The following is a 246,488-nucleotide window of genomic DNA, read 5'->3' as shown; positions in this document are numbered from 1 at the left end:
GAGAGGTTAAGGAAGCATTAAAGACATTAAAAACTAGAAAATCACCAGGAGAGAACAGAATATCGAATGAACTCCTAAAGTACGGAGCACCAGATCTGGGTAAACAACTATTAAAGCTAATCCAAAAAATAATAGAACAAAAAGGAAAACTACAAGCTTCCTAATACCTCCCTTAAAAATGGAAGACAAATCAGACCTGGAGAATTACAGAGGAATTAGTTTATTAAACACAGCACTAAAATTAACACCCAAAGGGATAACAAACAGACTGAAAGAAATTTTAATACTAGCAGAATAACAAGGTTTTAGGTCGGGAAGATCATGCACCGACGCTATATTTAGAATGAGGCAAGTGCAAGAGAAATCATTAGATTACAAAAAACTGGCATATTTATGTTTTGTAGACCTTAAGAAGGCATTTGACATGGTAAAATTAAAGGACGTTATTCACTTATTGTACGCAAGGGAGATACTTCTAACAATAATTAAAACGATCGAAATATCTACCAGAACAACACAATAAAAGTAAAAGTAGAAGAAGAACCAATTGAAGCTGGCAATGGAGTAAGACAGGGAGATTCACTGAATCTTCTATTGTTTATCCTGATCATGCAGATACTATGCAGACAACGCAATACTACTCTCTCAAAGTGAAGATGATTTACAACGTATGCTGCACCAATTTAATATAACCGCCAGAAAATTTAACATGTTAATTTCCCAAAAAAAAATACACTAAATCCATGGTTATAACAGCAAATCTACTAAGATGTAAATTAGAACTGGAAAGTCAGATAATAGAATAACTAATGAAGTTAAAATATATGTGATAGAGAGCACTAAATATCTATGTAAAACACTCTAGGACAGAGTTAGAAGTACAGATATATATATATATATATATATAACCGAGATGAAAGGTGAAGAACATCAAGCACTGGGTAAGAAATAGACAAGTAGAATTGAACTATCATCTAAGCCGAATGAGAAGAAATAGATTATTAAAGTCGACAATCTCTCAATTCGAAAGAAGATCAGTTGGAAGACCACGAAAACGATGGAACGACAGCTTACTGGAGGCACATTGAAAAGAATAGAAAGAAGAATAAACCTCCTAGTAAGGGTAAATGTTACAGTAACAATTTTAAATGAGCAAGAGCAAGCAAGTGTCATATTGTCACATTGTTACATATTTTTTGCTCAGCAGTTGGAAAAATATTTTGTTTTAAGACTTATTTATTTTAGTTGAAATGTTAACACAGTTAGTTGACACCGTTCCAACCCTTGAACAACAGAAGAAAAATATAATACAAAATACAAAATAAATTTAGTTATTTTAATTTTATAACAATAACTTAATTAGCAAAAAAACAATCAAAAATATACCACTCAAAAGGAACAGCAGGTGCACCCAATTAACAGCAAGCGAGAAGGTCAAGGTGAGTTCAACACCATGTTTGCTGAATTATTTGAAGATGAAGAACGATTTTTTTTTATTTTCATATGTCAATAAATAGTTTTAATGCATTATACAGTTCAATAAGGCTTGATATAAAAAGCCCGGTTCCAATTGGAGGAAGTACATTTCTGCCAAAAAGAGGTTTGAATTATCCCCTGCTGCTTGTATGTCATTTTGAGTAAAAAAGTTGCTTCATCTAGTTTTAGCATAGCTTGCTATCTAAAACAAAATTTCTAAAAACTTTGAATCTATGTTTTTTATTTTTACTGTCATTCAGGTTTTCCTCATTCTTGAGGTTTCTGTTTTTTCTTTTTGCAAGAAGCATTTTTTCCAATAGGGCTTCACGGGCTACCTATTCGCTACGTCTTTCGTTTACTACTTCTGTCATTGACGACTAAGAATCGCTACAATTAGTTTCTTCAGTCTGATTGATATATAACTTCAGCCGTCTGAATAATAATTCAGTCTATAATTGGATTCGGTGGTCTTTCTGAGGTTAAAAATCGGTATAAAATAAAGGTAGAAGAGTTACTTATTATATCTAATAATATGTCTACTAAGAACAAACTAACCCAAATTAAAAGTGAAAAATCATTCACTGAAAATTTAAAAAATAAAAAGTGATATATCAACATAGTGATTCTTTCATAAGAAGTAAAAAGTTATTTAGGTCCCCAATTAAGATATGGGGGTGATAAACAAACATTGCAAGAAATTATCGTAGAAATTATGATAGAAGTTAAAGCAATCTGAATATGCTAAAATACTTTTCAAGAATGATGACATACGTTATTTGGCATAGAGAATGTCTGGCATGAAGAACCAATAACGAATAATGCAAATATATGGACAACAAAAAGTAATAATGCTTACTAAAATTCAAATGGCTCAATCACATAGCTAGAATCAAAGACGTAAGAATTTTCAAAAAATTAATAAGCATTAAGGCTAGTACAAAAAGAACAAGACGACGTTGCTTAAGAAAATGAATGAATAAAGTTAGAAATTGTTAAAGGCAGAAGACTGAAAAAACTTTAGTACAGTCCAGAAATAAATAATGTATGTAAATAATATATATATATATATATATATATATATATATATATATATATATATATATATATTTTATTTTATTTCTATTAAAAAAAACTTTTCCAAATATCACCTTTGATTCGACCTATTGGATTCCAAACATTCCTACAACACCAAGAATAAAGTTGCTCGAGAAATTGTAAACTTAGTCAGTTAACGTTGAACAAGATTCGGAATACGAAATTTAATTAAAGATGTAATTAGCGTAGGATGTAGGATGGACACAGCGACAATTGCAGGATTTCTTCAGGAGCGTAGGAATGAAGTCAATGGCCGTTTTCTCTCACAGGCTCCTTTTTTGTAAACATCAAAAAAATAAATCATATCAAGACAAATTATGGTATCTGTGTGTTAAGCGATGGTTAATGATTTATTTTATTTTTCATGTCAAAACCAGAACAGAGCAATTTAAAATTAAAATAAAATAGAAAAATATAAGGAATTATTATTTAAACAGAAAATATTAAAAATTAATTTAAACAGAAAAATAATTATCTACATAAAAATACACACAATATTCTTCCTACAGTCGATTAAGAAAATAAAACTATTTTTAAACAACTATATTATAACTTTTTATTACATCTTTAAAGAGAAGAAGGAAAATCTGCATACAGACACCTGTAACTCACACAGGTAGTGTTGGGTTCCTAATACACTAACGAAGTTGTGCCAGGACATGATGCCCGAGGGAGTTAGACCGTTGACACTTCGTCCCGTCAACTATGTTGTAACTAGACTTGGGTAACTATGCAAAATGCATATATTGCATATTTTATGCAAATATCTGGGGATTTTGCATATTTATACAAAAAATTGCATAAAATGCATAAACGTCAATTTATTTCGAATTGCGGATTTTAAATAATATTTATCTGACCGTAGATAATTATATGACTAAGTAACTGAAAATTCCAGTGTTCATTTTATTTCAATATTTTAGTCTTAAATATTACCGATAGTACCTATAATAGGTACTGCCTAATATGCTTGGCATTATTGTAGCAGGTTACCGATGATAATCCCGTAATAAAAGGGTGTTTCAAAAGTTGATTGCGAGTGGTATGAATAGAATTGTCCTTTTGCAAATCATTTTATTCTCAAAACTGAAAGTGAATACTTAAGCCTGGTCAGTCGAGCTTGTTTAATGGACTGCAGGAGTGATGACGTAGATTTTATTGACATCTGTCAGTTTCACTTTCCAAACAAACCTTGTTTAGTGTTCATAATTTGTATTTTTCGTTTTTTTTCCACTTTTTTACAGAATCTTTCCGCTTTTTGGAATATCTAAGTATTCTAATAGTTACTACAACGATTTTACAAGGTTGTCTAAATAATAAAGCATGTTGTTTTATAAAAATAGCAATAAAATGCATGTATCAATAAAGTAAGGTTAGGATTTCTTTAATTTAAACTTTTAAACTATATTTCATAGAAATAGAACACTGAATTATGATGGTATTATCGTAAAAAACACTATACTTAAAAAAGAGCTGCAGAGAAAACAAAATTTTAACTTTATAGAAATTAAAAAGTCTTGAGATTGGGCATTTCAACTTTTGTTTGGAAAGTAATAAAAACAATATGGCCGCTGTGACGTCACACTCCGGCTGTCTATTTGTTACTTAATTTGATTTTAAAACGTCGAAAATAACTAGTGTCGCTACTTGGATTAAACCTTACAAAGAGTTACGACATGTAACTGAGAGTCCTTACATAGATATGGACAAAGTTTATAGTTCAATTTGTGTCAAATTGTAACTACTAAATATTTAATACTTTTCTATATTTTATATGTTATTTAAAACATTTTAATGATTGTATAAATTAACATTAATAAAACGGTAATAATATAATTAAATTTGAATATAATACCAATACCTATTTGAGTATATTTTATTATAAAATAAATATTTTAACTATTGCTAAAATATCCGTGACTGTCAATTTAAATGGGATTTTATTTACTGATGCCTTTAGTTCAACATTATAAAAAATCGGTTCTAACTGTAGTTATTTATATTAAAAAATCTATTATAGGTTGCATACGAAAAAAAATTTTAGATAGATCAACATGTCAGAACTGCGTCAAATTTAGCCAAAAAGACAAAACTAAGTCTGGAGAAAAATATCAAGCTTTGATTTCAATGACCAATGAAAACCTTTTTATCCTTAAAAAAAATTGTAAATTAAATATTCCAAGTGGAAGGACTCTAAAAAGAAACCATGTCAACTTGTTGTACTCGTCATTAATAGATAATAATAAAAACTAATATTAGTGACAATTACTTCTACGAGTGTGATGACGAAACCACTGATTTGTCAGGCAGATATATCGCTCATTTAATGATTGGTGTTCTAAGTAATCAGATCTTACCAAAATCCTATTTAATTTTATGCAAGCAATTAGAAAAAACCAACAGTGACAATATCACGTTTTTTACAAGAAAAAATATCAACATGTTTTCTTTCTGCAGCTGTTCGTAGCCATAAATTATTGCCTTTTTTTATCCGAGGCTGCACCATATATGGTCAAGGCAGCACAAAATTTAAAAATATTTTATATCAACTTAATACACGTTACTTGTTTAGCACATGGAATGAACAAAGTTGCGGAAGAAATTAGAATAAAGTTTCCTTTTGTAAACTCCCTGATATCAAACATAAAAAAAGTATTCCTCAAATCTCCTATAAGACTTCAACTTTATAAAGAAATGCTTCCAAATATTCCCGTTCTAAGACGGAGAATACTAAATATTCACTAAATTCTACTAAATATTCTGATTATTCCGTAGATTTAAAACATATAATTGACGCTTTAACGGATGAAAGTTCCCAATCTCTGCTAGATGTTAAACAAATTTTTAACAACAACGTTCTTCAGCAGCAACTTTCATTCATTCAATCAAATTTTAGTTCGCTTCAAAACTATTACTCAGTTAGAATCATCAAAGTTGTCCTTTGTAGAAAGCATAGCCTTAATAAAAAAAATAGATCAGCTGGCAAGGACGGATCCAAGACCGATTTTCGGTGGGTGGGACATGAACTTTTTTTTTGGAGTTTGGGAAAATTAAAAAAAAAAATAGTGTTAAAATAGCGTTAAAATAGCGACTTTTGCTATGGGACAGGAGAGCGATTTATCTGTGGATAAATAAATTTATTATTCGACTACCTCGACAAAAAATGAAATTAATACTGACCAAAACAAGGACAAAGTATGCAATCTTATTAAAACTTTTTTTGCAGTTAGATCTTCTATCTATGACATTGAAAAAGTTGAAAACAGCCTTAGTCGCCAGGTTAGCATCAAGATGCTTGTAGAAGCCGGCTTAGTGGCAATGTTAATTTTAGTATGTCAATCAGTGACATCATTGGTACTAGAAACTCAGATGCGCATAAAGAATTAAGTAGTCTTGGGATCCTTCCATGTTGAGATAGATGTCAGTGCTTCAATTATATGTAAAATGGCAGATCTGAACTGGATAACGCTTTCATGGCGCTCAATCCATCTTGTTTCGCATAAACTTGTTAAATTTTGTCCGAGTTTCAGTTTTAAAACTTCATTTCTCATGACTGACATGTTAAAAAAATGATATTATTGACTTCATTATTCTCACTGTGTTTGTGATGGACTATACATCAATAGAAGTTAAAAGGGATTTGTCTAAAATATGATGTAGGCAAGGACATCTAACTGCATTTGTTGCGACCTTTTTTATTTCTGTTACTGCACCAACTGCTTCAGAGAGAAGTCGCCTCTTTCCGCTTCAACTGTAAGTCTAGATTCCTACACATTTCTTCGGATCCAAGTGCAGTTCTTTCAACAAGTTTAATACTATTTTTCCCTAGGCTTCTTATGTCAGGCGTTTTTATTCCCCTCTTTCTTGATTTTCACTAATTATTTTTATGTTCTCATAAGAGTCAATGAACTTCAAATAGTCTTTACGAATGTTGTTATTGTGTATGTATCTTAAATTTGGAGAAAACTATAAACTTTTGAACGTTTGAACTTCAAATATTTAAATTTATATTTTTTTAAATTCTCGGAGGGGGGCGGCAGAGTCCCCATGTGTTAGTTTTTATTGGAAAATGTTGACAAACATTTGGTCATTTTTTATTTCCATAATTCTAAGCAATATTATTTTACTTCTTTACTACTTTGGAGAATATCAAAAAAATATTTGTTTCACTGATGAAATGTAATGTAATTAAACAAAACTGTGGTACTGGAGTGATGCGAACCCGCATCGATTCAGAGAAGGTCACACTCAATATCCTGAAAAACTAAATGTTTGGGAAGGAATATTAGGAGATGCTATAATTTGCCCCTTGTTCATACCAGGCAATTTAAGTGGCGACATTTATCCCGACATGCTGGAAAACAACATCGAACCTTTAATTGTGCATGAATTAGAGAACCAAAGGGACGATCAACGCTACCTAGCTCTACACGAAGATTTGCTGCACTTGCAACAAAATGAAGCACTCCTCACTATGCAGCTCCAGTTAGGCACTGGTTGGAATCCGAACAAATGGATTGGACGGAGAGGTCCTATTAAGTGGCCACCGAGGTGACCAGACTTACCGATATCTGACTTTTTTCTACGGGGTTACCTCAAATCAGTTGTTTATAAGAAACTCAACCTGCGTCACTTGAAGAATTGCGAGAAAGAAATACGCAAGCATGTCGCGCTATTAATAGAACAACATTTGCCAAAGTTCGTGCAGAATTTAAAAATAAGCTGTATTATTATTTATTAAACAACGAAACCCACTTTGAACATTTACTTAATTAACATTTTTAACAAATTTGTAGTTCAACAAATACCTCATTAAATTTTCCATTTAAGCCAAAGTTTCACAATTATTGCTTCACCCTGTATAAATATTATTTATACCATTGAATAGCATTATAGTCTTTTCAATTATGTATCTTAAGTAGGAGTTTGCAATTTAAATTTTTTTGGTTGTGGTGAGTGAAGCCTTGGGGGTTGATAGGGGTGAGTTCTCTTTTATGTCATTTTAGTTCTCCCTTAGTATCCTAGAAACGTTTTGAAGCATTTTTTGATATCAGCTTTTGTTCGTGAGATATAGCCCATTGTATGTTTTAAAATTGACACACTGTACATATATGTTTCAATTGATAGTATGCGTATTTTCTAATTTTTGGGTAAATTAGTACATATTTATGCGCATATTTTTCACTTTTTTCCATATTTGCCTAAGTCATCAGACCATGTCCAATTCATTTTAAACCTTTATTAAGTTAGGATGTAGAAATCGACCCCTGCATAGAATAATAACGTTGTAACTAATATTTTTGACGATTTGGAGTTAGCGTTCTTCTTGTAGGTATAGTTTATTTCACGAAAAATGGTTGAATGCTTAATGATTGCGATAAAACCCGACCGCAAGTACCCCAGCTTAGTCAACATTAGTTGAACAGGTAAATATTAAGGTAAAATTGAAGCTACTGTGGAATGTCGTTATCTTGTTTGTATATAAACAAACGATTCCTGGTAATATAAAAACGATTAAAAAATCGTATAAAATTATAAAAACGATTAGAATACCTTTTATTTCATAAAGTTGTAAACATTTTAACAGTGAGTTTTACTATCAATGGTTGATCTTTTAATAACCACAATAAATTTGTTGATCGTTAAGTATTTCCTGAAATAATTCTATAGGTTCCCTCTATTCTGTATAATTTGTAAAAGTATATAAAACCGATGAGAAATTTTTAAATATACATTTTGTTTCATTTAGTTGAAAGTGTTACAAGTGTTACCAGTGTTATACCTATTTATACCTATAAAACAGCATTATGTGGCGTCCGTGGAAAAACATTGAGAAAAACGATTAGAATACCTTTTATTTCATAAAGTTGTAAACATTTTAACAGTGAGTTTCACTATCAATGGTTGATCTTTTAATAACCACAATAAATTTGTTGATCGTTAAGTATTTCCTGAAATAATTCTATAGGTTCCCTCTATTCTGTATAATTTGTAAAAGTATATAAAACCGATGAGAAATTTTTAAATATACATTTTGTTTCATTTAGTTGAAAGTGTTACAAGTGTTACCAGTGTTATACCTATTTATACCTATAAAACAGCATTATGTGGCGTCCGTGGAAAAACATTGATGGTGCTTCTTCCAGTGTTCCAGCAAAGAAAAAGCATTTGTCTGCTGACGCTAGAGAAATCGTAAAAACAATATATAGTTCTTTACTTACAAGAGGACTTACTGCTAATACTGCTGGAAGTGAAATATCTGATTTAACGAAAATACCTCTAACCACAGTGAAAAGAATTACATCAAATCCCATTATGTCAAGAAGGAAGCGTATATATCACGAAAGTGATAAGGACTTAATAAGACGAAAAATTTACACAATGTACGAAGAGCAACGGATACCTACATTAGATGCTTTAAAACAACGGCTTACTAATGATGATACACAAATAAACTGTAGCCGCATTAGTCTTTGGAGGATTTTGTCTAAAATGGGCTTCGGATATCGTACAATTGACAAAAGGCAAGTGCTTATGGAGTCCCATCGTTTACAAAAGTGGCGTACTGAATATATAACTTCCATAAGAAAGTACCGTACAGAAGATCGACCAATAATTTATCTGGACGAGACATGGTTTGACACTCATGAAACACCATCCAAAGGATGGTCCGATTCTTCCAACAGGTGTCAAACAAAAGCTCCATCAAACAAAGGGAAAAGAATAACAATTTTACATGCAGGATCAGAAAATGGTTGGGTCCCAAATGCCTTATGGCTTTCTGCGAAGAACATTAAAGACTCCTGCGTGGACTACCACGAGGATACAACGGCAGAGCTTTTTGAGCAATGGTTTAAGAATTATCTTATACCTAACCTTCCTCAAAATAGTGTGATAGTAATGGACAATGCAAGTTACCACAGTCGTCAATTACATAAGTCTCCAAGTGCAAATAACACGAAAATTGAAATTCAAAACTACCTGTTAGAAAACAATATATATTTTGAAGAAAGTTATTTAAAAAATGAACTGTTAGAAGTGTTAAAATCATTTTCTATTAAAAAAGTATATGTTTGTGACGCATTGGCCGAGGAAATCGGACATACAGTGTTACGGCTTCCGCCCTACTATTGTTTATTTAATCCCATAGAGCATATGTGGCACCAACTAAAGTCAAATGTTAGGTCACAAAATGTTTCTCCGACTTTAAGTGGTAGTGTAGTCGAATTAATAAGGAAATGTGTTGATGATATCTCCCCAGAAAGTTGGAAAAATTCAGTACGCCATGTAATGAACGTAGAAAATTCATATGTTACTTTGAATCACATAATTAAACCAATTGTTATTAATCTTGAAGAGGATAGCGACAGCGAAACAAAATTGGGTATTTAGGAATTCATAAATATATTTTGGTTATTTTGGGTATTTTTTTTTGTAAATATTAACTTGTATATATTTTTCTATATTTTTTTCAATTCATCTATTTTTTGTACATTATGTATTCGTTTGTATGTATATACTGTAAATAGAACTATTATTACTATACATTTTTAACGATATCCGATTAGGAAGAGCAAAAACTTTTAAACACGTCAGTTTTTTGCTGACAGTCCTAAACCTGTAAAAAGTGTGAAGGAAAGTACCTTTCTGAATTTAGATCCATATACTACAATTATTCACGTATAACAAAAAAACTACTTTCTTTATGTTAAAAATTGTTCAATTATCAAGTATATTCACTTGAACAACCTGAAAATACCATATGAAATAATTTAATAAATTTTTATAATCGTGTATTACACAGCTACCAATGAAATATATTAAATAACAAACTTTCTGAAGTGCGACCCTGTGTACTTCGGTAGTTTATTGAGAGACTCTTGTATACACAATAGGATCAACTCAGGTAACCATTAAGCACTCAATCATTTTTCGTGAAACAGACTATACAGCTTTTTTATGCTCTATCTTCCTATGTCGTCGGTATGGCTATAACTGCATTTATAAGAACAATTCAGAATTGATTAATATCGTAAATATGAAAAATATTTGAATTATTTATAGAATAACCGAGTAACTGCAGATACAACGTTGAATCAAATCCAATTTTCGTTAGTGCATAATAAAAGGACCGTAAATTGCATTACAATTATATTTAATAAAGTTTATCATTATATTACATTATATTTTCAGATAAAAAATATTAAACAAAGATACTGTATCGTACCAAAGTGTACAGAAATAAATCTCATATTTCAAAAACTACACCGGAATTTTATTGTATTATACGGATCAGAACATTCAGAAGAATAAAAGACGTTACATATATCACTATAAATTAATATTAATTTAGAGTAAATTGTAAATAACGAGATTTTATATTAAAAAAAAAAAATCAAATTTCATTAACGTTGATAGATTTTTATTGGATTCAAATTACAACTGTTGAAACATTAGTAACGGGATTTTTAGTAGGAAGCAGATTACTCGCCTTTTGGTTCTATACGAAGTATATTATCGTTACATCGCTGTGATCGTACAACCTCACCGTCTCTACTACGAGCTACCTAATTAGTGATACTATATTACGTAAAACAAGCAAATGGGACTCCACTTCTATTGTGAATATCTAATTTTTCATTTTTCAACCAGCCATCGTTACCGCCTGTGTAATCTCTCACATCTCGCGAAGATTTTAATTATATAACTGAACATGTCTTCTAAGGTCAATATTATTCTATTGTTTTAAGTGGCGTTGGGTAATTTTTGTAAACATGTCACATAGTTCAAGCGATCTAATTATGCTTATTAGGGAAACAATGTTACGTATAGAGATTAGAATCTCGGGTATGGGATGGGAGTTAGCAAGAAAAATTCATTTTCCGTTCCGTTCTGGGAGCTTCCGAGAAAGGAAGATGCATATAACAGTTACATTTTCTTTAATAAAACAGTCTTTTTCTTAATGTTTTGTCTTTTTGCGAAGTTTGTGATTATCATTACGGTTTTTATTGCACTTGTTCAGCAGTAGATATAAAAATAATTAGTATCTTTGTATGTCTAACTTTTAGGTTGTAGCTAATATTATGTTGGCTGCCTCTCATGAGTTTTAAGATATACATAGATTATAGGATCAGTGTTGCTCCCTCTTCCGCATTATTTACCACTGGCTCATCAAAGTTAATTAGGTGGTTTTAAGGCTAGTATGGGGTATGACGTGCAAAACTGCACACTACAATAAAACTTTGTTTACTATAGGCAAACGGCCAAACCGCAAAAAGTGCTTTAGATTTCGATAAATCCATCTCTCTGACAACCGGGCAAATTTGGTATTTATACCAAAATGCTCGTAATATAAAACTGCACTTTTTACATATGAAGGTATACATGTAAATAAACAAGGAAAAAGTAAAAAAATAGAATAGAATAGAATAGAAATATGCTTTATTGTCGTTGAAAATTGTACAATTTCATGGACAAAACTTAAAAAAAGAAAAATAATTAAAATTTAAAAGTTACTGATATTACATAAATCGTAAATATCACAAAATAACAGATAATAAGATACACAATCCATTGCAAAATTTAAATAAATTTAAACAAACAGTTTCCAAAATATATAAAGGGGGAAGAGTTAAAATCCCGTGATTTTTGAAGTAGGTTCTGCAATGTGTTATTCCACTGAGGCTAAAAAGATACTCTCTTGTAGTATTGCTCTTTTTTGTAATTTAAAAATAACATAAGTTTGGGCAGCTGTACTGGAACTCCAAACAGGAAGACCATATCAAAGATAAGACTCGAACAAAGAATATGTTATTTTGGGCGATGCTAAATTGATTTTCTTCAAAACAGATCCTATTGCATAACAGGCTGAGGCTAGTTTCTTACTTAATAAATCCATGAATGGGCAATTTAAGGTTGCTGTCTATCAAAATGTCAAGAAATTTTACAGAATCAACGATGCTGATCTGGCTGTTATTAAGAAGCAAGGGTTGAAGAGCTCCTTTATAGGACAATGCTACTGTTTTATCCACGTTAAAAGAAAGTAAATTATTAGAGTCGGACCAGGCTTTTATTTTAAGTAGATCAGAAGATATAGTTGCATGAAAAGTTGCAGTATTAGAGCTCCTCCAGGTGATACTGGTATCATCAGTAAAAAGAAAAATTTGTCCATCGATTTTTAAGTTATAGATGTCATTTATAAAGATAAGGAAGAGTAAAGGACCCAATACTGAACCTTGTGGTACTCCACATACAATGCTTTTGTGACTAAAGTCAGTATCATTTGCTTTAACTAGTTGTTTCCTATTCCTCAAGTAAGATTGGAACCAATTCAAACAAATACTTCAAATTCCTTAGAAATTTAGTTTTTTTTATAATAATGTCATGATTTACACAATCAAAAGCTTTGGCATAGTCACAAAAAACAGTAGTAGTGTAAGGATTATTGTTTAGTGCTTGATAGACCTCATGTAGTACAAAAACATAGCATCATTGGTACATTTATTAGATAAAAAGCCGAAATGACTTTGTGCTAAAATGTTGTTTTCAAGGAGAAAGGACATAAGTCGGGCTTTTATAAGTCTCTTAATAATTTTGGATAGGACCGGTAATAAGGCAATAGGTCTATAGGCATACATTCGATTTTGCACCACTCTTATGAAGAGGAATAATAATGGCTATCTTTAGACACTCTGGAAATATACCTTTTTTAAAGGAATCATTAATAAGTGAAACCAGGACTTCCAACACATTTTTTGGGAGATTTAAGAAATCTTTTTTGGACAAGTCCATCAGTACTTTGGCCCATCAGAAAGATTGGCTTTTGATACGACTGATTGTGTGGAAGAATCAGGTGAATTATAAATGCAAATAATGTATAGATTAAGATTCTTGTTTTAAACCAATGAAAACTGAAAAAAGGCTTCATTTAACAGAAAGTCATTTTTTGTTATAGGAGAGAAATTATTATTTGTAGAAAGAATTAGGGTGCCACCATGAGCTGAACTTGGGTGATCATACCTAGCAATTGTGGTATATTTTTCTCGCTAACTGCAACTATCGGGAGAAATCCTAATCCAAAAATAATTCATCTGTTTTATATCTTATAGAAGAAATATTAACCAACACCGTGCTATAGTTGTCATGACTAAAATAATTTTAGGTTTCTAGTAACACAGAATACGTCACATTTTATAATTTTATTGAAATTTTATAGTTAACTCAAGATGTGTCGACTTATTTTAAATATTTCGATTTATAATTTTGACATAATATACTATGGATATTTCCGCAAATAATAAGATCTAAACAAACTTTTAATTTTGATTAAAACAAAATGACGGTAGTATATTCTGTCAAAAGTAGAAATCAAAATATTTAAACCAAGTTAAGATATCTCAAAAGCTACAAACCTTAGGAAACATTATGCGAAATACATCCAGATATGCCCTCATTCCAACGAGTTATAGGTCATTTTACTCACTATGGTTGACGGTGTTGTTAGGAAAGCCCCTCCTGAACAAGGGGGACAAGAAAAATTTTAAATGGGCCAAAAATCTAAAACGAGAACCTTTGTGTTAGCGACAGCATCATATTTTAAACATTTTCTTGCCATATTTAATAGATTAACAAATATATATATATATATATATATATATATATATATATATATGTATATATATATATATATATATATATATATATATATATTGTTATGATATGTTGTTTGTTTGAATGATGAGCAATGAGTATTTTTAATAATATAGGGTTTTTATCGCGGTTCTCAAAGAATTAGTTTGTAAGTACTTTTTTAAACTATCTTTATTATAACTATTATGAAACACACATATATATCTAACCTAGCCAATGTAAATTTAAAATAAACTATCTTTAAATTGATATTCTTATAAAACTAATTAAATTCTATAGACAATGTAAAATTTAAACAAACTATCTTCAAAATTGAAATTGTTATGACATTAACTAAATTATATTAACAAAATTTTGTACCTTTCTTTCACTGAATGCCTAAATGAACTGTTTTCCACTATATAGATTCTAATCACCACTGAATATCTTCGTACTTCGGTTATCCTTGTTTTTGTGAAATTAATTTTTCCAATTATCAGCTTCTACCAATTTAAGATATATTTTTCTTAACCAGCATTTATAAACCACCAAGCAAACCAGCAAAACAGCATTTCTATTTATTCTTCTTTTCAATATACCAATATCCAATTATTATAAGTTGATTTATACTGATCTCCAATCATAATATAATTTTAATTTCTTACAATATCCATCCAATATTCTTCTAATATACTTTTTTAATCTTCAATAATTCTTTGTGTATAATTATAAATGTGCATTAAAATATATGCATAATTTTTAATCTTCATTTAACTCACTATATTAAACAATTTGACTATTTGTAACTAACTGAATGGACTGGACCTACTTTCTTACTAAACTGCCTGACTGACTTACTAAAACTGACATCTTGAATCCAAATCACGGGTATTTATATCTTTTTGGATGTTCTAGAATCATCTGGTAAGAGATCATGTTCCATTTGTTCTATTACTTCTATATGGATGTTCTCGAAAAAACTATATGTTCATTCCACAGACATAACCATTATTTCGAGAATGTTCGACCGTAAACAATGGTCAAATTCTGCATTCTGGAGAATTCGTTAATGTTCTATTGATAATTTTGTTTACATTTAGGCTTTTCAGATCAGAATATATAATTAAATTAGTAACTTAACATTCTAATTTAATAAACTACACATTTTAAACAACTATAACCCCACTTATATTCGTAAAAATTCTTAAAATGACACTTGGAGAGTATGTATAGTTGGTTGCCTATGCACATGGCTCACTTAAATATATTTACAACATTAAACTACAACTTTTTACAATTATTATATGCTAATTTCTTAAAAATGCCCTCACATAAATATATTTTTATTAAATTCTCTAGTATATAACTTATTAAAATAACCAAATACTTTTTTATATCTAATATTATCTAGTATATAACTTATAAATTAATTTTTTAAACAATATCATTTCAATATATATATATATATATATATATATATATATATATATATATATATATATATATAAAGTAGTTAGGTATTATTGACTGACACGTTATGTAAAATAAAGTTTTATTTTGAGGTTGCAGTCATTAATAGGGCAGGAAAGTAAAACTCTTTGTTCTTTAATCAAGCTTTCGCAAAATTTATTTGCTTCTTCAGGATATGCTAAAATATGGTATCAGTAAATACAACGAAATTAGAACTAAATAGCATTGTATAAAACTAGTAAAAAAACTTACAACATGAGGTTAATCCATTAAATTTTCAAATTTGCAAAACATTAAAACTTAACTTATTTTAAAAATTATACAATTATGTAAGTACAATATTCCAATTTAATTTAATTTTGTAAAAATTCATTTTGACATTGATTATGTTGATGTTTGATTTATGTCAGAAAGACACTCGTTTCTGTTTATTATATTTTTTGTTGTTGATAACTAGCTCTTGATTGTTATTATGGTTACGTACAAAGTGGCGCCAAATATGAATATTTAAATTTTTTGAAATTCTAATATTTATAGTCAGAAAATCTAATATTGGAAAATTATAGTATTAATTTTCGTAAGACAGAATGTAATTATAGATATTGCTTAGTTTATCAATATCAGTTTTTTTATTAACGCATTGATATTTATTTATGCATACCATTTCTAAGAATTCTCTTTTATTTAATTGGTTTTCGCGTCTTAATATATTAGTTTCATTGAAATTAAATGAACGATTTTTATTAATTGCATGATCTATTAATGCACACGTATTTTTATTATTTCTAAGGCATTTTTATTATTTCTAGAAATCTAATAGGCAGACTAACATCACATAAAAGTGACCTTAGAAATAATAAAAATACGTGTGCATTAATAGATCATGCAATTAATAAAAATCATTCATTTAATTTCAATGAAACTAATATATTAAGACGCGAAAACCAATTAAATAAAAGAGAATTCTTAGAAATGGTATGCATAAATAAATATCAATGCGTTAATAAAAAAACTGATATTGATAAACTAAGCAATATCTATAATTACATTCTGTCTTACGAAAATTAATACTATAATTTTCCAATATTAGATTTTCTGACTATAAATATTAGAATTTCAAAAAATTTAAATATTCATATTTGGCGCCACTTTGTACGTAACCATAATAACAATCAAGAGCTAGTTATCAACAACAAAAAATATAATAAACAGAAACGAGTATCTTTCTGACATAAATCAAACATCAACATAATCAATGTCAAAATGAATTTTTACAAAATTAAATTAAATTGGAATATTGTACTTACATAACTGTATAATTTTTAAAATAAGTTAAGTTTTAATGTTTTGCAAATTTGAAAATTTAATGGATTAACCTCATGTTGTAAGTTTTTTTACTAGTTTTATACAATGCTATTTAGTTCTAATTTCGTTGTATTTACTGATACCATATTTTAGCATATCCTGAAGAAGCAAATAAATTTTGCGAAAGCTTGATTAAAGAACAAAGAGTTTTACTTTCCTGCCCTATTAATGACTGCAACCTCAAAATAAAACTTTATTTTATATATATATATATATATATATATATATATATATATATATATATATAATATATATAGCTGTTTTGGATGGGTTGGAGTCAATAAAAGGGCTATTGGTTAACTATTTTTTTATTCTCGAGCTTTCAATTGTGTTTACAATTATTATCAAGAGCTAAAAAAGACAAAATACTTACAAGGTTGAACTAAAAAGAAAAAACAATTTTTGTTAACTTACCAAATAAAAATTAGTTTAGTAAGTAAAAATTACTGCTAATACATCTTCAAAATATTTAATATAAAAATGTTTTAAGCCAATAAATGTTTCTCCGAAAATTTTTATAATTTTGAAAACATTTTTTTAATACAAAAATAATTGAATTTATAAATAAGTTCAAATAGCAACCAATTACAAATAGCCTCAATGTCATAAATGCCAACATAAAATTTTTATTTTTGACACTTATATTGCTAAAAGTAAAATTTCGTTTAAACATTCTTTTTTGTTTAGTAACAAAAAGAAGAAGATTTATTCACCGTTGACAGATGTCTGAAAGAATGTAACAGATATATGGAGAATTAAATATGACATTTTACAAGTTTTATATATAAATCATAAAGAAAGAATATAATTATAAATTTTGCTTAAATTTTGAATTTCTGATCTTTTGTTTAAATTATTATCACTTTTGCTAATACAAACCATTTCCAAAAAAGTCCTTTTGAATTTATTACTTTCACTACATAAAATTTTAATGTTATCAAGATCCATAATATGGTTTTTATCGATTACATGCTCTGCCAAAGCACAAGATGGTTTTTTAATTCTGCAATCACTTTTGTGATTTTTTTTTCTTATTCTTATATATATATATATATATATATATATATATATATATATATATATATATATATATATATATATATATATATATATATATAAGTAAATGGCAAAGATTAAATAAAAATAATTATTATTAAATGAATTATTCTAAATTAAATGAAGATCTTTTATACATATACGGACACAATTATAAACGCTGAATATTACTCTATAATATAACATTCATAAGCTATTAACTAGAGTAATATAATAAGGTCTATTAATTAATATTCTAACCTCTAGTTAATTTGACATATCCTAACTGTCACACCGACGACATACCGCTGGCTTTAACGTTATGATTTAATTCATTTAATTGAATGTTAATGCATGTGCAATGACTCGCCAGTATATGAATGATGAATGCTCTTGAATTTTCCTTCATATTTAGTAATAATAATTGACTTTATACAAACTATAAGAAGTTGATGCCATGATTTTGTTATAGCTCACAGCCGAAATAAGCAGAAAATGAATGTAAACTATTTGATCTGCTAATATTTATTTTTAAATGCAGCCAACGCAACTTTTCTCGTATTTAAAATGTCACGATAATAATGAAGTCCACGAATTGACATAACTAATGAAATGTATACAGAAATATGCAGTATCGTACCTTTTATAGAGATAGAAAACCGAGCGATACATATTGGAAACTAGATATAATGTACTTTCCAATTACAATTACGGCATGGAGTCAGTTATAAAATGGAGATTCATAATATTAATGAAATGTGAAGCAGTCTCGTTTTTCGTATTTGGAATATAAAAAGGCAAAAAGTTGTTCGTCTCTGACATGCTTACCAGTTTCTATATTTTCTTTTTCGTACTTGTGAGCAGTACGCCGTATCTGCATATTTGAGGTTTCCTAATTTAAGTGCTGTCTTATGTTTATAGATAGTTATAGTCCGTTTCTGAATTCTGTATAAATAATTATTGCCATTATATCTGTATCAACGTTAACGGAATTAGGCTTAAACTACCATTTTGTTTTAATTCTTATAAATTCTTTGCTTTTCCTTTGATATTTTACTCCTATTTGCACTTTACCTTTGAATGTATTGGTGCTGCTTGATATTGTTTTCGAAATTTTTAACATTATGCAAATCTGAATATATTTTCAAAATTGACGCAATAATTAAGCACTTCACTTGATTAAATTTGAACTATAGGTGACCAATGGTACTGATATTTAACTCCGAATAATGACCCTATTGTTTGCAGTACATAAAATCTTTCTACATTACTAAAAGCATCTTCTTCCTTCTTTCAGTACCATGTCCGATTATCGAACGTTGGCGATCATATTCGCAATAATAACTTTGTTTACGGCGGCTCTAAATAAATTAGCGGTGGTCTCTTGATACCATTCTCGGAGATTTCGGAGCCAGGATGTTCTTCTTCGGCCTGGGCCACTTCTTCCGGCGATCTTACCCTGTATTATGAGGTGTAGAAGGTTATACCTCTCTGGATGTCTCATTACATGACCCAGATATTGTAACTTTCGAATTTTTATCGAGACTTAAAGTCTATGGACTTTTATAATTTACAACTATGGAGTCAGATATTGGAGAGACTGAAGAAGAAATAAGATTATGCTTCCTTAAACTGAAAATGTACCTCTAATTAGGATTAACGTACCAATTAAAAACATATTGGGGTTATCAAATTTAATCTTAAATTAGAGAGCGTATTTTCAATAATTGAATAGAGATTTTCATGCCATTATTCTACAGTGCTGAATTCATTGTTAATTTGTAGAAAATTAGTAACTAAACTGTCAGTTTGAGCATAGAACAATTTTGGACCAAATATATAAATCTAATTTAGACGATAGACAATACACACCGCCATTTGTTTCTGAACCTCGTCGAGTTCGCTGAAATATTTGAAAATACCCGTATCTTCCGGAAACAAATTTTTTGTCATGTGGAGGATTCCCACACAGGCAGAATCATTAAATATATTATTTTAGAAATAAGTCATTGGAATGTTACATTAGAGTTGCATTTTTGAGAAGACGCAATTTTATTTTTTTTTGTGCTTAAGGTCAAGGATAGTAGGACGCAGTTTTATTTTTTCGATCTGTTGGGGGGGTAGGTATAAGCTTAAGTTCAAGTTTGTGGAGTCGCCACCCTGGTCGCCATCTTGGGAAAAGTGGTGCAAAGGGGTTTTACGCTACATCTCGTAAACTAGCAACCCTACAGAATACCTATATTATTAGACATTATTTGTAGCAAATATTAAATTGTCTACTTCAGTTTAATTCTTATTAATTGTAAAATGAAAAATAAAAAGTTATTTATTGACTAAAAATTAATAACTAAAAATTTTTGAACAAATTTTCTTTTTGACCTTAACTTTTTTATTGGTCATTTTACAATAAAAAGACATCAGAGCAATATTATAGAGAGTTTTTCAACATATAATTTTCACTACAAATTTGTTTAATTTTATTAATTTCTTTAGCCTTTACAGCGCTCCGAAGTTGACCGGGTTCTTGAATACTCGCCATCTTGGAATAAGGGATGAAAAAGGTTTTCGCGCTGTATCTCGTAAACTTTATGCATATTACATTTTATCGTTAAATGAAAAATCAAAAAGTTATTAACAAAAATAACAAATCTCAAATTGGAGATTTTTCTCCATCGACCCATCCTTCTAAAGCCATTTTTATGACATGTCATAAATATTGAATAACTCAGGTGACAAAACGCATCCTTGTCTAACCCCTCTCTCTGCTCTGAATTGGCTTTAGAATTTCTGATCCAGTCATACTGTTGCCCAATTGGACTGGTACAGATTTTTAATAAGTGTCACTAGGTGTATAGGTGCACCCATCCCTATTAAAATGCCTTCTGGTAGTCAACAAAGCATATTATCATAGGTAATTAAATTTCTTCCTAATTTTTAATCTCGGGTGTAAGATTTACTCACGTATACCTTTTTTTATTACAAACCTTGCTTGTTCCTGCGGTATTTGCTAATCTCATCATCATTCTGGATGTACAATTCTGCGTGGGTCCTAGCCTCCTCAAGAATTTCTCTCCAGTCGTCCCTATTCATCGCCTTCCTTCGCCAAGCACGTAATCCCATATTTCTCATGTCTTTATCGATGTTATCAAGAAACCTTGTTCTGGGTTTTCCTCTTTTTCTCTTACCAATGGGTCTATAAGGAGCGTTTTTCCAGCTGGGTCATTTTGTTTCATCCGCATTGTACGTCCTATCTTAAAATATGTTTTACGATATCTGGTTCCTGGTACAATCTATAAAGTTCGAAGTTGTATCCTCTTCTCCACACTCTAATCTCATTCACTGCTCCATAGATTCGCGTTGGTACTTTTCTTTCGAAATTTTCGATAATAATAAATATTTGATAATGTAGGTAAGCTTTTAAACTGGTTTTGATGATATGCAACAAGATTTTATTGGCCCATATTATTAGTGACAATGTATGCTAGTTTTTATATCCGGTAATTGCTCTTTTTTGTATAGTTTAATATAAACTGAGGTACACCAATCAGATGGCCATTTTTCCGAATTCCAAAGAGCGACACAGATAAAGTGGATAATACTTAAGCATTTGTTACCTAGTGACTGCAGCATTCCTCCTGGTAATGTGTCATTTCCTGAAGATTTATTTCTCTTTAGCGTTTTAATTGCACGTTTTACTTTAGAGAGCAAGATAGTGCTCTCTAGGGTAGTAGGAGTGTCATAGATGTTCTGCTGGAGTCTCGATATTTCTATATAAATCGCTACAATAGTTTTACCACGTTTCCAATATTTCGTCAGTATTGGTCTTTAGATTTCTTTCCTTATTCATCACAGACCACGTTTGAAGTTTAAACCCACTGGTAAAGAATTTGACCTTTTAAAATAAATCTCCGGGTTCATTCCCACAACCTCTATTGCATTTGGTCTCAATTTGTTCAATGTGACATCTCCAGACAGGTTTTTTATCTAATATAATTCCTAACTATTTGACATTGGTATCCTCTGTGAAATCTATTTCATTAATAGACATTTGCTCCTTTCATTGATAGACATTTCATTTCCAAGGTTTTGCCAGTATCGGTCTTTAGATTACTTTCCTTATCCATCACAGACAACCTTTGAGGTTTAATGGTAACTCTCTGGAAAAGAGTTTGACCTTTTAAAACAAATTTCTAGATTCATTCCGACAACCTTTATTGCATTTGATCTTAATTTTTTCAATCCAGATTTTTTATCTAGTATAATTCCTAAGTATTTGACATTGGTATTGTTACGATAACTATTATGGCGCATAAAACTGTAAATATATTATTACTAATTCTTTTCTATTCTAGTAATTTCGGCGCTCAGTTGAAAGACCTGTTTGCCAACCTGAATTCTGATGAGTCACCTACGATTCGAAATTTCCAGAAGCAGGCCAAATAAAACTAGAATGAGTGACCTTCTCGTCTCTTCGATGGGGGATCGCCGCAATTCTCGAATAACGGCATTTTATATTTAAAGAGGAATTTTGTTGTAAACAGTTAGTTAGTTTTTGAATATCGAGTTAGTTTGAGTCCGAAAATGTAATTGTACGCGGAAATAAATATAAATAAATATTGTGAAATAAATTAGTAATAAAGACTTTAATAAATTTGTAAGTGTTATAAATAGAACCTTTGATAATAAATAAAAACAATAAATTAGATTAATAAAAATATAACAGTATCCAATGGGAAATGTATTTCATTGATACACATTTGCAGAATTGGTTCGAGGTTATTCTAGTAAAGATTACCACTTTGTATTTTTCTCCGGAGATTTATAGACCTCAATAATATAATATGGAACGCTTCACGATTTTGCGTGTCGTCCTTGCACGCCGTGCTAATCTTCTCTGTTTTCTTCTTATTTTGTTATATGTACCACCAAAGTGAGCACAAAAAATATGAAACATATTTATGTATTTTATTTTATAGAGGGCGGAATATTAAGCACTGGACACTATGAATGTCTGTCTTTTCTCTCTTAAAGTTTCTAAATCTATCTGATGACTTCTCAACAAGGACAAACCATGTCGTAGTGTAACCGCAGACAGAATATTTGATTTTATTTACCTTTTTATTTATCACTTATATCGATAAAGATTAGACATTCCTTTTCATATGAGATACTAACACTGTTCTGTAATAAGTATACATAATTTAAATTTAAGCGGAAGTCTAAAAATGGCAAGTTCGCAAAGAAATATTTATTTATTTATGTTATGCGTTTCTCTTGACTATTACCCAATGAATACAGTCGAATGTGAAATTAATTCATAATAACATTTTTAATATGTATAATTAATGCAGCTTGTGTAATTTTCTAAATGCTTAAGTGATTCAGTTTAAAATGCATCAGATTTTTAGCTCAAATTTATATTCTAATCAAAATTAACTTTATACTACTGTTCTTTTAGCGTATCTTTAATCTTTTTGGACACAAAGTGTGCTTGTAATGCGGGCCGAACCGTAGATACATATATATGACAATTAAATTTGAATTTAAGGATATAAGAACTTAACTTATAAGAATACTTTATTTTCACTTCCTCTTTCCGTTCTGTAGGATCTTGTTGGAGACCAGACAGACTAATCACTTTCACTATGGACATATTGAAAATAGTTGCAAACAAGAAATCATTTCGTTTGTTGAACTGTAGAAATAAGTCAACAAATGTTTGCGACATTTTTTATGATTTGGCCTCAAATTATGAAGTAGGTGGTAAGGTACCGCCTACTGTCAGCGATTATAAAAACGGCAACACCAAATATAAAGAATAGACGTGGGCGAGGTAAAACCGTGATTTTACTTACCTCCATTATGGCTAAATTAGAAAATGTGACTCATTCATGCACGTTTCCAGAAAAATCTAAGAAGGATTGCGTTTTTATCTCATGACTATGCATAAATGTTCATGATTAATTTGCAAAAACAAAAACAAAAATTATTTAGTTATAAAGCATATTTAAATCGATTATTTCAGAAAGAACACGAATCAGAAATTCCAATTTTGTGTGGTTTTTTTGTTTTTTATTTTTATACCAATAAATTGGGAGCACTTTATACTAAAATCTGATTAAGAAGATCAGTGAGCAGTTCTGTTCAAACCTAAATTGTTGTTATTTTAAGAACTACATACTATCTACATACATCAACTTTTTCTGTTGTCAGAAAATGTCAAGAATAAAGTTCTTTTTGGTGCTAGAGACGGCCATTGGCATTCCACTTCATTATTCTTAGTTGCTTAGTAGTTTCTGACTTTAGATATTCCACTTTGGCTGCGTTTTTAAGGTTTGTTATTTTTTGATCCAATACATTTAGCTTTTCCAATATAAGGTTTAGCGTTGCATCTGTAGAATTGTTAAGGTTTTGATTACCAGTAGGTATCATTGTTCTAATTCATATTATTCTTTTTATTAGTATAGGTACTGACTAATTTATTATATGATCTAGTTGCTTGCCTTTATTATATTTCCTTTAACAGATTCTGGATAAGAACAAGCAAGGGAACCCCTGGTTCCCTGGCTTGTTCTTTGAGTAACTAAAAAAAACTATTTCTGTATTGAGTAGTCGTCGTGACGCCGTAGTGTTCAGACATGTGTCTTTATAGTTCGAATATATATTAATATCTTCAAATATTTGAAACGAGTTTATTGTGTTTGTACTGATAAGTAAGAGTACCTGTAATTATTGTAAAAACTTGTAGAGGTCGCTAGTAGCATACTCTGGTAATTATTTTTCATATAATTGCCATACTGGTCGGTACGTTTTGATTTGGTTTGAGTCTTCTTACAAGTCTCTCTGATGACTGGTAGATCCAGAAACACGTGTTAGAGCATGGTAAAAGACTCACACTAAATCCAAACACAACCGTCTAGGTATATTTATTTTACTCATAAGTAAGATTTGAGAAAACTTTTTATTTTAAAATAGAGGCCAGGGAAATAAGCAAAAAAAGTACCCTGTTTTTGACACTTGTCCGGCCAGGCAAACGACAGTTGTTTTGAGTAGTATAGACCTCTGTAACAAAAACCTATATGTTTCCTGCAGTCGATTTTGATGGACTTAATTAGTTATTAACAAATTAAGGTCAAAAAACGGAAAATTTTTGCTTTTTTCGTCTATCGACAAAAAGTGAAGCATTTTAAACAAAGTTTACAGGAGAAAAAACTTTTGAGTCATATAAAAACCTTCAAAATGGCGTTTTCTAAATGTTTCTATCCTTATTTGTTGCTTAGGAAATTGCAAAATAGGTCAAAAATTTCGGTTTTTTATAAATGTTAATTACTTTTTTGGAAATAAACTTATAACATTCATATTTCATGAAATGCTGTGTCTTGGAGTGCTTAAAATATTGTTAAAATTTCAAAGTGATCGGTTGAATAGTTTAAAAGTTATTTTATTTGTTTATCCCAAATTAATTTTTTTTGCAACAATATAAGTCGGAAAATTATATAGTTTTAGTAATTGTAATCATAGTTTCTGGAAGAAGAAGACTTGTTCTATTATTAACATTAAAAAAAATTAAGAAAATTTATTTTAAATATTGCAAAATAATTTTGCAAAAACATGTCGATTTTTTGCTTATAAACAATTAGAATAACTTTTTAACCATTGCCTCTAAGAATATTGTTTTTTTTATATTTAAAAAGCCTAAATTTTTTCGCAAATTTAAAAGAAAAAAAAATTGTCTTCAAATAATTTGGGACAATGTTAGCCTCTTTTTTTATTTAATTCATAGCAGCTTTGTTTATAACAATTAAGATATCTTAGTAGATCTGTTATTGTAAAAATTACAAAAAAAAAGTTATTGACACAAATTGTAGGTAGCTTTAAACTCCACATTTTAAAATTAGTTACAATCTTACAGGGTGTTCCATAAGATAGTGGCAGACCAAACTTATGTTTTTTTAAATGGAACACCCTGTATTTTATTTTAAATTTGAAATCTGCTTCACTTCCACATCATAATAATGTAAATTTTGATTATGTTATATCAGGTATTTAAAAAGTTATAACCAATATTATCTAAAAATAAGATTTTCAGGTAATATTGGTTATAACTTTTTAAATCCCCGGTATAACATAATAAAACTTAACATTGTTGTGATATGGAAGTAAAGCAGATTTCAAATTTAAAATAAAATACAGTGTGTTCCGTTTAAAAAAACAAAAGTTTGGTCTGCCACCATCTTATGGAACACCCTGTAAGATTGTAACTAATTTTAAAATTTGGAGTTTAAAGCTGCCTACAATTTTTGTTAATACCTTTTTTTTGTAATTTTTACTATAACAGATCTACTGAGCTTCCTTGCACTAATCAATCACCCTGTATATATATATATATATATATATATATATATATATATATATATATATATATATACATTAACATATATTTTAAAGTAGATGACTTTAAAATGATATTCCCAATATTACTGAGTTGCATTCTTGGGACAACATGAAATTAACTCTAACTTAAAAAGAATAATAATAAAATAATAAAGAATAGCCATTAGAAAAATTATTTTAATTAATATTTCCAAAGCAATACTATTTTTAGAAACAATTGAATACGACAATTTGTTGTTTTCATAAAATCTATTATAAATAAATTATTTACAATTTTATTAAAGAGGTATAAATTAATTATAAATATTTATGTTTTTAAATAAAAATTATCTCAAATATTACAATAAAAATTAAAAAAAAAGATTTGAAGCAAATTAGATAATTTATTTAAAAATTTATTTATTGAAATAATGCATATTCGTAATGTACGCAAACAGTACATATAAATTAAAAAAAGGAACGTCGAAATCCATAAATAAGAACCAGAGACACACCTAACAGCTCCTTCCCCCTCCCTTCGGCTCCCGTGAGTTACGAAGCCAGCCGATTTTAAGGACCACATTTTGAAGCTTTCTGGACGATTTTATTGAAGGGCAATCTTTTTAGAATTTGGTAGGTTAAAACTATAAAGTATGGTCTTTTAAATAACGCTAATTAGATTTATTAATTGTTATAAACAAAGCTGCTATGAATAAAATAAAAAAAGAGGCTAACTTTGTCGCAAATTTTTTTAGGACAAATTTTTTTTCTTTCAAATTTGTGAAAAAGTTCAGGCTTCTTAAATATAAAAAAATAATATTCTTTCAGGCAATGGCTAAAAAGTTATTCTAATTGTTTTTAAGCAAAAAAGCGACATGTTCTTGTAAAATTATTTTGCAATCTTTAAAATTAATTTTCTTAATTTTTTTTAATGTTAATAATAGAACAAGTCTTCTTCTTCCAGAAAATATCATTACAATTACTAAAACTATATAATTTTCTGACTTATATTGTTGCAAAAAAAATTAATTTGGGATAAACAAATAAAATAACTTTTAAACTATTTGACTGATCACTTTGAAATTTTGACCATATTTTACGCACTACAAGGCACAGCATTCCATGAAATATAAATATTATAAGTTTATTTTCAAAAAAGTTATTAACATTTATAAAAAACCGAAATTTTTGACTTGTTTTGCAACTTTTTAAGCAACAAATAAGGATAGAAACATTTAGAAAACGGCATTTTGAAGGTTTTTATATGATTTATAAGTTTCTTCTCTTCTAAAATTTGTTTAAAATACTTCACTTTTTGCTGATGGACGAAAAAAGCAAACATTTTCCGTTTTTTGACCTTAATTTGTTAATAAATAATTAAGTCCAAAAAATCGACTGCAGGAAACATATAGGTTTTTGTTACAAAGGTCCATACTACTCAAAACAACTGTCGTTTGCCTGGCCGGAGGAGTGTCATGAAAAAATGCTTATTTCCCTGGGCTAATATATTATATACTCTAAACATCGAGATTAATAAGTGTTAACACCTGATAGTATCACGTCCGAAACCAATCCTCAATGCCACTACTACCACAAAACCATCCACGAGTTGGATACTCGTATTTGCTGTTAAGTCTGTTCCTATATTTCTCACAGAAAGTGCGCCCGTCCACCGGTCCCGTTTGCTAATGGTAATTTTCCGACAAACACAAAGTGGTCTTGTGTAATTTGCCTGCAGAATGTCGGGCCAATGACAACTGCCCTTATTGTCCTCTTGGCGTCCCTGACTACGTGTAACACTAAAATCGAAAACTTAAGTACAACATTGTCTTTTCACGCAGCAACTATTACGAGCTGTATAAATGAGATTGAGGCACTTAGGCAGAGAAAATAATAAAAAACTGCAGCAAAGAGTGTCGTCTTTGATAAACCAGCCCAAAGCTTCATTCATACAGAAATCCATAGAGAAATACCTCGTATAATTCCGATTGATAAAAATTATTAAAACATTTCGACAACACAATTATTATTATCACATTCTGTAACTTTCGAGGTTTCAACAACTTGCATGAAATCTGTAACGAAATTGGGGATTTTAGTATTTTATGTCCAAAGGGTTTATGTAAACGAAGCAGAGGAAGGCCCCAAATGAGATGAGCAGATGATATCAAGAAGCACGTGGGCTCTAGGTGGATGACTGTAGCGACAGACAGAGAAGAATGGAAAAGGATTGGGGAGGACTATGTCCAAAGATGGACCGAAGAAGGCTAATTAGATAGATATTTCAATTAGGTTTAACTGATTTTATGGAGAAATATAATGACATACCTATAATCATTGGTGGCGGATTTTAACTTACGTATTTTAGATCTCAATTACCAATTTGTGTGAAATAAGATCCAACCGTGACAAGGTTTTAAATACAAGAGGCAAAACTCTTTCTGACTTTATGTAATAAACGGAAGAGCTATTTCAGACTCTCCCGCTCAGATCACTTTTGCTAATTCTTTAGGGAAAGTGTAATTGATTTGATTTGGATGCACTATTTACTTGAATGTCGTAGACGATTTACAGGTTCATACAATCCCTTCTTCTTCTGATCTCTTTCCAGCGCTCTGCAAGCTTAAATATTATTATAGTGAGGATCCTGCTTTAAATTATTTTGGAATAATTGATAAAATATTTATTAATTAGTTTACTGCAAGGAGAATCCATGTGGCTTCCAATTGTTCTGAAGGGTACGTTTTTTTTGTGAGAAATTATATTTACATAGGAAGAGGTGAAATGTTAATATTTCAACAGAAGTTCAAGTTTAACAGAAACAGGCCTAAATAAAAGCAGAAGACTTAATAATGCTAGATAATAAAAGCGTTCTGAAAATTACGCTTATCCAATTTTTCTTCTTCAACACTTTCTCATTAAAGAATTATAGGCAATTTGTGATATATACCAAAGAACATAATTTAAAAATCTGTATCAAATGCCAAAAACACACAAAATACATAACAACAGATATTGGTCCTTAATTATTACTGCAAGATCAAACTGCTGTTAAAAAGCACCAGCAAGAGAAAAACAGTAATAAAAATCTATTGGTTATTTTCTGTAAGTTTGTACTCGTACATGTAAAAGTTATGTATAAATACGTGTAGCTAATAAGGCAGGATCGTTAATATTCTATCGTTTATTGTTAATTGAGGTGACGCACAAATGTCATTGATATTTTAGTAGGTGGAAACAACCTTCAGTTTCCGTTGGATTTAACTAAAAAATAATTGAGTGTTTTTTACATATTTACATTTAACGGTACATTTGCCAAATCAGCTATTGACACCAAATCGTTAAAATTGGTTTGCTAAATTTATGGATTTAAATGAAAAAAAAAGTAGCAGATGGCTTTCCTTCTTAATTATTTCAGTATAAACTAATAAATGAATAATTTAAACTATACAATTATGCAACAAAATACTAATAATGAAAAGATACTTTTTTTACAATTATTTTAACCTTCTTACAGGGGCACAATGGCATTTTATATAACCAATTTCACTTTTTACGTAATACTTCTATTTACTGCTCCTAGATATCAGGAGCTTGGAAGCATAAAGGCGAACTGCAAAAACACGTTATTGGAAAACTGAGTATAAAGCTTTGCTTTCCTCGAAAGCGGTACCGGCAAATTGCGACCGTAATATTGCGATGAATGATGTCAGATGTAGATGAACTCGATGTAGCTCTTTTAGTAGTGCAAGATGGTAAGGAATCAGAGAAAGAGAATAATAGAAGAAGTGAATCTGACCTTTTTAAAAATAGAACTGTAGAGAGTGCAACCAAATTTTGATTTGCCTCCATTTACATACTAACGAAAATAAGTTCAGAAAATATTTTCGATTGACACCGGTCTTATTTGATTACCTCCTAGGATATATAAAAGACGATCTTTGTGCAATACCAACAAACCGTGTTCCAAATCCATTGACTCCTGAGCAGAAATTATGCCCGTTTTTAAAGTATATATTTCCATTACGATTGATTACATCAAACACAAAAGTAACACATAGTCTTACATATACTTCTATTTTGAAGAAATGTACATTTATTTGATAAATTAACATACAAGTATTTATAAAGTATTTTAGGCCAGGCTCCGCTACTACTGAAATAGCGGATGGTCCCATTGCAGTTACATCATCAGTAGCAAATATAATGTTTGATGTGGAGTTACCTGCTGATGATGATCTATACTCACAGTCAGAACTTGTCAATGATGATAATTGTTCAATCTCTGCATTTCCTACTAAATTTCCAATCGAATTTGCATTCGAAACCTAGCGTGTACTACTTTTGGCAACTGTTTAGTTATTTTTGCCATTGATGCAAAGAATAAATCATTTTCATCTTGCTTTTCCATATTTTTTAGATCTTGTCTTTCGACTATTTGTTTTAATATTTTCAAAAGTTCATCTGCGGGATTCCGAAACAGATTTTGACATGGACACCACAAGGGAGAAGGAAAAGAGGAAAGCCGAGAAGAAGCTGGAGAGAGGGAATTGAAAAAGAACTAGAGGAAAGAGAAATCCCTCCAGGCCAATGGTTAAATAGAGAAGAATGGCGGTTAGGAGTCGGAAGGCGTCGGAGAACGCTGTAAATCGATAGTAGTAGTAGTAGTTCTTTAGAAAATACCTCACAGTCCTTGATCTTTAATTTAAATGATCCAAAATATAGATTACATTAATAAGATCAAAGCGATTTGCATGAATGTGGCGAAGGTTAGACAAAACAACGTTTATATTCTTATTTTACCCTGCACAGTTATCACTAAAAATTATAACTTTTCTCACATGCTTATTAACAAAGCTCTCTAATGGGTGACTAAAAAAATTGACTATTTCGCACGATCCGCGTTTAGCGATGGTTTCATCCCATACATACATTATGGCTGCTCCTGTTTTAATGTTGTGGATTCCTAAGTTGTAAGTCCACATTTTTCTTTTGTAGTATTGTATATTGCAGATAAGGGTCCTGATTCTAATTGAGATTTCGACTCAAAACATGTCGAAATTAATATGGCGACGTCAAAATGCGACTTTGCGAACCTTGTGGATTTCAGCTGAACTAACCAAACGACGTCACTAGTTTTCGACTTATCGAAATTAATTTCAACTTCAAGAAAGTGGTTGAAATTTTATTTCGAGTCGAAATTAATCTCTGACATGACTGACTGGACTGGGAGAAGTGAACTTAGGTTCAGTTTAAGTAGGCGGTGTTTTGATCCTTGCAAGGAAAACTGAGGCAAAAAGTATCAATATGGCTGTGTTTTACGGACATTTGCTAGTTTTGGAGGAATTAGAGAGGTTAGATATCCGACGTTCATAACGGAGGATAAGAAGAATGTTACGGGATACTCAAAATTCTTTTTCACTAAGTGATGCTCAATTTAGGCAGCAATTCCGGCTTAATAAACAAGCTGCAAATTATTTAATAAGGGTATTAGAACCATATTTGGAAGAAGGTGTTTATGCCTCTAGGATACCCAAAATGTTTAGGGTTAGTATTACTAAGCTGCAGTAAATTTAAAAATATATTAGAATATAACCACTAAGTCAAATCTTAGTGGTTATAACTTAAGGATCTCCCACATCGCCTTTTTTTTTCTTGCCATCTTTTCTTTCAATTCAAAATATAATTGAGAATGGCCAATATTTATGATTTAACAACTCAAACAAGAAAAAAAAACGTTCACGTAACGTAAACAAAACAAACATTCAACAAGCGTAGTGCAGCCAATAAACAACAGGGCCAACCCAAATTTTCAGCAGTGTCAAAATGATAAAGTAAATATCCCCAGTTTTAACTACAATCGAAATGAATGAGAATCGCTAGCGATTGCGACTGTCATGGCGTAGTCGCTTTTAAATTTCGACATCGAAATGAAATATAATCAGGGCCAAGTTTAGGCGTGGGTAATGCTTGTTGTAAATCAATACACACAACTTCAGTATTTTCATCCTGGTTGTTTTCGTAGCTTTTCATCTTATTCTGAGCAGCTTTCCGCTTTGCTAAATTAACCTTCAGTATAGTATCTAATTCAGTTATTCTGGGAGAATTCGGGTTGCTAGTCTTTAATCCATCAAGTTCAACTTTAATCTTAGAGCAGGTATTACAATCATCAACAGAAGGAGGCTGAACACCTATATTGAATTCTTTGACAAAGATATTTCGATAGCAGGACTCTATCACAGGCTGTTCTTCGGGATGTGTGTTTCTTATCCATTCCATATAAGCTCCATATACTTTAGTAATTGATGAACCCGGTGGCATATATTTTCGAAAAGGACTTTTGGCTCTGCTATAGTGACTATAAATGGTAACAAGTGAATCAATGTGATCTCTGACCAACTGCTTTCTATATCCAACCAGTTTATGTCCTGGACTTAGCTTCCCTCTGTTATCACTCAGCATAGTTCCTGTGGTGGTCTGCTTGTCTAAAACAACGCGAACTCTTTTTCGCTTATGCCATGGATGCTAATAAAAGCCTGACGACAAACACGTTGATCCGAAGGTCCGAAGCTTCGTACTAGCTCTGTCAGTAATTAAAGAGTTTTTACAATCATTCCAACTTACCATTTTTGAAAGGTATTGGTTTTGATTATCGTAGTTGCCGATTTGCCAAAAGTTATTGAAAATCATATTAATATTGTTCATGCTCAACTTTTCAAAACACATTTTACGACATTAACATGGCAGAAACTCAAGAACAACGCATATATCTGAGACTATCTCTCACCAACTACAGAAACACGAAAGCCTGTGGGTTCGCCCTTGCTCTTCTAGACGATTATGTAGTTCAGTTTCTGACTTGAATGGATTGGTATATTATTTCTTACAGAATTTTAGGAATATGAAGGGCTAAACATGCTTTTATAATATACACAAGCATTCTTTACAGGTTTGTGAGAAATATGAGATTGTTTTTGAAACTTCCACTTTGCGAGTTCGCCCTTACTCTTCCAAGCTCCTGATATATTCAAATAGCTACATACAGGGAGTGCCAACAACGTTGGCTTCGACTATATTTCATAAATTACGGATTTAGTGACTGATATAATACTTATATTGTTATTAAATACAAAAAGTAAAAATACATCCGCATTTTGATTTCCCCGCTTTGTTTTATAAATTGAATGTGTTAATAGATTGATTAAAATAGATAAATAATTTTATTAATTAATATTTAAAATAGATCAAAAAGAAATACCTAAGTTGTTATTACCGTTCTTATTTTATATGTTATCTTTTAAATTGATCAGCTTTCTTTAATATAGCCAGAAAACAATCGCTTTATATGTTATTAAGTAGGGGTGAGTGGAAAAGAATTACTAAATGAACGGTTTTCTAATATCTTTCTATAACCAATTAAGATATAAATACACGGATTTCATGAATCTCAAAGTTTTTTTTAATAAGATTTCTTGTGAAGTCTAGAGGGTTGTTTGTTGTGCGAACTTGTGCAGAATATTATTTCGTGTTCTAAGTTTTGAAGCCGTCTTTTCTTCGTAAGATTTTCTTTAAAACTATTCTTTAAAGCTTGGCTTCGAGTTTCACACCTAGGTATTTTTAATGTTTAGTGTGACTAAGGAATCTGTCTTCAAAGTGGATATTTCCATCTTGGCTGCATTGGGCTGCAATCTCCGAGGGATCTGCAGGCTCGGTAGTCTGCAATTCTTTATGACTCGTAGTGATCGCTTAGTGGTCTACATACCCGAACATCTTTAATGTGGCTTCGGACATGTCTTCTATAAAAAGATAGAGTAAGAGGGGCCAGCACCGATCCTTACAGAAGGCCATTTTTCAGTTTTACTTGGGTACTAGCCGTATCGCCCATAATGGCTTGAAAACATCTATTGCATAGCATAGTATTGATAACATCAGTAATCTTTGATGCTAGGATGGAAATGGTCGCATTAATTTATAGATGATTCTCTGTCTCCACAGGGTATCGTACGCTGCTGATAAATCAATAAAAACAGTAGATACATTTAGCTATTTTTAAAAGACTGTTCTTACATAGTTAGTCAGTGCTAAGACTTGGTCTGTGTAGCTGCAGATTGGTCGAAATCTTGCTTATTCCACATGTATATGTTAGACTATTGTTTGACTAATCCTACTCTATAACAATCGCTACAATAGTTTGTAGACCATATTAAAAGTGCAATTGGGCGTTTTTGGTAGTTTTGGTAATTAGCTTTCCCTGGGTTCAAAGAGGGTTTTTGCTCTTTTCAGTTGATTGGGAAAATTTCCTGTCTGAAACTTGTCTGAGAAGAACTTTGAAAGCTCCTGCCTAGTGAATCTGTCACTATACTTTAGAAATTCACCATTAATGTCATGAAAACCAGGGGCTTTTCCCGTTTTTACTTCATTAAGAGCTTTCGTGATCTTTTCACACATAAAAAGATTGGAGCATTTCTCGCTCCTATTAATGCTGTGGAGCAATTCGTCTGTAATTTCCTGATTTCCGTCATCACATAGTTTTTCATGCAGTTTTTCTCTCTCCTTAGACCATCCAGGAATATAGTCTTTGCTGCTTTTGCTGCAATCATTATTGCTGTTTGGTGGGAATAAATGCACTAATCAATGCAAATTAATAATATTGACAACTTGCAAATCTAGAATATATTACAATTTGAACAAGCCATCACACACCGAATTCGGGTGAAAATTGCATAAGTTACAGCTGTATAATTTTAACAAGATTCAGTAGCGACCTCTGTCGTTAATATTTGCAGTTATGCGTTAATTAAGATTTTAAAATATGTATTTAACACTACAGCAAATACTGGCATATTTACTATAAAAATTCATTAATCTTGTTAACCTTGTACACTGCCATATTTGGATTGTTAGGGGGTGCAGGTGCAGTTAGAATAAAGCAGGAGTTTTGTATAAACTAAGTAGACGTTCGGAAGAATTACCACAACACAGAATGAACATAACGATACCAAACCACCTATTATCAAAGCAGATGTAGAATCTGCTATAAAAAGTATTAAAACAAGCTACAGGCCAGATTACATCTACTTAGAATTTTTGAAAATTATGGATAAGAGCGCAATAAAAAGATTGACCTTTATCTTAAATAATTATATTAGAGTGACAAAATACCACAGAAATGGCTGAAATACATGCCTGAAATCCAAAAGTCAGAGCGTTTGAGACATACTTCATCTAATTTACTTACCGTTGCACGTCATCTGCGTCATAGCCCGTGAGGTCACATGATGCCAACACGAAATATTTAGGCGGTAGGTGTGTTCTTTTTTAGAATCACTTTGCCGAGTACACTGGCATTACAGCCACTAGACATATTTTATTATTATTAATGTTAACTAAGAAATACACAATAATATGTTTCATTTAATTTGTATAAATGCATTATAAAGCGTTTTTGTGAAGAACATTTGTTCGGAACACACTGTAACTGTAATCGAACGAAAATGATATTTTGGCATAAATTGGTAACACTTATTTGACAGTTACGGTGTTGACACTTTTTGTTCTGTATTATTTTGAATTTTAAATTGAATACCTCTTGGTTTATATTTTTACCTATTTAATAAAATCTGTTCTTTTTAGAACAAAATTAGTGTGTTTTATTTCAAAAATGTCATGTAAGAATTTAAATAGTCGTTGTAAAGAGATGGTAGGTTCTGTGATTCATTATTTTAAACAGGAACGTGATAATAACGACACCATTCTATCCTTGATTGCTGTTGGAGAAGTATGTAAATGTATGTGTTGTATATTATTGTAGATGCTTAAAATATACATTCTTATTTTAGCGTGTAGCTGCAGCTTTAAATTTACATATTTCAACTGTGACTTCTATTTCTCAGGCCGTAAAAACTAATACACTTCTATCACCGCCCAAAAAACGTACCAGGCCTAATAAATTTACCAATACTCATTTAATAAATACAATCGAAATTTGTAATACAATTTACAGTATGTATGAACGAAGTATTTTACTTTTCGTTAGATATCATAAAGTGTATTAAGTTAAGAGCGTAGGCACAACATTTCGGAAGAACATTTGAAAATTTAGTTGTAACAAAACATTTCAAAGTAAATAAGTAATAAAAAAAAGTGTTGTTTTTGTTTAAGTATTCCATTTTACATCTTTATATGACGCATACAAGCGGCTCAAATTCTTTTTAACAAGATTATTTTTTAACTCTTGTTTTGTTTATATTTATTTACATTAAATATTAATTTGTATTGTTGTATAATCCAATTTTGCAATAATTATATGACCTATTTCATTTAAAGTGGATTCAGGATTTTTTTATACTTTGGCAACTATGTCAACATCGATCTCTGTCAATGATAATGACGTGCAACGGTAAGTAAATTAGATAGACTGTATGTACTTATAAATTCATATTAACGGTTTAAAAGCTAGCAATAAATGGTTTCTACAAAAAATGGAAAAATAATCGTGAAATAACCATAAACATGTATAAAGAAGATGTAAAAGAGAAAAGCTCGAGGAAGAAGAACGATATCCTGGCTGCAAAACCTGGGAAATTAGTTCAATTTAACTGCTACGACAAAATTAGTCCCTTTAGGAACAGACACGACAAGAAAATAGTTAACGGAAGAATGATGAACATTTATAACGCAAAATTCTGCATATAATTTGAATTTCATAAAAATGTCCTATTATTATTATTTATTCTCAAAACGCAACTTTTGTTTTTGTGTTTGGAATGCGCTTTTGAAGCAATATTATCTCTTGGACCTACCAAACCATTCCTGACAGTGCCTGCAGTAGTGGAAGCTACGCCTTCAACAACGCAAAGCCATTGTGATCAGTACCGCTTTTAGTATTCTTGTTTGTGTATTTGTGTATGTGCGCATCCCACCGGTAAACAAGCCAATATTGGTGATCTGATTCTGATGCTTTGGTCACTGGACCTTACATCTCTCTTTGACATTGTCAAGACAAGCAATTTTACTTATTGTTTTTATGGACTGCCGGAGTGTGACGTCACAGCGGCCATATTGTTATTATTCCTTTCCAAACAAAAATTGAAAGGCCAGGGTTTGCCCAATCTCAAGATTTCTATAAAGTATAAAGTTAAAATTTTGCTTCCTCTGCTGGTTTTTCCTTCTTAAGTATAGTGTTTTTTACGATAATACCATCATAATTCGGTGTTATATTTCTATGAAATATAATTAAAAAGTTTAAAATAAAGAAATTCTAACCTTACTATACTGATACATGCATTTTATTGCTATTTTTATAAAACAGCATGCTTTATTATTTACGCAACCTTGTAAAATTGTTGCAATAACTATTAGAATACCTACTTAGATATTGCAAAAAGCGGAAAGAGTGTAAAAAAAATGGAAAAATAACGAAAAATACAAATTATCCACACTAAACAAGGTTTGTTTGGAAAGTAAAATTGACATATGTCAATAAAAATACGCCATCACTCCGGTAGTCTATTGTGAAACAGATTGTCAAAAATCTTGACGTTAAAAAAAAGTGTTTGGTATGTGAACTAAAACTCCTTATCTGAAATCTGTAGTCATTTACTTTGTCACAGTTACAGTCAATTAATATGACCTATAAAATATTATTTATGGATGTTTAATTTTATTTAAAGTGTGTAATATAATTTGCCCAGCAATAATGTTCATTGTGTGAAGCTTTTTTGTTAAACATAACAATTTCTGAAGAGATTCCCATAAGGTAGAACGTGTAATTTTTACGTAAACATATTCTTTTTAGTGAAAGGTTTCCACTTGACCTATTGTCTTTAAATATCAAGTGTTTTAAATGTCATATACATCAATATAATTTTATTTAAATACATATTGCGGAAAATACTTGTTAAATTTCACAGTTATATATCAATAAAATAAAATTCGTTTCTTCCGTCATTCTTCTAACATTTATTAATAATTAAAGTTGTAACTGTTTCAAAAATTGGATAAAGTGCCGGCAAAATAAGGCTCCCAGAATGACTTTTCAACCTGGAAACTAGCTGCAATGCTGAAGCTAAAATATACGGTATTGCCGACACATTCGTTAGCCATATTATCTATAGTCCACCCGAAAAATGATTTAAGAGGAAAGCCAGATGGTATGAGATTTCGTGTCGATAAGATTACTAAAATAAGATAATTTCCATTGTAATTGTAAATATAGAGTAAGTAATTCTTTGTAATTTGTTAAAGGAAAAAAAAAAAGGAACTTGGACAGTCCACAGTAAAGTAGCTATTGAATTAAGTAGATAGCTGCAGAAGAGTTTGCTGTGGAACTCTGAGGACCTCAACACCTATTTTATAATTATAAATAACTAAAAAGCACCTGATACAAAAAAAAAAACTAGAAACAAATTACAAAAAAAAAGACTATGTATTAGAGATAAATACTACTTAGTAATATATTTAGGATAAGATTGTATAAGAAACAATGACTAATGAAAAAATGAGTAAAAATTGTAAGATTGGCGAATGGATTTAGTGTCCGCAGTCATATAAACCCAAACAAACAACAACAATATGATAATTCTGGGTGATTAGCGCGTCATATTTTTGTGAAAAGTTGGCAATCCCTTCTTTAATAGTTTTTGTTTGAATATCACGAGTAGTGAAAAAACTAGGTATATACCAAGGTGTATTTGTAATGATACGAAGAACTTTTGATGGGAATCTCTACAAGATATTTTTATTGAACCTCCTCGCTTATGCATCTAGTTGGATTTATTAACTCCACACTGACTTTATGACCATTTTATAAACCAAGATTTTGCTTTAAAGAGTCTGTTGTGATCTTTGCTCTATTAACCAGCGGAGTCTACTGAGCTTGAAATGTAATTGTGTCCGTTTCGTCAATATGTTTTTTCTACCACGTTAACATACTATAGAGGTACAGCTGCCGCCATAGAATAGTTTACACCCTTACATTATCTAGTAGCCGATTTTTTTAAATTTTTACCTACTTTAACCGAAACTTTTACGTCAAAATGATTACCAGTGACGGAACCAGAACAGCAGAATTAAAATTAAAAATTAAAAATAAAATAAATCTATTTTATTAAATGGAACAAAATGGAAATTACAGAAAGAATTTTTTTTTAATCAAATGGATTATGTTCTTAATAACGACAATAGTCTGGGTTGAAATATCCATTTTATTTTAAATCTATTTTATATTAAATAATGATAAACAGTAACAAAATTAATATTTGGTGGAAGTCCTATTATTGTCAATACAACGTTGCAATCGTGTGTTCATAGATAGCATCAACCTCCTCATGTTATATTCAATAAGCTCCTTCCATGTCTGTTCAATTGCTTCTTATGGTTTAATCCTATTCTGTGGCCTAAGGTTTCTATTATTTAATTTCTTTGTCAACTCTGCCCACACATTTTTGATGGGGTTAAGGTCTGGACTCCGAAAAAGCCACGGAGGAACATAATCATGAGTTTCTTCCAATCAATCTCGAACAATTCTGCTCGTATGCATTTGCTCTTCAGCACTTATCCATCCCCATACATTGACCGAGAATCCTCCACTATTTCTTAAATGATGAGTGTACCGTTTATCAAACCTATGATTCTTCGGCTTATAAACTCTTATTCGACCATTTTGGGACAAATACGAGCTGACAAAAGGGATGTTAGAAATAGCAGAGATGAGAACACTTAGAGAAATTAATAGTAAAACGTAGATGCAAGGTGGAGAACATCAAGAACTGGGTAAGAAATAGAAGAGTAGAATGGAACGATCATATAAGCCGAATGACAACAAATAGAGTAGTAAAGTAAAAAATATTGTCTGATTAGAGAATGTATTGTAACTGGCTGAATGACTAATGTCTACGCCAAAAAAAATTAAAAAAACATAAAGATATAATTATGCTAAACCTAAGGAAGACTTAAGACTCGGTGTGGAAATCACTACTCTCGAAAGTAATGAACAAATTGAGAAAAACAGAAAGAATTAATAAAAAATGATACAAACAATTCTGTCAAAAAAAACGGAGTGCTCAATAAAATGGGAACAAATATCATAGGGAACTTATACAAATACAAACAATATAACACAGGACCTTTTGGCACATTTCCAATGATATTTAAAACATACTTGGAAAATGCAATGAAACATGAAAGGGAGTGAAGATATTAGTGAAAACCAAATATCTATATACATTAAGCTTTAAGAGCAAAAAGTGATTGTACATTATGAGAAAGTTCTTCTTCTTCTTTTGGCATCATAACCCTGGATGGGTCTTTGCCTGTCTGGCTATGTCCTTCCATTCAGATCTCTCTTGTGCCCTTCTTCTCCATTGTCTTATGTTCATTGTTTTCAGATTGTCTTCCACGTCATCCAACCATCTCGTTCTGGGCCTTCTTTTTTTTTCGCCTTCCTATGGGCTTTCATTGTAACATTTTCTTTGTTGTTTTTGCATCGTTTTGTCTCTGCTCATGTCCCAGCCATGACAGTCTTTGACTTTTCACAAATCTTACAATGTCATAACCTTCATTTAACTCATTAACCTCGTTGTTTCTCCTGATTCTCCATGTGCCATCTTCCTCTTGTACCGGGCCATATACTTTCCTCAGTATTTTTCTCTCGAATGTCCTGAGTTGGGCTTCATCTTTTTTCGTCATTACCCAAGTTTCACATCCATAGGTTACTACGGGTATAATCAGTGTTCTGTAGATAGTCATTTTGGTTCTTTTGTCTAATAATTTCGATGTCATCAATCTTTTATTAGCATAGTATGTACGATTCCCGCTGGAAATATGTGCATTAATTTCGCTACTTACGGAGTTCTTCTGATTGATTTCTGTGCCGAGATATGTAAAGGCATCCACTCGTTCGATAGTATAGTTGTCTATTGTGTATCAAAATACGAAAGCAGTCCTCGAGACCACCTTCACAAAAATAAAGCACTACAGTTTTGATATTTTGCATTTTCCAGTTTCATAACGAAAACGTTTTAAAATGTTATTGACTGGTTTGCTGTTTATTTTTAATATTTTATGCCTTTTATTTGCGTTTTAAATGCCGATGTTATCTAGAAAAAGGTGTGTATATTTAAGTAAAGGCAAATAAAATACCGCAATTTGAGTAGGAGGACGACCATCACTTTGTCAAGAACAATGCATTATTCTTGCAATAAAATAGTGTGACCTACAAATGAACTTGCTTAAGCAATTAATAAAGTCATGTTTACCTACAATAAAAATTTTATATTACATTAATCAACGAATTAATGTTTTAACAAAGGACATAAAGTATTTATTTTTAGGCAAAAATGAGGTCATCCTACATTGAAGCAACCATCGAATCGAGGCTACAAATTAAAAGAAAGAAAAAAGGTAAGATCCCGATAGAAAATATAAATACACTACAGAAGTTAAGGCAAAAAAAAAGTCAGTTACTTCTGCAGGAAAAAGAAATAGGATATTTTTCGCAAGAATAGGAAAAATCAAAAACAAAGATATGATCCTTTTTCTATCGGGAAGCAAAAAGAAAAGAATCGCTTATCAATATAAAATAATATTAAATAATATATGTATAGTTTACATGCACAGAGCCTGACAAAAACGGACTAACTCCAGAATTAATAAAGAATAGTGGACTTGCGTTATGGAAAGGTAACCATAAATTAATCTGCCACATATGGACATGGTCATCGCGAGGACTGAAAATTAGGAATCAGACTCTCTATGTGCAAGAAGGAAGACAAAACACTCACGAAAATTATAGAGCAAAATATTTTTAAATATTGTCTTTACGAAATTATTTGGAATTATATGGAATTATATGCGTGTGCGAAACCCACGATATCTTTAGGATTCGTCTATAGCACCACAATTCGAATGCTTCTAACTTGTTTAGCATTGTGGTTTTTAACGTCCAAGTTTCACAACCATACAATAGGATGGACCACACATAACATTTCAGGACCTTCTTACGAATATTCATCGACAGGTTTCTGTTGCATAAAACTGGTTTCCAGGTTATAAAAGCCTTACGTGATATTTCGATCCTGGTTATTATCTCTTCATCAGAGTCACAATTTACATTTAACCAGCTGCCAAGGTATTTGAAATGATTTACCCTTTCGTTCTCCTCTCCATTAAGAGAAATCAGACCTTGATCTATATTGATCTTTCCAACTGCCATCCACTTTGTCTTCCGATAGCTTGCTTCACTGACTAGATTTAGTAATGTTTGGAGATCTTGTAAATTTTCTGCAAGAATGGCTGTATCGTCAGCGTATCTAATATTGTTGATTACTTCTCCACCTAGTCTTACTCCCTCTTGTCTGTCATCCAAAGTCTCCCTAAAGATTTCTTCAGAGTACAGATTAAAAAGAGTGGGTGACAAAACACAACCCTGCCATACTCCACGTTTGATGGGTATTTTTTCAGTCGGACTGTCTTCAATTTGGATAGAAGCTACTTGATTGTAATATAAGTATTTCAGCAGTCTTATATCATAGTGGTCAAGTCCTGCTGCCCGTAAGCAATCGAAAAGTGTATCGTGTTGTACTCTGTCGAACGCCTTCTCGAAGTCGATGAAACAAACATAAACATTCTTTCGGAATTCACAACTTTTTTGTAATAGAACGCGCATACAGAATAGTGCCTCTCTAGTTCCTAGACGGTTTCTAAATCCAAATTGCTTATTATCCATCCTACTTTCGCATAGAAGGAATACTCGGTTTTGTATAATTCGTAAGAGTATCTTCAGTGTGTGACTCATCAAACTGATTAGTCTAAAATCGCTGCATTTGGTGGGCCTGCTTTTCTTTGGTAATGTTATAAACAGTGACTCTAACCAATCATCTGGTATTTTTCCTTCGTTGTAAATTTTGTTGAAGAAAGTGGTTAAGCAGGCAATGCTTTCCTCATCCAAAAGTTTAAGTAGCTCAGCAGGGATTTGATCTGGTCCAGGTGCTTTATTGTTTTTGGCTTGCTGTATTGCCTTTTTGACTTCCGAATTCAGTATACTGGGACCTCTGTCTAACTGGTTGTCATAGGCAGTATTTGGAGCATTTTCTCTAGAAGCATCGTCAAAAAGGTCAGTGATGTATCTCTCTTATTCCCATTCTTCCCATTCTATCTATCCCATTCTTTACACTGTTGTTCGTGATCACAAATTTTTTCGTCCGCGCTTTTAAGTATGTGAGAATTTTTCTGTTTTCTAATTCCGGCAGTACATTTAAGTTTCTTGTGGAGGTTGAAACTGTCATGCTTTTTTGGAGGTCTTCTATTTCTTTACATAAATTCTCAAGCCAGGATTCTTTGGCTTGCTTAATTTTTCTTTTTATGCGTTTATTGATTTCACGGTATTCGATAATATTTCTATTTTTGTGTTGCCGTCGAAGTTCCATCAGGTCTAGAATTATTTCTTGTGTCATCCACTCATTTTTTGCCAACATGGTAGGTGTTTTCAAAGACTCTTGTACGTTCTCTAAAATCGAGTTTTGAATATCATACCAGCATTCGTTAATGGTTGTGTTTTCGTTTGGTATATTTGATATTCTGTGTATTTTACTATTTATCTGCTGTGATATGTGTTCGCGCGTTTGAGGGTTTTTCAGGGGTCGAGATATATCTTACAAGGCTTAGTTGGCTTTGTTAATTTCTTTAATTTAATTTGTATTTTGGAGCAGAGTAAATTGTGGTTTGAGTTTATGTCAGCGACGGGGTAAGTTTTTACATCTTTAATATTGTTTCGAAATCGGTGGTTTATTAGGATGTATTCTATTTGGTTCCGTACTATTCTGCCTTGATGTCCATCTTGAGGGGATTTCCACGTGTAGAGACGCCTTTCTGGAAGTTGAAACCAGGTATTTGTAATGGCGAAGTCATTTTCTTGGCAGAATTCTATTAGACGTTCACCTCTTTGATTTCTCTCTCCCAAGCCAAACTTTCCGGTGATGCCCAGTGTCATCTTCTGTCCAACTTTAGCGTTAAAGTCACCCATAATTATTATTGCTTCGTGTTTCTTTGTTATTTTTAGCTGCTAGATATACTTAAAAAGTTAGTTAAATTTGTACAAATGCACTTAGATGCTTCTACGGCAATAGTGAAAAAACAATGGAATATGACAGACCTGTTGTGTTGATTTTGATAAACTTTCGACACATTGGATATTGGCGCTATTTTAAAGCTACTGAGCAATGCCGAATAGATTATTTTGCAACCAGATCACCAGAATTTCATCATAAATATAAAGATATCAGTGCTCCAAATCTATCTCCGCTGTCCGATTTTTTCTGTCTAGATTTTCTGTTATGAATTTGTTTTTTAAAATTGATAGTAGGGGAGCCTGGGATGCTAAATTTGGAGTTACTAAAGCGTCGTGGGGACCTATTGGATTGTGAATATTGGGTCCTAAAATAAAAAAAAGGTTATGTTAAGTTTGCCATTTTAGTGGGGAGGTGAGGGTATACAAATTTTTAAAAATGTAAAAAAAAAACAGTCACATGGAAATATTCCAGCGCGTCAGACATTCATAGTGTATACGCACTATGTCTTTCTGATAATCAAGAGATATTAATCTGACGAGCAGTGAGCGGAACGTTGTCGTGACAAGAGGTAGAAAAAAATAAAAAAAAAAAGTTATTCGAGCGTATCAGATATTCAGAAGTAATGTTAAGTGGACTTAAAAAAGTGTCCTATTCAAATGTCTGACGATTTGGGCGCGACCAAAATTCATGTAAAAAAAATGCGACCTTGAAATACTCGACGTGTCAGATTTTTATACAGACGGTTCAACTTGATGTCCCAGTCGTGTTAAATGATAATCTGACAATTATATGGAGGAACATTGGTAATCTGACAATTTGAAAAAATATTGTTTTTTCATTACTGGATGTAATAAAACAATATACATATATATGTACAATTCTATTATTTATTGATATCAAACTAGATAAAAAGTATTAAAAATAAATATCTTAATCTTCCTCCTCATTGAATTCGTCTTCGAAGTTGGTTTTCATTTGGTCAATAGTTTCCTCATCTCGTGTTTCTGTAAGCAAGAATGTTCATGACCTTTACAATTTTTTATTTATTTTATATTATGGTATTAAAAGGAAAACGTACTTGAATGTAAAGTATCTCCTAAAATATCAGGTGTTAGGACGACGTCTTCTTATGCTTCTGAAAGTTGGTTACCAACGAATTAAGTCGGTAGATTGACAAGGTAGCACGTTACAAGCATCGTAGTAACGCACATTTAATGAGAAGGGCTGAGACGTCGAGACGTGTCAGATACTTTATATGATTTATTGAAGGTTTTCATTCTAGCACGACTGACATCAACTAGTCTTTTTAATCCGTATAAATGGCAGATAAAAGATTCCATGATAGAAAATAATCTTCAACATCATAAGCTTGAGATCAAAAAGTTGCAAATGCTTCTTTAAAAGTAGCAGATTCCATCAAACTGTCAAAAAAACTTTTTTGCCTTGCCTGTAAACAGCTGGGTTATAATGCCATCCAGGTAGCGCATGCAGTGCTTGTGAAACCAGTAGGCCTAATTGGGCAGAAAGAGCTGAAATATCCATAAACTGGCGTGCATTATCTATCCGATGTTTTAATATGTTCTATATTACCTAGCATAGTTACCACGATATCTGTATCGGAAGTTCTGATGGTAACAGTGGAGTTTTCTCTCATTTGAAAATCGGACGGTATTTTTATAGCTATAAAATTTTTGTAACACTAGGCATGATAGCCATCGGTTAAAGATGTTTGACTTTTGAATTTTTTCACACGTTTCTTCTCCACAAAATACACATTTCACATTTACATCACTCATTATTCTAATGCATTATTGCATTAAATTAACAAAACTGTTTTGAGGCACAACAAACAAATCAAAGCGTCGTGTATCTGCAACAGCAAACACGTTATTATTGTAATCAGCTGAGATTGCATCATGGCGGAAGACGATAGTCTGGGGATAGCGCGAGAGAGTAAGAGATAGAGAAAGAGTGAGAAGGAAAGGAAGTCACAGAGTGGGAAATACAGTTTTTAGTATCTGTACGCGCCACCAAAACTTTGGTGTCGTATTAGATGAGCATGGTGAAAGGTTTAGTTAGGATTTATTGCACATTGAAAGATGCTATAATGGAAAATGGTCATCATCGATACTGGCCAATTTCTCTTGGTCGATTTATCGAGAAACTCCAATTAGAGTAATAAAAAGGAAAAAAACTACAAAATAATTTGGATTTTATCATCAAAATAAAATAGGTTTAGTGAAACTTTCATAAACTACATCTGAAAAAACAGTATTTACCATATCGCTTCCCAGATCGTATATTGACGACCTGGAATGTCCTGTGGTATATCTGTGAGTTTACTTCTCTGAAGAATCTGTGTTTTCGCATTCCATAATTAGTAATGTTATTTGATTGTAATAATCTCATCTTGTGGTTTTATTACTGAATTTGGAAAATGTTTACTACGATAGTTTCCCGTTGTCATCTATATTCTTATGCATTTAATCATTTCATTAGCTCATCATTCTTTGAGGACTATTTATCAGTCTCTGGACAAAAAACTGACCTTGAACTTAGCAGCTCGTCTATCAGAAGCTATTAACCAATAAGTATTAGATTGATGATACGGACAATCATTAGGTTAATTTTCACCATATCTGTATATTCTCACTTAGTTCAGCCTCCAGTTGGTCGGGATATGGCACTTGGAACCATAAGTGAGATTGATTGTCTTATTCGGACCATACTCTAATAGCAAACATAGTTATCTAGAGTCTTTTCCCACATACCACACTCATTTTGGTAGTTATGATAAATATTTCTCGCCCATAATACTTCAAAAACATAATCCCTACATGCGATATCATAACCTTTAATGTATAACCAATCCTAATTGCATTTTTTTGACATGTAATAATATTTGAATCTTTTGTAGCTATATTTTAAGAATGTAAGCTTTGTTTTACAATGAAATGGGAAAGTATATTCGAAATGTCATTATATGTAAGTGCTTACAGTACCACACGCAATATGTAAACCTTCACAAAAATATTTCTTTTTTAATATTAAAAAACAGAATTATTTGTTATTATCTAGCAAGAGAATGCGATTTACTGTTCAAGTATAGAGATTTGCGAAAAATCCTTTTATTTCTAACGAATACAAAATATATGCGATAGTACTACTAATTGATACTAAATAAGAGGTCATAGTCCTAACATATAACACACACGGTCACCGTTCTTGCCTGGCTGAACCGAAATAATAGAATGTATAGCTTGAGTGCACGCTGTTGTTTCAAAAGTAAAAACATAAGAATTCATTTGACCAGACGTAAATTATTATGCCAACTCACGGAAATTAAAGTTAACTAAAAGAAGAAATACTAAAAACTAAACTAAAAACTCAAAGTATGTGTGTTTGGGATAGGCTCACAGTGAATTGTATTTACGCGTGGTCTTCAATATGAACATTCTTTTGACATTGGTGGATTACTTTAATTTATAGTAACGGTATATTTTGGTATTTTTAAGGGTATATAAACTATATTTCTCTTTTTTTACAGATTTTTTCGTCAGCTGCGCCATATTCAAAACCCATAAAACTGGTTCTCAAGGTTGTTTTATAGGTTATATATAATTTAAAGTAATTGAGTCTTTTATGACATTAAAAAAATTAGGCGAAAAATCTTTAAACCCCCAAAAAAACTTGTTTTTGATTGGTTTTTAATGGTTTTTGCGGGGTCTTAGCGCAATTTTAGCCGGCCACCCCTTCACCTACCTCAAAACGTCATTTTTCGTTTTTTATTTATTTATTTATTTTTTCTTTTTCGATATATTGCAAGAAATTTAAAATTTTTTAAAAATTCACACGCTAGTAGGGGCTTTTACAAAATATGTCTATTTTTTATAGACTTGTATGTTGAGTGGACATAAAAGAAAAAGAGCATTTTTATCCGAAAAAAGCGTACCTGTTTTTTTTAAAGATGGCTACAGGTCATTTTTTTATTTTGTGTAAGCATTTAATTAAAACACGTATTTCTAATTTTTTCCAAATTTTACCGTAAGGTGTGCCACATTCAAAAAGCCGGAAAACTGGTTTTTAGGAGTTTTTGGGGATTTCCCCATTGTATAGACTCCAAAATAGATCAAATCAAGGTTTTTTATAGGATATATATATATATATATATATATATATATATATATATATATATATATAAAGTAGTTAGGTATTATTGACTGACACGTTATGTAAAATAAAGTTTTATTTTGAGGTTGCAGTCATTAATAGGGCAGGAAAGTAAAACTCTTTGTTCTTTAACCAAGCTTTCGCAAAATTTATTTGCTTCTTCAGGATATGCTAAAATATGGTATCAGTAAATACAACGAAATTAGAACTAAATAGCATTGTATAAAACTAGTAAAAAAACTTGAGGTTAATCCATTAAATTTTCAAATTTGCAAAACATTAAAACTTAACTTATTTTAAAAATTATACAGTTATGTAAGTACAATATTCCAATTTAATTTAATTTTGTAAAAATTCATTTTGACATTGTGATGTTTGATTTATGTCAGAAAGACACTCGTTTCTGTTTATTATATTTTTTGTTGTTGATAACTAGCTCTTGATTGTTATTATGGTTACGTACAAAGTGGCGCCAAATATGAATATTTAAATTTTTTGAAATTCTAATATTTATAGTCAGAAAATCTAATATTGGAAAATTATAGTATTAATTTTCGAAAGTGAGTCCTTCTACCCTTTATTCTTCCTTGCATTATTAATTGCAACAAGTTGTAACGCTCGCCCCTCATGATATGTCCCAGATATTGCAGTTTTTTTACTTTAATTGTATTTAAAACCTCTTTATCTTTGCCCATTCTTCTCAACACTTCGTAGGCCCATAACTCGAAGGCTTCTAATCTGTCCGAAACATTTTTCTTTAATGTCCAAGCCTCCAACCCATAAAATAATACGGAGAACACGTAGCATCTCAGAAGTCTTATCTTTAAAGAAATTGAAATGTCCCTGCTGCAGAGTACTTTTTTCAGTTTGTTAAAAAAATTTCTTGCCTGTCCCATTCTTGCCTTAATCTCTTCTGTGTACTCATTATTTTCGTTAATTATTGTACCCAGATATTAATATTTTTCAACTTTTTTAATTTGTTCTCCATGTATTGTTATGTTTTCTTGGCGCTGTTGGGCTATTGTAATTACTATAAATTGTGTATTTTTGTGTAGGGGGCGCATCTAACGGAGAAATCCGAAAAGAAATTAGAAATATAGTTCTTGATTGAATACACCAAATATAAAAACACTAGACCTGCAGCTATCTCCAAACAAAAGAAACACTTTTTTTATAAAAAAATGCATTTTTAGGTTATGTTCACTCATCTATGGGTCTATAAAAACACACAACTTACCGAAAAAAAAAACGAAAAAATTACGTTTTTGGGGATAGGGGTTGTGGAAGGGGGTGAGGGCTTAAAATTGTGCCGAATTTTATTTTTAATCACAGAACGTAAAAAATGAAAAAAAATTAATTCTGGGAGTAAGGGCATTTTGTCTATCTTAACGGGATAACCTTTATCTCAAACAAAAATTTATTTTATTTAGTTGGATAGTTTGACTGGAGCAGTAGATCTGCGTAAGCAAAAGGGCAAAAGCTGACTTGGTCCTGATTTTCAGTATGCATAGAGACTGCGAAAACACGGCCTGCCGATCCTTTTGGCTTCAAGAGTTTTCAGCAAAAGGTGTCAGAAAAGTTACCACAGGATAGCCGGCTTTTGGCGATCAAACATTCATAGCGACGTCGCTTTTTGATCCTTTGATGTCGGCTCTTCCTATAATTGCGAAGATTCGCCAAGCGTTAGTTTGTTCACCCATAGATAGGGACCGTGAGATTGGTTTAGACCGCTGTGAGAAAGTTTAGTTTTACCCTATTGATGACTCGCCGCTCGTTGCGATATTAATCCTGCTAAATACAAAAGAAACCGCAGGTTCGGACATTTAGTTGATGCACTTAATCGACCGGGTAATGGTGCGAAGCCACCATCCTTGAGATTATGCCATAATGCCTTTAAGGCCGTATCCTTTCTATACCAAGGTGGCAACAATATCTCTTAGAGTTTCGAGAGTCGAAAGGCTCAAAAAAATGTGACTTTACTAGGACGAGCTCTTATTTCCATTGAGATTATTGGTTTACGGTGAGATCAATCCTTGTCAGTAGACCAGATATTTAGACGGACGAACATGGGTATTATAATCTTTCCATGTTAGAACTCGAAATTGTCTGTAGACAACTTATCCAAACATTGTTCGGAAGCTATTTTCTTGTGGAATCATGCAATTTACTATTTTTGTTGGGAGTAAGCCACAATTTTACTTTACTTTATTAAATAATACTCTTTAATACTCTTCAATACTCTTATTGTGTGTGTCAATTAAAAGTTTCCTTAGTTACTAAACTCGGTTTCATTGTCTTTTCAAAAATTCGCCTAATATATTCGTAAGTTCGGGTAAAGTATTCGGAAAGCGAGGAATTGGGAGAAGGAGAATATCATGGTTGAAGAACCTAAGGAAATGGTTCTCCACAACAACAACGAATCTATTTAAAGCATCAGTCAATAAAATAATTATAGCCAGAATGATTGCCAATATTCGGAACGAATAGGCACTGAAAGAAGAAGAATATTCGTAAGATTAGGGCACTTTTGATGAATACCGATAGGATAAACATGATTTTTTTTCTTTTTTAATTGAACCTTTTTCAGGTTTAAAAATACCAACTTACCGAGTTTTCCCTCTACTCGAGATATCGATGCAGTCTTAGAATTATTATATAAATGTTTACGAAACGATATTGCTAGAGAAATTTACATTTTGCAAATTTTTTTGATAAAATCATTAGATTTACTTTTATTTAATAAATTATTACGGACGTTAATCATCGAATATCTTTTACACAAATTTTTACACAAATACCTCGTATAATTTCTCAGAAAAAATTCTCTTGTATTTTTTATCCATTATTTTCTTGCAATTTAAATCTTTGGATTAATATTTTCCACGATTAAATTTCCCCTAGCTCAACGTATATCAATTTAATTAGAACGTCTGTAGAGTCTGTTATTAAAACTATCGAGAGACCGTGTTTTTATCCTTCTTATTGGCACGACCATTTCCAGACCTCGTATATGCGCCAAACAGCCTCTACTTCGGCATGTCCATATGTGACACAGACAGGTATGAAACCTCAAATCGAGGTAAAGCGACAGACTATCAGGAGCGGAGTCAGGTGAGAGGTATTTTAAAAACATTTAGTAAACTTCCAATATAAACGAAATAATGCCGTTTTATCCTAAGACAACTGATAGAAGCATCAATAGAATAAAACAAGCCTTCATAATATATGTTTTATTGATCTCATGAAGGCATTCTCTCAGTCCAACTCTCCGTCTCTATGGTAGACAAATTTCACATAATCTAATCAAAACGGTAGAAAACATATATACAGAGAATCAAATTTAAGCTAAAATAAACGTAGAACGTATCAATTCAATACCAGTTGATAATGGCATTCGTCAGGGTAACTTACGTCCGTTGCTCTACATTATTATGGATGAGATAATAAAGAAACTGCACAAAATGAGAGGATATAGGAGAGGAGATAAGAAAACTAAAATCTTGTGTTATGCAGATGACGCGACATTCGATGCCTAAAATGAGGATGACTACAACGAAGTCTACATCAATTTAACCTCACATCCAAATCGTTCAACATGGTGATATCAGCCGCAAAACAAAATGTATGACAACATCAAAAACACGTGTAACATATGAACTCGAGCTGAATAGATTAATTACCCAGCAAGATATAAACTTTAAACACTTAAGTATATAACTATTAGGCTATAGTGACGTTGAAGCAGAAGTAAGAGAACAAACAACGAGAACAACACAAATAGCTGGCTGTCTAAACCAGGAGTCCAAACTTTTTTCGGCGGGCCATTTTCAAAATAAATTTTTTTATGGGGGACGCACAGTCAAATGGAACTTAAATAGTACTTTCAAATCATATACGACTATAAATACTATTAAATAAAAAAAGAAAAAAATGAAATACAACTCCAATATTACGTATACATATCTAAATATAAAATATATAAAATATTAAGGAAAATAGTTTATCTTTCATTTTATTCATTCCTTAACACGCAATTCGCTTTTTGTTCTTGTATATTGTTTGATAATTATTTATTGTGTTTGGAATACTGAGATCCTCAACAAGTTTTGTAAATTTCGGTCCGTCAACGTCGTTCTATATTTTTATTTCATGAAATTCATTCTTGAAAATGTTCGCATAAATAGGTACTGGTAAAATACGAATCATTAATTTTTCAAAATTTCTTTTGTGGTAGAGTTGAATAATATGCAATTAAACTATTTTCCTCAAAATTATTTTTATATACATTGTTAGATTGCAAATCAATTAAGTCTAACTGTAAATTTTTTAGTTCTTTTACAAGAACTAATATCAAGATCTAGGATTTTCTAATATTAGTATGTCCATTTCTTTTACATAAAAATCTTGAAACCGACAACGAAAATTTTCATCCAGTACTTTTAGTGATTGAATAAAAGTATTCGAAAGTCACTGTTTATCGTTTTTGTTTAAGAACGATTTCAAAGTATAAAAATGGCAATTATTATTCTTTTCTTTTTCTTTAACAATTTTTTTAAGCTGGAAACTTTCGATTTCTGTAAATAGCTCGTTGATTAAAACGATTTAATTTATTGAGGTAAGGTAAAATATCCACTACAAAAGCTAACTCGCTTATTAATTTAAAATTCAATAATTCTGGTATATTATTTCCTTTTTTTTGTCAAAAACATTTTAATTTCGTCTATCAACTTGAAAAATCTTTCCCACTTCTGAGCCATCTAACTTTAAAAAAATAAGTGATATCTTCATATTTAATTTCATTTACGAAATTTCGGAATTTTCGATGGTTCATACGGTTTTTGCAAATATTAATTGATGGATTTTACTACCATACATAACATTTTTCAAAATTTATAACTTTTGCGCAAAGTGTATGTTGATGGATAATACAATAAAGTTGTAGAGGAAGCTGTGTAATAGAATTATTATATATATTACATTATTATAATATATTACAAATTAAATTCTTTGAATACGCCTGTAGATTCGTTGCAAATTAAGCATAATGATTTATTGTAATTGTGAATAAAGAAATAATTAATAGTTCACTTTTCATTAAATTCGTGTTTTCCTTATTCATTTTTCTTTTCTGATATTTTATTCATTTTTCCTATGATAAAATATGAATTATTTTAAAAATAAATTAAAAATAACATGTATACATTTTTCATTACCTATTGTAGTGAAATGTCATACGGTTGGCAATATGAACTTGTTTATATGCAAAATGCACATATAAACATACAGCAGCAAACTGGAGAAAATTAAAGAACGCTACACTTGCTAAGCGAGAAGTCGTATTCTCTAGGGTGTGTGTATTAAACTTGCGCAGTACAATAGGTTTTACAAAAGCAGTATCATACTCAACACAGCGAAAGAAGTCTTAGGAACAAAGACACAACGGAGAGAAGAAACATGGTTCGATGAAGAATGCAAACAAGCTATACAGGAAAGAAATGAAGCGCATAAGAATTACATACTCAGACGTACTAGAGAGAGAAAAACAGAACATGAGAACAAAAGACGAAGAGCAGATAAACTGTGCAGGCAGAAAAAGAGAAAGTATGAAAACCAACGGATACTAAACATAGAGAGAGAGTTTAAGGAAAACGAAACACGTAGCGCATACCAATTTATCAAACATCTAAGACAAGGATACAAACCGAGGACTAGCCTCTGCAAAAATAAGAAAGGTGAAATCATTAGCGATATGGACGAAATTAAGAGAACCTGGATGACATATTTTAAGGAATTACTAAACAAAGGGACACAACTACCATTACAACAACAGTGGCAGCAGCAGGCACGACAGGAGGTACAACAACAAGAACTGGGGAAAGATGGAGAAGAAAATGAATTAACTAGACCCCCAACGCTAGAGGAGGTCCAAACGGCAATCCACATACAAAAAAGCCATAAAGCACCGGGAATAGATAAAATACCGGCAGAACTACTCAAGCAAGGAGGAAGGAATTTGACACAACAGATGTACCAGCTAATACGAGAGATATGGATAGAAGAAGAAATTCCCCAACAATGGAAGAAAAGTATAATCTGCCCTATTCATAAAAAAGGAGACAAACTGTTGTGTCAGAATTACAGAGGCATCTCTTTACTTTGTTCGGGATACAAAATACTCACAAACATCATTAATCAAAGACTACAACCTCTCACGGAAAAAATCATCGGGGAATATCAAGCAGGGTTTAGGCAAAATAGATCTACCATTGACCAACTATTTACAGTTAAACAAATACTAGCCAAAGCATGGGAATATGACATGGACGTTTACAATCTCTTTGTAGATTTTAAACAAGCCTATGATTCAATAGATAGAACAATTCTACCTAATATACTGAAAGAATTTGGCATACCATCAAAATTAATACGACTAGTGCAAATGACAATGACAGAAACAGAAGCACAGGTATGTATTCAGGGACAGATCACTGATGCGTTTACGATAACGCAAGGACTGAAACAAGGCGACGGACTAGCTCCAACGCTCTTTAATCTTGTTCTGGAATATGTAATTAGACGGTTGACGGTGAGCGGAAATAACATACTTACAAACAAGTCTACCCAATTAGCAGCATACGCAGATGACATAAACATAATGAGCAGAACAATGAATGCAGCGGAAGAAACCTACGTTGAGTTGAAACAGAGTGCAGAAGCAGTAGGGCTAGCAATAAATACAAATAAAACAAAACTACTCATACAAACCAGATCAAATAGACCGGTGCAACAACACTTTATTGACGATATAGAACATGTAAATAGATTCACATACCTAGGAATGGATCTGGTCGCAAGCAATGAAGAAGAACCGGAAATAAATAGAAGGCTTGTGCTGGCAAATAAAGCCTATTTCGCGATGGGCCACATATTCAAATCGCGAGACGTACACCGGAAAACAAAACTCCGGGTCTATAAAACAATAATCAGGCCCATAGTAAGTTATGGTTGCGAAACATGGGTGGTGACACAGAAATCTGCCAATGCATTAGATGTGTTTGAAAGAAAAATATTACGTAGGATCCTGGGCCCAATAAGTGAAAACAACAACTGGCGAATTAGGTACAATAGAGAAATATACGAGCAATATAGCGAACCAACTCTAGCACAACATACTAAACTGCAGAGATTACGATGGGCAGGGCACGTGGTCCGCATGCATGAGAATAGAATCCCCAGAAAATTATTAAATGCAAGAATGCAGGGAAAAAGACCTGTTGGAAGACCTAAAAAGAGATGGGAAGATGAAGTCGATGAGGATGCCAGGAACTGCCTGGGAACGCGTTCATGGAAAAGAACAGCGGTAAATAGAGATGGTTGGAGAAGCCTGTTGAAGGAGGCCAAGGCCCGATTTGGGCTGTAGCGCCATTGGATGGATGGAGTACAATAGGTTTTGGTGAGCCTTGCAAAAAATTGCAAAGGACCAAATACCCTTCTGAGAATGTGAGAACTGACATTTGTATTTTATCTATAATATTGGTTTTGATGCAGATTATATCATTTATATACAATTTTAATTTTTTTTGATCTAGGTTACACCACAGTAGCTTTGGCTACTATAGTGTAACCTGCATGGGTGAAATACGCTCTTCTGTATTTTTGGAATATACTAACCCGTGGATTTTACTCAGCACTAAATTATTTAATATGTAAGATGTCCTTGATGATTTTAGAAGCTTGTAAAAGCTTCACATTTTATTAATATTCTAATTGTTTTTACCTATAATATTCAGTATATGAAAGCGCTTTTCAGCTCTTGCTATCCCTGGTATTGCATTTTTATTTGGGATTCAGCAGACGGAGGATGGAATTGAATCAGTCAGTTGTTCCTCTGGTTTATCCCTTCGTTTTTTGAAGAGGATTGCTTGTGTTTTCTCGGAGTTGATGGCAATTTTCCATTGTATGCTCCATTCTTCTATGCTGATTGTAGATTATTGGTTGGTATGTTGATGTTTATATGTTTTGCGGCAATTTAGATGTTCTCTCATTCTATTATAATATCTAATGCATTCCATGACTAAATCTCGGGTATCTTACCAAAGTCTGGTCTAAAAAAATGTATACCCGTGTATAATTTTTTATTTTTCTTCTATATCATTAGTAAAATGCATTAACCGAATTACATCACAGTCAAATCCTTGGAGTGCGCCGGTCCTGATTAAATCAAGACAGAGAGGGAAAACCGCATCTCGCCTATGCAATCATTGAAGTCTCTCAGTTGGTTTCGTTCCGTGCCGTGTAATAGAGTGTCCACCGCACACCGCGTTGTCTAAGAGGAGATAGAGATATGACAATTAAAATTGTTACTTAGTTTTACTTACATTCATTTCACTTTCTAAACAGGCGGTCGTTTAAGTGCTTTTGTTTATTTTGTTTCAACAATAATGATGTATAAGTGTTTCATAATTGTAGCCGCTATTATTGCAGCCACTACTGCTAAAGGTGAGTTGATTTTTAATCAGCAACCGGGTATTTTATTGAGGTTGGTTTTGTTTTCCAGTGCTTGTTAATTAGTGGCTTCTTTGGTCGGCTATGTATTGTAAATGACCTTTTTAATACGTGCATTCAAGGTTGCTTTAATTAGTGTCGTTTCTAAATTGATTAGGTCATTATAGGACCCTTGTACAAATGATCAAAGTGGTCGACCGTTGATTACTACGGAGAATATATCGAAAGAGATTATGTAAGGAAATATTGAGCTTCTTAACATGGTCTGCAACAAAGATCTGACACTGCAGTGCTGTTCACAATAGACCTTGAGAATTGCTTTATTCTTTCTTTATAATATTATAATAATACAATGAATAATTAATGGCTTAATAATAGCCGATAGGAAGTGGGTAAAAGGTAGAAATAAAACAAGGTTTTCAAACAGGTTTAACTTTATAATGTAAATAAAGATGGTAATGTTTAAGACGTGCCTTTTTTACTAACTACATACCATTGCGGCTTGTATAATGTAATAGGCGCATAACTTATCAAACTCCACACTATATAAATTTAGAATATAAAGAAGTTTTATTGTTTATGTATTAGACTAATGCAAGAAGAAAATAATGAACCTATATAAAATAGAAAAAAGGAAATATGTCTAAAACGACATTTGTATTTCAAAAATTAAAGGATAAAGTATGCAACATATTTTGAAAATACATAGTTTAGGATATTTACCACTTATCAGGTAAACTAAAAGGCAGTTAAATCGAATTAGCTTTCATAGATAAGTACGAAATTGTTTTGAAAAATATAATATAAACTTGAGCTTCGCAAGAACATCTACTGGATAGTAATATGATTGTACTGCAAATCAAGATTATAGTGCTTTTATGACTTTGGCGCTTAAATTTTTTTACTTTAATCCATATTACAATGTATGTATCTTGCGGTTTAATAGGCACGTGCCAAGACTCATGACGCCTTGCATTGAAATAGAATTATAGATGTGAAAAATTTTAACGTCAAAGCCATAAAACACTTTATTTTGACTTGCGGAAGATCAGCGAGATTGAGGTGTATGATAAATAACTGTAAGAAGATAAACACAGCAAAGACCTGACTATAAGAGTCACAGGAGAAGAGATGGCAACAGAAAGCGGTATGATATAACCTTGTAATCGGAAAAGATAATACAGATATACAAATAAAAATAGGAAAAAAAAAGAAATATGATCAAAGAAAATAAAGAGTATTTATTAGAAAGTATTGACGTAAAAGTCAGAAGCGTGGGTTATAGACAAAAATATGTCTTAAAAACGCGTTTTAACGAAAATGATGTACTTGTAACACTATTTGATTATTTAAAAAAATGTTACTGTAGAAGATAAAATCGATATAGGTTACATCATAATGAATAATATAGCTGAAAATCAAATAAAACAAAATATCAATACCAAAAGTTTGGAATTGCACCAATGCAAAGAAATAAAAAAGAAAGGACACGAAAAAATTGATCTCACATAGAAATAGAAAGTGCAGGACTCCATGAAGGAGATGCTAACGATAACTTATACTGTACTATGTAATTTTAAATTTAGTCAGTGTTTAAAGAGGGCAGTAAGATAATTTGTAAAACAATGGAAGACCTCGTATTTTAATACACTCGAAAAGCGAGCTTAAGATAAAATTTGAATCTTCAATCGGAAGCTAGATCCATTTCACGTTGTTTAACTCTAAAACTAAAGGACTAAACCTTTTGCTTAGTTCACAAATTTTGTGAACGGAGTATCAATCAGCAACATACGCTTCTGGAATTCGAGTACTAGTTCTGGATACCAAGTTTTATAGATACAAATATGATTACTACAACTTAATTTTGTTTTATTTATATAGCTTGTGACACAAATTAAGAAAAATGGTATAAAGAGTAAACATGAAATTTAAAATAATAAAAATAATTAAAATATATTTATTAAACATTAATATCGAGACTACCTATCCAGTTTATCGCTTCATGTGTTCAAGGTAGTTACTCCATGGTCCTGGATATACCCGGAAAGAATAGTCAGAAGTAATGTGCTGTATGATTTGTCTCTCATAGTCACAATTTACAGAGTAAATTTTACCCTACTTTACTAGGATAGCAGCACATCTTCCTTATCCGGCATGGATTCTATTTATCGTCAGTCATGTCTAATGATTCAAATCAAATCCTGGAATCTGGTCAATATGAATATCTGGTTTTATATTTTGTTCTCATCTGTTTGTTCATATTAGGCACCTGGAACTTACAGTTTCTGAATTTCACTCAGAAAACTAGAACAGTAGTAATCAGTTAACTAATAAGATGTAAATGTAACGAACGAAATAAACTACTTAGGAATTATACTGTCCAGAAATGGAGACGTTGAAAAAGAAGTAAAAGACAAGTACAAAGAGCAAATAAATTAGCAGGATGCCTTAATAACACTATATGACGTAACCGACACATTAACTGTGAAATGAAATCAAGAATCTATAAGGCCAATCTCTCTTCAGTTCTGACCCCCGGAGGGAGTGTAGCGGTCATCGTGATATAGTGTATGGTCTGTCTCCAAAGATCTCTGTCTCTGATCATTTCTGTTAACTCATGCATAGGTCTTTTGCATATGCTTGTAATTCGATTCATCTTGTTAAAGATCTTCCTCGTGATCTTCGGTCTTCTACTTTTCTTTGGATAATAATTCCCTAGATTTTTCTACTATTTGTCTTTTATGTTCAGAAGACGTTCTCGAGTACCTCTACCTTTGGTAAATCCAGTTAGTTCTTGGGTTATTTCTCTTTGTAGGAAAATTTTCAGTCTCTCATTGAATATACGTAGCATTATCTGGCTGGCATATGAGATAAGGGAGACAATTGTCGCATATACGGAAGCTGCCTTTTTTATGTATTTTCGTTATTGCAGATTTTTTCTAGTCCGTCATTGCTTGAAATGCCATATTTTGTTACACAGTAAGTGACGCGATAAGGGTTTCATCGGTTATCCAGTATTTCTGTTTTACAGGATCATTAATTTATATTTGAGCTTTACTCTAGCTAAGACCAATGAGTATTAGACCAATAATGACGTACGCATCAGAAACAAGACCCGATACAGCCAAAACACAGATAATGCTGGAAACAACAAAGCTGGGGATACCCAGAATAATTACAGGAAACACACTGAGAGCGAATAAGGAGTGACGAGATCAAAACAAAGTTAATGTAAGGGTATAAACCAGTGGACACTAACAAGAAAAAAAAAGAATGGAACAATCACGTCAGGAGAACAACAAACACAAATGTCGTTAAAATACCAACGGTACCATACGTTAAAATACCAAGGGACAAATTAAAAAGTGGTAGAAGAGGTATCTGCTAACAGCGCAAGGGATGAAGCAGGTTTCTAGATTTTAGCCTATTTGTCTAAGTAGGAAACATCTTGGTGTATAGATCAGGGTCTTACTCTATATTGCCATTATTCCCATATACCTATATTACAATTATTTTTTTTTATATTCTTTTACTTGCTCCCTCTTACTATATCAGGTAAAAACATTTATTCCCGATAGGATGGGAAGGTTTTGAAGTTGGGTGCACTTTAACGATCTAGTTATTCAGCCAATTCATTAGTTAAACAATATTCAGCTATCGAATACAAGAGAGCCATCGCAAAGTAACAGCTAAAGATCCATAAGTTGTCCCGCAAAGCATTTGAATAATATTTTAAATAATAATAATTTAAATAATAATTGTTTCTAAGTGTTTTGTCTTGTAAAGCGATGCTTAATTTTTTGTGCGTCATTTTATTGAGGTTAGAACAGCATACTTTAATTTATTAGACACAGTCTTCATTATTCTTCTCTAAGTGGTGCAAGAACTGAGCCCTGCGCGATTTTATTGTTCAGTGTTCTTTCTTTTAGATCTATAACATTTGGAATATTCTGTTATCCAGCATCTGGTTGATTATTCGCTGACTTTGACATAGGTTTTTATTGCTAGTACCTGGTCACAACAGGTCCGATTAGATCTAAAAGATTTATTATGCCAGGAGGAATCAGTGCATTAGAATTAGGCTAAAAAAATTATTTAGCTATTAGCCGTTTGTCTGTTTATCAGCTATTCGGAATAGTCCGAGTGTAAACCACTTTCTCAGGTTCTGAAGCCAAGAAATTCTTCTTCCCCCATGTCTTTTTTTCCATACATTTGCCCTGAACAACGAGTTAAAATAAGTCGACATTGTCCGTATAAATTTTCCAGCTTCCAGTTCTGATCACAATTTAATAGAACATCTACAGATTCTACAGGATTTACGGGGAACATGAATTTGCGCACGGTTTACATACTTGCCTGCCAACTATTCCTGCGCTTAAGGCAAAGTTGGGCCTCGTTAATGTTTGATATTTAATTACCTCAATTTCGATACGAGTTTAGGCTGCTACAACCTTTTTTTTAATATTAATTCTGTAAAAACTGTTAATATTTAATATTTAATGTTCTTTGTAATATTTTTACCCGATATAAAACCTCCCATTTTTTTTCTTTGGTTGCAAAAGTAGGCATGGATCGATTTTTTTGCACCTGAGTATACATATTAATTAAACGTATATATAATATAATTGTTTGAATAAACAGTTTGTTTTATTCAGATTTAATCGTTTTTTTATTCATATCTTATGGTCATGAACAGGGTGTGAAGTGGTTAATTACGTCCACTAATGCTCACGTTTCTACTATTTCACTCATATCATTCTAATCTTGTTACAGATTATACTTTCTAATTAACAAAGCACATTTTACAAAGAATGAATGAGTTTTGTTTATCAAAAGATATTTCTTAAATTTTTAAAAGGTAGAGAATTTAAAGCTAAGTAAACATTTGATTTTATTTTTAAAAATATTTCAAAATTCACAAGAATTGTGAATCTCTTATTTTGAAATTAGCGTAATACCATTTGCTATGCTAGAATAATCTGTAAAGTGGTATTAAACTCACTTATATATACATTTTCCGTAAGTCTGTATACGTATTAGGAATTTTGATTGAGACATAATGCCTTTTTGCCCTTACGCTGTAAATCTGGTTTCTAGTTTCCGCTCTGGCTGCATCACAAATTGGCTTTATATGAGTTATTTATTACCCGAGTGTTTTTTTCTTTTTGGTTTTTGTATAAGGCGTAAATTAATGTTAACAAGTATATAAAAAATAAAATATCCCAACATCAATGGTTATACCTAGTAGTTAAACTAGAAAGATCTTAAAGACAAATAGTTTTCAGAATACAGAAGATATTAGAAATACTAATTAGCGACCAGTCGTCGATGATTTGTAATAACCAGTTGTCCCGAATATTATTATTTAATTTATTTAAGTCCTCATAACTGACCAATAAATATGGATCTTATGTTAAAAACAGACTCAAAATGACCAATTTAGGTAAGTTAGTAAAAAACATAGAACTATCAAAGATGTATTATTAAAATATTAAAAAAATTCTTTTTTCTTCTCTTATGTTCTTCAGGGATGCATATGGGGTGGACCAAAAGTGTGGAAGCGCCTAATCATCTCTTAAATGGATTGTCAAAATTATACAAAAACAGGGATAAACCTATTTTGCAACATGAAAATTTGATGTTTGTAACTTTGCAAGATTTACCATTTTTCTGATATCATTAGTCACTTTGGTTTTTTAAATACAACACCCTGTATATTGTATCTTTATTCAAAACTGCACTTCAATATTAGTTTAACCGGATAAAATACTTTCGAATTTATGTAGTCAGGAACAATGAAGTGTACAATATCATAGAATATGAAAAATCACTCCAACCAAATTAAAAATACGACGAAGAAACAGTCACGCTGCCGCGAAGAATAAAATTCACAGTGGCATCAATTTTTATTCTAAATCTAACAAGTTGGTGTGTATTTGATATAAATAATTAATGCCAACGGTATTTTTAGAATAGAATAAATAAAAGCTTAAATAAGCAGTGTTATATTTAACACAACACAAAATTGCTCTAGTTTATTTTATAATGCTTACAGGGCCATTAAGAAATCCACCTAATAAGACGTTACGATAACCAAAACAGGCTATAAATAACTTATATTATCCTAACAGATTTTGAATATTATCATTTTTTATAATTTGTCACACACTTACTAAATGGCTAAGTAAAATGGACTGTTAATTAAATATGATAATTTTATAGCTAGCTTTTCTGGGAACTCTTTTAAATATTTAATTTTAAACGTATCATTATGATAATCTTCTTTAAATTAGATTTGTTAGTATAAATGACGGATTAAGACAAACTGCTTTACACAATCAATCTTAGTGGTTTATAATTATAATAATAGTTGGTGTCGAGGTAAGGGGACAGTACCAACTCTCCAAACCTTTTGGTCGGCCGCTGACCTTTCAACCTTTCTGCAGTCCATGTTTCTTCTGTTGACTACTTGTCCGACTTCGCTGTTTTATGTTCTGGTCAGCGTGGACGTCCTACGCTTTTGTACATACCCATCTTCAAATTTTCTTTCATCTGTCCGCTGTTTTTCATTCGTACCATATGTCCGAATTACAATAACTGTTTATACTAGACTCTAGCTAATACTAGTATTACTTGGCACTTACGTAGTTTCATCACTACAATTACTGCAAGAACATACAGCATCTCGCATACTATTTCGATTCTGTTCATTTTAGTTTTACGTTTCTTCTGCAGATAGTAAGACTAGCTCGTAAACAAGTCTAAACGCTTTCATTTTAACATAAATTAATCTCTTTATTTTTGAGACAACTTTTGTTTATTGCTTAATATCCCCTCCAAGTACTTGCACACAGCGAATAATTGTTTAACTTATTTTAAATCGTCAACCACCACCAAGCCATCTGCATATAATATGAGCTAGGAGATGTACAACACTTGCTTAAGTATATTTACTCCGAATCTGATTTCCTTTACTCTATTTTTACATTTCTTAGATATTTGGTCCATTAAGATAAAAATAAAAGAGGGCTTATACACCCCCTTGGCAGTTTTCGTAATAAATATTTCGCTGATCTGGTTGTTCGATCTGACTATACATGCTGATGTACTTTTGATGTCTAATAATGTTATTTTCATCTCGGTTCGAAGAATTTTCACGAAGAATGTTATTGCTTGGAACATTGCCAAATGCCTTTTTTTACTCAAAAACAAAAGTAAAGTATATCATTATATCGAAGTGTCTTTTCTATTACTAACTTGCCTTACTCTAAATATGATATATGATATGATTGATTAATTTGATCCATTTCTTCTAGTAGCTGCATTTCGCCCCTGGCATTCCTCAAAACTGGTTGTAAAATTTTCAAAAACTTCTCGATACAAAGCGCAGTATGCTACCCATTTCTTGACGAATATTCTCCTTTTTTTTCGAGTAATTTGTATATTGCTACTGGATTATGTACATAGAGCCGACTTTTAAGGAAACTCCATAAATAAGTCAGCCGGAATTAGGTCTGGGCTTCAAGATAGTAATGGAATATTTCCTCTGAGCGAGACAAGCTTATTAGAGACTATTTCCTTAACTATGGATAGGCTCTAGTTTAATGCATTGCAGGTTGTATCATCGTGCTGCATCCAAGTTATATTATTGTAATCCTCAATATGCTGCAACAGTATTTAAAAAAATCACGTAGTATTTTAACGATAAAGGTCAATTATGCCATTTGTAGATATTGCTTCCAAAATGGTATATTTTGGGAAAAGCAAACGTCTTTGTTGTTCTAATTTGGCTTTTGTCTACTTCAAAATCTGCAATTTTGTTTGTTAGCTTGTTCATATTTAACTGAAAGTTGGCTTCATCGGAGAAGCAAATGTTACCAACGTTGCCGAATTGATCGAACATTGTATCGACAAATTGCAATTCTTGCAACAATTGTATCTTAAAATAATAGAGGGATGCAGTTTTAAGTCTAATTTCAATATTTGGCGCAAAGACATTTGAGTATCGCCAAAGCATCTGAACTCTTACTCGTGGATATCCTCGGGTTTATCTTACGCATAGACGATTACTTGCCGCACGGTCTGTTCGCTCCTCTGCACCCAGTAATTCTGGTTGACTTAAAGTTTTTAGCCCATGAATAATTAAATAAACACTTGGGCACTTGGACATAAGAATCATTGTTTTTGTAGAAATGTTTTAAACATAAGATGCGCTTCTCTTCCGTAAAGCGGTTCAATTGTGACTAAATCTCCAAGAAGTGAGGAATGTGAATGGCTTCGCTCGGTATCGTCGCCATTAATGTTCCAAAAAATGTATGGCTCACTGTAAGTGTGCCACTTTTTCACATTACGTAACCATTCCTTGTGAGAGCACACATGGTTATTTACGTCCATAAACCATTAACTCATTGTAGTCATTTTCATTGTACAACAGCAAGTGATATGTTCTTGACTTTAGTTAATTTAATTACTTTGATATCGATTTTTGAAACTCATTAGTTTTCCATTAATAATTTGTATATTCCATAACCCAATTTTCAATATTTCTTCTGTTTTATTTATATCTGTTTGAATTTTCTTATCAATAATTACTCTATTCTTAGCTTTATTCGTGTCATCCTACAATTCCCGTTCCTAATACCGGCTAGTTTTTTATGTTCCGTCTGCTGCTATTCATCAGCGTTGCAGCTTTAACAAGGTTATTCTCCCTCGTGTCCCATTTCAATACTGTACCATATTCGATAATCTCTTTAAAGCCAACATAAACATTTTCAACTTTTTCGCGCTTTCGCTTACTTTCTTAATCTGAATGGTATCAAGTTTCACCTTTCCTGGTATTTTAAGTTGGTCGTATAGATTTGTATACTAACTACAAACTACTTGTATACTGACTCGCTACTGCTTTAGCTTTTGTTACTGCTATTTTCGCTTACGTATTAGCAACTGTATAGTTTTAAAAATCTGGGTTTGGCGTATTTTCTTGCTACTGTTATATTTTCTCTTCTTTATTTTTTTCTTAAACTTCGTTTGACCACCACCAGATCTCTTTAATCTCAAACTTCTTTCCTTGGGTTTTCTTTCCACACTTTTTGGCCTAAATAGACTCTTTCTTGCCTTAGTTTAGTTTTGCTTTTTTACTTTGATCTCTAGCAGAAACAACTTTGGTGTTTTTGACTCAAAATCTCATTAACTGTTAGTTTACAGTCCTTACATTTACATATATATTTTTTTCTTGTAATGAAATAATATATTTGGGAGTGATTTTTATGTAATACCCAAGTTGACTTTCTCTCTTTAAAAAAATGTGAACAATAATTATATATATATAACGAGTTTATTACAGCTGCCGCCGTTTCTCGCAACCTAGCTTCCAACGCTTGCGATCGTTCCAGTCATCTACTTGTAGACCCCTATCTTCCATTGCACCTTTTACTTCTTGTCTCCACGATCTGCTTGGTCTTCCCTTTTTCCTGCGGTTGGTGGGGATCCACTGTAACATTCTCTTTGGCCATCGTTGATCATTCATCCTTTCTACATGGCCATACCATTTCAGCCTTTTGCATTCTATAGTTTCCAGGACGTCAATGTCTACGCCCATACGCTCTCTGATTTCAGTATTCCTTATTCAATCTCTTCTAGTGAGTTGGCAACATCTTCTCCAATAATTCATTTCCATTGCTTTTATTTTGGATGCGTCATTTTTATTTATTACCCAAAGCTCTGAACCATATGTAGCAATGCTTTCTATGATACTTTTGTATATCCTAATTTTTGTGTTTCGGGTGATGTGGTTGTTCCAAAGTATACTATTCAGTTGACGTATTGCTGAATTTCCTTGACCAATTCTAGTAGCTATTTCTTTTGTATTCCGACCATTGTTTGTAATGTTTACACCAAGATATTTATAGCTATCAGTATTTATTTGTTTGTAATTTGTTTGCTTCCTAGTTCTAAGTGCTTTCCTTCACCTCCCACTACTACGTACTCTGTTTTGATGGATTAATTGATCAGCCCCACTTAGTATATTCTTCATCTGTTTTTCGTAACATGTAGTGGATATCATCTTGATCTTCTGCAAGTATTACTTGGTCATCAGCAAAATGCAAGCTGTACAGTGTATGGTCTCCAATTTTAACACCCATAGGTTCACATTTTCTTTTCCAAATATCCAAAACCCCCTCCAAATAAATCTTAAAGAGTGTAGGTGCAATGCAGCAGCCTTGGCGAAGTCCTTTGGTCACTTTTATCTTTTTTGTCACTTTTTGTCCAATCTTTATTACACTCGTCATATCATCATACAACTCCCTTACAGCATTAATGTAAATCGGTGGAATATTCTTGTCTTCTAGCACCTGCCATAGCTTGGCTAATGGGACACTGTCATACGCTTTTTGAAGATCAATAAATACCATATGTGTCTCCATATTATGTTACAAACGCTTTTCTATTGTTTATTTTAGGCAGAACACATTGTCTATACAAGAACGACCAGTACGAAAGCCACTCTGATCTTCAGCGTCTTCCCAACAATCTTCAATTCGGCTTTTAATTATCTTCCCGTAGACTCTACAGGATTGAGTTAGTTACACTAAGCCAATAGTTCTTTTTTGTCGCCTTTATTTTTGTATAGATTGCTTATATATGCAGTTTTCCATTCTGGGGGATGGATTCTCTTCTCCTCTCAAGAATAAATTAAAAGTATAGGCCAATAGCTGAAATAGTTTGTCAGGGCCATATTTAATCAGTTCAATGGGTATTCCCTCCGGTCCTGGAGCCTTTCCATTTTTCATAGCGTTGGCGTGTTTTTTAATTTCTTCTGGTGTTATTTCAGTTTCTTCGCGGTAGGAAATATCATATTTTTGGTAGCAAATATCTTGGAATTCTGTTCAATCTTCTGTCAGCATTTATTGATGCATATTCGACCCATAATTCTGGGGCTATTAGAGTTAACCTACTGCATTCTTTTCTATCTGTTCTACTACCTCTAATTTTTTTCCAGGCTTCTTTACTTCTTGCTGTACCCATAAAATTTTCTACGTTATCGCAGGCTTTATTCCACATCTAATTTTTGGCTTTATTTACCTCTTTTTTTACTTCTTTGTTTAAGCTGTTGTACTGTTGTCGATCGTAAGGGTCCTTTGTTGCTAGCCATTTGTTATACATATTCTTATTCTTTCCCACAAGATCTTCTATTTCTTTATTCCACAATAATTGCCATATATAATGATGTTGTTAATTTCAGAAAATCATCTGTAACTTTATTTCTACTTCCAAAAGCCTAGGCCTCATGTATTGCTACATATCATCACTTGGATTAGCTCACACGTACATTTAAGTCACCTCCTGTTATGACAGTCTCCTTATCATGGATATCACTTAATATGTCTCCTAATTGATCATAGAAATTTTTTTTTCATTCTCACTTTCAATTTTCGGAGTTCCTACGGGTGAGAAATTTTATACTTAAAAGATGTACTACCATAACGGAACTAGCAAAAATTCTCGAGGATTATGTCTTCTAACATGAAAAAAGGCAATGGCAAAGACTATAAAGAGTCGTCTAAAGTCAATGTGGAATAGCAAAAATGGTACAAGAAAAATAGTTTACGGATTGCGGCATAAAAATCGACCCTTTCACAGATATATCTTTCAAATATGCAAGATTGGCCAGAGACACCAAGCGGAGGCAGCTTCAAAGTATTCAAGAAAAAATAAAACTCAGTTTAAAAGCCTTATCCACCGAAGAACTATTAAAAATCATCCAAAACTACGACAAGGAAACCCCCGATGGAGCACAAAAAAAGTTTTTTCAACCTTTGCTCATTTGCTTGGAAAGGCAATGAGGCCGTAAACTGCAAGATTCACTTTTTCCATAGGGAATTTGATGTTGTTGGAGATTATGCCTAATAAGAATATTTTTGAAATTAATGGAAAAAACGGGACCAACGATTTTATCAGACAGACTCTTCCTTACCGTTCATCCCAACTGGAAGAATGGATCTTGGTTCAAAAACTGTCCAATTGGAATCAAGACCGTATCTGAGTGGGCAAAAATGTCAGCTAAAAAATTGGAATAGACACAAAAAACATAAAATAACAAACCATTCTCATCGATCTTCAACTGTGCCAGTGGTGTTTAAGCAAGAAGTTTCTGAACAGGAGTTAATTAAATTAACGGGTCACTCAAATGCAAGCTCTCTAATACATTCATCTGCAGCTGAATTCCAGTCACCACTAGAAGTTGATCGAAAATCTCAGAACAACAAGTGACGCTGAACTTTCGAGATCCCAAATGCTATAGGTCAATAATACACAAAACCATGCTTTGGTAGAAAAGGATGGGCCAACTACTAGAAGCTTATAATAATTGTACATTTAACATTGTTAACAAATAAATAAAGATTATGTTTCGTTGATACGGTACATTAATTGTCTCGTGAAATAGTCTTGTCGAATATCATTCGAGAGAAAATTATTTACCGGCAAAATTTTCTTCTGGTTTTACTCAAGTTTGTTGCTTTTTGTCAATTTTCGCTTATGAAATTTTGACAAAATCACTGCAAGACTGACACTACAAATTTTAGACTGACATCTCGTGATTTAACTGTCAAAATTTAATTCGCGAAAATTGCCCGCCAACAAACTTTCATACCAGTCAAAACTATTGCCGGCAAAATTTTCTTTCTTATAATATACATATACGACAAAATTCTATCCCCGTTCTTAGAACTTTTACTACGTTATCTTTCATTTCTGTGTCAGCACTTATACCAACTCCATTCCACTTTTTCCTACATATCACAATTTGTAATCTTTACCTAGTTCTTTGATAGTGTATGCATTTTTTATTATTTAAGGAAATGGGTTTGACTAAAATCTTAAAAATATAATAGTTTGTAATGAATTTCTGAATTAAGTACACACTATTACATAATAATAATTAGATTGAAGGTTATCCAATTACGTACTATTCTTCAACTAAAGGCTCTTAACTTGACCATCAGAAGTAGACAGACCGTGGCTGAATTATATTGTCATTTGCTCCAATCCAAGTGACCGCCAACACGATAATAAAGAAGTATTAGCTTAATTTTACTAAGAATGTTTATTTCCGCTGAATACTGTGAATATTCCCAGAACCATTCAGTAAACGTCGTCGTAATACTACAGTCTTACGTGAACGTTAAGTAATAGCATTTTTGGACATCCGGTAACGGTCTTGTTCAGCTTCAAGGCGGCATAATAAGAATTTAGACAATGGAAATTGGCTGATATTAAAATTAAAAGATGAATATTTTTTATATTAAAATAAACAATTATGTATTTATTTTTGTAACTTGGTCTCTTGGCTACTTGAATTATTGACAAATGGTAATTAAAATTAAAAGCACATTTACAATAAATTAATATTGATTCAATAAATATTATTGTTAAATCAATATATTGAGACTTAAAACGAAATTTAATATTCTCGTAGTCAATCAGATAGAAGTGATCAAACATCCCAATAAAGCTTGCCATTGACATCATTAAAAAAATGGAATGACATAAAAAAGTACACTGACATCCCATTGCAAGATTTCCAATCATCTGTAGATTTAACATTAAAGTTTTATATAAGGACAAAATATACCAACAAATGGATGGATGAGCAATGGGTGCAAAGTATTTCTAGTGTCACTACTCAGCTGGTTCTGGAAGATTTAGAAGAACCTATCATGGGTCACTTAGATTTTAATGTACCATTCTTCTATCGCTATATCGATGACGGTATCTGAGCTATCCCAACAAATAGAATGAACGAAATTTTAGATAATTTTAACCAGTGACCATCCAAAACTAAAGTTTACTATAGAAATTGAACAGAATAATAAAATAAATTTTCTGGATGTCACTTTACATCGCATTAATAACACAATTAAAACTATGTAGTTCACAAAAGAAACATGGTCTTCACGATATCTCAACTATAAATCTTATCATCCATTCTCCCATCTTCTTCTTATAGTGTCCTATTTAATTATAGTGAATGTTGGCGACAATTCTGGCACACTCCTCTCGGTCTTGTGTGGCTCTAACGAGTGCATGGGCATCGAGGTTTGTCCAATCCCTTATGTTTTTAAACCATGAGTATTTCTTTCTTCCGATACCCCGTTTTCCTTCTATCTTTCCTTCCATAATAAGATACGCCAGATAAGCAGTTTTTCTTCTTTTTATTATTGGCAGCAAGTCTCGTTCTCTGCCCATTCGATTTAATACTTCGACATTTGTTGTGTGATCTGTCCAGGGAATTTTAAGTAGTCTTCTAAATACCCACATTTCAAAGGCCTCCAATCGGTTCATCACATTGGCCTTTACGGTCCAGGTTTCCACACCATATAGCAGTATGGAGTAAATGTAACATTTTACAAAGCGATATCGAAGCGTTAAGTTAAGGCTGCTATTGCTTAGCAAGTTTCTCATATTAGTAAATGCTGTTCTGGCTTGCTCAATCCTGCTACGTATCTCTATGTCTGGATCTAGATCTTCAGTTATCCATCCACCGAGATATCTGAACTTGGGGACCCTTTGGATGTTCTTATTGTTTATTCTTGTTTATTTCGTGTTCTGCTAACCACCATTACCTTCGTCTTGTCTATATTAATCTTCAAGCCCAGTCGTTATCCTTCAGTGTTTATTCTATCTATTAGTCGTTGTAGCGCTTCTTGGCTATTATAACTGTATCATCAGTATAGCAAAGATTACTAATAGTCTGTCCGTTGATTTTGATTCCATCTACAGTGTCACTTAAGGCTCTATCGAAAATCGTTTCAGAGTAAAGATTAATAAGGAGGGGTGACAGAACACAACCCCGTCGTACACTTTTTTCGATTGAAAAATATGATGTAGATTCCAGTCTTACTCTCACAGATGCCACTTGATTCATATAAAGGTTCTTTATGATTTTAAGGTCATTCTCATCTATCGAACGTTCTCCCATAAAAAGTCTGTAATAATGGGTCTGGCTGATAGATCTATAAAACTAACATATCCAGAACACAGACCAACTGCAATAAAAAAAAGTAAAAAATGCCCTCCTAAGTAATGCATATCCCGAACATATAATTGAAAGGTTTTCAAATCAAGACTAAATAATTTTTACAACAATGCCAATAACAGCAGAACCAACAGTACCAAGACTACGTATAAAATTTTTCCGTATACAATCTTTTAAATAAATATTTCACCAAACTTAAAACAAAAAATGCAAAACTCAAGAAATCACATGTTGTTTACGAGATACGATGTACTAACTGTGAAGGTGTCTATATTGGGCAAACTAGTCAACTGCTTCAATCCAGAATTCGTTCCCACAAATATGACAAGAACAACACCACTGCGTTCACAAAGCATGAGAATGAGATGAAGCATAAATTTGACTTTAAAAACATCAAAGAGCTAGATATACAAATCAATAGAAATAAAAAGAAACACTAGCGCAATCAATGACAAAAAAGATACAAAAAACCTAAATAAAATTTATTTCATATCTTATTTAAATAATAATAAATATAAGAAAAATATGAATATAAAAAACTCATTGTCATATATCTCCACTTTACCTCTTTCAAAAACATTAACGATACGCCCACAAAAACATAATTATATATTAATGAAAGTAAGCAATGGGATACTAGATGTCAATTTTTACTCTCTGTCAGTTCATTAATTTTAGTGTCTCGCTTCACGTTTGGTAAGTTTCTATGTGTTACAATAACATCTTTTTCTCAATATACTTAGTATATTTTAGAATCTTGATAAAAGTAAGGATTACCTGACGAAACGTAGATTTAAATTGAACAATAAAATCTAGTTCCAAATTTAATATTACCTATTGATCCTAAACCCAAGAAATACTAATTATATATATATATATATATATATATATATATATATATATATATATATATATAAGAAAAGGTTAATGCGAGTTAATAGCAAAATAAAGTTAGTAGGTATCGGCATAGCTGATAACAAAAAAAAAGAAAAAATATAATATATGTTATAAATATATACGGTTGCCTTCCATCTTATACATATATTTTATTATATTTTTTCTCTCCCTATATATATATATATATATATATATATATATATATATATATATATATAGTTATATAGCAGAAGTGGCCAAACTGCGGCTCGCGAGTCACCATGCGTCTCTTTGAGGGAATGAGTTTTCATTTTTGGATTATATTTTAAATATTTAAAAAAATTATTATTTGATTCAAATTTTTTGTTTTCTTTGCCTTATTTTATAAATATTTACTTGCTCCCCCTGCTATCAAATTAATCGTCAAGATTTGTATATGCTTTTGCTTTATTATTTATTTTTTAATGCTAGCAGAAATAAGTTTTTCCTTCATATTACACATGCTTTTCTAAAATTTGTATTTTGTATTAAAAAGTGCATAAACTTTATTTTCAGTTACAAATTTATCTTGTGGAAAATGTAAAAAACAGATTCTAGATTGAACACATTAATAAAATCAATAAAAATGTTTTTCACAACAAAACACGAAGTATAAATTTAAAATGTACAGATACTATTTGATGGACCTCCTAAGAATATCTAGACATAATAGATTTATTTTCTTATACAATTTTAAAGTGGTATATTGTTATAAAAGTAATGACGAATTACCACAACTTATTTTTTAAAAACGTTGTGGTTGGGTACATCAAATTATGTCATCGAAGAATTCAATAAAAGCCAATACGTTTTGTGGAAACGGTTAGAAGACCTCGTTTGCTGTAATTTCCTAGACAATTATTTCCTCATTTTTATTAAAATAAAATTGAAGAACTGTTAATCTATTTTTGTTATTTCTTTATTAGATTCTGTGACTTAAGGATTTATTTAGAATTATTATAATAAGAGAGCGTTTTTTTACTGGAAAATGGCAATAATATCTTCTAAGTTAAGTTATAATAATTGTTTATAGAATGTTTTCTAACTAGTATCTTCCAATATTTATATAGTATTTATACTTTCTAAGAAAAAAATCTTTACTAACGAATGTCAGTATATTCACACTTAGAATAACCGTTTATAGAAAAGTATATATATTACTACAGGATCCAACTTGTAAATACAATACATTTTAGACACGGCTATCGCCGTATTCCCGTTCTCCTCCGCCAATCCTCCCGGTCCAAGCCATGCTCCTCCTCCAAACCTCTCGATTCCATCGAGAGGTTATAGAAAAGTACTTCTTTAAATATATTTTACCTAACCTGACCTAACCTAAAAAATATGTTGGTTTCCATTTTGACGACTACCTATATCAGCGTTATACAGTGGTTTTAAGACAGACCATTTATTCTTTGAAACCTGTATTAACATCTAAATAATCTGAACAACAGTTGTTTAAGAAAAGAATGTGCTTATCTCTTTTGTGAATTAAAAACTTTTAGGTACCAATTAATAACATTTAAAGACATGAATTGACATAATTACAAGACCTTTATTGAACAAACGATTGAATAAAACAGACCCTTTTTGCTGATTTTTATAGACTTTCTCAAGGCTTTCGATAGAGTAGATTAGCGATATTCCAACATCATCAGCAATATGTACACTTCATCTAATTTAGTTAACGATGTACGTCATCGGCGTCATAGCGTGTGACGTCACATGATACCAACACGAAATATTTAGGGTGTAGGTGTGTTCTTTTTTAGAATCACTTTACCGAGTACACTGGCATTACAGCCACTAGACATATTTTATTATATACGCGTAGAACTAATATTTAAAAGTTTTTATTAATGTTAACTTAAAGAAATACACAATAATATGTTTCATTTAATTTGTATAAATGCATTATAAAGCGTTTTTATCAAGAACATTTGTTCGGAACACACTGTAACTGTAATTGAACGAAGGTAAAATTTTGGCATAAATTGGTAACACCTATTTGACAGTTGCGGTGTTGACACTTTTTGTACTTTATTATTTTAAATCTTAAAGTGAATACCTCTTGTTTTATATTTTTAACTATTTAATAAAATCTGTTCTTTTTAGAACAAAATTAGTGTGTTTTATTTCAAAAATGTCATGTAAGAATTTAAATAGTCGTTGTAAAGAGTATAAATAATTATGTGACCTATTTGATTTAAAATGGATTCAGGATTTTTTTATACTTTGGCAACTATGTCAACTTCAATCTCTGACGTATATAATGACGTAAATCGTTATCTAAATTAGATGGACTGTATGTAGATTCAACAGCTACTATAAATCTTTACGAGACCACCAATAAAACAAACATCTATAAAGGAATACGACAATAGGCGACAATAGCTCTATAGTTGATGACATCATTGGCGGAATTTTTTTAATTTTAGGTAATTAGCATTCCATTTATTTTGACAGAATGTATTAAAATGTCTAAGTGCACATTCCTGCATTTTTTCAGTCTTTACCTGAATCGGGGTGCAGATAGGCCAGTGATCAGTTTGCAAGTATCTCCAAGTCTATTTTAAAATCCTGGTTTTATATCACGAATGCATTTATGCTAATTGGTGATGAGTTTACGTGTACCCTGTTAGTTTAGTCGCACTGGCTTAGCTACATGCTACATGCATATATTTATATTTATTTTTATGCCACATCGTATTTGCTGAATGAAATATACATTTTTTTTAATCAATCTAATTTCCTTTCATTGTTCAACTTTTGTATAATATGAATTACCATGTCAATACATTTAGTTACTCTTGCAGATGCAGTTATAGTGGTATAGTCTTTTCGATGATGATTTTTATCCGTTGAATGACATTGCCTGCTGATGTAGGATTTTCTTTTATTTTATTTATTTAGTTAGAGAAAAATACGATTGGTTACCAAGTTTTTACTAAAATTCTTAATTGATAAAGATTTCCTAAGGATCTCTTTTAGCAGCTTTTCAATTAAGTATGTATTAAAAAAGAAACTTCAATATTTATTCAATAAATTTTCGGTATACCTGAAATATTCTATAATAGAGAATAGAAAAAGAGATTAAAAAAGACATACCTAAACCGATCCTTTTTATAGACAGACTGAATGCAAACCCACAGATTGCAGTCTCTTACCAAATGTAGTCAAAACCTTGAAACTTGAAAGTCAAATGGTAGGTGTAGTTCGAACACTTTTGCTTGTGTTATAAATATTGATATTAGAAATTATGAAAGTAAAATTTATACACAGTGTGAAAAATATTTAAAACATGTTATTCTAAAATGTTCTTGAAGAATCAAAATATCTATATCATTTTCAATTTCTGTTTTCATTTTTTACTATTATTAAAATCTTGAGTTACAACATAATCTTGTTTTTAATTGATTTTGTATGTCTTCTAAACTTCTATATATTTTTTTTATTATATTTTTTTAATGTCGTTAACAAAATACTAACGTTATAATATGACAACGATGGAGAAACATACAAAGGCTACAACAATAATTAAAGTCAAGGGGGGCAATTATGAGACGTTATTTAAATCTTTTGATTTTGATGCCTCAACGGCAATACAAATAAAAACGAAAAACATGTTTATGGGCAGAAATATATACAGAACCTTCTCATAAGGTCAATTTGCCAATAAAGTATGAACTTTAAAAATATGACATTTATATGTCTCATTTTTTACCCTTCATAAGGTACAATAATTATGAAACAAGCTCTGGGCGCAAATTTAAGACATATTTAAAAGCTGTCATTAAAATTATTACCCACAAAACGAAACAAATGATTATCAGCAAGGAGAATATAAATGGGGCTCATCTATACATTAATGAGACGCAGATAGAGCGAGTAAAACAGTATTGCTACCTGGGAACTATTATAAATGAACAGTGGAGCAATGTACAGGAAATAAAGTGCCGCATGGGAAAGGCAAGAACGGTCTTTAACAAAATGAGCGCCATCTTCAAAAGTCACAACATATCCCTAGATACAAAAATGAGACATTTGAGATGCTATGTTTTCTCTGTGTTGTTGTACGGGGCGGAGGCATGGACGCTTACAGACACCACTATTAAAAAACTTGAAGCGTTTGAGATGTGGCTTTATAGAAGAATGCTGAGAATATCATGGACAGCAAGGATCACGAACAAGGAAGTTCTAGAAAATATGAAGAAGGAACCAGAGATTGTGTTTACGATCAAACGCATAAAATTGCAATATCTGGGACACGTTATGAGAAATCAGCACCGTTAATCCCTGCTGCAGTCTATATTGCAAGGTAAAGTCAAAGGTAAGCGAGGACCCGGTAGAAGGAGAATATCATGGCTGCGGAATTTAAGAACATGGTTTAAGAAAACCTCAACGGAGCTGTTTCGAGCCGCAGCGAGCAAGGTCATGATTGCCAATATGATTTCCAACATCCGAAACGGATAGAAACCAGAAGAAGAGAAGTCAGTAAAATTGGGTTTGGGAGAAAGTGAAACGGCATGGTACACAAAGTATGATACACAAGCTATATTAGAAAATACTTTTTTATAAAAGAAAGAAATTAAAAGATAAGTATAGTAAACGAAACATTATTCTAATGGAAATGTAGATTAACAAAAATTTATTGAACATTGTAAGAACAAAGATCTACTTCAAATACTATATCTTCATGCGTTCTGTCCCACCATGGGAAGTCGGTTTAGGAAGCTTTATTACTACGTCTGTAGGATCGACCTCGTATAAGATACTACACGGGAACCATTATCTACCGATTCAACATGGGCAACGTAATATACAATCTTCTTTTTCGTGGGAAATTGTACGGGTATGTAGTCGTCCTCCTTAACATCTGATATATCTAGATCTTGATTGGAATCCATTTCATTCCCCACAATATCGTTTATTGTCAAATTTTCCGTGTCACTTTCATCTTCATAGATTTGCTCATATTCACTGTCACTTAATACTGCATTTTTCTTGTTTGTTTTTTTTTATGTTCTTTTCCTATTTAAGTTTTAGAAACAATGTCTTGCATTTTTTTTAATTAGTTAATACTTTAGCAGATCCATCTATTTTGCGCCATTTTCGCGGATTTGGAGTCGTTTTTTTAACATTCGCAAGTAAAAGTAACTCGAAAGAGATAGGAATTTGATTATTGTCGACCATCACTTGTGCTGGGAATGGCTGGAGGAACACTGTATGTAGATTCTGAAGAAGAAAATGAATTTTTTTTTGTGTGTTGAAAATAATTCTTACAACTTACAACTTAATAATTGTACAATTAAGGGACTGCTTGGATAAAACTTGTTCCTCAGAAATTTCTAGTTGGTCGACTGTTCTTTCTTATAGTACCTATTCAGTTTTTCAGGATCCAATTCTTAAACTAATCTTACCTTCTTTGATACGATTTAATGCTGCCTGAAGGTTTTCATTGTTATATGATTTTAGACTTTTTACATATTTTCTTATCATGTTGCTAAACATTATATAATTATTATTATTAGTCTCATTTTTACCTAGCCTTGTCTTATATTTACCCTAAAGAATGTCTCACTTTTGCAACTGATAAACAATTCGATATAACTTATTATACTTCAAGATAGACTGCCGCGCCAAAGGGTTAACGACTATGGAAGTATTGTCGGTATATCTACGGGTTTACCGATTTATACCGAATCAAACAGCGGCTCGAACGATGAAGTTGGGAAACGAAATTTAAATTTTTTTCATTTAAAAATGCATAAACTAATTTTGCGCTTTTTTTAAAGATTAAAGGAATATGACGTTTATATTTTAATTGCGTTATAGGTACTTAGGTAAGTTTTGGCTATCATTAACCATATACTAGTACCAAAATTCTTTTTTTTTTCCTGAAAAATATTAACTGCGTCATGAAGGTTGAGAGCATTTAAATTAAAATATGAACTAGACTTTAATTTAAATGCCTTTTGTGCTTATAGCTGGTAGAAACTATAAAATATGATGTTGTTTAGATTTTGACTGTCTCTAAGAAGGGATCGGATATTACATGATTGGAAAAGTTGAGCTTACTTATAGTTTCCTCGAATATTTGTCGTTCGGTTAAAATATAATTAACTGTAAGAGTTGTTTAAATATCTGCTTAATATATAAGTCGTGATAATTTTAAGACTTCAACCCTTTTTGTACTAGAAATGAACAAAAATAAAAAGGCAAAAATAATATACCAAACAAAAATGGGCAATGAACAGCTAAAATTAAAAATACATTCGGCAAAACATATTTGGCAAAAGTAAAAAATAAGACACATTCTGGAGATGACATAATATTTCACCCAAAACTAAAGATGCCATCTCTGTTACAAGTGCGCAGAATCCTCAGCGTATCAAACTAAATGAAACTATTTTGAATTTAATTAGTGTTTATGTCCCAGATACATGAATCCCAATAGTAGTACCGGAGGTATCATTTGACGAAATACAAAATCTCCTTATAGTGCCGTGTGTGTTCTTGTGCAAACTATATTTATAAATACAGTTTTCCCAATAAGTTAAAACCATAATATAGAAAACTTTTTTATTTTTAGTTTTAGACCAAAAAGGTATTTGATAAAAGGTATGCTTATCTAAAAATTTAAAATGTAATCCTCAAGTATCAAATTGCTGTAGTCGTATATGAGCTTTTTCAAAAAATATAAACAGTGCTCGGTAATAAAGTAGCTGTATTCTTGCCAATATCAAAAGCAGCCATTAACAAAAATTGATTACAACTAAAATCCACGTTCAAAGAAGCAATTACATCCTTTCGGTTTAAAAAATTATTGGCTTGATATTCTATTCGTCATATTGCTGATTAATTAACTTAACTTTGCAGGATGGTAGGTTTAGAATGACCCTAAAATTTAAAACACCAAATACCGTCAATTCTACTGAGTCTCTTTACTTGCAATAAATTTTTGAAGTGTCATAAGTTTTGCAGTTATATGTTCTTGGTGTAGGTGTGAATTATTGATATTTCTTCCATTCTTTATGACGTAAATAGTTAAACTAACTACTGCTTCTGTGCATTGTATAGTTTTCCACAACAATTAAAAACAATCAATTTTAATTTTTTAAATGTACCGTATTAACATTTTTTGTATTTAATAAATTCTAAGGTAAATTAACGGTCAGTGTCTAATATTTTCTGCTAATATATATGTAACTACAGTTAAACTGTAGAACTAAGAATATATTAGTAATATGCATCTTCATATCTGCCCACGATTGTCTAACATTCGCTTTTCTGTGCCATGTTGTACCGGCTTGTTTCCTTATGTCACAGTATCATCTTAAATTTGGACGTCTTCTTGGTCTCTTGACGCCTCTTGGATACCACAGTGTAATTCTAGTGGGTCACCTATTGTCAGTTCTTCTCGCTAAATGTCCCGCCCACTGCCATTTTAAATATTTAATTTTATGGATTAGGTAAATCAATAACCTTGGTTTCTGTCTGATCCATTCTATTTTTTTCGATCTTTCTTTGTTATACCTAGCATGCGTTTCGATATTATCTTTTTCTTTAGTGTCCAAGTTTCGCAGTATGTCATGATTGGTAGTATACACTGATCGAATGCCTTTTTCTTCAGGTGGATTGGCATCTTCGATTTAAATATAACTGCATTTCTACCAAAAGATTTCTAAGCTAGTTTCATTCTTCTGTTGATAGTAGATGTGGGTCAGTTGAAACCAGTGTCACTTGGCACCACTTGCGTTTGGCGCGGGGTCGTGTGGCGGGCGCCGCAGGGTTGTCGGGGCGTGTGGTTGGCGCGAAACCGCAGGGTTGAGATAAGGTGTGTGGTTGCAATTATTGGATAAACACATGCGTCTAATGGTAATAAAAGGGGTTGTGGTACGGCTTTAACACCTGCCAATGTTCAATATTAACAGCTCTATTTATAGCCGCCGTTCTGCATCGAATGTCACATAAATGTCACGTCCTGCGTCGAATGTCACGTCATTTCACGTGACATTTCACGTTCTGCATCGAATGTCACATAAATGTCACGTCATTTCACGTGACATTTCACGTTCTGCATCGAATGTCACGTCATTTCACGTGACATTTCACGTTCGGCGTCGACTCAGCGTCGAGTCAACGTCATATCATCGTCGAGTCAGAGTCGAGTCAGCGTCATGTCAGCGTCGACTCAGCGTCAAGTCAGCGTCGAGTCAGCGGCTATAAATAGAACTGTTAATATTGAACATTGGCAGGTGTTAAAGCCGTACCACAACCCCTTTTATTACCATTAGATACATGCGGAGCGCCTATCCAATAATTACCACCATCCACACACCTTATCTCAACACACAACACGAACAAAATAGACTGTTAATATTGGCAGGTGTTAAAGCCGTACCACAACCCCTTTTATTACCATTAGACGCATGTGTTTATCCAATAATTGCAACCACACACCTTATCTCAACCCTGCGGTTTCGCGCCAACCACACGCCCCGACAACCCTGCGGCGCCCGCCACACGACACCGCGCCAACCGCAAGTGGTGCCAAGTGACACTGGTTTCAAGTGACCCACATCTACTGTTGATTTCTGGAAGTAAGGAGCCAGATTTATGTATTAATTGTCCCAGGTATACATACTCGTCTACTGTCTCAAGTGCAGTGTTGTTTATTATTACATCTTGGACATCCACTAGCTCGTTGTACATGGTTTTTGTTTTTGTCGAGTTCATTTTTATGCCAACGTCATTGCTAGCTGCATTTAGGTTGCTTATAAGTTCTTGTAGTTCTGCAGGATTATTATCAATCACAACGATGTCGTCTGCAAATCTTAGATGGCTGAGGTATTCCCCATCAATGGATATTCCTTTGTTCTGCTAGTTCATTTTGCTGAATATATTTTCTAGAGTTGCAGTGAAGAGCTTTGGTGATATTGCGTCTTTTTGTCGGACGCCTCTGGTAGTGGGAAATTCTGGAGTGTTTTCATAAATTTTTACCTTAGTTTATGCTTGTCTGTATGTATTTGCTAAAGTTTCTATGTACGGTTTGTCAATGCCTTGGTTGGTCTCGAAATCTATGAAGGTTAATGCTAGCGATATTTCATATTCTTTAGCTCTACTCATTAGTTCTCGAAGTGTATGAATATGATCTATGGTACTGAATCAATTTCTGAAGCCAGCTTGTTCTCTCGGCTGTGCAGCATCTAATACGTTTGTTAATCTGTTGTTGATGATCTCTGTGAATATCTTGTATACGATTGGTAGTAGACTTATAGGTCTGTAGTTTTTGATATCCTCTTTGCTACCTTTCTTATGAATGAGAATTCGGTTTGCTGTATTCCAGTGGTCTGGTATGCATCTCGATCTTAGGCAGTTAGTAAATATGCCTGCTAAGATTTTCCAGGTTTTATTGCCAGCGTATTTAAGCAGTTCCACTGTTCCATCTATTCCAGCTGCTTTACTGGTTTTCATTTTTGCAATTATCGATTCTACTTCTTCCGAAAGGGGGTTTGTATAGTTCGCTGTAGAATTTAGTTACGAGTTGTATTATTTCATTTCTGTCTGTAATTCTGGTGTTTTCGTTTGTTAGAGATTTGCTTCTTCCCAATGATTAATGCTTTTTTTGTTCTCTTATACTTTTTCCTGTTTTCGATTGTATATATATATATATATATATATATATATATATATATATATATATATATATATATATATATATTTGAAACGGGGAGTTTAAAAAAAAAGTAGCACCGTAATCTATAATAGATAAAAAACTGAAAAATAATTGGGTTTTGGTTTGCCATTTGTTTTGAAGATAAAGGGCGTTAAAAAAAAAGCTACTAATCTTTAAAAAAAAGGTTATAAAATATACCTACGTATATTGTCGACATTAGATGTCAATACTGCATACAATAAAAAATATGAACCTATTTTTTAACTACACAGTTCTTGACCTTCTTGCAATAGAGAATAGATCACTGAATGTCTCGTAACAACGAAACTATTTATAGTAAATTTAAGATAGCACAATAAATAACAATAAACATAAACCCTTTCGTTTGTAACACATTCCTGATTGGTAAAACAATTTCTCTTTAGCTTAAGGGGTCGCGTGTATTGATCCGTAAAGATTTTAAATCGTGTTTTACGTATAGAGCAAATGCATCACGTGGAGACCTGTATCTGATTCAGTTCTTCATAAGGCTAATCTGTTATTGATTTGAGTCGTTCGAGAAAGTAGTGGGATGCGAAAAATATCAGCAGACGTTAAAGCATCTGTAATCACACGACTGGTTTTACCATTTTTTTGTTTTACTATCTTTTCATGAAAGGATAATCAATATTTATGAACTTATATATACGAGGTTATTCGTTATTGATGACTAAATAAAATAGATTTATTTATATTTAATAGCAGAAACCAAAAAAGTTATATTAAAGAGTAAGCGTAACTCATGGAGTAATTTTTTTGAAACTTAAACAAAAATACACCAATAAAAAATATGTGGAATCAAGTCAAACGTTTACAAAACATCTGTAAACCACAAATAAATCCAGTGACCGAAGGAGAATGGGGTAAGGAGTTTTTGAGAAATTATGTCCAGATAATATATTTTCAAAAATTAATGTAATGGACAGGAAAAACTCTAATCATCCACTTTCAGTGCCATTTAGTTTATACGAATTAGAAGTAAGTTTTAAGAACAATAAAAACACTTTTCCGGGAATAGATAATATACATTATATTATATTGGCAAATTTACATCAAAAAGGAAAAGAAACACTATTAAAAATTTTTAATCAAATATGGCAATCAGAAGATATTCCAGAGAGTTGGAGAGAGTACCGGTGATTCCTATACTTAAAGCAAATCGAAATTCTGATTCGGCAGAATCTTATAGAGGTATTTCATTAAGCTCCTGCATAACAAAAATACTGGAAAGAATGATAAAACTTGGGCTCGAAAAATGGTTAGAAAAAAATAATAAAATATCACAAACACAATTTAGATTTCGAAAAAATCATTCTACTGTAGAAGTAGTGAGACACTTGGTCTTCTTCTTCTTCTTTGTCAACCATTTTCCATCCACTCCTGAATGTAGGTCTCACCCAATTGTTTCCATCTTTCTCTATCTTGCGCCAATCTAATCCACTGTTTGCCTGCCACTGTTCTTATGTCATCTACCCATCTTTTTTGAGATCTTCCCGTGCTTCTTGTTGTCGTCCTTGGTCTCCATTCTAGAATTCTCCGTGTCCACCTGTTGTCATTATATCGGGCTACGTGACCTGCCCAGCGCCATTTCATTTTTGCAATTTCTTCCACAATATCCCTAATCTTCGTTCTACGTCTTCGGTGTTTCTAATCTTGTCTCTTAGTGATATTCCAAGCATGATTCGTTCCATTGCTCTTTGCGTTGTTTCTAATTTTTTAGCAGATTTTTTGGTAAGGGCTACTGTCTCCAAGCCGTAAGTACAAACTGGTAGTATGCATGTGTTATACACCTTTTTCTTTAAGTTTACAGGAATGGAGGTGTTTTTCAAGATATATGCTAATTTGCCGAAAGCGCCCCATGCCAGTTGTGTTCTTCTTTTAATTTCAGCATCTTGATTTGGTTTTCCTAGTTTGATAACATGACCTAGATATACATAATGTTCAACATTTTCTATGGTATGATTTTGTATTGTTATATTTGTCTGGTCTCGGCTCAGTATTTTTGTTTTGCAGTAGTTTATTTTTAAGCCTACCGCTCCTGAAACTGCATTTAATTGTTGAAACATATCATTTAGTTCTTGGATATTATCGGCTATTAAAACTATGTCATCTGCGTATCGCAAGTGGTTTAAGTATGATCCGTCGACGAGACACTTGGTAACAGATATAAATTTGGCGTTCACGTCAAATTCTTCAGTAACAACCCTTTTATTAGATGTTGAATCAGCATATGATAACGTTAATTTAAGTATACTATATAACAAAATGACACAAATAGGTCTTTTCGAATGATTCTGTCAAAAAATAATAAATCTATATGACTGTAGAAAAATTTATATATAAGTAAATGGTAACACAATTGGTCCAAGGCTAGCGATGGATGGTTTATCTCAAGCAGGAATATTAAGCCCGTTGTTATATTTAATGTATACTGCTGATCTAGTAAAAATTTAAACTCCACAAGAATTTTACAATTTGCAGATGATATAGTCTTTATCAAGAAAACATTAAAATAGAAAATGCAGTCAAATCCATTGAAGAAGGGGCCAAACATATTAAAACATGGAGTGCATGGACTAAATATCTCTGATTCCAAAACTAAATGATGTATTTTTACAAGCAAACGAAAAGAAATACCCAACTACATCTTAATTTACAATGTCTCCTATCCAGTGCAAAGTTATGTTAAATATTTGGTTATTACTCTTGATAGACAACTTCTATGGAAAGAACATATAGACAATATAGTTAAAAAAACAGAAAAGGGAATAAATCTTCTTCGATTCGTGTCACACTTACGATGTTAGTAAAACACATAGATACAAATACTTATTTTTTTAGTAAATATTGAAAGTGTTGACTGTTGACAACTGGTCAATACCCAAGTCCAGAAAAAAACTCTTTCTGAAAATATCTAGAATAATCTAGAATAATCTAGAGAATCTAATAGAAAACTCTTATTTAGAGAGTTATCTTTCTCTAACGGGAATCATTTTAAAATTATTTTCACACTTGAACGGTTGTCATTATGAAGTTATAACACATAAAAATTTAGAGAAACATACTGATTAAAACATTATTTAAAATTATGTATTATATGGAGGAAAACTGAAAAAAATTGACATAATGGACGGTTATGAATAAAAGCTGAAATAATAGCCCATACTGTTTTCCTACACTGTACAAAGATAAAAATAAGGTAGTCATTAAATTTTGTCGCTCTTTATATATCAAATATTACTGGGTTTATATATCAAAATATTTTAAGTGATCTTTCTTTTAAGTCCTACCTTTGACAAAATTAATATTCGGCATACATTTTTGTATATCACATTTGATTGATTTTTATTTTGAGTAACAGCTTAGTGTGAAGGACCCAATTTTCTGTGATAAATATCGATTAATAAATCTTCTGCGCTAACCGGCGTCTACCTTTCACCACTCTAGCTTAATAACTGTGATTACAATCTTCTCTCACACTGAATCCATGCGGAAAATAAACATAAAAACCCTTTCACCCAATGTGCTTCGGGCCGGTGCTGGTCAACGTTTGGTTGAATTACCTACTTTGGAACGTCAGATACGGATACATTTTTGTTTAATTATTGTAAATCTTATAGGTTTTGACCTACCTACATTTACTTTGTGGTTTAACATACGCTGTCTAAAGAATCAGTTTTCGGTAGAGTGGACTTCATAATATCTCAAACTTATCAGTTGGATATGGACAGCAAGACACGGACGAAATGTGATTAGTAAAAAAAGGTCAACTAATATCGTACAGTATACATCTACAAATTACATAAAGCAAAACTTTCTAAATGCTCGGCTACAAGGATAACTCAGTTAAAATATCTGAGATGCTTAAGGTACCTATTAAAAGTATATCGGGTTTAATATAGTAAATTTATATCATACAAAATAATGTGACCAAAGTATAATAAACCATTGACTTTTTAAATCAAAATTTACAAAAGAGTATTTTGTAGTTTGTAGTTTATTTTAGTTTTGTCAAATATTCTTCTTCATAACTCTGGTTTTTCTTCTTTTTTTATAATAAATGCACTGTTGTGTGATATCTCTGATAATCTGATAAATGCACTCTCTTTGTCTGATATTATGTAATACATTTATATATAAAAACGTGGAAGTGTATACTATATTTTTGGACAGAGAGCATATATTTTTTGGCATAGAATAAGTTTTTATTTCGTATTTTATGACTATATTTATTTTCCATTAAAAGCATATTTTTTGAATTTTGGCGCCTAAAATTCAGAGCATATTTTTTGAATTTGCCGCCTAAAATTTAGAACCAGCGTTTTAAATTTGCCGCCAAATGAAATTAGTTTCGGCCCGCATTTGGAGGTAGAAATTCTTTCCCAAACCTTTCTATGGGACTTTATAAATAGATAATAGATACTAGAAGTATAATACTAGAAGGCTATGTACTCTAGTTTGAATTCTCATTGTACAAATGACCGACCGCATAGCCATAATGCTTCATTAACAATTAAAAAACAATGTTTTAAAATAAAATAAGCCCAGACTTTTCATCGAGAGCTGATTATAACTCGAAGACGATCAACTTTAGAGAGATGTTTTTTGTTTATAACGATACAAAAAATATAAACAAAATTTACACGAGCCAAAAAAAAAACATATTGTTAAAATTTTAACAACGTTTCGCCTGCGCGACCTATTAAACATGAAAAAATCTTATGGAAATATTTTTCCGAATGAACCCGTTCGGAAGCTTTTCGCCTTGTCTAATTATTATTTAACAGTAATTTATACTTATCTTCTTTTTCCTCCAATAAGTGAATTTGCATTTTATTTTCTAACTGCATAAGATTCATAGGTTCGGTAACATCAGATTATTTATCGCAACAGACCAGGCGCGTGTTACATATTTTAGTACATTTTAACTTGCTTTTAATTCTTCTTCTTCTAGTGCCGTCTCCACTAATGAAGGTTGGCTATAACGATTGCAAATTCTTCTCTATCTTTTGCTTTTCTTAAGAGCGTCTGTGTGTTTAACCCGGTCCAGTAGCGAATGTTTTTCAGCCTTAACTGTGCTTTTAATGGCACGGGAAATATGATAACTTTTTCCGCACACCACACGTACTATCATTTTATTTGGCTTAGTATTACAATATTTAAATGTTTTATCATCAAATTATGTTCTCTCATCTATCTGAGAAAAAAGAGACGGCACATTCACTCCTTCAAATGCCTCTCTCTTCCTTCTAATCTAAATCTTTTTATCGTTCTCAAATATTGTCTTCGCCAACAAAAATAATCTCTTCTGTATCGTTCAATATAGGTTTTTTTCTTTGATTTTCGTAGCCTAAACCGATTTCTTTATTAAGTTATTTCCATAACTTATCTCGGCCAAAGTAAGGAAAAATATCTCATTGCCTTTAATCTGCTTGTTTAAATAGAACGAATAAACTTTTCTCTGAAGGACGCTTCTACGAAAGTGATTAATTTCCATTGGTTGTTTTCCTTCATGTCTTTTTGGCTCAGTAATGTTTTCACTTAAAAATCTGTAAATGGTTCCATTGTTAAGTATTGTTGATGAAAAAGGGAGTCATGAACATTTAACACAATAGTTTTTTCTCTCAGAGAATACGAGCCCGTTTTTAGTTTAGCAGCAACAAATTGAAATAATGAGGCCATTTCAACGCATGAACTGAACTGCTAACTGATCAAACGGACGGTATCAAATTCGTTACAACTTTCCCTTACTCGGTCGGTAGGTAGACAGATACCCCAAAGATGATTTGTCAAATTTGTTAAAGTCATTAATAAAGGATTATCCGCTAAGGAGACAAAACGTTCTATGAATGTAATAGTCTGGATATGCCTTATAAATCCCAAAATACTACAACTGTTAAAAGGGAGAAGTTACTTTGTGAAAAAATTATAGAGCGGAAAGAAAATACAGGTAATTATCTGTCTAAGATAGAACTGTTACAAAATTCGTCCTTTCTATGTTATTAATATTAGGGTTAAGAGTTTTTAATTTCATAGGGTCTTTTTTAAGTATATGCATATCTAGTAATTTTCAAAAAAAAAATCGGTTGCCTGTAAAGTCGGTTTTACGGGCGAAGATTTTACGTGACAACGTCTTTTTTATATATTATTTTATATATTATATATTATTATATTATTATTTTATATATTATTTATATATTATATTTTTATATATTATTTTATATATTATTTATTTTATATTATATTATTGATCTTATTATTTTCTACAAAATTTATTTGAAAATTTTTTCGATATATCAATTAGTTGCGGAGATATCGATCATTGAAGTTATTGTTTGCTACCAGTATTTTATATATTTATTTTTTTTCAGTTATAAAAAATTACTATTTCCAATTGTGTCTACCAAGTATATCAAAACACTTATTCAGATCGAAGGTTCAAATTTTTGCTAAATAAATTTGAAATTAATTAAAATTTGTAAATGTAAATGGTAAAGTTGAAAATTAAAACATTTACTAAAATTGGAATTTGAAATTCTTGCTAAACACAGTTAAATTCTAACTCCGCGCGTGGTGATTGGTCGGTTTAGTTCGTTTGTTTGGTCGCCCTGTTTTGACAGGTTAGAAGTTATAATTTGTTATTTTAAATGTTTGACTAGAAATACGCGCTGTTTCTTCTCAATCGACTGAATTACGATTGATTGCAGAGTGATTTAAACTAATAATTTACTTAACACTATCAACATTTGTCAATAGTATGACATAACCTATAAACTCAGTTTCTCAACTTTTGTGTCAATCTAACAATTAATCAATCAATCATAGTTTACGATAATGAAATATTAGTGTACAATTATTTACCTTTATTGTTGTAGTTGTTGTAAATGACGAATCTAAGCACTCCACATTTTCACTACAGACACAGCTGACGATACTTTCAACGATTTTCAACTTTAGCGAGTCAACGCGCCTAATTCTCTAGTGCCGCGCGCAGCGGACCGATCATGTTTGAGTGGGAGACGCAGGGCATTCGCCGGTCCGGCGGGCCTCTCTCTCGTTCGGCGAGTCACTGTTACAGACGTGAGCGGGCGTTACACTTTTTCTTAAATGACTCCGAGCCACAACCTAATTTAGGACGTTGTCACGTCAAAAACCTTATTGGTTCAAACTACATCCATACGGCAATGTTTTATGACCTTGACGGTAACCCTTAACCTCTATTTAGATTTTCATTTGTAATGAGCTATTGCAAACAAATAGACTTTAATTACATTTTCAGCTTCATTCGAGCTTTCCTCCTTCACGTCACAAATTACGTTTTTATTGCTTTATAGTTAGATTTTTACTAGAAAGGTTGATTGACTTATAATATCTAGTAAAAAAGATAGCTTGGAAACGACATAGTACTTGGAAACATAATAAAAAACATTCATAAAAAAGTTTCTGAACAACAGACTAAATGATTTAGTCTTAAATTAATTATGTTTAACAAATATCATGTATCTGGATTCAGAGCAATCGTCCTGCTGAGTTTTACGCTAAAAGTGACAAAATATCACAAATAAAATAAATGTTACTGTTGTGTACAATTTATTCGTATGAATTGTCATTATCTTCTTAGTACTTTTTTGTAAAATATACTAAATTATAAACTCCAGCTAAATATATAATTGTGATACTACATTATTAAATATTTTTAAATTCTAATAATTCTTATTATTACCTTATTATCTGTGATCATCGTTATTTTAAACAAAAAAAAGTATTGTTAACAACACACCTCTCTTGTGTTGGCGCAACATTTTTCCTTTCGGCCTTGTTAAGTTGACTCTGCTGACATATGAACAGAAAACTTGAAAAACCAGAACCTGATCATCGATGCTTGTGCATTTAGCATTGTGATGGTGTAAAAATCTTGTCTTTATACTTCTTTTACCTATTAATTAAAGTGCAAGTTTCTTTTAAATAGGTAATTATTGTTAAAGACCAGTGTTTAAGTGTAGACAAGAAATTTAAATATATTATGTGCTTGATATATGAAGATTAAACTTAGAAATTTAATACTTCTTAATATTTATAAAAAGATGTACAATATATCGTTTTTAAATGTTTCCTAAAATAATAAATTGATCTGCAATATTCGTTATCTTTGACTATGACTGCAGTACCCAAAAATTTAACGAAAATAGTAACTCAGGAGTAATAGTCAAAATAGAATACCAGAAACTAATCATAAACCGCGCAGTATGGACATGGAATACTAGCTAACAACAAATAATAAAAGTTTAAACAAGAAACTTCCAGTGGTTTGCTGTATACCATACTTTAAAAACACTTACAATGAAGTGAAAACATCTTTTTGTATCATACCATTTAACAAAAAGAATTTTTTACTTTATTTACTTTATATCACTATCCAAAAAATACTAATAAGAAGAATAGGAGGAAAGAAGGATAAAGTTATGTTGAAAACCAGATGGAAAAAGGAGGTTGAAAGAGACATAGAAGAATTTAAAATCCCAAATGAAAGAATAGTAAACATACCCGTAGACCTTTTAGACCTGGCGAGGTAAATTATGTATATGCATATATATATATATATATATATATATATATATATATATATATATATATATATATATATATATATATATATATATGTCATTTTTACCGGGAGAGCTCTCATGTTAAAAAAAATATACGTAAATCAGAAAAACTGGAAGAAAAACAAAATAATAATCCTATTTTAGTTTAAAATATTTTTTAAATAGTTTATTTTTGTGTTTCGAATCGTTTTTAAAATACAATTTAAAAAAATTTTGTTTTTTGAAAAAAAAAACTATTTTTGGTAATACAAAAAACTGTTCGAATTTCATTCATATTGACAATTCAGATATATATTATATATTTTAAAATCATCATCATCATAAGTGGCTCGACAATCCGTTGTGGATCTTGGCCTGTTCACAAAGAAGTCGCCATTTCTGCCGATTCCTGGCAACTTCCCTCCATCTTCGGACCCTCAGAATCTGTAGGTTTTCTTCCATATCACCAATCCATCTCCTTCGTGGTCGTCCCATGCTTCTTGTGCTCTCTGGTTTTGAAAATGGTAATCTCTTCGTGTATTCGTGATCAGATGTCCTAGCAATGTGTCCAGCCCATCTAAGTCTCTGCACTTTAACGATTTTTACAATATCTGTGTGGGTGTATAACTGATATAGTTCAAAGTTGTATCTTTGATTCCATGGCCCACTTTCATTTACGGCCCCAAAAATTTTTCTAAGAATTTTTCTCTCAAAAATACCAAGAAGTCTTTCATCATATTGAGATAAGGTCCACGTTTCAGCCCCATATTTATCAAAACCGGTCTTATTAAGGTCTTGTATATATTGAGCTTTAGTGCACGTTTTATATTTATATTTTTTAAATGTTTCAGGAGTTCGTGAACAGTTCTGTTTGCTATTGCTACGCGTCTTTTTATTTCGTCGCTTGTCGTGTTTGTTGCGTTTACTAGCGATCCAAGATATGTGAATTCTTTGACTTGCTCAAAGGTATGGTTGCTAATTTGAATTCTCTGTTTAGTTTACATATATTTAGTTTTTTATTCGTTTACCACAAGTCCTAATTCACTTGCCGCGTCCCCAAGCCTTGTAAAACATTGCACCATGTCTCTCATACTTTTGCCCACTACAACTATATCGTCAGCGGATGTGAGAATTTACGTTTGAACGTTTGTGTCGATCTATTAAAAATAGTTCCATTCATTCTAATATTTGTCTGATTGCCTTTTCCAAGGCAATATTAAAGAGGAGACTCGCCAGCCCGTCACCCTGTCTTAGACCATTATAAATGTCAAAGAACGTAAAGTTTTCTCCTTCAATTCTTACGCATGAGCTTACGTTTTGAATTGTTAGTTGAGTCAATTTAACTAACTTAGGTGGGATCCCAAAGTCTATTATTGCATTATATTATTCAGTTCTTTTCACACTGGCATAGACTGCTTTGAAGTCGACGAAGAGGTAGTGTGTATCTATGTTATATTCTAGTGATTTTTCTAGAATCTACCTATGTGGTTGAATTTGATGTGGAGTTGACTTTCCAGCATTGGACCAGTAAATCCGCATTGATATGGACCAACAATATACTTTGTAAAATGTTTAAGTCTTTTTTTAGAGTAATGCCTCTATAGTTCTTACACTCTAGTTGATCAGCATTTTTATGCGACGGACATATTATTGCCTTTAACCACTCTTCTGGTACCAATTCATTCTGCCATATAAGTACTATTAGTTGCTGGACTGCATGGATTGCTGCAAAAAGTTGATCACCATCATTTTTATACATTTTCGAACAGATTTCATCGATTCCTGGGGCTTTATTGTCTTTGAGTTTTAGGATGACATTTGACACTTCTTCTCTTGTTGGATTTGTCTTTACAAATTCTTAATCGTGGTTTAAATTCTCGACGGTTATTATTTAAATATTTTAATATTTCCTCGTTTAATTTGTGGCCATTTCGCACTAGTGATCAGACCAATGATTTTTTTTTTCTGACTTGGTTTTGCTCAATATTTCAACCGATTTCTGTAACACAATATCTCATATATTTGCCCTTAGTTGGTTAATGTCTTCTTCTTCTTTTAAGTTTTTTGTCCTTATTTGATCTTCTATTTGCTGTCTGTATACACTTGCAATGTCGGGATCTTTTAGTTTATTAATGTCAATTTTTTCTCTTCTTCTCCCGATTATTCTTTCTTAAAATCACTATCTATTTTTGCTTCTCTTAAAGACCTAACATCTAATAAATTAGAGCAGTGTCTCGCATCGATGATTATATGATCCATTTGGTTAATAAACCGTTCGATAACTTTGGCAATAAAGTCTCCGGCTATTATTTTGATGTCATTTTTTGGGCACTCATCGTACTCTCGGTCTAGTGCCTCATAGAACATTTCTTTTTCATCATCCTCTTTTTCTTCCGTATGAGCATGGATGCTAATAATGATAATATTAGCGAACTTCCCTTTAAGTCTTATTCGACATATCCTATGATCAATCGCTTTGAAATCGATTACATTATGCTTGACCTTGCTGCTTACAATAAATCTGGTACCAAATTCGCGTAGGGTAGGATACCCGCTGTAGAAAATATTGCAGTTATTTTTTTCCAGGATGCCTGAGCTAGTCCACCTCATTTCCTGTAAAGCAATGATAACCGCTTTGGCTTTATTAATTATATATTTTAAAATTATATATTTTTATTAAAATTATATATTATATATTTTAAAATAGATGACTTTAAAATGAAATTGCCAATATTTTCGAGTTGCGTTCCTGAGACGATTTTATTGTAATATAGTTCATTAGACTACATGAAATCAACTTTAACTTACAAATACCTGTTAGAAAAATTATAGCATGTGATTTGTCGTTAAAAAGACAACCACATGCAATGATGACAGAAAAATTCTCCTGTTAGTTATCTCATAGTAAATCATGAGGAAAACCCAAGAAAAAACCTAGTAGAAAAAACTATTTGGTCATACATTGAGTTTAGTTTTAATAATAAAATTTTTTAATTAAAGTTTTAATTGCGTTTTTTTATTGTTAACCAATTATTATTCTTTTCAAAAGAACATTACGATATTTTACGACGACGATCTGCCGGACGTCCCGTCGGGGCTATATTATTGTGTTTATTTCTTATTATAAATCTTCTATCATAAATTTTAGTAAAAATTGGCTACAAATCAATTCATGTCTATTTCTATTGAATTAAGTACTAAATATTAAGGCACTAGCGTCCAAAGTTTCAACCGACGCAATACACTGCATATTAAATGCTGTCCTAGAATACAGGTAATTATGATAATTAAAACGTCAGAAAATGCAAAGATAATTGAATTTTATGCTCATCGATGAACTCGATGGAACGCGGTGAAATATTTGCTATATTGTATTATTAATTTGAATATAACTGAATCTTGGCGGTAATGTGGGTCATTCAGTTTGATTTGTAATTATCGGTTTCTTCTACGTTAATTATTCTCTGTCTCGCTGCAACGCACGCTTTGTATTAGTATTGGCGATAAAGATAAATATATAACTATTCATCTATCATGTGGTGTTGATGCTACAAATAAGAAGAAAATGAAGCTGTTAGATTGTTTGCTGGTATGTATACTGATATTTAATCAGAAATGAAGAAATAAGAGAAAGACTCAAAATCAAACCGATACTCGACTCAATCAAGGAGAAAAAAATTGCGTGGTTCGGAGAAATCCGGACTAACCCGGTTGGACAATAATAGACAAGTAAAAAGAGTGTGGGACGCCAAACCAATAGGAAAGGGCAGAAGAGGAAGACCCATTAAAGAATGGAACAGTGACATCTCGCAGATACTGCAGAGTAAGGGTAAGACTTGGCAGGAAGCAACACAGATGGCATCCAATATGAAGTTCGTTAAGAGCTAGGATACCTCAGAAAATTGTAAAATATTGTAATTTAATGGACTGTATTATAAACGGCCCAACACCGAAAGGTACAAATGGGTCTTCTGATTAAGTTAAGTTAAGTATGTATACTGATGAATGTTTCGACTCAGGATATATAGATTTTCCTAAAGAAACTAAAAAGATTTCTTCTGTTTTTCATTTTTTCTTCTTCACGTCCCATGTTGGAATTATCCTACATTGGCGATCACCATTGGGAAGGCTTTGCGATCTTCTGCCATAAGAAATAATTGTTGTTGACCCTCTTTAGTACTACCTCCTTAGTTTTTCCTTTTATCCAAGGTATCTTTTAGTCTATGAATCCATATTTCCAATACTTCAATTCTGTTCATTCTTGATACTTTTAGTGTCCACATTTCTGTTACACACAGAAGTACAGACCAAATATAGCGCTTAACCATTCTTTGGCTTAGTTCTAAACTAAGATGATTATTTCACAAATTGTCTTTAATTTCATAAAAGTTTACTTCTCTACACAATTTCCCTCAGGGTTTGGCTTCGGTTCTCTGGGGACCTCAGCCTTTCGTAGTCTATCCGTTTATCACAATTTTCTCAAAACACCTTAATTTTCATTCTCTTTACTCAAATTTAACAGAGCCACATACAACAATTTCATTTTACTATTATAGTCAATATAGACCAATAGTTCATTCAACTTACCAACTTATAACTTAATCTTTTATCTTCCTATGTACCTAGTGTTGCTTTATAACAGATAGGGCTTTTTCTCAAGTTATAAGTTAAGTACTTTACGACCAATATATTACAAAACCACTTTCAACCATCAAATTTTGTCCATTTCATACTAGTCAACACACAAAATATAACTACTTCACTCAGTCAACATCCAATCAGATATTCATATTCATGAACTTACAACTCAAGAAGTTTTACATTTTCCAGGTACCAAATGTTGTTTTTTGACATACAGGGCTTAATATAATTGAGTTGTAAGTTAATTTTTACATGAACTTTATATCATAATAGTTTTATTTCATTCATTGAACAACATCCTCACATATTAAATATATCAATTCCTATATTTTTTCAAGAACCCAACTTTCCACCAGTGTCTAGTTTCCATTTTCCAGGTACCAAATGTTATTAAAACATAAAGGGCCTTATATAAGAATCTTTTCATCACACCACTCGACACTGTATAGTTGGTTGCCTAACTTTAATCACATAATTTTCTCACCACAATTTCATTTCACATACATAATTTAAAACAATAACATTGATGGTTGATACTGTTATAATTTTATTCTATTTCAACTTTCACAATTTTAAACAACGTTGGCTTCTGTCTTAAATAGACATATACAGTTACACTGACTGCTCTGTCATAACTTCCGTCTTAACCTGCCAAGATTGTCATTTCAATCAGTTGCTTTGACAAAGTCCTCGTAGACATACCGTCTCAGGACTCGCAACTAATGTAGAGTCATATGTCGCCGTGTTACCAATCCAACGGTAACTTTAACATCTTAACTGTAAATTAGACATAATGTAAATCAAGTCTTATTTAATAATTTTTAAGGGGTTTTTACCCACATATTTAGTGGCTACATCCATGTATTAACTTGTAAGTATTAACCACACTTTTACATTAACCTTAGTCAAAACTTAAATCATTTCATGTTCTTTTTAATTAAGTGGTTAAATACTATTTTAGGACACTGATGATGGAATATTTATTCCGAAAACATTTTGTCAATGCAACATAGCCCAACTGGGTTTTTTATATACCTTTTTATAAAGGATTTTATTCAAAAAAAAAAATTTTTTTTAATATATGGTATACAGCCAAATACAGGAACTTTGTTTCCTTGTGGATTTCATAAAAGTAGTTTTATTCATTACTATTCTGCATTTTATTACTATGTCTGGATCTAGTTGGTTTATTGTGGCAGTTCCCAAATATGTAGTTTTATGAACTTTTTTAACTTGGACTCCATTTAATTGAAGCTTTGCATCTGGATGTTGGTTACAGCTAAAGACTGAAAATTTGGTTTTTTGAGTTTTTTAATGCACTTTTTCTCTCCTACATCGTGAATACGACCAGAAGAGCAGAATTTGGAGACCTTTAATATTTTCTTACATAATTACTGCATCGTCCGCGTATCTAATTTCATTAAGTAGTTCCTCGTTAATTTTTATTCAATATGGGTGTCTGTCTCAAGTGCCTTTTTAAACATTGAACAATATCGGGGACAAAATGCAACCTTGTCTGATTCCTCGTTGAATGGAGATTAGATTTGTCATCTATTCTTATACTTTTTATCAACTGCATTAATTTAACATGCGGTACTTTATCGAATTCCTTTTTAAAGTCTACGAAGCTTGCAAATACATCTTTTCTTTAATCACGGTTTTTTTGTAACAGGATATTTAGCTCAAAAAGTGCCTCCCAAGTTCATATAGTATTTCTAAAACCAAATTGGGTATCTTCAAGATCTCCTTCTTGAATCTGTGTCTAATCTGTTGTGGAGTATTCTTAGAAAAATCTTAAGAGTGTGGCTCATTAGGCTAATTATTCGGAATTCTGAGCATTTTTTGACATTTTGTTTTTAAGATATTGCGACAAAGATAGACTAGAATCAGTCTGCGGAAATCAATACAGTGTTATATATTGTATTAAAAGGTTTTACTACTATTTTTCTGTTAACTTTATCTATTAGCTTCAGCAACAGTTGGTGTTTCATCTGTATTATAAGTTGTCCTAATTTTAGCATTTTTATAACGTAATCTACCTCTGATTTTATAATTTCTGGGCCATCGGTACAATTTTGGTAGTATTCGGTAATATTATTTCTGTCATCTTCAAACAATTCTGACATATATGTATTACAGTTGACAGTCTCTTCTTATTTCGTTCTCATTTACAATAATTTTGTTGTTATTGTCAACTAGTACAGAGGGAACTCGTTTTTTAAATATGTTGCTTATTTTTGTTACTTTTTTGTACCCATTAAATAAGTCTGCCTAGATATCACATCCTCAATTTCGTCGCCCCTTTCTCTCATCCATTTTTCTTTGGCTAATTTTATCTCTCTTCTAATTCTTCTCTGTAGATATCTATATTCTGTTTCATTCGATTTTATAATTCGACGTTCTATCAATTTCAGTAAAGACGGCAAGAGACGGTTCCCAATAGGAACACGATCAGTAGGAAGACCACGAAAACGATGAAACGACAACTTACTGAAGATACATTGAAAATCAGACAGAGTCATGTCTATATAAAAAGAAGAAAAAAAGAACAAGATAAATTTCAAGATGTCACTATTATCCATTTAGTTTTCTTAATTAGCTTATTTCTATAATCATTGTTTATCGAGATTTCGTTAAATTGGTTTTTAAATTCATTCCATAGTTCTTTTGGATCTTCTAGTTGTTCCCCGATGTTCTTTATGCTATTGTTGTTTTATTGTTCATTGTTACATTTATAGTTCTGTCTATTGGTTCATTTTTGAAGCTTGTGAAATTCTGGAAATCTGAGCATACCTGTGGAAGACTGTGGTAAGAAGCAGGCAAGCAAAAGCGGCAAGAAATGGTCCTTTGATACGGGACTTGGACTACAAGCCTTATCACCTAACTAATCACCTGTACTTTCTAAAATCTATCGACTTATCAACGTCACCTGGTTAATAGAAAATCGTACTCTCTTAATAGAAACGATCTGGCAAATGAATTAAGGTTATGGAACTGGAAACATGGAATGTAAAAATATTGTACCTAAGAGATACACTGAAAATTTCAGGTGTAATGTAAATCAACATACTTTTAGGATCAGATTCATGGTTGAAACTAGTAGTTCATAGATTTTGCCATCTTGCCATCTCACAGGATGATAACACTGAATTGGTAAGAACTCCAAACCGGTCCTTTGAGTAATTATCCTCCACTTACTGATCTGATAAGAGCTCCTACCACGGGTCTTGGAGTATTGATCTAAGACCAAATTGTGCTACCCAAATGTTGATTGGTCGCTTTCCGTTTAACGTCCGTATCGATTAATGATCGATTTGACCACCTCTAACCTAAACTTAGTATTGACTAGTCTTTTCCTGCTCGAGCAAAAGCTCGATTGAAAGAGCAAAATTACAAATTGAAGGCCAAGAGCAGACAAACGTAGTAGAGGAAGACTACCTACACATTGGGCTGAGGACATCAGGCGTATCACCATAAATTGGCAAACAAAGAGCACAAAATCGTAAATAATGGAGGAGTTTAAAGGAGGCCTATGTCCAGCAGTGGATGTGATAAATGAAGGCTGGATGATGATGGTGAGTCTTTTCCTGATGCTTAGATAGTGACCAATACATGGTCTTTTTATTTCAACTTTCCTAGCATAACATTGCCTTATAATGTGGCCATGTTATTGGAATTGTCGTGTATCTTTTCATTGTTTAGTTCTGTTTCTTTTAAAAGTCTTCCCAACATTTCTGCATCTGTAACTGTATCTCTATTCTGTAAAGCTAAATCTGAAAACTATTGTGTTGTGTTTATTTTTTTTCTTTTTATTTGTATTTTTAATGTAGAATATTAGACCAAAAACTTTCTTGTAACAACAGAAATAGCGCTATACTAAGAGAGAAGATAAATAAATCTCCTATTGATAAACATAAATATATAAACTTTAGTAGTTTGCTTATCTAAAAATATAAACCTTATAAACCGCAAGGTGAATTTAATATAATTATTATAAAATCAATTTTTATGGGAAATAGACCACATCTATGTAATGATGACAATTTGGTTAGTTTGTATCAACACGTATCACTTTCAAAATGTTAATGATTTTTTAAATATGTTTTGATGTAGTTCATTATATTAGAAGTTTAAGTAGCATATCACCACTCAAACTTTCACATTTTGGTTTACTTTTCTATCCTGTTTGTTATATAACTAAAAGGGGTCATGATCACACAAGTAAACCACTTTTATTATTAAAATATTTGAATACTTTTGGTTCATCATTTATGTATCATTGTTTTTAATCCTCTGTTATCGATGACACTTACGTAATCATATCATAAACATCTTCCTATTCATATTATCGTGATAATCAGCCGAGTTTGATTTTGACGAAAACACATGATCCGCTCCATCGATCCGCTCCATCGCCGGTGAAAAACCATGTTTTTCACCGGCTTTCTTCACCAGCAATTTGCAATATAATGTCTCTTTCCCTCAGTATCAGTGTGTTTTATGGATTTTATACTCTCGTCCCGCAATTCCCTTTAAATCTACCTTTAGTAAAAAGCCACGTTTCGTCTAGATAAACAAAGGCAACGTGTTCTTTTTCAAAATTATTATAGTTCCTTAAAAACTCGATTCTTTTGTGAACGACACTAGGTCTTTCACACAAGGCTTTTCTATTGTCTTCCATTTTAAACTTACAATTCTCAGTAAGATCTTTAGTCTTAGGTTGTAATTTAGATTTATATTGTGCGACACAAAAATTCAAACAAACATTTTATTTAGTGCAATCTACGATACAGTAAGTTTTGTAACGAATTCAGCCATAAAGTGGCTAAATGAATAAGAAAGAAGAGACAAAAAATTTTCTGAACAAAACACTTAACTTGCCCTGCTGCCTTCCATGAATAGCTACTGGATGAGAAATTGGTGATAGTAAGTATGATACCAGGTCTCTAGTAGCTTAGTACTTTTTGGAGTGTACTGCACCGTTGGTTTTGTGTTATATTGGGTGGAATAGACATGGTGATGGACTAGTGCTGTACCATGCTTTGAGATCGAGCCTGGTGGAATGGCAAAGCCAAAATCCCGGTATATTTGTCACAGTATACGAAACCCAAGTTTCAGTATAACAAAAAATATTTAAATCGAAAAGATCTCGTTTTTGGTTAGCTGGATGGTTGACGACGAAAAAAGGGGCCAAGAAGTAGGTATATTGATAAAAAATTAATTGATTTATGTATTTTAAAATTTTGAGATAGCAGGGGTATCGAAAAATTATTAGATAAAACAGAAAATAAAAAGAGAATTTAAGTGCCAAATATTTTCGTTTTAGGATAAAAACAAAGCAATAAACAAAAATAAAATGCCGTTATATTAATATAAATTATTTATTAATAGAAGAGAAAATAATCGATAGAAAATTAGGGAAACGTAAAATAAAGGAAGCTGTTACGTTATATAAAATGTAACAAGACCAATTAGAAGATTATATGGAGGTTTAGATCTAATTATCCTTTCTTTATGCCTTTTATAACTTGCTGGCAAATATTTAATTACCTACCTCGTACTATTTCATTATGCTTACTATCACCAAACAACAGTTGCCAAAAATACTTTTGATCTCCAAAAATGCTAACACTCAAACATTATCCATACCGGGAAAAACGGGTACCGCCGGACTAGCGGGCTCTAATGATCCACTGAAGGTCTCATGCGCGAATAAAATGAAAAAAATTCATGCCCGCGATCTAATTCATACAAACTTGGATCTCAAATCGCACCCCGCTCGCATGATTTTTACCTACCGAGCGATTGGTTGGGCTTAGATGAATATGGCAGAGGGCATCTGGTAAATGCCTACACCCGCTTTCTCCTAGCAACATTTTTTAATGCAAATAACTGATTCGATTGTGTGTATTTCAATCGACGATATTTGGGTGCGCAGTTATTACAGAGAAAGCAGTATACAATGCGATTAAGACTGTATAAACAAATACTCAGTATGTATTGTTCAAATATTGTAAATATGTAGATTCAATCCTTATACAGTATGTAATTCGAAATACGTGAATTAAAACTTATAGGTTTTTTGGATCGTTACAACCTTATTCAAAATGATTTGAAGCAAGTGGTCAACCAAACTATTTCTCAATGGAAGGAACTAAGTCCATATTATATTGATGGTTGCCAACATCCGAAACAGAAAGGATACCCAAGAAGAAGAAAAATAGGATTATATCTTCTTACTAACTTAACTAATAAGGCATATTTGAATATTATAAATTACATCATCAAAAGTCTTAATTACATTAAACAACATTAGGAAGTCATTTTCTTGTACAAAGAGGACATGTGTAAATATAATATGCATTTAATATATCTAAAGGGTATGGTGGTTATTATTCAAGCTTGCAGCCAAATAACCTTCAGGTGCGTCTAACAAAAAACAAACAATTATTTAAATTACCAATATTTGTTTAGAACAATATTTTAGCAAACCACAATGACATTGATTTAACAATTACCAAGAAAGGTATTTATTCTCTCATTCCGCTTAAGTGAGAATGATGTCACTGAATAATTAGGAGCTATAAACGGCTTCTTCTTCTCAAAACGTCATCGAGGTGAAGGATTAATAATATAATGATTGTGCTGGATATAAATCCACCGATATACAGTTAAAATTAAAGAATCGTGAAAAGTAATAAGAATATCGTAAAAAGGTTGTAATTTTAACTGACATTTATTTCTCTGAACGTTCTCTAAAATAGGAATTAAACTGTCTGGAATTTTTAATTAGTGATCTAAAGTGTTTAAATAGTTCATTACGCATGCATGATTTTATTTATAGCCTTATAATCAGAATGATACGAAGACTTTAATGTTCGCATGGGATATTTTCCTTTCTTGGCGTAAAATTTGAAATAAATGACTATTGTTTTCGAGTTCTTGAATGTTGAAATTTTTGAAAACTATGTAAATGTAATTTCTCAATTCTACAGTATCCTTTCAGTATATTTCATAAATATAGATACTTTTGACCAATTTACTTAAATTCAGAGGTATAATTACTGGCAATTTTTGATAGATGGCAGAATTAAGAATAAGTAGAAGCGACAAAGGATAAAACCGACAAGCATAACAATAAAGACAAGATTAAGGAGGATATTTCTTTGTACTACAGTCAGAGAAATTGTAGATAAATATTATTGGCCAAATTTTAATTCTTAAAAAAATCATAAATTTTTGAATATTCAGGTTAAATTTAATTATTAAAATAGAATAAATTTATATTTAAATGGGAATAAGCCACAATTAAAGGTTAAAATACGTTTATTGACGTTTCAATTTCCACTTCGGAAATCGTGATTTCACAACGATTTCCGAAGTGGAAATTGAAACGTCAATAAACGTATTTTAACCTTTAATTGTGGCTTATTCCCATTTAAATATAAATTAATTTAAAATGCCACAAGAAAATAGCTTCAGAACAATATTAAAATAGAAGCTGGGAAATAAACATGTTTCGTGATTTAGTTTAATGTCATTTACATCAATTATAATAAAACAATATAATAAACAATACGTGAATTTGCAATAGCAAAGACCTGTACTCGGTCATGTAGATCCAGAAGCAATTATGTACAGCTGGTTCCTAAAAAAACTGATACGACTCTTAGTAAGATTTGATCATTTTGAGCAGTGTATTTGACTGGTCTGACATATTATATTTATTATAACAGACAAATAATAAAATAAACAAACAAACAACAAACAATTGATTACATATGTTAATTCATAAATTGTAATTATTATTAATGTCTAAATTTTGATATTATTTTGACTTTCTGTATTTTAGAAAGAGTATATAAATGATCTTCTTGCAGTACCGTCTCCTATCGGAGGTTGGCTACCATCACAGCAATCTTCACTTTGTTGGCTACAGCTCTGAACAACTGTATTGAACTGCACCCATACCACCCCCTTAAATTTCGCAACCAGGAAATCCTCCTACGTATCACATTTCTCTTTCCCGAGATTTTTCCTTGGATTATGAGTCTAAGCAGAGAGTACTTTTCTCCTCTCATTATGTGGCCCAGATATTCCAGTTTTTTCGTTTGTATGGTTTTTATGACTTCGCATTCCTTCCCCATCTTCAGCAGAACATCTTGATTTGTTACTCTTTCTGTCCATGGTATTTTCCACATTCTCCTGTAACACCACATCTCGAATGCCTCAATGTTTTGATGTTTATCATTTTCAGTGTCCAGGCTTCCATGCCGTACAGCAGAACGGAGAAAACATAGCACCTTAACATTCTCGTTCTTAAGTTTATATTTATGTCCCGGCTGCATAGGAACTTTTTCATTTTGACAAACGATTGCCTCGCTATCTCTATTCGCCTCTTGATTTCTCTTGTCTGGTCATTAATATCAGTGAAGCAAACCCCTAAATATTTGTAGGACGTAACTCTTTCAACTGGCTGATTATTTATAATTAAATTCACATTGGTGTATAGCTTCTTTGTTACAATCATGAATTTAGTCTTTTTGATGTTCAGTTTTAGCCCATATTTTTTGGTATGGGTGTTTATGTTTTCCATCAAAAACTGTAAATTTGCTAGCTTATCTGTTACTATTAGCGTGTCATCAGCGTATCGTATATTGTTAATTAAATCTCCGTTAATGTTCATACGAATGTTTTGCTCTAGGAGCGCTTCCTGACATATTGTTTCGCTATATATATTGAATTATAGTGGAGAAAGCACACAACCCTGACGCACACCTCGACGAATCTTAATTTCTTCGGTTAACTCATTATCAACTTTGATTTTTGCTGTTTGTCCCCAGTACAACCTGGATATGATGTTAATGTCGCGACTGTCGATGTTTTTGCTTCTTAGGATTTCATACAGCTTTTAGTGTCTGACTTTATCGAAGGCCTTCTCAAAATCTATGAAACCTACGTAGAGGTCTCGGTTTACATCCAAACATCTTTGCATTAACACACTCAGACCAAACAAAGCTTCCCGTGTTCCCAGTCCACCTCTGAATCCAAACTGTGTGGCGCTTATGTCCTCTTCTAATTTATTAAATATTCTTTTGTGAATTATTTTTAAAAATACTTTTAGTGTGTGGCTCATCAATGCTATAGTTCTGTGGTCTGAACACTCTCTGGCGTTATTCGTCTTCGGGATTGTGACAAAAGTAGAGGAGAGCCATTTCTTTGGTATGATGCCTGTTCTATAAATTATGTTAAAGAGGTTCACCATTATTTCAAGTGCGTCGTCGTCTATTAGTTTCAACAATTCTACAGGAATTTAAATGATAGTTTTACATAAAATAGGGATGTTGTTATTATTTTTATTATTATTAAGAAATAAAACAAACGACTTAACAATATATTAAAGCAAGAATTGTAACAAAATTTAAAGATAACTGGGCACTACCAGAGGCAGCAAAATATTTTAACAAAAGTTTTTCTATTAATAAAAAATGGAGGGAACAAGAAACTCTCAAAAGAAAGCGATGGTCTGGAAGACCAAAACTATACTAAATTTAGGTATGTAAAAATAAAACTAATATTTTGTAATATCTCCATCAGCATTGATAACAACTTTGTAGTCTTCGGTTCATCTGCGTGAAGAACTATGAAATTGTCTTCTTCAGGAAGCTCTTCCCAAATCTGCTCTATACCGCACCACAGCTCTTCAGCATTTTGAGGTATAAAATTACGCCGATACAACCGTTTTATAATAACCCCCCACACATTCTCGATTTTGTTTAAATATGGACCATAGCTGGGCCATTATTCTCGAGCCACTGGTTTATTATATTTGTAGTGTGAACAGGACACTTATCTTGTTGGAGGATAAAATTATTGGAGGAGGATAACATCAAGAACCGGGTGAGAAATAGAAGACTAGAATGGAATGATCGTATAAGCCGAATGACAACAAATAGAGTAGTAAAGACGTCCAGAGGCGGTTCCCCAATAGAAAGACGATCAGTAGAAAGACCACGAAAACGATGGAACGACAACTTATTGCAGGCACATTGAAAAAGAGACAGAGTCATGTCTATATAAAAAGAAGAAGAAGAAGAAGACGGAGAAGAAGTTCCTTGGTAAAGACCATTATTGTAGAAACCTAAACCCTTTTTTTGAAGAAATTCTTGTTATTTTTTCTTTCCATTTACGAATTTGCGATGTGGTTTACGTTGCCCCAATGTGCGATGGTCCACAATGCCTCATCCTCCCCTACACACCGTTTTTAAACTAAATTTTTAATAATCTTTTTTGAGAACGATTTCCGGAGTGGAAATGAAACACCAAGTACTTTATTTTTCAATTATATTTTTTACTTTCACTTTAATCTTAGTTTCAAAACAAACTACGTACTAAACTTTTTACTAATACAACAAACAACTATTGTTGTATACAAATGCGTTAGATAGGTTAATAATCCGCATGACGAATCACGAGCTATTAAAAGTTTCGTTCGCCATATGCTGTCTATTATTAGTGTTTGATTTTTACTCAGACAAAAAGTAACAGCTATCTTCTTGCTTATATTCTCTCCTAATTGAACTTTTACCTCATGGTTTAAGTGTATGAAATTTGAATGTGAAATAAGTACCACCAGAAACATTGTATATAGGCAAGAAAAAGAAATCGAAAACGTAACCATTTTAATTGCAGGATAATTTGAATTTAATGAAGATGGGATTTTAGACAATTAAAAACACCTGTGTAGACCGTAAAGTCTTATACCGACATTGAAATTGTCAGTTTATGTAACGTGTTTTGGATCGTCTTGTTCCGTTTTTTTCCTTAATTTTTTTATCTACTTTTCGGCTGCTTATGATGCAATTTTGAAGATGACTCTATATCCAGGATCAATTTTATTTGATTCTGGTCAAATTTTGACGTATCTTCGATAGTTCTCGCATTATTTCTTATGGCTAAAACCTGATTTATAATATGCATAAATAAGTTCTAATTTAAGCTACGCATTATTTCCATTAGATACACTGCACTACAAAAAAAGATGTTAGAGTAGGTGGTATAGTAGACTAGCGAGAGCTTTATACTATGTTTTCTATATTTTTAAAATTGAATGAGGTAATTTTATTTTTTATTTATTAATATATTTTAAACAAATTATATTATCTATATTAATAAAAATGAATCGCCTAAATGTTTGTACGAGCATCACTTCAGACCGACTGCAACAAATTAGATAATTCTTTTTTGTTGTCTTGTTATTATCAAGAGGTTTGTGTAAAAGATAACATTCAAAAATTTTACTGAAAGTCCATAAAAACAGTTTTTCTGTCATTTTAAATCGCAATTTAACTAATAGATGGCGCCATACTATGACTAAGAAGAAAAGCTATGATTAACAAAATATATAAATATAGAGCTATTGAAGACATATTTTATGTAACGCAGAAAGTCACGGTGAAATTAAATGCAGAATTGAGCAGGTCAAAGCCGCTTTTAGAAGGATGTCCAAGGTATTATGTAGAGAGCTAAAAGCATTGCTGATCCGTCTTGGACTGTGAATAAAAATAATCTAAATGGCCTTGAAGTTTTAAAAGTTTCTTGGGTGGAGAAAATTCGAAGGTTCACAATACTAGAACGTCTCAGCAAGACTACTGAGATTATAAAAAGCATCAAGAAGAGAGAGCTGGAGTATTTCGGACATGTAATTAAAGGTCCCAAATATGATTCATACAAAATATTATGCAAGGAAAAATAGCAGGCAAACGCAATCCAGGACGAAAAAAGACTTCACGGTTGAAGAACTTGCAAGTTTGGTATGGTATTGATACAAGCATGCTATTTAGGGTGGTAGTGAATAAAATTAAGATAGCTACGATGGTAACCAACGTTCTGAAAGAACATGGTACTTGAAGAAGAAGAAGATCTTTTAATTCCTACTATCTCTTGGTTTCTGTTGTTCACTGCTTTGATGTTTCAGGACACTATTCTTATATTCTCCCTTTTTGTTCCTAAATTTTTAGTTGTTTTCGCTTGTGTCGTCAGCTTAATATTCATTCCAATCCGAGGCGGTTTGTTGGTTATATGAGCAAGTTATCTTCTTTGTTGCTGGTCTTATTTTGACTTAAGACAGACGGTGGTATCTGAAGTGACTTCTAATGGATATAAATGAAAGAATGGTTAAAAATGAAGAAATTTTGAAAACTGTTAAAAGACGAAAATGTTATTTGAGGAACATATATAGAGGTACAAACTTTAAATTTTTAAGATTATTAATGGAAGACAATATCGAAGAAAGAAGAGGTCCGGGCAGAAGATAATGTTTATGGTTAAGAAATGTGATAAACTGTATCGGTTTAGGTTTAAATTAACAGTCACTTTTAACAATCGGGAATGATTTGACGAAATTCTTGCCAACCTTCTGTGAAGAAAACGACACCACAACAAAAAGGAAAACACCACAACAAACCGATTTAATGCTACAGAATGGGTTGCAATGTTAAAATAGTTTCTATTTCAAACTTACAATAATCATTTCATACTCGTTCATGTTACAGAAATTTATCTAATAGCGACTCCGGTTCTGCTTTAGGGAACTTGTTCTTAACGGAACCATTCAGAATTTCCAATTTAAAAGTAAAGTTAAACAATAGCGAATTAGTTAAAATTTTTCTTGTGTTACATTGTCTGAAATGTACTAAATAAAATATCTGCAGAATATGTTTGTATTTTGGAAACTGGTAAAATGCTAACTACCGAAAAATAAACATTTATTAATTTTTTATTTAAGGTAAGGTACTACGAACTATCATTTCCGAGAAATTTTCATATATATATATATATATATATATATATATATATATATATATATATATATATATATATATATATATATATATATATACTAAATGTGGTTCACTAAGATAGTGGAGGACGGTTCTCGGTCAGCAGTTGGAGAATAAAATTATAGATCAATAAAAGGATACCAGCTACTTCATCCTTTTATTGAAGACGTTTCGTGTATTAAATTTATACACATCATCAAAAAAATTTAATGATTTACATTACAAAAGACATGTAGCAATATGATGATGGAAGTGAAGAAAATAGCTTAATTTATGAACCATATAGATTAAAAATTACAAAACGTTCAGTTTGAGTTATCAAAATACAGAACTACGTCAGTTTTGTAAAAGTTTAAAAACAGGTTAAAGAACAGACATTTAATCTGATTAATTTTGCTGGTATATTCATTTTTTGCATTTCGCGTAAGAGTTCCACGAGACATGCAGACATAAATTGACAATTATATAAAATAGGTTTAATTACTAAAGGATTAAGTCGTAACTAAAATGAGAACTTACCAAATAATAGAAACAAAGATATGAAATAAATAAAACATTAATATTAATAATATCAAGAATATATTTAAAGATGAAATACAGATGAATGCGTCCATTTGGACAAAACTGCCTTTATTACAAATATGAAAGATTGTGGAAACTTTTTCTGTTTAATTTAACTATTTGATTTAAAGTTATTTCTCTCTACCTTCCAGATATCTGTAATTATTAATATTTTTTGTTACAGGTATGTGCAGTCAAGTTAAAGATACGAGTATCCAACAACGTCTACCATATGTTGAGGAACCATACATTGAAGCCCCGCCTAAGAATAAACGATTGGCACAATAAGTTGACTTAGGAAATAAAAAGCCTTAATAGCTAGTGAAATTTGGTTAAAAAAAATTTGTAAGTAAATTTGCTTAAAAAAAATTTTATAAGCAAATTTCACGTAAGTTAATTGAAACAATTATATGAGTTTCGGAATGAAATATATAAATTCAATGTAGAAAAATATGATATACCTAATAAAACATTTTAATGTTTAGCTGGTGTATAGGTTTTAGAAAAGAATATTACAAAATGGCTGCATATTGTAACCTCGGATATCTTTTTTGGATGGTGCTAGAAAGGTCACCAATGGAGACACTGCCGACGGCAGCGAGATGGTTGGTGGAGAGCGAGTCGTGGGTTCGAAACTAGGTTTTGGACCCGGGAATGGGTCCAACGGACGAAATAAGTAAAGATAGATCAGGATAAGATAGATTAGAAAAGATACAGAAATAAACAAAAAGATAGATGGGTAAAATTACCAAAGATAAGATAAGATAGAAAAAGGGCGCCACTTAACTTTTTGGGGTTCAAGGGGAAAATTAAGAAACCCTAGAAACGAAAAGAGATAAGAAAAAATATTTAGGTTCTGAGACCAAGTCCAAGGAAAGATATCAACAGTTAATTATTAAATAAATCCTGTCAACACACTGCATAAACAAATAATAAACATATTAGGTGGACTCCGTTCACGTACTTACCTACAAAACTTAATCAACCTGATCTTTCTTCTGGTCGAAGGTATAATAATAATTTAATGTAATACGCAAATATTTAGAGGTATTATTTTATCAAGAAACTCATTAGGAGTCGAGAAATAAAATTCATTGATAATACAAAACAATATATTCAACAACACGATTAAATTTGGATAAATCTGATGATTTTAAATCTGAATGTAAACACAAGTAAAAAAAATGCACCATCAATTAATAAATGGTTGTATACATGTAGAAATAAACAGTATTATGATTAAGAAATACCTTTAAAAATACCATATAATAAAGTCATGCACAAATTAAATTATCAGCGAAGAGAGCCTGATAGTATAAAAAAATTCAACTAAAGCTGATAGAAAACTATCTTCGCTGTTTATGGGTTTATCTCGAGATAACGGGTACAATAAATTAAAAAATGAATAGCAAATAAAACAAAGGTTATTAAAGTTAAATTCAAAAGAATACAAAAAGATTACAAGAATTCTGTATTATAAAATTTTAACCAACCCGCACTTGGTTTTAAGTTAACTGTCAGTCTCGCACTGTTGTTTAACGATTAACTGTTCTTACTGAGAATTAAATGTTCGTAATAATTATTAGTGAGGAGTTCTTAATAGCTGATTGAAAGTTTGTATGAAAATATCAAATGTCCTTTTAATTAAATTGCTAAATCGGTAGTTAATCTTAACTACAGGTGATGAAATGGTTAGACGCTGATTCGTCCGGGATTGGGTAATATGATTACCATATTATTCACCCAGTTAATCGAAGGTAATATGATTACGATAACTTAAAATAAATCTCGATGACTGCTGCACTACTTCACTGGCTCTATTATACTTTACTAGTATCAAGTACTGAAGTTAATTAAAATAAAGGTACTTTATAACCATATTTAATCTAATATGGTATTAGATTAAGAAACTCAAATATTTAAGTATATACACACTTGAAGAAATAATTCACAGAGAACAGTAAGACAAGCAAGCGTCTTTACTCAAAGACTGTCCTGCCAGAAGTGTTCTTCCTCTCAAAATTTCACAAGCTTCCCAAAAAAAAAGGTGGGATATTTCCCACTTAAAAATGACAACTTGCTTCGAACATAGAAAGGTTCGAGGTAAATATCGGGACTAGTAGTTGGAAACGTGAGAAACGATAGAACCTTTTGAATTAGGTTCTTACAGAAAAATACTATAAAGTACTTTTACGACTATGTTTACCAAAGTATCAAACAGAACCCGCCTGGACCCGAAAAAGCTGAACCCAGACGTACCATAAGGTATACTACTTCGGCGTCTTTTGATAAATAGGACCTTCCGTACTCTGAGAACTCCGTGATAATTCGGTAGGTTTCAATAAAATTTTCTAATGGTAAACGATCCCACCCTCATAGCTATTTGGGAATACGGCGATGGGCGTCTCAGCAATAGGGGTAATGGGATTAAAAATTGTTTGCTATTTTAATTATTAATTAAAAATTAATAATTAAAAAAATGTTACAATATTAAATAGTAAATTTCAACTTACCAAGCAATTATGGATCTCACCAAGAAAATCAATCAAAATAATAATTCCTTTTCATTCTAATAAAAATAAAATAGCATTTTCTCTAACTTCACACTTCTTTCTTAACTTAAATTACGGTAATTACTATTTAAATGGGAATAAGCCACAATTAAAGGTTAAAGTATTTACTAATGTTTGTATTTTGAGAACGATTGTTCGAAAGTGGAAATTGAAACGTCAATAAACGTACTTTAACCTTTAATTGTGGCTTATTCCCATTTAAATAGTAATTACTTTAAAATGCCACAAGAAAATAGCTTCAGAACAATATTAAATTACGTTCTTAAAAAATGGATCACATTGCCTACCTCTTAGTAATTATAAATTACTATTCATTTATATTTAAATTATGATTATAAACATTTTATTGATTTATTATGTGACGGAACATTACAATCGGACTTTTTATTTTGTTCTTTTAATATTATCGTTTTAAACTTGCTGTTGAATTAAATTGATATCGAAGTCTTAGGAGATCATGTTTCCTTATCATAATTCTCTGTAATAGATATGGCATTTTTGCTTCGTATTCATTTTTAGATCAACATCAACATCATATTATCAACAAGATAATAAATAATTAGTAGAAAACCATTGACTAACATCATGAAAGAAGACTTCTCATACCTAACTTTATCCTCTTTCTTCTCCCTAATCTTGTGTTGCACTTCATCGTTCCGCCACCTCTTTATACTCTACTTTTGAAGACTTTTAAAAAATCCTTAGCCTTTAACTTTCACCACTTTCTTTTCTGACTCCACTCACCTTTATCTCCGTATCCACTATTACGGGTCGGTGCTGATTAGCTACAAACCCACCCTTTATCACTTTACAGTTAATAACCTCTTTTAGCTGGCTTCTTTTATACAGCACAAAATCTATCTGACTTTACCTTCCCTTGCCACTATAAGTAACATACTGGTCTTTAGTCTTCATAAAGAAGAAATAGTCTTCTTTCATCATTTCTTATTTCCATCCCCCAACCTCCTTGAACTTTTTCTTTGCTATTTCTCTACAATTTTCATTCATCTCCAAGATCTCTCGATTTATTATCTTTCCCACGAGTTTCTTGCACACAAAGTACACCAATCCTTCTCTGCATGAAATCGGTATTTCTTCTATTAGCTCTCATACTTCCAACATAGAATGGTACAATTCTCAGGACTAGCTTCTTTGGTCTCTTCAGTCCTTTAAGGGGTAGCCCTAACTCACTTTTCGCATAGGACATGCGAAGTCGCAGCTGTATTGGACGGGGAACACCCTTACCCCAGATATTGGACGATAATTAGTATAATAATATCCTTCATATTACCGTTTTATAAACTGTCTTTTTTTTTTATTTAAAGAAACAAAGTCGCATCCACCCAAAGGTTATTAGCGACATTCCTGTAACATTTGTAATAATATTAAATTAACATTTGTAACAATCAATAATTGTAACAATTAATTACAATTTGTGAACAATTGAACATTTGTAACAATTAATTAAGTTAAATTTTGTGTAACATATTTATAGATTTTAAGTAACCTAATAAATTGTTCGGAACTAAACTTTTGTTGAGGAGTGCTTTCAGGTTATTTGGCAAATTGTAAGACTGTCTTTGATTTACATATTTAGGACAGTCTATCAAGAAGTGCTTTATACTGTCTACTGTATTGCAGGTTTCGCATTTTGGAGGTTCACTATTTGAGAAGAGATAGGCATGAGTATACCTACAGTGTCCAAGTCGTAGACGTGTAATAATAGTTTGGCATCTTTTACTTCTGTCTGTGGACTTCCATGAAAAAATATCACTTTTGATGGTTCTGAGTTTCGAACTAGTCATTCCACTCCCGATTCCACGCACTTAACACCTTATTTTTGAAATAAACTTTTAGATCGCCTGCGATACTCCGACACTCTGTTTCTGATACGTCACTGGTGATAGCGTTACGCGCACTAGTATCTGCTTCTTCATTCCCTTCTATGCCTATATGAGATGGTATCCATAAGAAGTGGACTCTTCTGAAATTTTCTTGAGCTTTCATTAATTCGGCCCTGATAATTTTCTCAATGGGGTGTTTAGGGTATACATTTTGCATAGCTTTGACTGCGCTGAGAGAGTCAGAAAGGACTAGACAACAAGGGATGTTTTTAAGATTTACTTGCTTGATGGCTTTGAGCAAACCAAATAGTTCTGCAGTATAGATGCTGGAATTTAGAGGAAGTTTAAATTGAAAAGTTTCATTTGGTGTTACCACTGCTACTCCAACGCCAAGTTCACCTTTGGATGCATCTGTATAAATTTTAATCCACTCATTGTATTGTTGATCTAGGATTGAATTTAGTTTAACTTTAAAAATAATAGGACTAGTTTCATGTTTATTATATATACTTAACGCTGTAATGACTTTGGGCTGTTCGATAGTCCAAGGTAGATAGTTATTGGTATTTGTTTGAAATACTGTTGGGAATTGAATGTTCAGTCTGGAGCGCTATATAATCGGATTCTCTCGTAATAAGGTTTGGGGGGGGGGGGTATAAACTGTCTTGATATATCCGGAAAAACACCGTTGCAAAGTGATCAATTTAATAAATATTCTAAAGATGATAATAACAAAGATGACAAATAACCTTTTTTAACAAGAATTGAGATAGTTCATCAAATTCACAATATTTTCATTTTCACAGAAAAATAATAATAATATTTTGTTTTATCATTGATTTAGTTATACATAAAAGTTATTAGATTGACGTTAAATTCTTCAATCAACTTATATTCTACACTATTGTATAGAATTCAATGGTTCTTACAATCATAGAGCCATACTGAATACACGTCACAGTATTTGGTACCGGTATTCATACAAATATACATTCAGCTTTGTGAAAACAATCAACTCGTATAAATTCTCTAAGTCAAGCTCTGTGTTTCATACCGTCAAATGTAAAAGATTTATTCATCTTATTTATGAACATTTTCAAAAGCTTATCTTAAAGTCCAACTGGTAGAGAAACTGCCGGCTACCGGCAACTTGCAATGATGCCATAAATTTTATCATTTTTACAAATTCATTCTGTTACAAGACGAAACGTTATAATAGTGAAAAGATATGTGAGATTTTGATGATAATGTTTTTGCCAATACCGGTAACCGTTAAATTTACGCACTTGTTTAATATTCTTGTCGTATGTTTAGATGTTGAGTTGTTTTGGTCTATTTCCTGCTATTAATACCATGGGATGCTATAATCATAGTCATGTGCTTTTTCGTTTATTTTATATAATATAGGGAATGGTTTTTGGTTGAATATATCAGCTTTTGAGGAAATAATCAAGCTATTTCGATTAATCGTAATGTATGGGTACTGTGCGACAGGAATAATCCAGTCGTCAGAGATTTGACCTCTAAAAATCATACGAACAAGATAAATTTTGCTAAGAAGGTCAATTTTGTGACCCTAAAAAGTATGCAAAAAGGTTTACCACTTATTCCCCCGGTTTCCTTCTTATCCCCGCCCTCGAAGACGGGAAAATCGATTTACCAAGAATATGTATTTCGTAGAAAAAAGTAATTAAAATAAAAAATGTAGCTGAGATCATTTTTAACAAAAACGTTTATTTTTATTTACTTTTTCTGTAAAATATCTGCGAAAATTCGATATATTTTGATCAGAGTGTCCTACGGACAAAAATCGAAATGCGTTTTAAAGGTAAACACTGCAGCTTTTGAATACAAGTGTTGTATTTTGATGCAAATAAAGTCAGTTTTTATAAATCTGATCAATAAATAAATGTTGCGCGATTTCTGTAATTTTTTACGATTCTCGTGTGAGTTTTAATTAAAATTTATTAATTCCATTAAATTTTTGACGCAAAATTTAACGGCTGTTATATTGAAGAAGCAGATAACACCCAAGCGATTGCTCAAGTCGTTAAAAAGCTAAAAAATAATAAAGCACCAGGAACTGATCAAATTTGTAGTGAGTTCTACAAGAATGGTGGCGATGCTCTGCTACATCCGTTGCATAAACTTTTACTTCTTCTCTGGCAAAATGAAACCATGGCCTGTGAATGGTCTTAAGGCGCGATATGCCAGTAACATAAAAGGGGCGATTAGCTCCAGTGTGACAACTACAGAGGTATCACCCTGAACAACTGCTTACAAAATACTAGCAAATATTTTCTACGAAAGGCTACAAGTTTACACAGTTGGCGTAGTTGGAAATGACCAGGTTGGATTTACTCCACAAGAATCAACAATTGACCAGATTCATTTAGTAAGACAGATCCTCCAGAAAACATTGGAATTTAACAGTGAAACTCATCACCTATTCGTCGACTTCAAGGCCGCAAAGGACAATGTCAAGACTATACCAATCAATGCGTGAGTTTGGCATACCAGAAAAACTTATCCAATTAACGAGAATGACAATGTCTAACTTAAAAGCCAGCGTTAGGATACAGGGAGAAAGTTCTCGATCCTTTGAGACAAAGGATGGACTTAGACAAGGGGATGAGCTGACTTGCCTCATAATCAAGATTGCCTTGGAAAAGACAGTCCGACACACACGAATTAGAACCGGTAGTATTATTTACAACAAATCAATACAAATTTAAACATACACTGATGACATTGACATAATAGGGCCTAGCAAGCGAGATCTTGAGCAATATTTGCTAAAATTGGATACTGCGGCGGAACAGGTCGGTCTGGTTATCAACGAAGACAAAACCAAGTACATGTTGATTACTAAGGATCCTATAGCAAATAAGGAACGGGAAATATCATTTGGAACTCATATCTTTGAACGTGTTGACAGCTTCACATACCTTGGCTCGCTAGTGACTACTACCAATAAAAAAAGCGAAGAAATTAAAAGACGAATAAACGTTACAAATAGGGCATACTATAGACTCCAAAAACAATTCCACTCAAGAAATATCAAAAGAAAAACTAAAATTATTATGCACAAAACACTGCTGAGGCCGGTCCCCACATACGGGGCGGAAACATGGACTTTAACGGAGAAGGAAGACTTCTGGGAATATTCGAGCGTAAGATACTCCTCAAAATATTTGGAGCTATAAACGGTCAAGGGCAGAAGCGCAAAAGATTTAATTTCGAATAACTCTTTAATGAACTAGATGTCGTAACGTTCATTAAAACATAGCGACTTAGATGAGCCGGACACAGAATACGAATGCCTGACAACATGATTGCTAAAAAGCTAACGACAGGAACACCTATAGACCAGGCAGACCGCGAATTGGGTGGTTAGATGGAGTTGAGACCGACTTAGGGATACTGCAGATCAGAAGACGGCAATACGTTACCAGAAACCGAACAGAATGGCGACTAATCTTAGAGCAAGCCAGGATCCACAGAGGATTGTCGAGCCAAAGATGATGATGATGATTCCATTGACCGGTCGTAGTGGAATTTTTATTGCTAGAGTCCAGTCTTTAAAACTTATAACAGCAAATTTCGATTTGGAGTTTAGCAACAAATATAAGACACTTGAAATATGCCTAAAAAACGCAGATTTTTAACTTTCACATTAAAAACGATTACACATAACAGGAAATACTTCCACGAAGATTATATTGTGTGAAATTTGTATTTAAAGTTTTGTAGTTCCGAAAAACGTACTTGTGTCATCAAAGAAGTAGTGTTAAACGATTATATCGTTTGTAACGCGCATGATTAAATTCAGCGTTTTTTAGGCATAATTCAAATGCCTCACATTTTGTTGTCAAAACTCTAAACCACAATTTCATACTATAGTTTCAAAGATTAGGCTTTAAAAATGGAAATTCTATAGTGAACAGTCAATAAAAGTGATAAATTTTATTAATCTTATGAGAATTGAAAAGATCAAAAAGAACAAAAATCGCGAAAGGTTTATTTATTTAACACCCTTACAAAAACTAACTTTATTTGCGGCAAAATCCAAAAATTGCATACGAAAGCTGCACTCTTCTCCTTTAAAACGCATTTTGATTTTTATAGATAAGACACTTTGATTAAAAGGTATAAATTTTTTACTATCGAGTTGATACAAATTTTATTTAAAATTTATTTAGCGCACTTAACTGACATTCAAAACCGCCATTCGCTTCAAGCGTTATAGTGGAAGAACGGTTCATTTTACACAAAAATATTTATGTTCAAAATTATCTCAGCTACATTTTTGATTTGAAACATTTTTTTTCTACTGCGTACAGATTCTTGGTAAATCAATTTTTTCCGGTTTTCTCCCTTTCCCAGGGTGGTGTTAGTGTGAAGTCCGGGGGTAGGAGGGTTAACTTTTTGCTCCTCTGGGGTCCCAAACTTGACGTTATTAGCAAAATTTAGTTTGTTCGTATGATTTTTAAAGCTTCAGTGGCATTTTCGTCTCTGACGACTGGAGTAGAAGAATGTGGTAAAAATATATCACCAACAGATCGAGTTCAAAATTTAGTTCATTTAATTTAAAATATAAAGGACTTTATTTTAATGCCCTAAACAATATTATACATACAACCATTTTTACAAAAATATGGCCATTTTCATAAGGTATAGTGTTTTAACTTTGAGCGCTAATTATGCAATAACAATTATTAGAAATTAAACTTCTAAAAGCTTAAATTCAAGCTTATTCTGTTTTATTATTTTATAATAATATTTTATAAAAGTCAAGTACCTTAAGATTGGCAATAATCTGAATCAAAAAGTGCATATTTTATCAAATATTTGCTTTTGCACGGACTGGGGAGTTGTTTCTGACATCGCCTTTTATAACAAAAAGTAAAATACAAAAATGTATTTAATTGCATGAAGTCTTTTACCAGTTTAGGCTATTGAGCATAATCAATTTTGTAGGAACTTCAATCAAATGCGTCTCAAGATTAGTCAGTAGTTTTACGTCCACTTTTAGGAGTTCGAGTCTAGTTTCGCTATTTATCTGTTAAATGTGATTTAGATCGTCCTTAAATAATAATCTTCTCCATTTAATCTACCTGTCAGTTTTCTTCTTCTTCTTCCTTCTTTTATGTACTCTTTAAAGCCTTTTTCTTCTTTAATATTAGCCTAACAAATTGTTTAAATTATCGCACCATCTTTTTCTTGGTCTCCCAATACTTCTTCGTCCATTTGGTGACTTATCACGTGCTATTCGTACTATCCTATCGTCTGCCATTCCACAAATGTGTTCGTTCCACTCCTGTTTCCGTTTTGTCACCCATCCATTTTTTTCTTCTTCTTACGATGCCCATCCTTTCCGGATGTTGGCGATGAACATGGCTATCCTAACTTTGCTTGCTGCTATTCTGAATAGTCCGGTTGTCGATGTATTAAACCACTTTCTTAGGTTTTGAAGCCAAGATATTCTTCTTCTCCCTGGTCCTCTCTTTCCAAATACCTTGCCCTGAAGAATGAGTTGCAACAAGCCGTATCTCTGTTCATTCCTCATAACATGGCCAAGATATTCTAGTTTGCGCTCTTTGATGGTGTTAATAATCTCGCATTCCTTGCCTATTCTACGTAGAACCTCAACATTAGTCACACGATCCACCCATGAAATTCTTAAAATACGTCTGTAACACCACATCTCGAATGCCTCGAGTTTTCTTAAAGAAGCTTTGGAAAGTGTCCAGGCCTCTACTCCATATAATAACGTAGAAAATACATCTAGCATCTAATGAGAGAGATTTTGGTAGCAAGTGGTAAATCGTGACTTCTGAAAAGAGACTTCATCATTATGAACGCCGATCTCGCTTTTCCTATGCGTTGTTTTATTTCACTGGAGTGATCCCATTGGCTGTTAATGTTGGTACCAAGGTATGTGTAGCTGTCCACTCTGTCAATTGGATGTTGGTTAACCAAAAGCTGTGTATTTAATATTTCGCGCTTACTGATTAACATGTACTTTGATTTCTTCGTATTAAGATCAAGTCCGTATTCTCTACTTATATCTGATATACGTGACATTATTCTTTGCAAACCGTCCAGACTATCTGCAAAAACTTCTGCGTAGTCGGCATATCTAATGTTGTTTAGACGTATTCCGTTGACTAATACGCCTTCTTGTAGTTCGCCTAGCGCTTGCTCGAAGATATATTCCGAGTATATATTAAATACCACCGGGGACAGAATGCATCCTTGCCTCACTCCTCTATCTATGGAGACTGCCTCTGTCAATTGGTCATCCACTTTAATATTGGCTGTTTGGTTGTAATATAAATTATAGATGATTCTTAAGTCCCTATCATCTAACCCCACTTCTTTCAAGATGTTTATAAGTTTATCATGCTTTACTCTATCAAATGCCTTTTTGTAGTCGATAAAACAAGTATACACATCACAGTTACCATCCCTGCATCTTTGCATAAGCACTTGGACAGCGAATAGAGCCTCTCGGGTGCCTAAGGAATCGCGGAATCCAAACTGCGTCCATGATACTTGTTCTTCGCATTTTTTATATATTCTGCCATGTATCACTTTCAAGAACGTTTTAAGTAAGTGGCTCATTAGGCTAATTGTTCTGTAGTCTTCGCATGTCTTGGCATTTACTTTTTTTGGTATGGTCACGAAGGTCGACTTTAACCAGCTTTGGGGTATTTTTCCAGTTACGTATATGTTGTTGAATACAGTTGTTATCCATTTTATTCCCTGTTCATCCATAAGTTTTAGGAATTCTGCACAAAACTCGTCAGGCCCTACCGCTTTACCATCTTTAGTTCTTTTAATAGCTGACGTGACTTCAATGGTAATCGGGGGTCCTGTTTGGCACTCAGTGTCTTCAATGGTATTCTGCCTTTCATCACACCCAACTCTTCTAGGTTTGTATAAGCCTGCGGCTTCTTTAACTTTTTTGTGCATATTAAATGAATCGTGTTTATGATGCAATTGCTGTATTTCCTCGCACTGTTTTCTTAGATATGTATCCTTAGCTATTCTAATAGCTTTTTTGATCTTTTTATCGATTCTTTTGTATAATGACATGTCTTGATCTTTGAAATTTCGCCTCTCTTCCATCATATCTAGAATCTCATTTGTCATCCACGATTTTTTCTTTATTTTTGGTGGTTTGAGAAATTTCTCTCGTATGTCTTTTGAAACTGTATGTAACTTTTCTAGCTCCTGGTCCATTACATCCGATTGAATAACGGTATTCAAATTGTTCTGTATATACCAATCTGTATTATATATATACCCATCCATTTATGTCTTCTATATTGCTTGCTCTTTTTATGTTTTCGCTTCTCTCCCTATTCAACAGACTTTTCCCTGATCAAGGCTCAAACAACCGATATAAAGCCTTGGAACCAGTCGGAACCTAAGATGACGAACCACGCAAAGAAAAGGTAATGAGAAGGAAAACTAAGCCCACAATTAGATTAACAACATGGAACACTACTTCTTTTAACAACAAAGATCAAGAGATCAAGAGATAATAGAAGAACCGATAAATAAAAACATAGACATTTGTGCAATCCAGTTTTTTTCCAAATCTGCAATGCAATCTGTTCTTAAGAAATTCTGTTTTTCCTTTAGTTTTTCAAAATTTATAATGTATATTATTATATTTTGCCTCAAAGGCAAATTGTGTCTTAATTAGATCGAATTCTTTCTTAAATTAAAATATATTTCCAAAATATAGACATTTCTAAGCAGATTTCCTATAAAAATCCTTTTATCTCCCAATTTATCTCTTAATTGATTTCCTGTAATTAAGGTACGATTATTAACCAAAGTTGCTTAATAAATTCCTCCGAAATTAATTCTTGTGATTTTAATGCGCTACCTAATCAACATAAAGCCAAGAAACCAAACTATCTAAACCTATCATCATCAACGCATCGACAAGCTTAACTATGTAAGCCCCTATTAAAATAAATTCAACATATCGACAAAATCCTCCAAACGCATAAAATTTCTTCAATAACGTCGATCTTATAACGGGATTATTTATTCTTTTCTTTTGAGACCACGGAAGATGGGCAATTTCTTCTTATCTGGGCGCGACTGGTCTTGCTTAACAGGTTTAATTATGGGTTTAACATTTTAAAAAAGTGACCCAGTAATTGTAGGGGGGAGGGACACCAGCAATCGATGCCATGGTCAAGTTTTACGACTGATATATCTATTGTGATCTGTAGATAAATAAAGAAAGCGTCGGTCGAACATTGTTGTTGGTAGTAACTAGTTGGTCATGGCTTTATTTCTTATTGGAACATGTTTAATAATCGTGCATCGGCCTGCATATCATATAGTACAGTGTTTTATGTGCACATTATAAACCTATAAAAATATAATAAAGCAATAATAGTGCTGTGGTTTTTATGGAATTGTACCTAAATCCTATTAATATTTTTTAAATAATATATGGTATGGATTTTTTAATACTTCCGAAACAGTTTATAGAAATTTAAACAGGGTTGTTGATTAAAATTTACGGTATGAAGGCCTCGTAGATCTTTTCATACTGCGACCTGAAAGATGTTTTTGTATCTCCGTTTTAATAAAAAGAATTTAGACTCTACAAAGGTCTATTATCCGTTTCTTAACCGTTACTTACTTCCGTTAAAATAACGAGCCTCAAACAACAAGGGAAACATTTTATGATCAATTGAACTAATAAACAACACATTTTTTGACCACAAAGACTAACACAAATATATATTTAATAACACCCGTAGACAAAGATCTATGATAGATTATGTTATAACCAACAGAGATATACATCTATCGAAAATAATCGACGTAAGATGCCTCAACTCAGCAGATGTAGGCAACGACCATAGCCTAGTACCTATTATGTAAAATAAGACTCATCCTGAAGTACTTCATACCCAAGAGAGCGGCCAACACAAACAAAAATCAAAGTCGAAAGACTAAATACGGAATCTGCAGAATACTTATACAGAAAAAGAATATCAGAGAAGATCGCTGGGAATAAAATATTAGTAAACGATAACATCAAGTAAAGCTGGGAAAATTTTAAAAGTAATATAATTAACGCAACAACAGAATCACTTGGAGTGAGGAAAGTAACGAACACTAACATATCAAAAAAGAAAACACCATGAAATGAACATGAAAAGAAATATGGAGAATGATCAGAAGACAAAGAACAGAGATGAACGAACTAATAAAAACGAAACACATTCAGAAGCAAACATGGGTAGACTACTTTCGGTCCCTATTTGATAAAGGTGACTATAATGAACCACCAACACCAGAGGTGACGACAAAAAGAAGAAATAAATATTGAGGAGGAAGAGGTAAAGAAAGCATTAGGGAAATTAAAAAATAGAAAATCAGCAGGAGAGGACAGAATACCAAATGGACTCTTAAGGTACGGAGGACCAGATCGGACCAAACAACTATTAAAACTAATCCAAAAAATAATAGAACAAAACAGAATGGAGATCAACCATCCTAATACTTCTCTTCAAAGAGGGACACAAATCGGACCCTGAAAATTACAGAGGAATTAATTTATTAAACACAACACTAAAATTAACAACCAAAGCGATAAATAAACTAAATGAAATTATAAAACTAGCAGAAGAACAACAAGGTTTTAGGTCGGGAAGATCATGCACCACACTATATTTGTAATGAGGCAAGTGCAAAAGAAATCATTAGAATACAACAAACCGGCATATCTATGTTTCGTGGACCTTAAGAAGGTATTTGACCAGGTCAAATTAAAGGACGTTGTCCACTTATTGTACACAAGAGACATACCTTTAGAAATAATCAAAACGATCAAAAATATCTACCAAAACAACACAATAAAAGTAAAAGTAGGAGTAGATCTAACCGACCCTATTCAAGCTGACAATGGGATAAGACAGGGAGATTCCCTGGGCCCTCTATTGTTCAACCTGATTAAGGATAAAATAATAAAAAAAAGAAAGAACTAAATAAGGATACCAAATGGGAGAAAAACAGAATAATCTACTATGCAGACGGCGCAATACTATTCTCTCAAAGTGAAGATGATTTACGAGTATACGTATGCTGCACCAATTTATTGGAGCTAGAAGGTCAGATAATTGAACAAGTGATGAAGTTTAAATATCCAGGCATCACATTATCTAGCTACGGAAAGCTACGACGTAGATGCAAGGTGGAAAACATCAAGAACTGGGTAAGAAATAGAAGAGTAGAATGAAACGGTTATATAATCCAAATGACAACAAAAGAGTAGTAAAGACGGCAATAGACGGTTCCCCAATAGGAAGACGATCAGTAGGAAGACACGAAAACGATGGAACGACAACTTACTGGAGGCACATTGAAAAACAGACAGTCATATAAAAAGAAGAAGAAGAAACTAATGATTCCATTTGAAATATTGTAGTAGCATTTCCACGGGCAACTATTAATAGTCTAATGTTGGGAACTTTAACCTCTAGTCTTACTTTGGCATATAAATTAGTCATTCAGCCAGTTGCAATAGATTCTTCAATCAGACAAATACACAATACTAACCCTGATACAAAATTAACCAATAATTGATAGAAGAAAATATGATAAGAAACATACGAGGTTACTTACTTCTCGTCTAGGTACCCACCAAGACATTTTTAGTAGAAAAACAAACAATACTGGACCACGGATAAGGTGTTATAACATTTAGAATAAACGAATGATGCGAATCTAAACTTCCACACGATCATAAAAATCCATATTCGCCTAAAAATCTTATAGAACCGTGCATATGTCATGACAAGAAATCCATAAAAATTTGTATAGAATATTTATTAGGGTAGCGGGTAGACACTTTTCTACTATCGCCGTAGAGAATAGGTCTACTTCAAAGAAGTGACCCTGCCCACGCGAGCCATGCTTTACTCTCAACTTCTTAGAGAGAGAAAACATGTCCCATCCCTTTATCCTTCCAAAATCTTTTTTCCTATGCCTCCCTGATGAAGGCCAGCAGCGATCATCAGTACCAGCCCAAGGCGCAGCGGAAATTATCCTGGATCGGCTTGAAACTGGACTACACAAGCATGGATGTGATGACTGCGATGGGAAAGGCAACGGAAAACCACCTCATTATTATTAACCAGCTCATTCCTAATGGTACTGACATATGATAGGAAAATGTGTACTGATCATGGTCACCAAGATCCGGTAGGAGAAAACAAACACACAGGGCTTTTCAGGCCGTTATCTAGCAAAATCCCTGCGATATTGTTCTGTAATGCAGTGCACAAAGGTGGAGATGACTTTTTAATCCAATATTTCTGAGTGAGATTTGATTCGTTAAGCTGACGTACACTGGAAAATAATTTGGAATTCGGTAAGTGAGCTTTCATTGCCCATTTTTCGCTTAATAAATTTCTTCTAATCGCAAGATGGGTCTCAGAAGCTGCAACATCTAATTGTATAGGGGTACATCTTATAGAACCTAAACAGACCCTTAAGGCAGAATTTTGAAAAATATTAATTGTTCTTAGAAGATTTTTGGACGCAGTACCATAGAGATTAGCACCATAATCTATAATGGATCGTATATAGGCTCTATAAAACAATAAAAATGTTTCACCATCGCAAACCCACCACACTCTAGTTGTCATTTTGAGCAAATTACTAAGGAAACAGATTTTTCATGTGGCAGAAGTGGTTTTCATATACATAGAAATAGTAAGCACCAACGTCCAGGATACCTGACACGCCACTTTATTGTCATCTTTGTTTCTTTAAAGAAGAAACTTCTTAAATCTGTAAAATAGTTTCGAAACACAATTCAGATATCTGCCTTAATCTGAGCCTTCTAAAAATTGCAAGGCATAGCAGAAGTTGATAAAGATGTTAATAGAGACATGGGGAATCTAAAATTTGCATTCCACGACATGTCTCCTCAAATTAGCAGAAATCATTAGCGAATTGGTTTCTTGTACTCATACAGAGTAGATCCGAATAAAATGATTCGGATCTACTCTGTATGAGTACAAGAAACCAATTCGCTAATGATTTCTGCTTAGTTGATCTTTATCAACCTCTACTATGCCTTGCAATTTTTAGAAGACTCAGATTAAGGCAGATATCTGAATTGTGTTTCGAAACTATTTTACGGATTTAATATCAGATGTCGCTATTGCGTCCGTTTCGAAGCCATTTTATTGTTGCTTCTTAAAGACAGGAAAGATTTATTTTTCACGTTGAGAACGCCTATGAATAGCTGTTCTGATGAGCTTTATTAAAGCGAAATACATATAAACAGATACATAGACGCTTTGTACGTGAAATGAAATCTTGACTGTCTTTTTCATTTCAAGAAACTTCTTCTTTAAAGAAACAAAGATGACAATATTGGTATATGTTTATTTCCTAGCAATAGTAGGCACTAACTGAACTGAATTGAACTGGATAGAGGCATCAGTATATAGCTAGCTATACTGATATCAACAGTTCATAATTATGTAATGCAGATTCGTTTCAAAATAACTGCATTAACCTCTATACGCAGTTCAATCATAACAATAATATCTTTCGAGAATATGATTGAAAATTATTGAAAATTCTAATTTTAAGTATCAGAATCTGTAGATAAAATGACTATTATAATTATAACATATTATGAAATAACAAAACTCACAAGGCGGAGGTTGAATCTTCTTAGATGGTAATCTGTTATAAATTTAATGTTTTCATATACATTTTCTCATCATAACAAAATAATTTTTTCACTACCCAGTCTTGAAATCAATATGTTATTAGATTTCATAAAAAAGATATTTTAGTACCACATGTTTTAATGATCGGTTGCGGTGGTGTTCTATTATTTGTGCGAATACAAATATTTTTGTGTATGGCCGAGTGTCCATATAAAGGCCATCTTCGATTAGAATTTAATAGCGTGTTTCTATTGACCGATATAAATCTTGCAGCCACAAAAACTGGTCTAAGTGATAATAGGCGGCTATGTTCTATGTATAAAAAGACAATCGAAATTCATGAATGGTTTAACAAAATCAGTTGATTTTGGAACAGCGGCGTTTGTTTATAATAATAATACTGGAAATTCAAGTAACTTTTAGATTATATTTATTGTAACTATTCATTAAAACTGAAAATACATTTTTCAATAATATTTCAAGAGTATTTTTCAATAAAGTTATTTAACCTCTGATGGTAATGAGAGCAAAATATATTAAAACAAATAAAAATTAAAAGATACTAAAATTCTGTCATTATATTTATATAGCATTGGTAGTTGAATAGGTACATATGATGTTAAATACATGTGAGATTGACTCCTATTTGATATTATGAGATATTATGGAGTGTGAGCGTAACTCACGACCATTCCCGATTGGACGCTCCTACAGCACATTGCATCAGTTGCGGCTGTTTATATTTACGTTTTTATTTATAGTTTTTATAGCCTATCTTCAACTTACGTCACTTTTTTGGTGAGTGTTTTATATTTGCTCAAAAGTTAATCAAATTGGATGAATATTTTTGTAAGCATTATGTGGAAAACATATTAGTTTTAGAACAACTTTAGCAAGGATGGTTTTACCAGAAGAATACGTTAGAATAAATTAAGTTACAATCACTTCTTAGAAACTTAGAAGTTTCTTTTACCACGGATTTAAGAACAGAAGAGTACGCACAAAGTAATTTCGGACTCTATAAGCTCATATTTTTAGATGATAATACCTATCTTAAGAAATATGTAGTTCAAACTAATCAATTTGGAGAAGAAAAAAACAATATTAACATACTACTTTAACTATTAAATTTACTATTGATATATTAAAAAAATATTATGGGGATGAAGGTGAAGATGTTGTTCTAGCATTTCCACCTTACATGAGTCTGTAATGAGCCTGTCACAATTTAAATTTATATATGCACGACATTTTAGAAAGCAAAAATACACCTCCAGAATTTGCAGTAGTCTTAAATAACTAAAAACAACTCTTGAGATTTTTTAAACACTCACAAGTTAAACAGAAAACTCTGGAAATCTTTAAAACAGAATGTAAATATGAGATGGAATTCAGTATATACAATGTTAATTAGTATTCAAACTGTATATGCAGAAATTTAGAATGTACTAATTTAAAGGGATGAAATTATCTTGCTGGGTGGTGTAAACCTTGTCATACTGAGATCTTTAACTGATTTTTAGATCTGTTTAGAAAATGTTTGGAAAATTTAAGTTCAGATTTACATTATCTTTAAACAGAAACGTTTTACGTCAGAAAAGGCTTAACAAACATTGCCAAAGTAAAACTTGACATTCAGATTTGGTTAAGAAATTAAAAATACAAACAAAAACTTCATTTAACGATGCATTTGAACACACGACTTTCATTAAATTTTACAATGAAGGTTAAGAAATCAGGTTATGTTAGAAAAACAAGCTTTCTCATTTTTAGAATGTCTTGAAAAGGGAAATAAAATTTCCGAAACCTGGACTAAGCTCCAAAGAGTTTTACTTATCTTGACTGCATTCCCCTAGAATTAAAAAAAAAAATTAAATAATTGAACAGTCATCTTATATTCATAAACAACACGGAGTGTATGAAATTCCTTGTACAGGCTGCCCCCGATCTTATATAGGCCAAACAAGTCGTAGAATTCAAAATAGGATTTATGAACATTCCATTTCTGTTCGCAATTCTATAAACCAAGAATTAGCCGAGAAGCCGTAGAAACTCAAAAAGGCCAAATTGTCTCAATAAAAGAGATGACGGCATCCGGTTACCTTCGACATAGAGACCTCTCATAAAAAAATATGATCCGCTTTACCCTCCAATCAAAAATCCTTTGTCGGAAATGTTTACGCTAATCCCCGCGCCAACCACCACGTCGACCTGCACGTCAACCCCCACGCGAACCTTTACCCAAAACCACTTCATCGACGGTATAACTAAACCGTCCGCTGTTTCCAGTAGCAGTAGTGCATTGATTAGTGATCAGTGTAGTATTGTATGGGGGCTAGGGAAACTGAGACTTCCGAATCCCTGAAAAACTGGACTTTATGAGAAGAGATCTACAAATCAACAGAGCGGATAGAATAATAACAGAGGAAATATGGAACACAATGGAAGTAGAAGGCTTAATTACAAAAAATATGTCGTGCAATCGTACAAGCATGTTAAAAGAATGCCAGAGCACAAGTGGCCGAAAAGTATATTGGACTGTGACTCGGCGGGAAGAAGAGGGAGAGGAAGACCTACTACACGATGTAAAACACATAGAAAATGCTATGAAAGATAAAGACCTCAGAGAAGATGACTGAGAAAATAGAGTGCTGTGGAGGACGAAAACGGCGAACTCATAATGGGAAAAAGCCGAAGAAGAAAATAATACATTCGTTCACTTCTGTGAAAATCATGGATCAGAAGGCATAAGTAGGTGAAAGCTAAAATTAGGTTTTAGAATTTAAAATGTTTCCACTCGAAATCAGAATTTCTCCGCCCATGCTTCACAAAGCTCAAAAATCTAAACCATGAGTTTTTTAAATAACTTTGGTTTGACCGATTTAAAATGTATTATTTCTTTTGGTGTGAGAAGCTGCGTTTAGTGATTTTGGATAATCAATTATGGCGAGTATTTTCTTACCGCTGTAAATTTAAAAGCCGTAGAACGAGCGGAACAAATTAAGTAAAGGATATGTTACTTATTTAGTTAATATTTAGATGAATAAACATCTTTGATATGAACGGATTTTGTTTATAAAAAGTATTTGTTTATGGTTACCTAAGATCACCAGGTAGCAGTGACATAAATGTAACTTTTAAAAAGCACTAAATATTTTTTCTTCTCAGTTTAACATTAAAACTTGTTTCGAAACAGTTAGTTTAAAATTATCATTCTTCTGAGAAAGCTTATGTTTCAGCGAAACATGTCCAGTTTACTATATTAGGCGTAAATTAAAAACAGTGTTGTGTTGTATGTTATAATTGAACATAAATTGTCAAGTGATTCTCATCAATAATTATTGTTTCGAGTCTGTTTTTTATGAGTATCTCGGTTTTTATAAAATATCTCGTTTTAGACCAAACGGTATATGTTTTGGGTTGGATAAATCGTATATGATCCTATATTTTTGCTTTATTCGCTTCAAAATACACTGACCGGAAAAAAAGTGACCACCGTATAAATGTCCGAAGATAAAAGTTCATTCAAAGTTTTATGCACTGTTTCATATTGTTTACTCAACACTTTCATTTTTAAAACAAAAAAAAATGGTCATTACTGCGATTTCTTAACATAATTTATTTAATTAGAAGACTACAAAAGAAAATAGTGTAATATCCAAACGAATTACAAACAATAAAAATTACGAGTGAACTTAAAAAAAATTGTCTAATATCGGGTTTTATGCCCTAAAATATCAATAACCGTTTGCATACGATTTAAAGGGAAAGTATTAAATTTTAAATAAAAACTTGAGAAATACGTTCATATTCTTCACGAAGCAAGACTTTTGAAGTTCTGCAAGACTTTCTGATTGGCTTGGTTGACTTTTAACCCTACGATGAAGTTCATCCCAAAGATTTTTAATGATATTTAGATCAGGGCTGTAGGCTGGCTATTCTAGAGTATTAATTCCTACTTCCCCTACTAATTTGTCACGATTCTTGCAGTATGCGGCCGTGCATTATCATGCATAAAGACAAAATTGTCCCCAATAAACGGACCAAATGGAACTATTGCTTCCGCCAAAACATCCTTTATCTACTGGTAAGCATTCAGGGTGCCATTGACGAAAAATAAAATCAGTTCGAGCTTCAAATGAGATTCCAGCCCGAACCATGACACCACCACCGCCAAACTATCTTCTATAGGACATACAAGCTTGGACATATCTTTCATTTCTTAGTCTCCAAACCATCTTTCGACCATTGCCAGACTTCAAACAGAACCGCGATTAATTAGTAAAGAGAATTTGACTCCAATCCTGTATATCCCAGTGTTGATGTCGAGCAAAAATTAATAGATTCCTACAGTGTCTGAGGGTTGTAATTCGGGAACAATAGCCTGCCTTCTTACCATTAGTCCTGTATCATTGAGGCGTCTTCCAACCGTTCTCTCACTTACATTCACATTTCGAAACTCCTGAAGATGGTTCTACCATCTAGAGAATATACATAGAGTCAAAAAATATTTGAAATTTTTTACATATTATAAGGGCATTGAAGCTTAAAAACGAAATCGTTAATGTTGTTTAAATGATTAAAATCTGGTAAATAGGAGAGTCTAGGAAACAACTGTACAATTTTTAACTTTTTCAATTGTCAAATACAAAACAAAATTAATAAAAGACTTAGATTAGAATAGATTTTACGGTTGTCTTATAAAAATAAGCAATTTCTTATTTTTGTTGTAGCATTTTCGTTTCACCCCGTATATAATAAAACACCAAAAAAATTCTTAATCTTTTTGCGTCTCTGAGATTGATAATAATATAAACATTTTTAGTCTATTTATAACAGTCAATAAAAACAACTTATTGTCTGAACGAGAAAACATCGTTCTTGGAGAGTTTTCAAATCCTACAAGTTTTCATTTAATTCCATGAGTTTTGAAAAAAAATGTGATTTAATCTCAAAATGCTATGTGGCAGTCTTTGTAAAGTAAGATAATCACCGATTTGTTGTTTGTGTTTATCAGCTTCCATTTTGTGTCTTCCATGGGTCGGATCCAGATCGTTTGAAATTTGTGTGAGACAGATTTTTTGTATTCAAGTCTCAGGTAACAAATTTGTTTTAATAATTTCAAAAGAAATAATTAGCCAGTAATAGTATACTAAGATTTGCTCTCATTTCAGTTTAAAGATTTATAAATAAATATAAGTTTTATGGATAAGCTAATTGTCATATTTTAGTTTTCTTTTAAATAAAATTAACCTTTTATAATTATTAATTCAGAAAAGTTTGGTATTTCAGTTCGACATATGATAGTTAGTATATCCTTTTCTGTCATTTGGTACATGACCATAATTTTAAAGTCTGTTTTGAAAGAAGGTTTATTGTAACATTTGTTGACAAACATAGTTTTATTTCTGTTTTGTTAGAAGTTCCAATTTAATGTAAAATTTTGAAGCTATTTTCTTGTGGCATGTTAAAGTAATTACTATTTAAATGGGAATAAGCCACAGTTAAAGGTTAAAGTACGTTTATTGACGTTTCAATTTTCACCGGAAATCGTTCTCAAAATACAAACATTAGTAAATTAAGCAAATTTTGTTTTTTTGTTACTTGGTGAAAAATTCTTCTAATAATTTAATTTTATCTGACTCATTTATATTGACAATTCAGACATACATTATACATTTTAAAGTAGACGACTTTGAAATATGAAATCAACTTTAGGTTGAGAATATCCGTCAGAAAATCATAGCATGTAATTTGTCTTTAAAAAGACGTACATACGCCATGATGACAGTAAAAATCTCCTGTTAGTGATTTCATAGTAAATTATGGGAGAAAAACCAGGAAAAAAACCTCATAATACTATCTCGACATGGTAAGTATTTGGTCGTGCATTTAGTTTACTTTCAATAAACACCAAATTCTGATTTTATATGTTTCTTATTTAAAAAACATAAATGATGTATCCTCTATATGTTACCGACTTACTAATACTGGTATTTTCCTTTTAATAACTTCAACTCTTAATATGGGTAACCAGATCCTAATACATTCTGCCGAGGAATTTGTGACACAATTGGTCTCATTTAGCATAATTAGAGCCGCTTCTTTGATTTTTCTCTTTTTACCATCCACTTCTTTTAGGACTATATTTGAATTATTCCATTGAACCCAATGTTCATTATTCCATGCGTGTTTACATATTTGAGATCTATCAAATTCTCTATATTTAATATAAGATTGATGTTCACGTATTCTAACATTTAATGGCCTTGATGTTTCACCTAAATAAAACTGATCGCATTCACAAGGTATTTTATCAATGCAATTCTTTGTCCTTTCCTGTTCATTGTTAGGTTTGGTTTTAGACAATATAGATCTCAATGTGTTTGTTGTTTTGACTGTTGTTGAAATGTTGAATTTATTTCCTAACCTTTTTCGTGAGACCGGAAGAAATATTTCAAATCGCATTATTTCTCACAAAAGTGATTGCAGAATTAAAAAACCATCTTGTGCTTTGGCAGAGCATGTAATCGATAAAGACCATATTATGGATTTTGATAACATTAAAATTTTATGTAGTGAAAGTAATAAATTCAAAAGCACTTTTTTGGAAATGGTTTTTATTAGCAAAAGTGATAATAATTTAAACAAAAGATCAGAAATTCAAAATCTAAGCAAAATTTATAATTATATTATTTCTTTATAATTTATATGAAACTTGAAAAATATCACATTTTGATTTAATTTTCCATATATCTGTTACATTTTTTCAGACATCTATCTATGGTGAATAAATCTTCTTCTTTTTTGTTACTAAACAAAAAATAATTTTTAAACAAAATTTTATTTTTGGCAATATAATTGTCAAAAATAAAAATTTTAAGTTGACATTTATGACATTGAGGCTTATTTGTAATTGGTCGCTATTTTAACTTATTTATAAATTCAATTGTTTTTGTGTTAAGAAAATGTTTTCAAAATTATATTAAAATTTCAGAGAAGCATTTATTAGATAAGAACATTTTTGTATTAATTCTTTTTGAAATGTATTAGCAGCAATTTTATTAACCAAACTAATTTTATTTGGTGAGTTAACAAAAAAATTTTTTCTTCCTAGTTCAACTTTGTAAGATATTTTGTCTTTTTTAGCAGCTCTTGATAATAATTGTAAACACAATTGAAAGCTCGAGATAATAAATAGTTAACCAATAGCCCCTTTTATTGACTCCAACGGATGTCTTCAAGGCAATCTGCCTTTCATCTGCAAATGTAACTTCCACATATTTCTTCCCAGTGTCTAGTCTTTCTTCCACACTTAGTAGTGTATTACTTTGGTTTTTTGCCAAACATCCAACTCTTCTGGGCTTGTATAAGCCTGCAGATTCTTTAACTTTTTTGTGCATAAACATTAAACAAATTAATTGTTATAAATTTTTGTATAATTATAAATCAAAATTATTATTCTGTACATGGCCACATAAAAACATTGGAAGGACATCCGTATTAAAAAATAATCCTCATGGTATTTATCAAGGTAAATGCAATACACTGATGAACTGGGATCAGTTAGCCCAAGACTCCAGCACAGATCAGAGGTAATGTAAGTCGATAAAACCTCACCAGCTACAGGGGGCCATGTAAGATGCCCCCATTTTCAGTTTTTAATAATCAACAAGTTAACAGTCTATTGCATTTACCTTGATAAATACCATGAGGATTATTTTTTAATACGGATGTCCTTCCAATGTTTTTATGTGGCCATACAATGTTTTTAACAACTTTTTATTAAACTGATGATGGAATGATTTAATTCCGAAAAGATCTTCTTTAAAATAAAAATTTTTTAAGCTTCTAATAAGCATTTTTTATACCTTAATACACACGAACACCACGTGCTTTGTATTCAACAGGTATACTAGCCACTCCTGGATATCTCCACTTCATGGTTTGTTCCAGTTTCACTTTTAATTTAATAATTCATACGTATAGATTTGATTTTTTAATAAAAAATTAGATTTTTTGTTACATTTATTGTTAAAATACATTATTTATAACTATAATACATAAATATTTAAGTTATCTATAATTTCCTAAACTTTTTTACTAATAATAATTAGAGGAAAGTAAAATTTTGCAAAATAAATAATTATGTTAAATTGTTTAAACAAATTAACACATTACAAATTAACTAATAGCATTTTTATATTCTACGTAATGAGGTAACCCAAATTAAACAAAAAACATTCAGTATTCAGTATTTGTTGTATTCAGTATTTGCTAATTTCTCTGGTCTATAACACAAACATCTCACTTGTACCTAGAACTGTGGAGCCTGATACCAAAAATCAAGGGCAGAATATCAAAAGTTAAAATTACAATCGTTAGTGCCAATTTTTTATGTCAAATGCAAGCATTTCATTACAAAAAATGTATTTTATTCTTAATAGCATACCGGTTTTTTATATACATATTATTTGAAGCAGCGATGGCTAATCATGACGTACATGATATTTTTATGGAAGGAAATGCATATTTCAAGGTAGTTATTTATGTAAGTACACACTAGAAAGTTTACTATAATTAAACGATTTGAAATTAATGTTTCGAAAAACATAAAGCGCAACGTAGGTAATGGTTTTTGCACAAATGTAACTCGTAAATCTACAACAAAAAACTAACTGCAGTACTTATAAAAAGAAATTAAAATACAACGGTATCTTATATAGCTGAATCTAAGCCACCTTAATTGAGAATCTAATGTAAAAATAATGCAAATATTTTTACTTGCAAGGGATCTAACAAAAGTCTTCTTCTTCTTCCTCTTTATAAGCAATTCTGCTTGTTCATTGGCGGATTAATACCTCTATGGAAGGTTGTCACTCCATCGTTTGCGCGGTCGTCTGATACCTCTTTTACCGATTGATGACTTATCTCTTGCTATTTTGACGACACGGGTCTCCTCCATTCTGCTTATGTCATTATTCCATTTTTTTTTTTTCTATTTTGTGTCCATTTATTTATACACTGTACGTTACACTTTCTTCTAATGTCTTCATTTCTCTTCCGATCTCTCAGCGTATTTCCTGTAATTCCTCTCAGTACTCTCATCTCAGCCGTTTCCAGTAGTCTTTGCATTGTAGCTGTGTCAGGTTTTGTTTCTGAATATATCGTTATTGGTCTTACACTGGCTTTATAAATTCTTGACTTCATCTCAGCGTTAATCTGTCTTTGTTTCGCCATACAGTGTTATTAAGGCATCCTGCCAATCTATTTGTTTTTTTACTTGATCTCTCACTTCTTTGTCCAGGTCTCCATAGCTAGACAGTGTAATTCCCAGGTATTTTATTTCCATTACTTGTTTAATACTGATGCCATCAATTTCTATTTTACATCTGGTTGGTTCTTTGCTGACTACTATTGTTTTAGTTTTCTGAGATGAGATTGTCATATTAAATTATTTTGCTCTTATGTTAAATTTGTGGACCAGTCTTTGCAGACTATCTTCATCTTGGGCTATCAATATTGGTCGTCTGCCTAACAGAGTATTTTGATTTCTTTGTTTCCCATTCTGTATCCTTTTCCTTTGTTAACGCTTTTGATAATTTCATCCATGATCAAATTGAAGAGCGTGAGGCTCAATGAATCCCCTTGTCTTATGCCGCTGCCTATTTCTATAGGTTCTGTAAGTTGTCCATCTATTCTGACTTCCATTTTGTTGTTTTGGTAGATGTTTTTGATAGTTTTTATAATATTTAGGGGAACTTCTCTATTATACAGAAGATGGATTACATCTTTGAGTCTTACTCTGTCAAACGCTTTCTTTAGGTCAATCAGACACAGAATTGCTGGTTTATTATACTCTGGTGATTTCTCAGTAATTTGCTTTATAACGAATATTGCATCTGTACACGATCTTTCACTATGAAAACCATGTTGTTCATCTGCTAAAGTTATCCTCTGATTTATTACCACTTTTAAAATTTTAGTTGTAAGTTTTAGCGTAGTATTTAATAAGTTTATGCCTTTGTAGTTTTCTGGCTGTTTTTTATCTCATTTTTTGAATAGTAGATTTAGTTCGCTCATTCTCCATTCTTCCGGTATTTTATTGTGTTTTATAATTTCAATAATTAATGTTATTAATTGTTTTGTCATTGCTACTCCACAATCTTTCAGTTACTCATTCGGTATCCCGTCTTTACCTGCTGCTTTTCTGTTCTTTAAGTATTCTCCGTTCAAGTATTTTCCGAACTTCCTGTACATTTATATTAATTTCTTCATTTGTGGTAATTTCTGGTATTAACAAAAGTCCTTCATGGTAAATAAACTTGTAGCTAAACACCAAAAATGACTAATTTCTTTATATTAACCTTATAAAAAATTTTTTTTTATTATGAATTTTTCGTCATACAACATAACTCACGTCTCTGTCATCGGCACGTTATTTTAAACAATTCCATATCTTTTCTAGAACGGTCGCATCTCCTATTTTGTATTTGGGTGTGTGTGTAGATTTTTGTAGATTATTCTGCTAGACTTAGGCTATTCTAGCAGGCGTCGCACAATCTTATTCATCACACTGCTTGCTCCCAGACTGTCTGCTCTGCGCAACTTTCCACTCTTTTAGAAAAATGCATCCATTAATTTTCAGATGATATTAAGTTTTTATTTGGTTGGTCTCGATCTGCATTTTATTTATTTTTAACTGCGTCTCCTAATCTTCGTCTCAGATATTTTGCGTAGTTGTTAACGTCGAGTCTTCCTGACATTCATACAAAATATCACTTATGAACCATGTTTCGTTTCCAAGCCGTCATGGTCACAGTATATGCATTCCAAAGTTTCTGGAAAGACGCTTAGACAGGACATGTCGGTAATCATTAATTAGCCTATATTTGTCAAATGCTGAACGTAGGCCTCCCGAAAAATGTTCCACCTATCCAGCGAACACCTAATCATCCAAAATCAAGTGGTAGAATTGACAGAAAAGTACATATATCTCGGTCATGAAATTAGAATAAGCAAGGATAATCAGACCTGTAAATTTCAACGGCGAATAACACTTGCTTGGGCGGCGTATGGTTCACTAAGAGACATCTTTAAGAGCAACATCCCGATAGCTATGAAACGGAAGACATTTAACCAATGCGTTCTTCCTATTATGACATAGGGCGCAGGAACTCTCACTCTCACAAAAACAACAGCACTAAAAATGCGAGTGGCACAAAGGCGCATGCGATTCTCGGCGTGACAAAAAAGACAAAATAAGGAACCAAGACCTAAGAAAAAGAACAAGTATCACTGATGTCGTCGAACGTATAGCCAAGATGAAATGGAATTGGTAGGTCACATAGCGAGACTAAAAGACTCAAGATGGACCAGAAAACTAATTGACTTGAGCCCAAGAGAAGACAAACGCAGCAGAGGATGACCACTAACACGCTGGATGGACGACATTAAACGAATATCCAAGAAATGGCAACAAGGCGCATAGAACCGTGAAGAGTGGCGAAAAATGGGAGAGACCTATGATCAGCAGTGGACAGAAGAGGTTGCATGATATGATGACTATCTTTAACTTCTTGCATGCAATTTGTGATAATGCGCTTTATATCATCCGTCCATCTAGTCGGTAGTCGTCCTCTGCTTCGATATGCCATGGTCTTGGTCGCCATTCCAGAAGTTTTTTGGTCCATCTGGTAAATCATCTGTCGAGCCCATTTAGTCATGGACATTCGTTCAACTGCATCCGTGACTCCTTTCTTCTTTTAATTTTTAGGTTTGTACTTTATCTCTTATGGTAATACTTAACATTGATCTTTCCATTGCGAGTTGTGTGTTTATTTTATTATTTTATTTATTTTTCCCATTGTCAGTCAGTGTAGTCAGTAGAGTTGGAATTTCTGCATCATGTGTAGGAACCGGTAAAACACATTGTTAAAAATCTTTCTTTAAACAAACTGGAATATTAGACTTGAAAATGTTTTTCTACCAATGGCAGTCCATGTGAGACCTATCCTTCTTTGTATTTGTCTGATTATCCAGGTCTAAGTAAATCTCATGCCCTGGATATTTGTAAACTATTACTTTGTCGATTTAATATTGTCTTTCAATCTGAATTTTATCGCTGACTACAAGGTTGGTCATATATTTTGTCTTTGAGGGGTTAATACCAATTGTTTTTAACTCTTCATAGAGCGTTTCCAGCATTTTTGTAGATTTATCAACACTTTCAGACATTACATCGATGTCATCGGCAAATCTTGTGGAAGGGAGTTCAGATCCTCTCCCACATTATCCTCTCGTTCCATTCGTTTACACTGTAAACAATTTTGGGGAGTATCGCCGTGTCTAATTAAACGTTCTATTCCGAACTTTTTGATATCTTCATGAAGTTGGACACATGCTGTACCAGTTTCATAGATACTCTTAATCAAGGCAATATATCGGTAGTCAATGCGGCAGTCAGCCAATGCTCCAAGAATTTTATGATGATCTATAGTTCAAACTCCTTTTCATAGTCTACGAATATAAGAAAGATAGGCTTGTTGTATATGTGAACTTTTTTATTATATAAAACAGCTCTTCAGGTCTGGAGAGTCATGGCATCTATTTTCTTTACTATTTTTATTTCCACTTATCTCTTAGTTAGTATTCTTAGTTTTCTTACATCGGTTTTAACCTCTTCTTACCACTTCTTTTGGATAAGGATGACGGGCCCGGACATACTTAAATCCGAGGTAGAAGAAGCAATAAAACGGATGAAAAGCAGGAAAGCTGTAGGGCCTGATAATATCGAAGCTGAATTTTTAAAGCTCTTGGAGGAAGAAGGAATAAATTGGATCACGGCTGTCTTCAATAAAATATACAATACAGGAATCATCCCTGATAAATGGCTAGAATCAGAATTCATAGCGATACCTAAAAAATAGGGGGCTAAAAAGTGCGAAGAATATCGAATTATCAGCCTAATGAGCCACATGTTGAAACTGTTTCTTAGAGTCATCCATGGAAGAATTTATAAGAAGTGCGAGGAACAAATATCGGACAGACAGTTCGGCTTCATTAACGCAGTGGGTACCAGAGAAGCACTTTTCGGAGTACAGGTACTGATTCAAAGATGCAGGGACGTTAACTGCGACGTATACGCGTGCTTGATCGACTATGAAAAGGCATTTGACAGAGTTCAACATCAAAAGATGATAAACATTTTAAAAGAAGCAGACCTGGATGACAAAGACCTCAGAATAATTTCAGAACTATACTGGAATCAGACCGCATACATGAAAATTACCGGAGAAGAAACAAATCACATAAAAATACTACGTGGAGTTAGACAGGGATGTATCCTATCGCCGTTGATATTTAATATGTACTCAGAGAAAATTTTTAACGAGGCTCTTTACGGAATAGACGAAGGTATCCTTCTAAATGGTAAAAGAGTAAACAATGTTAGATATGCCGATGACACCATGGTGATAGCAGATAGTTTAGAGGGACTTCAGAGGCTAATGGACAGAATAAACGAGTACAGTCAACAGTACGGACTAAACATTAATACCCACAAAACGAAACAAATGATTATCAGCAAGGAGAATATAAATGGGGCTCATCTATACATTAATGGGACGCAGATAGAGCGAGTAAAACAGTATTGCTACCTGGGAGCTATTATAAACGAACAGTGGAGCAATGTACAGGAAATAAAGTGCCGCATAGGAAAGGCAAGAACGGTCTTTAACAAAATGAGCGCCATCTTCAAAAGTCACAACATATCCCTAGATACAAAAATGAGACATTTGAGATGCTATGTTTTCTCTGTGTTGTTGTACGGGGCGGAGGCATGGACGCTCACAGACACCACTATTAAAAAACTTGAAGCATTTGAGATGTGGCTTTATATAAGAATGCTGAGAATATCATGGACAGCAAGGATCACGAACAAGGAAGTTCTAGAAAAAATGAAGAAGGAACCAGAGATTGTGGTTACGATCAAATGCATAAAATTGCAATATCTGGGACACGTTATGAGAAATCAGCACCGTTACTCCCTGCTGCAGTCTATATGGCAAGGTAAAGTCAAAGGTAAGCGTGGACCCGGTAGAAGGAGAAGATCATGGCTGCGGATTTTAAGAACATGGTTTAAGAAAACCTCAACGGAGCTGTTTCGAGCCGCAGCGAGCAAGGTCATGATTGCCAATATGATTTCCAATATCCGAAACGGATAGGAACCAGAAGAAGAAGAAGACCACTTCTTTTAAGAATTATTTTTCCAGCAAGACCTAATCATGACTACTCCACCAGAAATTCAACCTTTGATGTGTATTTACCAATCCCGTATACAGAGTTCGTAAAAAAATCTATATTATATTCGGGAAAAATTAATTCATTATACAACCATCTCCCTTTGCAACTTAAATCTGCAACTTCTTTCCTTAAGTTCCGTAAAATGACAACAGCCTATCTATCTGAAAGAGTATATTATTTAGTGGAAGAGTTTCTTAACGAATAACTGAGAAATTACAGTACGCTTATGTACAAGTATTTTTTATATATTTGGGTATCACATACAACAACTTAGTTCTTAAGGTTTCATTACGAAATTTGCAATTTATTTAAATTTTGCAAACTTCTGCAATCTATATCCCAGTTATCATTAACGTTTGCGCGCAAATAGGTTTATTGTGGACTCTTTCTAACTCTATTCCATACGCTCTGGTGTTCGTTGGTTGTAACTCCGTTTTGTTGACAACCATAAGTTTTGTCTTAGAAGTATTTTAGCCCATATTCATCACATGCTTCGGTTACCCTGTTTATAAGTCGTTGCAGGTCTTCTTAATTGGAGGCAATAAGTACCGTGTCGTCTGCATATCTGAGATTGTTGACATTAATTCTGTTGATGTATATGCCTGTATCTTCAACTAAGGCTTCTTTGAAAATAAATTCGGAGTAGATATTAAAAAGTAGAGGCGATAGAATACATCCTTGACCCACTCCACGTCGTATTTTCATTGCTTCTGTCGTGTTGTGTCCAATTCGTATGTTTGCACATTGACGCCAATACAAATTTTTGATAATACGGAGGTCTCGGTCGTGAATTCCCACCTATTGCAAGACACCTATAAGTTTCTCATGGTTTACTCGGTCAAAGGACTTTTCGAACTCAATAAAACACATATATACCGATTGTTTGATATCCCTACATCTTTGAACCATGACCTGTAAACTGAAGAGTGCTTCTCTGGTTCCAAGGTTGTTTCTGAAACCAAATTGTGTTTCATTTTTGGAAAATTTTCAGTACATAACTCATCAGACTGATAGTGCGATGATCGCTACACTTTTTGGCATTTATTTTTTTCGGTATCATTACAAATGTTGACAGTAGCCAGTCTGTTGGTATATCTAGTGTTTCGTATATTTCATTGAAGAGGCTTACATTTATCGTCGACTAGTTTGATTATTTAGCTTGGAATTTAAACTGGATGGTTGCTTTTCTATTCTTTGATAACTTTATAGCTCTTTCCATTTCATCGTGTGTTATGTTTAGACCATACTTTTGATTTGAATTTCCGTTCTATCGTCATCAAACAGCTCCTCAATATATTCTGTCCACCTCTCTAATCTGTCTTGTTCATTGACTATCATATTTCCTTGTTTATCAAGTAAACTACTTACAGTTGACCTATATGTTCCAGTTATTTCTTTCACCTTTTTGTACATATTAGACGTGTCATTCTTTATCTGCAGTTCTTCTATTTCAAGACATTTGTTGCTGTACCATTTTTTCTATGCATCCCGGATTTTCCTTATGATTCCATTATGCAATGGATTGTATTTTATTACCTTTTATTTTGTGATATTGACGATTTATGTAATTTAAGCAAATTTTATTGTTATAGTTATTTTTCTGACTTTTCGCAAGCTTTGTCCATAAAATTGTACAATTTTCAGTGACAATAAAGCATATATCTATTCTATCCATTCTAATTCACACTACCTAATTTTCTTCTACCGTTCAAATTCATCGGCCTGCAATCTCTTTTTTTTTTCTTCAGGTCTTATTCTTTTTGCGACCAGGAACAGTATTTTCCTCTGCCTTCAAAATTCCATCAAACATATAACTTCTCCATCTTCTCCATTTTTAACCAATGATTTTTTAGTACTTCAAACAACACATAGAATTCCAATTTTCTAAGGATTCCATCAAATTAATATTTTCTTGTTTTCGATACACAACCAACAATAGAATCTGCATAAATCAAATTTCTAAGCATTTCCATTTTTGACAAAATAATAGCTGAATACGGTTAATCGCTGTTTTATAATCCCCTCATTAAAAAATAATCTCAAAAAGGTTTTTCCTTGAGTTTTTCCTATTGTACGTCGATAATTGATCTCAATTTCAAACAAAGGCTGCCTTTAGTCCGAAACAATTAAGCTATTACTAAGATTTTAACCAAACTTTTAACGCATTAACCAAATTTTATTATTTTCAAAACCTTTGTTTCAAAAAAAATTTGTAAAACTCTGATCAAAGCGTCCACATATATTGAGCCAATAATGCTGTCAATAAATATAAAAATTAATGAAGAGTTTGAAGTTGTAGGATCACCATGTAAGTAAAATTTAAATATTTTATTTTCTAACTGTTAACATGCAGGTACCACCAAATCTTTAAATATTCTATGATCTTCTTATTCAAATTTTTCGGTCGATAATTTACGATTTGTTCATTGAGTATATAATTCCGAGTTATAAATAAATAATTATTTGGTAAGATTATGGTTTATATCGTCGTTTAATATGCTAAAGTTTAAATTCCAGCACGCTTTACCGGCATGCGGCTATATATTAGAAACAGAAATGGAGAAATTCCCGTATTTATAATATAACAGTTGTGTTGGCTATCTTCACTGTTATTTATACATTTAGGTAATATAAATACCAAACTGAGGTTTACATTAATATTAAGGTTTATTTGGTGTTAACAAAATTTATCTACGCGTCTAAAGGATGAGTATAAATTTAAAAAATGTAACAAGCTTTATTAACCAAATTCTTCTTCTTAAGGCGCGTCTTCTTTTGGAGGCTGTGGATTGTCATGATTATTATTTTTTTTTTCTTTATTTATCCGCATCAACCACTAGGGTTATTAGCGGTAGGTTTATGATACAAATAGAGAAAATAAGATACATTTTAAAAGTCATGACTTACAACAATATGGTACAATGTTCATGTATGTACATGTAACAAAAATTAAATTATAATTTATTATAGAGCTTACAGTAATTTAAAAAAGACAGAACTTCATTGAATTTTGTAACTAGTGCTTCTTTCAGGCTGTTGGGTATCTTGAATATCGCCTTGGCTGAGAGGTGTATTTTGGACATTCTATTATTATATGGTTGACTGTGAAAGGTGTTTGGCATCTTTGGCACATTGGTAGTGGTTCTTTGGAGATTATGCGTAAAGTGTATGCCCAAGCCGTTCAAACAAATTGATCCTGAAGCAAGAAAAAGAGGTCTCAAAATATAAAGCAAAAACGAAGTATATGACAGTCAAAAGGATAACTGACAATGAAAATAATATCACTATCGAACGAGTGGATGCCTTTACATATCTCGGCACAGAAATCAATCAGAAGAACTCCGTAAGTAGCGAAATTAATGCACGTATTTCCAGCGGGAATCGTACATACTATGCTAATAAAAGATTGATGACATCGAAATTATTAGACAAAAGAACCAAAATGACTATCTACAGAACACTGATTAGACCCGTAGTAACCTATGGATGTGAAACTTGGGTAATGACGAAAAAAGATGAAGCCCAACTCAGGACATTCGAGAGAAAAATACTGAGGAAAGTATATGGCCCGGTACAAGAGGAAGATGGCACATGGAGAATCAGCAGAAACGACGAGGTTAATGAGTTAAATGAAGGTTATGACATTGTAAGATTTGTGAAAAGTCAAAGACTGTCATGGCTGGGACATGTGCAGAGACAAAACGATGCAAAAACAACAAAGAAAATGTTACAATGGAAGCCCATAGGAAGGCGAAAAAAAGGAAGGCTCGGAACGAGATGGTTGGATGACGTGGAAGACGACCTGAAAACAATGAACATAAGATAATGGAGAAGAAGGGCACAAGAGAGATCTGAATGGAAGGACATAGCCAGACAGGCAAAGACCCATCCAGAGTTATGATGCCAAAAGAAGAAGAAGAAGAAGTATGCCCAAGCCGGAGTCTGCTGATAATTACCTGGTCTTTTCGTTTTGGTGGTATAGGAAGATTTTTTGAAGATACATCTCGTTTGATGTTTTTAAGATTTGTGTTTGTTTGATCCCATATTTCTTGCCAGATTTTATTTACATGAGTCTTGAATAAAGTTTTAGTATCTGATATTGGTATACCTGTTGTAGTCGGAATGTTCACATTGTTTATTGCTTCAAACTCTGTTTTGTCTGCTAGCTCATTATGGGTTATTCCGACATGGGATGGGACGCACATAAATGATATGGTTTTCCCAGAAAATTGGAGCTGTTGCAAAGCGTCTTTAATTAGGAATAGATTGATGTGTGTAGGATAAACATGTTTAATGACCTGTAAAGAACTTAATGAATCTGATAATATTAGTATTTGTTTTTCATTTGTGGTTTTACAATGATTTAGTGCGTCAAGTATTGCTTGGAGCTCTGCGGTATAAATACTACAGTCGTCAGTTAATCTAGTAGAGGAAATTACGTCTTCTGATACAGTAGCATCTTCTACTCCATTGCAATCTTTGGAGGCATCAGTGAAGAACAATTTGTAAGTGGAATATTTGAGTAAATTTGCATGATACTGAAGCCTGACCTCAGCAGAAATGTGTGAATGCTTATCATGATTAAGTAAGGAGAGATCTACTATTGGTAAAGAAACTGTCCAGGGAGGTGTCTGGTATATTTTTATGAGTGCCAAGGTGATTTGATTGATATAATACGGCAGTCTTTTAACTTGTTCGTAAAATGGTACTGTCTTGGTGGTGTAATTTGTGTATTGTTCTAGTGATTTTTTCGATACTAAACTTGCGAGAAAGGTATGATCCTTTGCGTTTAGAATTTTTGAAGCGTAGCATAGTGATATATATTGTCTTCTGAGGTATACTGGCATTTCTCCTGCTAGCACTTGAAGGCTTCTTATTGGAGTAGTTCTAAAGACCACAAAGATTAGTCGTAGAGATGTGGTTTGAATAACATCCAGTTTTTTTAGTTGATTTTTATTTGCTGTTTCATAACAGGTGCATCCGTAGTCAAGTTTGCTTCTTATTAATGTCATATAAATTTAGAAGAATTTTAGTATCTGAACCCCATCTATAATTGGATAAAACTCTTAGTAAGGTTATTCTTTGTTGACAGGATTTGATCAAATTGTTGATATGTGAAGTCCATGTGAGTTGTGAGTCAAATATTACACCCAAAAATTTGATTTCGCGGATGTGTTTCAGAGAATGACCTTTTAAATACAAGTGTAAGTTGTATTCTGCTCTTCTTTTGTCAAACATTATTACTTTAGTCTTCTCAGTTGAAAAAGACAAACCAGTCTCTAAAGACCACATTTCTAAGCTGTTTAATGTTCTCTGTAAACTTTGCGTAGCTAATTCTATATTTTTACTTTTAACATATACTACTAGATCATCAGCAAAAAGATTACCTTTTACGGGAAGCCTTATGTGGTTTGTTATATTATTTATTGCAATTAAGAATAATAATGGACTTAAGGCCGATCCTTGAGGAATTTCATTATGGAGTGATTTCGATGTTGACATAAATCCATTCGTTTTTACTTGTATCGACCTGTTTTGAAGAAAGTTTTTGGTGAAAGCGAGAAAGTTACCATCTATTTTCCAGTTTTTCATAATTTTGAGGATATAGTGCGTCCATGTTGTATCGAAAGCTGTTTTGATGTCGAAAAGTATTGCCATTACTTTTTGTTGATTTGTAAATGCTTTATGAATTTCGGATTGTAGTCCAATAATGTTATCAACTGTCGATTTGTCTGAACGGTATCCTTTGTATTGCAGTAAAAAGTTTTTTCTTTTCCAAGTGCCATTTCAGTCTGTTACTCAATATTCTCTACATTGCTTTGCAAATGTTACTGGTGAGAGATATTGGACGATAGAAGGATGGTAAGTTTTTTTGGCTTATTCATTTTTAAAAAAGGAATTATAATTGCTTGACGCTATATTGAAGGAAACGTTTTATTTGTGTAAATATTGTTACAGATGTCAACTAAAATTTTCTTTACTGTTTCAGGTAGTTTCTCAATACATATTGTTGGAATCTCATGATTATTTGAATCCACATAAGAAAAATTTTAATTCAATAACATTCTTGATTAACGATATTATAGAAAATTGAAAATATTTACGTTATATTGTAATAATTTTTGTTCACATAACTTGTGCAAGGAATACGATATAATTAGTACTTACATAATAATATAAGACATAGAGCTAACAATATGTTTAACGGATTTGGTGATTACACAGCATCATTCTGTGTATTCTCCCATAATTGTACGTAAATATTATACATCAGTTACGCACCACACCATTATTATAACTGGTTTTATATAATACAAAAGATTGCTATGATTTTTATGGTGCTTGATAAATACAGATAAACATATTTATATAATGACGAGAAGAATATAAAATATACTATATTTTTTAATCTGCCGGTGAGAATTAGTATAGTACAAGTAAAGATATAGTAGAGAGTTATCGAAACCGTAAGATGGCAGCCGCCTTTATTACAGGATCCTTTAATAAAGGACAAAATACTTCATGTCTAGAAGAGAGTTATTGCTAACATGTTAAAGAAATCTTTTATTTTCACAAATGACATTAATTTTTTTTTATTTACCATTTGCTTCAACCACAAAGAGTTATTAGCATTGAACTGTAATTACATGGCACGTAAGAAATTAAGAATTCTTGATGTATTATTTTCACTTAAACATTCTTTTAAGGTGTTAGGTCACTGTTGTTGTTGTTGTTCTTGCACTTAGAGAAGACAGTCTATTAATATATGTTGCGCTGTTAGTTCATTATCACACACATAATACATCGGAGTAGGTATAAAATCACGGGTTATCTTTGTATGTCCAAGTCGCAATCTTGTAACTATTAAAATTTGCCTACCACATTGAGTATCACTTATAGCGGGTTGAAAGTGGGGACTCAGCAATAACTCTGGGGCTGGAGATAGGGTAAGCAAACATACTGAAACGTTTGCGAACGGCCACTCTTGGTTTGGTTGGAGAGCTGGGTCGTAAGTAAGTGAATAAAGGAGGGACTGGTAAGACCAGTAGGCATATTACAGCAGGCAGCTTTATTCACATAATCTCACTGCCGTTTAGGATTACTTAAAGGCTGCAAGTGCACCTCAGAACTCATTCAGCTATTACTGAACCGAAGACCAATGCAGGAAATCTTCCAATCATCTAGCCTCTACAATCTGGCACCGTTTATGCCAAACAAAATATGTTAAAAGTAACTACTGTTGTAACCGCTTCAAAAGATTTAAAAGAAAATCATTATAAATTTCGATTATTTTTTTTTAAATAAAACTACTAACCCCATCTATCTGTCAAGTACCTGTAGCCGACTTAAGGATTCTTCTGTAATTCCCAAATATATCCGGTAGATGAGCCCATTCATCAACTTGTCACTCATGCCCAGATTCAGAGAGCGCAAGAATAGCGTCTCCCTCTTTTCTCTTAAGAACGTCCAACCGTTAAGACGTGTTTCCGAAGTGGGTCTCATTTAGAGGTGAGCTAAGAAATCCTTTTTTTGTCCATATTTCAGATAGATATTTATTTTTAGACCCTTATTGGAGAGGCTATAATGCTGATATATTTCTAATACATGTCTCAAGATAATACTGGTATGGAGTTATTCCAGATCCTGGCCCAGTAGCGCTATCTTTTTATGGAATACCTAACCCCTCTTATCTGGGATGGTGGTGGATTGATATAGGATGGAGCCGAATTAATGGTTTCATTTGGTTGACTGATTAAATAAGAAAAGAAACAGAGCAGATTCAGGTTGTACCAATTTTTATTATATCTTCTATCAAGAAAACGAGAAATGATTATGAACTCAAATGAAAATATAGTGAAGTGTTTTAATTTTATTGAAAGGTTTAATTTCTCTATTATTCCTAGTTGATAAATAACTATATTATTTTCAATGTAAACAAATTTCGAAATTTGGGGTTAATATATATATTCATTTTCTTTATAACTAATTCTTAATTTAATACGATACAAAGCTTTTTTGTTTATGATAATGTAAACATAAAATGGTATTTTGGTATCCTTTTGGGATGACATAACTTTTAATGTTTTCCTTTTGTTCATTACTAAGAAATAATAAAGTATAGTTTTCTTGTAAACCTTCGATAAATCTTAATTTTTTCTTTGCTCGTCCCCTTCGAGGATAAACCAGGGGTGGCGTCCAATAATAAATTATAATTTCGTATTATCTAATTGTGCTTGGATTTAAGATACGATATAGTTTCTATATGTTTAAAAAAAACCCGCCCAACACTCTTCGACAACGAACGATTCTGGCCTTGAATATATCATTGTAGTACGCAGTGCTACACTGTGAGACGTCTGATGGATGTGGCGGTCAAAATTAGAACATAATTGTGCTTACTATTTGCTTGATATTATGCAAGCGAGCTCCAGTAAATTTAAAAACAATGGAGCTATTATTTCCTGTTAGAGGACCCTCATTTTCCCCCCTGATAGGATATTTGGGCTGATTGAAAGAGAAATAAAAAACTTGAAGTTGTAGCAAATCCTGCAGAATATTACAATGAAATGAAAGATTATACCACTGTTTTGTTAGCTTACCAAGATTTTAACTTTTTCGACTGAAAAACCGAGGCTGAGAGCTTCATTAAAGCTACAAGTCAGTGGCATTTTAAACTTACAAAATATAAACGGTTTTATCTGAAATAATCCATCAAAAAACTTGGAGACATTTTGGTGAAGGGTAATCCAAATTTCAGCGTTTCAACTGAAGTATTTAGAAGCTTAACCAATATTAAATAAAGTTTATCTCGTATTAATTTTACCATACTTGAAGTTAACAATATACAAAATATCAGTCGGAAGAAGTTAAAAGAGGTCAAGAATTTGCTTGAAATTGATTTTGGGGACACTTGGATTCAAAATCTAAGATTGGAATACTACAAAGCACCTTTACAGAACATGGATCTACCAAGCGTACCTAACACGAAGACTGATTCTGTGGTCCACAAAGTGAAAAGCACTAGAAAGAAAACATAGCACTATCTGTGTAATTTCATTAAAATTTCATTAAAATTTTATTAAAATCTCATTTAAATTTCATTAAAATTTAATTAAAATTTTATTAAAATTTCGTTAAAATAAAATTAATTTTGACAAGAATGACTTTTGATTTAACTAGACCCATTTCAAATGACTTGGAGGTAGCGAAATTTGTATCAAAGTAACCAAAGTGACAGTATTCGTATCACAATCACCAATGTTCATTTTTTCCTTTATGAATTTTCTCAGTAGATACTTGACAGACTATAAAAAATGTTTGTGAAACAAAATCCTCATTACATATTTACATATTTACATACAACAAATTATAATAATTAGGGAAATAGTAACCGAAATCAAGCTACCACAAAATTTCGCGGTTCTTGTAAAATTAATCAAGGTGGAGATTGGCGACTTTGATAATAGGCGACTCATATAGTGTATGAAGTTTTATTGCATAATGTTGCCTACAGTACACATGCCATATTTTCCAAAAGGGAGGGGCCAAATTAAACTAGAGAAACTTTTAAATTTATCACTAAAGCTATGTCAAATCAAGAAATGATTTTTAGTGTCGATATTTAAGATTCTATCCCCCCCTCGAAATGGTGTCTGTTTCTCCGTCTCATAAGTATTAGTATTGCACATCAATTTATTATTTTATTACTTTTCCGTAAAGTTGAATGATACCAAGAAAAAACTTCGCGATGATAATTATGGCATACAATTTTATTGCGTTTCTTGCGAATTGTCGAGACATATGATATTTCTTGTGGGATATTTTCATCATTTAGTCATTTACTAAATAACTTCCTTAAACACTTTTATTTAATTTAATTTTTTTTTACAGCCACAGAAAAATGTTCACATCAGAATATTTATAAATACTCACTAAAAGTACTTATATGAATAAATCAAATCTTTAACTATTATGTAAATATTAATCAAACCGATTAGAAAAGTCTACGTATCCATATAAATTTTGTGCTTGAAAATTGGTAATCGTTAAATCCACCAGTCACATTAACTTGTAGGATAAATATGACCAGTAATTTCCATTGTTGACAGATTATAATCCGTCATTGATTCATGGTGGTAGAGAATTTAATATTCAAAAAGGGAGAGTTGATTAAAAATAACATTCGCATAGACAAATTACATTCTCAAAGTTTTTTTCTGTGTAGATGTATGTATGTTATTCTGGTGTACCTTATCCTCATACAATTGCTGGTCCCCACGTTTTAGACAATTTGTTGAGTTCACATATAATTCTGGATTAATTCAGATTTAGGTCATACAACTCACAATTCCTCTAAGCGGAAAATTCACTCATCCGAGGTATCTACTCTGGGTAATAGTAGGATTGAACTCTGGTGGGGCTCTTGGATCACCTAAACTCGGATTCACCAGTAGATTTCAGCATTGGCTCTTATGGACAATGTTAATCAAATGGAAGAAAACGCTGCAGCGTTGCTAGTTCATCGTCGGCCTCAACGTGGCAGAGCCGGCTTCGAACTTAACACTTCCTTACACACGGAGCACTTGCAATTTTGCACTAACATTCACTGATTTGCCCTAATGACTGTTCCAGAAAATATTCGGACGTCGTCGTAATATAGTGCTCAACAATTGACAAGGATCATAATTATGATTTCAAATATTTGAAAAGTTTGTTGAGATCCTAGTATGATGACTTGAATAGAATAAATGAAAATGGACGATTTTAATATTCAACTTTTTGCTGACCCTAGTAAAAAATGGCCATAATGGCAAAATTTATTTGATTTCGTTTAAAATTGATAATAAAGTCGGAGTATTAATATTACTTTAATTATATTAAATTTTTACAAACTTCGGCTATTTCTGGAGTAAAATATTACTTCGATCCTTATCAATTGTTAAGCACTGTTGTATTTGACGAATAGAAAATTTCTTACATCTCTTGTTGTCATATTTACGGAAATGGATGTTTGGAGATCTTTTGAATAGAATTGAAATGAATAGAAAGAAAATGCCACGATTAGTAGATAAGTAAAATAATAAATCGATAAAATATATCGAGAATATATCATTTATATTTTAGTATTATTTATACAGGGTGTTTCATTAACAGTTATCCATATAGTAACTGGAGATACCTTAGCACAAAATACGAAGATTTAACCTAAAATACTAATCACATGTTATGATTTTTGTGACTGATATTTTTAAGTTAAAGTTGATTTCATATAATTGAATGAACTATCTTTCAATAAAATTCTTGCAACTCAAATATTGGTAATATCATTTTGATGTCTTCTTATTCATATCGGTGATTTGCCGATATGAATAAGTCAGATTAAATTTAATTATTAGAAGAATTTTTTTACTAACAACAAAATTTTTGTAATTGATTAATATTTTGTATTTCGATAATGACCTCCGAAGTGAAAGTCGTAGAATTCGTAAAATAGCTTACTGACTAATGGACGTTTGTAGAAATGGTTTAACCGTGTAGAAATTTCGGTATTGTTGTGATTAAATACCCATTTAGAATTTTCCTGATAATAGTATCTACTAACTGTTATACGAGTGCGTATATCTATAGCAGTTTTGCAGTTTGTAGAAACGGTTTAACTGTTTTGTGTGTGCATTCGAGGAGGTACGTTAACTTGTCAAAAAAATAAGTGCAATTTATTTTTATACTTTTTTTATGTACTGTGTCAAAAACATGGAGCATTTAGAGGTGAAAAGTTTCAAACAAGGACAAATCTTAAATTTATATGCCCGACAAATTATTTTGAATATGTTGATATATACAACAAAAACAAATTCCGATCTGACTCCAACACAAATTGTTTCTACATTAAGTACAGCGCTGGGTGTTAGCGTTAGGACAGTCTGGAAAATTCGTCAGGAAGGATTGGATCATAATGTAGACTTACCCAAAATTCTGAAAAACCCACGTAAATGAACTAAGAAGGAAACCAATCAGGAGTTTACCTACGATGAGAGATCAGGAGCCAATTGAGAAGACTTGTTCACATGGAATTTTTCTTAAAGAACATACCTCCCACAATCAAAGCTATCCTGAATGCCGATTTACACGAACATTCGCCTAAATTTTCCAAAAGTACTCTATATCGACTATTGCGAGAGATGGGGTTTGTTTATGAAAAAAGAGGAAAGAAAGCAGTAATGATGGAACGTCCTGACATAATAAATTGGATGCATAAATTTCTTAGAAAAATACAGAATTATCGAAATCAAGAATACAATATTTTCTATTTGGATGAAAGTTGGGTAAATATCGGACATACAGTAAATAAGGTATGGATGAATTTGACGAAGATTTCAACGAAAATAGTTTTATTAAATTTTGTGTAATTTGCAAAATCTTGAAGTTGTAAATAATGTTACATTTACTTCTAATAGGATTGCATGATTTAATGTTATCGTACAGGAGGGCCAACGCGGTCCTGTATCACACCTGCAGACTATGAACGTGCCTAGCGGCCTAAGCGGCAACATCGCTTCTCATATATCTCTCAAGTTTCTCTCAAAACTTTTAATACGCATCTGGATGTTGAGGGCACTTTTGTTTTCTACACGGTTTTATAGAAATGTGCACTAAATAAAACGCAGCTATTTTATTTTCTTTATAAGCTTCTTCAGAATGACTTCAGTAGTAGATGGAACGATAGGTATCATCTGGTAATTTTCATTCTCCATTGTGCCCCTATTTGCATCTCATGGTATCTGTACTTGTCGATCATCTCATTGTATTTAACACTCAAGATATAATTAGGTATCGCCACATCAATTAGTGTTGTTTGTCTAATTAGTGTTTTAACTAGTATGAGATGTGGTCTATTATGAACTACTGGCTAGTCTGTGAGCAAACACTATTATGTTCTACTGGAGACCTAGCATAGCTTGTAGTTGTTCTTCTCAAGTATTCTGTCAGGAATGTATTGATAATAGAGAAGATGGCTGCTTTGGAGAAGTCTCAAGTTTGAGGTTATTTTTTGGTGAATATTCTTTTCTACTTAATTATGGCGTTCTTTATAATCAGTTCCGACAAACTCCTGAAATGCCACGGTAAAATATTGGATGGTATCTTGGGGCTTGACATCTATATTAGCATTTATCGTTTTAACAATATATTCTAAAAAATTTTTAGTTGAAATAACCTGATGTTGAATGCAAGTGGAAAATCCTATATTTCAGGGAACATCTTAAGTCACCAACCATTGTCGACAGTCTTGACTAAGTTCATTGAGATGTCGTCCATCATATAGAGGTTTACCCATCCAGATTTGTATTTTTTGGCTTAGAAAAATGATTTATGCGCATGTCTTGTTCCCTCAGTTTAAGCGATGGCAAATTGCACAATGAGAATAGAACCCTATCTAAATTCGTGTTGAATAGGTATTTCGTTGGTTATAAATTTTTTATTTTTATGTTAGCGGTTTTATTTCTGACAAATGTTTAATGATGCAATTATCTTTGTCATCAATTCATATATTTTTAAGTATCTTCATCAATTTTGCATTATCATCATCATCATCATCATTCTCTTTGACTTTATCTCTATGCGGAGTCAGCTTCCCTAATTATAATTCTCCATAAGTGTCTATCTTGGGTCCTATCATTATTAATACCCTTTACCTACATGTCCTGCCTAAGCGTCTCCCCCAGGTCTTTTTTGGTCTTACTCTCCTACTACTTCCAAGAACCCGCATATTAGCAATTCTTCGTATTAGGTGATTAACGTCTCTACGTTTAACGTGACCAAATCATCTTAAACTATGCTCTCTCATCTTGGCAACAATTGATGCCATCCCTAGACTTCCCCTAATATACTTATTCCTAATTTTATCCTTTTTTGTCACTCCACGCATTTATCTAAGCATTCTCATTTTCGCCACATGCATTCGTTGTCCCCCTTTTTTTTAACTGTCCAACATTTAGTTTCCAACATCATAGCTGGTCTTACGACTGTGTTATAGAATTTCCCCTTCAGCTTCATTGGAATTTTTCTGTCACACAATACACCACTCGTTTCCTTCCACTTCATCCATCCAACCCTAATTCTACTGCATGCATCTCCATCTATTCCCCTAATCTCTGTAACACTGATCCTAGGTAATTAAAACTAATACTTTTCCCAATCATTTCACCACCCAAATATATCATTATATTTGTACTAACTCCATCTTTATGTGAACATTCCAAATACTCTGTTTTTTTCTAATAAGTTTTAAACCTTTTTCCTCAAGAGCTTGTCCCCACTGTTTCAGTTTTTGTTCTAAGTCGCTTTCACTATTTCCTACTAAAACTACATCATCAGCATACATTACGCACCACGGAATATTACCCTGTAGTTTTGCTGTTATTTGATCCAGAGCTAATGTGAATAAATGGTTAGAACACCTGTCCTAACACTAGTTGTTACTCTCTCATACATGTCTCTCACAATCTTTACATACTCAGTGGGAACTACTTTCTTATTAAGTGTGCACCATAAAATCCCCGAGGAACTCTCATATACTTTTTCAAGATCAATGAATACCATATGAGCGTGTGTTTCTTTATTCCTGTATTTTTCCATCAACTACCTTATAATGAAAATTGCGTCTGTTGTTGATCTGTCTTGCATAAATCCAAACTGATTATCGGATATTTCGGTTTCTTCACGTATCCATCTGTCAATAACTTTTATGGCCATGTAGTTTGTATACTGTTGTACATCTCCCTTATTTTTGTAGACAGGTACTAAAACACTGCTTGTCCATTTGTCTGGCGTTTCTCCAACTTTCATAATTCTATTAAATAGACCTGTTAACCATATGTCCCTGTCTCTCCTAACTCTTTCCACATTTCCCCAGGAATATCATCTGGTCCAACTGCTTTCCTTTCTTTATTTTTTGAATTGCTTGAGCCACTTCTTCGTTTGTTATTTCGGTCACCATTGTTGCTACTGTCTCCGTTAACTCAACTGGTTGTCTGTCAAATCCTTCTTTTAATAACCTCTCAAAGTACTTTTTCCACCTCTTTTTGATATCCTTTTCATGAATTAGAATTTTACTATTTTTATCTCGGATACATCTAATCTGATTAAAATCTTTTGCTTTTTTTGCTCTATGGCTATTTTATAAATCTTGGCTTCTACTTCCCTGGTATCAAGTTGATCGTATAGATTATTATACGCGTCTGCTTTAGCTTTTGCTTCCTTTTGGCGACCGTATACTTTTGAAGATCTGTGTCCAACCTATTTTCTTGCCACTGTTTATGTAATCTTCTCTTCTCTCTTATTTTTTCTTGAACTTCGTTAGACCACCACCAGGTCTCCTTATTCTCAAACTTGTTTCCTGACGTTTTTCCAAGTATTTTAATTTTACATATTGGATCAATTTATCAATTTCTATTTCGAAAGCCACAAAGTAGGTTAAAACATATTTCCTTTGCTTCTCTGGTCCCGGATAAATTTTTAAAACCAAACTGCCTTTGTTCAAAATTTTTCTCGCATTTCTACCTGATTCTAATGTGAAGTATTTTCAAAAAAAATCTTAAGGGAGTAGCTTTTTATGCTAATTAATTGATAGCCCAAGCTGTAGAGAAAAAGGTTGCATTAATTATTATAATTATAATAATAATAATTTTTGGAACCAGCATAGCGTTATGAATGCAATGCCTGGAGTAACCTCCAAGTGCATGCAACTCCAAACTGTTAGTTATAAATTTTTTATGGCACTTTTAAGGTGTAAAAAATGGTGGTTTTTGATTATTTTTATTTTTATTGTATCAAATAAATATCTTACGGTAAAATGTGCACAATATTGAATGAAAGTACATAAAAAAGCTTGAATTTGAGCTGCGTTGCATTAAATTTAACCCAATAGTTTATGCAAAATTAACGATTGAAAGGCATTGCCCTTCATAACGCTGTCTTCATTCATTTTTGTCTCTACAGTTTGAAGTATACTTAAGTAGACGTAAAATTCCATGTATATGACAGAGCCTCGAATTCACGGAAATTTTAATATTGAGGAAAAATTTCATTTATATTTAAATAATAAATCTACCTTTAAATTCGTGTATATAACAGTTTTACATACCTATGTGCTACCTTGGATTCAAAATTAACCTGGAACGAGCATATTAATATTTGCATTACCAAATTTGAAAAAAGCCTTAATATCCTTAAGGCCGTTAATCGATACGATTGGGAAGCAGACCGTAAAATAAACTTATTATTTTACAGAGCATATACCAGATCAATTTTGGACTATGGAAGCTTTTTCTATGGATCAGCGACAAAATCTCGTTTGATTAGATTGGATCGAATACAATACAAAACTTTAAGGTTAGTCCTAGGAGCTCTCAAATCTACTCCCACACCAGCCCTTTTGGCAGAATTTAACAAGCCACCTTTACATTTAAGACGTCTATTTTTGGCAGAAAAATTTATCCTTTAATGCCAGTTTAATAATCAAAACAGCTTATTACAAAAAATATCTTGTCTTTTTCTTGAAAATCTAACAAACAACAAATCTACAGAACAAGCTGGAAGACTGTAACCATTCTTGTAAAATTTATACCGATGGCTCAAAATCGCCTGCTGGTGTTGGCTGTGTCATTTAGATAGACAATATTCAAGATTATTTTCGGTACAAATTAAAATCAGATTGCTCAATATTTACAGCTGAATTGGTAGCCATTGTCAAGGCGTTGGATTGGATAATTAATAGCACATTATATTTCAAACGATATATAATTTTATCTGACTCACAGTCCGTCCTCCTCGCATTAAGACACTTCTCTAAACACATATATACCAACAGACTAATTGAAGATGCGCTTGAATTGCTAAGGATCTTAATTTCTCTAAAAAGAATTGTTCATTTTGTGTGTGTTAAAGGTCACTCTAATATTCCAGGCAATGAAAAAGTAGACCATTTGGCTAAATACGCAACTTTAGTGGGTATAGAATACAACGAGTTGCCAAATGGGATTTAGTTTTAGCTAGGAAAAAATATGTTAGACTTAATTGGGAAATTGAGTGGCAATCCTTTACTAACAGTAGCAAAAATACATACTACAGTATATATTTAACTCTTCCATCTTCTAAATAATTGATGGATTCGACCGTTACTTGATGGAAATTCATTTTATGTAACAATAAAACACTGAAAACTTTGTTTTCAAAACTTCCACAAAATTTATTTTAAATTCTATCACTACAGCTGTTTCGGCTGATTGCCTTTCTCAAGTGATCTGTTTTTGGTATGGGTTTACACTTTATAGTCCTTAATGAAATAGGTTGAGGAGGGGAGAACTGTTTGTCTCAAGCTGGTTATTCAGAATTATATCTGTGTTTTTTAATTTGTTGATTTCCATAGATTCTAACAAAGATAGCTTAAGGCCTTTATTTTGAATGTGAAGAATTTTAAATTCGGTATTAAAAGAATGATTATGACCTAGAAGGTGAAGTGCGTATGTAGAATCTGTTTTTCTATTATTGAAAGCCCTTTTATGTTCTGCTATTCGTTTATTAAAATTTCTACCAGTTTGACCAATGTAAGTTTTTGGGCAGTCGCCACATTTAAGTTTGTACACACCACTGTGTAAGTGTTTTTTATGTTGGCTCTTGTTGTTTTTAATATATTTACTTAGGTTGTTATTTGTTCTGAAAGCTGGTGTTATTCCTTTCTTTTTTATGTGTTTGGCTATTTTTGTTGATATTTTGCCTGTATATGTAATCGAGCAGAAGGTACTGGGTTTTTTCTCTGGTGGTGGAAATACTAAGTTCAGGGTTTTCTTGTATAGTTTTTGATTTAACATTTTATTAATTGTTTGTTCGTTGTATCCATTGTTTACTGCTATTTGCTTAATGATATTTAATTCTGTCTCAAAATTGTATTTTGACATCGGAATTTCTGTTAATCTATGTAACATACTATGATAGGCTGCCAGTTTATGTGTGTGGGATGGGATGACGAATTGTGAATAGTCGTGTCAGTATGGGTAGGTTTATGAAATAGGGAGAAGGCATGTTTGTTTTCAAGTCTGATAATTTTTAAATCCAAAAAATTTATGGATTGATTTTGTTCTGTTTCTATTGTAAATTCAATATGACTATGAAGTGAATTAATATACGATAAAAATTGGTCGAGTTGCCTGTTAGTTCCTGTGAAACATACCAGTACGTCGTCTACGTACCTTCTCGTACGTCATCTTCTCCCCCAAATGACAGAAACCCGATCTCTCGGAAAATTTATACTATGTTCGTTAGATGCCTTTTTGGACATGCTACAGTAAACGTTTACCTATATAAAATAAAACTTTCCGAAACTGATATAAGTGAATGTAATGGCAGTTTCAATGTCAGTATAATTAAGAAGCCATTAAATTTTTATTTCAAGCCATCTCCCAACAAAAAATCATACTGCCGCAGAACGTTGCTTCTATTCTCTATTTAGGTAGTCGAAATCCAACTATTAGATCGATTTTATGGGAATTTTTCAAACGTACCAAACGGAAAATCTAAACTGCCTTTTTGAGTGTTGTGTGAATCCGAAATGGTAGGACGTTAGTTGTTGTATTTCTTATTGTCTTTCCTTTTATGTCATTTACCTTTAACTGTTGCCTGTATTGTTTGTGAAAAAAAAAGTCGCTATGAAGGGCACCTTAGCGTGAAGCGTGTGTTTGTTTCTGTTCAATCCTTTTTGTATAGTCACCCAATAGTGTTTTCAATGGGAAGGTTAGGAAATTGAATGAATTAACGAACGGTTAGGAAATTGTCATGAATCTAAAGGAAGTGTAGGAGTTATTTGTTTTTACGTATTCAACCAATTGTCTGGCTAAATAGGTCTTGAACCTAAGGCCAAAAAAATCTACCTTTCTAGATATTGTTGAAAAATAAGTAGGTTTTAGAGAAAAAAGTTTCTTGTTTTAATTGCAAACAGTCAGTTGATGGTTATCAATATTGATATTGAAGTATCTTGTATATTGCAAAAAAAAATAGTAAATATGGTTCAAGAAATTATTGTTTGATATAGCATAAGGTTAGTTTTTAAATAAAAATGGAATACAAATATCAAATTATGACATAATGCTTGTTGCCTGTAATTTTGTCACTCCGTCTCTGGTGACTTTTTGATGAACTCCATAAAATATAGAGAATCACAGATACTCGGTGTGGTCTATCTATAGTACAATAAATTATAATCAGTCATAACACCTTATTCTATAACTAACTGTACTATAACAACAGAAGGTCGACGTTTTATTTTCTTTGTGGATACAAAAACTACCGCAGCCATTTTTTATATCCCAATGATTTTTTGTTGCCAATTATCTCTTCGAATGTAGACAGTGATACATTGTTGAGATTTTAATAATCCTATCTCTGATTTTGAATTTATTCCTTTTTCATTGTTAATTGATTTTTATTGATAATTTAAATATTTTGTTAAGAGTTCGTAATGGGCCATTATTCACTGATGTTAATAGTGTTCGATAACATGTATTTTTTGCTAATAAACTATTAGCCATCTATTTAGCCTAAAGGATGCGTTAGAGTGCCTACTACTCGTAGTTTCAGAGCGTATTAATTCATTCGTTTCGCTTGTAAAATTTAACTTCCCATGAAACTAAAATAAAAAAATTATATATATATAATATATATATATATATATATATATATATATATATATATATATATATATATATATATATATATTGTCATACTTTTTCTTTTCCAACCAAAGAAAAATAAATAAAAAAAATCCATCGAAATAAAATTTTAAGAAATCATTATAAACAAAAATGTATGTATTAATTTAAGATAAGATTTAGTGTAGATAAGAATAGAAATTTGTTTGGCAAACGACCTGTTTCCGTTGCAAACAAAATTATCAAAAAACCTTTGTTTAAAATTAGAAGACATTTTACCTGTAAGTTAATCTCTTTATTGTTTGTATAGTCGAGTATTAAATGACCATATTTTAATCTTTTGAAATATGTATAAATGATGTATTGAAAAAAAACAATTTTAAAGTAAGCTATTTAGTTTTCTCTGAAACCGAAATTAGGCTTTTCCAAAATCATGGTAAACACAATTTAAGCTTTTTGATTGGACGGTCGTTTTTAAATGGGAATTTGGTGAGTCGATCATGAGAGAGGAGAAGTTAGTCATATTTTGGTCATCGAAAGGAAACAGTCGTTTCTCAAGATAGGGTGTGGTTCGTGAGTTTGGATACCGGCGTAACGAAAAGAAGTGAATAGTTTGAAGACGGAGATAACAAGTTGATTAAAAGAGGTCTTTGTATCTACCGTGGGCATTTTATAAAGTATATGTGAAAGTATTCTTACGGCATCAAGTTGACAAAAGGAGGTCCTGGTGTCATAAATAAGTAGCGGAGTTTGGAGAAGTGAATCAGGCGTTTTTTGTGTAGTCTGAAGGAGGTTTGCAGAGACGTAAAGAAGGAGCCGAGGTGCCAAAGAGGGGAGATCACATCTTTGAGGAGACTGGACTTTTCTGGGTATGTTCCAACATACAACTCAAGAAGAAAATAAACTGTAAGTGTTTGTACAATTGAATTTTATATCTGTGAAGGATCGTTTCGACATCATGGTCATTATCATTAAAATTTAAGAACTGAGGTTTTGTTAGGCTAATCAAAAGTTTAAAGTTTTGTGGTTTCTTTTTTTTTCAAGTAAAGAAAATTTTAAGTAAAATTGGTTTTTCACGTAATATAAATGTACGTAGCTTTATAATCTTATTATCATAATAATTTGATCTATTTTCTTGTATGCTGATTGATAAGATAACGACAGAATTTAATAATTGTTTTATTCGTTCATATAAAATAAAGAAACGTAAATCTTTGTAATATAATATATTTGTATTATTATCCCTTCTTCTCTCCCGATAAAAGACAACTAGAAAATCTTTTGAATCCATCGAACACAGGTAATATAAGGATTATTTTACTTTTGATAACAGATAAGTTATAATTTTTTTATTGGCTCAATAAACTAAGTTTGAACTCAAAATAAACAATATATATATATATATATATATATATATATATATATATATATATATATACTTATATATATACTTATATATATATACATATATATATATATATATATATATATATATATACAAAAATAAAAATTTTTACTCTTCTAGTTGTAAGTATTGAAATATTCACTTTGTTTAAATCCAATAATTATTCTAATAAATTTACAGTTTTCTCCTAAAGAAGTCACAAAATTGTGACGAAATATTGAGACATAAAACAAAATGAATAGAGTTTTGAGATATAGACAGTGATGAAGATGAAAATCAACCAGCTCGTGGAATTAATGAAGAACGGGAACAGCGTGAAACTGTCGTATGTAGTCTAGCAGAAATAAATTTTCCCTGTAACAGTACTCCTTTTTTAAGAGAAACTGGTAGTCGTGCTATAACTGTACGAAATATTTTAAAAAGAAACCATTGCTACAAATTGCAAAAAACTCCATGCTGGTTATAAACGACGGATGGTGTTTTGTGAGGACATGATGGAACGCACTAATCATGATGAAGATAAGTCTTCTTTTTGTTTAACTGGCCATCACAATTCATCTGTTACCGTAGGGTACTCTACAGATAATAGGCACATAAGTGTTTCTTACAAAACACAATACCGTCAAATAGTCAACATCTGGGCTGGTATTTTAGGTGACAACGTAATTGGCCCTTTTTTCGTTTTGGTCACTTGGTGTCGTCGTAAATACCTAAATCTCCTGAGAAATAACATAATTCTAGCACTTACCTATTAATATGGATGAAATTTGGTTGCAGCAAGACGGCTGTCCAGCTCACAATTCACGGGAGGTGTTAGATCTTTAGCATAATGATTGGATTGCTGCATTGATGGCATTACGCCACTTTACAGAGGATGACCTTTCTTTTTTTTTTTTCATTAAAGCAAAGGAAAGGCAATTTTCCCTCCATCCTTCCCTGTCCTGGGCTAGTTGTTCGGCTTCATGTAACCCTTGGTTAATAAATATTTTGGTTTGGTCTACCCAACGGCTTGAAGATCTCGACTATCAGTTTTTCCATCGTACCTGTTCTTCTAGCAATGTGTCCAAAATGCTGCAAATATCTCTGTTGTATTTGTTTAAGCAATATATCCTTTACTTTAAGTTGTTCTAATATCGATACGTTAGTGCGATGATCAATCCAGGATATTCTTAACATGCGGCGGTATACCCACATTTCAAAAGCGTCTAGTTTATTTTTATCCGCTTTCTTTAGCGTCCACGTTTCGTATGCATATGTAGCTATGGGAAAAATGAGTGCCCTTACCAGCCTTAGTTTTGTGTGTATTGAATGTTTTCAAATTGTTACCAGTTTCATCATAGCTGTTCTAGCAATAGTCAACCTTCTACGTATCTCTCTGTCACACCCTCCGTCATTTGTTATTAGGGACCCCAGGTATATGAAACTATTTACTACTTGAAAGTCCCCAATTTCTTTAATGTGTTGAAGATTATTCCGACCTCTGTCTACTATCATGATCTTTGTCTTACTCCTATTTAGCTTTAGTCCATATGTTTTGCTTTTCTCCTCCAGACATCTCATTATGTCTTCCATTTGTTCTTGATTTGTCGCGATCATTAAAGTGTCATCAGCATATCTCAAGTTACTGATTTTTTGACCTCCTACTGATATTCCATTCGTCTAGTACCTTTCGCGTAATGTTTTCGCTGTAGATATTAAACAGAGTTGGCGAGATTATGCATCTCTGTCTGACACCTGCCTCTGTTCTGAAAGATCGGAATGGGTGTTGTTTATTTTTACTGTGCACTTATTATTTTCATATAGACATAATTAGTTGAATTAAGTGGTGGGGTGTTCCCATTCCCGCTAGTATGGGCCATAGCTGCTGCCATTTGACTTTATCGAAGGCCTTCGTGTAATCCACAAAGCACATAAGCATAGGAGTATTAAATTCACGAGTTTTTTCGATTATCTGTCTGAAATTAAGGATGTATTCTCTTGTGCCTTTTCTTGGGACAAATCCCGCTTGTTCTGCTGAAGTCTGAGGCAATAGAAAAGCTTTTAGTCTTTTATGTATTACATGAAGCAGAACCTTGCTTGCATGGGATATTAGGGTTACCGTTCTGTAGTTGCTGCAATCTAGCGGAGTTCCTTTTTTGAATATAAGGATGAAAGTGGATGTTGTCCAGTCGTTGAGCCACTCTCCGGTTTCCGAAATCTTTTTGCAGATCGTATGCATAACATTTACTGCAACATCTCCAGTCTCTTTTAAAACTTCTGAGGTGATCTGGTCTGCGCCAGGAGATTTTCTATTTTTTAACTTTTGATTGCTTTTTCTACCTCTGACTTTAGAAGGTTTGGTTCTCTCTCTGCAGTGAACTCGCCGTGATTTGCAATCTAGGGATCATCTGCATATAGACTTTGACCATAGTTTCTCCATATCTCCGCAATCCCTTTCTCGTCATTTATAATGTTGGTTTTGATCCATTATTGTTTGTGTGATTGGTTTAAATTCCTTTGATAGATATCGCACTTTGTTATATAACTCATGGGATTCATATCGGTTTGCATGTCTTTCCTTTACAAGTCACTTACATTTCGATACATTTTCTGTTCCTTTAGGCATTCTGCCTAAGTTTCGTCATGCAGCAACGATTCCTCTATGCCTTAAAATCCGCAAACGATTCGATTTGCAAGAGATATTTGATCAGCTTATTTAAAAGTTCTCCATGCTTTTACAATACTTTAACTGTAGTTGCAATGATGTCAAGTGATGAAGAGGACTTACTTTTGTTAAATTATCTTCGCCACTGTAAAAAAAGAAAGAAAGGAAACCAAAGATCTGCAGTTACACTGACTAGAGAGTTGTTCCTGACATCGCGATTTATAACACAGAGAAAGTTTCAAAAATAATTGAAATAATGAAATCGACCTTTTTTACCCACAGCTTGTGCTATCTATTACGTTCAGTGCAGTTCTGTGTTTGTTTTACTATATTGTTTGATAGACATACAGAATTTTTGAATTTGATTTTCTTTTTACTCGTGTTAGACCTGATTATTAAATAAAGTATAAAGTTTTTGATTGGTTTTAAATTTAGTGTTTTTGTTTGGTAAGGTTGAAGCACATTTTTAAATAAATATATAGAAAAAAGTTTTTATATAAATATGGTAGTAAAAGAACACTAATTTTGAACTGCTTTTTTAGGGCCCTTTGTTTTCAAAGTAATAATTAATATTTTCTTCAATTCGGCGTCAAAGTTTCTTGTTTGTATTATTTCTACTATATAACGGTTTGGACATTAACTTCGTACTTGTTTTTACTTCTGTTGACGTATGACTTTCTTAACATTTGTATTTATATGTACACAAAACGTTAATAGGATTTCTTTGGATGCTAACAACGCTGTTAGCAACTTGTAATAATTCAGTGAGCTATATGTGAGTTGTTTCCTTATTAATTAACTTATGCATCTTCTTATATGTTAAATTAATGAACTACAGAACTGAGTCTGCTTAAATTAATCTGGAACCAGAGAAGACATTAAAACACAAAAGTTATTTAACAAAGCAATCAAACATAGCTTTAAAAAACCATTTTCGAATAATGTAGTTGTACATATAAACGTGCAGTATAGTGCATTGCAAATTTTAGTAGATTATTATAATTTATTATTATACCAGTATGCAATATATCATATATCAACAAGACGAAAAAATAAAATGTTAGAAAAAAAAGTTATTTTTATATCAAAAATACTTCAAAGTCAATAAAGAGAAATTAAATATTAGAAATATTTCAAATTACCTAAAAGAGAATAAATAATAGAAAAAATAGAAAAAAAAAGTTATTTTACATCCGAAAATATTTCAAAGTCCCTAAAGGAAAAGAAATAATTTGTCAGAAATTATCCTAAGCCGCTGAAAGGAATATTATAAAAATATTATAAAATTCGTTTATGAACTTTATGATTTTATCATAAACGTTTATATTTTATGAAATTAAAATAACAATAATTTACGAAATTATGCTAAGTTAAAATTCCTTGAAAATATCGAATAAATCAAATAAGAAACCATTCTAAGTTCGTTTAAGAAAAATCCTGAAAGATATAACTAAATAATTCAAATTATCCTAAATCAGAAATAAATATTTTACGAAAGTCGAAAATACGATTTAATTCGAAATAAAATATTTCACCAGAAATATCCGTGAAATATTCTAAGTCAAAAACAGCTGAAATAAATACAATTTAAATATAAATTAGACTCGCTAGAGAACTTGGAAAAATCCTGAAATAAAAGGATAGCGGTTAGGTGCAATAAAAAGCAGAGTTTCTGGGAACTAAATCAACCAGAAGGTCTCTAATGCCAAGAAGTTTGGTTCTGCGGAGCCCTGTCCAGCCCAGAACGAATTTTTGGCCGTCTTGCACCTATACTTATATGAAATTAAGTAGGTCAAGTGCTCCATGGCGCTCTGCCATTGGAGCTTGCACGACAGCCAATGCTCAATTTCGGGCAATACCATTGGCTGCAATTATCGTTGCAATTCGACCAATCGTAAAGCCGCAATTGAGTTTCAATTTCGGGCAATACCATTGGCTGCAATTATGGTTGCAATTTGACCAATCGTAAAACCGGAATTGAGCTATTGGCGACATAACATATACTCTGGGGAAATCTTTCAAGAAGCAGTAGAGGATGTTGAAGCCGGAATTCGAATATACGGAGAATGTATCAATAACATCAGATACGCGGATGATACTGTGGTATTCGATGACAGCTATGAAGCCCTCTAGGAGTTAATGAATAGAATCACAGATGTGAGTCAGAGGTATGGACTTTCACTGAACATTAAGAAAACAAAATGTATGATGATCTCTAAGAAGGAACAGCAAATTGAAAGAATCAGTGTGAATGGTCAACTAATAGAAAGAGTAAAAACATACACCTACCTCGGTACTTCAATGAAAATTGGGACCATTCTCTAGAAATAAAATGTAGGATAGAGAAAGCAAGATCTGCATTTCAAAACATGGCTAAACTATTCAAATGCCATGATTTATCAGTACCCATAAAAATCAGGTTACTACGATGATATATCTTTCCTATACTGTTGTACGGAGTTGAGTCGTGGCTTTATCGCCGAATCCTGAAGATATCCTATACCGACCAGGTTACTAACCAGGACGTTTTATTAAGAATACATAAAAACAGAAAAAATCGAATACCTCGGTCACATCATGAGGAACAGCGAAAGATATGGGTTGCTGCAATTAATTCTGCAAGGAAAAGTAGAAGGAAAACGAGGATCAGGAAGGCGAAGAATTTCCTGGCTGAAAAATCTACGTACGTGGTTCAACACAACAATCACAAATCTTTTCAGAGCAGCAGTTTGCAAAATACAAATTGCCATGATGGCGCCAACATCCGAAACGGATAGGCACTACAAGAAGAAGAGTGGTTCTTTTGTATTTAGATCCCTACAATATTTAACACAGCCGAAATAAGAAATATAGATACGAATATTACGGTACATTCACTTACGACAGTACGACAGTAAGTGAATGTCTGTTGTTAACATGTCTCATTCAAAAAGTGTGAACAAATTTTGAAGCTAAGCTTCTATACTGACGTTGTATTACTTTTTCCCTACAATAAAATGCTCATGCGAGCGTCACGGAAGTATCGCCACGAAATAGCGGTTGGTGGTTTGCAGTCACAGTAAACAGTTCGAAGAGTACCTTTACGCGACGAGGTGAGTCCGTTATGTAACATGTAAACTTTCAATTTTATTAAAATCTATAAAAAAAACTATAAATAAATAATAAAATTACTTTATTTAGTTTTAAAAATATTATTTAAATTTTAAAAATACAGAAAACATAGCATTACGCGCTAGTCTACAGTACCGCCCACTATGCCACTTTTTTGTGCGTTTTTGTGTGTTGAGTGTATGAAAAATATTTAAAGACGTATTTTATTCATTATTTAGTTTCGTGAAAGAATTTTTCGGATATAAAGGTAATTAGAACCGGTACTATCCAAAATTATTAACAGACTTTATAAAAACCCGACTTTCGATGTCCTTTCTCTTTAAAACAACATTTTATCATAAAATAGGTTCAGCGTTTTATCTAATAAATCTACCAGTGGTGCTATGTTTTCTGTGTTATAGGAGGTTTACCAAGTACTAAACAGTAATCTTTACACTGCCACTGTTTTTTGTGGCTATGCCAACGCTTTTGATTGTTCAAATCACGATATTTTAATAAAAATCTAAATTTTTGCGGAATTCGAGGTATTTCTTCAAATTGGTTCCAATCTTATTTGGGGAATAGGAAACAACTGGTTAGAGTAAATGATACTGACTCTATTCACAAAAGCATAATATGTGGAGTACTACAAGGTTCAGTGTTGGATCCTCTACTTTTTCTTTTCTTTATAAATGCCAACAAATTTTTATTTACATTTTGGCTTTTTATAGAAGTTGAACTATAATTTTTGTTTCAGGTGAGTGTGATGTTTCCATACCACAATCATTAAACAAATCTACAATACATTTAATATTTTAGGCGTAAGTATAAATAATTGTATTTATTTTTCCTATGCAAAAATTTCTTTAAGCTGATCATTTATCTTGAAAACTTTTGAAGCTAAAACTTCCATAGCTAGGTTTAAGAAAAATATCATTTTTTAGATGAAGAAAACTGTCAACTTGGCATATATATATAAGTGGTCAATAATGTAATGTGAGTTGCATATATTTAGTGCAAATCGCTTATTTCATTATTAATTTAGTTATGACAATAATTTGATTATTTATTTATTAATTTCTTTCATATTTCTTTTTCATATTTATTTTTTAGTATGTTATAGTTATATTATTTAAGAATATCGATATAATAATATTGTTGCTAGACAGGTCAATGTCATTTTATACCGGGTGTAACAACCATACTGTGTTTTTTCCTTAAAGTTCGGAACACCCTGTGGAATATTCTAGCATATGTAAAATATTGAAATTAAAACTCAATTATAGCCTCAGGCTTTCTTAACATTTTCTTTTTTGATTCATTTGCTTGTGTTTGATAATAAAAAAGTTAGGTACGTTAACAACTAGCCATGTTTTTCATCAATAAATGCTCATTTTCTGCTTAGTTTCACCGGCATATTTAAAGGAACAACCATAAAATCTGAGTATTTTCTCTCTAGTCTATATATTATTAATATTGTTTAGATAATATCATAATACGAATGTTGGTGAATTATTTCGAATTTATTTAAATCACCAAAGCGAAACTTATGGTTTTATTTAAATTACATATTATACAAGTACTCCGAATACATGCCACAATCATTGAAAATGTGTCAACCATCGGATACCTGGATGCACTAATGAATAGTAGTTGCGATTCAACGAAAAAGATCCTATCCTAAAAGATATAGAATTGAACAAACTAGGAAGACGTTTATCAGAATGAAAAACCTGGTAAAGAATGATAACTCTATGAAGAAACTGATAATGAAGAAGTGGAAAATATGGCAGAAAGCGACGACCATTCGATTGCTGACGAAAATTTTGTTTTAGAAAGCGATCATGCCACAGATACAGAACAAGAAGCTACAGGCGAAGAATCAGAAGAAGAAGAATCTGTTTCAGAAGAAAGTAGGTCAGGTTCAGAAGAAAGTAGATCACCTCTAAATGTTTTTACTCAAGCAAGGAATATAATTACACATTTGCCAGGAGTTACAGGAATGGGTAGAAATGCTTCTACACCTGTTGAATGTTTTATGCTGTTTTATGCTAATAAATATGACACCAAAGACACTGATGAGTCTGAAATAAAAGGATTATTGGGTTTACTATATTTGACTTGATCTCAACATGGTGGTCGTAAACATTTGTTGGAATTTTATGGTACTGATGGATTAGGAGCAGAGATATTTCCTGCTACAATGGCTTTTAGAAGAGTCAGGTTTTTATTGAGATATCTTCTAAGGTTCGATGATATTAATACTAAAGCTGAAAGAAAAGCGCTAGATAAATTTGCACCGGTAAGAAGCATTGTTGAAATTTTTAACCAGAAAGGCAAAGCTAATTATTCTCCTGGACAATATATAACACTCGATGAAATGTTACTTGCATTTCGAGGAAGGTGCAGTTTTAAAATGTATATTCCTAGCAAACACAACAAATACGTTTTGAAAGTATTTTCCACCGTAGATTCTAGGACCTTTTACACAACACATTTAGAAAGTTATGCTGGAACTCAGCCTCATGGACCTTTCAAGATTGAAAACTCTACTGGTGCTGTAACCGTAAGAATGTGTTTACACTTTTCTGGAACACAAAGAAATATTACAATGGATCGATGGTTTACCGGATATCAGACTGTAAAACGATTGTTAGAAGTTCACCAACTTAGAGTCGTCGGTGCCATTCAGTCCAACAGAAGAGAATTGCCCCATCAAATAACAAACATCAAACATACCGATCTCTACGTTCATTTGTTTTTGCATTTGGTACCGATACTACTGCAGTGTCGTATGTACCAAAAAACTCAAAAAATGTATTCCTTTGGCTATGATATGATATGATTCTCGACAATAAAATTGATGAAGCAACTGGAGAAGAAGCAAAACCAGAAATTATTACATTTTACAATCTGACAAAAGGAGGAGTAGACGTTGTTGTCCGAAAAATATCTTCCTATATTATTGCTAGAAACACTAGACGTTGGCCTATGGTAGTATTCTATGGCCTCATGAATGTTGCAGCCGTCAATGCTTTCGAAATAAAAACCTTGTGAATGTTATCTGAAATTTGTGGGTCATTTAAATTTTGGTCCTGATAGACCCCACCCGTCCTCTGGTGAGATTTTCGGACCAGCCGTCTACTGCCGGATTAATACTAGTCCATTGATAAGCAGCTTTCAGAAAACAGTTCGAAAATATTTTCAACTCAGGTCGAGAATATTATTCTAGGAAATACCTACTATTAAAAATATGATTTCAGATAATATCTAAATAGTAAAAATATTACCGAACTTCGATGCTTATTTTTAGCGTATTGCGTATTGCTTTTACTACTAGATACACAATATGCTATTCGCAATACAATACTAGACAAATACAAGACAAATAAGATTGCCCACTGGAAACATTAAATAACTTAAATAGCCACTTTGTCTCCAATTATCTAATAATTAAAAATATATTAGCATAATTCCTTCATTAGTTTTCTTTTATAAGGAGTTTCTAGGAGCGGCGTGTCACTGTATAGAGCTTAGAATTATCTTCGAATCGAGCAAAAGCGGCAAAAGTATTTAACAATAAACAATGGTACTATTTTGTCGGTCTTCGTCACTATCGTTTTACGTAATGTTGGTTTGTATAGACGTGCCTAAATAAACTCAGTAAGGAAGTAACGTATTATTTAAAGATTGTGCCAATTTTTTTGGATAGAACGGTTTGTTTAGAGAAATCAAATTAAATTATCTTTATAGCTATTGAATATAATAATATTGTTTATAAAAGGATGAAATGATGGTTGTTATATTGTAAAAATACAATGAAAAACATAGACACATAGAAGAGAAATGATAGATTTCTATATACAAAATGTCATGATTAGGCTAGCGACTCCGGTTATGGCCACCATAAGCAATTTCTTTCATTGTAATGAATAAAACACTAAACAAATTTTAAAATTAAACGATGGAAAAATTTCTATACTTATTGGGAAGTCTTATCAATCAACCTTTAAAGTTTCAGCCTGCTAAATATAAATGATTTTAAGAAAAAAAATATTAAAAACAAAATGGAAACTTTTGCCATATATGGCCACAAAGCCCCCCCTTATAGCCATCACTTTTCCCTATCTATGGCCACTAAGAGGTTAATCATTCATCATCATCATTGGCTCCACAACCCATGGTGGGACTTGGCCTGCTCAAGGATAAGTCTCCATTCTCTCCTATTCTTCGCCTTGGCTTTCCAGTTTCGTACTCCCAACATTCTCAAGTCTTCCTCCATCTGATCCTTAAATCGTGCTCTGTGTCTGCCTCTCCTTCTCACTCCATCTATTCTATGGTTATAAATATATTTTGGCGGCTCCATCTCATTCATTTTCTCTATGTGACCTAACCACCGCGCCCGTTTTTTTAGATGGACCTAATAATATCAGGTTTGTCATACAGACGGTAAAGTTAATCATTATCCATAAAAAAAAACAATATAACCGTGTATTGCATCATTATCTTATTTTTTAATTATTAGCTTAATACGAAATAAAGTCATTATTTTTTTTAATATTTATGAAACATGATTTTTTCTCGTGTATATCCACCTTAGTTGGAAAAACTATCTTCAATATCCGTCGGTCTTGAATAATTTGTGGATCTGGTAGTTTACTGACAATATCAATTTTGTTGATGATAGATATGTCAGTGTACATAAGTTTAAAATTTAACTTACTTTCATCCAAACTCTGAAAGTCTTGAATTTCGTATTCATTCTCGTCTTCTTCTTCTTCTCGTGCCACTCCTAGCGGAGATTGGAAATCATCATGGCCACTGCGACTTTGTTAGCAGCGCGCCTAAAAAGTTCAATCGAACTACACCCGAACCATTCACGTAGATTACGAAGCCACGATATTTTTCTTCTTCCCACACTTCTTTTGCCCTTAATTTTGCCCTGCATGATATTTCTTAAAAGTTCGTACTTTTCACCTCTCACAATGTGCCCCAAGTATTCCATCTTTCTAGTTTTTATCTCATTTAGAATTTCGCATCTTTTGTCTAAAGTTTGGAGTACTTGCGTGTTAGTGACGCGGTCCATCCATGATATTCTGAGAATGCGCCTATAGCACCACATCTCGAAAGCTTCGATGTTTTTTGTGGTCAACTGTTTTAGTGTCCAAGCCTCTACTCCATACAACAGGGTAGAAAAGACATAACACCGCAGCATTCGTTCTCGGGAAAGATATTAATGATTTTGCTAACATATTTGAAAGTAACAGTCACTCTCTTACTGATTGATTCAAATGATGCCAAAATATAATCACCAGGACTTAATTCAACATTTTTGTCATCTTCAGTATCATTATCGATGGTATCTTTATTTTCAGTATCATTATCGATGCTATCTATATTTTGAGTATCATTGTTGATAATATCTTCATTTACATCATCAATGTCATCTATGCTACTTCCACTTTCCATCCATTCTCCTTCTTCTTCTTCTTCTGAGCTAGACACCACAATTTTTTTCTTTTTTTTACTTTTAGTCTTCTTGTTTTGTTCGTCCTTTTTTAGTTCTCGTTCTCTTTTGTTCTTTTAATTTTAGCTATTCTAGTTTTGCTTGTTCTTTTAATTCATGATAAAGCACCCATTTGTCAGATGTTATGACACTTGGAGTGTACTCTTTTTTTCTTTTTCCAGATGTAGGTGTTTGACTTGGCCATGGAACAATGTCATTAAATATGGTGCTAAATTTTTCTTGGGTATCTCAATGATATTTGATGTTGAGGGATGGACATCAATCTCATGATGAGGTGAATTATTGTAGCATATTGAATCTTCCACTATATTTGATAAAGGATTTTTTTCGAAAGGTTTTAAGGGTGTTAAGGTGTTAAGGGTTGATTCAAGATTGGTGACTGCAGATGACGAACTTTGCAATATTATTGGAGTATTTGCGGTGACATGGAAACCATTTGTAGGATTATCTTTGGATTCCCCAACCCTATTAGATAATCGTAGCCAGAAGTCATACAACATTGTTGCTTTAACGTTACCATCCCAATCATAATTTTTAGTTTTTGCATCTTTGAATTATGCTTAACAACAGAGCAAGAACCATTGGGAAACTTAAAAATGGACGATAATAGGGAAATTAACGGCACTCACAAATTCAAATATTTAGGATTCATACTCTCAAAAAATGGAACCACCGAGCAAGAGATAACCAGCAGATTAGCACAGACAAGAACATGTATTAAACAAATGAACGGGGTACTGTGGAATAGACAGATTACCAGAAATACAAAGAAGAGAATTTATAACACCTTGGTACGCAGTATAATGACCTATGGAGCAGAGAATTGGGTAATAAATAAACGAAATAGGTCCAAAATCACAGCAACTGAAATGGAGTTCATGAGAAGAAGCTGCAGAGTGACAAAAATGGATCGCATCAGAAATGAGGAGATAAAACGAAGAATGGCAGTAGAACAAGACATACTCAGCTACATGGAAGAAAAACATTCAATTTGGTATGGACTTGTGAGAAGAACAGATCATACAAGGTGGATAGCAAAGATTTCGGATTGGAGCCCAATAGGAAGGAGGAAAAGAGGTAGACCCCGAAGATCATGGAGGTATGAAGTGGACGAGGCCATGGAAAGACGAGACCTTAGAGATAGAGAATGGCAGAACAGAAAAGACTGGAGACGTTGGCTGAAAGAAGGAAGACGGCGACAGCTGTAAATATCCTTATATAGATAGATAGAATTATCCTTGAATCGATGGTTCTATTTGAGCTTTAATGAATCGAATGTGATGTCTTACTTCCTCAGTAACAGTATTGTTTGACGTTAGAGTTTGTCTCTGAATAATTTTTGAATAATCTACTTTATTTGCATCGAATAGATTTAAACCACAAGACTTAAATCCCGAAATTATATTATGTGTCATGGCTGGTTCATTTATTAATCTTTGGAACATCAACTTTGGTAATTTCCTTTTCATCGTTAACAATATGCTATTTTCTAACAGTTTTTTGCCACATCTTCTTTAAGGGACCAAAAACTTCCACATCAAGTGGCTGTAAAATATGTGTGGAATTAGGATATAGTGCGATGAGTATAAGCTTATTTTCGCGACAGAATCAACTTAGCTCTAGAGTAAGATGTGAACGATGACCATCTAGGAATATTATCACCGGAAAAGATATAGATTTTTCTTTTAAAAAAGGGAGAAACACGTTAGCGATATACCCGAAAAAACTCTCTGAAGTCATCCAGCCATTTTCTGTTTTGCCAATATTCCAATTAGTTGGTACGGCTGCAGCCAATGATGCTGGAATTCGTGCATATTTATATATGTAGTCAGTGGTGAAGCAAATTGTTCTAGTTCATTTACTGCAAACAAAGTGGTGACGTTTTCTTTGTCAGAATTTGTGGATTCATTGTAAACATTTTGCCCTCGAGGTCCAATGATAAGTCCTCCTTTGGGTGCCAGGAAAAAACATGTCTCACCCATGTTAAATACTCGTTCGGAAAACTTTAATATTTCAGCATCATTTTCTAATAAAGTTATCACCTCTGAAAACCATTTTCTTAATTTTTCCTCAGTAACGGTACCTCTAGCTTTATTTACCTACATATTCGGCGTGTTTAGTAGAAAGTATTGTGTGTCTGTTTAAAAATACATAAAACCATTGTTTACCTGGTTTATTATTAGTAAATAGATTTTTCATATTTAATTTATCGACAAGCTTTTTCACTGAATGCACTGAATACAGGAGACCTTCCCTATCGATAGGAAAACCCATTTATGCTCAGTTCAGTATCCAATCCACCAGTAACTTTTCATTATCTTTTCCTAAGATCGAATCTGGTCCACAGTGACGTGGACCGTCAATTGAGCACTTCCCAGAGAGTTTATTACGAAGAGTTGTTCGGGGTACTTTAAATACTTTGCTAGCGCTAAATACAGACATGCCATTGATAACAGCATCAAGGGCTTGTTTGACCTTCGAATGTGAATATAGAAATCTTTTTTTTAATTGGAGCCATACTTCTAAAAAGAAGTAGAATAAAATCACCTATAGGTACTACTTTAATTTATGGCATACTAGTCCGATAATAATTTTGTCATTTACACATAATATGGCCATAACTAGATTTCTACAAATACACTTACGGCCATGCGATGGCCATAAATAGGAAAACAAAATATATCTTTCCCCATTTATGGCCACCGAGATTATAAGCGTTGGAGGTTAATATTATTAGGTTATTTTGCTGAATATTAAAAATAAAACATGTAATAGCGCCTCATGCCTATTTATTATTAAAAACAAATATTGGATGCATTAAATAAAATTGGATATAAGAAAGTATTTGCTTTCCAAATTTCTTAACAAATCAACAGTTATGAAGTTTTACAGCAAATATGTTTGTAGATTGCTGTAATGCCCAAAAGGAATCGATATTACCTAAGTAGAGGTTAATAATAGAAATAAATATATCAGGTTGCCATAACCGGTGTCTCTACCCTATTACTAAAAGTTTTAAAATAAAAAAAATAAATAATTTTTCATGTATATGGCAAATATAATATTATTCCAACTTTCTGCAATAAATTTATTAAAATAAAAATTTTTAATTGGCAATGAAAACTTTTATGACGCTCGTACTATAGCCATCAGTTTCTTTTCCATGATAATATGGACAGGAAACACACCATACGAGTATAGCATTTAATTTGTATGCATTTCAAGGCCTTCGAACATGTTAATTTCACATAGGGAATAAATTATTACAAAAGTAAGATGGCGTATAACCCCGACGTACTTATGTGTTTGTAAAAGAAGTACCGTTCGATACTGATAGGTACAGATTTTATGGGTTTTGTATTGAGACTTAACCACGCGATATGGAGACCAATAGTGTTCGATGCGCAGACAGACAATCATTATGTCTCGGTCAATAAAAGTAGATTACAAATAATGTGTTATATAAAGTACTCGTTAACGATTTTACCTTCTCCTTATTTATTTTAAAATCAACTTAATCATAATTCTATTTAATTTTATGAAAATATTATTCCATATATAATAATTATTTAAATTACGGTAGCTCTAATACTAATAATCTTTTTCCAGTATTGTTCTGAAGCTATTTTCTTGTGACATTTTAATGCGATTACTATTCTTTCATACTAGACAACACATCTAACTAGTTTCATCTAGTTAGATGTGTTGCTAATGGAGGCAAAGGGCCTCCATTGGCTACAGTAGATAAAAATTGTATTTAGGACTACCACTATAATTATATTATTTTTTCCTAGTCTCTCTTAATAATTAAGCGTTTTTGATATAGGTAACATATCTAACCGAGTTATTTTTTACAAACAAACTGGCAAGGCTCTCTCGAAGCGGCCATCACTATTTCTTAAGCTCGTGGCATATTATCGTGCACGTTGCGTTTCCAGCACATAACGTTTACTTTCCGAAAAATATAATTTAAATGGTTTTAAATATGAACAACGCACACTGTCCGGAACATAGCGTTTCAGACACTTAACGTTTCCGTTCAGTATATTCGAAAACAATATTTTACTGATGCCGACGGCTACGTAACGAGTCGTAACCGGTTGGTAAGGATAATGTGAATTAGATGTCCGTCGTTTTCCCCCCGTTGTTTATTTAGGTATTTGTTTGATTTTGATACAGAGTATTTAAAAAAATAATTTTCGAGGCTATTTTGTCATTTATGCATGTGTTTTTATTGCTTTGTGACAATTAATCACGGAAGTGATAAACAATTAGGACTTTTGTACGGAAGTGATACCTCTTCTTTTTTTAAATATTTTTGGTTTGATATGTATGGCTTGGTTAAATGTAGTATTTAGTTTTTTAACTGAAGGTGAAATTAAATTTAAAACATATTTAAACTGAATCCTATTCATTCTAAAATATCCATAATATTTTTCATCGTCATCAATTAATTCTTTGTATAAAGTCCAGTATTCACATTCCTTCTTCCTTTCTCTTAGCATTGGATGTACTTCAAACCTTCTTTTTAACACAGTTTTTCATTCTTCATCGTTACAAAGAAGAGCAATTGCACATAATTTTTGTCGAGAAAAGCGAGATCATATCTTCACCGAACCAAACTGAAATGTTCTATGTATGAAAATGTGAACCCGCAGCCCAATTGCTGGAGTGAAAACGCTACGTGCCGGAAACTATACGTGCCCGACAATATGCCGCGACCTTTACTGGCATAATCCTATATGTGTAGACGTAAACCTGTCTCTTTTTAAATAGGTGTTTCTTACTCCATATCACGTAAGGTACATACTGACCATAAAGTTTTACCTACACTGTATAAGTTTTACACGAAAATTTAAACTTCAATATTTTTGCACATATTATTTAAAAATGTGAAAACAAATTTATGACGATCACTTTTACTATTATTCTTTCTAGACAGTTAAACAAGGACAATAAAATTTTATTTTAATATATTATAGTTTTGGATATCTATGATTTTTATCATTTTTTTTTTTTCACAACTTGACTGGAATTCTGTCTAATCGAATTCCTCTGTTATAATAACATTTATTAAGTTGTCCTGCCTTAAGCGAGTAAAAACCACCATATTTATGTCATTATCGCTATTTGCGTTGCATGATATCTAGAAGAGCACGTGTAAACAACGTCTGTGTCAATGGTTATACTTTCTCATGCCATATAATTTAAATTTAATTTGATCTGGTTAGCCGTATATTTTTTTTGTCGTTACTACAATTTACTACAAAAATATGTAAACACGTTTTTAATGTAGCTCTACATGTTTCATGTTTAATAATATGCGACTTTTATTACAAAATAAAACATTAAAGATGCTGTATACATAAATATCAAGAACTAGAAAAAAATACGTGTTATAGTAGGTACATGTGTCTCATTATCATTACCATATTGGCATTATTAGAGCAATCAGAAAGCCTCCTCTATCTTCTAAAATTGTTTAAGGCAATTTATTCGGATCTATAAGGTTTATTACGTATGCATTGCTTGGTACACCAAGAATACTAGATTATTCAGATTTTTTTTCGCATTTCCTTGGCATATCCATTTATTTTCGATATTGCACAGACGACAAACCTGTAAATAAATTAAATGAAGTCTCGATAAAAAACTATATAGATATCATCAACATCATCATTGGTGCTACAGCTCTATAAAAGAGCCTCGACCTTCCCAAGTCTATTACCCCAGTCAGTTCTATCCATTGCCAACTGTTGCCAGTTTGCTGCGCCTATTTGTCTATCTGGGACACGTTATGAGAAATCAGCACCGTTACTCCCTGCTGCAGTCTATATTGCAAGGTAAAGTCAAAGGTAAGCGAGGACCCGGTAGAAGGAGAATATCATGGCTGCGGAATTTAAGAACATGGTTTAAGAAAACCTCAACGGAGCTGTTTCGAGCCGCAGCGAGCAAGGTCATGATTGCCAATATGATTTCCAACATCCGAAACGGATAGGAACCAGAAGAAGAAGAAGAAGATTTGTCTACCATCCTCATCTACACCATCCCTCCATCTGAGTTTTGGCCTACCCCTACTTCTACTTCCCACAGGTTGCGACATAAGGATTCTTCTAGGAGGGTTGTTCTGTTGTGATCTTGCCAGATGTCCTGCCCATCTTAGTCTTCCTATTTTTATAAAGGATACTACGTCTTTACCACCAAATATATGTTTATATTTGTGATATATCTCGTAGTTGTACCTCCTTCTCCAAACACCATTTTCACAGATGCCACCAAATATTCTTCTCAGGATCCTTCGTTCAAATATAAGCAGGAGATTTTCATCTGCCTTGGAAATGGTCCATGTCTCCGACCCATATGTCAACACTGGTTGTATAAGGGTTTTGTATATGGTTATTTTTGTTTTTTTGGCTTAAGTTTCTGCTTCTCATATGTCTACTCAGTCCAAAATAGCATTTGTTTGCTAGAATTATTCTTCGCTTGATTTCTTCCGTCACGACGTTCTCCTTGGTGATTAGGGAGCCTAAGTATGTGAATTTGTCCACCACTTCAAAGGTAGAATTATCAACCGTGAATTGGTGGCCGATGTTTCTGGCTCTATTGTTGGGTGTTGATGCCATTATCTTAGTTTTATCTTCATTTACTTGCAGGCCCATATTTTTTGAGGCGTTTGACGTGGTATACATTTTTTCTAGCTTGCGTGTTGTGCTGGCAACTAGGTCGACATCATCTGCATATGCCAAAATTTGGGATGGTTTATTAAAAATGTTTCCTCTGTTGTCTATTTAGGCATCCCTGACCGCCTTTTCCAGAGCTATGTTGAAAAGGAGACACGCCAGCGCATCTCCCTGTCGCAGCCCAACATGCGTTTCAAATGCCTGTAATTGTTCGCTCTGTATTTCGACTTTGCGAACAACTTTACGCATTGTAGCCTTAACCAAGTGTAGCAAAACGGTTAGTTTTCTGGAATAAAAATAAAAACTTATTCTACTTTTGCTTGAACATTTTTCCATGATTCTGGTGTAATTGATGAAATTGAACTATCAGATAGATTTTTGGCTTCTGAAAATTTAAAGTTGATGTTTTTCCTGCAATATTATTTTTAATACTTACCCAGACGAGTTCTATGGGGTTTAACTCACAGTGATACGGAGGAAGTCTCAATACTAGTTTATTCTGTAAATATCTCGTAGAATTTATCGACTATTCCAATACTGATTGAGGACTGTTGTCACACCGCCTTTTGATGTATACCGTAGTTGCAAACGAAGCGTCAGGAAGAAATAATTCCAAACCACCAAATTTAAATTATAACCTATAAGTATAGGGAAGCAATTATGGAGTTGAAGCTGTTGACGGAAAGATATTTTGAAGTGTGAAGAAAACTTTATTCTTGCATTATTGATTACCGAAAAGCATTCCACGTTATAAAGAACGACAAAATAATTCAAATCCTACTAGAAGGACTCGATGGACGGGGCTAGAAACGAATTTGTCGTAGTTGTCGCTAAACTCAACATATATGGCACATAGAAGGAGGAGACTATAAACTCACAAACAAATGTAGCATTCCTTCAATTATTCTTAATCAAACATAAGAAAATAAAAGACAAAAACAGAATGAAAAGCTAATCAAAAGCAAGAGCAAGTTTTTACATCAATTAAGCAAAGAAATAAATTACTGCATACACTTTACTCATCATCGTATATTGATAAATGATATTTTCTTAGTTAATACTATAACCTATTATTTCTATGTTTAGAATTTTGATGTTAACGGTAACGGTTAAGTATGGGTCATGTAAGCGCGTAGGTGAAAATAATAATTTGGTATAAAGTTTTCGAAACGTTTTTATGGATATCATACTAGTTATTTTACATATTGGAGATTACATAATGTAATTAATACAAGTAAATATCCTCAATGGTTAATAACTCTAAATTGTGTAGGAGTCAAATTGCATCGTTATCCGCCATCGGTCGTGCTGTTAGGAAAAATCCAAGAATTATAAACACACTGCAGATGTTTTTAATTTTTGAGGATTTCGGCTATTGTTTTAGGAGTGCTTGCTTCCGGGAGCACCGGAAGTTCTGAATTCAGAAAGTTAATAGTAGTTCCCATAATTACTAAAAGATATGAAAGTAGGAATTAGACAACTTACAAAATATGTATTAGGAACAATTACTTGTTTTTTTTTAAGAAAGTATTCTTTTATCTCGTAAGTGAAATCGGCAAGACAAGTAATAATGACAGCGTCTTCCGACTGAATTTAGCCCTTCAATTAACTATCATTCTACGAAGTCGAAGACGAAGTCTCTTTTAAAATTTACGTTGAGAAGACTGAAGATAGAACAAAGATTAGATGAGTGGATTTTATTTATTTTATTTATTTAGCGTATGGATTTTTACAGTACGATAAATACACACTTGACCAGATTCATTCAATACGACAGATTCTCGAGAAAACATTAGAATTCAATATTGAAACCCATCACCTATTCGTCGACTTCAAGGCCGCATACGACAGTGTCAAGAGAACAGTGCTATACCAATCAATGCATGAGTTTGGTACACCAGAGAAACTTATCCGACTAACGAGAACGACAATGTCTAACTTAGAAGCCACTGTTAGAATACAGGGAGAGAATTCTAGATCCTTTGAGATAAAGGATGGACTCAGACAAGGGGATGCTCTGGCTTGCCTCCTATTTAATATTGCCTTAGAAAAGGCAGTCCGAGATACACGAATTAGGGATGGCGGTACTATTTACAATAGATCGATACAAGTTTTAGCATATGCTGATGACATTGACATAATAGGGCGTAGCAAGCAAGATGTTGAGCAATATCTCCTAGAATTGGAAACAGCGGCAAAACAGGTCGGTCTAGTCATCAACGAAGACAAAACCAAGTACATGTTGGTCACAAACGATCTCATAGCAAATGAGGAACGAGAAACAGTCTTTGGAAGTCATACCTTTAAACGTGTTGACAACTTCACATACCTTGGGTTGCTATTGACTGCTACCAATAAAACAAGCGCAGAAATCAAAAGACAAATAAATCTTACAAATAGGGCATACTATGGACTCCAAAAGCATTTCCACTCAAGAAACATTCAAAGAAGAACTAAAATTATTATATACAAAACATTGCTGAGGCCGGTCCTCACATATGGAGCAGAAACATGGACTCTAACGCAGAAAGATGAAAGACTTTTGGGAATATTTGAGCGTAAAATACTCCGCAAAATATTTGGAGCTATAAACGACCAAGGGCAGTGGCGCAGAAGATATAATTTTGAATTGTATCAGCTCTTTGATGAGCCAGATGTCATAACGTTCATTAAAACACAGCGACTTAGATGGGCTGGACATATAATACGAATGCCAGAAAATACGATTGCTAAAAAGCTAACCACAGGAACACCTGTAGGAAGAAGAAGCAAAGGCCGACCGCGAATTAGGTGGCTAGATGGAGTTGAAACCGACTTACAGATGTTAAAAATCAGAAGATGGCCAGAAACCGAACAGAATGGCGACGAATCTTAGATCAGGCCAAGATCCACAGAGGATTGTCGAGCCAAAGATGATGATGATGATAAATACACATATACAAATATTAAAATAAAATTAAACTAAATATTAACGTCTAATTTATACAGCCATTTAATTACTTCTGAGGAACATTCCACAAAGTCCTGGAGTTATCTGCCTACCGCAGGTTATTGAGCTTGACTCCATTTGTTGAGATGCCTTCATCAATATCTTTTATAGCGTCTTCAAAAATGTGCTGCGAGTACAGATTGAATATCACTGGTAAAATTATGCAGCCCTGTCTCACTCCTCTTAAGATTTTGACCTAATCTGTATATTCTCCATCTATTTGGAGCACCGCTGATTGATTCCAATACAGGTTAGCTATTATTTTTAGGTCTCTTCCGCCAATCCCTGTCCTCTTCAGCACTTCCATCATTTGTTCATGTCTGACTCTATCGAAAGCCTTCTTGTAGTTAATCATGCATGCAAAAACATGACAGACGACATCTCTACATTTCTGAAACAATACCTGCATGTTAAATAAAGCTTCCCTCGTACCAACGGCGTTCGCAAATCTAAACTGCTTGGGCGCAATTTGTTCCTCGCATTTTCGGTAAATTCTTCTGTGGATGACTTTTAAAAACAGCGTCAGCAGATGGCTCATTAGGCTTATGGTTCTATCGTCTTCGTGAACTTTTGTTTCTGGTTTTTTGGGCAATGGTACGAACTCCGATTTGAGCCACTCTACTGGTATTTTTCCTGCCTTGTATATTTCATAAAATATTTGCCATACTGCCATATGCCGGTGTTGTTTGTCCCGTTTTAGTCTCTTTTTTCATGGTTTCTGTAAGGTGAGGTTTTTTCTTCGGCCAATCGCCTTCAGAATGTTCTCTGGGAACATTATAACCTCCTCGTTTGTTATCATTTTAATTAGATGTGCCACACTCTTTTTACGGTTTGTAAGATAAACATACCTGATTTTAGTAAAAAGTAGGACACTTTGACCTCCAACGAGTCACATCGGAGAGAATGAAAGTACCTGAAGCGACCGACCCTTACCAAGAGGCCGAGACAGAACGAACCGTGACTGGTGACGCAGAGGTGGCGATGCAGCGTAACAGTGTTGTTACTTATAAAAGAAAAATAGTGTTATCAAAAGTAATACCAAGCACAAAAAAGTATGGCTACCTATTTTTTACTCAAAAAACCGATTTAAACTAGAAAGTCCAGAAATCTGTGTTTATAGGTGCCCCTAATAATTTGGCCACCCACTGTATAATAATAGATAAAAGAACAAATATTACGGCACAAAACGTAAAATATGGCCTAGAAAACTTAAAAAAGTCGCCCGGCTGTAATCAAGTACTAAATAAACTGTTCAAATATAGAACAAACAACTTCCAAAGTTAATACAGGACGTCGTTACACAAAATACTACAAAAAATAAGGATTCAGGCGATTACTCGTGCATAGATGTAGTGTTCATAGTAAAATAAATAAATGATAAACCCTTGGGATAATAAGATTAAAATGGAGTTTAATTGATAGGGTACTAGTATTCCGAAACAAAAATCTACGTATCTTCAATATTATTTAAATATTTGGAATAAGCAGTTAGAACAGATTTAAAAAATTACGAAGTCAAAAAGACGTTTTAGGAGTTAATAAATATAACATCGTAGCTATCTGATAATGATAGAAAATCGAGCAAGGCTCAAAAAAGAATGACATTCTTTGCATGTGCAAGTGAAGGCGTAAGGGACAGCAAAATACATCGTTCTTTTATAACTCACGTAATTTATACGTTTGAAAATGCAATATTTTGAGCATTGTGATCATTCATTACATTCAGTAGTTTAAACTTCCAATCTCACCGCTTAATAGAATACCTCGTCACTACCATCTGATAAACGAAAAAAGGATAACTACTACGTTGAGGCTAAGATCATTAGTGCTTTACGGATTAAAGAATTCAAGTCATGTCCCGGTTTGCTATGTATACGGTTATCAATGACCTTTAGAAATGTCAACACCTGATTTATTTAATGTTTTCTGTGAGGTGTATTAGTTTTTCAAATATCTTGAGAATAGACAACAAATTATAAAATAAATTTATTATTTAACGTTTTGGAGAAGCAAAATTATATAAACTATTTTACCTTGTTACGATTAAAATAGAACAAAATAGTTCTGGCTTACTGGTTTATGCTAATTGAAATAGGGTATTTATGGTAAGTATATGATTTTAGATCGATTTATTTGTGGGTATTTTTGATAACATGAAATCCCGAAATCCCAAAAGTTCCGTTGTAAAATTTATTCACATATTTTTTTGGAATAATTTACACTGATTATTTCATATAATTATATGTTTTTGACATTTCGACTTCCAGTCCAAAAGTGGTGTTCACAAAAAAAGTTTTGAACCTTAGAAAAGGAAAGAGAGGGGACGCGTAATCGTATGGAATTGACTGAAGCCAAACCGGTACCAAATAGATTTTTTTCAAAATTTATAGTTGAACACTGATATAATGATTACTTTTTGAACATTATTTTATTATTACATATTTTTTAGTAGATCGATATAGTATTTTAGTAAATCAGTAGATTGATTGAAGTTGAAATAAGTAGATCTACTGAAAAATCAGTAGACCTGGTAACCCTGCGAGAGGTAGTATTGGGCAACGCACAGGCACCAAAACATGGCGGTTACATCGAAACTGACTTCACTTTTCGAAGGTTTATTAAATGAGTGTTACCTGTCCTCTCTCTTTCCTTGTCTAAGTTTTGAACATTAACCATTGACATATTCTGTAAAACAAAAATTGACATAAGCTGTCAAACTGAAAGATTTTTTAAAAGTTAAAAATTATATTTTCCAATACTGGGTACTATTTTTTTAACTACCTAAGTACCCAAATAGAGACATTATAAGTTGTTACACATGTTTTAAAAAAAAACTTAATCTTCTATTTCAATTATTGTTTTTGGGGGTAACTTGTCAAATGACCTTTTTGACCTTCAGTCAATTTCAACATGTGTGCAATACAATCATTCTAACTAAGATTAATGAAATTTCATTTAGACAGTTTTTGATCCATTTCACTTTTTACTCTAAATTTTAAATTTTCCAGGATTTTAAAATCTTGAATAATTTTAATTTCCTAAGAGTCGAAGATCCCACTGCAAGCTCACTACGTCCATAACGTAGTTAATCAAACTCACCTCCTCCTCCTAAGTGCCTTCTCTGTTGAGGTTGGCGATCAATATGGCAAATTTCTCTCTATTCTGGGCTTGATGAATTAATTCATTTCCTTTTGTGTGGGTCCAATCTCTGATGTTTCGTAGCCAAGATTTTTTCTTTCGTCCTATGCCCCTTTTACCTTCAATCTTGCCTTCCAATATTACCTGGAGCTGCTCAAATTCCCTATGGCGTATTATGTGTCCTAGATATGACGTCTTTCTAATTTTGATAGTATTGACCAGATGAGGGCGTGTGTTCATTGCTCTCAGTACTTCTTCATTCGTAGTTCTGATCAAACTCACAAACTCACCTTTTACACACATTTAAGAATAGGAGAATACAATGATAATGGTTTGCCAGTCAAAAAGTAGCCGCAAATATTTTTAATTCAATTAATGGTAATTAATTTTTGAACAAATATTTTGTTCATTTATTTTTTAAATAAAATATGCTGCTCATGACGTATATGCATGTTTTTTATATCAAAAAGCTAATTTTTTTTAGTATGATGATATAAGGTTGCCTGAGAAATATTGGTCGCAAATTAAGGTTGCCAGCTGTTAAAAACGCGAGATTTCAAAGATCTTCTTTTTCTTCGTGTTTATAAGCAATTCTGCTTGTCACTCCATCTTTTGCGCGGTCGTCCGATACTTCTTTTGCCGATTGAAAACTTATCTCTTGCTGCTTATGTGGGTATACCATTCTTTTTTTCTATTTTGTGTCCATTCATTTATACACTGTACGTTACATTTTCTTCTAATGTCTTCACTTCTCTTTCGATCTCTCAGCGTATTTCCTGTAATTCTTCTAAGTACTCTCATCTCTGCCGTTCCCAGTAGTTTTTGCGTTGTGGCGGTGTCGGGTCTTGTTTCTGAGGCATATGTCATTATTGGTCTTACATTGGCTTTATAAATTCTTGACTTCATCTCACTGTTAATGTGTCTGTTTCGCCATATAGTGTTATTAAGGCATCCTGTCAGTGTATTTGCTTTTTGTACTTGATCTCTCACTTCTTTGTCCAGGTCTCCATAGCTGGAAAGTGTAATTCTTAGGTATTTTATTTCCATTACTTATTTAATTCTAATGACGTCAATTTTTATTTTTCATCTGGTTGTTTCTTTGCTTACTATTATTGTTTTAGTTTTCTGAGATGAGATTGTCATATTAAATTCTTTTGCTCTTATGTTAAATCTTTGGACCAGCCTTTGTAGACTATCTTCATCTTGGGCTATCAATATTGCGTCGTCTGCGTAACAGAGTATTTTTATTTCTTTGTTCCCTATTCTGTATCCTTTTCCTTCAACAACCTACCTAAAAATCGACCTGCAATACATTGCCTAACGAGACTATCCTCCCCTGATCAAATTATAACTAGAAGACCCTCTCCGATACTTAACACAACTACACAATCTACAACAAACACCCCAATCCAATATAAAATCAAGACATCTCTCCAGCATTTATCAGCAGCAAAAATTCTTCCTTCCACCTTTTCTCAAATAACATCGACTCTCTGAAAGTCATCAGTTCTTAAAAGGCAGCCAGCATTAGAACGTACTAATCTATCGATGTCCACAACTTCCAGGCAAAACTACGTCAGACCATTGGAAACACAAAAATCTCCGTAGCCCCAGGCAATCTCATAACGTCGCCAATATCAACGCAAATCAATTCCATGCCTCACATCAAATGCTCCAATCTGGCCTAACTTCTCAGACATAAAGTCTTTAATTCACTTTATGTCTACGATCCTATCCAAGGCCTTCCCAGACAAAAAAACAATGTTGCTCGTCCCTGTAACCAGATTTCCTATTTCCAGGCGAACACTCATCTTGCTTTTTCGTTTGTCGTGTGTCATATCAATGCAAATACATTTTTGTTATCTTAAAAAGAATCTAGCTAACGCATATGTCTTTGATGCAAATATACCTATTCCGATAAGATGTTATCACAAAACTTATAAGAGAAAAAACACTATTATTTAACGATTAATTTTCCGGAAGGCTAACTTCAGAACAATACCACATATGCCAAGTAGGATTCAAATACAAAGGTGGTACGCATAATTCCACGGGTGGCTTACCATGAGACTGAAGTAAAAATTGCTAAAAGGTTCATTTTTAGTCGAGTTTACAAGGTCAACGCTCCCCTTTTCGCATGTTAAGGTACTACTTCGGAGGAAGTGGATGTATCTGATAAATACCGCGATAATCTTAATAAATTGGTCTGTAACAATGAAGAGTATTATATTTGGGATGTACATACCACAACGCAAGTGTTGATCGTAATGAAGGATTCACACACATGCAACGCGTTTAATACGGAACGAAGACAAGAAGTATTTTATGTTTTATCACGAAAGTATCATGGAAAAAATTAATATACGTTCACCCGTCACGTTTTATATAATTGCCGTCCATTTATCAGCTTCAATTTAAAGCCTGCTTTACATATGCCGAAGGAATCGAGAATAGTTTTTGCTGTAATAGCCAATTATCAGTTCAATATTAATCAAGAGAAGAAGTCTTTGCTCATAAACTACCATATCTATGACCAATAATTATCTAAACTTTTTATGAGTATACGAGGTCTGTCCCAAAAGGTATATCTAACGTCCGGATACCAAAAGTATCTGCCAAAAGTATATAATTGTTAAACAATATTAAGTTAAGACAGTGATTCCCAACCTGGGGGCGATCGCCCCCTGGGGGCGATTTGAGATATTTAGGGGGGCGATAGAGCGAAGGGGGCGATATGGGGGGCGACAGAGAAAAGGGGGCGATAAGGGGGGCGTTTAGCATCCGGAAAACGAGAAATGGGTAATTAAGAAAAATAAGAGAAGAGAAAAAAAATACAATACTTTCGATCGGATATCCATAGCATAATAAAAAGTAAATATATGTATACCAATGCAGGTAATAATAACACAAACATCTCGTCTAGTCACAGATCTTATCGAACACGAGGCGTCACAATATTAGAATCATTATTAGTCACAATGTTAGAATTCGGACAGAGACGTCGACGCGTGGCAATACAATTATTTATTGAGAATTGCGAGATAGTGTTTTTATTCTTTGCTTTCTCAATAAGTTGTAATTAATTACTCTTTTGTTTTGCTCTCAAAATGTCAGCACCTAAAAAAAGTGCCGGCAGTACTCAAGGGAGTATTTGAAATATGGATTCATTAAATTGCCAGGAAAAAGAATCTACCATTGTGTCTTATTTGTGCAAAATTTTTGTCAAACGAATCCATGAAACCGCCTCGTCTTATGGATCACTTGAAGAGGATTTATCCAGAGAAGTCAGACAGACCCGTCCAATATTTTGCGTTGAGTAAAAGTCTTTTGTTTGTAGGATGTAATTTTTCCATGTACAGTTACAATCATTGAATAGTTTACAGACTTACGTATCTAGGAGCCTATTTTTTAAATTTTTATCCCGATTAAACGCACCTTTTACGTCAAAAGTATTACAATGTAAAAATTAAAGTGTAAACTATTTAGTGATCGTAACTGTACCTGGGTATCAACATATTATAATTATTTTTACTTTCTATTACCAAAAGTCAGACTGAAAGAAACCCTTTTTTAAACTTTATTACCATTACTTATAATAATGAAAGTGAATGTGTATTTCTTTCGTTTACAGGAGCTCAAGGCAAAGTATGAAAGGCTAGTTACTGTTGGGTCATTGATTGCAAAAGCTACCAAGAAAAACCACAAGGGTTTACTTGCTTCCTACAAGGTATCATTCTTAATAGCAAAAAGTGGCAAGCCGCACACGATTGGAGAAGAACTCATCCTCCCAGCTGTCAAAGAGATAGTTGATACTATGTTGGGACCCAGTCAGGCCAGCCAAGTAACAGATGCAGTTCCTCTCAGCAATAATACTGTCTCCAGAAGGATTGATGAAATGGGAGCGAATGTCGAAGATGTTCTCTACAACAAATTGAAAAGCAGAGAGTTTACTGTGCAACTTGACGAGAGTACCCTGAGTGACAGCACAGCTCTGCTGCTATCATATGTCCGATTCATTGACGACAATGGAGAAATGGCCGAGGAAATGCTATTTGTTAGAAGTCTGATTACTGATACAAAAGGATCTTCCATATTTGAGGTCATTAAGAGATTTTTTGAGGAAAAAGAGATTCCCTTATTAAATATGATCGCCTGTGCTACTGACAGTGCAGCAGCAATGACAGGACGCCATTGGGAATTTATTGCACATCTGAAACAAGCAGTACCTGGAATTTTGTGTGTTCACTGCATCATTCACAGAGAACATTTGGCTGTCAAGAATTTGAGTGGGAGGTTGCACGATTCTCTTCGACTTGTCATAGATGCAGTAAATAAAATTAAAGCAAAACCAAAGAATGATCGAATATTTCGTACACTTTGTGAAGAAAATGATAAGATATTTAATACATTGCTACTACATACGGAAGTCCGCTGGCTTTCTAAAAGCAATTGCTTAAGGCGGTCCTTCAGTCTCATGAATACTGTTATTGCATTTCTTAATAGTACTGACCCCACACTGAGTACAGAACTACAAGAGAAGCGAAATGACATCGCTTACTTATCAGATATTTTTCAGAAATTAAATGAAATGAACCTGCAACTACAGGGGAAGAACATTAATATGGCCAAAGCGAAGGGAGTAGTCGGAGCATTCATTGACAAACTATCTATTTTTAAAGAAAATATGCAGAGAAGAGAGAGAAGAAAATATGCAAGAAGATCTGCAGTCCCGATTCCAAGATTTGACTAGTCTGAAAGTGCCAACTTGGTTTATCAATCCTTTCAGCGTGGAAGTTTCAACGGTATGTTCTTCTCTTCAAGAAAACTTGATTGATTTGAGACATGATGTTGAAATTGAAAGTTTGTTTCGGGAGTGTGGGTACGAAAGATTTTGGCCGCGGATAAAAGAAGTGTATCCAATCTTGTGGAATGCAATAAAATTATTATTATTGGCATTCCCTACAACATATCTAGTGGATAAAGGTTTTAGTTCTGTGTGTATATTGAAAAACAGACAAAGAAATAGGCTCGACATAATAGAAAGAGGGGATTTGAGGTTGTTATTTACCAACATTGAGCCAGACATAAAGAAATTATGTGAGGGACACCAGGCCCAACGAAGACATTAACAATTCTTTTACACACTTATAACCATTTAGCATTTTACGAAATGTAAAAATAAATAAATATGGATACTTACCTTTTGTATAGATTCATTATTTGTTTCAATTTAATTGCAAACGGGTAAATAATTCTAAATATCAGCCGACCAAGAACGAAAGTGCAAGTATACCGATGACTTAATAATCTTTGTAAAGTTCTTCCACTTAACATAACTCCGGTTCTAACAATCGGATCGAAGTTTATCACATGTCATTTTGTTCATTTTTTTCAAAAGGAACAATTTTCATTTGGGTAAAATTAAATATCTTTAATAGTTTAGGATAAACAATCATTTAAACAAATAAATTGTTAATAACAAATTATCTGATGGGTTCTTAGCCTGGTACCATCGAAAAATCGAATTTATGCACCAGAAAACATACAAAAAACTTAAAAAAGTGAATACTCAACCCCCCCTCTGGTTCCTAGACTATATGGTTTCAGACCAACCGACATAGTTGAGGTGAACATGAAAGCAGCGCTTGCATTGTATGAATTGTCAGGAAGAACTAATCTCAGATCATAGCATATAAACTCGAAAGATAATGATAATGAAAGATACCATTACACAAATTACATAATACTGTAAATAATTTATTAATATTTAATTACAATAAATTGCAATTAGATATTTTAAATAATATAATGAGTAAATGCAAGTCCTACATATATTTTATTGCAATGCCTATTACAAATTACTCTTAAAAAGTACTTAAATATTTAATATTTTAGTGTTTAATTGAAAATTACTGAGATCTGTATATGAGACTTCTACCAGGACAGTTATGTTTATGTCATCGTTGTACAGTACTCGTGTCTGTTAAAACTCCGCCGTCTTTTCCAAGAGATTTTTAGTACTTTTTCACTCCAGGGATGAAAATTTCGTCATACCACTCGGTAGACAATGCTGCGGTCATCCAAACCTTTTGTTGGTTTTTAGAAAACAGGGGAGGCTTTTTGACATTTTTAAATGCTATTCCCTTTTCTGACTTCGCTATCAATATAAGCGGTATTTTAGGGCTTCTCGTACAATTCACTCATTTAAGAACCGTAACACGGTCTTTACTAACTTTATATCCTGGAGCACTACGATCCCTTTTAGAGGCTAAAGTTGTTTTAGACAAACTTTTCCAAACAAGACCGCTTTCATCGGCGTTTTACAATAACTCCGGATCGTAGGAGTCTGCTGAAACTGAAATTTTTTCGCTACGTACTTCTAATTCATGGACACCGTGCCTGAATTTAAATTTTTTTAGCCAAACGTTACTTGCTTTGAAGGATGAACAACCAAGCTTCTCAGTTAAGATCTCAGCTTCCCGGAGAACGTTGCTGCAAAAACCACTTGAAACTGACATCTTCTAAATCTTTGTTTGTTGGTGCCTTCGTTGATTTTCTTGAAGAACTTCCATCATTGTTTTCAACCACAGAAACGAAGTTTAAAAGTGTACGTTTGCTCGACTTAATGTCTAAAATTGTCGATTATCATATACCGTACATCTCAGCCAACTTTTTACCCGTAGCTCCTTTATCTGATAAATGATAGCAGAGATAGGAAGCGATTATAAGCTAATATTGGGTAATAGCCGAATAAAACCACGTATATCATAAAAACAATATTGCAAAATACATTGTGATGGGTAGCTCTTTCGGGGCGACAGACTCAGTAAAACACAGGTTTGAAATAAAAATAAATCTATTAATTTAGCATATATACAATAAATAAAAATAAAAAGGACTTCTACGTTGTATACTTATACAATAAATAAAAATAAAATGAATTCTACGTCCCCGTCTGGATCCCGCGATGAATGAAGTCCCCGGCGAACGTCTATAAAAGAAAATAAATTAATTAGTACTAATAAGAAATGAAATGGGGTAAATCGATCGCTCGCAGATTTATACTCGCTTTCGCTTCAATTCAGCGAAAGCTCTGAATGTACTCGCGAACAAAATATTTAGCTGTGCAGACTCACGGCAATGTTAAATACACAATACCGATGGGTTCCGCTTGGTTATGGACAGAGTATGATCCTCAATACGGAAATCTCTCTGTCCCGGTTGGCTCTGTGCAGGTCCAGGATAATGTTCAATACACAATACCGATGGGTTCCGCTTGGTTAGGGACAGAGTACGATCCTCAATACGGAAATCTCTCTGTCCGGGTTGGCTCACAGGTTCACTACACCGGCGAGTCAGGAAGCCTAGAGCGCTAGCTACAAGACTGTCTAATTCCGCTACTAACGCGCCTTAAATAGCCGCTACGAATCCCCCTTCGTCGTCTCGTTGTAGAAGTGGATGCGCAAATATTGACACTCCCTCGGTTCGAACTGTTAAACGATCAGAACATCGTTACATCACAAAAAGAAAAGTTGAAAATCTGCCAGACGACTCATCAAGATATTTATACCAAAATAGAATAGCAGAAACATAATTCATCTAAAGTGATAGGGTCGAGAAAAACCTAGCAAAAATTAAAGCTAACATCCTAGACTTAGCTAAGAAAGCTCTGGGCGAAGGATAAATAAAGGCAAGTCTCTTCCAAAGCAAAAACCTCCGTGGTTCTGCACAGAGGTAAAGGAAAAATGCAAGGAAAAGAAAAAAGCTCACCCAAGTTACATGTCGAACAAGGCAGAACAAGCGTAAGACGTGTGGCGTGTCCTACACAGATATTTTTGAATATTCACGTTATATGAATTGGAATTTAGTTCAATGCCAAAACGTGATGTTAGAGAAAATATAGGTGAACATTAAAGTAGGCTTGTTATAGAAAAACTTCGAGTATTTACATACATATGACTTTGTGTATGTAACACAACGTCTGTATATATAGAATTGATATAAATAGACAATAACATTAAGTTAGTCAATTGCTAACACCGTGTAAATGTAGAACGTAATGTTGTTTAAACTATGTTCAACCAGATCTGGGTTAACCCTGTAATTTTTGAGTTACTCAATAAATTACAAAAAGTACCACCTGTAGTTTTTGGAAAGTGCAACAGGGAAAATCAGTTGGTTTAACGTAGAGAGAGACCCAATACTACAGATAATTACAAGATCATAAGAAATGTAACACATGCATTTGTAAGAAAAATTAAAAACGAGCACTGGGAACGATTCTCAAAAGAACTCAAAAGAAACTAGTAAAACTTGAAACGCATCAAAGAGGATGCATTGGATGGATGCCTTTGAAACCATAAACATCAGAAACTAGCATAAAATAAGAAGTTGGCAGAAACAAGCAGGGACTACAAGAAACACTTGAAAATCTAAAGAATTATGGTGATTTCTATGAAATATGTTCTTAATTTAGTACATTTGTACCTAAGCGGCAACATTGAATGGTATTTGTAGATCTTTACAGATAACTTCGTAATCCACGATTAATATTCATTGCATTATCTCCTATAACCGGCGAAACTACATTATTTATCTCGAGAATATTTTAAATTGATCGTAAAAAGTTGCTTTTAAATTTCATGTGACATCGCTGACAACTATTTCGTACTTTAAGTATACATGTATTTCCATACTTATGTATAGATATGATTTCGCTGTCAGGAATAATTTACTTCTACTGCATATTAAGTTGTTTAATTTAGTATAATTATTAGAAACCTTATTATTTTTTTTAAGACAGATAGAAATCAGATGATTTTTAGCAAATGGTTGCTCCAACTTGGTTCTGTATATCGGTACAGTTAGCATATCCATTTTATAAAGCCGAATTCAAACCAACACTATTATTTTGCTAATTGACATGGAAAGAAAAAAATTTTTGTTGTAGCTGTTTCCAAGACACAGTTACAGCTTACTTCTCAGCAAGGAAAAGGAATACAGGACCCATCTTGCTATTATTGCTAGAAAACCAAGATATCGGGCAAAAAACCCAACCGCAAGGAATTGATTTCTAATTTATTGCCGAAATTTTACGTCAAAAAACAATTTATTGATTATACTAACTTTACGATAAAGCTGGCATAGCCCTAGCTATATCTCGGCAATGAAAAGGGTTACAGGCCCATCTTGGCGACATATTTTATTGCAAATTATTTGCTGTTGATTGCTACATTGACCAATCCCCAAAAATTAGCCCATTATCCTCCTAGCGCAAAACTCATCCCCGGAAAAATCGAGATACGGCCAAAAATTTCGTCTTATTATATCGACCCATGCTAAAGTTATTGCAAAAAGTTAAAAAGTGCACTTTTATGCAATACATTCTCATACGGTGGTTGATATACCTACACCAAAAACTATACAGCTCTTCCTTGACTCTCTTCATATGCATACAAAATAAGATTAAATTCTATAAGTATTTTTTTGTCAATGCCTCAGAAAAAAAATACTCGAAAGCAGGTTAGGTCGGACAACTAAGCCTTAAGCTACGCTCAGCAGAGTAAGCAAATCATTACTTATTCATTAATTAGCTTTAAAATGTAAAATTTTTCGCTTTATATTAAGAATTAATATTAAATACAGATTTTTAAAGATTTTTAGTCAGTAATAATTTAAAAATTATAAAAATATATATTAAAAATATATAAAATGAAACCATTTAATAGATAAGTTCAAGCACAGCTACAAGTTTACTAGGTACGTATATACTCCAGTCGTCAGAGACCAAATGCCACTGACCCTCTAAAAATCATTAGAACAAGCTGAATTTTGCAGAGCATATTTTTGGGACCCCAAAAAAGATGCAAAAAAATTTACCACTTTTACCCTAGGGTTTACCACTAAAACCGCCCACGCAGGGTGGTAAAACCGCAAAAAAATCAATTTACCAAGAATCTGTACACCGCAGAAAAAAATATTTCAAATACAAAATGTAGCTGAGATAATTTTAAACAAAAATGTTTATAAGCATTTTTTGTGTAGAATGAACCGTTCTCTTAGAAACAAGGCTTGAAGCGACCGTCGATTTTGCATATCAGTTAGCGCGCGAAATCGATGTTCAATAAAATTTGTGTCAGCTCGGCGGTAAAAATTCGATATCTTTTGATTCAAGTGACCTATCGACAAAAATCAAGATGCGTTTTGAAGGTAAAGAGTTCAGCTTTCGTATGCAGTTTTTGTATTTTGCCGCAAATAAACTCAGATTTTATACAGGTGTTAAATAAATAAACGTGACGCAATTTTTGCCATTTTTTATTATTCTCACGAGATCAATACAATCTATCCCTTCCATTGACTATTCACTATGAAGTTTCGATAACTAGAGGCTACCTTTAAAACGTATAGCATGGAATTGTAGTATTAAGTTTTGGCAACAAATGTGAGACATTTGAAATATGCTTAAGAAACGCTGTATTTAAACTTTCACACAACAAAAGATCCAGAACATTTAAAACTTTTTTTCAATTACACTTGTATGTTTTTCAAAAGAACAAATCTTCTGCAATAAACTACATCCAAAATCGTCTTCTTAAATGCAGTTCCTGTGACGTGTGATCGTTTGTAATGTAATACATTGAATTTTGCGTTTTTTATCCATATTTCACATGCCTCATGTTTGTTACCAGAACTAAAAATTGAAATTTCATGTCATATGTAGCAAATATTGATCTCTAAAAATAAAAATTTTACTGCAACTGATCAATGAAAGTGATCTCACGAGAATCGTAATCGTAAATACAAAAAGTGCATAGCCGAAAAAAGAAAAGCTGCACGTTTTGCCTTTAAAACGTATCTTGATTTTTGTCGATAGGACATTTGGATCAAAAGATATCGAATTTACCGTCATGCTGATACAAATTTTATTGAACATTGATTTTGCGCAAGTAACTGACATACAAAAATGTTTATAAACATTTTTGTTCAAATTTGTCTCAACTACATTTTTTGTTTGAAACATTTTTCTCTATGGTGTACAGATTCTTGGTAAATCAATTTTTTTTTGTTTTTACCCAACTGCGAGGGGGGTTTTAGACGGAAGCCCGGGGTTAAAAGCGGTAAACTTTTTTGCATCTTTTTTGTGGTCCCAAAATTAATATTCTCTACAAAATTCAGCTTGTTTGTATGATTTTTAGGGGTCCATCTTCGGATGACTGGACTAATACTCGGCGTTAGTGCTAGGAAGGTGGTGGTTTGGTGGTACGCGTCATAATTAAAAACAAGGATTTTGCAATAAATAATTTTGAAAAACCCATCAGAATCTTGTGCATGGATATTTAAACTTTACTTTAAGTACTTTCAACCTCATAAATAATTTTTGACAGAGTTTCAGATCTTTGAAAATTACCAAAATTTCGCGTTTTTCAAAATTTCAAACGTTTATTATAACTCGAAAATGATCAACTTTCAGAAAAGTTGACTCTTTTTTGTTTAGAATCACCCAAAAACCTTTGTCCCGGACGGAAAAGTTACTTGAAAAGAAGACGTGGTTTCTTGTGGATTGAATATTAGGAACTAATTGTTGATAATCTTATCCAAAGAAACCGAGTCCAATATTTTTTTTTAACTTTTAATCGGCTACGACTCGCCCTAACTTGATCACGTCTAGACTTGACAAATAACCCCGTACCGTAGTAAATAGATTTTAAGAAATTTATAAATAAATGAGCAAGTTGCATTTTGTTTAATATTTTTATCCATTTCTCCCACCAATCTCTACATTTCTAACGACAGCATTCTACGCAACTAATCCATGTCTACACTTGATGTTATATTAGGCTTCAGTCACAGTAGCGCGAAACTCAGCTGTTTGTATAGTTCAGCGCTCTTTTGGACTAGCATACTGAAATATTATTAATGGTATGATGGTATGCTAGCTCATCTATGCTCAGCTTGTTTACGCGTCTCCTAATCAATCATTTCTTCGGCAAAATAAAATAAAATATGCCTCCAAAATGGGCTCTGTAGCCTTATTTATTGCCGAGATATAGCTATGGCTATGCTAGCTTTATCGTAAAGTTAACATAATCATTGTTTCTCAAAAACGGTTGGAGCAATAAATTGTTTCTTGGCGTAAAACTTTTTGGCAATAAATTAGCAATCAATTACTTGCGGTTCACTTTTACCGGCCGACATCTCGTTTTTCCGGGGGTGTGTATCACCAAATGGGGAGGAAGGGCCTGGAAAACTTCGGCCACTCTTATCCATTCCCACGGTGCCTTACAGAGGGACTTCGACCAGTCTATTCGAATTGCCCTCTGCGTTTACTCCATCTTTGGTAGACACACAATCTTTCTTACAAGGAAGATAAATAAAACGCAGTTGTGGAGGTGGACAAGATCCAGCCACAGAGTCTAAATGTTCGGAGCAGAGTCCCGACATCGGACTCCCAGGGTACAGGAGATCCTATTTGGGAGCCGAGACCAGACTGACCGAGAGTTAAAAATGTCGCATATTTATAATAAATTCTGTATGGCATTTTCAGATCACTCGGCCAATAAAAAAAATGGAAGATATTTTAAGGCGAAGCGATGTTCATTGGTAAGACCCAGGTGACATGTGTTTTGAGCTAGGGGATAATGGGGTAGCTTTTGGGGATTGGTTAATATACCAATCAACGGAAATTAATTAGCAATAAAATATGCCACCAAGATGGGCCCTGTACCCCTTTCCATTGCCGAGATATAGCTATGACTATGCTAGCTTTACCGTAAAGTTAGCATACCCACTGTTTCTCGGAAACGGATACAGCAATAATGTATTTCTTTCCGTAATAAATTGACAATAAATGTACTGGTCTGAATTCTTTCCTTATTAATCACACTGTAAAAATGAATAAAACTAACCCAATATTCTAAAAAATTCTTGACTTAAATATGGTCTAACACAACGAACTGTCATTTTTGCATCATTGGTTCATTTAAACAAAACGTTATAGATACCTACATAATAACACCTAGTTATCTTGTACACAAGACAGTTACGTAGTTCCACTAGAGCGTAATAAAGTGTTCCAAAACATTGTAAGCATCGGTTTTTCGCTCTGCCTAGCACAAATTGATGTTCTATCGACTGCGTCTAAATCATACTCCCTCTGTCTTTGGCTAATAGAATAGGTAATTGTAACCTTAGTTTACGAATAGTTGAGCCGTATTTTATGTTTTGTTTGCTCGGTGCTTATTTCTTCATGATATCATGTTATTAATTCGAAATTGTAGAAATTAGCCACGGACGTACTACGATAGAGATGTGTCTTTAAAAAACAAGCCAATAGCTACTAACAAATTTCTGAATGTAATTACAGGACCAAATTAATACTTCTCATTCTATAAAACCAATTTACATGATTTTAAAGGTGATATCTTATTCTACTACAAAAGAAACTGTCATTCAAAAGTTAAGGATAGTACGAAATTTAACTAGTAATGAAAGTTGAGGATTCAAAAGTAAGATAAATTCCATCTTTGGAAAGTGCTTAAAAAAGTTTTTATAGCATAAGTGCGAGAAGTAATTATTTATTTGGAAGTAATTTGTGTCTATATGTTCTATGTAGAAAATTTCGTAAAAAATTGAAAATAAGCAATGGGAAAATTCCTTTGAAGCCAGTCCCAACAGTCTAGTAAATTTAGTAATTAGTTTTTTGGTACGTCAGTCAAATTTTGACTTCGAATGGAGGTGCTCATAGTCAATATCAATTATTAACTCAAAGTAAAAATTACCCATACACAGTTTATTAATAAAATAAAACTGCCTCAATTAAAATAAAAATTTAAATGTTTATTTTACTCCAGTCGTCAGAGACGAAAATGCCACCGAATGAATTTTGCCGTCAATTTTAATTTTGGGACCCCAAAAAAGATGCAAAAACGTTTACCACTTTTGCCCATTGGCTTCTCCCTAAAACCCCCTTGCAGGGGGGTAAAATGCAAAAAAATGGAATTACCAAGAATATGACCACCGTAGAAAAAAAGTTTCAAATAAAAAATGTAGCTATGAAAAATGAGATACTTTTAATCAAAACTTTTTAGTCATTTTTTCACTAGAAAGAACCATTCTCATAGAAATAACGCTTGAAGCGACCGTCGATTTTGCATGTCAGGTACGCGCGCGAAATCAATATTCAATAAAATTTTCAGTTTTTGTATTTTGCCGCAATAAAACTTAAACTTAAACGTGTCGCGATTTTTGTCATTTTTTATGATTCTCACGAGATCAATAAAATATATCCCTTTCATTAACTAACCACAATAAAGTTTAGATTACTAGAGCCTAACTTTTAAAACCTATAGCATGAAATTTTAGTTTTGTGTTTTGGCAATAAATGTCAGGCATTTGACATTTGTTTAAAAAACGCTGGATTTAAACTTTCACACAACAAACGATCTAAAACATTTTTAATTTTTTTTTTTTTAATTATACTATTCTCAATTCACAAATTGTTGAGAACACGAAATGTGCCTCAAAGTTATAAAACGGTCGTAAAATTTGTCATAGGCGTTCCTGAGGTGTTTATTCATTAAATAATAATATAATGTTTTAATACTAATATATTTAGCAAAAAACAATTAAAACTTTCACGGCTAATGTTAGTTATTATATTATAATAATAAAAATAAGAATTTAACCATTAACAATTTTGTAAATAAGAATACCTTATCTCTTTGGATATTTCAATACTAATCTTCGCGTTTAATGACTTTACTAGAAAACCTGGAATTCATATCCGAAGGTACTATTCGTTGCAAGATAATTAGGATGGAAATCCCCAGATTTTTAATAATATAATGGGTATAAAGATGTCGGCTTTGGCCACGTGCCTCGTCTGTTCAGTTTATATTCGAAACTTAACTTGAAAGAGTGAAGTTATTAAACTCAGGTCATACTCTAAAAAAATTTCATCAGATAAAAATATATTAAGCTCCAGGTAAGCCTGTATGGAAGGTTGGTCTACTGGTATCTCCCCACCTTGTGGTAAAGGCAGTAGATTAATAATTTCTTACATTGGCAGTGAAAAAGGATTTGTTAAGCATGGTTTGTTGGAATTTCAGTCCAAAAGCACAAAAGACTATCACGAGGAGATGACAGCTAATGTTTTCGAAGAGTATTTTGAGCAGATGATTGAACACATACCACCAAATTCAATTATAGAATTAGATAATGCACCTTATCATTCACGACTAGTAGAAAGACTTCCAACGACTGCGTGGAAGAAACAGGATATTCTTGACTGGCTGCAGAATAAGTATCTGCCTTACGAAGATGGAATGGTAAAAGCAGAACTTTTAAAAATTGCCCGGCAACACAAATCTAAGTTCAAGAAATACGTAGTTGACAAAATGGCGGAAAGGCGAAACATCACAGTCCTTAGACTTCCACCCTACCACTGCGAAATAAATCCAATTGAACTCATTTGGGCACAAATGAAAAGTTATGTGGCTAGAAAAAATACGTCATATAAAATACAAGATGTACGTGAATTGTTATACGAGTGTTTACAACATATTACAGAACAAAACTGGAAAGATGTAAGACATGTAATAGAAGAAGAACAAAAAATGTGGGATCTTGATAACATAATTGATGCGTCCGTAAAGACACAACCGCTAAGTATTAACCCTCAAGACGACTCAGATTCCGGAGTTGATCCTATTTATTTTGAATTAGAATAGTTTTCTAATCGTAATTATATAAGGTAAGTAATAGTAGAGGAGAAAGGCGCAAAATGTCGCATGTCAAAATGTTTAATGTGTTTTAAATGTATCCATTTTTTTTTCAAATCCTGAGAAAACTAAAAAGCATTTTTGAAAAATTTAAAGGCAGAATGAAATATTTATTATAATAAATAAAAAGTTTCTTTTGCATGCAATATTTTCAATTAAAAATTATACTATATTTTCTCTTTTATTTTCATCCCTGTTACATAACATATTAAAATAAACATTCTAGAAGTTTTCAGGGACTTTCTGCCCTCAGTAATAATGTAATCTTTCATTCTGCATTTAAATTATTAAATAAATTTTATTAGTTTTCTCCGGATTCGAAAATAATGGATACATTTAAAACACATTGAAAATTTTGCCAGGCGACATTTGGCGCCTTTCCCCTTAATTAAATAAATGTTTCTTTTACAAATGGCAAGAAACTTTTTATTTTTGAATAAAATAAAGAAGTTTTATTAAAACAAAAATACAATTTACATAGATACAATTTAAAAAATATATTTATTTAGTTCAAATAAATGTTTCAATCATATACTCTACGACACTGGTCAGTCATCTGTAACCATACAAGGTGGGTTAGTCGAAAACATCTTAAACCGTCAGTTTCAGGTTGGTTTTTACTATTATATCGTATTACCTATCCTCTCTGTATTTCAGTTCTCTAATTAGGGTTAAACTTGTAGTGAGCTATCGACAAATTGTGAACCGATTATAGTACGTTTTTCAAAAGAACAGAACTTCTGCAATAAACTACACCCAAAACCGTCTTCTTAAATGCATTTTCCGTGACGTGTGATCTTTAAATGAAACGTGTGAAACATTAAATTCTGCGTTTTTTATTCGTATTTCAAATGCTTAATATTTGTTACCACAACTTAAAATTGAAATTTCATGTCACAGTTTTTAAAGATTGATCTCTAAAGCTGGATATTTTACTACAACTGGTAAATAAAAGTGGTCAGTTTTATTGATCTCACGTGAATCGTAAAAAATGGCAAAAATCGCGCTACATTAATTTACTTAACACCTTTATAAAAACTGAATTTATTCTTGGCAAAATACAAAAACTTCATACAAAAGCTGCACTCTTTGCCTTTAAAACGCATCTTGACTTTTGTCGATAGGACATTTGCATCAAAAGATATCGAATTTTTACCGTAAAGCTGATACAAATTTTATTGAACATTGATTTCAAGCGCGGAACTGACATGCAAAATCGACGTCGTTTCTAAGATGAACATTTTTGTTTAAAACTATCTCAGCTACATTTTTTATTTAAAACATTTTTTTCTACGATGTACAGATTCTTGGTAAATCGATTTTTTTGCGTTTTTCCCCTCCTGCGAGGGGGAAGCCCAGGGGTAAACTTTTTTGCATCTTTTATGGGATCCCAAAATTAATATTCTCTGTAAAATTCAGCTTGTTCGTAAGATTTTTAGGGGTCAACTCTCTGACGACTGGACTATTTTATCAGCTTCTGCGAAATATCGTGCAGGGAAAGATGAAAGCGTAGCGTTGGAAAAAGATGATTGTCATGGCCACGCAATCTCAGAGAGTGGTTCAATTGCTCGTCTAACCAGCTTGATCGAGCAGTAGTGAACAGTATTCAAATAGTCATGATGATTGCCAAACTTCAAAAAAATACGCACCTTAAGTTTATTTTTGAAATTTTGAAAAATGTCGGTGTAAGTGAGAAGAGACTGGTTCTAAGCGAGGTAGGACTGCAAGGCCTATAGATGACCACTTTCTTGTTTCTAATGCTTTGAAAAACTGAACGGTGACGAGAGATTCCCTTCGAAATCATTTGCAAGAAGTAAGAAGTGTCAACATAATTGAATGGGCCGTTAGGCAACTTCATGTTGTAGAATTATCTTCTTGCACTAGATCTATTAAACCACTGTTTTTCTATGAACAGCGGATTGATAGATTGAATTTTGAATGAGAATACTTGGCTTGGACAATAGCAGATTAAAATCGTATTTTAATTTCTGATGTATCATGATTATGTTTTACGAGCTTGAATAAACGTATATGAGAAATGTTTAAGTGCCTATTGCCGATAAACTTCCGTTTGGTGAAAATTATGGCATTGAAGGTATATTTTTGATGCTATCATCAAGTTTTTTGAGTTTATCGAGAATGGAACGTTGACTGCGTTATCTGCCACAGGTTTTAGAAGACCATGTTTTACCTTCACGGTTATTCTTGGTGACGACGCAACATTTATGCATTATAATACACGGCCTCACACTGCTAAGAAAGTTACTGAGTGTTTTGTCGAGGTTTAAATCACGCAATTTGTTTAGCCTACTGGCGGTCTATAGATTTAAATCCTATTAAAATATTTGGGATGAGATGGGGAGACGTTTACGCAGAAATTTAGCGGCCGCCAGAAATTTTAGACAGCTACGCGACATACTGATATAGGAACAAGACAATTTTCCGCAGAACATGACCCAAAGCGTACTTCTTTGTTTGCAAACTATTATTACTGCTAGAGAAGAGAATACTCACTACTGAACTCCTTAAAATTTCTTTTGGTCAAGCAAAAAACACATCAAAGTAAAATTATTCATTTTAATTACTTTCAAAACTATCTTTTTCATATGTTTAGTAAATATTTGTGGAAAAAACTACTACAGTCTGTCCCAAACCCTTCTTTCAGTGCGTCACTAATTTTGACGTCATATAGGATTTTAAGAATGTAGAGAATTATTGCATGACATTTTAGTTAAATTTGACAGTTGTAGGATCGTAACCTCTCTTTCGCTAATTGAAAATAATTTAATAATTTTAATATTAGTCTTTGTTCTTTCTCGATATATTTCGGTATATTTAAAATATTTTTATGACAATAAATACAAAATTTTCATTGTAAAATCTCTGATAATACTAACCTGGAATGACAATTATTATTTTATCAGTTGACATTGTGAAAGCACTGTCACAATCGAGACAATCTGCGTCAAATTATATTTATGCGCATCGTTGATTGGATATCTATTTAGCGTATTCTAAACACCAACCAATTATACATCCGTAAGTAGAATTAGCTTTACGATAAATCATTTTCTAAGTTCTATGTATAATAATCACAGACTCACGTTTTTTTCTGTCACTTCTAGCTTAATGTGTTAGAGAGAATTCGATCAACTATGACGCACTGAAAGAAGGGTTTGGGATGAACTATACTACTATTATGGAATGTAAGTATATTTACCACTGTCACAAACTCGTGCTCACCTACATCCCTTACAGTATAAATAACTAATAAATTCTTGTATGATTGTATAGTTTATTCGCCAATAAAATGTCTTCGGGCATTCGTTACTTTATTCGAGATACATTGTATAACAACGAGCATATCGGATTTGAAAACTTTTTATATATCACACGCGATGTAAGCGATGTATATTTATGCGTTAGATTTAAGATTCCTTATTAATTAATTCTCAGTCAGCAAACTTTTGCTCTAGCTGTTTAAAAAACATAAAAAAGCGATCATTAAAATGCAATCAACACAAATAATCGTCTTAGCTTACAGCTCTTGGAAATAAACTTTGTTATTTTTTTGCCTAATTGGCAGTTCACTTATTTAATCCATATAATAATAAGTTGCTTTGTGATTTAAAACTTTAATGAATGATGTAATGTTATTATTATTACTTAGAACGGGAAGATACAAGGGATGTTCATTCATGTCTGGCGTAATTATGCTGTTGTTTATTGCATTTGTTACATAAAAACTCTTTTTGATTATTCACATGGAACGTAAGCACACATGTTTATCCATATGTTATTTCATTTGTATCTCTACTAACAAGATTAACGTATTTTGTATAAACTAAAGCAAGTTAAGATTAAAAAAGTCTGCTCCTCATGTGGTAGAAAACGGGAAACATCCAATTGAATGGCTAACGCAGATGGGACCGAATAATTGACGATATAAGCAATCTCCCGATTAAGAATCGGCCCCGAAGACAGAGGAATGAAGGATTTGACAGCGGTATAAGGCAGACAATCGGAAACCTCCATAAGTCCTTAAGCACATTGAAAAAACACGTAGAAAATTAACATCTTCCTCTTCTTCTTCTTCGTGCGACTAGAATTACTCCTGTTTGTCTGCCCCTTCAGTCGTTGATGACTGTACATTATCTTTCCACCTTTTTGGCGGCCTTCCAACGGATCTTCTGCTATACGGCTTGTTGTTTTTACCGATGTTCGCTAATCTATCAGGTCCCATTCGGTTTACATATTCGTTTCAGTTTTTTTTTTCTTGTTTTTATCCACCTGTTAATATTTTGAATTTTGCATTGTTCGCGTATAGGTACTTCTGTTGGTTTGTCTGTCTCTTAATGATATGCCCGCTATTGATCTTAATACTTTCATTTCGATATTATTGATTTGTTGTTTCGTCTTTCTTGTATCGGTCCTTGTTTCCGCGGCATATGTTAGGATTGGTCTTACTGTTGTCTTGTATACTTTCATTTTACTTTCCGTGGTCAGATATTTGTTTCTCCATATGGTTTCTCGAAGGAAACCACTTACTCTTGCCGCTTTTGATGCTTGCCTTGTGGTCTCTGTTCTTATATCCCTGTCACTAGTGATCTCTACTCCTAGGTAATTGAATTTCATTACTTGTTCTAGAATTTTGTCGTCTATTTCTAGTTTGCATCTACGCGGCTCTTTACTGATCACTATACATTTAGTTTTTTCTACTGATATTCTCATATTAAGTTTGTTTGCTGTGATATTGAAGGTGTAGAGCTACCTTTGTAGGTCATCTTCGTTATCAGCAATTAGTACTGCATCATCAGCATAGCATAGTATCGTGATTTTATGCGCTCCCATGTGGTATACGTGTCGTTTTCTTACTTCGTGAATTATTTGATTCATCACCATATTGAATAACAATGGGCTGAGCGAGTCTGTTTGGCGGAGTCCTCCTTTTAGTTCTATGCATTCTGTTTCCCCTGTTGGTATTATAACTCTGGTCTTGTTGTTCTTGTTAATTTCATTAATTGTTCTTATTATTAACCGAAAATTAACATGATTTTCTATAAATTTACAGCATGTGAGAGCTGCTTTTACCTCTAGAAATCCGATAAGTGTGACGTGATAGTACTGAACGCCGCCCGCGGGGTTTATGGGTATATTTGTTCAATTTAATATTCAACATCCCACTCTGAAATTCTACTTATAAATAAAATTTAGAAATACAACAAAAATCAAAATCAAAAATAGAAAATATTAAATTTCGGATCCGAAATAATTTGGTCCTTTTCGAAAGTTTTTGGACGTCTATGTAGGATGCCTGACTCTTGGATATCATCATTATCAGTTTGAGAGAGTCCCTGAGGCTCCCCACTTAGATTTCCTGTTGAATTTGTAGTGCGCGGGATATAATTTACCTGGTTAATTTGAAAATGATCAAACATTTTGCACTGAATTATAGAGCATAGTGTTAGCAAATGCAATACCTTCTAAATAATTATTATTGAAAATTATTTTAATTTGATTACAATGTCTTTTTCTCATAAGTTTCTGATTAATCTGAGGTCTTTATCATCTAAGTTAATGTTCTGTAAAGAACTTAACATTTTATTATAATCTACGCTATCAAATGCCTTTATGAAATCTACAAAGTATAGGAAAGATCCTTTTGTTGTTCGATGTCGGTGTTCGAAAAATGTTTAATTTTTGCGATATTAGCTACGGGCCCTCATCTGTGACCAGTTACTTTCTCCAAACCATAAAGAGCAAAATAGTCCCCAAGTTTGGTAATAGTAGCCACTGGGCTGGCCAGGGACATTAGATATACTAGTGACATGGGACATTGTATATTCACCTATATCACGCATGACCAGACATTCTCAGAAATTATCCAGCCTTGCAAGGAAACCTTAGGAAAATCTGCCTGGATGTTTTGTTTAATTTTTCAATTTAAAGATGTCCAGCAAATATAAGACCTAGCCAATAATTTTATCTTAACTATACCAAACTGGGCTAAATGCAGTACATTTAGTAATTTATTTTGTAGTTAAAGAACAATTGCTCTTTATGTCCACAAAAAGACGCCGTCTTCAATAGATATTTCATTGTGTTTAAGGAAGTGGGACTTAATTTCTAATTCCAGCTTTGTTGGCCATTCCGCCATAATATATTTAGTTATAAGAGGCAAAATCAGATTGTTTCTTTGTTTTAGCTTGTATAATTATGTTACTTACGTTAATAGGATTTTCTTCACTTTCTGCTAAATAATTTAAATAGTTAATGCAGACTTTAATGCTAAGAGGAAACTCCGGAAATGATGACCATTGGCGAACCTCGATAACCAACACCTGTACTCGACTGAGTGCGATATGCGGTTGCTACTATAAGCTGCTTAAGTCTTGCATTAGAATAAAATTAAAGGCAGTAACTTCTATCATACGAAACAATCAAACGGTAAGAGAAAGTATAACAAAGCCAATAACAATCAAAAAGAACCATAGGATGTTGGAAACAACCATTGACCTAGTAGCTCTTGACGACAGCAAATGCTTTCAAAAACAATATCTCCGAAAAGTAGGAAAATCTATTCCAACGAGCTGGATGACTAAAATATGAAGATTTTTTTGGCATCGGCTACCGCCACTTAGCTAGTCACAACAGTTCTATTTTAAATCCAAAAAGAAAAAAAAACAAAACAGTAATAAAATGAATCAAAAATAAATGCTCCATAATAGTGTTGTAATATGACCAGTAGAAAGTGTTAGGGTAGGAGCAAGACAAGGAGACTCGCTTTGCGTCTAAGTACCCTTCCACCCCATCTAGAATTTTTAGATCCAGATATTTTCCAGTATATCAGTTTCATGTATACCTGGGAGCGCTCCTTAACATTGAAAATAATACTACCGAAGAGATAAACCGCAGAATTTGCATGGTCATTAGATGCTATTTTGGGCTCAATCTCCTCCTTAAATCCGCAATTATATCGAGAAATACAAAAATAAAACTCTACAAAACAATAATACGCCCAGTCCTAACATATGGTTCAGAGACCTGGACTCTAACAAAATGTAATGAAAACATGTTAGGATCTTTCGAAAGAAAAGTACTAAGGCGAATCTATGACGAAGTGAATGACAATGGAATGTATTCGAACTTTATAGAATATACCAGGAACCAGATAACGTAAAACATATTTAGATAGGGCGTCTGAGGTGAATAGGGCATGTAATGTGGATGGAACAAAATGATTTAGCTAGCAAAACGCTTCTTGATAGACCCACTGGTGAGAGAAGAAGAGAAAAACCCAAAACAAGGTTCCTTAATAACATCGATGCAACCATGAGAAATTGAGAATACGTGCTTGCCGGAGGAAGGCGATGGATAGGGGCGACTGGAGAGAATGTCTTGAGGAGACTAGGACCCACGCAGGGTTGTAAAGCCACAATGGTGATGATGATGATAATAGTTTCGAGAATTGAACCTAATTTCTTATAACCAGACCAGATCGTATATAGGGGGCAGATACAAATGGGACAAAACAAAGGTGAAGCACCATGAAGAAAGTTTAGAGGTCAATTTTAATCCAAATAAATTCCATTGGGCAGTAATATACTCTTTCTCATAGTGAAAGTGGGTAACACAAATTGTAGGGTGGAAATATATTACATTTCAATAAATGTTCTATCAGTATATTCGTTTGAGAAGTGTAGGTACTTTGAACACTCAAAAAAGATATGATTTTGATCTTCATCATAAGTTTGAATTTAAAACAATAATTTTAGCTAAATATAAAGGGAAAGAGTGTATGTCCAAATTTCATTCTAATTATAGAGATTATATATAAGTGGAACCGAAGAATTTTTAAACCAGTATTCAATAGGCACTTTAGGTTCAATCAGTGCATATTGGGAGGATATGTGTTTACTGAATTCATTCCATGCTCGTTTCCATTGTACTTTAACATTGTTTTTAATGATTGTACATATACCTAGATTAGAAAGTTAATAAGTTGGCACCAAAGAAGCATTATTTACTGTACAAACACTAATCGAATGATGTCGAGACGTATACGTCAATTTCAACCTATTTATATGTCTAGTCGATTTCGAAAAAGCTTTCGACAAAGTGCAACACTGAAAAATGGCAAAAATACTGCAGAACACAGAATTAGATGACGAAGTCGTGAGAATCATTGCCAATCTATACCGATATCAGAAAGCCATAATACGAATAGACCAACAAAAATCGAACGAAATACCAATAAATCGTGGAGTAAGACAAGAATTGTTTATAGAGACATTACAACACGTAAATGAAGGAATATTTAATAATGGAGCACTTCTGAATAATCTTAGATGGGCAGATGACACAATACTCCCTGCGGACAGCAGAGAAGGACTACAGATCTTGGTTGATCGCATTACCCAATACTGCGAAAGGTATGGAATGGCACTGAATACAAATAAAACAAAAATCATGGTGGTAAGCAAGAACAAGATTGAGGAAGACAGTGTTTATGCTAAAGGAAAATGTTTAGGCAGAGTGCACAGATATCAGTACTTAGGTTGCGAACTAAATGAAGAATGGGATAGAAGTACGGAAATAAAACGGCGTATTGAGATAGCTAGAAGTGCTTTTAATAAGATGAAAGCAATATTATGCAATGGAAAACTCAACATCGAAATAAGAATTAGAGTATTGAGATGCTACGTGTTCTCTCTCCTGTTGTATGGAGTTGAGGCCTGGACAATTACAGAGGCGACAGAGAAAAAACTCATTAACTTTGAAATGTGGTGTTATCGAAGAATGTGGAAAATATCTTGAACACAACACATAACACATGCGGAAACGCTACGAAGAATGAAAAAAGATAAAGAAATACTTAACACTATAAAGAAAAGAAAAATGAGCTACTTTGGTCACATACTAAGAAACGAAAAATACATGCGGTTGATCATACAAGGGAAGATGGAAGGCAAAAGAGGACCGGGGAGAAGACGCACGTCCTGGCTGAACATTCTGAGACAATGGAGTGGGAAAACGTCAATAGAACTTTTCAGAACGGCTGCAGATAGAGTCAAATGGGCCATGATGATCGCCAATGTCCTTAGGGATGGGGCACGTTAAGAAGAAGAAGAAAGTTAATATTCAATCAATTATCTTTCAACTTTTTTTGCTAATAAATTAACATGTTCGTTAAAAATAGCACCGATATGCACTTTAATCCACAAATATATACCTCTTTTTGTTTTTTTATAGATTTCATAAAGTATTTTTTTAATTTTAAAGGCATAACTTAAAATATTTTTGTCTAACTAAACAACTGTCAGTTCAGAAAGTGAGTCAGAAACAATTACTACAGACCTGTTTTGTGTATTTTTAATATGTATTAAAGCTTCGTAAATTGTAATTGCTTCAGTGCTGAATATTGAAAAAGCATTGTTTAATTTAAACATTTTTTCTATGTTGTTTGTATGATTTTTAAAAGTCAAATTTCTGACAACTGGACTATCTAAGAGCGGAAGGGGAAAAGTTTTTTCCAGCAAATACTAATATTTGCATTGAATTGGATTTAAAGGTAACTTTTTTAATATCATGTTTTCCCTTTTTTCGCGTTCTTTTTCTTTCGTTTTGGAATGGTACAATTATGGCGAGATAATGAATGCAAAGCAAATAATTAACCTAGTAGTAAGTACGAAGTACATGATTTAATTACTTTTATCTCATTAGTCAAATAACACTTTTTCTTACTTGATTAGTATACCCTAAATTACTGAATGTACAATAATTTATTGTTATTCCCAGTATTACTCGATTTACTTTCATTATACTCATTTTGTTTGTAAATCAACGACGAATCGAGAGTATGTACCGCGTTACAAAAGAACAAAGACAATTGACGGTTAATGTTGATGAAGTTTATTTGTAGCCAAGGAGGTCAACTAGAGGAAGAATTCAACCTTGTAATGTGAAGAATTATTGTAACGCTTTACTTCATTGTAAATACTTTTACTTTCATTATAGTGTTTAGTACCACAAGAACAATGAATGTAACATAGGAATAAATATGTATAACAAAAACTATATTTCCATTAATATTACCAATATATAGAGTGTTTTTCTAAATTTATGTTAAAAGTATTTGACTATATATTTATTTTTTTCATTTCAGTATCTCCAAAAGTAAAATGTACTCCAACGCAAATGAGGGTGGAAGTACCAATCTCGTCCACCACAATGTCGGTCTACATCCAAGGTCTGAGGGACTATCCTGATCCTGCTTGTCGGCCTCATACTGACTCAACTGGATCCTTAGCTATACTAGAGCTTGATCTGAAAGATGTTTACAGATGCGCTGTTACTAGAGCTATCAACAAGCAAACGGTGAGAACTTTTTAATTGTTTTTTAATACGATCAATTATGTTGTAAGCATCATGAGACTTGTATTGGGTTTGTTTTTTAAAGGTTTGGAAGGATTAAAATAACTGATTTTTCACAAAATAGCTTATATTACTGTTTTAGCTCGTTTTAAAAAAAACAAATTTATATTGATACAGTATATTCCTAGCTTATAGACTGTTATCTTTAACTATTTCTTCCTGGCGTTTCGTCTGCGATTGCAGCAGATATTATCGAAGCCAAATCGTCTTAAAAAAAACCTGGCTATTGGAATAAAGAGCAATCATTATTAAAGACCAAAATGTTGACACGAAAATCCAATTTCCTAAATTAAGAAAAATATACGAAAAGCAGAAGCACTACCCCACGACTATACACTATACAGCCTTCCTAAAATACATAAGTAAAATAACGAATTTATTAATATTAATTAAATTCAGGTCAAAAAGTGAAATTCTTAAGGATTTTGTAATTAAGTATATTCATATAAAATAAATCACAGATTAAATTTAATTTACCGATTTAGTAATTATTCAGTATTGATAACTCGAAATCGGCCATCATACAAGAGCCATCTGCCACATGAAACTTTTATATGAAATACTGTCACTGTCACTGTCATATGATATTTTTATTTTGTCTAAAATTAAAATTTGTTTTAATTTTAGACAATATTTGACTTGAAAAGACTTAAAAAGTGTTAAGGATTATTTATTTTTAGCTGGCGATGAAATTTTGTATGCACTTTATCGAACTCGTCTGTTGTTCGCTTCGCTCGCTTCGTTCGCTCTGCTCATAAGATCAGACTCGTTCGAAAAGAATAGCAATGGTGAATTAAAATCTCGCAGAAATATTTGTCTTTGCTTCACTGGAGCAAACACTATACCTACAAATTGGTTGTTATTAAAACGAAGACAATGGCTAGAGAAAAATTGAGAAACTCTTTCTTCTAAATCGTAATTAACTGCAATCACTACCTATTTTAACTGATCAGGGTTAAAAGTAGATCTAAGTGTCATCAGCAAAGTAGTACTGATTATAGGAGAGAAAATTAGAAAAATTTGAAGTATAAATACTAAATAATTCAGGACCCAATATAGAACTCTGTGATACCCCTTTATTTAAAAAAGTTTTTATTTCAAAATTTTTAGTAAAAGGAATAAATAAAATACCCAAACGGGCTATATCACAAATACAAAACGTTTTCGGAATGTAAATTCCATCATCAGTGTAACCTGAAAGTAATTAACCACTTTAATTAAAAAGAACGTAAGATTTAAAATGTTGACTAGGGTTATGCAAAATGTGGTTAATACTTACAAAGTGCACATGCTATGAGCCACTAAAATATATAGGTGAAAACCCTTTAAATGTTATAAATTTACAAATATGTTACATTATGTACTATTAAAAATTAGGATGTTTAAGTTACCGTTGGAATTGGTAACATGGCAACGTATGGCTCTACATTGGTTACTTGGTCCTGAGACAAAGTGTCTTCGAGGACCTGTTGATAACAACATAAAAATGACAATATTGACATGTTAGGACAGATGTCGGAACAAATCAGTCAGTGCAACTTACGGTAGTTGTCTAAAATGACAGAAGCCAGCATTATTTAAAATTGAATAAATTACAATTGTAATAATATAACAGTATCAACCATCAATGTTGTAGTCTGTAATGTGAATTAGTATTAGATTTTTCGTTCTTCTTCTATCACCTATTAATCCTCCTTAGTCCTATCAAACATTTTCAATATATCCAACTCCCCCCCTTTCCTCACTTCTTTCTAGAAATCTAAGCGCCAAGTCTGACCCCACACCCAATATTCTCCATGCTCCTTTTCTACAAACTAAATTCAGAGCTGATTATTCCACCTCCCCTTCAAAAAAAAAATTTTCTCATTACCATATATATATATATATATATATATATATATATATATATATATATATATATATATACTTATAAATATACTTATATATAATATACTTACCAATATATTTGAATAACTGAATGAGTACATAATAAAAAAATTTATGAGCTGCTTAGAATTATTGCTTGAAAGTAGATAACAGCAAAATTAAATTAGAGGGAAAACAGATTTCGTAACAACTGCATAACATAAAAAAATATTAATCTAAATCGGTACTATATTAAGCAAAAAACCTCGATATTCGCCAATTATCATTCAATTTATTGTATAAGGAAAAATAAATGGCAAATTAATCTACCTTGCTGTATAACAGAAATAATCGCCAATAATCGCAAACTTCCGGAGTAAACACATTAGAAAGAAGAAAAGATGACCCCAGTAAAACAAATATTTCATTTTATTCTTGTATAATTATACCTTTAAGATAATTCCATACATTTGATCTTTTACTAGTAGTCGGCAGTGTATCTAACAGTATTATTAACAAAAAACTTAGAAGAATTATGGTTCAAGTAATTTAAGATTTCACATGAAAATAACTTCCTCTTTTACACTCTACATTAAAGTAATTTACGAGGGAGGTTTTAGAAATCACTATCAATTTGTAAGCACAACTGAGTACATTGAACTTACTCGAACGAAACTTATATTTTTTGAAAAATTTTTAAGAATAACCTATTTTTGTATTTTATTACAAAATTATAATTATATTAATGATGAAGTATACCTAGAAGTTGTCTCAAAAATTTAGTAGTATATATTCCTAATTATCACAAAGATAATCACTGCTGACTGCAAAGAAGAGAAATCCCTGACCAATATTGAATTCTTTAGACCAAGTTCTCTCTTAAACACACTAGACAATATTCACGAGAGACTCTTGAAAGAAAAGACGACTCTTATACATTCTAAAAAAACTAAAACCTCTTTCCTGAATTTTAGTTTGGGATAGATCAACAAGCTTTCCGCATATTCCTAAATGTTTAACTCTACTAAATATATCTTCATCCAGTTACCCATTACTCTGAAATACCAATTCTAAGAACTTAAAACTCTTACTATTAACTATTACTATATATTAGCTCCAATATTATACAAGCCATAAGCGATTTCCCTATTTCACAGCATACACAACGGAATTTCTGCTAGAATATGAGCAACTCAACAGAGTTGAGGAATTGTGTTCAAAAAGGATTTATTTTCGTCGCATACAAAAACCCATTCCAACATCTTCCGAGGTATCTATCCCATAGGATCTCAGAGGATCTCTATGTAACATTCTATATAGAATCTATGTGGTTTCGATAGGGCGGTGCTACGTGATACACTTCTCATGCCACATTGGATATTCTCCACGAGCGATTTGAGGGCATGGTCATCTCAACGTGGAGGTGATATGAACTGGCCACCACTGTCCTATAGTTCTATATACTCAGAGGACGTTTCTTACTATAGCCTTGGGCACTTGCCGTGTCGGGGAACTTACCATTAGTGTTGCCCAAATGCAAGAACAAGACGAGACTTAGACAGTCTTGGTTTTGGTCTTGCGCCAATATACCTGGTCTTGGTCTTGGTCTTGGTATTGCAATCCCGGTCTTGGTCTTGGTCTTGGTCTTGCAGCAAGAGTCTTACAAGTCTTGCAGTTACCCAATAGCCTATTGCTATTTATTAAACGTTACTTTAGATCTTAGAACAACGTAACAGAGTAAGTACATTTTAAGCTTGAATTAACATAGCCATAATAAAGACTAACCAAATTAATAAATGTCTAAACAACTGACATCGGGTGTGGTTTGAAGCGACGATCTAAGCGATCCGTGCCTATGCTCTAACTAACTCAGCTATCTACCAGGCCCCACGGAAGTCAATCTGTTTCTTAATAAATGCATTTACTAAGCTTACATGTGCTAAAACATGGTTAAAACAAAAAAAAACAAATTAATTACATAAGCATGCCTGTATTTTAAAAAACATTATCTGCCTAGAAAGGGATTGATGGACATGATGGGCAAAAAATCCACATACATGTATCAAGGGCACAGATTTTTTAAGTGATAAGATAACAAACTATAATTCACTTATTAAAGCAAAATAAATGTTTTTACCAATTTTATATAAAAAACTAACTTGAAAAAATAAAGAATAGGTAAAAAACAATGATAATCAAAAGAAGTTATTTTAAATTAACGAGATACCTACTTAATAAATACATTAATTTACCAAAATAAAGTGGTAGGTACATAATATATGTAATTAATAATAAGGTAATAAGTATATTTTTTACATGTCCACTTTTTCTAGAGGTTATTAAAAAGCTTGTGATATCTCCACCGAATTTTGATTTTTCGGGAAGAAATATTTGTAATTCCTTATTGTGAAAAGATATTAGATGCTTCCTTAAATCTGACGTGTTTCTGTTGATCATTCTCATTTCAACCTGTCTATGTAGGCACAATTTACACAAAGCAATTTGGGATGCATGAATTATTTCGAAAAACTCATCAAATTTGCTTTTAGGTCTTTTAGATCTATAACTCCAACGCTCACTACTTGGACTAGAACTACTTGAATCTGTGTCCCTCATGTCGAATTGTAAACTTGTCACTCCGGGAACAACAAAAATTAGGTGAAAAACAATTATTACATTAGACTCAAAGGAAAGCTCAATTGGGAATAAAGTTAAGTGATGTCGAAAAAGTAACTACTATACTACTAGTTACTTTATGTTCGTTACTATCCAATACCCTAAGTATCTAATAACAAACCGTACTTCGTTATTCTAAATACTTCGGTATTTTGTTTACACGGTAGGCGACATTATCTGTTATTAATTTGTCTCGGTACTTTTGAATATTAGCCGCGCTCTTTCAGCAAATTTTGTTTAACCGAATGATCTTATCGCACACTCACCAGAAACAATTTATAGTCTTGGGCCGATAAGATTTGTTTATTTAGATTCCTTCTGACTAAATTATAATGAAAAAAAATTGAATTATTAAGTGGGTGTCCGTAACAATTATATTTTTTATTAGCTAGGGTGACATATTTAAAAAAATATTGATACGATATTACTGTCGGCGTCGCAATGCAGGAATATTATTTTTATGATTAGTGGGCGGCTATTCTCAAAATATGGACAATTAATTTCAGAGCGAAGAAGTCGTCTGCTGGAAAAGAATGTACAAAATATTTTATTTTTACATTGTAATTATGACCTCTGAGCACGTGTCAAATTTGTTTTTTTAATGATTATTTTGATTCGGTATGTATGCTTATGGTATTGTTTGTAATGCGCATAAGTCCAGTTTTTCAAATTTTTATTACATATTTTTTTGCGTCTCATAGAGTCTTTAAGCATATACCCGAACTACTATACTCGCTAAAACGACACTCCGTCCTAACTGCAAGACGCAAGAGTCTCGCATGCTTAGTCTTGTTCTTGCTTAAATCTTGCACGGTCAGTCTTGGTCTTGGTCTTGCTAAAATTAGGTGGTCTTGGTCTTGGTCTTGGTCTTGGTCTTGCAAAAACGCAAGAACAAGACCAACACTGCAAGACCAAGACCAATTTTGGGCAACACTACTTACCATCTCCTCTATCCTGTGTGAGTGGAGGCGAACTCATGCTGGTATGGAGAACATTTTCTTTTAATCTAGAATTTTCTCCCGTATCTAAAAACGAAAAAAAATAAAAGCTCGCCATAAAAGTCTCTTAAAATTAAATATCCATAGAGATAGATTTTTATCACTTTACGTCAATATTACAGGAATATCTGACTACTACAGAACGAGTCTATCTACGATCAGTTTATCATAGGATCAGTTTTTCAGTTTGTAGTCGTATCTAACGAGTTGCATCTTGCCGTTGACCTCAAAACATAACGAGTAAGAGAGTAGTATTGTCAAGAGACACCTTTTAATATCATTTAAAAAAAGAGGGTCCAACACTGAAAGGTATCAATGGGTCTACTGATTAAGTAAGTACAAAGTAATGTTTAAAAAAGAGTTTTCTGAATAAGTCAGTCTGAATAAGGTAAGAAAATGGTGTCAATATTGTCTAGAATCTAAGTAATTTTTAGGGGATTTTAACGAGGAGTTGTGGTGTGAAGTACAGTTCCATATAAAAGCTGTTCTCCATTAGTATTCCTTGAGAAACTCATGAGTAAAAAGTACTATATCCACAATATTTTAAAGACTATTGCTATACTATATCTTCGGCAACTCTAAAACCTTATTTCCAAATAGGAAAATGCCAAACCTCACATTGCAATAGTAACTACCAGATTGTTTAGTAACACTCAATTATTATTCTTTCTTGAACCTCTAGTGCCCTGAGCTTTTATCCATTGAACATATTTGCGACCTAACAGGTAGATGATTGTAACAAATTCGTTACTTAGTAATCGAATTGTTCAATAAATTATCCATAAAGTTGTTAAGATCAACTGTACATAAGATAAAGTAGACTATTTTATTTGCCAACGTCCTAATGAATACGAATAAGAAAACGAAAAATAAATATTTTATAATTTCATATTTAATAAGAATTTATAGAGCAGTCCTCGTACCAAGTCAGTAATCTTTTATGTTTTAAACACAAATTATATCACGGTATGAAAATTGACTTGAAATGGAAAGTGGTAGTCAACTTAGCAGAAAATGATGAGCCAATTTGAAAATTGCAGCCTTGAAGATTACGTATAAAATCGAAATTATTTTTAATATTGGCTTTAGATAGATTTAAAAAAAATTAACCATATGATTCGAATAAGTGCTTGCTTCTGCTGATATACTATATTTATATAAAATATGCAATACACAAGGTGCATCGGCGAGTATCATCAGCGTAGCATTAGACAAATTGGAAATGTGAAGCAAGGATATATATATATATATATATATATATATATATATATATATATATATATACATATATATATATATATATATATATATATATATATATACACTCTGGGCCAAAATTAACCGGCCACCTTAAAAATGGGTAATTTTTGATTTCTTACATCTCCTAAGCCTGTTGTCCGATTTAAGTGATTTTTTTAATATGTTATAGCCTTATTCCTTGACAATATCTTTATAATAATATTGTTCCTAAACAGGTAAATTTTCATTGTATACCGGGTGTACGAATCAAACTGTGTTTTTTTCTTAAAGTTTGCATCACCCTGTGGAATATTCTATCATTTGTAGAATACTGAAATTAAATCGTAACTATAGCCTCATTTTTTCTCAACATTTTGTTTTTTGATTGATTCGCTTATGTTGGATAATACAAAAGTTAGGTGCTTTAACAACTAGACATGTTTTTAGAGAAAAAATAATCTTTTTAAAAAAAGTCATTTGTTATAGTAAAAATCCAATGAATAAAATCTTCGAAGAAAATTCAAATTAACAATATTTTGGAAATCAAAGTCTAATTGAAAAAAAAATTGGGTATCAATAATGGGTGTTGCCGCCTCTAGCCCTTAGGACTTCTTGGAGCCGGTTTGGCAAACCATTCATGATATCCTGGATATCGGATTGGGGGATATTGTGCCACTCCTCTACCGCAGCTGTCTTCAGCTCTTCAAAGGATGCAGTGGCTGGTACTCTTGCTCTTACCCGTCTTTTGAGGTTGTCCCAGATATACTCAATTGGGTTAAGATCGGGACTGTGTGCTGGTTCTTATCTGAGAACAGTATATTCTTCGCCATAGTCCAATTAGCATATTCTCGCGCAAAATGAAGTCTAGCCCTACGGTGTTGTGGGAGCAGTTGTGGTGCGCGAGCTGGACGAAAAGCCTTCAAGTTTATTTCTGAAAGTCTTCTTCTAATCGTTTGTCTACTCATACTAACGTTTCTCACCTCAAGAAGAGACCTACAAGCTTCAGGAGCGACGAAAAAGCGATTTCTCAATACTTTAGTGACAATGAAGCCGTCATCTCGAACTGAAGTGCATCGTTTTCGGCCTTGACCTGGCCTGCGGTTGTACGATCCTGTCTCCCGAAATCGTCTGATGGCATCTTGTACCGTAGTTCTGGGTACATCGAGTATACCAGTGATATGACGTTGACTGTAACCAGCATCAACTAAAGCCACTGCCCTAGCAGCATCAGTTGGAACGAGTGGCATTTTTAAAATCACAAACAATAAATAAGCACTAAAATTTCAACTTAAACAATATTCGCTTACAATGATATTACAATTTTAATTACAAATTGTTCAAGAATTGTAATTAACACGGAAACAGATTTGCAACAATGTCGTATAACGACTATACTTCATCTAATTTACAAACCGTTGCACGTTATCCGCGTCATAGCCCGTGAGGTCACATGATACCAACACGAAATATTTAGGCGGTAGGTGTGTCCTTTTTTAGAATCACTTTGCCGAGTACACTGGCATTACAGCCACTAGACATATTTTATTATATACACGTAGAAATAATATTTAAAGATTTCTATTAATGTTAACTCAAAGAAATACACAATAATGTTTCATTTAATTTGTATAAATGCATTATAAAGCGATTTTATGAAGAACATTTGTTCGGAACACACTGTCACTGTAATCGAACGACGGTGATATTTTGGCATAAATTGGTAACACTTATTTGACAGTTGCGGTGTTGACTAATGTTAATAAGTAATGAAAAAAAGTGTTGTTTTTGTTTAAGTATTCCATTTTACATCTTTATACGATGCATATAAGCGGCTCAAATTGTTTTTAACAAGATTATTTTTTAACTCTTGTTTTGTTTCTATTTATTTACATTAAATATTAATTTGTTTTGTTGTATAATCAAACTTCGATCTCTGTCAATGATAATGACGTGCAACCGTAACTAAATTAGATAGACTGCATATCTATAATTAGAAGGACTTGTATATGTCAAAAATCCTTCGATGACACAAATTTAGGAAACAAACTGTCACTGGTGAGTTAAATCGTCTCTATTGATGAAAAACATGGCTAGTTGTTAAACTACCTAACTTTTGTATTAGCCAACATAAGCAAATGAATCAAAAAACAAAATATTGAGAAAACATGAGGCTATAGTAAGGTTTAAATTTCAATATTTTATAAATGCTAGAATTTTCCACAGGGTGATGCAAACTTTAAGAAAAAAACACAGTTTAATTCGTACACCCGGTATACAATGAAAATTTACCTGTTTAGCAACCATATTATTATAACGATATTGTCAAGGAATAGGGCTATAAGATTTTTAAAAATCACTTAAATCGGAAAACAGGTTTAGGAGATATAAGACATAAAAAATTACCCATTTTTAAGGTGGCCGGTTAATTTTGGCCCAGAGTGTATATATATATATATATACAGATTGAACGAATTTAAAACGGAACATACAATTTAATATATGTCTGTTTGAACTGCATTTGAAATAGTGGACCAATATAAAACTTGGACAAAAATAAATCCATACCCGGTGATAGACATTGTATAAAATATCGTTCAACAATCTGTCTCCTTTAAAGGAAAGAGGAGCTTGCCTAATAGTCGGAGAGACAGAGCCGAAATTTTGAACTGATCAGTAATATGACATTTCTCTATTGGAATATATTCATTGTAACTGGGTTAAGACTTTGCCTTACAGGCGGACGCCCCTCGTGGTACAGGGGGTGGCTATACAGGGATGAAGTTGTAATTTTTTTCAGAAAAATTAACGATCGATAATATGGCTGAAAATTTGTCCAGAGTGAGATCTTGGTATAACCAGACGAAATCCCAAAGGGCGGACGCGAGAGTGGATATATAAGGGACGGCGGACAGGGGTGAAATTGCAATTTTTTGGGGAAAAATTAACGATAAGTAATATGTCCGCCATTTTCATGGCTCCATTATTTAGCCCCTAAAAACTCTAAATCCAAAAGGGCGGACAGCTGGGTTGGTACAGAGAGCCATAAAGCGGGGTCAAATGTACCACTTGCCTGCGCATTTTAGGTCTCGGTAACAATTTTCAAACTGATTTTATTATGATATTTTTATACCGATTGATTTGAAAATTTATATGCTCACTTCTGTTACTATTCTGAGAAGCGTCAAGTAGAGTTTTCCTCAAAATTTTCCAAAAAAATTTCCGTCAATGAAAATTTTCGTAATTTTTTGAGGTAAAATCTAATTTATAGAATCCTTTCGATTTTCTGTAAGTTATACCATGATTTTTTCCAAAAGTTTTCAAACGATTTTTACGATAAGAAAAAAAAATTATAAAAACTTTAAAAATTTCGTCATTTTTCTCACTCTCACTGATGTCATCACATTCATCATCTTCGTCACTTTCACTTTCAATAATATCACATTCATTATCTGCTTCATTTTCAATCACTACTTCTCGAATTGATTCTGGCATCTGATGTCCACTAAACCATTTGAATTTATATGTTTTATCTTCAAACTCCCAACCATGTTCTTCAACAATCAATTCTGTTGGTACTTTTTTATGAGCATTTGTCCAAATATTTAAAATATAATGGGCTCGCAGTAGATGTTGGTGTAATTCATCTTGACATGGTGGTAAGCTTGAAGCATCGAAATTTTTTAGTTTTTTTTTTTTAAAGGCTCGTTCATATCATGCAACTTATACTGCCGGTTAAATAGTGAAAATCTGACATCGTTTACTTTTCTTTTTGGAATTGTTCTCGTCAGTCCTGTTCCATATAAGTGACATATGAAAGTTTCTAAAGTTTCAAAAACTTCATTACAATCGAAGTCAGTTTCACCAAGTTGGATAAAAGCATCTTGATACTTATTACATTTAGCGCATGCGTCTAGAATTACTGATCTAAATGGAACGCGCATCATTATTATTTTAATATTTTAAAATAATAATGATGCAAAATTAATGTCCAAACAGAATTTGTAAAAATTATAATTAACTAATGAAAAAAAAATTCAATCAATTTGAAAAAAAATATTGAAATATCAAGTACAAAGTAAATTTCAAAACTTAAAAAATTGATAATTACACTATTAAATTGATTTTTATTAATAATTATTTGTAAATGTTAAAGGAATTCTATAAATTGAATTTTACCTATTGATAAATAGAAATAATATATTTTGTATTTGATTATTAATGTAATAATAAATCAAATTTTTCTTATATCTGAACAACCATTATTTATGTAATATAAATTTAAAACCTTTTTATTGTAATAAAAAATAAGTAAAATTACTATTTGTTATACCAAAAATATTTAATAGTTAACATTATAAAATTACTTAATTTAATAAAATATCAAATATCAAACATTTATTCAATTAAAAATTAATTCGTAAAATATTTATATTTAAGAAAAAAATGTGATTTGTAAAGTAAATATGACTTTAGTTTGAAAAAAAAACATTACCATAATATCATTTTAAAACTACAAAATATTCTATAAAAGATTCAGAAGATGACGTAGAGTTTTATCAAATGTTTTAGAAAAGTTTTTCTAATTTTTTTTTCTTATCGTAAAAATCGTTTGAAAATTTTTGGAAAAAAATCATGGTATTTTACCTCAAAAAATTACGAAAATTTTCATTTACGGAAATTTTTTTGGAAAATTTTGAGGAACACTCTACTTGACGCTTCTCAGAATAGTAACAGAAGTGAGCATACAAATTTTCAAATCAATCGGTATAAAAATATCATAATAAAATCAGTTTGAAAATTGTTACCGAGACCTAAAATGCGCAGGCAAGTGGTACATTTGACCCCGTTTTATGGCTCTCTGTACCAACCCAGCTGTCCGCCCTTTTGGATTTAGAGTTTTTAGGGGCTAAATAATGAGCCATGAAAATGGCGGACATATTACTTATCGTTAATTTTTCTCCAAAAAATTGCAATTTCACCCCTGTCCGCCACCCCTTATGTATCCACTCTCGCGTCCGCCCTTTGCGATTTCGTCTGGTTATACCAAGATCTTACTCTGGGCAAATTTTCAGCCATATTATCGATCGTTAATTTTTCTGAAAAAAATTACAACTTCATCCCTGTATAGCCACCCCCTGTACCACGAGGGGCGTCCGCCTGTAAGGCAAAGTCTTAACCCAGTTACAATGAATATATTCCAATAGAGAAATGTCATATTACTGATCAGTTCAAAATTTCGGCTCTATCTCTTGGACTATAAGGAAGCGATAAGTGGTTTGACAGCATAATAACTGCTTGTGTAGTCTAGTTTTCACAGTGATTCTAGGCAACCTATTTGGGTGGAGTTTTGACTTGTTCTTGAATGAATTCAGAATCCAGCAGCCCGCTGAAGTATTGGATTTTTATAATATAATTATTTGACAACCTTTTGTTGGCCAACCACCTAGAGCGGAGTTGAGCCGAAATACATTGATTTCGTATGTTCCGTTTTAAATTCGTTCAATCTGTATATATATATATATATATATATATATATATATATATATATATATATATATATATATATATACTTTTTACAATTTTTGTTTTATAGTGAACAAATTTACTATCTACATAATAACTATTTTATATTAATGAAATGTCTCTTTTCAGGGAAAACAAATTTACTATCAAACTCTTGTCATTGAAAATGTGGAGAGTGATGGACAAACTACTAAGGATACTCTTCACGTAAAGTGCTCCATCTATTCCTTAAAAAATCACACGCTAACCAAGAGGAACGTGTTACCTGCAGGATTTCAGGAACCAGAGTAAGCTATCTTCATCCTAATTATCATTTTCTTATCATCATTAAATTAATAACTGAAATAACCAGTAAATGGGTCAAATTTTATGTGGTCAAATGTGGGCTATTGTTATCCTTTTTGATACAATTACCGTTAAGCTACTGCTTCTACTTTTGGGGTAGAAGTCGCACTGAGAACAATAAGATCTCGTGTGTCCCCCTTTTCTTGCGTTCTCTGGTGAATTATTAGAATCATAATATTTAGTATATTTAAAAGCTTCATCTTAGGTAAATTCTCATCTTGTCTTATCTTATAATATGCTAAAGAAATGAGGTATATAGATCTTATCGCTTGCGCTCCCAGATACCGTGCTCTGGAGTTGCTTAAAGCATAACAATTTGTGATTATGGTAAGAACCTCTATACAGCTATATGTATAGAGGTTTCAGCCTTCATCAAGGTTTTCAGCATTTATGCTAAAGAAAATGCATTGTGCTCTCTTCAGAGCTTTCTACGTAAATAATAAAGTTCAAAAATAGGACTACCAAACATTATTTTAACAATTTAAGCATATTTTAAAAGCACAAACATGAAGAGCTACTCAATCTGTGTACAAATGAAGTTCGAAGCAGGATGATCCACCATAGATAATTTACTTGCATTGAAAATCGCGGTAGAAAAAAGAGTACATGGAAATAGAGAAACTCATATCGTCTTAATAGGCTTGAAAAAGCATAGATAACGGGCCGATTTCACAGTTATGGAAATAAATGGCAAAATGGAATTTGAAAGTAAATCATCTTTTAACCTGGATCTTGTTCTCATTTTATCATTTGGTAAATAATGTGTCTAAATATTCTAGTTTTTAACAGTCGAGTTATTTTTCTTTTCGGTAATAAAAAATTCTGTTAGTAAAATCGTAAAAAAATGTTAATAACTTTATATATTACAGGTGTTTATTTATGTTTAAACTGGAACTGGTTCTCATTTTATCATTTCGTAAATAATAATGTGTCTAAATATTCTAGTTCTAGATCCGGTATTAAAAATTTCTATTAGTAAAATCAAGTTCTCATTTTATTATTCGGTAAATGATAATACCTGTATCTATTACAGGTGTTTATTTATGTTTAAATTGGATCTGGTTCTCATTTTATCATTTGGTAAATAATAATGTGTCTAAATGTTCTATGTCTATATCTAGACAGATCCCTACAGAAGGAAATGCGGGAATAGCGGTGGAAGAATAGAAGCTTTTTACACTCTTCTTTGCTGATGACCAAATACTGACCGCGAAAGATGAAGGCAATCTTAGCTATATGATAAGAAAATTAAAAGAACAGTATGAAGCCGCGAGAACAAAAATGGATAGGGCAAAATGTGAATGTAGATGTAGAAAATGATAAAATTAAGGGTAAAAAACCTGCAATTATTTAAAGAAAATTTTTAATAAAAGAGGGAATAGTGAAGATAAAATCAGAGCAAAAATAAAGCAAAGAGAGTAGCACAATATCACGAGCGTCAAAATATTTTTTCTGGCAAAAATAAATCAAAAAAGAAACAAAAGAAACATATCTACAAATTGTATAAAGCGTTATGATAAGGTTCGGTTTGAGATGTTACCAAAGTTAATAAAAACAAACTTATGAGATTAAGAAAAGACAATTCACATGATTCGGAAACGTAAAGAGGATGCCAGAAGACGGATGACCCTGTAGAGTATTAAAATGGATTCATCCTGGGAAAACAAAAGGGAGGACGGCCTCGAAGAAGTTGGCGTGACAAAGACAGCAGGAACCTAGAAGATGCAGAAACTTATGAGAGAAAAGCATGTAAAATGACAACGGAGAGAAAAAGTATAGTTGTTTGTTCATTATTGTTTAATGCAAATTATCCTAAAAGATGCATAATTTATCCTATTTTTGAAAAGAAATTTCTGGTTTCGAACAAAATATATCGATTTTAAAAAACCTTGCAGCTGCGATTGTTTGTTTTATTATTATAAAAGTGCATATTGGCTGCAAACTCAAATATTGAAATCTTTTACTATGATCTTACGAACGTACTTACAAAGTCAATACTTACTTTAGACAATACCTCGAGATGTAGTATTAGTTATAGACGGTAATTTATTTATATAAATATTTATAGGCTGTCAATAAAAATTTCCTGGTGTTGAAGGACAGTAACCCTGGGCGAGTAACCAGTTATAATTATAAATATAAACACAGAAAGCGTCTTCATAGCCTCGAGGTATTTTTCAAATTAATACTCTTAATTTTTTACCGATATATTTACCAAACAATCTAAACTGTTTAAACAGTAAATTTCAGGTAAATGGTATGTAAATTAACGTTTATGGCAATAATGAATTAAAATTGAAAAGTTTAAAGATTGCCTCCCATCGTTTTTTAATAGAGATTATGCAGAGGAGTGCCGGAATGATTTGAACAATATTTGAATAAAAAAAGGTGACGTGGACGAGAGAGACTAACAACTATTTAAAAACTTGGAATCAGGTTAATTCATTTATGTTTTTTAACTACCTATTTATACAGAATTTGTCGTCGTCATCAACGTTATCGTCTTTGACACTACAACATTTGAGTCTCAACCTCTTCCAGGATCAGTTTCCATTTTCTCCTATTATTTGACCTAGATTTGCAGTTTCCCACCCCGAATGATCTTAGGTTTTCCTCCACTTCATCTTAAAATCATACTTTCAGTCTACCTTTTGTTCCATCCTTTAGTTTCGTTTGGTTTGATTCCATCTTTGGATTCCATCAGATGAAACCTACATATTTTTTGTAGGTTTCATCTGATTTATTCTCTCAACATGGCCTAGCCATTATAACCTGTTTATTTTGATTGATCGGGTAATATTAGGTTTTTTAGAGATGGTAGTGATCAAAATCGTAGCGCCTCGCCTGTACCATAGTCCTTCTGCTGCACACTTTATATATAAGGTGGCTGCAAAAACGAAACTTGAAAAACCCAGCGACAGATCAATTTTGATGAAAGGGGGACATATTTTCCGATATTTGCAATTATTTTATTTTCACCTCTAAGCCAGAGTAAGAATCACCGCAACATTTTTAAAAGCAATCGGGGTCAAAAAAAAAATCGTTTAAAAGCCTTTGCAATTCCCTATACATTAGGCTTTAAATTTTTAAAGTCGGTCCAATAATTTATTCTAGGAGGGAATCCCCTGTCTTATCCAATTCTTCTTAAGGTGCCCTCTCCATTACTGAAGGTTGGCTATAACTACAGCAAATTGCTTTCTATCTTGAGCTGTTCTTAGTATCGAATGTGTGTCCATGTCTGTACAGTTTCTTATATTTTGCAGCCAGTAGCATTTTCTTCTTCCTGGACCACTTCTTCCTTCCACTTTCCCTTCCATTATCATTCGTGAGAAGTTGTATTTTTCTCCTCTGTAAAGATGTTCTAGATAACTCGTTTTTCTGGTTTTTACAATATTTAGGAGTTCTCTCTCAGTCTCTATTCTTCTCAGCACCTCGTTGGTCACGTGCTCTGTCCAAGAGATCTTCAGCATCCTTCGAAAAACCCACATCTTCCACATGGCTTCTACACGTCTCATACTTGTGATTCCGAGAGTCCATATTTTACTCCTTATAGCAATATGGAATAAATAATTGTTTTTACAAATTTGTATCGGATATCCAACGATAAGGTAGAGTTTATTAGGAATTTTTTCATTCTTTGAAAAAAGGAGCTAGCATACTCTATACGAGCACGTATTTCAACTTCGTAGTCAAGATTGTTTGTTATCCAGCAACCAAGATACTGGAATTTTACTTTTATTGTGTTGTTCTGGTAGATATTTTTGATTGTTTTGATTATTCCTAGAGGTATCTTCCTCGTCTACAATAAGTTGATAACGTCTTTATATTTGACCCCTTCTTAACCCTTAAACGGGCAAAATTTTATTTGAAGCGAAATATTAAATGAAGAGTATGAGAGTACTGAGAAGAATTACAGGAACTACGCTGAGAGATCGAAAGAGAAGTAGAGAAGAAGAAGAAGAAGAGACTGAAGACATTAGAAGAAAATGTAACGTACAGTGTATAAATGAATGGACAGAAAATAGAAAAAAAGAATGAAATAACCACAAAAGCAGAATGGAAGAGGCCCGTGTCGTTAAAATAGCAAGCAATAAGTCACCAAATGGCAGAAGAAGTATCGGATGACCGCGCTTGAGATAGAGTAACAACCTTCCATAGAGGTATTTATCTACCAATGAACAAGCAGAATTGCTTATAAAGAGGAAGAAGAAGAAGAAGAAGAATTGACAAGAAAAACATATTGTTCCTACAATACGTAATTTTTCAAATGATGCCTCTGGATATTATATTAATGCATAGTCGCATGCATTGAGTACTTGCGTTGAGGCCATGTTATGAGAAGGCAAAGATACTCATTATTGCAGCTTCTTGGAAAGCGAAACGTGGAAAGACGAAGCATATCGTGGCTTAAGAACTTAAGGGAATGGTTTGAATGCAGTAGTGCAGAACTATTTAGAGCGGCAGTCAACAGGATGATGATTTCCAACCTTCAATAGAAGATGGAACTTAAAGAAGAAGAATAGTGGCAAGATCCATCTGCCTTAGAGCCTATTTTGCACTAAATACAATAAAAAAAGCAGTTGATCAAGACAATATGTGCAGTGAAAATGCAAATTTTGGCATGACTGGTCCTTCTTACATGAAAAAATGGCAAAACACAGATATCGATAAGATATTAATATGTTTTTATTGCCGTGTCCTTACTTGTGCCATAACTAAAAAAGCAGAGACTATGTGGTTATTCGTCCAAAGATGCTTTACTAGAAACACCAATATTTGAACAGTGTAGGTCGCGAGATATATTGCAATAAAGGCCACAAAATGTACATGACCAACTGGTATAATAGCCCATTTTTGACACAAGTTTTATTCGGAGCTAAATAACTGTTGCGGAACTCTGAAGCAGAATCGAAAACATATGTCAAAATTTAACAATATTGAAAAATGTTGTATACAGTAGTTTTCTACTGACAAATGTTTTGACACAGAAAACACATTGAAAAAAAAGAAACATTGAGATACTGAAGACCATGCATGAAGTTGACTAAATCTCATACCAAAATTAGCAGAGGCCAAGAAAGTTGAAAAGTTGAAAAACCTCAATGTATTGTAGATTACAAATATGGGTAGAAGGGACAGAGCTGGCATGCTTCTGAGTTCTACTGAATTAGTAAGGGAAAACTGAAATGGTACAAAAAAACGATGTATTGTTTGTGTCGAAACGCAAAATTAAAAAAGTGCCTTTGTGTGTAGTTGTTTAGAACAGTATCACACAATATTAAAATTTTGAGTTCCCTGTATTATAGCATTTTTTTCAAAACTAGAATTAAATTGGTGTTCATGTTTTTATGTGTTCATATTCTTAGTTATTTTGGTTTTTATGTATTTTAATTCAAATAAAAATGTATTTTTTGTTAGGTATCTGTTTTTTTTTTATAATGAAGCAAATATCATCAGATAAATAAACAAAAATCAAAATATGTACTGATTGTGCCTGGATAGCTGATTAATCAGCAAATACTGTCTTTACCCGTACTAAACTACCATGGTCCACCGGATGCCTGCTCGAAAGGGTTAAATATTGTTAGAAATAATAACTGTTAAATTCTTGTTTTACTTTAAAGTTTCTAGGAAAAATTCTTCCTTTGTGCAATACCTCCTCATTTATTATGTACTCGTATAATCCTCCTCTGTGGAATTTGTTTGTGAATATTAAATAGAAAACATAAACAAACATCTTCAGAAGAAACCGAACGGCGTCAAAGCACATGTTATATTAGACAATAATATCCATCATTCACCCATAAATTTAGATGCCAGAAAAATTTTAAATATTTTAAAATGCAACTTCGTTGTAGGTTTTTTATTAGAAATTTTAAATATGTATATTTATTCACTCTTATTCAAATTTCAGTACATTATGAAATCATCCAGCTTTTGTTTATTACAATATAGATATTTATCTTATTTTTTTTTTTTTTTTTTTCAGAGAAATCGAAATATTAACGACCAACGAAACAATTGGCCGAGCTCCCGAACCGATCTTGGGTGTTGGAGTACGGCAAGCTGGTAAACTAGTAACAGGGGAACTCAATGTATCACCAGGAACCCCTTTGCAAATGGAAATTTTCTTGGATAATGTATCAGCACCGATTTATGGACTACTAGTGACTCACATGCAAGTAACTGATACGAAAACTCAGGAGGAAACTATTATTTACAACGGGTAGGTTATATTCAGGCTTCATTTTTATTTATTTATCCCTTTATGCAGAACTTGTTTTAAAATAAATGGTTTTTCTAGTAATATTTCTATAATTATACGAACGACAACGCTAAATCGAAAAGAGTTCTCGATATAATAAAATAAAAATAAAAATGTATATTGTCTTAATAAAGTTTAACATTTCACACCTAAGTTATTTCAACTTCAGACATTATAGCCTCCTTTCTTGATGCCCCGCTTCTGCACGATCTACTGTTTGGACCTCATCCTCTTCGGAACCTGTTTATTTCTGTCATCGACTCCTTGGCTTCTTTTCTGTAGGTACTTGTTTTTGGCTTCGTACTTTCTTGATTGGTTGTCTTCGGAAACCATCCGGCTAGACCCTGATCAGATGGTAAATGAGTCGATGTTTTTCTTTGTAAATCCTCTGTATTTTGTTCTTTGCGAGAATGTCCCTGGTCTTTAAGAGTCTTCTTGTGGCTTGGTGGAAGAAGTATCTTGTCCTATTCTTGTGTATACTGGAGCCTTTCTCTGATGGTTGCGTTTGCTCTTCTATCTTTCCGTATTGACCCGTCGATTATTCTGTAACATGATTTTTTCGTTCTTTCCAGTTTCTTCCAATTAGTCTCTGGCGTGGAACCCCATACTAGAACTACATATAATATCACCGATATCACGTATGCCTGGTAAAGTTGGATTTTCTTGGTAAAAATATAAGGTTGTATTAGTCTTTTTGCAATTAGCTTTTACCTTGACTTGGTGTGTGGCCTTCGTGAAGTTAAGTTTCTTGTCGAGATGGACTCTTAGGTATTTGACTAATTCTTCTGATTGCATTCTGTTTCCTCCCACCGTGAGTTCGACTACCGGTGGATTTTACTCCTTTTTGAACATGATGAATTCCGTCTTTTTGGTGTTGATCTTGATTTTCCATTTCTTCGTAAAGTCTGCTTTTCTTCCTAAGTAATTTTCTATATTCTGCCATTGCGACAATATACTGCCCTGCGGCATTCCCTCTTGGATTTCTTGTATCCTGGACATCTTTTGGTCAGCTGAAACTTGACATGTTCTATTAGATAAATATGTGTCACGTATATTAACTAAGTATTAAGGCAATCTAGCTGTCCAACTTATAGATGAGAACTTTCTTCCAGACCAAAGTAAAGTTCGTGTAACCTTCTGGCTAAGGTCTAGTGTTAGGGTTTTCAGGTCGCGGAAGCGCCCCTAACATGACTTAACGACTACTTTCGTAGCCGGGATCGACGGCTTTACGTGCTCTCCAAAGCACGGTGGCAGCTCAGTGAAATTAGAAATTGAAAATTTTGTCGGTGCCGGGGTTCGAACCCGGGCCCTCCAGCTTGTTAAGCCAGTAACATAGCCACTGAGCTACAGCTGCCACTCTTCCAGACCGTATCGTACGCTTCTTCTGTTTTTTGTTAAATCTGATCTTCGTGTCGCTGATGCCTCTTGCTAGCTGGAGTTTGCACTTTCTTTCTCTTCTGAATCAGAATTGGTCTTCTTTAATGATTCTTCTTCTTTCTGCACGCTTTATTAATCTTCTGTAGATGATTTTCTGGAGAATTTTCCTAATGTTTCCTGGAGGGATATTGTCCCATAGCTTTCTTTGGTCTTCTTCCATCCTTCATTGGTTTTAGTAGAGGGATAATTTTAGCATGTTTCCAGAAGTACGGAAAATGCGCTTTTTCCAGGCAAAATCTAAAAATGTAGTAAAGTTGTACTAAAATTTTTTTTGGTAGTTCCTTGAGAGCTATGTTGTGGATGCCCTCTACTCCAGGAGCTTTGCTTTCTTTCAATCTTCTGATGATTTTAGCAGATTCCGTTGGATTTAGGTAGTCTTCTTCCTCTACTAAAAATTGGTTTCTTCTTTTTATTCTCTCGTATTTGGTGTTGGCCTTCGATGTTTCTTGCATCCGACATATTTTGATTTTGCCTATATTGCTGCCATTCTTCTTGCTATGGCCTTCACTTTTTCTTGTGTTTAGAAGTGTGTTGATCTATTATTTGGGGCATCTTCTGTTTTCCTCTCTTCTTGGCGTTAAGCATTTTTCATACGTTTCCATGGTTTTCTTTTGCTCTTCTAATCTTGTTGTGCCACTTATTTTCGGTGAGACTTCTAAGTCTTGTTCTTGTTTCTTAGGATAACTCGTCTCCGTATTCCTTAAATTTCTGTCCTCTTGTGCGTTAGTAAGCTCTTCTGGTCCTGTTTCTATCCTTTATGATTTTTTTCAGATTCAGAGGAATAATCAGTCCTCTGTTATTTGTCATTTCTCTTAGGATGTTGTCTTTCATGGCTTCTTAGATTTTCCTTATGATTTCTTTGATTTTTGCACTTTTTTTACTGATTGGAATTCTCTCTTTATCTCCATTTGGTTTAGCTGTCTTCTATAGTTGGGGCTTCCTTTCATTTCCATCTTTCTGCCGGTTTGACTGTTGGGAGGAAGTTATAGTTCCCATCAGTGGTGGTTTGTGGTTGTAACAGCATTTGTAGTTTGTTCTTTCATTTTCCATAATAACATCTTTGGTGATGAATAAGTCCAACGTAGAGTCGTTTTGACTTGGATTTGGGTTGATACTTGTTGGTTCGTTTAGTACGAAAATTATCTTGTCTCTATCTTCACACGATCTTAGTAATAGTGTTCCTTCACTTGTAATGTCGTTGCATTCCCATGCTATGTGGTGTGCGTTGGAGTCTCTTGCTCGGACAACGGTCTCTGCTGTGTTCATCATTGCTTCTTTTTCTTCCAGATCTAGATTGTTGTGTCCTCCCTTACTGTAAATTGAAAAAATGATCTATTCGATGTTATTTTTGACGTATATGGCCACTCTCGAACACTGAGAGGAGCCTATTTTATAAAGAAACGTGAATCATGAAACAGTATAGTGCTGATTTTGAAATAAAATATTTGTCTACATACATCATTTTGTCTTTGACTGACAGATACTGCTGTAGCTTGATTTATTTTATAATATTTTCATTTCAATAATAGTACCATTTAGGCCTTTCTTATGTTATTTTATTGTCATTATGCTTGTATAATATTTTCCATAATTAATTTGTTATTTTATACTTTTTTACGGGGTTCTGGACTTATCAATTACAAGTTTTTCCACCTACATTTTTTGTGAAGCTCTAATAGTTCATCCTTATTTAGATGTATTCTTGAGGTATTCTTTAGTTTACTCCACTGCTTTTTAAACTAAGAATTCGACAGAAAACCTATTGAATTGTCCGATACAGTAACATAGCACAAAATAACAAACGAGCAAGTTGTAAATAAACAAATATTAAACTTTTATGAAATAGCGGAACCAGAAAAAAAATCGAGTTAAGATCAGCATTGGAAGAAGGATGTCTTGGTTGGGCAACCGAAGGGAATAGTTATCTTGTAATTAGTTCTATTAACTTCTACATGAAGCAGCCACGAGAGTTAAAATTGCCATGATTATAGTTAACATTCATAGCTAAGATGACACTTGAAAAGAAAGTCAATAATATTAATAGAACCACTTCTAAATTTCTAAATGTTAAATAGTATTTTTCAGAAAGTAAATAAAAATGTTTTTAGGTGCTCCATAGATCCATATCTATTTGAAAATTTCAATACTGTCGATGGAGATTTCCTGTCTGCTAAATTCAGAGCTTTCAAATTTCCAGAATCTACTTACGTCCAATTTAAAGGAACAGTAAACGTTTGCCTCGATAAATGCAAGGGGGTAAGTATTGCATGAAATAATCTCAATTAGATTTATTGACTCTTTATGTATGTTTTTCTTAATTTTAATAAATATATCGTTTTTTAGGTGGAATGTAGTGATGGTCAAATCGGATACGGTCGAAGGAAAAGAGCTATTTCCGAAATACCAGCAGATCCGAACAAGATATTTGAAATTACCATCACGTCTTTTATAAAAGTGGGATCCGAGGTATCTGTTAACGAAGCAAGTGATGAGAAAACCTACAACAACAAAAAGTTTATAGTTGGAAATCAGATGACTGAGAGGGACATTGTGAAGGGTAAGTACGTATGAACTTTTTCTTTTCTCAGTGCCTATTTCTTTAAAAGTTTGGCAATCCTAGCAATCTTTATAAGGAGAATATCATGGCTGCGGAATTTAAGAACATGGTTTAAGAAAACTTCAACGGAGCTGTTTCGAACCGCAGCGAACAAGGTCATGATTGCCAATATGATTTTCAACATCCGAAACGGATAGGAACCAGAAGAAGAAGAAGAAGCAATCTTTATACAGGGTATCACAAAAAGATTGTTCAAAAATTATACCACGATTTACGGTATACCATGAAAAAAGTTACAGGGTGTTAAAGTTACAAAATAAAACCGAATTTTTTAATATTGCTCCCAAAACGGTTTAAAACTTTTTATGAAAATTTATATTATGTGTTAGCAATAAAACCGAGATAGCGAAAATATTTTTTCTCGATTTTTCTAGATGATTAGACACTTGATGTGTCTCCAAATATTTAGGTAGAATTAAATATTTTTTTAAAACTTTTTTTGTCTTTTAGTATTTGTTTGTAAAATCATTCATTTACATATATTTTCACAAATTGAATTTAATATTAAATTTTAATGAGGGACTTTTCAATTTTGAATACTTTTTATAATTTATTATAAAAAGTATTCAAAATGGCCTTTGTCTTCCTGTATACAGGCCCTACATCATTTCAACAATAAATACCGAATATTTTGAAAAATCAAATGTCGCTATCGAAATTAATTCTTTTTCAAGTGCCATCTCCGCGGCGGAGGTCGGCAATCATCATAGCTATTCGGACTTTTGAGACGGCTGCTCTGAACAGTTCATTTGATGTACATCCGTACCACTCTCTCAGGTTGCGCAGCCATGACATTCTACGCCTTCCTTCCTATGCTTCTCTTTCCTTGTATCTTTCCCTGCATAATCAGTTGGAGCCAGGTGTATTTCTCTCCACGTGTAATATGTCCGAGATATTCCAATTTTCTTGTTTTAATTATATTTAAAATTTCTATTTCTTTATTCATCATTCTCAGAACCTCTTTGTTTGTGACGTGTTCTGTCCACGATATTTTCAGAATTCTTTTATACACCCACAGCTCGAATGATTCCAGTTTTTTCATTGATGTCGCATTCAAGGTCCAAGATTCCATTCCATAAAATAAAGTCGAAAAAACATAGCACCTCGCCAACCTAACTCTTAGGTTTTCAATTTTAAATCCCTTGTACATAGCACTCTTCTCATTTTGTTGAAATTTGCTCTAGCCTTTTCTATTCTGATTTTGATCTCCTGAATGTAATCATTTGTGGAGTTAATCATTCTTCCCAGATATGCATATTTGTTCACTTGTTCAACGTTGGTTCCGTTTATTAGAAGATTCTCGTTATTTCTTTGAGTTTTCGATATTCTCATAAATTTCGTCTTCTTGACATTCATTGTTAGACCATACTCTTTTCCATACTTCGCTATTCTGGTCACCAGTCTCTGAAGATCTTCAATATTTTCGGCTAAGATCACAGTATCGTCCGCATATCTAATGTTGTTAATGGTAACTCCATTTACCTTTATTCCAGCTGTTTCACTCTCAAGAGCGTTCTTCAGGATCTCTTCGAAGTAGGCATTAAAAAGAATTGGCGACAATACGCATCCCTGTCTCACTCCACATCCAAAAATTAATTAGCAGCTTCTAAAATTCGGTTCCTTAATTGTTCTGCACTAGGTATTTCTATAGAATAAACATAATCTTTCATAAATCCCCAATAACAAAGAACCATTGGATTAAGATCTGGACCGCGCTATGTCCACTCAAGTGGTGCATCGTCCTTTCTATCCAACATGCTGGATATTGTTGAAATAAAAATGCCCCAAACTCGTCGCTTTGATGGGGTGGAGCACTATCCTGCAAAGACCATATACTTTGATCTTTAACTGTATATCTTCCAAGTAGAGAAACAGATCGTTTTGTAAAAATAATAAATAATTTTCCCCCTTAATTATTGGGAAGAAATACTGGCCCTACTAAATAATTACTAATAATTCCAGCCCAAGTGTTAGCTTTAAAATTACTCTGATGGTGACGCACTTTTTGGCCATTAGGATTTACGTCGGCTCGGACATGAGTATTGTGATAATTAGTGACTCCATTTCTTGTAAAGGTTGCTTCGTCTGTAAATAAAATATTCTTTATAAAGTTTAACGTCGAGTCTATTTTCTTCTAAAAGCCAATCATAAAATCCTATTCGTTTAGGATGGTTTTGTGGAAGTAATTCTTGGACTGCTGTTACATGGATGGGGTGAAGTAACTATTCACTAACCATTCTCCACGCTTTCATAATTCGATAGGGGATTGTAAAATATTATATCCACTCTCTATTTCTTTATGAGCTTGGACTGGAAAGCTGGAAGCTTCTGTGTTGCGGTTTTTTAGGAGATGATAATGACGAGTTATTGCAGCTGATTATGAAGGGTAAAATCAAATGACAACGAGGACCTGGAACGACAAAATATTCTGGCTGAAAAACATTGGATTGGATCGGGTAAAACAGACACTTTTAAGAATAGCCAAAGATTAAGATGAATTTGTCGTGGGTATAGTCAACCTTTATTAGTGGAGTAGGTACTAAAAGAAGAAGAACTTCTTAACATACGGATTTTTAATTCTTAAGTACATACATAATTGTTTCGTTATCATTAACGTACAATTAATTTTCCACGTGCAATAATTCCACGAATATTTTAAAAGAAATTTAATTACACATTTCACAACTTCTTTGTTGTTTCAGATCAAGGATTCTTCAGAAGCGACCCAGTCCAAGAAGTCCTCGAACTAAAGGAAGAAGAAAAATACACTTCAATAGTCGCCGAGAACAATGCTTTCACCCCAGTGCTAGCAATTTCAGTCCTACTGCTAGGAGTTTTCCAACTAATTCTGTAAATAACTACAATAGTGCAGGCTCAAAATTATTGTAATTTTATCTAATGATTGTAAATATATCTGTGATAATGTGATGCGAACAAACAAGTAAGTGTGAATGTGATCGAAAAGGTTGCAGGAAAAAAAGATTTATCGAAAAATAAAGCTGTAAAATGCATGAAAATAAAAAGGTAAAGCTCAAGTAACGAAACCCAAAACGATATTGTCCCGATTGACATTTATTTTGTAGAAACAAACTGTTAAATATTACTTTCTTTTAGCTATATAGTAGTGAAGGCCTTGGATTTGCCCAATTATTAATGCTTATTGAAACATTTATTTCTATAATATTATATGCTTCTTTCTATTATTGAAGGTTGGCCATCATTACTACATATTGATTTAAGTATTATTTGCTGCGTCAATATCCCATATTGCTACATGAAGTACTATGCCTGACATAGTCTTGAATAATTAACCGACTCTGTGTCCGGCTGAAAAACAGATGTTAACAAGACTCTTGGGCAATGTATTATGATTTCTCGTAAAGCAATTTTAAAAAAGCAGAGGTCAACAGTCAAATGGTTTTAAGTATACACGATTAGTTTAATATATGGCAAGTGAGTTTAGCTTCGCATTTGGGTATTCAAAAACTTGGGCTTTATATTTTAAAACAATTTTTTTCAGCAATAGTAACAATCTTTTATATTATTGGTACTGTGCATTGTAAAGATACATTTTTATCGGACTTTATAGGCCATTTCAGAAATTGTTCGGAACAAACAGATTTGAAACATGGTCCATAAACACCGAAAAGCATGTACCTCTAAAAAATATCTTAATTGTGTACTTAATTATGTAATGGTATTAAACAACTTTCTTAAAAATAGTTTTGTAAGACACTTAACAGTGTCAAATTGATAATTTTCGATAAATCCCGATAAGTTTTTCCGCTCCCTTAATTAGTAGATCTGCACTGTACGGAAACAAAAAATAATATTAATGAGTTTTTAACTAAAACTGCCAACTATTTTTAACTAATACCGAATAATGTAAAACTGCCTTCTCAATAACAATTAAAAAAAATAGCAAAATGATTTTATCATCGCTACGTAGGTATTGAGTAATTTTATTTTTGATGTTACCGTTACCATGAAATCAATACTAAAAAATTGTTAGTAGAAAAAGAAACCGAATATGTTCGGTGCTATATTTTTTAACTTTTTTATGTGTTACATATAATTCTTTATTAGGCGCAAAAGCTGGCAAATATCTTAAACAACAAAGAAATATTTTGATCAAATATCGAAATCAAAAAAGGTAGAAGACCGGTCCTCAACTTACCATGATTTAAATATTGTAAAAACTTTAACCGTTTAATTTTAAAAAATTTACATCGTTTAATATTTTTGCTATGGAGCATCCCATAAAAAGAAGTGCAATATCCCGAAGTGATACAAACCTATGGAAACAAAAAGGAAAATTCCTCAGAAGACTGTTTTTGGTATGATATTATGATATTATTTCTTTCTAATAACATTCTTGTAAATTAGTATTGCCAAATGAATAGATTAGCTTATGTTTGAAAGTTCTCTTTCTTTCGCCCTCTCTTTCTCTATCTCCCTCTTTACAAAACAGTGTGCTATTAATGCTTAATTTCTTCTTCTTGATGTGCCTATCCGTTACGAATGTTGGCGATCATCATGGCAATCTTTATCTTATCTGCAGCAGCGCGGAAAAGCTGCACAGATGTTGTATTGAACCAGATTCTGAGGTTCTTTAACCAAGATGTTCTTCTTCTTCTTGGACCTCGTTTTCCAAATATTTTTCCTTGCAGGATGGCTTGAAAGAAATCATATCTGGATTCGCAATGCTTTACTACTTGGCATAAAATACTTTGCAATATTGCGTATAAATGTAATTTTTAATAATTTCTTTAATAATAGGATCTTTAGAGAGTTTCTGACTGTATTATTACTAATACCTTGCATTATTAATGCATAGATATAGAGAAATAATTGGCCTGTCAGTTTTTATGTCGGTTTTTCAAATCTGTAGTCCCTGAATTATGCTTTTTAGCCACTTAACTGTGATTTTATCAGCACAAAATAGTAGCAGCCAGTCTGGTGTGAACTATAGGTTGCTGAATTAAAGCTTTGTCTTTGCTCTTGAATCTATCTCCACTATTTTACCCGGTAGCTTCTCTTGTTGGCTACAAAATGTAGCACCGAAACGCTTACACTGCATAATTTTGTAAAAATACTTCTACCATTATCGCTGTTAACGACTGCCCGTAGGATAACTTATTTTCTAGGTAATTTTTTTTCTGATCCAACACCTTTCTTCCTACAGAGCGCTTCTGGGGTTTTTGTCCTTAGACGAAACCCTCTTTTGATGTTTTGCCTGACAGGTTGTTCTCTTCTTTTTTGTGTATTTATAGATTGAAAGCATGCTTCAACAGTTACTTCTCAGTAGTTTCTTGTCATTTTCCGATAAAGATTATATGAACTCTAACAAGATATAGTTCGATAATTTTCTAATGACGGACATCGCGTTGTTTCTCCTCCTTATTAGTTTTTTATTTATTTCTGGTCTATTCTTATACAATCAGAAGCTAGATAATGGACGATCACTTCCAGTAGAGCCTAGCTTGTTACTAGCAGGTTAATGAAACCTGGGTCTGGGTGATATCCGCAGTCTGCATACTACTGACAAAGCAATCCCTAAACACTTCTTAATCGGCTACCGACTTACTGGTACTTATATACTGGAGGGAGCGTGGCAGTGAGGTTTGTCACCCAACGCAGGTGTCAATCTCGTTCCTCTTCACATTTTGAGCCGTCCTTAGCTTCCACTCAGTCGTGATTACCTCGCAGTATTAGCTATCACGACTGAGAATAAAGAGCTTCATTTCGACCAACAAACAAGGTCTTACGGCTGTCGGAAACATCTAGTTGTGTATCTTGTGTAACAAGTAATGATTTCCGATACTCTGTTGATTAATAATGCTACTTTGACAAGCTGAAATACCTGTGACTTTGGTTACCCTATGTTTTCTATTCATGATTATTCTAGGTGCTACAATTTCTGGTAATGTTTGGCCTCTTTCACAATTCGCCTCGTCTCCTCTCCTCATTGCCACATCTAACGAATGATCTGCATCGCTTTTAAATTCATTCTAACGTCCTGCAGCCACCACTCATTCTTGTCTTTTCCATTCTTTCCTCTGCAGTCTCTCAGGGGTCATTCTTTTCACATACTTATTCAAGTTTTTAAAATATTGTCTATTCACCAATAAATAATTATTCATTTTAAAAACGATATTTATTCTAGATCAACTTTATTTAAGTTATTGAATTTAATGTTGTGTTAATAAGATATTTGCAAGCAGTCGCAAAAACAGATGATACCTTCTTAATGTATGCGCATTACCTTTTGGTGCTAAATTGTCACTACTAATTTTAAGAAATATTGTTAATATAATTAAACGCTATTTGTCGTCGTTTTAATTAAGAAACCAGTTTTACCGTTTTGTAAATACCTACTACACTTTTATTGCATTGAAACTCATCAGTTTCAATTAATTTTAATATTAATTAAACGAGAAATAGATCATTAATGTAAATGTAAATAATTAAGTATAAGATTTTCCTTTTTATTCGTATGTTTTTAACGAATTAATCAAATTAAAACTTTTAACTATTAAAATAAAATCTAACTAGTCTTAATAAGTACTTACTTAAAAAAATAATAAAACGTACTAAGAAAAATTGTATTCTTATTTGTATTCCTTATTCTGCATTTGACACCAAAGAAGCCGAACGAAGAATATACAAAATTACCAAATGTATAACAACATAAGAAGACATTTAGCCAGTTGTGTCCGATACGAAAATAAAATAATAGTACTATGAGGGAAAGAAGTATTTTACGAGAGGCATTGGCAACAAGTCCAAATGCAGCACTGGCACTTTACAGGCACTTTATTTAGAACAAATTCTAAGGCAGATGATATTTTCAAGATATCTAACGCTAATATACAGTATAACGTATCTAATAATAAGAAATTCTTAATTTGGAAATTTTATCCATTAGCTACTCTGTCATTATCTACCAAACGGCGACCCGAAAACATATTCTGAAGCAGTCTAGTTTTTTGAAAGCTTCAGAGTTGTATTCGAGAATCACATAGCAGTCTAGATTTTTTCAAAAGATTTTTTGGCTTGTTCTATTATCGATCTTATTTCTAGATCAGGACTTAGGCTGTTATCGATCCAACATACCAGGTACTAGAACTTGTTAACCTGTTCTAAAATGTGCCAGTTTATTGTGCACGGTTGAGGTACATTTTACCTTTTTAGGATTGACATCACTTTGGTTTTCTGAATGTCTATTTTCATATCAAATTGCTCACAGACCGAGTTAGTCCTGTCTATACGTCGTTGTAGACCCAAGTCAAAATCCGTAATCAACACCGTATTATGGCGTATCTGATGCTGTTGATATTTACGCCATCCACGTTGACTCCATCCTTGGAATCCTCCAGTGCCTCTTTAAATCGAAAAATTTAAATCGAAATAAAAAGGGTAACAAAACACATCCTTGTTTAACTCTCTGCAAAGTATGAAGCGAACAGATTAGCTTTTTGTTTTCCGTCATTTGCCCCTGTTCCATTTTCTTTTCTAATCGGCGGAATCTGTTGCGTTAGTATATTTATTCTTTTTGTACACTTCCATAAAGAGTAGTCAATGGTATGGTCATCGGTCAGATCGTTTAGATATTGGTTTATTGTTGTATGTTGTTATGTTTTCCTGGCTTTTCTTTTGATAATATTGTCCTTTGGTTTTTCTTATAATTTGTTTGGTATTGTTCCATGCTGCTTGGAAGTATTGGAATCATTTATGGTTAGTTTCCCCGCTTCTTATTAGTTAAGTTGTTTATTAGTTTTGATTGGTACATTTAGCTCAATTCTGTCACGTAACTCCTATCTAAAGCTAGCCGAGTCCGTTCTGTTATTGGTTAGGGTGGGTTATTTTTCTTAGTATAATATGCTCACTGATTGTTAGTAGTATTAGAGAATGATCAGAACTGGGACCCTTAGCTTTATCTATTTTTATAAAATTTGTTGCAACTTTCCTTGAAATGAAAAAGTCAATTAAGTCGGGTGTTTTATTTTATCAGCGGGCCAATATGTGGGTTTTCCAGTTGAGTGCCATTTTCGATTTATTTTTTCTATTGCTGCATGTAATTCTCTACCCTTTGTATTGGTCAACCTTGAACCCCAAACAGTGTTTTTAGGATTAAAGTCTGCATCAATGATAAATTTTTCTCCAAGCGTGTTGAGCAAATATGAACATACTGTTCTTTTTTAGATTATTTTTTGATGGAAAATATGCAGCTTCTATTGTTACACCAATTTTTTTTTGTTTTAACATTTATACTAGCTGACTAGATGGCTTCTATCTTTATATTTTCTTTTTCGAAGTGAATTAGATTATTTTTTACTATTACTGCTGCTCCTCCACTAGCTGTGTTTCTAGGGTAAAGAGCTTTATATATTTGATATCCTCTCAGTTTAATGTATATTTATTTTGTGGAATGATATTAAACATATATCGATTTTTTGGTTGTTTAATTTTATTTCAAATTGATTTCGCGGGCGTAACTGTCATTCAAAATCACCAGTCACTTTAAGCGTTGTTTCTGAGAGAATGGTTCATTCAATACAAAACGTACTAATAAAAATTTTTGTTCAAAATTATCTTAGCTACATTTTTTATTTGAAATATTTTTTTCCACGGCGCACAGATTTTTGATAAATCGATTTTTTCGATCAAGTGGGCATTTTAGGGGCAAGCCGGGGGGTAAAAGTGGTAAACTATTTTGCATCTTTTTTGGGGTCCTAAAATTGACATTCTCAGCAAAAGTGTGATACACCTATATTAGTATCGGGTTAGATTTATGACTCACATTTGATTTTTTGCCTTTCTCGGTAAAGCTGACATATTGTCGGCGTGCAGTTATATAAGATGTTAACCAATTCAATGCACGTCCTTGAATACCCATATTTTTAAATTTTTAAATTAAAATTTCGTGATTGACATAGTAGATTGCCTTGCTGAGATCACAAAGTATCTCAACTGGACTCTCTCCTTCAATGATTTGCTGTATGCGTAGATTTTTTAGACTGGAAACCATGTTTGTTACCAACAAGCACCTTATTTATCTGTAAAAATGAATTAAGTCTTTTGAGATAGCTGTATTCAAAGATTTTTGAAAATACCGAAAAAATTGGTAATGGACGGTAATTATTCACTTGTTTAGGGTCACCTTTTTTATGCCATGGTAGCACCTTTCCATTTTATATATAATCTGGAAAGCCGCCATTTGAAAATGATAAATTAACTAAATATGTTAATGGTGGTATTATAAAAAAAAACCTTTTTTAAAAAAAAACCCAGGGATTCCATCAAAGCCTTGAGATTTTTTGTTTTGTAGTTTTTGATTTAATAATTCGTTTAATTCTATTATAGTGTACGGATGAAGAAGAAGTTGTTCATCCAAAACAGTGTTGTTACAAATATATGTACTATCAGCTTATTTTGGAACGGTCGCAATTGCTTCTAATGGATTAGTCATTAATAGAAGATCGCGAACGATCCGTTCACAAAGATCGAATCCTTTCAGAGAACCGTGATTGATACAATCACGCTATGTGACCCTATCGTTCGAATGACCCTATGACTATGATTGACACTGTCTAGTGTTTACGAAACAAACTGTGTGATAGCGACACGTTGATCGGTCAATTCATGGCGCTACTAAATTAATTGGAACGGGGAAGCCCCTACGCTGCAAAACTGTAAAATTATATACATTCGAATTGTCGAGTCAATGGTCCCGTATTCTGTTCTGTTTAGTTTAACGATTAAAATTGTTTAGTCTAGTTACAGTTTTAAATAAAATGGAAAAAAATAAGAAAAAAAGTATTATGTGAAATTTTCTTGATCGATGAGAGAAGTTACCAAGGAAATGAGATACGAACAACAGATTACAACGTCAAAAGTAATTTTTTTTAAAGCAATTCGCTTAAAAATCATTGTTCTAATTTTTTTCCAACGTTCTGTAAATGCTCCAACAGAAGTTAAAGACTTTGGGAAGCAGTCTTATAGAGAAAAATAAACTATATGCGGAAGCCACTTTCTCAGATCCTCCTTTTAAAAGGCATGGCTTCAATAATGAATCCGCTATTGAATAATCTTTAGTGACACAAGTGACTGCTTTAATAAGTCTAATTAAAGAACAAAATTCAATAAACCCTACACCACAAACCGAAGATCATGGTGTGGAAGAGACACAAAAATCAGTGTGGGACGCTTTTGACAAAAAAGTAAGTAATCTTGTGCAAACAAATAGTCCAAAACCTTCAGCAATAACAGAAGTTGATAAGTACCTTAGTGAACCTCTACAGGCTAGAGAGGAATCCATTGCAATGGTGGGATCAAAGGAGTCATATTTATCCCCATCTATTTGAGTTGGCCAAGAAAGAACTACATTGTTGCTACGTCGATTCCATTAGAACGATTTTTTTCAGAAGCGGGATGTACTTTGACAGATCAACGACATCGATTAAGTGGTAATAAAGTTTCACAAATTTTATTTGTAAACGCAAATTTATCATTTTTAATTATTTTTGTTGGACGCGATGTGCTCACAGTTCTTTAAAGTACTTTTTGTATTTTGTAATTTTTTGTTTATAAATTTGTAGGAAATAAAATCCATTTTAATTGCTGCATTATCATTCATTCATAAACATAACAATATCGAATTTGTAATTTTACTTAACTGTTTCAAATATTTTTGTATATTTTAATGATTTCTGAAGATGATTTGAGAAATACAAATCTAAATGTCAACCTTAAACTATATTTCATTCTTAAATTTATAGTTTTAACAATATCGAATTCTACACATAAACAGCAATATAGTTGAAGCCGTTCTAATGAACGAATCTCTATGAACGGGTCCTGCATTATAATTCATATACTCTCACAAAGATTCATAAACATAACAATATTAAACTCTACACACTTTAGCTTTACACAACAAATTTAATTAATCGTTCATATGAACGGATCTTTATGAACGGATCATTTTAATGATTGTCCTGGAAGACCCGGGTCACTAAAACGAACCAGGTCTTCCCATCACTATAATGGATCATTTTTTATAAAAAAAAGAAGTTAAAACTATTGGTTATTTCTACTGAATCTGTAATTATGTTACCCCCGTTTGATAGCGTTATGTTACTTTCATTTTTTTTTACATTTTGAAAATTGAGATATAATTTTTCAATTAATTTTA

The 246,488-nt window shown here is 32.7% G+C and overlaps 1 protein-coding gene and 1 non-coding gene across 2 annotated transcripts; one reads left to right on the top strand and one right to left on the bottom strand.

Moving 5' to 3' along the window:
- Window positions 1-22,904: 22,904 nt before the first annotated feature.
- Window positions 22,905-23,007, bottom strand: LOC140435348 (U6 spliceosomal RNA). The gene has a single exon (XR_011950153.1). It is a non-coding gene; the product is annotated as a U6 spliceosomal RNA (small nuclear RNA).
- Window positions 23,008-56,943: 33,936 nt separating this feature from the next.
- On the top strand, window positions 56,944-241,888 carry qsm (Zona pelucida superfamily protein qsm). Its single transcript, XM_072522507.1, has 7 exons — window positions 56,944-57,179; window positions 212,057-212,268; window positions 224,757-224,914; window positions 230,962-231,198; window positions 234,783-234,930; window positions 235,018-235,231; window positions 237,994-241,888. Exons 1-7 carry the CDS (start codon window positions 57,122-57,124, stop codon window positions 238,143-238,145), a joined length of 1,179 nt encoding a protein of 392 aa, XP_072378608.1. The 5' UTR covers window positions 56,944-57,121; the 3' UTR covers window positions 238,146-241,888.
- Window positions 241,889-246,488: the final 4,600 nt, after the last annotated feature.

The sequence above is a fragment of the Diabrotica undecimpunctata genome, chromosome 2 (assembly GCF_040954645.1).
Source record: "Diabrotica undecimpunctata isolate CICGRU chromosome 2, icDiaUnde3, whole genome shotgun sequence".
Lineage (NCBI taxonomy): Eukaryota > Metazoa > Arthropoda > Insecta > Coleoptera > Chrysomelidae > Diabrotica > Diabrotica undecimpunctata.
The sequence above is the reverse complement of the archived record's forward strand: the minus strand, read 5'-3'. Positions and strand labels throughout refer to the sequence as shown.

Bases quoted from the DNA above. Each gene is read 5' to 3' on its own strand.
- qsm (XM_072522507.1), top strand. From the start codon at position 57,122: ATGATGTATAAGTGTTTCATAATTGTAGCCGCTATTATTGCAGCCACT. The intron at 224,915-230,961 runs GTAAGCTATCTT...TTTTTTTTTCAG, and splicing joins GCAGGATTTCAGGAACCAGA to AGAAATCGAAATATTAACGA. The intron at 231,199-234,782 runs GTAGGTTATATT...AAATGTTTTTAG, and splicing joins GAAACTATTATTTACAACGG to GTGCTCCATAGATCCATATC.